The sequence below is a fragment of the Peromyscus eremicus genome, chromosome X (assembly GCF_949786415.1).
Source record: "Peromyscus eremicus chromosome X, PerEre_H2_v1, whole genome shotgun sequence".
Classification (NCBI taxonomy): domain Eukaryota; kingdom Metazoa; phylum Chordata; class Mammalia; order Rodentia; family Cricetidae; genus Peromyscus; species Peromyscus eremicus.
In genome coordinates, this window is record NC_081439.1 from 74,967,051 (window position 1) to 75,245,948 (window position 278,898).

Here is a 278,898-nt window from a genome sequence, read left to right on the forward strand (position 1 = left end):
CACCCAAAATTAAATGAATAGCAGAGTCAGTTAAAATATTCAATGGCTGAGAATGATGTAATAAAAGTTGATTGATTATGGTGAGTTTAGATTGTTGAAATTTAAAATTAAGGATGAATACAGTCTTTTTGTGGAGCAAGTAGAATTTGTATATAAAACTTACACTGCATTTCTTTTTGAAGAAGCATCTATAAAAGCATTACAAGTAATAACTATAGGATTTAGATGTAATCTTAGAAGTACCCATGTGGTATCTTTTTTAAAAATCTTAAAAGGTGATAATAACTATCTATAGTACCCATGTAACATGTTAATGCAACCTGTAAATTATTACCAATGTGGAACAAATAATCAACCTGAATTTTATTTAGTGACTCAGTAATTTCCATAGGCTCTTTTCAGTAATTTATTTAAGATGTGTCCTCCCTATCATTGTTAAGTATATATTCTCTTGTAAATAAGTAGTTACAAGTCATTGCATAGAATAATAATATACCATTGTCTTGTTGATATATAATTCCAGTAGGAGATGAAGAGGAAGGACAAGTAATTGATAAAGATGTAAAGAATTAATCTATGAACTTCTACTTAAGCAGCAGCTTATTTAATAAGCCATTAACTGGTTCTGTTTCAGGCATTACACTTCTTATAAAATTTATCCAAGTGTCTCCAGAAAGCAACTTATAGAGCAGAACCAAACTCTCAGTAGTGACAGGCAGATAAGAGTGTACATAAATGTTATAGCCCCAAATTTTAAATTTTATTTTTTTCTCTTTTAGTCTATTTGCCATGATAGCTAAGCATTCATTTAATTCTTGATTTGATGAGCAGGAGAGGCAAATGTATAATATAATTAGGTTTAAGTACCTATTGTCCTAGTTACAATTGTTCCTATATTAGAAGTTGGGCTTCTTACAATTTTTCCCCATGAAGGGACTATTGATCAGTCTATACTGAACCATTCCAACTGTGAAGGAAAACAAACAATAGCAAACAAACAAACAAAAAAAACGAAGCTCTAAGACAGCCAAGTTAGCTCATGCTCTGGTGGCAAGGCCTTGCTTGCCTTTCTTACGAATTCAGGTCTTGCTGCTCTGTGATGGGGAGGCCTGGGCAGTTGGTCAGTGAGGAACCAGAGAGCTCTGATTTTCAGTCAGATCTTGCAGGAGGGCAAGCCCTGAAAGCATGTGGCTAGCCTGAATTACAAGTATCTGCAGAGTTCATTCTGCCAACCCTTCAAAGACCTGCCAAGGTGTGTCTAGCAGAAAATGGTGTCTCTCTGTATTCTTTTTACTTTGTTTTTTAAATAATTGACTAGGATTTTATCTCCCTTTGCACGGTCTCTCTTTATGTTGGTTCCTATGAGTATAAAGTTGCAGAGCTGTAGCTCTGAATATTTTGTTTTTCTGGATCTTAACAAACATTTTCATAACTGTGCAAAATGCTTTGTTACAAAGCACTGAGAACCCATGTTAATACCATTCTGCTGTGGATATAGTTCTGTATAAATAAAATGCTGATTGGCCAGTAGCCAGGCAGGAAGTATAGGTGGGACAAGCAGAGAAGAGAATTCAGGGAACAGGAAGGCTTTTTCAGGAGACACTGCCAGCCGCAGCCATGAGTACCAACATGTAAGATACTGGTAAGCCACGAGCCGTGTGGCAAGGTAGATTTATAGAAATGGTTAATTTAAAATGTAAGAACTAGATAGCTAGAAGCCTGAGCCATTAGGCCAAACAGTTTAAATAATGTAAGAGTCTGTGTGTTTATTTTATAAGTGGGCTGTGGGACTGCTGGGGCTTGTGGGAGCTGGAGAGAAACTCTAGCTACACCATTCTCTTAGTTAAGGTAATAAAACCTTTTCAGTGAGAGGCCTGAGTTTCCCTAACCCCTAATTTCTATTAAAAGAAAAACAAAACCCAAAACAAACAAAACTGTTTCTTATTTCTCTGGGGGTACTGTCCTCCACATTTAGGCACCAATTGCATGGATCCCTGAAAATGCCGTGAAATGAAACACAAAGGGTTGAGAATGCAAACTGAGTTCAGCCTGACTTATAAAGTCTAGATCAAACTTCTAGAGAATCTGATACCAACAGGTTTATTTTACTCATATTTAAACATAGTAGAATTTGGAAAAAAGTTTACAGGCAACAATCATTCCAATTGCAGGTGCACAATAAAGCTTAAGGCATGACTACATGGAAATTCCTTTGCAAAGTATATGTTACCATTAAGATGGGTTCTATAGGTTAAGGGCATAGAATATTGTGTTGTCTCTGACTGACATTGCATAGAGATCAGCAGGCTATCTCCCCTAAAGATGAATTCTTTTAAGTGGAAGCTAAAGATAAAGTTCTAGGGAGGGAGAGCCTAGTATAATCATTCTAAGGGATTTGGGTGAGGTCTGGCTTTATAGATAGCAAAAGATCCCCAGGTCGTTAACAACATCAACTCTCAGCTTTCTGTGTGAAACATTCCTGCCCTTGTGATCTTCTGTGAATACAAGTGTTATGCCCAGATCACGGGGACCCCCAAAAGACCACCAGGGAGACCGAATCCATGTGTAAAAAGCAAAGAGCCTTTAATTTCAAGCTCCAGGTGTTAGGATTCTGCCACTCCTCCAGCTGCACAACTGCACATGTGAAGTTCAGTAGCCAATCAAAAGGCCTTATGTCATTCATGTGCTGCATGGTCACACAGTCTGTGCATGCATGGCATAACTCCGTAAGCCCACATGCACATCTGCAGGTAAATCCTTGAAAAGACAGTCACAGATTCCTCCCCTCTCTTCTGCTCTCTCCTTCTTCCCCCTCTCTCCCTTCTTTGCATGTGTCTCTCCACAGGCCTGGCCATGCTCTCTTCTGTCCCCCCCTCCTCCTAATAAAGCTCTGATAATGGATTTTGTCATGCTTTGTGACCTTTCTGGCACAGTTACAGCACTGCTTAATGAATAACATTGTGCCACATCCTCATTTAAAACCACCTTTTGTTGCCGTGACTCAGATAGGCCTTCCCAGCGCTCTGCCTCCGGGACCCTATACCAATGTTTCTTGGATCTACAGCTGCCTGCTTTGTTCATTTGCCCAGCCACTGGGACTGCTACACACAACACACTGGCTGCCCAGGTTGGTGAGTTTTCCCTTTCCGATCCTGCACCATTTCCCATGACTGTTGCCTGAGATATATTTCTCAAATCGGACCCCTGGGGGGTCTTTGGGCTGTGTACCACTACTCATTCTCTCTCTCTCTTTTTTATTGGTTTATTTATTTATTTATTTATTTATTTATTTATTTATTTATTTTATAATTTGATTTATTTTTACATATCAGCCACAGATTCCCCTGTCCTCCCTCCTCCTGCCCTCCCCCCAGCCCACCCCCAACTCCCATCTCCTCCAGGGCAACGACTCCCCTGGGGATTCAGCTCAACCTGGTAGATTCAGTCCAGGCAGGTCCAGTCCCCGCCTCCCAGGCTGAGCAAAGTGTCCCTGCATAAGCCTCAGGTTTCAAACAGCCAGCTCATGCACTAAGGACAGGTCCCGGTCCCACTGCCTGGAGGCCTCCCAAACAGTTCAAGCTAATCAACTATCTCACTTATCCAGAGGGCCTGATCCAGTTGGGGGCTTCTCAGCTGTTTGTTCATAGTTCATGCATTTCCACTAGTTTGGCTATTTGTCCCTGAGCTTTTTCCAATCTTGGTCTCAACAATTCTCGCTTACACAATCTCTCCTCTTTCCCGCTGATTGGATTCCTGGAGCTCCACCTGGGGCCTGGCGATGGCTCTCTGCATCTACTTCCATCAGTCATTGGATGAGATTTATAGCAAGACAGTTAGGGTGTTTGGCCATCCTATCACCAGAGTAGGTCAGTTTGGGCTTTCTCTCGACCATTGTCAGTAAGTAGTCTATTGTGGAGGTATCTTTGTGGATTTCTGGGGACCTCTCTAGCACTTTGCTTCTTCCTATTCCTATGGAGTCTTCATTTATAATTCTCTCTTGACAAAGCATTGAATGTTGTTGTACTCCCAGGAGGTCCTCTAGTACATATGCTCCCAGCCCTTAACCTTCCCTTGATGAAGTTTGGGGTAATTTGGGCTGATAATTTATGCCAGTACACAGATCTTTACCTATTCTTGGGAATGCCTGAGATGGCAGTCTTGGAACCATTTGTTATTTTAATTTTTAACTATTTTATCACTCGGCTGCAGTCATGTGACATAGAGGCTTCCTCCCCTTGGTCCCACTCCTCCTCTGATAAATGCCTTAAATATCCCTATTTTACATAAATATGGCTACATAACAGCTGCTTGAACCCCAATATTTCATGGGAATTATCTAACTTTTGCCAGCGAATGGGCAAATGAAAAGAGTTACCTTATCCCCACACTTTTACCTAAGTTCTGAGCCCTCCCTTTCTAATTCTTTCTCTCCTGCCCATGAACATCCCTGAATCTGAGGAATCTCTGACTCCAAAGAATCTCTGCTTATCTGACCTCCACTGTGTTCTCAGGTACTGGTTGGGCCGCTCCTGCCTGACTCTGGCTCCCACTTTTGCTCTTACTGCCACCCATTCACAGCTGCCCTGAGAAGCACAGACAGGTCTGGAAGCCGGCTAGGATGTGTGCAAATAAGTTTATGATCAGTATCCACATTGGGATTATAATAATCCAGATGGCTCTCTAGCCAGAGATCAGTTTACAATCTAACTCCTGGTGGGTCTCCCTAAAGCTGTCCTCACACCAGCAAACTATCAAAAAAAAAGTAATTCAAGATATGGAATAAAATCTGTCTCTTGTCTCCCAGAGCTTCCCAACATCAGGGCTAAGCTTAAGCATCTGGAGAGAGGGCTCCTGACCCCACAGGCAGAAGTCTCAGCTGTGGCATTTAAGGTACCATGGGAGACATGAAAAAGCCCATGAACAGAATTGACAAATGCTGGCACACACTATCCAAGCAGCTGCATACGGGCTTCTAGGTCCCTGTTTTAAATGTGTGCTAAAAAAGGCCACATGGGCTAGTGCATGCGCTGAGCCTTTGGCCATCAATTAAGCCTTGTTCAGAGTGCCATCTAGAGAGATAACTGGTCAGCTGACTACCCTCATGTACCTTGTGGCATGGGAACATCAAAAAAAGACCTCCACTAGACTTCCTAGGCTTTTCCAAGGGCTCACAGGGAACCCAGGATGCAGCATGGGGTGATCCATTTCCTTCTGGTTGGACACTGAGCCACTTACTCTGTCGTGAGGGAATTTGGGGGTCCCATCTCTCTCATTCTCTATTGTCAGGGTAGGGGGACAGCCTTACCCACCTCACCAGACCCCACTAATTAATTATGCTTTCAGGGGCACCTAATGGGAAGAGATTTTTCAGCTAAGGTAGGAGCTTTATTTCATTTGCTTCCTCCATGTGCCTCACACCAGACTAGTCAGAAGAGCTTCTCCTCCTCATGTACAGTGATACAGACAGGGACCTGCTCTCTCTCAAGTTCCAGAGGACATCAGGATCCACTGCTTTGTCACCAATTGCAGAAGAATGAGGTCTCACCCCACAAGCTTTTCTCTTCCTGGTTTCCTCTTCTAATTAACTACTCGGCTAATTGTTACAGGATCACCATAGATCTGGAGTCCAAGGACCATCAAGTATATACCCAGGTGTTAAGGAACAGTAACAGTCCAAAGGTTTTTACACCCCCAAAACCAAAAGTGTCTGGGCTCTGCAGAAAACAGACTTTAATATAACAATCTATTACTGTTAAATGCTCTCAGCAATTGACCACCTGTGTCTCCAGGATGCTAAACCAATAAAGGAAACTGGTGCCTTAAAATAGTCTGTCTCTGATAAGGCTTATCTCAGGTACAAATTAAAAGCATATCCCAAATCTCTCTCTCTCTCTCTCTCTCTCTCTCTCTCTATATATATATATATATATATATATATATATATATATGTGTGTGTGTGTGTGTGTGTGTGTGTGTGTGTGTGTATACTAACCAATGTAAGCAGAGTACTAAATACTACAATGTCATAGTCACCAGCCCAAGATTTTAATTTTCTCATGGCTGCTTCTTAATATGTTTGAAATCTTTTTCTACACTCCAGAAAACAGCTTGAATCCATCTGGACAGGTTGGATCTGCTTTGGTTAAGGGCAACTTAAACTTTCCTGGTCCCAGGATACACTCTCACCTTGGGGTCTCCCCCCAACAAAAACAATAAAAAAATTCTTTTTTCTAAGCTTTTCTCTGTCTTACTAGCACTCTCTCAGACTCAAGCAGCCAGAGTCCCAAGCCAAGAAAGATTGACAACTCCAAGGCAACAGACAACAGCCTACCATCCCAGGATACCTAACAACCTCAGAAGCCCCCTTTCCTACCCCTGCAAGAGTCAACCAATGTCCATCAAGACAGCTGGAAGCAGTTTTTTTGGGAGAAAAGATGCCCCTATTCCTGTTTACCCACCTTTTTATAATAAGCAAAAATCCTGGAATGTTAGGATTCTGCCACTCCTCTAGTTGCATGAACATACATGTGCAGTTCAGTAGCCAAATAAGGGTCCTTATGTCTTACATCATTCATGTGCTGCATGGTCACACAATCTGCACATGTGTGGCATAGCTCCATAAGCCTACATGCACATGTGCAGAGAAATCCTTAAAAATAAGGTCACAGACTCCTCCCCTTTCTTCTGCTTTCTCCTCTTCCCCCTCTCTTCCTTCTCTGCATGTGTCTCTCCAACAGGTCTGGCCATGTTCTCTTCTGTCTCTCCAAATAAAGCTCTGATAACAGATTTTGTTGTGCCTTGTAACCTTTCTCACATGGTAACAGCACTGCTTAATGAATAACATTGCACTGTCACACCACTTATTTAAAACCAACACCAGGGCTTGGTCTCTTTGTCTGTCCAAATGCAGCAGTGAGAGCAGAGACTTCAGAGTCCAGGCAGCATGTGTTTTTTATCATAGCAGAGGTTGGGGTGAGGGGATTTCCAGGTTTCAGGACCCTGATTGCCTGACATTTGTCTAGGGGTATAGGGGATGTTTGGAATGTCAACTATTTCCTCTTAGATGCAGGCCCTGCTGGGTGGGATCAGCTCAGGGCTTTTCTGGGGTCCAGGGGTTGCCTGCCAGAAGCTGTGTCTAGGCCTCTAAGCCTGTCATGGTAGCTGTGGGGTCAAGCTGTTTTGTGGCCCCCAGATCACCCTCTTCACAAGTACCAATAACAGGACTCAATCATGAGTCCTACCTGTCCAGGGGTTCAAGGGTATTGCAACCTAAGAACCATTAGCTAACAGATTTTTCTAGGGCAGTGACATCTGTATCTATCATAATTCTTGAGTCCTTGTAGTTCTGATCTTTAATCTATAACCAGATTATAATCTTATATAAAACTCTTTGGTTCTACACAAAGAAGGTCAAGTGTCTTATTTTACTGCAGAAACATTTCAGTTAATAAATATATCAATTGACAATTCTCAACCTATATTCCTGATATTCCAATAAGCCATCTTGCCCCTATGCCAGGGAGTTTCCTTTTCATCCAGTATTACAACCTATTTTGGGTGGGGAACATGGGACAACATAGTCTTATCTGGAACAGCTTTGAGCTGACATTTGGGGGCAACATTGTCACAGCCCCAAAAAAGCTGAAAGGCTAGTCAAAGGCTGGACAATGGGGCATCTGTCAGAAGCATGCAGCTGTCTGACCCAGCTGTAGAGACAGGGAATATTGGCTGGGCTGGTCCACATCAGCTTTTAGCAAGTCCAGAGCTCATAGTTGTCCAGATCAGTGTAGTCAGCAACTTAAACTTGGAGATGTCTGCCAACCAAGTAGAAAACTGTTGAGACAAATTTAAACTAGGAACAGAAGTTCAAATTTATGAACTTATTTAGAATTCTTAGGCACACATTCTTAGTAATTGGGATGACCAGGAGTCCTGAGACCAGGAGAGAAAAAATATACCATCCTTAGGAATAGACAAGTGGGGAAATTTTAAATTGTACATACCTAGAATTCTTCTGATTCTGTGAAGCAGATCCAGGTTTATGAGTCTTTTAATCCTCTGAGGTCTACTCAAACTATCTTACAAAAGGATATAAAAGATTTAGACACATTAGTATTACCAATCTGTACCAAAATCCACATCATAGACAAATTGGGTGATGATTTATCTGTAAAACAGCAAAAGTAGACTCATATCTTTGAGTCCTACCAAGAGCTACAGATTTGGGTTAAAAAGCATGTGCACTTTCCTCTTTCCAGAGAGCCAGGTATAAATTGGACAGAGATTTTTTTGGCCTGATGAGAAGCACTTTTAAATTTACATTTAGTTGACCAAAATAAATCTAAAATGTTGAGCTTGGGCTTGTTATTGAACAGTAAGTACTCATTGCTCTATCAGCTTATCAGAACTCTATTAAATGTTAAGCTCTAAACTGCTAATATAATAGAAGGGGAGAGCAATCCAAAACATTTCTCATAATCTAAATCATTTGTCTCTTTACAACTTGCATTTATATCATAAATCATTTTCTGAGATCTTCAAAGCTTATAATCTTTCATATCCTTAGGCCTTTATATATCTTAAAACATATTCTTAAAAATAAGCTAACAAGCTGGCTATAGCCTTGCAGAAGGATCTGTTTGTCTGATGCTGACAAGCTAACAAAGTTATAGCTAGCCTAGGCATCAATGCTATCAGAGATCTGAAAAGGATAAATCATATCTGAGTGCATACCAAGCATCTTCCAATTATATCCAGGTCTCCATAGTGTTGGAGGCACAAGTATCAGAACAGCATCACTCTACTTCAGCTATCAGGCCCATAAGGGAGAGTTTCTTTCGTAGAAGAGGTACACAGGAAGACTGATCTTACTTTGTCTAGGCAAAATGGGTGGAATCAATTCAATAGTGTCCTGCTGCTTGTCCACGGTCTGGGACAGGTCCTGGCAACAGACATTGCATTGGAGGCATCTTGCCCTGTGGTCAGTATTGCCATAATCCAAGTGGAGACCTTGGGTCACTGCTAGGATCTTGGAGTCTGTCTGATATAATAAGCTTTAAGATCAACATTTTAAATGCCATATTATGTAGATCTCTGAAGTATGAGCACAGTCCATGTATATCTGAATAGACAAACTATGTTTCTAGTTACTTGTTTTAAACTCAACTCTGAAAACATATACAAGAGACTGAGTAAATCTTATCCCTGTAATTAATTACATCAGTACTTACCATGACTACAATTAAAGAACTTGAGTATTTATAAGATGACTATTTACTTAAGTTCTCTAACAATCTACAAAAGTAGCCTCAAAAACAATGATTTTAAATTGAAGCCCTTCTAATATCAAATAGGGGTTCAGTAAAGAAACCAAAACAAAATGGTCATGTTAGTGGAAGGGCCCTAAGTTCCTTTTAGTATCAATATAAAACATTTATATGCCTCAGTTTATCCAAATAGCTTAATCTTAATAATTTCAGCAAAAACAAGGAGGCTAGACATACTTTCTAAAGCCTGAATAGAGCTTGTGTAAGGAGAAATATTCTCCAAGTCACAGGTTCTCAACTTTCCCAATGCTATTTCATAACTGCAGTTTTGCCATTGCTATGAATATCAATGTAAACTGTAAAAAAGTTTTTCAACCCCCAAAGGGTGGAGACTCATAGAGTCAGAAACTGTTCCAAGCCCTTTGCCTCAGTCATTGTCTTGCTGCATCACAAAAATGAACATACCAATTCCTGGTGACTATCACCTAGGTGACTCTTAAATAACAGTTTAGCTGCCAGAGCAAGGTACATTCGTGTATATAAAAGCACTATTGTATAGCTTTAATATTTATCAAATACCTTATTTATTAAACACATGTAGCGATGTATTTAAATTTTCTAGAAACTTGCTGTTGAACACTTTGCAAAGACATAAGTACTTAGGTGTAAATCTTTAGGTTAGCTTTTGTCAATCTGAATAGATCTTTATAACTTTAGTAAATGATGGTTGCCTACATCATGATGAGGTCACCAGCCAAGATGGAGGAAAGCAATGTGGTTCCTGTTTAAATATGTTTTTCTAAAAATAATTACTTGCACACATATGCACAGTTGGATCTAAGTTACATACACATACACACAGTTAAAGCTAGCTTACATTTACATGTAGAGTTAAATCCAAGTCACATACATGTCCACATACTCTCTCTCTCTTTCTCTCTCTCTCTCTCTCTCTCTCTCTCTCTCTCTCTCTCTCTCTCTCTCTCTCTCTCTCTCTCTCACACACACACACACACACACACGTATGTATATATATATATTTTTTTAACATAAACAGTTTGCAGTGAAGAATCATCAGTTACTTTTAAAATGAAAATCAGCCAGACTTAACTTTTAAATTCAGTATTTGCAAGTATAAGAAACCACAACAAACACAGTTCACATCCCCTCTGACCTTCTACAACCTTCCATGTACCCTCAATCCATTCCTTTGATTCCTCAAACATTTACTTCAAACAAATTTCTGTCTTCGATTTTTTTTTAGTCTTCTGCTTTCTCTCTTAGTATTTAAACACAGAAACTCTTATCAAGATATTTCTTGTGATTTCCCTCACTAGTCTAGAATATATTGTGTGGGAGCCCATTTTCAGGTTCCTAGTGGCTTTACCCAGCAGGTCTGCATAGAGAGGATGATTAGACCACGGGCCTGAGTGCAGGTATCTGATATTGTCTGCACTTGGCTGTGCTGGGGGTGGGGAGGACTTTTGCTCCACTCCTTGGCGTCTCTATAAAGACCCTGGGGCAGAGACAGTTGGGCCTATTGGAATAGGTTTCAGGCCCTCTCGAGGCTATCCTTTATTTTCTATCTGTTTATCTCCACAATCTAAATCCTTCTATCTAATATTTCCTGCTGCTCACACTCAAGAAAACTCTGGGGAACTGTGGGGTTGGTGGGTAAATGCCCGCAATATTGTAAAGCTACAATATTTTAAAGAAGAACAGAAATATACCATAACAAGAATAATGCTAAATTTGCATCAACACTGTACCCTCAAAACAGCCCTGGCTACAGCATTATAACAGCCTCCATAGCTTAGCAACCATAGGCAGTTATCTTTCTTTTTTTTAATTTTATTTTATAATTTAATTTAATTTTACATATCAGACACGGATTCCCTTGTTCTCCCCCCTCCCGTGACCTTTCTTTCTGCCTTTGCAGCCAAACTTCAGTCAGGTTTTGTGGGCAGCCCCAGGGCAGGTCTTGGGAGTTCCACCAATCAGCATGGAAAGGAAGGGTGCACAGTAAGGAAGGGAACAGTGTGAAGCATGGGCACAAAAGATTTTTGTTACCACCAGATTCTCAAGTGCACAAGAACAGCAGACTAGAACAGACTCTATGTCCTGACTGGGCTCCTATGGAGCTGTGACCCCAGAAGGGCAGTTCTCTAACATCCCTGAGTCCCACAGTGCACCTGGGTCAGGTGTGCTCCAAGCTACAGGAGGCCCCACTTACTTGGCACTGCTCCACCCTGCAGTTCACCATATAGGGGCCTGGCCCCAAACCTGCTGTGTCTGGACCCCACTGGGCTCATGGCCCGCCCTAGCTCCAGGCCACTTGATGGTGTCCTGGATCCCCCCACAGTAGCCCCTGGGCTGCCCCAGCCATGCCCACATGACTCACTGTACCACAATAGTGTGCTTCCCCACTTGCTGCTGCCTATGCTCTCAGTCAGAGAGTAAGGAAGCAATAGGGGAGTACTCTTATTCTGTCCCAGTTCAACCAAAGGGGCCCTCTGTCCCTTCTGCTGGCTATCTGGCCCCAAAGGCTATGTCACAACACACATACAAGCCAGGGTGTAAAACTTGCATACCTGTGGTCACATTTCTCACACATTCACACATTCATATGGCAGGACATTGCAACATAAACACGAACAATTTTCCCAGGGAAACAGTGTCAGCTGACTACAAACAGATGTGGGACTCTCATCTCCACTACAGATCTAAGGCTGTCAGTCCACAATCAAACTAATGTGTGTGTTTGGGGGTGGGTGGTGGCTCTGCCTCACTACAGATAAACAGATGTGGGGTTCTCTGTCCTTACTACCAGGGTTGGAAACATCTTCCAGGCCCTTGTCATCATGATGCTCTGGTGTGACTGCCCTTAACAACTTCTGATCACAATCATCGACTTAGGCTAGCTACAGAAATGAAACTGAACACAGACAGATAGAACAGACAGACAGACACTTACCACACGTACCAGCTGGCTTCATGCTCTATGGGCTGTGGTTCTGGTGGGCTTGGGGGATCCCGGATGAGTCCCTAAATGTTATGGCCAGATCATGGGGACCCCAAAAGACCACCACAGAGACCAAATTCCATACGTAAAAGCAAAGAGCCTTTATTTTCAAGCTCAGAGCTTTGTCAGAGGCAATGATGAGAGTTGAGAGCCCAGAGTCCAGGCAGGGTGGGGCTTTAATCGTAGCAGAGGTGGGGGTGAGGGGATTTCCAGGGTTCAGGATCCTAATTGGCTGACATTTGTCTATGGGTATGGGGAATGTTTGAAATGTCAAGTAGTTTGCCTTAGATTCAGGCCCTCCCTGGGTGGGGTCAGCTCAGGGCTTCTCCTGGAGCAGGATGTTGCCTGTCTGCCAGTAAGCCTGTCACAGAAGCTGTGTCTGGACCTCTAAGCCTGTCATGGCAGCTGTATGGTCAAGCTGTTTTGCCCCCTTCCCACAGTCATGCATGTGTTATTTCTCGAGATTTTCTAGCAGCTTGTTAATTTATGTGGAAGCAGGCAGAGTCATCATGCTTCCCCAATGGCAGGAATTTTTTTTCCAATGAATTGTTTTGTTTAAGGGTGCTGCCATTTTATAAATTTCATCCTTCGAAGGCTGCACAAAATTTCCCAAAGGCATAAGGGAACTCTTGTAACACAAAAAGACTCATTAAAAATGAAAGTAAAGAGGTGCTGGAGAATTGTGAACTACAAAATTGAAACACTGGAACTTTGACAAGCATCAATGGTCACCTTGTAGTCCATGCCATTTTCTTTTAATTTAGATGTGCAGAAATCATGTTGACGATACCTAACAGAGCTTTTCAGTTGTGGGAGGATGACTGGAAGGAGGATGAGAAGAAGCACAATGGCTAGAATAATGTCCAAACTCATAATAAATGACCAAAAGTTTTTTTTCTGCCACAGCCTAGCTCACATGCCCTCTTTCTCCCACTTAATCCTTTGTGCAATTATAAAGTATGAATGTGTAGTCTTTTTATCAGTTAAGTGGCAGCCATATTGATTCACTCTCAGATCTTGTGTTTCAGTCTCCTCCTTCCCTTCCCTGACTCCATACATAGTCTTTAGGTCCTTAACCTGAGGGACCTGGACTTTGGCAACATACGAGAGACTTTAATATGCATCTCTTGATTGCCTCACTATATTGTGACCCTCTGAATGCATATTGTCATTTAATAAACTCAAACTTTGCTTCCTATTGATTTATCATAAAAAGATTTTCTCAGGCTAGAGAGATGGCTCAGAGGTTAAGAGCACTGGCTGCTCTTCCAGAGGTTCTGAGTTCAATTCCCAGAAACCACATGGTAGCTCACAACCATCTGTAATGAGATCTGGTACACTCTTCTGGTATGCAGGCACACATGCAGGCAGAATACTATATATATAATAAATAAATAAATCTTAAATAAAAAAAAAGAATTTCTCTCATGTTTATGTAAAGAGCTCAGCTATTTTTGAATAGAGATTTCTGAGGAAAATTACACAAGATACAATCCCAGAAATAACAAATTGGATCTCCTGTGGTCATGACACAAAAAGGAAGTTGAGACATCAATGTGGGGCATCTCACAAGAAATTGTAATCAGGCCACATTCAGAAGTTTGAGTGAAGAATTCTATCCATTAGACGACCAGGGATCTGTAGTGCCTTGAAGTACTGATTGAACACAGTGAGTTTGAGAAGATTTTCAATTCAGCAACATTCTCTTACATTTTGTTTTAGTACATTAAAGAAGGTAATTTTTCAAATCTACATGTATAAGCTTGTACAAATCATTGAAAATATGGTGGGGGGGGCAGTGGCAAAACAGCTTGACAAAACAGCTGCTATGACAGGCTTAGAAGACCAGACACAGCTTCTGTGACAGGCTTACTGGCAGACAACACCCTAATCCAGGAGAAGCCCTGAGCTAATCCCACCCAGGGAGGGCCTGCATCTAAGGAAAAATACCTAACATTCCAAACATTCCCTATACCCCTAAATAAATGTCAGCTAGTCAAGATCTTGAACCATGGATATCTAAATCCAACCTCTGCTATGATTAAAAACCCCACCTTGCCTCAACTCGGCTTGGGGCTCTCTGCTTTCACTGTTACATCTGACAAAGAGTCCAAGCTCTGAGCTTGAAAATAAAGTCTCTTTGCTTTTACATATGGGATTTGGTCTCTGTGGTGGTCTTTTGGGGGTCCCCACGACCTGGGCATAGCAAAACAGTATCTTACTTTGTCTTGTTCTATAATTAGCTTTTTCTAATTGTGTATGAATTTAGACATTTCAAAAGTGTTTCCTGTGGGCCAATTCATTTAAAACCTTTCCTAGAGTATTTGGACCATTTTACTTATTTATGAGAGATGCATACACAGTTATGGAGCACTTCTGAGTCTGTATAAGAACATATTTTTACTTCACTTTGTAGGAAGGGATCTACAGGCACCCACTATTAATAGTTTGTTTCACCCTGAGTTAATCCTAAATATAGATGTCATGCAAACAGCATGAGCAGGAAGAATCAAAAACATTGTGTTTATGGGCTTTCTGCCTGCTACAAAGAAAATGGAGATAAATAGAAAACTATCAACACTATAAATACCAGAGAAAAGACTGGCCACCTAACCAGAGGGGGCTAAAATAAATTCTGAAATATTAACTGCCTTTGTTTCCCTTCCCTCTGTAATCAGCTGCCTAAAAATGAGAAGGAAGGCAGATCTTTACAATGTTAATCTACTATCTTTTCAGATTGCAGGCTGTCTGAATAAAACAGTTTAGAGCCTAAATTTCTGCTTGTGCCTATGTGAAAGTACTATAAATAAAGCCACCTAGAATTTCAGCTAGTATTGTCTATAGAATTGTGTTACTAGTGGCCTACCTATTACAATTTAGAAAGATTACTTTTATTGATCCAAACTAAGGGAATTGTCTTTTTTTGCCCTTCTTTAGATTATATGTTCTATTTTGAAGGCTTCTATTTCCTGTACTTTACAATGACAGCAATTGAATCAGTAACCTCTCTTACATGTTGCAGAATGAAACTTCACCCCATATGTAAGGTAGAGGGCTCAAGATGTGAAGACTGAATATCTCCCATATACTTTCTTTCCCTTGGGTAAATTATATTATAGAGGTGAGATATCTATATCTCATACATGTTATGTTACTTTGGAGATACTTTTAAGTCATTAGTAGAATGACTACTATAGTCATTAGTAGAAATCCTTACACAGAGTAATGGTTATATAAAGTACCTCAAAGATGTTGAAAAGAAGAATGCCTTTTCTCTTCAAAGGGAGAACATTCCCAGAGGAATATGTTTACTTTGTCAACCAAAGCAATTAAAGCCCATTGTGAAAATTCAAAATGGCCACATAGGTTTCAGTATGTGTTCAGCTGCATTTAATCAGAAGCCAAGCACTTGATTGTTCAATGGTAAAGATTTAAGCTTAAAATTAGATATAAATTTTCTGACAAGAAGATGGAATATCCCACCAGTAATGGGAATGTTAAGATTAAGTACCCAAATAAATATTTCTTATCTGGACAAAAATGAAACTGGGAGGTCAAATAAATGAGGATTTGATCTGGGAGCCCAGTGTGGTTGAGTGATGACTGGACATAGTGAATTCTAAAAGTATCTAGTACAACTTTAAAAGAACATATTGGGAAGCCATGGGAGGTGGCTATATGTTCTATGAGAACACTACATGAAGAATTTTGAACATGAAAAAAAATCTGATTCAGAGCAAAAAAAATTATCATCATTTTTCTAATATATGTATTATATATAATATTAATGATATATAATATAATATGTATTCCTAAAATATAAGGATAACCTGTTATGTCAATATACTATATATATATATACACACATATATATGTATATATGTATATATATATACATATACATACATATATATGTTTTTTCATGGCTGAACATTTGGTGTTGCATAACCAATTGATGTCCTCTTTCCTGCGGAAGAGGATTTCTCTTCTATTTCTTCTACTCTCAGCATTCTTTAGTTACCTGTAGTTTTTGTGTAAGCTTCAGAGGCCTCCTAGTGCCCTTCCTCATCCACATTAGCATATCCACTATTTTTGTCTTTATTTAGCTCCTGACATTCCTAGGTGACACAATTCTCACTACAAATTCCATGTTATTTTATATTTTTTTTGTCCTCTCTTTTACAATGATGGCTTAGCCTTAGGTGCTGGAGTCGTATTGTAGATATAGCCATTGGGACTCTGCTCTATATTTTTATATGGTTAGAGCTCATTTTTAAAATCTCACCATTCCTTGATGGAAATTTTAGTTAATACCATATTTTTTCCTAATTTAAACAATGCTTTTATGAGCACAGATGTGCAAATACCTGTTCAAGACCATGATATCAATTATCCTAGGTACGTACTCAGAAATCACTGGATTGTAGTATAATTTGCTGAATTACCACACTTCTTTCAATAATGGTTTCACTACATGTATTCCCACCAACCAAGCAGTATGATTTTAACTTTTCTACTTCCTCCTTCACATTTTCCTTTTCCCCAGCTCTCTTCTATAGGGATTTCCAAATTCAATAACATACTGTATTTTTACTCTACATTTCCCCCAATGATTAGTAATATAAAATACTTCTTCAGTTGCTTGTTTTACAATGAAAAGTTGCACAAATAAATAATGTATTTAAACTCTATATGTCTATATTGGGTTTTATTATTTGTAGATGCATAATTTTTAATGCTTAAATATATTAATCTTTTGTGTGCATTCTATTTAGGGGTCAGTCCAGTGTACCAGGGTTTTCTTTTAGGCTACCAACCAACCAACCAGCTCCCAAATAATGACACAGACACATATTAGTTTTGAATGTTTGGCCTACTTTATGCCCATTTCTGGCTAGCTCTTTTAATTTAAATTAAATTAACCTGTTTCTCTTCATCTACTTTTTGCCTTGGAACTTATTACCTTTCTTACTTCTGTATATTTTACTTTCACTGGTTCTGTATGTCTGGCTAGCTTACATCTGCCTGGATTCTTGCCCCAGGTGTGTCTCTCATTCTCTCCTCCTTTTCTCCTTCTTTCTCTACAGCATAGATTTCTCCTCCTATTTATTCTTTCTACCTTCCAGCCCTGCCCATCCTTTCCCTGCCTAGGTATTGTCTATTCAACACTTTATTAAACCAATTAAGTGTCTTAGGCAGGAAAGGAGAAACAAAACTAGCACATCTTTACATAAGTAAACAAATGCAGCATAAACAAAAATAGCATACCTTTACACAGTTAAAGTAATATTCTTCAGCATAAACAAATATAACACATCTTTGCCTAGTTGAAATAATATTTTACAACAATCCAGTTTTAGCTAAGTTTTACAAATGATATAAGCTAAGCCTTATATCTTTTTAAAGGTTTTCCAACTTTTTTCACACACAGGTTATTAAAAATAACAAGAAAAACTGAATAACCAATGGTTCCCTTTTTTTGAAAAGCATTTTGCCACATATGCAATGTTTGTTTATTTACTTATCTTTTTTTTTGATATTTGAGACAGAGGCTAGTTCTGTGGTCTAGTCTGGCCTAGAAGTTAAAAAATCCTGCCTCAACTTCCTAAACCATGGGATATTGGCATAGTCTTCACAACTCTTTACTCTGGATATCACTCTGTATAAATAAAATGCTGATTGGCCAGTAGCCAGGCAGGAAGTATAGGTAGGACAAACAGAGAAGTGAATTTTGGGAAGAGTAAGGCTGAGTGAGGGGATGCCAACCTGCCGTCCAGGGAGCAGCATGTAAAGGCAACAGGTAAAGCTACAGAACACATAGCGACATATAGATTAACAGAAATGGGCTGAGTTTAAATATAAGAGCTAGACAATGGTAGGCCTGAGCAAATGGCTGAGAAGTTTAGTGAATATAAGCTTCTGAGTGATTATTTTATAAATGGCTGCAAGGTCTGTGGGGCTAGGCAGGACTGTAGAAAACTTCAGCTACACCTCTTTGATTTTTCTTTGAGACAGGGACTCACTGTATCACCTAGGCTAGCTGTAGACACATGATCTTACCGTCTTATCCTCCCAAATGCTGAAATTATAGGTATGTGCCATAGTATTTTGAGTTGTAAAGGTTTGTTGTGTTTTTTAAAGTAAAAATTTATTTATTTATTTATTTTTGCATCTTTTTAAAAACTTTTATTGATTTTTTGTTGATTTCACATCATACATTCTAATCCTACTTATTTCTACATTCTCTCACATCCACCCTCTGTGCTTACAACCTCCCCCCAAAAGCAAAACCAAATTTAAAAGAAAAATCAAAAGTTAAACAAAGCATTGAAACAAAACAAAACAAAACTAAGAACAACAACTCAATAAATAAAGGAGAAGATTCTTGTCATAGAAGCTGTAGAATGGCCCATTGAGTCAAACAGTGTACCTTTTAGCTCACTCATCTTTGCTTGCATGTGTTCATTGCCATTCATTGGTCTGGTGTGAGACTTCTGGCTTCTGCTACACTATTGCTATTGGGCCCTCACTGGAACTCCTATTGGATACCCTGTTGTTCTATGTCATGGATATCCTGTCATTTTGCCTTTGTAGGTTCGTTCCCTTCACATGCTCCAGCAGTTCACAGATGAGGTGGATGTTGAGGTGGTCCAAATCACAGCCCTTGTTCTGGACCTGGGTGGCAGCTGGATTGGTCATCCCACTAGTTTTCCCTCATCATCACTACCCAAGTGATAAAGTAAAAATTTAAGTAAAGTATAATTATATTATCCCTCTTCTCTTTCCACCTTCCCCTCCTATGTTTGAACCCCCTCCCAAAATCATGGATTCCTTCCTCGTCTTTAACCATTGTGTTGCATATAAATATAAATGAATTAACACATAAATACAACCATCTGAGTCCATTTAGCATTGCCTACATGTATATGTTTCTAGGGTTTACTACATGGTTTTGTATTACCAATTATGGGGCTTATACCTGGAAAAACTATTTTTTGTTCTCTCATTAGTTAAGTAGCTAGCTCATAGGCTGAGTGGGGTTCTGTGAGATTTCTATCATCTATATTGGGATAATAGCTGTTGTTGGGATTGTTTAGCTTTAGGCAGCCATGCTGTTCAGAATTAATGGGTGCATCTTCTACATTATAGTAAGAAGTCACAATTTCACAGTAGACTTCCTGGTCCTCTGATTCTTAAAATCTTCCTGTTCCCATTTCTGAGATGTTCCGTGGGCCTTTAGTACAGGAGTTGTGTTGTATATGTATTCATCAAGGAGGAAGCATTTGTGCCAGTTATAACTCAAACTGTCTAAGACCTATGACCAAAGTATATGGTTTCTTGAGCAATGGAGTTTTGCCTTCAGCTTCATTATCCTTATACTAATGTGGTATATTTATTTTATTTTATGTCAATATTAAGCAATTTCACCACTGTACTTTGATAGAAAATTTTGAAATAAATGAATGTGAATTTACTGTCTTTTCCAAGTTCATATTGGCTTTCACACACTCTCAAGGATTCTATATGAATTTTTGGTTATTTTTCTATTTCAGAGAATGTAATTTTAGTACATGTAACATTGAAATTCTAAATATTTGATAATGCTGACATCAAAATAATGATCTATTTTCTTATTTGTAAACATTAGAGGGACATATTTCCATTAGCTTCATTTCAGCAACATGTTATTTTTGCTTAAAATTCTAGGAAAATACCATTTATGCATACTTATGTGAAACACATTCAAATCAAACATTTTTTACACCAATAATTTTTCAGTTAAACACTAGCTATGTGTACAATAATATAATCCATCTATAAATTGGTTTTCAAGATGCATTCCTTTCCTTTATTATTTCAAACAATGTGGCTCACATAATTCAAGGGAATACTTTGCTTATAATTACTGTTTATTTAAAGACAACTCATGAAGAGTCAGATAGAAATTATACATGTAAGAAATGTTAGTGGGAGGGTAGGGGTGGGTAGGGAGGTGGGTATTATATGGGAGGAGTTAGAAGAGGAGAAATCATATGATTAAAATATATTTTATGAAACAAATAATAAATTTAACAAAAAGAAAACAATATTTGAAAGAGGCTATTCTACTCAGCATTCTTAAAAATGAGACTATGAATTTGAAGGAGCAAGGGGAAAGGTAATATGGGAGGATTTGGAGGGAGGAAAAGGCAAAGGGAAATGGTGTAATTACATTATAATCTTAAAAATAAATAATTAAAAAGTTAAAAGATAAATATTCATGATATTAACAAATTAAGTACAAATCAACAAAGGATCCAAATAAAAATTCCAGGTCAATAGTGAAATTATACAAAATTAACTATCATGTAAGTTGAGAACTGACTCCACAAAATTTTATTATTCAAGCAATAACTCATGTCATTCCATATGATCTTTGCAACATTGGTTTCATTTATTGGTAATTGCATTGAACTATGCATTCAATACCAAGTCTTCCTAAAAAGAGGTGTTATTCAGTGAAACAACTGCAATTTACTTTCACATTTACACCTCAGTCTCAAAGGTAAAACTACTATGGGTTAGGGTCGATTAAATATCTGCCTCTGATAGCTAAGCTTTTCAACCTTTGAAAGCCTATATTTGGTATAATTTGAGAAAAAATTCTCTAGTGTTTAAGGAACACAATTTGTTCAATAAAAAGTTGTTCTAATTTCACAGAAATAAACACTTCATAAAGAAACTCATTTTCAATGATTGGAATCAAACGATCTTTGTGAAGATAAGGAATTTCATTCACTCATTGAACTGACAACAAATCAAATATTGTTGTCACACAACAATCCAAATACAAAAAAAAGAAGGGGAAGAAAGACATGCTACTTTCTTTTATGAAAGTGTTAGTTTTATAAGCCAGAGATATTGAATTTATTGCAGAAACGAAAATTTTAAGAAATACTTTTTGAAAGGCACAGAATAGTAAAGGGTGCACAAAAGAGAATGTCATTTAGGTCACAGAGCATTGTCAGACAATGCTTCTTTGCAAAAATTAATATTTAAATTAGCATGGGAAAAGTTATTAATAGGAGCAGTTAGCTAGTTTAAAAACAATGATTAGTAGAGTGTTTCAGAAAAGAGACTATGTTAGCACACATTCAGATGAAATAAAGTATAATCAAATTTAGTCAAGGATTCTCCTCATATTAATGTTAGGCAAAGAATATTACGATGCCAGTGATTTAGTATCATAGATGATTTTGTTGTGAAAATATTAAGCAAATAAGAGAAAACCCATTTCAGTGGCATATTTGCAATATTATAAAACATGACATGATGTTAATTCTTAGTATTAGGAAGACTAAACTGAAAAAAAAACATGGTTATACCAGTTGATAATGAAGCATTATTAAACACAATTCAAAACCTCTTTAAGACAAAAAAACAAGGATAGAAATACATCTAGAATGTATAGCACATCTACTAACACATAGGAATAGATGAGGCATTGATCATAGTGCTCTATTAAATTATTCATAAAAGAGTTGGTAAACTTTCATGCTAGAAACACATGAAGTGACTGGGCAATTTGGACTCCCAAAGAATTCACAGATTTTTGCCCTCCCACTAACCTTTCTCACATGTATAATTTCCATCTGACTCTTCATGAGTTGTCTTTAAATAAACAGTAATTATAAGCAAAGTATTCCCTTGAATTATGTGAGCCACATTGTTTGAAATAATAAAGGAAAGGAATGCATCTTGAGAACCAACTTATAGATGGATTATATTATTGTACACATAGCTAGTGTTTAACTGAAAAATTATTGGTGTAAAAAATGTTTGATTTGAATGTGTTTCACATAAGTATGCATAAATGGTATTTTCCTAGAATTTTAAACAAAAATAACATGTTGCTGAAATGAAGCTAATGGAAATATGTCCCTCTAATGTTTACAAATAAGAAAAATAGATCATTATTTTGATGTCAGTATTATCAAAAATTTAGAATTTCAATGTTACATGTACTAAAATTACATTCTCTGAAATAGAAAAATAACCAAAAATTCATATAGAATCCTTGAGAGTGTGTGAAATGTTTGTGTTTGTGTTTGATAGTCCACAGCATTGCCCTGCTTCCAGTTTGCTCTTTCTTCTTCCTCCTTGCATTTCAGGAAGTGATCTTCCACTTCCTGCTCCACCTACCATGCCTACCTCTTGCCATGTCTGCCTACCATGATGGATTAATCCCCCTGGAACCATAAACCCAAATAAAACTGTTTATGCTATTAGTTGCTCTGCCTAAGACTCTATTAGGAAGTCCAGCTAACTGTTTTAAAGGGGCTTCTCCATTTGCTAGCTGCTGGTAGTTTTGGGTAACCAATTTGACAGTGTTTTGCTATTATTTGCTTTTTTTTTTACTTAAGTTTGCTATATAATTAATAAACTGACTTATCGAAAACTGAAAATATAGCTACCATAGATCAACCTTTGGACCATACAGCACCTTCTGTTGATTTTATTTTATTTTTTTTTCTTTACTTTTCCTCACAGCTGAATAAAGCTCTAGTACGTGAATGTGTATAATGGGGTACCAACAGTGGTACTGACTGTGATAACATATTTTCACTATCCATTCATCAGTTGATAGAGATTTAGGATGCTTTCACATCACAACTATGGTGCTTAGGACAGCCATGAATATGATGTACTTGTATCTCTGTAATATGTTTCAAAATCCTGTTGGTATATACCCAGAAGCTGTATAGCAGAATCTTATGATAGTTCTTATTTACTTTTTTTTTCTTTTTGGTTATTTGTACAAATATATGTCTGTGTGTTCATGAGTTCAAATACCTGCAGAGGCCAAAGGAGGGTGTTAGATCTTTTGGAATTATCGTGAGAGGCAGTTGTGTAACTTTGGACCTAGGTGATGGGAACCAAACTTTGGTCCTCTGCAAGAAAAGTGCATATTCTTAACAACTGAGCCTTTTCTCCAGCCCAGAAGAGAGCCTTCCCTGACATGGACTTGAACCTGGGCTAAGTGCCAGGACAGCACCGAATCTTAATGGCTATACCACCAGGGAGAGTCAGGTTTTATTTAGTGTTTGTTTGCTTGTTTTTAGAAAGCTATAATGTAGAAGGCTTTTGACACTAGCATTTGTTTTCATTTTTATTAGTGATGAAAGCCATTCTGACTGTGTCAGACAGAATCTTAATCTGTAAAAAATAGTTTTTGCTTTTTGCCTACTTGCCTTCACTCTCACCAACACTTTTGTCTAGCCTATGGCTGAGGCCTTCCTCCATCGGTATTAGAATGTACTTCTTTGGGATTTTAACATAGACTGATGACAAGCTGAGATATCTAGCACAGTGGAGTGTATCTTGTAGACAGTAATTCTCTGTCTGACTTTCAACCATTCTGTGGGCTGCCTCTTCATTCAATAAATTATTTTTGTTCACTATATTGAAGCATTTTAGTTTCATGAAATTCCATTACTTATATTCCAAAAATCTCTATTACTCAAATTTGTAGTTGGACTGAATACCCCTTGCCCTACGGGTCTCAATTAGTTTGGGATCCTAACTCATTCTACAAGAACTTTCTTCAGTTAGTTTTTTTTATTCTTTCCCAAATATGAAGTATTATGTGCATACCACCATAAACTATCATTATATAACCCATTTTATTTATGAAATTTATAAACACACTTCTTTATAGTAAGCCTCAGAATAGAATGTGTACATGACCTTGTATAATGAAAAAACACATTATTGAACAGTCCCATTTTTCCAAAGAGCTAATTAACTTAATAATTATGTTGGTTTAGTTAACACCACTGCACTCTTATCTTCACATCAACAGAAGTTATTCATTAGAAACTTCATTTTTCTTATCTGAATTCTTTTTATTATTTAGATTTTGCTTTAATTTTAATGGAAATAAAACTACTCACCAATTTCTACTTGATAACTAGCTTAAAAAGAAAAAAGAGAAGTGTTAATGATAATATATATTGGTTTTGAATTTGGAAATTGTGGCTTCATTAAAAAAAAGTACAATTTTACTATGAAAAACAGAACTTACAATCAGATAACCTCAGGACTTAATAAATTGCACTTTGCTGCTGCTCCAGAGAGAACAAGAGAAGCAGACTGCTTCACAATATTTCAACGCTGCCTATCACAAATGAAGTAACTAATACCAAAGAATCCTACAAAGACTGTAAAGCAAATAAGTTAAATTTTTTGTTTTCTTTGCAATGTTGCTATATTTTTAAAAACTATGTACCTGTAACTGCTAGAATACAGATCACAAAACATTGGCTACTTCTTTTTCTCTCTCAGATATCAGACAGCATCACTCTGCATTCTCCGTCTCTACAAAATGTCTTCCTCCATGTTGTATCTTGGTGCGTAGGGTTGGACAGACTAAATTAATTGTGTGATGTGGAAATTTCTGGCACCCCCTGAAAACATATGAAAGTAAGAAAACTTCTTTTGTCTTCCATATTTGTGAAGGCAAACCAAGGGTCCTACCTTTATATGCAGGGCCTTACCGTGTTGTATATCCTGGTTATCTTTCCTATTCACCCACTTTAAGCTCTCTCTCCCTCTGAAGCTCCTATCCAGGGTTTTTGGAGGAAAACTCTTGTTTCAAAGACCTCTTTTCATGTTGCCTCTGCTATCACTTTGCATCACTCCTAGTATTTTCATTACATTCTTCTATTTCGAGGTCTAATCTTTGACTCCTGTGGTCTTTATGAAAGCTCCTTTTTAAAGCATAATTTCACTTCTGTCTCTTTCTTAAATTAACCAACCTGACACATCTGGCTTGCATAAGAATATGAGTCTAATTTGTAACACTGCCTGGCTATCATTCAGTTAATAGCCTTTAACATAGAATGGAATAGATACTAGTCAGATTAAAGGAATCTTAAATGTTACAGTGAGCTAGGGCTGCCAATTACCCTCAAGATCACTAAAAACATGTTCAAAATCCTGCTTTCACACAGTGCCTGATGCATTCAAGGACTTCTATACCACTCACAGATTATGAGACTTTCATTATGTACCTTTGTCAGTTTTTTATAGAATTTCCTGTGATTACTACAGAATGACTCATACTTTAACATTAATAGATTATGCCCTTTAAAAGAATTTCTATTTTAGCAAATCCATGGTTTACATGGATTTCTGATTTCAGTAAATTTTGTAAGAACTTTATGAGATTGGCAAGGATTATAATAATAAACTTCTGAATATTTTCAGATCAATTAAAAAAATTCTAAAGAAAAACCCTGAAGTGATAACCCACAAAAGTCTGGCCAATAATTTAGTAAGGGATGCAATGAGAATAACACACTGACGGATACAGAACAAAGTAGAAGCCGCTGCTGACCCAGCTGCCACTGTCCTGCCATTCTGCCCAAGGGCAATGAGAACTACCCTTAAACCACATTTCCCTGCTACTTGTTCCTGCTCTGACCATCCAAGAGAGGGAGTGCGTGACCCCTTTCCTCAGGTTCTATCCATTCATGTATCCAGAGAAAACCACATCCATAGGGCTAGTCACCCCAAATGTCATTGGCTAAAAGCACCAAACTCCCCAAGCAAAACCAAACCAAACTATGGCTAATGATGCTGTAGTATCACTAAAGTAAGATGGGAAAGATTACAGTGGTGCCTAAAAATGAAAATGTAGTTTGTACAATTTGATTTATTTAGCCTAACACAATGCTAATAATATTTAATTCTTATTTCCTGATATTATCTGACAAAATATTGCTTTTATGTATTTGTTTATTATATTTAATTATATAATGGTAAACCTCCTACCTTCCCTCAAATATATGATATAATACATATTACCATAGCTTCTGTGCATTTCATCAAGATGTTCCCATTGGACAGAACAGCTTTGTTATAACTAAATTACATATCAAAATTTGACCCAGTTTAAAAATAACAATAACAACAAAAGAATCCTCTAATCAAAAGTGATGACTACCCTAACTTTTCTATACAGTCCCCAGAAACCCATGTGTCAGAGTATACCTAGTTGCTTGGATATACTGCTGCCAAATATTAATTTACTATACTGAGTTGTTCACACATTTATCTTTCCAACTAATTTTAAGTTTTCTATAGTTAAAAATATTTTACTCAATTTTGCATCTATCAAAGAACACAATATGTAATATGTAGTCAGTTAATTTTTGTTGAATAAGTGAATATAACAGAAATCCATAATAATAATATCCATTACCTATTCCTTCCTCAGTTATGTCTTTGTTGATAACTCTGACATTTTTAAAAATTTCAAATCTAACTCATCTGGTTGTACTGGGTGGGTGCCTTTAAGTAAAGTAACTAAGAGTTCTTCCAAAAGATCTTGTAAAACAAATTTAAATTATTTTCCTTGGTGAGGCTCTCCTGAAATTATGTTAAGAAAGTAGAAAATGAGACAGACAAGGGAAGTAATTTAAAATGTATACTTTCAATTAGTCCAAAATCATGGCACCTGGAGATTAATAGTATATGAAAATTCAGAGATGTAGTGATTGATTTTAACGTCAATATGCCACAAATTACAATCACCTGAGTAGGGAGCCTCAACTAAAAAATTATCCTGATTGCTGTAATTGACATGGGAAGAACCAACTGTGGATGGCCCATTTTGGTAACAGTCCAGATAAAAAGGGCATGGTACAAAGATTGTCTGCCTTTTGCTTCTTTGGCTTTCATGCTTACACCTAAATTGATTTACCCTGTTGCTGCTGCTGCTGATTCCTTCCCTGGTATCAGAAACAGTATTCTTAGGCTTCTGTCATTAACTATGGCTCATCAGTTATCCAGAAATCTTCCAGGATTTTTGGCATGAGGTTGGGACTAGTAACTATAAGCTGAGCAACTACTGAGGTGTCGGCCTCTCCAGTGTAAGTCAACTGTTATTTACACACACACACACGCACACACACACACACACACACACACACACAGACACACACACACACACACACACAGACACACACACACACACACACGTTCTTCCTATCAATTCTGCTTCTCTGGAGAATCCTAGTACAGCTGGTATAGAATTTCATTTAATCTTCCCAACTAAATTGAGATGGTGATGTTATTCACCAGCTTGCACCAATCATTGTTTAAAACTAGTCTTATGAGAAGAAATTATCCCAAATTACCTTCTTGCCATACATTTATGCAAAGTAGATTCCAGTCACAATTTCTGGTATTTAAAACTGACTGGCATGCCCATAAATGCAGGATGTTAAGAGTGAAGGAATGACAGTTTGTAATGTAAGTTTAAGTGTGCTTCTTTTGAACCAAAAATCATACATATTAAAACTATCCTATTTGAGAAAGACTGTGCAATCTTTTTTTAAAAGAATTTACAATAGTATTGATTTCTGAGGTACAGAATGATATTGTGATTTACCAATGTAAATCAAATTATGTGTTATATGCACATAACACATATAACAGATCTGGTCACTCTCTTCGCTAATGTTTTCTTTGTTGGGCACAAGTTTTAGTTTGATACAAGACTACATTTACATGTTTGTTTTCATTGACTGTACTTTTGGTATTAAAGTCAACCACCTCCTAGACAAAGGCTGTGTAATTCCTTTTCAAAATGTTTTACGTAGTTTTATAGTCTCCGGTCTATTTTTAAATTTTAAATTCACATTCATTCATGTTGTATATGAGCCTGTGATAGGGACTAAGTCCAGTTCCTACAATACTATTTATTACAGAGACTATTCTTTTCCTATTGCATATTATTGGTATATCTATTAAAATCAATTTACCACATGCATAGATGAATTTTGAAATCACTATTCTGTTCTACTTATTTATGTTTCTATTCTTGCCAATAGCATGAAGTTTTTTGTTTTGTTTTGTTTTGTTTTTTCTCAGACCTGAGGACTGAACCTAGGGTCTTGTGCTTGCTAGACAAGCGCTCTACCACTGAGCTAAATCCTCAACCCCGAAGTTTTAATTACTATACCTATTTAGTACAGTTTGAAAATAGGGAGTGCAATACATCCAGGTTTATACTTTTTTCTAATGACTGTCTTGAGCATACAAAATATTTTCTGTAGTTCTGTTAGTTTTAAATTTTTACTATTTCCAATTTATTTCTGTTTATACCTATTTTCTTCATTGGGGTTTTTATTGCTGTGAGGAGACATCATGACTATAGCAACTCATTTAATTGGGGTGGCTCACTTACTGTTTTAGAGGTTTAGCCCATTATCATCATGATGAGGAGCATGGTGGTGTGCAGGCAAAGGTGGTCCTGGAAGTAGCTGAGAGTCCTATATCTTGCAGGCAACAGGAAGTCAACTGACACACTTCCTCTGACAAGGCCATATTAACTCCAAAAAGCCACACCTCCTAATAGTCCCACTCCTTATGAGATTATGGGGCTAATTACATTCAAATTACCATACCTATCAAAATATGTGTTGTTTGTATAAACTGCGACTTTATCATATTATTATTTCTAACAATTCTGTTGTAATATTTTCAATTTTCAGTGTGTAAAATTATTTGAACAACACGTAATAAGTATTTTACTTTTTGTTTGTTTGCCATTTTCTTTTGCCCAAATGTCTAATCAAGAACTTCTAATAGTACATTGGATAGAACTGCCAGCAGTGGGCATATTTTCCAGATTTTATAGGAAGTACTTTTAACATTTTGCCATTGAATATATGAATTGAGGATGCCATAGTTCATTGTGTTCATTTACAGTCCTGAATTTAATATGGGAAGAGTTGATTGTTTATTATACTGATAGGATATTGGTTTTTGTCCAACATTTTTTTTCTGTAACTGATTTATTTCAGAGGAGACAGTGGAACTCTAGCTTGCTTGTTCTTCTTTCTCTCTCCTGTTGCTAAAACTTTCCTGATCCTGCCTGGCCCAAGGTCAGGACAAATCTCTTTCATCCACCAGTCCTGAAGCCACTCAGACCCAACCAAGTAAACATACAGAGACTTATATTACTTATAACTGTAGAGCCGTGGCAGGCTTCTTGCTATCTGTTCTTACATCTTAAATTAACCCATTTCTATAAATCTATACCTTGCCATGTGGCTTGTGGCTTACTGATACTTTACATCCTGCTCCTCCTCGCAGTGGCTAGCAGCATCTCTCTTCCCCAAATTCTCCTCTCTCTTTGTTCTGCCTATACTTTCTGCCTGGCTACTGGCCAATCAGCACTTTACTTATCAATCAATCATCCACAGCTCGCTCTCTCTCTCTCTCTCTCTCTCTCTCTCTCTCTCTCTCTCTCTCTCTCTCTCCTTTACAACCTGGGCATAAAGTAAGCAATTTTGCCAGGAGGATGTGTTTCTCTATCACAGGCACAAATTCGGTAAAACCAAATCATCATCAGTCAAAATCTCAAACTATAAGCAAAAACAGATGTTTTTGTATAGCAAGTTAATACCTTCAGCTATATGTTATGGCAATAGAAAGTTGACAGAGATGGAGCAGCTTAGGGTGACACCTAGGAGAAAGTAGAAATAAATATGGAATTGTTTTTCAGTGACAAGGAACAATAGGACAAAAATAGAATGTTATATGCAAAAACTGAATAGACAATCCTGGCAGAGTCTCTGAAGATGAGTGTGTTGACATGAATGGAGATAGAGAATAGAATATGCATTTAAATTTAAAATCTCATCAGAAGACAGTCTAAGGAACTGGATTAGAAGCCATATGTGTTCTATCACAGCAACAAACTTTACTGAAAGTTTTTCCATGTCCTGATATTTTATTAATCAGATTAATATTTCAAATATCACTTTGTCAAAACTGTCAAGAATAAATGCTACTAGACAATTTGGGGAGCAGTAATTTTGTACCTAAATTATCAGAGTACTGAGTGAAATGATGTTAAGGAATCTTTAGGAAGTAAGTTATCTGAGAACTGCTTATTTGGTTAAATACGTGACAGTTTTGTGATGAATTTGAGATGGGAGAGAGGAAAGAAGATATCAGAAACATAGGTCCTCTGATTGGCCTTATTTCATAGCATAGTACTACTATTCAATGAGATGAGCAAAGTTTTGGAAAGTTTGGTGGGCAGATTCAGAATTTGGTATTGGACATTTCTCATTCGGTAACAGAATAAGGCTAAATTAAAAGGATGTTACCTCATGTCCTTATCTGAATATCCATTTCCCATTCTGAACAGGAAATGTTACTGCATTTCATTGCAATATATGGTACATGTCATATATTTGTTGTTGATAAACAGTAAGAGAGGAAATTATTTTCCAATTCTATATTTCTAAGATATTTCTGACTTTTAGAGCAATGTGATGACAATTCTTTTTTTTTTTTCAGATCTGAACAGCAACCAATACGCTATCATGACATTTCGTTTCTTAGAAAATTAAATAGCTGAAATTTTTTGTAAATGTTGTCTAAAAAATTTAAGGACATATTTACATTTCAGTTATCAATAGTGCTTTGCTAGATCACTGCTGACACCAATGAAATGAAGAGTGGTTCTTTGAGACCAATCAGCAAAATTGATAAATAATTATCCAAATCAAGTAAAAGACACAGAGAGAAGATCCAAATTAATAAAATTAAGAGATGAAAAAGGACAGATAAGACACGCCAAGGAAATTCAGGAATCCATAACGACATAGTTTAAAAATCTTCACTCCAAACTGAAAACTTAAAAGAAATTGATAAATTTCTGATTTTACCACCTACCAAAGTTAAATCAAGATCAGGTAAGTAATTTAAATAGACTTATAACTCTACTGAAATTGAAACAGTAATTAAAAGATCCCTAAACAAAAAAAATGCCCATGGCCAGATGATTTTTAACACAGAATTCTACCAGACCTCAGAAGAAGAATTAATGCCAACACTCTGCTTTAGTTCCTGCCTCCTGGTTCCTTCCTTGACTTCCTCAGTGATAGATTGTTATATAGAAGTATAACATGAAATCAACCCTTTCCTCCTGAAGTTCATTTCATCATGATCTTTTATTACAGTTGTAGAAACTGTAACTGAGAAACAACCAAAAGCAATTTACAGATTAAATGCAACTCCTATCAAAGTACTTGAAACAGTCTTTACTGTGAAATAGGAAAAGTATCCTGAAATTTGTATGACAGAAAAGACCCAAGATGTCCAAAGCAATTACGATAAAAAAAAGAGTAATACTGAAGGGAGTTCCATTTCATATTGCAAAATATCTTATAAAGATATAACAAAAAGACAATATTGTACTGATATGAAAATACACATATAGACAAATGGAATAAAATAGAAGACCCAAATTTGAATATATTTTTTCTTCTTGAGTCTATAAATTGGAAGATGAAAACCCTAATTTTTGAGTCTTTATTGATTTGAACTATGCTACTCTGGCAGTTGAAAAATATATATATTTTTGCCATACTTGGATGGAGAATCCTATAGAAATTTTAGTGCTATTTACTTTCTATGGCTTAAATCTTCTGTTTCCCTTTTGAGAATAAACTGTAACAGAACATCTGAAGCAAATGTGGATACACTATACTTTTGTACCTCTAGCAGGCAGGACTAAATGGATACTTTCATACTTCCACACTTCACATCTTTTTCCAGTTCTACTCAGTATTAAAAGCAGGTTATTAGCATCTCCAACTGCTATTGCTGAATTATCTCTGTATCCTGTCCAGAATTTATTTTATTGTTTTGCTAGGTTATTATCACATGTTTACAAGTTACCACTGTGAAATATTCATCTTTGAATATATCATTTAATTAATTCTGTCTGATGAATTGCAGCAGCTCTTCTGACTTGTCTTTTTTAGATATAAAAATGATTTTACTACCAGCCTATGCATTTTTATGTATGGTATCTAAAATATAAATGTTAGATTCAATTAGATTATTTATTTTTATTCCTTATAATAATGACCTTTTAATTAGGGTACCTCCAATACACTTAATTTCAATACAATCACTGATAGAGTAAGATTTTTATACACTCTCTCCAATTTCAATTCTATATCTTTTGTGTTCTGTTTTTGTACTTTATTATTTATTTCTTTTTTATTCAATACTTATTTTCATTTAATCTTTCAATTAATTGGTTATGTCTTATATTACATTTATTGAGCTATATTATTTGTCTATTATAATCAATACCTCAGTTAGAATAATCAGCTTTATATTAATGTCAACTGTTTTTCTGTGTGAGGTATATTTAATTTATTGTGTGTGAGAGAAAGAAAAAAAAAAGGATGGAGTACATGGGCACCATGATGCATGCTGGGACCAGAGTACAAGATTTTGTGATTTAGTTATCTCCTTTTATCTAGACTGATAGCAGAATACTTCATTTTTACATCTTACTTACTCCAGAATAACTGACCCAAGAACTTTCAGCCAATTCTCTTGTTTCTTCTTTCTGTCTTATTATGGGACTGTTTGGATTATATACAGGAGCTCTCACATCTGACTTTTTAAAGTAGATTCCAGGAATAAAACTCAGGTTGGCAGTACTGTTGTGTCAAGTACTTTCACCTGCAGAGAAATCTTGCTGACCCACATTTTCAATTATATATAAAATCTTTCCTCTTAGGTAGCTTTGTCTTATTTCATTTGAGGTTGTGTAAAAAAGAAATAACAAAAGTGGTACATTTATAAATGACACAAAGTTTGAACTAAAATTTCTATTATCTAAAGATCCCTATGCCAACGTAGCAACAGATATAGCATCTGGTATGGGTCTATTCTCAGGTTCATAAATAAAATTTGTCACTTTATGATGGTGAAGGGGGGTATGATACATGGGTGGAGCCACTTCTACTTAAGAACACTAATTCCTTTCATGAGTTATCTTCCTTTACAGGTCTAACCATCCCCTAAATGCCATTATCCCAATTTCCTTTTACTAGTACCACAAACTCAGGAGTACAGTTTTAGACATCTAACTACTTAAGGTACAAATATTTGGGTCATATTAATTTCCATTACTTCCTCTTCCCGGGTACTATTGAAATTCAAGCAATATCCTTGCAAACTCTGTACACTTCAATATAGATTTATGCAGTTGTCTTTTAAATCAGATAAAAGAATTATTATCATAAATATACATTTAAACTGTCTTTTATACTTATGTGGAGTTATTTTTACTGGTGCTTTTATGTTTTCAAGTATTTGACTTTTTACTTTCATTTCAATTTAACAGAAATCATTTAATAGTTCTTGTGGTTTAAGCTAGATAAATTTCCTAGTGTAGTTTTTTTCACAGACAGTTCATTAGTTAGATAATAATTTATTTTCTTCTCAGAACTTTAAATACTCTCTGTCATTGTGTGATGTGTTTATTTTTTTTTTAAATTCTCCCTTTGCTTCTTCACAATAGGTAATATCAGTTGACCTAGTTTCAAATTAAGTCATTATTTATTCCTCCTGTTAAAATATCGTATTTTTCCCAGACAGTGAATTTTTTCATGTCAATTATTATAGTGATAAATTCCAGAACTTTGACTTGGTTCCTTTGGTATATAATTTATATCTCCATTGATATTCTCTTTGATGAAACATAGTTTTCAGACACTAAGATTTTAGAAAGGGTATTTCAGCTCTTTGAACATTTATAATAGGTGAGTTAAGTCTTTTTGGCTTGATCCAAACTATGGATTTCCTTCCTCAGAGGTACTGTATTGATTTTAATTCCCCCATATGTAGGCCATGCTACATTACTTGTGATCTTGTCTCCTAATTTTTTCTTTGGATACTGGACATTTTTAATACTTAATTTTCACTGATACAGAAGAGTAGCACTTCTGTAGGATTTTTACTATTCTTTGACAATGTCATGCATGCATATAATGCATTCTGATTACACCCATAACCCATCATTCCTTATCTCCATCTTACCCCTGTCATCCCCCACTCCACCTTATAGGTTACTTTCTCAAAGGACTTTTATTGCTGCATCTCAACACCTTTCTTGATTTCATTTAGTGTTTCTTGCAAACTAATTTTATATACTCTCTTCTTTGAAACTTTAATGATCACCCATGGCATAGATACTTTGGATTCTGTAAGGGTTAGATTTTAGTGTCAACTTGACACATTTCAAATTACTAATTATGGAATTTAGTCCTCAACTTTTTGTAACTTTACATAATACTTATTAACTTCTACCCATCCTGTTTTCCTATCTACTTTTCCCAGCTTCTCACAACCATTATTCTACACTCTGCTTACCAGACATTTGTAAGATTTAAGATGTAAGATTCATATATGTACATACCATATTTGATTGTCTACATCTGGTTTATTTTATTTAACAATAGCCTCCAAGTTCATACATGTTTTCACTAACACTAATGAATCAGAGTTCAATATCATTTAGAGAAGGAGCATCTGAAGTTTACACCATTGTATATAAATACCACTTTTCAAATCTATTCTTTAATTTATGGACACTCATGTTGAATTCATGTCTTGACTATTATAAAAATCTTTGTAATACTATAGGCCATATTTTATATTTTAACATTTTGCTCTTTCTCATAGGGTGTAAAGAATTGATGCCATGGAATCACGCATGTTAAACAGGTAGTTTAACGCTGAGTTGCATCTTCTGCTCCCAGTCCTGTTCTTTTTAATTATATCAAAACAATAAAAGATATAGTTTTCATTCCTGAGAGTTTTCCTTTCAGATTCATTGTAGATATAACCAACCTTCTTATTAAATAAGAAACACAGAACCAATGCAAAGAAGAAAGCCAAGAGGTCAGAGCTAAGAGCTAAAACCTTACCCTTCCTCCTGCAGTGGTCCTACCTCTCCGAACTCACTACCCTTGTGTTAATGTCTTTATATAGTGTTCCTGTTCTGCCTTCTCATTGGTTGTAAACCCAACCACATGACTGCCTCGTCACAGCCTGTCTGTATAGGCCTCCAGGTTTTCCATGATTGGTATTGAGATTAAAGGCATGTGTGTCCAATAATAGCTGTATCCCTGAACACACAGAGACTTACCCAGCTCTGCCTACCAAGTGCTGGGATTACAAGTGTATGCCACCACTGCCCTGCTTTCCTATGGCTTGCTAATAGCTCTGACCCCCGGGCAACTTTATTTATTAACATACAAATAACATTTTAATACAAATAAAATATCACCATATTTCCCCTTTTCTTTTAATAAAAAGGAAAAAAAGCTTATAACTAACATAAGAAAAACTATATACAAAAGTACAATAACTATATACAATATATACAAGTAATAAATACCTAAACAATGTCTAGTTCATTTATATTTGACAAATTCAGAGAAAATAATTCCATTATCTATTCTATTGTATCTAATTCACTTTCTATCCTAATTCATCATCAACTATAACTAACTAATCTTCAACTCCCTCAGAGACCCAAGAAGGAAATAGTATTAGCTAACAAAAAATAAAAAATAAAAACAGGAAGTATATGCAAGCAACTTCCAAAAACTTGTGAGTTGACAGAAACAGCCAGCTGCCTGGACAATCATCTGATGTTTCTCCGCAGTGTTGGGGCATCATCTTCAGCCTATAGGCTTAGCGTATCTGACAGACTCATTTGTGAAGTAGAATGTACACAAGGTCAACAGTTCAACCTCACATAGGGTAAGAGCAGTCTATATACCAGGAATACCTGAATTCCACTAGTGTCATGTCATGATTCAGGATTTTAAATTCTGGAAATTGTTGATGTTTTTTGAATTCAGCTGTCCATTCTTCTTGGCTATGTGTGTATGTGGCTTCATTTCAGCATCCCGTTCTTCTCCACATCCCTCTATTAAATGCCATTCTTCTGTTGAGAGGTGTGAGCTTAATTACTCTTCAAGAATAACTGTTTCAGCTACCTCCCCATTGCACATCAGAAGCCATTGGCCCACTGCCTGTTCAGCTGCCTTCGAAGAAAAGGGCACTGTACCTTTCCCAGATTGCGAAGGCCACTTCAGGGATGGTGCTATATTGTCCTGGCCTCAGAAGATGCCTTTTGATAAAGCCATAACCACACTTGTTTTCACAAGAATCAGTAGTCCTTTGTTTCCTGTCCTGTCTGTCCTGTTTGTCAGCAGTTGATTTGAGGATACTTTGTTGTCCAGTGGCTAACTTTTGCTACAATGAAAGTTAACTCCAAAAGCAGTTTTTTCAATGCCCATATTTTCTCTGAAATAGATTGGTACTGTCAGGAGCCGACATGTCTCATAGTCATAACAAAAAAGAAAAATTTTCTAAGTTATTAAAACATTTTAAATGCCATATTCTGTAGATCTCTGAAGGGTTTGAAGATAACCTGTCTATCTAAAATATATCTACTCAATCTTGAAAACATACCTAATATAACTACAAGTTCTATTATAATGTCTAACTACTAACTTTCATTTCTTTATATCCTAATAGTTGGTAATAACAACATTCAAGGATTAGAAAATTGCATTACATTGTTAAATGAATGGTACAATTAGAAATATACATATATCATTTTCTAACAATATCAATTTCAATATATATAATTTGTATACAATATAAAACAATCCAATCCAATGTAAAGTATTTACATTTTTCTTTTCTTTCTTTCTTTCTCTTTTTTTTAAATAAGAACCTTAAATCTAATCTCCTTTGCTTAGCCTTTTTCCTCACCCTTTAAAACAACTTGTAACCAACCCCCCTAATCAATGAAAATTATCCCAGACCCAAAACCCATTAAAAGACCTAAAAGACCAAAAAAACCAACCGCCCCACACCACCTCTTTAGGAATGTGGGCATCGTATTCTTGAAATTGCTTCCTGCTGGGTATGGGCGAAGTTATCTTTATCCTGAAAGAAAAATTTTAGGTTAATTGTCAAATTCTAGGAAAGGTAACTATATCCTTCATTATACAGTCTGTGTATAACGCCAAAGTTCAGGGTTTATCTCAAATCCTTATTCAAGTAGTCTTTGAGACTGGATCATCTCAGCTAGCGCTCTCAAAATTGCTCTGAGCACTTTGTAGTTCAAAGCTGATCTGTAGATGATGTTTGTCAGCTTAGTGATGTTATTATTGTCCACATGGAATTGTTGTTGTTGTGGGGCCCCATTTTCTTCCTGGAGACTTCAGTTGATGTTAGGCCTGACCGTGATTTCCTGCAAAAAACTGATAAGAGACTCGAACATAAAGACTATATATGCGGCTTTTTAGAATAAGTTAGTACTGTATATGACCATTTATATCTTAACAAAGTTTAAAATGTATATATATATATATATATATATATATATATATATATATATTAATCTTGTAAATTTTGGTATAAATTTCATACTTTAAGAAAAGTTTAAAGAATCAGAATAGAATCAAAGAGTTGAGATTAGTAATAGAATAGTCCCTTAATTAATTTGGCTTTTCTCCTGTCCCATAGCAGAAGATGGCTCTTTTCCTCTGGCATTATACAGGGAGTCTGTATTTTCCTTTTAACAACATGCTTGAGTTTAAAGAAGGAGAGAGCCATTCTCCAACTCCAAAGTCAGCTTTAAATTTTAATTGAACTGGGACTATTAGAAGTTAAATAGTGTTAAATCTTTAAAGAAAAGCAGAAACAAACATTTAGGAAGACATAACATTTTTTAGATAACATACCCATACGCCATTTCACTCTGTTTCTTAGGATAGACGATTTGTCCCTTTTCTTCAGTTGTCTCATTTGTCCAGTGTTCTTCAAATTCCTTAACCTTCATTCTCCTAAAAGACAAAAACAAAAACCTTTCCCCAAGGTTTTTTGGGGATGTTCATTTTTTGACAAGTTATTATCTGATTAAATGAAAAGGCATATGTTACTGGTGTAAGTTAGTTTAAATTGGATGTTCATGATAGTTGATGAACTATCACCTCCTCTAATTAAGAGGTCTCTCTTGTTCAAATCGAACTTTTATCAATTTTGATGGTACCCATAGCTTATCTTCTCCTGTAGAAATAAAAGCAAAACCTCGTCCCCAATGTAATACATAACCTCGTTTCCATTCTGAGGTCAGCACATCCTTAAAGTATATAGGTTGATTTAATTCTGTAGTTTTTTCTATTATCCAATGTCTCTCTGCAGCTGTTGTTCCTTTCTCATTGGCATTGAGAAAATTCAAAGTTAATAGAGCATTATGTAGTCTATTTCTGGGGGGTTTTGTTAATCCTTTCTGTTTATTTAGCATATCCTTTAGAGTTCTGTTTGATCTTTCTATAACTGCTTGACCTGTAGGATTATGTGGTATACCTGTAATATGGTTTATATTATAATAAGCAAAAAACTGTTTCATTTTAACAGAGACATATGATGGAGCATTATCAGTTTTGATTTGTGCAGGTATACCCATAATGGCCATAACTTCTAGCAAATAAGTGATTACAGAATCAGCTTTTTCAGAACTCAAAGCAGTTGCCCATTGAAATCCTGAATAAGTATCAATAGTGTGGTGTACATATTTCAATTTTCCAAATTCTGCAAATTGAAACACGTCCATCTGCCAGATTTCATTCCTCTGAGTACCCTTTGGGTTACATCCTGCTGGTAATGGCGTTTGATTGTAGAAGGAACAAGTAGGACATTTCTTTACTATTTCTTTGGCTTGTTGCCAGGTTATGGAAAAATCCTTTTTTAAACCTTTACTATTTACATGATGTTTTTTATGAAATTCTGAGGCCTCCAGCACATTTTCTATCAATAATTTATCAATCTCATCATTGCCTTGTGCTAGAGGGCCTGGCAGACCAGTATGGGATTATATGTGAGTTATATATAAAGGATGACTCCTTTTTCTGATTGTATCTTGTAACTGAATAAATAATGAAGTTAATTCTGAAGTATCGTGGATAAATTCTGCAGTCTCAATATGTAATACTACTCTTTCAGCATACTGAGAGTCAGTTACTACATTGAGAGGTTCTGAAAAATCCATTAATACCAACAGAATAGCATACAATTCTGATTTTTGAACTGAATTATAAGGACTTTGAACCACTTTACTTAAATTTGCTAATTTGTAACCTGCCTTTCCTTGTTTGTTGGCATCTGTATAAAATGTACGAACTCCAGATATGGTTTTTTTCCTCACAATTCGAGGCAAGATCCAATCAGCTCTCTTTATAAGATCAATTCTATTGCTTTTGGGATATTTGCTGTTAATTTCTCCCAAAAAATTACTACAAGCTTTTTGCCAAGCTTCATTTTCTATCCATAATTTTTCAATATCCTCCTTAGTTAAAGGTACAACAATTTCTGCTGGGTCTACTCCTGCTAACTGACGAAGTCTCAATTTTCCTTTCCAAATCAAGTCAGAGATTTTTTCCACATAAGTTTTCAATTTTTTATTTGGTTTATATGGAAAAATATCCATTCTAATATAATATCTTCCCTTTGCATTAATATTCCTGTAGGAGAATGCCTAGAAGGTAAAATAACCAAAATGCAATCCAGCTTTGGATCAATATGATCCACGTGCCCTTCATGTACTTTCTTTTCTACCAAGGCCAATTCTTTCTCAGCTTCAGGTGATAATTCTCTTGGACTGTTCAAGTCCTTATCACCTTCTAAGGTTTTAAACAAATTATTCAGTTCATCATTTTTTTACCCCAACAATAGTTCTTAGATGAGAAATGTCTCCAAATAATCTTTGCAAGTCATTAAGAGTCTGTGGTCTATCTCTCCTAATTTGCACCTTTTGAGGTCTAATTTTTTGAAGTTCTATTTTATATCCTAAATAATTAATAGAATCTCCTCTTTGTATCTTTTCAGGAGCAATTTGTAAACCCCAGCAAGGCAAAATTTTCTTTACTTCTTCAAACGTTCTTTCTAAAGTATCTGCATTTGAGTCAGCTAATAAAATATCATCCATATAATGATAAATTATAGATTTAGGAAATTTTTTATGTACCACTTCTAATGGCTGTTTTACAAAATATTGGCACAAAGTTGGGCTATTCAACATTCCCTGTGGGAGAACCCTCCATTGAAATCTTTCAACCGGTTGAGAATTATTATAAGTAGGCACTGTGAAAGCAAATCTTTCTCTGTCTTTTTCTTGTAACGGTATTGAAAAGAAACAGTCTTTTAAATCAATAACTATGAGAGGCCATCCTTTTGGTAACAGAGTAGGCAAAGGAATTCCAGATTGTAAAGAGCCCATTGGCTGAAATATTACTTTGTTAATTGCTCTAAGGTCTGTTACCATTCTCCACTTACCAGATTTCTTTTTAACAACAAATACAGGAGAATTCCAAGGGCTGGTTGATTCTTCAATATGATGAGCATTTAACTGTTCTTCCACCAGCTCTTGTAAAGCCTGGAGTTTCTCTGTTGTTAAAGGCCATTGCTGAACCCATACAGGCTTATCTGTTGACCATTTTAAAGGTAGAGCTGTTGGTGTTTTTGGAAAATTATCAGTTGTGCCCTGTTCTTGTATGACATGGATGGCTGGTGAGCACTCATTAGAATAATATCTTTTAATATTTCTCTCAGAAACATGTACTAATTTATGATTTGCTTCTGAGATTGGAGGGATATTAATCTGAGTATTCCATTGTTGTAACAAATCTCGACCCCACAGGTTCATAGCTATGTTAGCCATATATGGTTTTAATTTTCCTTTCTGTCCTTCTGGACCTATACATTCAAGCCATCTTGCACTTTGTTTCACTCGAGATAATGTCCCAATTCCTAACAGTTGAACGTTTACCTCCTGAAGAGGCCAAGTTGGATGCCAAAATTCTGGTGCAATTATGGTAATGTCAGCACCTGTGTCTACCAGACCAGACAACAAAACACCATTTATTTTTATTGTTAGTTTTGGTCTTTGTTCATTAATAGAAGTTTGCCAAAAAATTTTCTTTATGTTTTTTCCTGAATTCCCTATTTTCTCTGTTTCATCATCTCGACTAACATGATTTATTCCTATAGACATTTGGTTATTTAGTTGCTTTGAATAGGAGTTTCCTCTACAACTGCAGGAAAGGTTTGAACTGGATTTACTGTGGGGGCCTGCCTGAGGCCCCTCTGGGAGTTTCCCGAAGCTCGAGGCAGAGGATTACCCTGCCTGTCCCTTGTTGATCTACATTCGCTGGTCCAGTGTTTTCCCTTACCACACCTTCTGCATACTCCAGAAGGAAGGGGCATTCTGTTGCCAGGGTTCCTTGAAGAAACATTATTTCTAGGAATGACCTGTTTACAATCCCTTTTCAAATGTCCTTGCTTTCCACATTCAAAACACCTAACATTGCTCAAACCTTTTGAAATTGCTTTTCCTACCCACATATGATGGTCATAAGCCTCAACATTAACTGTATCTCTAAAACAATCTTCCAAAGGTGCAGATCTTGCCTTTAACGGCCTGATTATTCTTTTGCATGCTGCATTTGCATTCTCAAAGGCCAAAGATTCAATTATTATCTGACTAGCCTCTGAATTCAGGACCATTTTCTGTACTGCTGAAGTCAATCTTTGTAAGAAATCTGTGAAAGATTCTTTTGGGCCCTGTATAACCTTTGTAAATGACTCAGTTTTTTTTCCTGGTTCTTCAACTCTGTCCCATGCATTCAAAGCTGCCGTTCGACATAGAACTAGGGTTTGGCAGCTGCTGGTTTGAGCTACTTGTGGGTTTCTGGTGTGCGACCTGCAGTTTGGCAGGAATGAGGCCTCTGCAAGTGGCACATTAAGCTGCATGGTGGATTTAGACTTTGCTAGTACAAAACAAAAAAAAGAAGTTTCTGGGCTACATGCTGCTTGGATAAAAGCATAGACCCATGATAGCTCCCAGAGCTGGTGGTAAACTACCACCGCCATGTTGGGAAGCTGAGGTGGGTGGAGCCAGCAGCCACAGCTGCTGCAGTTAAAAGCAATAGATTCACAATAAGACAGATTCAGATGTAATAGTTTACAATGCGTGTAAAATATACGTAGGCTTGAAAGAGACAAAAAAGGTAGTATATACAGTTATAGAAACAAATACAAAGTTTTAAAAAAGTCTTTAAAGAGACAGTAAAATTAATATAAAAAATAAGCCACATAAAGATGAATATTGCACATAGAATCTGGATTGTGTTGTCTTTGGGATTTTTAACTGCAGAAAAACATTTGATTGTAAAAGCTGTTGAGTTATGCCAAAATGTATATTTTAAAGGTACCTTGACTTCAAAATTTGGATATAAGGATATGTTGCTTTGGAAAAGAGTCTCTTTTGTTTCCACAGAAAGCCAGAGGCTATGGATTTGTTCAAGATTAAGATACATCAGGTTTGACCAGCCAAGACCCCCTGAAAGGTCTCCAATGGCCCAGATGATCCAATATCCAGAACCGTTTGAAGGCAACTGGCTCAGACAATACAGCCTCATGGACTATTCCATAATCCTAAAATTTTCTTTGTTTCCCCATAAGATACAGCACCCCCCTCCAGCAGGAAGTAGTAAGAGAAGCTACGCCCAAATTCCCAAATTATATGTAATTTTAGTTTGTTAAGGTTAAAACCTTCCCTTTGAAAAAAAAAGGGGGGGAAGTGCTGTGGGATGTTCTGTATGGCAAATGTGTTGCTGATTAGTCAATAAATAAAACACTGATTGGCCATTGGCTAGGCAGGAAGTATAGGCGGGACAAGGAGGAGAATAAAGCTGGGAAGTGGAAGGCTGAGTCAGAGAGACACTGCCAGCCGCCACCATGACAAACAGCATGTGAAGATGCCAGTAAGCCACGAGCCATGTGGCAAGGTATAGATTAATGGAAATGGATTAATTTAAGCTATAAGAACAGTTTGCAAGAAGCCTGCCACAGCCATACAGTTTGTAACCAATACAAGTCTCTGTGTTTACTTGGTTGGGTCTGAGTGGCTGTGGTGATAGAGATTTGTCCTGACTGTGGGCCAGTCAGGAAAACTCTAGCTTTTATTTGTAATACTATACTTTGGATCACTTCTCTTCTATCTCAACTACATTCATTTCAATTCCCTAAAAAGTTTGTTTTAAAATTATTTGCTTTTGTCAGCAAACATCTGTTTCCTATTTTAGGGGCTGTTCCATTGCACATGCAGATTTCCTTTTTTCTCACCATGCTGAAAATACTGTCACCTATATTTGATGTTGGAGATTGAGCTGTAATTTTTGTTTAAGATAATCAGACTTTTTTCTTACTGCATTTAAGGCCAGCTTCAATGTTGTGATTTTTCTGCTGCCTTACTTTATCATCTAATTCATTCTTAAAACTTATATTTTAATTTCTTAGAATGTATAAGTGGATATTAACAGTTTATTTAATATCAAAGATGTACAAATCATTCATTTTCAACATGTCTACATTTATGATTAATATTCCTTCTCCTTTTCCTTCTTTTACAAAATCCATAATGACTCATCTATATCTCATATCACTATATATATATTATTTACTGGACTAACCTCATTTCTAAGTTGCTTTTCATTTCCAGGAAAAACATATTTCTTTATAAATTGTCTTTGTCAAATACTGGCTTACATTTTCATTTTGTCTCAGTTTACTTTGTGTTGCTATGATAATATGCATAACCAGGTACTTTGAAAGAAGAAAGTGTTACCCTAAGTTCACATTGCTCAAAGTACAAAAGCTGGTATTTGGTGCTGGTAAGGCCTAACATGAAAAGCTAGCAATAAAGTTTTAAGAGCACATGTGGAAGAGACATTCTGGAGAGAACCTGTGGTCTCTTGTTACATACAGTTGATTATCATGAGAACTTAAGAAGTTTCATAATAACTGTTATGAGTGATACTTTCAAAATCTAATGACAATCTACTCTCAACATTCTCTCTCAACATTTCCAAACTGGAGATCAAGAATCTATCACATGAACCTCTCTGGAACAAATGAGAGCCAAATTTGATGATTCCATTCCTCAGCCCCACGATGAATGTCCTTCTCACAGAGCAAAACATAAACATTCCATCCCCATTGCAATAAGACTTTATTGACCTGAACATTGTTCAAAGACCCAATCTAAGCCTAATCTGAGGCAAAATCATTCCATCTCTGATGATATAAAATTAAAAACAAGTTATATACTTCTAAGGTGAAATTGAAGAACAGCTATATGACAGGCATATCCAAGAAAAATAAGGAGAAAGGGGTAGGTATCCCAATGTCAGAATGAATGGTACCAGTACATAAATTAAACATTATAAGTTTAAATAGTGGTATCCATGCAAAACGGTGGTGGTGATGGAGGAAAAGTCTTGATCAGCCCTTTCTCATGGCTTTGCTGGTTGTAGCCTTCATACTTACTCTCACAGAGTAGCTTCCCACACTGACAGTTTATCCACCTTTCCTGGATCCTGATTGTGACTCTAAATTTCCATGGCTCCATTAGACATCCTAGTAGAGAATCTGGGATGTGGCTCTGTATCTTTATTAACCCTCTTTCCAGCATCCCAAGTTTCTTTTGTATTCTCACTAGAAGTGACCATAGCTTGTATTTTGTGCTTCATGTGCTTACAGAATTATTACCACATGAATGACACTGGTGTCTACTGGTTACCATCTTTATAGTGTCAGGATTCACAATGTCCATGCCCAAGGTTATCAAAGCAGTAGCAATTGGTAAAGAAAGGATCTTTTGTCTGTGGAACTATTTCCAAGTTGTATAGTGAGCTGTGGGGATTGCAACTTCCATTAACTATCACCCACACCAGGGTGGAATTTCCAGTTATACAACTGCTCTTCAGTCACTGATTCTTTTGCAAATACCCCATCAACAATACTATTTTTGGTGTGTGTGTGTGTGTGTGTGTGTGTGTGTGTGTGTGTGTGTGTGTGTGTGTGTTTTAAGACAGGGTGTCTTTATGCTTTCCTTACTGTATGGGAACTCACTATGTAGACCAGGCAGACCCCAAACTCACGGAGATCTACCTGTCTCTGCCTTGTGAGTGCTGAGAATAAAGGCATGCTCCACCACTCCCAGCCTCGACCATATTCTTACAAGAAACCACTGTAAGCTACTTGTTCTCAGAAACTAGAGTTGGCAGGATAATTTCTTTGGTTCCTTGGTCTGTGCTCCATGTAGTATGAATTGACATTTGTACATATCTCCCCAGGAAAAACCACACAACATAATTGGTTCCCTAACAGACATAGAACTAAAGGTAAGTTTGGAAGTAATAGTAGGATCACCTTTTCAGTGGGTAAAATGATTTGCAACTCAGGCTGATCTGAAGGTTGAACATCTGTAAGCACAATTTACATATTGTTTCCTTTTCTCATATGGTATGGGATGATGTGCCCTTCTTGCTGTCTTGACAGATGCATGCTTTCTAGGATGAGTGGTAAAACAGGCACCTATACTCAAGGCATGTTAGAGTAGACATAGAAGAGTAGAGCATCTTTGGAAACAATTCCAAGATGTCTCTTTCCTTTCTTTCTGTTGCATAGAGTGGTGTGGCTTTGTGACAAATGGTGTCTGTCTTGTGTTTGCAGAGATGGAATGTAGGAAGTGTTATAATCCATGAAAGTAGCAAATATAGCATGTGATCATTAGTAGAATATGGTGACTGTTGTGGTCTTTGTTTTGAGCATAAGACAGGCAAATGAGAGTCAGCTGCTTTCCCAGAAATAACTTACCCTTGTAAATTAAGGAATTACAATGAGAAAAAGACACAAGGGTTATATTCTCTGTAATACTTTCACATATGCCTGAAAAAATGAAAGATAGGACAAAAATAGCAATGTCATCTTCTTTTACATATCTTGTGTGGTTCAAGAGAAAGACCACAAACTAGACTGGTGATAAAAATCCTTTTCCTGGTACATAAGAACTTGGAAATCATAAGAAGAATTAGAGTGTGAGAAAGGTAAGAGGAAAACAAAAGAGCAATGTTGAAGATGGCAGCATATATAGAGGACATTATCTTCTTTAATCTATTACATCATTCTCATTTTCAATGGGAGATCTTGCTCTATCCTGGAGTGATGCTGCCTCCATGTGGCTTGCAATGCTTGGCTGAGATCAGGCCCCAGGAGTTCATAATCTAGACTGCTGGCACCTACTCATAAGTCTGGTTCTGACAGATCACTTTGCCTTCTTATTAGCTACTTTTGGATGATCAAAAGGCACTAGGCTGTTCAAACTCTTGTGATTACATTGGGAACACCTTGGCAATCAAAGACTTTCTTTCCATTTCAATTTCAATGTCAACTATGCCATTTAAGTAGTACTGTTATCTCATCATAACCAAATGTTTCTGGTGAGTACAAAACAAAACAAACAAACAAAAAAAAAAAAAACCCTGGAAAACCAATGTAGTTCTCCAGATCCAAAACCAGAATTCAAATCTTCACTGTAAATGCAATTTTGTCATCCAATTTGAATTAGTGCCTGAGATTTCATTGATTTTAGGTCATAGATCTGATATTTAAAGCATAATTTATGTTACTCATAATAGTTTCACATTGAATCTTAAACCTTGTGAGCAACTTTTTCTCAAAAATCTGTGCTCTCTATTGTAGATTTCTAAACAGACTCATCAGTTGGTCATTTTTAATGATTACATTTCATTTTATGGAAAATTAAGTGGTATATTATGTGAATTATTGTAAGAAATCAATTCCAGTAATAACTGGAATGCATTTTATTCCTTAATAGGCATGAAATTTTAAAATAAGTAGTTTCTTTATCTGTACCAATAGAATTGCTAATGAATTATTAGAGTGTAAAAATGTGTTAATTAAGCATTTAAATGTTATTAAATAATCATTTTCCAGACAATAGTAATTTTTCAAATTAGCAGTATTATTTTAGATATGAAATTGTAGTCACTGTAAATTATTTCACTCATTAAAATGAAGTTTTATTAGAAATATAAGAACTTAAAATAGAAAACCATCTTCTACAAAAACTCAAAAGTAATTGTGCTAATTGTAAGCCTATTTTTTTTTAATCTCAAAGCATACTGGACACTTCTTTTTTTTCTTGTGGCATCAAACTTCATTCTTTTTCAGTGGTACCCATCATCCACTGCAGCTGTCTTTATGTTCAGAGAATAGAATGAATTCCATTGGTCTTAACAGTGATCATCTTCTCTATCCAGCTCTAACACTTTATAATACCTTAATTCTTTGACTTAGTTCTCTAAATAAGCATGCAAGATGACAAAAATTCTTTAAATATCAAGAGAATATTTTCTTCTTTTTCTGAGATTCAGATTAGAATACCATACTGTAAATATTTCATTTCCTATCCATGTGTCACTATACTGAGCAAGCTGTATTGTGTAGCAAAGCAGTGGGTTGACAAAAGGAGAACATTGTGATAGAAACAGATATAAGAGATAAACTATGAAATTTGACATCAGATTTATTCTTGGGGGAAAAATGTAGTCCTTGTCCTGGCACAAAGCCAGAATCTCACTAATTTGTCTTGGTAAATTATACCAAAGACCAATTTTACTTTAAACAGATACAAAGTATTAAGGTTTCAGTATACTTTTTTGCCTAATACAATCACATTTCCTTTATTCACTCAATTGGTGTTTTTATTCCCCTTTACCACCATATTATTTTTAATATGGAAACAGAAAATATTGTACCACACCTGCTCAAAGCTCTGATGGATAGTTATGTGTCTATCAAAGCCTGAATTATTGATGTAAAAGAACATAAGGCAGTAATTAAACTTTAGAAGGTATAACAATAAAGGAGTTTGTTGAGTTGTGATTTCTAGACCCATAAGAAATGTTAAATAGGCTAAGCATAGAGCTATGGGATTGAAAGATTTAAGATGCTTTAAACAGTGAGAACATGCTGTCTTCATCAAAGTGCTTGAGTCATTGGAATCAACTTGTTTGTATCCATTACTTTGTTGTATCTCAGGCTTTTTTATTGAGTGAAATGGAAGCCATTTGAGATTATGATTAGTCGCATTATCCTCTATTTGCAGCTTTTCTTGAATAACTGAGTCCCTGTAAATTTTATATACAGCTCTACCATATATCCTTTTGTCTCATTCTTCATAACCTGTTCCCCTAAATCAACTACAAATCCAGTTGATTTTTCTCAAAACTCTAATGGAATCTTACATGTTCAAGACTCAGTTACTCCAATGTGAGAATTGGCATTCCCCTTGCATGGCTCTGTGTAGGAAACTAAAGACATATTGAGTGTTTAACACTTCTTACTGTCAGTTATAACCAGTTATTTACTTAATCTTCTTGGTTTTCATCAAATTCTGTTCCATTTATATCAATAATCTTTACTGAAAATATTCTTTTATTATCAATCCTATGAAGGTAATTTAAGAAAATTGCAATCTTTTGTTAATTAGAAAAAAATTGTCCACTAGTACCTTCATTACTCATAGAAATAAAAAACTTTTTTTTATTTTTAATTATGCATATGTGTGTTTCTCTGCATAAAGGTATGAACACATGAGTGCAGGTGCCCTCCTGAGAGTTGGGCCCAGCGGAGGAAATAAGATTCCCTGGGGCTGAAGTTACAGGAGGTTGAGAGACACCCAGTTTCAGTGCTGGGAAATGAACTTGGGTCCTCTGAAAGAACAATATACACTCTTAACTACTGACTCACCACTCTAGCCCCCAAATCTTACTTTCTGGTCCATTAACATCTCAGCAGGAAGTTTGTTGGCAACAAGACTATTTTATGCATTTTAGAATGTAAATAAAACACACAAAAAAACTATTAAACAATTCTCTAATCAGCGTATTTCAACAATAAAACTCTAACCCATCTGTAATTTTTGTACAAATTGGTCCACATTATGTAAATTATGTATATGCTATTATGTGAACAAATAAATCATATCTATAAGATAATTAAGATGCAGCTTTACTTTAAGTTATATACTTATAGCCTCCTATAATCATTCTAATTATCTTTGGAGAAATTATGTTCACAGAGATAGTTAAAGACAAATTGGTCAATTTTATATAAATGTAGTTCTCAGAGTTTCACTAAATTTTCCTACTTCTGTAACATACAAGAACATTGCTAAAAGTAATACAATATGGGAATCAGACTCATTGAAAACAATAAGAAATTACTAGTGCCCAGTCATACAGTGTTATAATCAGTCAATTATAAAGCTAGTGGACTCAGAAAATGAAAACTAGATCTCATATAAGCTTGAAAATGTTGCTCTTCCAAGACATAAATATAAAACTATCCCACACAAAGTATATTATGCTCAGAGCCAACTTTAGATAAAGAGCATTCTAAAATGGGTGTGTATTTCTTACTAAACATGCAAATGCAAAACTTAAAATTCTTCCCTATTGAAAATTATTTTAAAATGAGAGAGGTAAGTCAGAGCCAAGAAATGAAAACACTATTCAGGGCTGTATTGCAAGCATGCCAAGAGGTCTTGATGTGAACATGACCATGCTTACTATGCCTTCAAATTACACATCCCTACTTAGTGCATAGCTTGATTAAACTGTAGAAGCTTTTATAAGAGGTGGCAAAAATGAGGCTGATATAATTTTCCAGGAAACATACTAACTGGTCTCATCAAGAACTTGCGCAAATCTGGAAATGTTTTATTCTCTGCATTAGAGTGGATAGGAGTTTGCATTTTTTTAAAGGAGGTTCTTCTTTAGGTCATGTTAGATTACTGATATTTTTGATGTTAAAAACTGTTGTTTTTTTCAGTTTCACTTTTGGTTAAAAATGTATTGCATAATTTTAAGAAACATTGAACACTGATTATTGTTATATTTTTTAGCTTCACTTAAGTACTCACCATTAATTGCTTTTAGCATAGCTACACAAAGACAGATATTATATAAATGTGTAGTAGCACTTTAAACTTTATTTCTCAGTTAAAATACAAATCACAACACAGTGTAAGTTTTATCATCCATTTATTGATTTCCAAGCTATGCAACATGAAAAATGGGAACTATTCACATAAAAAGTATTGTTATACTTCTCAATTAATAGTAATTATAGATTGAGAAGTTATTTAATGTTCAAGTTTTAAGATCTTTGTCTCTTAAAATTGGATCATATTTAATATTTTTGATATATTTGAAATTTGTGTTCCCTAATTCTTTTCTGGTAAATTTGACCTCATTATGAATAATTCTTAATTCTAAACAGTCTACTTCAAAATGATAGGAGGTCACAGTTCCTTAGAAATTATACTCAGATTACTATTAATTAAATTTAACAGACACTATATAAGTTAATTGATTGGATTTTCATGTCCTTTATTCCATTTAGAAAAATGGATATCTCATTCTACTCTCATTTATTTCTGGAACATATTTTCATGCACAGAATTTTTTTCTGCTACATTGAGATTCTCCAGACATTTTACACATTGTGGAAGTTCAGATATGTCAAGTTGGTGTATGTGGTGTTTCAGCTGAAATTACTGGAGGTACTAGGACTTGAGAGAGTATAATTTTTGAAAATGCAGAAAGCCATATGGATTCTTTTGGAATAGATGTCCTTCATTTAGACCCAAAAATTCACTTTTACTTCCAGACTCTATTACATTTAAGTTCATTGTTGTAGTAGCTTCACTGAGAAATGTCCCCTACAGGACAAGATATTTGAACACTGAATCTCCAGTTGGTTTTGCTATTGGGAAGGTTATGGTAGTTGCAGCCATGCTGGAGGAAATATATCAACAGAACTGAGATTTGACACCCCACTTCCAATTCATTCTCTGATTTGTATTTATTGTTGAAGATATGATTTCTCAGCTTCTTGCTTTGGCCAATGGCTGTATCTCAAAGTAATTATTCCTAGTATTTACTAGTTACATGAGCTATCAATTTATTCTGTTATTCCTTCATGAATGTATTTATGTGTCTAAAATACTAAGTACACAAAGATAAGGAAAGTTGATGAGCAAAAACAAAGTCTGGACATAATCTTCATGATGTTCAATATCACATATATGTGAAGTTGTTCTCACATAACAATCCTAATTATGCAGCTCTCCATTCAGAGAGTCTTACACAACTATTGAGAAGGTCTGAAGTATGCAATCATTAACAGAGAAAATAAATGTATCTGTGGTAGTTTGAACAAAATGCCCCTTGTAGGCTCAGGTATTTTTTTATATTTTTAAAAATTATTTTTGTTATTGTTTTTACATCCCAACCACAGTTTTTCCTCCCTCCTGTACTCTCAGTCCCTCCCTTCCTTCTCTACCCCAAACTCCTCCTCTGTTTCTCTTTAGAAAAGGGCAGGCCTCCCATGGATGACAACTAGCATGACAATAAAACAATAAGTATTAACAAAATTTACGTAAAATCAGTAGCCTTCCTCTATACAAATGATAAACAGGCTGAGAAAGAAATGAGGGTAACAACACCCTTCACAATAGCCACAAATAATATAAAATATCTTGGGATAACTCTAACTAAGCAAGTAAAAGACCTGTATATGAAGAACTTCAAGTCTTTGAAGAAAGAAATTGGAGAAGATATCAGAAGATGGAAATGTCCCCCATGCTCCTGGATCAGTAGGATTAACATAGTAAAAACGGCCATCCTACAATAATCAATCTATACATTTCAATAAAAATTCCATACAATTTTGTACAGACCTTGAAAGATCAATACTCAACTTCATATGGAAAAACAACATCCTAACATGGCTCTGATATATTTTAACACTTGGTCCCCAGTTGATAGAGATATTTGGGGTGGGATTAGGAGATTCACATTTAGTAGAGGAAGTACATCATTTGGGGTGAGCTTTGAGAGTGAAAAAATCTAACATAAGTTCCAGTTTGCCCTCTCTTCTTTGTGCTCATGATAGATATGTGAGCTCTCACCTTCCTGCTCCTGTCACTGTTGCCATCCACTCAGCCACCATGATACACTCTTACCCCTCTGGAACTGTAAGTGAAAATTAATTCTTCAACAAGCCTTGGCCATATTTTAACACAGCAGCAGAAAAGTTACTAATACAGTATCTAAGTAATAAAATTTCATTGACTTTTTGAAGCATGTATTGTAAAAGTAAAAAACAAAAGTGGCCAATATAAAAGTGGTGGGATTATTGACATTGTATTTCTGAAACTGATGTGTTCATACCTATTTCAATTTAAGTACTTGTAATTTACAGTTCTCAGGGTGCTAATTAGATTCATTGGTTCTAATTTAACTTGTAACATTCTCTCTCTCTTTTTCTAATGTGTGTATGTTTTTATGTAAGCAGATGCTTCTGCTCTTCGGTCCAGATCAAAAGGCAACCTTAGGCATCATTTTTCCAGCATGATTTACCTTTCTGAGGTAGTGTCTCTCAGTATCCTGAAGCTTTGAAAGTAAGTTAGACTCCCAGAATTTAAAGGTAAGACTCTATTTCAAAAATCACAATCAATTTTAGACACAAGACTTAGAGGAAATAAAATTGGAAATGATTTGGAATCTACATTCCTGTGGAATGACTTTCAAAGGCATTACACAAGTTGCCAATAAGTGGTGATAGCAGCTGTAAAGCCTATTAACCACAATACTGTCTTGACTGACAAGACAGTCATAATGGTGAAACAGTGGCAATGTTATCATAGGAATAACTAACAAATGTATAGTTGGATTTGAGGACCTTATAGCAGGAGAGAATTCATGATTGGTGACCGAAATCTTGTCAACTTCCTATGGCTGACAAAGTTATGGATTTTAGAGGAAAACCTACTACCATGAGGTTCCCTAAATGAGAATAATTTCTAAATATTTTCTAAATACTTCTCATCATACTCATAGATAAAGTGTAGGTCTCAAATTTCATCAAAGAATCTTCTTTCACAACAGATGGAGACTATGACAGAGATCCATAACTCGTCAACATTTGAAACACAATTTATTACACCCAACATTCGGGAAAAATCATGGAAGATGGGGCAGAAGGAATGCAAGAGGCAAATTACATATTCCTACTGCTAGATAGTATCCTCTAGATATGATAGGGAAAATGCTTCCACAAACTCTTGACCATGGTGTAGCACTATTTGAAAGGATTAGAAAGATTAACAGGTGAGGCTTTGTTACAGGGAGGAGTGGGAAGTGAGTATGATCAAAATGTATTGTATGACATTTGGAAGGAATTAAATATTTTATTTATAAGTTCGTGGAGGATTGGTTTTTATTTTTGATGTTTGGACAGTATTGCTTAACCAATTAAGATACATTTTTGACAATTTGAAAAATAGACAAAGAACATAATTATCATCTAATATTATAGACTGAAAAATTTGAATATATTTACTTTTACTTTTCCCACATTATTTTAAAATCATTTTGTTTGTATTCTATTTTCATATTTTTTTTCAGTTCAGTATGTGGCATGTTGCATTTTTCAGTTTGTTCAATGCTTTAAACAAAGCTCAAGGTTGCCTCCGTTTGAGTTGTACATAGGACTCAAGCATCCTAGCTTTGGGTAAGCAGGCAGGAGACTCAACAAAAGATCAAACTAGGAACAAAGCACTAAATGCTGGGCACATCTGTAAACATATTATACATTTAAGAACTACAATATCAGTAAAAGTGATAGTTTACAAGTGAAATGAAACTATCTGAAACTTGCCTACCACAAGTTTCTGAACCTGGACTGGTATAATAAGTTATTTTATATATATATATATATATATATATATATATATATATATATATATATATATATATATATATTATGTATAAAAAGTTTTGTTTACATCAAGAAGAATTGGCAATCCATGCTTATACTAAGCAGGGCAGAAGTCCAGACTAAAAAGAATTTTCCTCTGTGACAAATCAAATAGCTTCTTTTGTGAACTATTTGTTAAAAACCTGAAATAATTAACAAAACCAGAAAATCCATCCATATTACAATCACTCAAAACTGGACATTTCTTAGAAAACAAGTAGAGTAAAAAATACTTTCTCCTCCAAACGTGTCCAGGGGATCTAGTCTGTCTTTGTCAGAAGACTGCAACTCTATAAATGCCCTGCTATTTTAACTTGTATTTGACATACATGGGTACACTAATTTCTCTGTATGTGTACATGTGTGATGTGATGCATCAGGCCAGAGAACTTGTTATTATGCCACTAACATCACCCAGTCTTAAATTGGACCCTTAGTTTACACACACACACACACACACATACACACACACACACACACACACACACGCATTTTAGCATACTATACTAGCATACTATACGCTATACACAAGCTGCAGCGCAACAGCATGGTAATGCGATGATAAGACAGGGCTAATGTTCTTTTCTGACCAAAAAAAATTTCCAGAATTTCACATTATTTTCCTTAAAAAATCCATCTTGCTCTAATAATAAAATATATTATGATATAATTAGAAGCTAGTAAGTGCAGAAGTAGAATTTGCATGAAAACACACCTTCTACAAGCAGTGTTTATTACCTCCTCACTGGCTAAAAACAGATATTTTTCATGAGCTTTTTCTTTTTAGATTTTGTTGAGAAACTGAAATTAAAAGAATTTACAGAAAGATACATAAGTTCTCTTAGATGTTTGATGAAAAACAAGAGTACAAATTTAGTGTTAGTGATGGAGAGCAACTCTGAGCACCTACAGTGAAAAGCAGAATATATTTCTGCTCCCAGTTACACAATTACAATGGATAATTTAAGATCCAGTTACTTGTTCTGCAACTTTTCTTTAAATGACACTCTTGGATTCATCAGCTGTTAAAAGTCAAACATGTAACCAAAGTAAGTTAACTATGTACTGTAGATGTAACCGTCTTATTAAATAAGAAACACAGCCGGGCGGTGGTGGCACATGCCTTTAATCCCAGCACTCGGGAGGCAGAGCCAGGCAGATCTCTGTGAGTTCGAGGCCAGCCTGGGCTACCAAGTGAGTTCCAGGAAAGGCGCAAAGCTACACAGAGAAACCCTGTCTCGAAAAACCAAAAAAAAAAAAAAGAAAGAAAGAAAGAAACACAGAGCCAATTGCAGAGTTAACAGCCCAAGAGGTCAGAGCGATAGCTAAGAGCTAAAAACCCTTTCTTACCCTATTGTGGCTGCTGTCCTTTCCGCAAGAGCTCTACTTCCTGTGTATCTGTCTTTTTATAGACTTTGTGTTCTGCCTTCTCATTGGTTGTAAACCCAATCACATGACCTCCTGGTCACTGCCCATCTATACAGACCTCCAGGTCTTCTATGGTTGGTATTGAGATTAAAGGTGTGTGTCTCCATGCTGGTGGTATCCTTGAACACACAGAGATCTGCCTGTCATTTGATCGGGATTAAAGGCGTGTGCTACCAATGCCAGACTTCTGCTTTGGCTTGCTATTAGCTCTGATACCCAGGCAACTGTATTTATCAACATACAAATAAAATCACATTTCAGTACAAATAAAATATCACCATAATGTACCCACCAACTATTCCAGGATCTTCAATGCCCTCCCCCTGTCCTGACACCCCCCAAAAAAAGGAATGGAAGGAACTATTTCCCCAATACCCCACAGAGGCTGCACAACTCCTGACAAGACATGCAAATCATTGGATTGAAAAAAAAAGCATCCCTGCAAACTTCAAGGCATTTATCCAGCATTCTCGCAGGGCTCAAAATAACTAAAAGATCAAGGGCAGAGTAGGGGGAAATGTTGCATCATTCTGGGTTCCCCATGATTAGTGTATCACTTTAGTCACAGAACAAGATACAGATATCTAGTAAGTGGATTTGCCTTTCCAGTGGGTCATTTGTTTCCCAAGTCAATGACAGCAGGAACTTTAGGACCACACTTCTTAAGTATGTATTCATTAATCACTTGCATTCACACTTAAAAACAAAAACTAGCAAAATACAAGAAAAACACTACCCAGTACTGGAGATTAAATAACCATGTGTAGTCTCTTGAAATAAATTTGATTCCTTAAGAAGTCTAATTACTTTCAGTTGCATTTTAAAAAATAACTATATATGTGTGTGTGTGTGTGTGTGTGTGTGTGTGTGTGTGTGTGTACTATCCTGTGATTCTACTTATGGTTCCTCTGCTGCATTGATCTAGGAGCATAAAAGCCTTGTGTCCCCCATGAACGGTGGCTCTAATGGTGCAGAAAGGTTACAAATAGGCAGTCTGGTCCTTCATTGATCTGGACTATTCATGGCTTCATTGTAAGTGATTATCCTTTTGGAATCTTGCTTCTGCAAATTCCATATAGATTGCATTTCTTTAGTATGATATACAATAGCAGCACTCAGGTCAAAAGAACCTAGCTATCATTCCTTTCTAGGCCTCTCTGGTATCTCTGTTCTTTGGCAGAGCCTAATAAAGTGCTTGTGGGAGAGGCCAGAAGATTTTGATTTTCTATTTCTAGTCCTTTGAGAGAAACACTAAAGCATCTTGACTACTGGTGTCTGCTTTCTGCAGGTCACCTATATGACTGGCTTCCAAGGATAAGGCTCTACTCTCAGTAGTCCCTGGTTTTAGAATGTTACCCAGAACTTGAGGACTAGTCTGTTTTTCCAGCTCATAAGCCTTGGGAAACACAAGATGCTCAGTTCCTGAGGGAATTATTTCAGCACCCTGTGAAACCAAAGTGGCAGGATATTCTCCTTGAATTGTCACTTCCATCACTTTATGATCTGATGACTTTCAATAAAAGTCTCTGGGCCAGCACTGGGCTCATTTATAAATGATAAACCCCATTGATTCTGGAAGATACCCCCCAGGTTTCACAGATCTACTTGTGCAGTGCTTAACAGCACCATTTGCATATCTGAAGGGTAGATAAAAAAGCTAGACTTAATTTGTTCAATAGCTGCTGAAGTCAGAACTCATGTCCTGAAGAACTGAATCAGTCCCAGTAGAGATGGGTGTTAAAATATTAGCAGCAGTAGTTAGCAATAGCTGAGCCCCTGATGGATACACATTTCCATCAGTTTCTGCTAAAATAGGCCCATTAGAAAAGTTGGCAGAAGTAACAGATTTCAGAGCTGACATGGGGACCTGGGATAATCGGCTTCAAGGTTGGGTCTGAGTTTCCCCAGTAGATAATGAAGAGGATGAAGATGAGGATGGTGACACAGAAGAGTTCTATACAGTTTTGTTGAGGTTTTCCTTAACTTTGCTTGCATAACTTATTTTAGGAACTATTTTAGCACTGCTATTGTCCACTGGAAAAACTGGGGTGGTTTAAACAAGGTCCAGGAGTCCTCTTTGGAGGCAGCAGCTGAGGCATCCTTTAGGCCGATCCTCAAACTTTTTGCTGTTCAAACCAGGTTTAACATCTGAGCTTTTACGAAGTATGTCACCTACAGCAGGTTTTTCACAACTTGTTCCTCCAGGTCCAGTTTCATACTTCTAAACAGGCTTCGAACTATCTGCTCGAGTTCCCTTTTGTTCACTATAGTCAGGCTTTAAACTTTCAAGTCCCTGTTTTAATGCTGACACACTAGTCTCTTACATTATTTTGTCCTGCATTAAATTAAGGTTTTCACAATGCCTAGAATTCCTCTTTTTAGGAGTGGTATATCCACTCTCAGATCCACTACCATTATTATCTGCTCCTTTCCCCATATAGCCATCAGTGATATAGCCTGAATTATTTGTTATAAGGCCACTTGGGACTGCTACAGTGTCAGTCTTATCTACAGCCTGGTTCTCTCCAGATTTATTTTCATAAGACATCCCATTCTTTTTGTCCATACTGTTTTTCTGAATAAAATTCTTGGTTTTAATTCCTGCTTTTCCAAAGGTGCTGGTCTTCACAGTCTGCTTCAGGTTAGTGTTTACAACTTGCTGGTTGCCATTGAGGACCCTAGAAATAGAGTTAGTAGCTTCATCAGTACTGAGGCTCTTTAAAGATATCTCTCTTTCTCCAGCATTACCATTTACTTCACCATAGCCTCCAATCCTAGCACTGAGAAGGCAGACGCAGGGCAATCTGTGAGTTTGAAGCCAGACTATTCTGCATAATGAATTCCAGGCTAGTCAGAACTACATATTAAGACTCTGTCTCAAATATTTTTCCCCTCATAGAAAGAGTCTAACTATGAAACAAAAGAGACAAGTCCATTATGTGGTATTTTTCCTATAAAATTTTCTTTAAACAAATGCAGAAAGCTGCTGGGCAGTGATGGTGCACACTTTAAATCCCAGCAATCAAGAGGCAGAGGCAGTGGCAGGCTCTCTGAGTTCTAGACCAGCCTGGTCTACAAAGTGAGTTCCAGGCCAGAGCTGCAGAGAAACCCTGTCTCAAAAAATGAACATAAAGCAGAAAGTTGAGCCAGGCATAGTGGTGTATCCCTGCAATCCTGTCTTAAAAAATAAGGGCAGGGGAGACTCAAATCTAGTTTTACCCTCATGAAACTCTGGACCAAAGATAAGAACTACCTCACCATTTATTAGCTCAATAGGTTAAGCAGTATTTGTACCTTCTGGCTCACTGGTCCTAATTTTTTTGTATTTCAACTAAAGGTAGGCAATTTTTTTTTTGTTTTTGTTTTTGTTTTGTTTTGTTTTGTTTTTCGAGACAGGGTTTCTCTGTGTAGCTTTGCGCCTTTCCTGGAACTCACTTGGTAGCCCAGGCTGGCCTCGAACTCACAGAGATCCGCCTGGCTCTGCCTCCCGAGTGCTGGGATTAAAGGCGTGCACCACCACCGCCCGGCCTAAGGTAGGCAATATTAAACGCAAAAATAAAGTTGATGTTCAAACCAAGTTGAACCAAAGCAGTCTTGTAAATAAAGCAGAACAATTCTACTTAAGAGTACTAGTGACTCAGACACCAGGAATCACTCATGGGAAAAAGAGCTCAGGTAGGAATGGTGGCCCACACTAACTCCAGCTACAGAATTACAACACATTATAAGGGCTGAGTCTGTAGCTGAGTGGTAGACAATTCCTGCCTAGTACACACGGTCCTAGGTTCAATCCTCATTTTATAAAATAATATAATGACAAAAGAAAAGGGCCTAAGTGAAAGCCTTTTGAGGTGGAGTCCTGAGCGAACCTGGCGAGATTCCTGTGGCAGAGAAACTTGTGGCCCGGGAGCTTGGTTCCTGCTGGGTACCCTACCCGGCCTCAGGCACCGCCTCTACCCAAAATGAATCCCCTTGCCCCTGGAAGGCCCGCGGAATGCCGCCGCCACCGCCCGGGCCTCCTTCCCCCTCAAGCTCCTCTCCCACCTGGCCACCCGCGCATCCTGCTGCACCTGAGTCCACGGTGCAGGCCGCTCCCCTCCCCCACCCTGCCCCTCACCAGTTGGTGACAGGAATCGGCTTCCAACATGGCGGACAGAAAGCCGCCTAGTGAGGAGGAGAGAATATTCCAGCCTAGCTGGCTCTGAGAAGAGCAGGCCAGGGGCGCCGGCCTCCAGAGAAGTCTCGTGGGCGTACTGCAGGGTCCGGTGCCCAAAAGGGGTGTTTAGTGGTGGAAATGACCAGAGGGACAAAGGGGACCCAGCCAGCAAACCCCAAGGCCACAGGTGGGCTTAGGGTGGCAGGTGAGGGAGCCTACTTTCATACTTTTAAGCTTTAAAATTTCCCTAAGTTTCCATGAAATCTTTATTTTAAATTTAATTCACTCATTTATTTTATTTTGTTATTTCGTAACTTTCTACAAGAGTACTGCATCTCCATCTTTACTGCACTTTCCTTCCTGATTCAAACTCCTGTGTATCCCTACTCCCTTCCAAACTAAAGATCTCCTCTTTAGTTATTATTGTTACGTATATATGTAACTATACACACACACACACACACACACACACACACACACACACACACACATACACACGCACACGTACACAGTCACGATTGGACAATCCATGAAAAAGTTTGTCGCTAAAGAAAACGTATTCTCTCTCTATGAACAGCCATTAAGCACCTATGGCTTTTCTTATAGGGGTGAGGCCTTATCAAATTTACATTGGCCACATTGGTATATCACTCTGTATCAGTAAGCAGATCTTGTTCATATAACCATATGGTTGAGACTATATGGGTACAATTTGTCTTCCATGCCTAGAGGATAGTATATACCAGCAAGCTTTCTGGTCCTCTGGCTCTTACAGTTTTTTCACCCACTCTTTGATTTCTCTGAGCCTTGGGTGTAGTGTTGCATTGTAGATGTATCAGTTGGGGATTGGGTACAACGTGATCACTTAATCTCTGTATTTGACCAGTTACAGATCTTTATAATAGTGTCCACCTATTGCAAGAAGACATTTCTTTTACAAGGAATGGGAACTTCACATATCTGTGGGTATGAGGGTAAGCATTTAGAATACAATTAGACATTATATTAATTTATGAAAGTGGCAGTAGTATATTCTTCTCTAGGGTCTGTGGTCAGTCAAGCTGTGAATAGCTAGGCTTCCATAACCATGCATGAATACCCTTATGCTGAGCAGTCCTTAAGTATAATTAGATACCTGTTGGTTACCCCTAAGATAGAATTGTCACTATTTCACCAATGTGGCTACCTTGTCAGTTGTTATTGTTGTGCTTCATAAGCTTTATAGCTGGGTAGGAATATTGATTTCTTTCCTTCCTTGGTCAGCTTGCATAATACCTTCAGATATTTTGACAGTCATTCCTCAAGGAGGAGGCTTCCAGGAAGGTTCCAGCTAAAATACTGCAAGTCCTGTGTCTGAAGTCATATCTTCAGCAACCAGGTCTTATTTCTGAATCCTGGAAGGCAACAAAGGGCAATGGAAAAAGTCCATATTGTATTGGGTCTCTCTTATTCCTCAACCAAAAACTCGAAGAAAGGTTTCTCATGGCTGCTAATGGGAATTCTGTGAGATAATCTATGGTCCTTGGTACTAAAGTCACCTCATATGGCATAACTCCACTTAAAATTTATATTTTCATGAATACATAGATGTATACATGTATGTACACATTTAATAATATAATATGAAATATAATAAATATGTATTTTTAAACTAATATATTTCCCTACGGCTTTTGTTGTTGTTGTTGTTTTTGAGACAGGGTTTCTCTGTGTAGCTTTGGAGCCTGTCCTGGAACTTGATCTGTAGACCAGGCTGGACTCGAACTCACAGAGATCCACTGGCCTCTGCCTTCTGAGTGCTGGGATTAAAAGCATGCACCACCACCACCCACCTTCCCTATGGCTTTTAAAAACATCCTTAGTATTATTTATCTCTTCTACTTCCCACCACCCCAGGTAAAGTTGCCTACCCATTTTTCCCATTAGCTACTTCATAACACCTCTAGAGAAGGGGATATCTGAATATAGAGTCTAAAAAAAATACTTTTCAGTGTCAGATTAAAATCCCTTGTCTGATGCTTTCTGTGTCAGAACCAGTGGCCTCCAGCACCAAATCCTGTGCAATTTTCCATTAATGAACTCCTACAATCCTTATAGTAAATGTTCTTGGCTTACTTATTCAAAATGTGTTCAGTGTATCTCCTGTCTATGGTCTAATCTGTCCTTATATAAGCTCCCTGAAAGCAGACATTGTTACTCTTTGTTTTAAATATACCAAGTTAAGCACAGCTTCCAAGCTTAAGCAATTTGCCTCTGGTCTCACAAAAATAAAGTTTCCTGAAGGCTTCTAGTTCATCATAATGTCTCAGTTCCTGTATTTTTATTTACGTTCTAAAACACACAAAAGATGTGAGAGGACAAAGTCTAAGATTAGGCACTATAAACAGGAAGAAAAAAACAAATGTCACTAAGAAGGATATAAACAGGTGAAAAATGCTTCCAAAACTACTAATAAAACAAGTTTGTTACAGTTCTGTGTATCATCTATTTCCATTTTTAAAGCGGGCAGGAATTGATTCTCTAAAGGAGGTTGTATAGTTAAATCTTTCACTTTTTGTTCTGTCATGAATCTCTTTTGCTGCCTACAGACTTATAAATGAACTATAAAGGGTTGAGAAGAACTTTTTTTTTGTCCTAAAGAAGTGAGCAAGTCCAAACCAGGCAAAATTAGTTCCGAGAAATTTGTCACTTTCTGGTTCTAATTAAAAGATAAAAACTAAACTATAAGAAAGCCCCTTTCTGAAAACAAAGTCACATTACTTTGTTTCTTCTGCATATCTAAAAGGAACATGGCAAACAACAGTGTATTATTGAAGTATTTCTAGTATCAGCAACATGTGGAAGTCTTCAATGAACAAATCTCTTCTAATCCCATATTAAATATGCAAAATCAGGTTATCACAGGTTCTGACAAAAACCTTCAGTATGATAAGGATCCTTAAATTAATATGCAGTTCACTTATCAGTCAATGGCAGCTTTGGGAGGGACATTGACTAGCTTAATCATTTCCCAAGGTAACACAAGTCATCTAAAATATAGTAGAGAATTCAGATGTCCAGAAAAGATAACAAATATAGGGTCATTTGTTAATTGCTTTCTAACTTAAAGTGACAGTGAAAGCAAGGACAATAAGGTACTCTTAAATTTCCTGTGATATACTGTTTTTCACACTGTTTAAGCTAATGGAACCAAGTAAAATATGTCACTTAGAAGGAAATTTAAGAATTTAGAGTTAAATTACCAGTCATTTCATTGTGTTCACTTGTACATGCGAAGTATATAGGTTTTGCCATATGATTTCTAAAAGTATTTTCTTAAATATTTGGCAGCAACCATTGTCAAAGTTAGGTTTTTTTTTTTTAGTAAATTATATCAGTTTTGTCCATAAACGATGAATGCATGAGTTTCTATGTTTTATGGACTTGAATTCTGTTTGCATCTTCAGCCAGTGTAAGTTAGCACAATCTTCCAATGTTATGCTTAAACTGTCTTTCGCCTGACCTGTGACATCTGGGAATGAGAATATAAAGGCAAGGTGTCACACATAGCATGAATACTATGATTCTCTCTCCTTCCTAGTCAATATGGCATGGTGGTCAAGATTTTACCTGCTAGAATCTAAATAAAGATTTAATTCTTCTATTCATTAGTGGATATGCAACACACACTAGATTAATTCATGTTCATTAATCATTAAAGCTAAGACTATTACCAATTTATATTTATAGCCACTGTGTATGAATTGATTTTTTTAGAAGCAGACCTAAGGTTTTATCAAAGGTATTTTAATATGAACTTTAAGCATGGGGATTAAGAGAAATAGGCACTAACAAAGACATTCCACAGTGTGAGTGTGTGCTTCTCTAAGATAGTTGCATGTTAATTAGCTTTTCATACTTTCAGTAAATAAAATCTACATGCCTTTCAGTAGATTCCTTGGAAAATTAAAACCTATTTTTTTGCTGTTTGATGATAATTAAGAATCATACTCTAAGTCAGCAATCCAGGTGTCTTCATTTATACTGCATGGATAAACTATACAGGTTATAGGATATGTAAACAAATAAAAGTTTCTCCATTATAAATGTGTTAGATATCCTAACTACACTGTTATTTAAAATGCTGATAAATATGGTTCCTTGTTGAATATATTAACTATGAAACTTGCCTTTGTTTTTGTGTCTGAGATATTTACCAAAGATTTTTATGTTGAAGGCTTGGTCCACAATGAAGAATTGCTGACTTAGAGTATGATTCTTAAAGAATTTGGAAACGGAACTTTTGGGAAGTGATTGGATAACGTAGACTCTGAGTTCCATAGGTTCACTATGTTATAAAGTGATGGGCCATTGGAAGGTGAAGGAAACTTAGAAGGTGTCACATAGGTGAAGGGAGGGTGTCCTGTAGGTATAGCCTCTTCTTGTTTTTGTGTCCTGGACTATATGAAATAACCAGGTTTGTTTCAGTATACTTTTCCTGCCATGATGCTATGCCCACCAGAGATTCAGAAACTCGACCAGTTGAGCATGGAATGAAGCCTGCAAACTGAATAAAAATCTACCCTTTCTTGTTATGTCACAGATATTGTGAGAGGGAGAGAAATCTTAATATTAGACTCATAAATATACATATTGGTCTTGGGTGTTACTCTGAGAAATACAGGAATATATATTCATTCATTTAGTCACATGCTAGAATTCCATCCTACAAACAAAAAAAATTCCAAGTTTCAAATATTCGATAAGTTATAGGTTTAGAAGCTACTTGAAAATTTACCTTATCTGTTGGTAAAATTGGCAATTATTCATATATTTAGTAGTATGGGCTGATTTTCTATAATCTTTGTCTATATGATAATATATAGTATTAACAGTAAAGTCCAATACTGAACTCTTAATAGGACCAACCAGATACTTGGTAGCTAACTGATGATTCCAGCCTTCTACATGCCATACAGCAGTGTATATGGTCTTTAGTAAGAATAGTACAAATTCTTGCTCTATCCAATCCTTTAACTTCTAATGCAGTTTAGTATGCTCAATAGATCTTCAACCAATCCAAGAATATGGACAGTAAATTTGAAGGAAGAAATAAAATTTGTCATGATTATTATTGAGCCTGGAGTGGTTGTGCAGATATATTTCTGAGTGTTTAGAAGCCCAGTAAAATAATCTTGGATGGGGACAAGAGTAATGGCAATCTAGAAGCCAGAACAAAGACCAACAGATTTATTTCTGATAATTAGTTTTCTGGTTTAGAACTTAGAGCAGCCAAGAAGGACCAGTACATTTTGAAGGAAATCTTTTTTATCTGGACAAGTTTTTGGAAGAAACCAAACAGGATGGTGACCCTAAAACATTCTCATAGAGCAGGTGCTGTAAAGGGCCTTGGGCACACAGGCAAAAAGAAAATGAAGCAATAGAACATTCACTGAGGTAAATAGTGATCTTAAAGTTCTTAAAGGTGCAAAATACTTCAGAACATCAACAACATTTATACATTACAAGATAGTTGTTTTTTATTTTTTTCTTCTTTTCATTTTTCTTTATTAAGAAATTTTTTACTCACTCTACATACCACCCACACATTCCCCCCTCCTCCCTTTTCCCACCCTCCAGCCCTCCCTCCCAAGCCACCCCACATCCCCACATCCCCCAAATCAAGGCCCCCATGGGGAGTCAGCAGAGTCAGGCACACTGAGCCTAGGCAGGTCCAAGCCCCTCTCTGTTGTACCAAGAGTGCACAAGTAGTCGTACCACAGGCACTGGGTCCCAAAAGCCTGCCCATGCACCAGGGATGGATCCCGATCCTCCTGCCGGGGTGCCCCCCAAACAGTTCAAGCCAAACAGCCATCTTCCACATCCAGAGGGCCTAGCCCAGTCCCATGGGTGCTCCACGGTCACTAGTCTACAGCTCATGGGCTTCCACTACTGTGGCCAGTCATCTCTACACATCTTCCCATCATGATCCCAACGTCCCCCACCTGCAGAATCCCTCCTCTCTCTCATCGATTTGATTCCCAGAGCTCAGCCTGGCGCCTGGCTGTGGATCTCTGCATCTACCTCCATCAGTCACTGGACAAAAGCTCTATGATAACGGTTAGGGTATTCACTAGACTGGTCACCAGAGTAGACCAGTCCAGGCACCCTCTGGACCACTGCCAGCACTCCAAGGTGGAGTCGTCCTTGTGGATTCCTGAGAGCTTCCCTGGTACCCTGCTTCTTCCTATTCCCATGATGTCCTCATCTATCATGGTATTTCCCTCCCTGCCCTCTCACTCTGTCCCTATTCCAGCTCAATCCTTCCATTTCCCTATGTTCTCATGCCCCACTCCTCACCCTCTGGCACCCCCCACTCCCAGTCTGCTCATGTAATTCTCCTCCACTTCTCCTTCAATGGACCATCCATGTGTCCCTCCTAGAATCTTTCCCTGCTAGCTAGCCTCTATAGAGCTGTGGTTTGCAATCTGGCCATCCCTTCCCTCACATCTATTATCCACTCATGAGTGAGTACATACTATGTTTGTCCTTCTGAGTCTGGGTTACCTCACTCAGGATGGTATTTTCTAGTTCCATCCATTTGCCTGCAAATTTCATGATATCATTGTTTCTTACTGCTGAGTATTACTCCATTGTGTATATGTGCCACATTTTCTTTATCCATTCTTCCATTGAGGGGCATCTAGGTTGTTTCCAGGTTCTTGCTATTATGAATAATGCTGATATGAACATAGTTGAACATTTGTCCTTGTGGTAAGATTAAGCATTCCTTGGGTATATGATCATGAGTGGTATAGTTGGGTCTTGAAGACGACTTATTTTTACTTTTTTGAGAACCTGCCATACTGATTTCCAGAGTGGCTGTACAAGTTTGCATTCCCACCAATAGTGGAGGAGTGTTCCCCTTGCTCAACATCCTCTCCAATATAAGCTGTCTTCAGTGTCTTTGATCTTAGCCATTCTGACAGGTGTAAGATGGTATCTCAGAGTTATTTTGATTTGCATTTCCTTGATGACTAAGGATGTTGAGCAATTCCTTAAATATCTTTCAGCCATTTGAGATTCTTCTATTGAGAATTCTCTGTTAAGCTCTGTAGCCCATTTTTTAATTGGATTTTTCAGTATTTTGAAGTCTAGCTTTATGAGTTCTTTATATATTTTGGAGATCATCCCTTTGTCAGATGTGGGGTTGGTTGGTGAAGATCATTTCCCATTCTGTAGGCTGTCATTTTGTCTTATTGACTGTGTCCTTTGCTCTACAAAAGCTTCTCAGTCTCAGGAGGTCCCATTTATTAATTGTTGCTCTCAGTGTTTGTGCTGCTGATGTTATATTTAGGACGTGGTCTACTGTGCCAGTGCATTCAAGACTAATTCCTACTTTCTCTTCTATCAAGTTCAGTGTAACTGGATTTATGTTGAGGTCTTTGATCCACTTGGACATGAGTTTTGTGCATACCCCTCAAATACACCTGAATTTTAGTTGTCTCTATCCATATTCCCTCCCAAAACCCCCTTTCCTCCCCACTTGATTTTCCTGTTCCAGCCTGCCCCCATACATCCATCATTATCTATTATATATTTTGTTTCTAATAATATCAATTTGTTCCCTCTAGTTTCTTACTCAATATCTTACCTTTGTGGTTCCATGGATTGTGGCTTGGTTATCATTGACTTAACTAAAATCTACATATAAGCAAATTCATACTGTATTTGTCTTTCTGGGTCTGAGATACCTCACTCAAGATAATTTTTCTAGATCTTTCCATTTGCCTTAAAACATCTTGATGGTATTTTATTTTTTTTAGTACTTAAGTAATCATATTGCATTGTGTAAATGTACATTTTCTTCATTCAACATTCTGTTAGGGAACATCTAGATTCTTCCCAATTTCTGGCTCTTGTGAAGTGAACAATGTGGTGGTTTAAAATAAAATGGCCCCCATAAGATCATAGGGAATGCCACTATTAGAAAGTGTGTCATTGTTGGAAGAATTGTGTCACTTGGGGCATGCTTTCAGGTCTCATGAACCTCAAGCTAGGCTTAGTGACTCATTCACTTCCTGCTGCCTGCAGATCCATCTGTAGAGCTCTTAGCATCACACAAGTGCCATGTCTGCCTACATTCTGCCATTTATCCTGCCATGATGATGATGGACTAAACCTCTTAACTATAAACCAATGAAATCTTTTCCTTTATAAAAAATTGTCATGGTGTCTCTTCACAAAAATAAAACTCTAAGACAAACATCAATGAACATGGTTCAGCACCTGGTGTATATGTCCAAGAGTGGTAAAGCTGACCTTAAGGTAGACCTATTACCATGTTCTGGAGGAACTATTACACTGATTTCCATAGTGGCTACTTGAGTTTGCAATCCCATCATCAATATATGAGTGTTTCTCTTGTTCCACATCCTCACCACTGTGAGATGATACTTGTTTTGTTGATCTTAGCCAATCTGACAGGTATAAGATGTAACCTCAAAATAGCTTTTTTTTTTTAAATTTGGAAATCCCTGATTGGTAATGATGTTGAATATTTGTTTCATAGCCATTTGACTTTCCTCTATTGAGAATGCTGTTTAGATCTGCATACCATATTTTAATTGGGTTATTTGCTTTCATATTATCTTCTTGAGTTATTTATATATTTTTGATATTAGCCCCCTATTGTATATGTAGTTATTAAATATCTCTTCCCATTCTGTAGGACACTGCTTTGTGCAAATGTTGGGTGTCCTTTGCCTTGCTGGAACTTCTCAGTTTCATGAACTCCCATTTTTTAAATTTTTGATCTTACTTCCTGTGCTAACATAGTTCTGTTCAGAAAGTGTTTTCCTGTGTCAGTGAGTCAAAGGCTATTCCCTACTTTCTCTTCTATTAGGTTCAGTGTATCTGATTTCATGTTGATATCTATGATCCATTTGGAGTTGAATTTTGTGCTACAAAGCCACTCAGTTTGACCAGGAAAATTTGTTCAAGATACTGTCTTATTTCAAGTGTGCATTTCTAGCCTCTTTTTAAAACACCAGATGCTCATGCATGTGTGGATTTATGTCTGGGTCTTCAATTCTATTCCATTGTTCCATGTTTCTGTTTTTGTGCTAATACCTTCTCGTTGTTTATTTTTACCTTTTGTTTCAGAATTCTATACACATATCCAATATATCATAGTTGCATTCACCCCTACCTACTTACTCCCCATGATATCCCCAGGCACTTCCAACAAAAGAATGACAATAATAAATCAACGATATTTTACATATATAGCTATTTTAAAAACTGACCAAAAAACATGAAGAACATGCATCAATAATTTTGATAGTAGCCAGTTAAGTATTACGTAAACATCCTTAAAATGAAATCATTAATTGTGTCACTAGAATGTTCTAAAGCAATAAATTCTGAAAATTTAAGTGGTGGCAAATAAAAACCAATAGTTGGAGGCCTCCTGTTACATTATTTAAATCTAGATGAAGCTGTGGTAATTGAATAAATCTGGTAGTCAAAGGACTGACAAACATTTTTTAGTGGGACAGAATTAAATGCTAAGAAACAAACTCATACATAAACATTCTTACAAGAATAAAGGCAATTCAGACTAAAATTAATACAAAAATGTTGTAAAAGTTAGATATATACCAACGTATAAAAGCCTTCATCTAGGAGTGAAATATTCACCATTCACATTGTCATGGTATATTATTATTACATATTTTGTGGTTGGTATTCAAGTGAGCAGCTATGCTACCATTCTTACATCTAATCTTCAGAGAGGAGCAATAATAGATTTCAAGTATATTGATGACCTTCTCACAAGTCTATTAAAGTATTAGTAAAGGGCATTCTAAACCCTCCCATTTAAGAAGATTAAGTTTTTCACAGTAAATTTACTCAAATATTCTAATTTCCCTGAGCCTTTGAATTCACTTTTCTTTTTTCTTTTTTTTTTTTTTCGAGACAGGGTTTCTCTGTGTAGCTTTGTGCCTTTTCCTGGAACTCACTTGGTAGCCCAGGCTGGCCTCGAGCTCACAGAGATCCGCCTGGCTCTGCCTCCCAAGTGCTGGGATTAAAGGCGTGCGCCACCACTGCCCGGCTTGAATTCACTTTTCAACACTGAACCAAGGGATAGAAGATACTTTCTCCTCCTTAATCACAGTATGCCATATTTTGACACATGTTTCAGCCAACCAATTAAACTACTAGCATCTTAAAAAATAAGATCTATGCACTGCAACATTAAAACCAGATTTTCTGCTGTAGGGGGTTATTTAGATAAACTGAACCTTATCTAGTACTATGTTACTTCCACCACTATGCAACATACTTACATGCATTTGCAAAAATGTTCTCCATTTTCTTAATTGTGCTGTGTTTTAAGTACTGGATAAATACGTTTCCATGATGTCAGAATTTATTGTATAACAATGCATCTATATGCTACTAGTTTCAATAACTACAAATTACCAAGTATTCTGCTTTTCTTGACAGCTTGTGAGGCATTCATATTTTTCTAATCTTAATAAGTAATATTAAATCTCAAATCACACATTACACATTACACAAAATAGTATGTAAATATTTTTGATATGTATATATTTTTGTTACAGTATAACTACAAAAGTATAAAGAGGAAAATGCTAAGGTGTTTCAAAGAAGCCTGAAAGGCCACAGCTGTGAAAATAAAGATGCAAGTGCCACTGTGTTGATAAAATAATCTAAAGTAATCCAAAGAAGAAGGTGGAAACTCTTTACTGCTGACTTCTACCCTTAAAATCACTCTGGACAGTTAAAGCTGAGCTTTGATAGAAGTAAGGCAAAGTAAAAGGCACAGTCAGGTCGAATATGCTTATGTATGGTCACAAAATCTCTTGTTCTTCACAGGGAGTAAGTATCACATGCATTTATCTTGCAAAGATCTTTTTAAAATATTCACAGAACGGGTTTTCAGTGCTCCCCCATTCTATCAGGAGAATCTTTAGCAACTTTATATTAAATTGAATTGGAAAGCCAACTCCAGATCCCACTGAGACCATTACAAAAATTCACCGTTTTTTTGTCAACAACCACTGATGGTACCACAATCTGAATTATACAGGTGATCTCTAAAAGTACAGAATATATAAAGTGCTTGTACATATATGTATGAATATATCTCTCTGAATAAAGCAAATGGAGATGTAAGAGAACCAGTTTCATGATAGGAGCTGATTAGTACAACAATGACTACATGCCTACTGGAAATGTTTATTACTCTGAAACTGCTCAATTCATGTAGCTGCTACCCTCAGCAGTCCAAATGTGGTGCTGACATCCTAGAATATACATTTAGAGTCCCATATCTTCAGGCTACTACGGAAGGATGAAGAGGCTGATAACTACCAGGGAATGATGCCAGCTATAGCAACAGGGATACATGCACTCCCTTGCAAGTGCCAAAGGCAGAGGAGCAGGAAAGAAGCACTGAATTTTCATTAAACCTCTTTATATATCTACCACAACTGGAAGTTGTTGCCCTCTACTCTGGGGCTGAGGGGAGACTTTTCTTCTATCAGCTGTTTCTTTCTGAAAATGTCCTCATATACCTTCTCAGAGGCATGCCTTTGATTTTATTGTAAATTGAACATAATCTAGAATAAGCAATCACATTTACAGAGAAACAATTAACACTCATTAGCAAGGGAGAGTATGGAATTGTTCACCTTGCTAGAACAGTTTATCTTTATTTTAGCTGTTAAACAATTGCATGAATTTAGGATTCAAATAACTATGAACCATAATGGTGAATTTTACTCAATATTGATTATTCTTCAATAAATACGTATAAAAATATTAGAAAACACTAGAAATCGTAAAAGTCTTCCGTCATGTAATTAGTGCTGTTCTCTCAAGTATGAAACACTAGTAAGGCATTTTTGTAAGAAAGGAGGGTATTTACTAAGAATATAAAAACATTTAGTTTCTTTGTAAAACAGAAATTTCAGCAGCAGTTTGTTTAATGTATTATTTTCAGATATAAAACAAAAAGTATGCCTATAATCTGAAAGGTAGCAATATATTAAAGAATTGTGTTGGCAGATCTTATCATTAAGGGTAAGTGTAGCTAGAGTTTCCCTGCCTGCCCCACAGTCAGGGCAAATCTCTTTCACCTGCCAGTCCCACAGCCTCTCAGACCCGACCAAGTAAACACAGAGACTTATGTTGCTTTCAAACTGTATGGCCGTGGCAGGCTTCTTGCTAACTGTTCTTATAGCTTAAATTAATCCATTTCCTTTCATCTATACCTTGCCACATGGCTCGTGGCTTACCGGCATCTTCACAAGCTGTTTCTCATCATGGCGGCTGGCAGTGTCTCTCTCACCCAGCTTTCCACTTCCCAGCTTTATTCTCCTCCTTGCCCCGCCTATACTTCCTGCCTAGCCAATGGCCAATCAGTGTTTTATTGATTAATTAGCAACACATTTGCCATATATCCCACAGCACTTCCCCCCTTTTTTTTTTTCAAAAAGGAAGGTTTTTAACCTTAACAAAGTAAAATTACATATAATTTGGGAATTTGGGCATAGCTTCTCTTACTACTTCCTGCTGGAAGGGGGCGCTGTATCTTATGGGGAAACAAAGAAAATTTTAGAATTATGGAATAGTCCATGAAGCTGTATTGTCTGAGCCAGATGCCTTCAAACCATTCTGGATGTTGGATCATCTGGGCCATGGTGTCATCGGAGACCTTCAGGGGGTCTTGGCTGGTCAAACCTCATGTATCTTAATCTTGAACAAATCCATAGCCTCTGGCTTTCTGTGGGAACAAAAGCAGAGTCTCCTTTCCAAAGTAACATATCCTTATATCCAAATTTTGAAGTCAAGATATCTTTAAAATATGCATATTGGTTTAACTCAACAGCTTTTACAATCAAATGTTTTTCTGCAGTTAAAAATCCCAAAGACAACACGATCCAGATTCTCTGTGTAATATCCATTTTTACGTGGCTTATTTTTTATACTACCTTTACTGTCTCTTTAAAGACTTTATTTTTTAAAACTATGTATTTGTTTCTATAATTCTATATATCACCTTTTTTGTCTCTTTCAAGCCTACGTATCTTTTACACACATTGTAAACTATTACATCTGAATCTGTCTTATTGTGAATCTCTTGCCTTAAACTGCAGCAGCTGTGGCTGCTGGCTCCGCCCACCTCAGCTTCTCAACATGGCTACGTTTACCGCCAGCTCTGGGAGCTATCGTGGGTCTATGCTTTTAGCCAAGCAGCGGGTAGCCCAGAAACCTCTTTTTTTTTTGTTTTGTGCTAGCAAAGTCTAAATCCACCATGCAGCTTAATGTGCCACTTGCAGAGGCCTGATTCCTGCCATACTGCAGGTTGAGCACGCACGCCAGGAACCCACCAGTAGCTGAAACCAGCAGCTGCCGCTCATTTGAGAGAGACAATTAGGAAGCTGTTTTTAGCTCCGTTTTAGAATCTTTTTTTTCAGTTTTTAGGTGGAAACTCTTGCCCCACGTTGGGCGCCATTTGTAGCTAGAGTTTCCCTGCCTGCCCCACAGTCAGGGCAAATCTCTTTCACCTGCCAGTCCCACAGCCTCTCAGACCCGACCAAGTAAACACAGAGACTTATGTTGCTTTCAAACTGTATGGCCGTGGCAGGCTTCTTGCTAACTGTTCTTATAGCTTAAATTAATCCATTTCCTTTCATCTATACCTTGCCACATGGCTCGTGGCTTACCGGCATCTTCACAAGCTGTTTCTCATCATGGCGGCTGGCAGTGTCTCTCTCACCCAGCTTTCCACTTCCCAGCTTTATTCTCCTCCTTGCCCCGCCTATACTTCCTGCCTAGCCAACGGCCAATCAGTGTTTTATTGATTAATTAGCAACACATTTGCCATATATCCCACAGCAGGTAAGATTCCATAAACTTATGAAAAAAGGCAGGCAGAACATGCCATCCTTTTCCTTGGAATTTTGAGAAGATTGTTTTATTTGGAAAAGCAATCCCTTGGCCTCACTGAGTTATTTTTTGCTTGGTTCTTATGAACTACAGAGTGTACATTTTATTATTTTAGCAAGCCATGACTGGGGAGTCTTTGCCCTGGAGGAGATGGGAATGGGGGGTGGGCTGGGGGGGAGGGGAGGGGGGCGGGAGGGGGGAGAACAAAGGAATCCATGGTTGATATGTAGAATTAAATTATATTGTAAAATAAAATAAAATAATATTAAAAAAAAAGAATAAGTCAATATGAGGCCGGGCGGTGGTGGCGCACGCCTTTAATCCCAGCACTCGGGGAGGCAGAGGCAGGCAGATCTCTGTGAGTTCGAGGCCAGCCTGGTCTCCAAAGTGAGTTCCAGGAAAGGCACAAAGCTACACAGAGAAACCCTGTCTTGAAAACAAACAAACAAACAAACAAAAAGAATAAGTCAATATGATCAATCCTCATTTAATCTCATTTTCTGCCATTTCAATTTTATTACCCTTTTCCTTCTCTAAAATTAAGATTTCTCTTGATTCACTTGAAAAGAATACAAAGAGATATAGTAGCAAACAACTTTTAAAGGTGGAATAGTTGTAAGAGCCAGAAGGTTGGGAGGACCAGAACAAAATTATATTCTGGCCATGACAGGACCACTACACTCATGAACTGAGAAAATTGTGGTTATTGCCATAAGAGCTGCACGAGGTAAACCATTCAAAATTTTAGCACGGAGGGGGGGAAAACCACAAAGCCTTACCTCTATCTCTGGAAATGTAGACAGTCAATGTCTGTTGGAAAAGGAGAGTCAGTTTTCTTCAGGGATATGGTTAATAGTACATTGCCCATGCTTCAGTGGATGCCCCTATACCTGTACACATGTAGCACTAATCGAACTCAGTGGCTTCTTAAAAAGTACAAGAATTTGGAAGGGGTTTTGAAGTATGAGATGGGAGGAATTAGAAGGGAAGACATTTGAGGTAGATATCACCAAGATACACTATATACATGTAGTAAATCCTTAAAGAATAAGTCTTAAACTAATTTTAAGAAAAAGAGAAAATTTATACACATGTTTGGAAGGTGAGAGGAAATAAATCGTATTTTGTTGGAGAATTTCCAAATAATTTTCTGGGAGGAAATAATTTATATTAATATTTTGTGACTGTTTCTAGTTCAGTACTTTATACATATAAACATTTGAGAAATAGAAATTGAGATGTACTTCTAATCCAAAATGAAACATGAAAATAAACCTGACAGTTTTGACTTACAGACCTCATAAATTATATTTTTATTGTTATCCTACACTTTATCCTCATCACAGTAATTATAGCCATGCAAAAATCTGTTTGGTAAATACATTTTGTTCATTTTTTAAAATTTTATTTCTTCATATCAACAGTTCTCTAAGACAATGAAATCTCTACTTCTACCCAAGTACAGCATATTTTAGTGACTGTTACCAAACTTTTATTCCTATTTATTCTTATAAAATGTTGCTTCTGCATGGAAACATTGATTTCCAGATCAAAGAAGCAGCCAACTTTCTTCCACATTTAAATAAGCACTCTATTTAAAATAATAGATGAATTACTGTGTTTTTATAAATAATCTTCTATAAGGGGTGTCTTTCATGTTAACATACACCATCTATATAGTGCTGAAATATTTGCTCAATGGAAGACCAAATCATGAAAACTGGTGAAACTGGGGCTATTTATAAAGTGGAAATAAGTTCCCTTAAGAGTAATGAAAAGAGATCTGAGAAATTATGAACACAAAGGAATAAACATATGAAAGATGATTTTGAAGCATACACTTTCAAAATGATTAGTGCCAAGTGTTTTCATTAAGAAACTGTTGGCGTTGAAAGGTGAAACTGAGGCTATGGAGAGTCAGCATGATCTTGAATGCTTTGACAAACTCAAATTTTTTAACTTAGTTTGAAAAGAAACAACAGAACATATCATAGTTTTGAGGTAGGTATATTGTTGCACAATATTTTTTTGCCTAAATTGAAACTGAATCAATTATATCTGTGAACATATCAAAGTTGTCATACTGTTCCTTGACTGGTATTTCACAATTCATGTCATGCATGAATGATACAGGATAGGAAGAAGCCATGGAATTTGTCACTGCTTGCCCCTCGTACCAAATGCAATTAATGTTATTTGTGCCCTTAACTGACTATCATAACTTTTAGGTATAATTGCATTATACAATGTAAAGCCGCTGCTTTGCAGACCTGATTTTTCAGAGTTGTAACTAGAACTTTCACCTTCATTACATGTAGAAAGTCTCTGTGAAATTCCTTCATTTAATGAGATTTATTCTGAGATATTTCATACCTTTTTACATAGAAGAGTGTTTTATAAAGAAAGTTGCAAGCAATGCACTAGAGAGGTGGAAAGAATAAGCTTTTCAAGAAAATAGTGCTGAAATAACAAATCCATGAATAAAATAGTGAACTTCTGTCTCATTTTCACACCTTATACACAATAAAACTCAAAATGAATTCTATACTCAAAATATGACCCAGTGTAAAAAGCCTGTGAGCTGTAGTGCAAGAATTCTTAGACTTAATACTGAAAATATGATCCTTAAAAGTTAATCAAAACTAGTTTAATTAAGATTAAAATGTGCTCTTCTCTGTCAGGCTGAAATTCATAGCTACTATATAGGGCAATGTATTTGAAAACTATGTATGTTACAAATAATGTGTATACAAAATGTTCTCAAAACTCAACAGTGAAAATACTTGCCTAATCAGAAAATGGACAAAAGATATGAAGACTTTTCACTGAAGAGGATGCAGAAATAGCAAATAAACACATCTAGAGATATTGAATATTATTCAATTAGGAAAATAAAAGTAATAGCCATGATGAAACAGCATTATGCCACTGTCACAATGGCAAAATTAAAAAAAAAGAAAAAACAAAGGTACCACATACAGGAAGGATGCAGAGAAATTGATAAAATTACTAATGGGAACAGACTAGCAGTTTCTTAAATGAGTAACTCCCATGTGAACCCATAATTGCACTCCAAGGCATTTCCCCCACATAAATTGACTTATTTATCCCACATAAATTGACTTATGTTCACATAAATACGTTTACACCATGTTTACAGAAAACAGTTTTATTAGCTATAGAAACGGACTTGAAGCAACCCATGTGCATTTCAACAGGTATTATTAGGGCAATATTTTCAAGTTCTTTTTGAGATTCTCCCAATCTTTAATAACTTGAGCGATCATAAGAAATCACATAAACACAGAAAATTATTACAGAATAGTTAGTGAGTACTAATGTTTACTAAATGTTTATTGCAACCGTATTGGTGCCTACCATTTTTTTTTATTATTTGCTGAAAGCCTCAAACCATTTCTTGACCTTGAGAAGAGAGAAAAAAAGAGGTATATATATATATATGTATGTATGTATTTTTTTGCTATAGCAAAATACAGCAGAAACCAAGGGATTAAAGTGTGAGACATCAGGAAGTAAGTAGACTATTTTGGTGTTGATAGATTAGTGTTAGCAACAAAGCAGTCACTGAACAATGTGTACATAGTTTGAGGAACTTACAGATTGCTCAGACAATGGCAACTGACATCTTAAATCTTTAAAAAAACAACCAATTAGTGCCAATATGTTCACAGAAGCTCTGGCTAAGTAATGAAAAGACTTATTTTCTGACTTTTGATTGTGTATGTGTTGGTGAGTCAGCCTCCCAAGAATTAGGCCTGATAAAGAAACTCATTTAAAATGCTGAAAAGTTTGTTTGGTTATCTCTTAATTTGTTGAAAGCAATAAACAATGTGGTGCTAATAAAAAAGCTGGCTTTAAAAGTATCAGCCAATGCACATATGCTATATTTAATTATGGACTTTCTCACTTAGAACTTAGAGGTGGCTGGGAATACCTTCATTAAATCAATGTCCATAGAGGGTCTTGGAGGATTGGCATACCTTATAAAACTGAGCAGGTGACAGAACATCTTAGGAGAAGGGTGCTTCATGTTGTAGACATCAATGTTGACGATTTCATTGATAAATTGTATAAATTTTAGCCCTTCTTTAAGGCATTTACTTCTACTTTACAAATCACAAAAAAGTATTAAATATATGTAACTCCAGTATTAGAGGTGATATTTTGTTGTGATTTATGTCTGTATGTATATCCTGTAATTAAATATTACCTATATCCATCAGGTTTATTTGGGACAAGTTTAAAATAGAAATTGAGTTGACTTAGATTTTGTTAAGATGGTATTTTCTTAGAAAAGCCACATAGATCATGTATTCCAAATTTATTAGTTTAGGTTAGCTTCTGTCCTTGTCTCATATTCAGGCCAAGTTGCACAGCGTAAAGCATCCTTCATGACTATCTGGACAAATATCTGAAAAAATAAGTAACTGTTACTAGAAGACACAGAAACAGACAGACATCTGAATTAACAGATGCCTATCACACTTGCTTGGAAGAGAGTTTCTGTGAAACAGTCTGTTCAGTGGATGAATCTTCTGCCTAACATTCCCTCCCACAGTCATTTTATTTTTTCTTCCCCACTTCATTTGATCCTTCCTTTTTTTTTTGGTTTTTGGACAAGTTCTCCTTGAATAATCCAGACAGGTTTATAACTTCAAATCCTTCTGATTTATGACCCTAAGTGCTGGAATTAAAGTTATGGGCCACCATGTTATTCTTTTTAAAATTATTTCTTTTTAGTGTTTGAGATTACAATATAATTACATAATCCCTTTACTTCCTCCAGACTCTTCTATATACTCACCCTTTCTCTTTCAAATTCATGTCCTCCTTTTTCATTAATTGTTGCTGCATGCATATAAGTATATTTATATACGTATTCCTAAATATAGCCTGTTTAGTCTGTATAATATGACCTTCATGTGTGCTTTCAGGGTAACCTCTTGGTAATGGATAACCAATTGGTGTGCCTTCTCCCATTGAAGACAATTTCTCTCACTTTCAACATTCTTTATTTACCTGTAGTTCTTTTTTATACAGTTTACGCCATGTGGACTTTTCCCTGTCAACTTAGGCAGGTCTATTGGTGCCATCCTTGTTCAGCTCATTCTTTGGACAGTCATGCTGATAATACTTTATGAGTGTAGCTTCTGACATTACTAGGAGACACAATTGCACAGGAAACTCCCTGATCTTCTGTATCTTACAATCTTTCTGCCCTTTCCTTCAGCAATGTTACCTGATCCTTAGGTATAGGAGTATTTTTATAGATGTATACCTTAAGACTGGGATCCACAACTCTGTATTTTGATTTATTGTTGGTATTCTGTAGCGGCCTATATTTGTGACAAAGAGAAGTTTCCTTGATGATAAATGAAGGCTATAATTATCTGTGGGTATAAGAATAAATGTTTAGGTTGTTGTTAGGGATTATGCTGGTTTACTAAAGTATTGGTTGTAGGTCCTCTTCCAATATTCATGACTTCATTAGCCCTGGGTAGTTATCTAGGTTTCGAGTACCAGGCATTGTTTTCCTCTTGTTGAGCATGTCTTTTTTTGGCAATTATGCTTTATTATTATTTTTTTATTAATTTTACATACCCAACACAGTTTCCCCTCCCTTCTCTCCAGTTCCCTCCCAGAATCTCCTTTTAATTTCTCATCCACTCTTCAGAAAGTGTAAAGCTTCCCATGGGAGTCAACAAAGCATGGCATGTCAATTTCAAGCAGGACCAAGTTTCTCTCCCCTGTACCAAGGCTAAGCAAGGCATCCCACCACAAGGAATAGTTTCCAAAAATCCATCTCACGTACCAGGGACAAGTCCTGGACCCACTGCTAGGAGCCCCTCAAACAGAACAAGATACACAACTGTCACCCACATGCAGCAGGCCTATGTTGGTCCCATGCAGGCTCCCTAGCTTCTAGTCTAGAGTATTTGAGCTCCCATGAGCTTCAGTCTGCTGTCTTTGTGGGGTTCCCCATCAAGATCTTTACCCATCTTGCTCATATAATCAGTAGGATCCCGTTTTCAGGTTCCTCATGGCTTTACCTAACTGGTCTGCATAGAGAGGATGATTGGACCATGGGCCTGAGTTCAGGTGTCTGAGATGGTCTGCACTTGGCTGTGCTGGGGGGAGGTCTTTTGCTCTACCCCCTTGGTGTTTCAATCTACCTCAAGATCCAGAAATACCACTCTTGGGCATATACCCAAAGGATGCTGAATCATACCACATCTGAAGATTGAAGCTAGGCATCTCCAACGACAGAGAACATGCAATGTTTGTTTTTCTGGGTTTGGGTTACCTCATCCAATATTGTATTTCCTTGTTCAATCTACTTACCTGCAAAGCTCATATTTTCAGGTTTCTTTACAACAGAATAGTATTCCATACTGTACATGTAGAACATTTTCATTATCCATTCATTGGATGAATGACATTTAGGTTGTTCTTATTTCCTAGATATTGTGAATAGAGTAGCAGTGAATGTGAGTGAGCAAGTGTTTGTAGAATAGGATACTGAGTCCTTTGGACATACAAAGGGAGTGATATACCTAGGTTATATGGTAGATTTACTTTTAGCTTTTTGATTATTTTTCACACTGATTTCCACAATAGATGCACCAATTTATAGTAGTACCAACAGTTAATGAAGCTTGCTCTCTACTGTTGGCATCCCCTCTATCATGAGCTGTAGTTTATTTTGTTGGTCTTTATCTTTCTGACTTCAGTAAAACAGAACCTCAAAGATGTTTTGATTTGCATTTCCCTAACTGGTACAGACAATAAAAATTTTTGAGCTACTTCCTAGGCATTTTTCTTCTTTTGAAAACTCAGTTCAGGTCTCAGGGCCACTTTTTGAATAGCTCACATTTGACTCTTTGCTTCTTTAGTTCTTTATATTTCCTAGATATTAATCCTCTCTCAGATAAATAGCTGCCAAAGTTTCTCAGAAAAGAATTATTTGGGCTTCCTCTTGACCTTATTGATTATTTCTGTAGCAGTGCCAAAAGTGTCTTAGTTTTATGAATTCCCATTTGTCAATTGTTGGCCTTAATTCTTGGGAAAATGGAGTTCCATTTCAGAAAGTTCTTTTCCTCACCTATATCATGTATAGTACTGCTGATTTTTTTCTAGCAGTTTTGGTCTTTTGAAGAACTGAAGTCACAAGACTTCTTTTCTTGTTTTCTTGGGGTTTTCTCACAAGCACTCAGAAATCTCATATGTCTCCACTTCTATACCATATTCCAATATCTCCTCCTCTATTTTTAATAGTAGGATATCTAGAGTAGTTCTAATTTCAGAAATTGTAGATAAATCTAATTGTCATTTGATATATGAGTATCTTATAAGCAAACAAATTATAAACATAATAATATCAGAAGAATGAAAGCATTTGTGCAACAATGTGCCACCAAGAACAGACATCCAAACTATATACAGTATTATTAATTTATTATATTTATGAGAAATATCTATGGAATATCTTGAATAGAAATACATATAATTAGTAGTTCTGGTATCTTATAGAGTATAATCCCAAATTTGCCTTTAATGGGAATACAATTGTTATTATGTTCTATTGCAAATGGGAAGACATTCAAATCCCACAGAAAAATTAAAACCAATCCTTTCACTTGATGAATGAATGAGTCTATTGGAGTCCCAAGGTCCAGTCCTAAACAGAGAGTTGTTATTAAAATAACTTCTCTCCTGGTGCCTAGGGCCTTAATTTGTTCCCAAGTGGCCTATTTGATTTCTGATGGTATTGTTGATATCTCTTTTTTGCCCTTTAGCTGGATGTTTGCTATCTTTCTGGTGACTTCCACTGTCTGCTTGCCCTCCAACTGTCCTTGATGGACCTGGCCTAAGGCCAGAGGAGCCAAAGAGGAATCCATGATGTTTCAGTGGATCCATCTGCAATGACAAATTCAAATTCTTTTCCTAATTTTCTCTGAAGCAATAAAAATAGGGCAAGTTAATGTCTTAGCTTGCTTATTTCCTTCTGCAGTAAAACCAGGGAGGTTAGAGTATGCACAAGTATGAGTCTATTCCTGGAAATAGTCCTACAACATAAGCAGAATCTTAAATAATATTTATGAGTTTATGTATTAACTGTAATAGATGAATCAAAACATCTAGTTTCACCTGCTATGATGAGAAGAAATATTAATAGGTTTAATATCTTGACAATGAATCCCCTCTCTACCATTAAATAAGCCATCAATAAAATACATTTCTACCTGTGGAATGGGAGAAGATTAGGCAAGTTTTGTGATCACAAATTCAATTCATATGAGAAAATCATGTAGTTTACCAGCTAGATAATGATCTCCAATCCTTCCACAGTCATCTGCAAATGAAATTGAAACTCAGTGGAGTTCTGTAATTCTCTTAAAAACTGCATGTTAGTTAAGGGTAAGATAATACAGAAAATATCAAACCCATATAATTGTTGACGTCAGGTCCTCCCCTGATTGCTAAACAAATGCCTTTTTTCTCTGCCATGCTCTAAGCCTGGCAAGATTGTAAACTTAGCATTTTCATAGGCTCTCAAAATCCTCATTAGGAAGAGGAGATGATTCATGAATAGATTTGTTTTCAAATTCTTCTCTCCAAGCTTCAGGGTCATTTTCAGACAACGGAGGATAAGTGTTTTAAAGAGGCTCCAGTAAGGCAGCTGAAGGAACTATCACCAACGTAAATAGTGCTGTTGTGATTTTGTTTGCAAAGGGAAAAACCTCCCTCTTTGCCTCTTTTATCAGTTTTAAGGTCTTATTGTCCAGTTTATTCAAGGAATTAGCCATCTTTTCTTTATGATTAATACTCTTATTACTTCTCTTAAGAATTTTAATAACAGTTTGAATCAATGTCCAAGTGACACAAAATTAAACAAGGACCCTTTCCCCTTGTTTATATGTGTTTTCAATATTCTTTCAGATCCTGTAGCATCCTTCCTCATGTAAAGTTCATTCTTCTGGAAAGCAGGGATTGTAATCACAAACAACTCGCAAGCAATCAATAGTTGTGATTTTAATACTTTTGCTCCTCTCTTCTTTAAGAATTGATGCACACGCTCAAAATAAGGCAAAGCCTTCTTTCCTTGTGGTCTCCACTCTTTTATCTTAAAGCCAACTTTAGATTGATGAATCAGGGTGTCACTTGTTTACCATTTTAGTTGACAAAGTGAACCTGGGAGAGTAAGACCTAAAAATAAGTCAGACCAAAGACTTATGCAATAGACAACTTTTCTCAGAGCATCAGGCAGTCTATACACTGAGGGATAATAAGAGTCACATGAGTAAAGTTTACAATCACAAGGACAAGCCACATATGTCAAAAACATGTTTTCCATACAGGCATATGAATAACAACAGCTGAAGTCAACTTGCTCCTATCTGCTACACCTGGAAGGAACACAAAAAATTCCAAGAATAACTCCGTGTTTTGAAGAAACTGAGGTCCTGGAGTTTTCTCACAAGCATTCAAAATTCTCTTCACATGGCTCCATTCTTGCACTGTGTTCTGACACCTCCTTAGTAAGATATATAGTACTTTGGTTATGTGCCCAAGAATGGTATAGCTGGATTATGTGGAAGACTTTTTTTAAGCTTTTTTGAGGAACCTCTATTTCCACTGTGGCTGCACCAGCTTCAATGTCCACAAGTAACAAATAAGTATGCACATTAACAACTGGACCTATTATCACTTTTTTTTATTTGATCTTGGCCATTCTGACTTGGGTTAAATGAAATCTCAAGGTAGTCTGAATTTGCATTTCTATGATGGATGATGATGATGGTCATTTTTTAAAAAATGTTTCTCAGCCTTTTTGTGTTTCATCTTTTGCAAATTTGCTTGTCATGTGATGGACCAGTGGAATGATGCTCGAATTTTGGTCTTGGGGAGGCATTCTGGGGTTTAAGGAGGGGCTCAAATGCTCCCAAGACAGCATGTGAATGGGGTAGGTGGCTGACAGGTGGGCAGTGAGTTGGAAGAAACTGACTCTGGAGTTTTCTAACTATGCTTCTGTGTCTGACTTCATGCAGTCTGGTAGCTCAGTTGTAGACGGCAGTAGCTGATAATCAGGCTGGCAGCTGGAGTGTTAAAATGATAAATTGCTGTGAAGCAAAATGAAGCAATTGTTCATCTTTATTATTAAATCAATAGATTTTAACTGTTACTTTAATAAAATAATAAGCAAATATCAATTTGTAAAATACTTTAAAATAGTATAATATTTCATATTACAATCTTTGAAAATATACTTGAAACTAATCATTAAGAAGAAAGTCTAAATAAAAATTAAAGAAAATTTTTTCAGACAGATAAAAGATTACTAGTTATAAAAAGAAGAGACAATATCAAAATAAATTCAGGCCAATCTGGCCTTTTAATAATACAGCAAATTAGATAAACTGACAAACTATTCTCTTAGTGGGAAATGAGTACATGATAATATCTGATGGTAATGCCAAGTTTGAAGATATTAAATGACCAAAATAGCACTAGAAACATAGCCACAAAATAAAACTTGCTTTGTCAATCTGAACCTTAGTTCTGAAAAGCACATTTTATTAATCAATAGCAACTACCAGCTCCAATATATTTCAATACTCTTCAATAGATACTGCTGTTGGATGAAGCAACTTCCACTGATCTGGCAGACAACAGACAGTGTTAATAAGCTGCTCTTAACCTTGTTCAAAGAAGCTGCCTTTTGCAGTGAGCAGTAGTTAATGCGGACACTCATTAATGATCAAACTGTTGATAAGTGACTGTTAATTACTCAGCCCTCAGTAATATACCCATATAAGCTTTTATTCAAAGTCTCAGAAAGAATCATAGAAGAAGGGGTAGAAAGAATTTAAGAGCCAAAATATGGAGATAACTGAGAAACAGTCTTTTAGATGTGACATGCACATTGTACTGAAGAACTTGCAGTAGCTGTCACTACTTGAAAAAAGTCTATGCAAGAATAAATCCTGCCAACTTTGTGGTATATATATATATATATATATATATATATATATATATTATAACTAATAAATTATATTAAAAGTTTGAGTTTTGCTTCATATTTTAACATTTAATATACCATTTGTTCATAAGATATCAATAACAACATGTTCCTTCCCTATTCTCACTTTTAAAAGAAATTTTCACAAATAGCCTCTTCAAGGGGGCAAACGAATCTTAGGCCTTTATTTCTCACTACACATGATTGAGCAAAGGGTGAAGAACAAATTCTGTATAAGTAAAAGTTTAAAACCTCCATCCTTTGGTACACAATGATGAAATATATGCATTAAAACTCTTTTGAGAGACATAGGTGTCAGACTCACATTCATGCATTTTGTAATGTACTATATTCTGGTTTATTGTTTTAGGATTCCAACATAACACTTGTAATAATATGTGAGAATTTCAAAGCTAAGGAGAAAGGCCTAATATTGAAAAGGTAACAAATAATAAGGGATTATAAAAACTTTTTAGAACTTAGAAGTAACAAACTGAGGCAATAAAGTTGAAGGGAAGAATCAATCTTGGATGTGGTATATTTAGTGTATCAGAGTTGAGGGCTTAAATTCAAAAATGAAAATGAACTACGTATTAGAAAGTCAATGAGCTGAGAAAAAGAATGGTTAATACAAATGTACAGAGCACTAATAAATGATCTAACTCTAACTGGTTTCTCTGTAAAGTTTATTCAACGCACTTTATTAGAGGCATACTTTGAAATCATGGCTATTTTCTCTTAGTTAAAACTATAATTTATGCATAAAGATATGGTGTATGTCAAGTCAAATTCACTTCCCACATATTTTGAAAAATTGCAAGGAGCATAAGCCTCAATGGACCAAGTAATCATTTAATGAACATGCTGTACATATAAGATTAATATAGTTTTGCTTCAACACATATAGTTCTATATCATCATGTTGTTTCTTCTTGAATTGTAAAAACAAATTCTGCTCATTCATTAATAAAATATTTTTTATTTAAAGTATACATAAGTCATACTTGATGAAAACGGTTACATAAATTGACCATAATTATCTGTACTTACTTACGGATGGAATAGCAAATAACATGAAATAAATGAGAAAATGTATTATTACAGCCTTTAAAACCTATTTGTAAGACATGGTACCACCTTTGTGTAAAATAGAAAGATATTTGCAAATACATATTTCAAAATAGTAATGACATGAAATTGTATTATTTTCAGTTATAGCTTTATTTCTAAAGTTACTTATTTCAGTACCACTTTATATATGTAAGCAGAGTGTAATGATTACATGAATAAAGTGAACATCATCCTAAGTGAGGTAACCTAAACCCAGAAATATAAATATTTCATTGTATATACTCACTTAGTAATGGATATTTGCCATTAAGTGATAACTAAACCGTAATCCATAGATACAGAGAGGTTAGGTAAAGAGCAGAAATTTGGAAAGGGGGTGAAGCAATCTCCCTGGGACAGGGAAATACAATAGATTTTAAGGGCAGACTCGGGGTAGGCTGTGGAGAGATGGATGAAGAGAGAGTGTGTGTGGAGATAAAAGTCTGAAATAGGGGTACATTTGGAGGATTGTATGGAAATCTAGTATAATGGAAAATTCCTGAAATATATGAGGGTGACCTTAGGGAGAACACCTAGTAATGGGGGATATGGGGTTTCAACAGGTCATCTCTTGTTACCAACCAATGTGTCCAGTAGTCCAATAATAAGATTGTGCTGCATTCAATTGAGTTGTTGGCCAAGGGGGGCTTATGGAAATCTCCAAACAACCCAGGTTGTTGCTAAGAAAATGGAATGTTCTCTACAAGCAAACAGCAGGGTTCCAATGTGGAGGACAACACTCATACAACTCATTGAATATAAAAAAGTGCAGCTGTTGCCTATATAAATGGAGATCCTTCACTCCTCCATTCTAGTCTTCTTGGTGACGGAAGGTAATCTGCAGGCTAAGGAGAAGGAAACATGGTCAATGTACTGGGTGGTTTGTGTGTCAACTTGACACAAGCTAGAGTCATTAGAGGAAGGATCCTCAGCTGAGGAAATGTCTCTATGAGACCCAGGTTTACGGTATTTCCTTATTCAGTGATGAATGGGGGAGGGCCTAGCCTATGGAGGTTGGTGCTATCCCTGGGCTGCTCATCCTGGATTTTCTAAGAAGGTAGACTGAACAAGCCATGAGAAGTGAGCTAGTAAGCAGATCCCCTTCATGGCCTGTGCATCAGCTCCCGCCTATAGGATCCTGCCCTGTTTGAGGCCCTGACTTCCTTCAGTGATGAACAGTAATCTAAAGTATAAGTCAAATAAATCCTTTCCTCCCCAATTTGCTTTTTGGTCATGGTGTTTCATCACAGCAATAGAAACCCTAACTAAGATGAATTGGTAACAGGAGTAGGGTATTGTTGTGCTAGACCTGACCAAATTTGGCTAAGGATAGTGTAAGGTCTTTGGAACCAGGCTTGAAAAGCCATTGAGTGTTGAGATTTCAGTGGTGTGTTCTGTAGGAAGTTGGAAAATAAGAATATTGAGAGAAGTGCAGAGGATGGAGGCCTGGCTTGCAAAGTTTCAGAGGGAAGTTTAAAGATTCTATAAGGCACATTTATTACTTTGAATTAAGATTTGATGGTTCTGGTTAACTGGGGCTGAAGAATCAGCTGTGATTAACAATATACCAAAAATACTGAAACAAAACTTTGCTTTGCTTGAATACTTGATGCTAGTTAGCTGAAGCTAAGAAATTAATAGTGATTAAGAGACCAGCATCACTGAGGTGAAATCTCCTATGAAGTGTTTCCTGAGAGCATTAGAGAAGCTCTATTCCAGTAGTCAAGACATCATGCTGGCAGCCAGACTTGTTAATATATAAGCAACACCCAGGTGGTGCTGGTTTTAAAGGCATGAAGGGGTCATGGATAGCTGCTGAGGCTCAACATTGTGAGAGGCCATTGGGGAATGTGCAGCCTCAGTTGCAGTTGAAGGCCCAAGACTGAAAGGGTCCTGCAATGAAGTTGAGCCTTGGCATCATGATGAGAGCTTAGGAGAGGCTATTGGTGAAAGGATAGCCCATCTGTAGCAGAAAACCCCAGCGATTTGCAGATGCCAGTACCAAAGGATGACCACTAAGAACAGCAGTAGCAGTGGAGAGGAGCCAGTTAGAGCCTAGAGGACAAATTGTGTGTGCTGCAGAGGGCAGAGCTGGAGAAGTGACCCCAGCTCTCTAGAGGAGTCCAGAAGATTGTGAATTGATCCCAGATTCTGGACAGTTAAAATTTTGTTTTGCTTTGATTTGATTGTGACTGTGTCCTAATTTTTCCCTCTTGAAGTATGAAAGTATTTTACTGGAGCCCACAGTAGAGAGACTTAAATTTTAAAAGACTTCTGATTTTAAAAGAGATTAGCTATTATAAAGGAACTAAAATTTTAATGTGTTTGAATTTTTAAAGAATTCAAGACTTTTAAAATTATTTAAGATCTCGGGGATGAATAAAAGTGGAAGGCTTGTGGTCTAACGGAGATTCATTTGTGTCTCAAGATGACAAGGGGTCAGCTGTACCGGGTGGTTTTGTGTGTCAGTTTGACATAATCTAGTGTCATTAGGAGCGTCAGCTGAGGAAATGTCTATCCAATCTAGCTGTAAGGCATTATCTTATTTAGTGATCAGTGTGGGAGGTCCCAGCCCATGGTTTGCTGCCATCCCTGCATTCCTGGGTTGCTGTTCCTGGGTTCTATAAAAATGTGGGCTGAGCCGGGCAGTGGTGGCGCACGCTTTAATCCCAGCACTCGGGAGGTAGAGCCAGGCAGATCTCTGTGAGTTCAAGGCCAGCCTGGACTACCAAGTGAGTCCCAGGAAAGGCGCAAAGCTACACAGAGGAACCCTGTCTCAAAAAACCAAAAAAAAAAATGTGGGCTGAGACAGGTGGTGATGGTATACACCTTGAATCCCAGCACTCAGAAGGCAGAAGCAGGCAGATTTCTGTGAGTTTGAGGCCAGCCTGGTTTACAGAGTGACTGTTAGGACAGGCAGGGAGGATATGACACAGAAAAACAATGCCTCAAAAAAGAAGAAGAAGAAGAAGAAGAAGAAGAAGAAGAAGAAGAAGAAGAAGAAGAAGAAGAAGAAGAAGAAGAAGAAGAAAGTGGGTTGAGTAAACCATGGGAAGCAATTGGGTAAGTAGCTCCCCTCCATGGATTCTGCAATAACTCCTGCTCTGTTTGAGGCCCTTTTCTAACCTCCTACAGTGATGAAAAGCAATGATGAAGCCTAGTAAGCCCTTTCCTCCCCAACTTGCTCTTTGGCAATGGTGTTTGGTCACAGCAATAGAAATAATAACTAAGACAATCACCAACCCAGCCACATAACTTTTGATCTATAAGCATATCTGCCTGCAAAATATGCTAGGGCAATGGTAACACAGAACTTGTGGGAATAGCCAACTAATGTCTGATTTGATTTAAGGCCCACTCCATAAGAAGGAAGTCATACCCACACTGCTTGGGTAACCAAGAACCGGAGACTATAGAGCCCAAAGAACTAGAGTAAAATGAAATGCTAGTGGTCAAAAAAATTATTAATAAAATGACTTTTAATGATATTCTTCTGTACTTCTAGATCATTGCCTTATCCAGCCCTAATCAGAGGGGCTTGCTCTGGGAGCAGACAGGAACAGATACAGAGACCTATAGCTAGATACTACATACAGAGAGAGTCTAAATGGAAGGTTTCCATCAGATACCTCACCTCAGAACTCAGGGAATCTTGCTGAAGAGAAGGCAGGAAGATTGTAAGAGCCAGAGGGAATGGAGGATAGCAGGAGAATAAGGCCCTCTGAGGCAATTAAGTAAAATGCTTATGAACATGCAGAGACTGAAGCAGCAAGCACAGGGCCGATATGGGTCTTCACCATGTCCTCTATATTTATATTATACATATTAGTTTAATATTTTTATGGGATTCTTGACTGCAAGGATGGTAGGTCTCTAAGTCTTTTGTCTGCTCTTGGGACTCTTTCCTCCTGTTCAGTTATTATGTCCAACTTTGATATGATAGTTTTTGCTTCATCTTATTATAGTTCATTTTGTCTTGTTGATTGTTATCATTTAGAATCCTATTCTTTTCTAATAAGGGACAGAAAGGAAGTGGATTCAGAGGGAAGGGGAGTTGGAAAGGAACTGAGAGGAGTGGAGGGACAAGAAACTATAATCAGGATAAATTATTTGAGAAAAGAATCTATTTTTAATAAAAAGGAAACTGATGAAATAGAAATGCTGTGGGATGTAGTTCTATATGTTGTGAATATGTGTTGCTCAGATTAGTTGATGAATAAAATGCTAATTGGCCAGTAGCCAGGCAGAAAGTATAGGCAGGGTAAGCAGATGAGGAACTCTGGGAAGAGGAAGGGCTGACTCAGGAGTTGCAAGCCAGACACAGAAGAAGCAAGATGACAAGGCAGAACTGAGAAAAGGTACCAAGCCACGTGGTCAAACATATATAAGAATTATGGGTTAATTTAAGTGGAAGAGCTAGTCATTAATAAGCCTGAGTGGATGACTGTACAGTTATAATTAATATAAACCTCTGTGTGTTTACTTGGGGGCTGCCAGTGGGAGAGATTCATCCTGACTGCAGGGCTAGTCAGGACTGGAGAAATATCTGACTATATTTGGCATACCAATGTGGGGCTCTTGAATTTCCATGAGGCCTAAAAGAGTTTAGAAAGGACTTCTAAACACACAATAATGGAGCCAAAGACACCTTTTTACTTCATGTCTGATTTGGGTCAAGATATAGGGACGCCAAGGTACAGAGGTGCCATGGTATGCAGACTTGAGCTACTGTATGGTGGGTTCACGGCATATGAGCTTGAGTGAAGCATGGTCAATTCCTGCCACTGTACACAGTGGCATCTGTAATCTGTGCAGAATTGTGCATGGTAGATATAGTTTTTACTATTACAGACAAAAAAAAAGAAAGAAAGAAAAGATTTTGGGGCTACATGCTACTGGATAGTAGCATAGACCCACTGCTTCCCAGAGCCAGTGGTTCTCAGAGCGGGCAGTAAACATAGTTCTGTCATATTGGGGAGCTGAAGTGGGCAAAGTGAGCAGGCAAAGCTTCCACTTCAGTACTAACCACTGCAGTTTAAATCAATAAATTCATAATAAGGCAGATTCAGATGTAATAAGACTTTAAATAATTTACAGTGTGTGTAAAAATGTATGTAGGCTTGGAAGAGAGAAGAAAATAAATAAATATAGACAGCTATATAAAGAAATGGTTTTCAAAAAATAAAGTATTTAAAGAGAAAGTAAAAGTAATATAAAAGTAAGCCACATAAAGATGGAAATCACAGAGTGTCTGGATTATATTTTCTTTGGTATTTTTTAACTGAAGAGAGACATTTGATTATAAAGGCTGCTAGGTTAAACCAATATATGTATTATAAAGGTATCTTGACTTCAAAATTTGGATTTAAGCATATGTTGCTTTAGAAATTAGGCTCTGCTTTTGTTTCCACAGGAAACAAGAGGCTATAGATTTGTTACAGGTTAAGATGGATTATATTTGATCAAACAAGACCTCCTGAACCTTAACAGATGGTACCTATCAACAAAGGTTATAGCTGGTCTTCTCAAGACTTGACCATTATCTTGAATTTTCTCAGGATCCCCATTAGACTACCAATGCCCCCTATCAGCAAGAAGTAGCCTAGAAGACTACACCCACATTCTCAAAAAATGGATTATGGATATTTGTCTTTGTTTAGAGATTGGTTACAAATTTTTTGGGTCATAGTCAATATCTTTCTAAAAAAAAGGGGGATAGGATACAGATATGAGAAGATTAAAGGGTAGATTATTGAATCTACATTTAACGAGCAACAACTTTTGTAAAACATTTTAAATTGCTATTGATTCTTGCTTATTACAAATTTAAAGTTAATTTTGTTATACTGTATATATATTTCTACTCTCACTTAAGGTATTATGTTTATGTAACTCATTTGAAATTGTAGTGTACAATTGAGAAATACATATTAATAACTAGTCATCTATGATAATCAAACTTATAGTCATGTAAGTTGAGTTTTCTAGGTATACATAGATATGTTTCAATTAGGTAGGTAATCTTCAAACACTTCAAAGATCTACAGAATATGGCATTTAAAATGTTTTAAGAACTTTGACTTCCTGGACATTGAGACATGTCTGGTCCTGGCAGCACCAAAATACTTCAGAGAAGGTAATGGACACTGAAGAAACTCATTATGGAGGTTGTTTTCTTTATGGCAAATCTTAGCCACTGGGCAAAAAAAAATGCCCTTGCATCAACTGCTTGATAATATGTTGTATAAACTGGACATGCAGGACACATAGGAAAATGACCACTGAATTTGCCAAAACAAGGCAAAATGATCCTTCAGGTTTCTGCTTTGCAGAGGAGACTGCCAGATATTCTATAGGATGCAGGAAGAAGTAACTAAGAGACTCTAGGCCTGTAGGCTGAAGAATGGATGCTGCAATGTTGCAGAAGAACTTTGGGTGACTGTCCAGACAGGCAGCTGTCTCTGTCATTTCCAGGACTTTGGAAGTTGCTTACAATGTATTTCTTGTTTACTTAGGTAATATTATGTCCTTATGGGGTCTTTGATGTAGTGGAAGACTAGATATTTATAATTATAATTTTCCTTGGTTATGATAAAAAATAAATTAAATATAAAACTTTAGACTTACAAATATAGGATAGAATATTTTCTTTGATTTTTTTCTAAATACAAATAGACTGTAATTCTTGCTTGATAACTGTTTTGTTATATGTAATTTTAATATGTTAAAGTTAATATCTTCCATTTTGATTAGACAGAAAAGGGGAAGTGCTGTGGATGTTGTTCTGTATGCTGGGAATATGTGTTACACTGATTGATTAATAAATAAAGCACTGATTGGACAGTATCCAAGAAGGAAGTATAGGTGGGGTAAGCAGACAAGGAGAATTCTGGGAAGAAGAAGGATAGAGTCATAAGTCATCAGCCAGACACAGAGGAAGCAGGATGACAAGGCAGAACTGAAAAAAGGTACCAAGCCCCATGGTTAAACATATATAAGAATTATGGGTTAATTTAAGTATAAGGGCTAGTCAGTAATAAGCCTGAGCAAATGGCCATACAGTTATAATTAATATAAACCTCTGTGTGTTTACTTGGGGGATGTGAGTGGGAGAGATTTGTCCCAATCACTGGCTGGGCAGGTCACAGGAAAACTTCTGATTACACAGAAACTTACATCTTTTTTATTTGACATTAAAATATTGATATACGGCAACACAAATTGAGAGAGCAAGGTATCTCCATCAAATCTATGAGTACTAGAGGTAAACTTTAGAGTCACCCAAAACCATGTTCTGCTTTTCTGAATTTTCTTAAACATTGAAATTGAGAGTTCTTTAGCTACCATTAAAATTAGTGTTTTTAACTATACTATTCACGTAATTTTCTTCTTAGAAATCCTTTACTGTATGTCTGAGAAACTTTGCAAACTTAGGTGTTTTGGAATAAGAGTACTTTCTCTTTTTTCAGATTTACCTAAGGTCTTGTTGATATGAACACCACATTACTTAACCTGATAACCCATAAATGCATTCTATGAACAAACAATGAGAGATTCATTAAGAAAAAATGCTGGCCATCCATAGTTGACAGGAATGAAACTATTCTAAAGATAGAGTTGTGCTCCCCACTTTGGCTATCAAACTTTTGAAAGAGGATACCACAAGAAATTAGATTTTCTTCAGTAGTTATCTCAGTAGGTGAAGTCCTGGAGCTGACAAAATAACTGTCTACTAGAGAAAGATTTATAGCTAATCAGATTTCCTTGCAGTGGAGACTTACATTTGAGATAATAAAAAGCACACCTTGCAGGACTTCATATTCATGTAAAGATCTTGTTTTCTATTTAAACTCTACTCCCTGTTTAAACCCTGAAGAGGGACTTAAAAGGGTTATATCTGTAACTTTCAGTCCTTCTTCCCAATACTGTCACATTGAAAAAAAAAAAAAAACCTCTTCTTCTTTTTAAAAAGAAAATAAAATTTTAAAATAAAAATATACTCGGGCAGTGGTATTGTACAACTTTATTGCCAGTGTGTAGGAGGCAGAAGCAGCTGGATCTCTGTGAGTTTGAGGCTAACCTGGTCTACAGTGAGTTACTGTATCTGGACGGTTTCTTGTGTCCTGGCCAACCCGGTGATCAGGACAAGTCTCTCCCACTCGTGTCCCCCAAGTAAACACACAGAGGCTTATAGTAACTATAACTGCATGGCCATGGCACAAACTGTTTGCTAGCTAGCTCTTATATCTTAAATTAGCCCATAACTATTAATCTATGTATCGCCACATGTTCCAAGGCTTTACCTGCATCCCATTACATGTTGCTCCTTGGGCAGCTGGCTGGTATCTCTCCTGCCTTCTTCCTGGCTCTCTCTTTGAATTTCCCACCTGCTTCTAAGTTGCCTTGTCATAGGCCAAACAGCTTTATTTATCAACCAGTCAAAGTGACACATATTCACAGCATACAGAAAGACATTTCCCCAATCAAGTTACAGGACAACCAGCACTGTTACAGAGAGAACCCCTGTCTCAAAAAGCAAGTAAAATTAATTCCATTGAATACTAAGATTACATACAGCTTTTTTGAATTTTCAAACTAAAATTGTATATATTCCATAAGAAAATGAGGCTACATTTACATATTATACATTTGACAAAAGTACATATTTTAAAGAGCCATTATAAAATGCTGGTTTGGTATAACCATTTGCTTGAACTGGAATCTATCTATGAGAAATAAACTGTTAACATCTTACGATATCTGTTTCAAGTTAGATGAAGTTGCTTTAGTTTATACATGTATATACATTTAAACAGTTAAATCTCCACCATATGTGTGTATATGTGTGTATTATATATATATATATATATATATATATATATATATATATAGAGAGAGAGAGAGAGAGAGAGAGAGAGAAAGAGAGAGAGAGAAACTGTATACATCTTTAAAGAAAACAATGTATCAAATAGAGGCAAGTGTATTGCACTTCAGAATCAAAGCATTACAATCCACTAAAGAGTTAGAATATGGTGAACCAAATGATTCAGTAGTTAGAAGTTCTTGCTGCCAACCTTAAATGACACAAGTTTGATCCCTATGACCCATATAGTGGAATGAGAAAACCAATTTTACCAGATTGCCTTCTGACTACCAATCTTATGTCATGGCATGCATGCATCCTTCCACTCTCTCTACATGCAAGAAAATGAGCATACATTTTTTTAAAAATGAACAAAACAAAAATAAAAACCCCAGGGCAGTTTGACCTTGAGAAAACCATAAAAAGCTAAGGATTCTCACATATTTCAAAATAGTTAGTACATGATTACTGAAATGGTATAGGGATTGGATGTTTTACCTAAATTTCAGTTAAAATATAGGTCTACTTTCAGTTAAAAAATATAGGTCAAATTATTTGTCTTCACAAGAATTAATTATTTTGGTGTTTATTTTCTATATTTTTAGAAAAAAGGAAAAGGTTACTGTCAATATTTAATATCATCAAATTATACATTGGAACATGAGAAGGAAGCATTAACAAGGCATGCTAATAATTAGAATTAATTTTGAAGCTTACAGTAAACTTCAATACTGTTAACATTATTTGGATTAAAAGTTTTTCGACTTACACAAAAGTATTTAGAATATATAAATTTTCATATTCACTCATGTAGAAAAAGTATTCTTTTATTGAAAAGAATATATATGGCATATGCTTCAAAGCCCTTTAATATATTCCAGATAAATAGAATAAGAATTGATGAATGGCACACAAAAGAACAGAAAGCAAATTTGCTCTGAATATTTCTTGATAAAGGTATGTCAGTTTTTGACAGATGTGAATGTTAGCTACTATGGTTAAGGAATGTTTTTCAAGGAAACTCAAGTTAATTATGTCTGTGTGAAGTGAAAGAACTGCTTCTGTCTTGATAAACAGTCTCCTACTTGGATATTTTCTGTCAGTAGACTTGAACACATCCAAAAACAAAAAAGGATCTCACATATTTTGTAAAATGGATAACACACCCTTAGAGGCAAAATACTTGTGCAGTTGACTTAATGTAACAATGTCAGAATTAAAACTAGAGAATTCTGCACAAAACAGGGAAATGTTTAATATAGTGTAGTAAGCCATATGTTGGAATCTAGATTAATTTGAATAGAAGCTTGCTTCTCTTTTAACAATTGGACTGAGCTTTTTCAATAAAATAAACCCACATACATAACAATCATTTGGCAAGTACTCAATTTGAAAGATGAGGACACACATGAACACAAAAACAGACACATGCAAAGATAGACACATGGATAGACAGACCCATAGACACACAGACATACCCTCCCAAAGACATATCTGCCCCCAGCATTATACAGAGTCCCCTCACTGACACCTCACATAGGCAGACCTCCCTCACTTAGGCATATGCCCACACATACATAGACCCCTCACACATAGACTCCACACACAGACAGGCCCACATGCATGCAGACAATCCCACAGAGACAGAATATACCCACACATAAGGTATAAAACCACTCACAGACAAATGGACATACAGACAGATGGACACATACACAGAGTCACACAGAGACAGAGGGACCCATATATGGGCACACCCATACAAACAGATGAACTCACACACACACACACACACACACACACACACACACACACACCACATGATGTACATATACACACACAGACATACATGTACATAGACACACAGATGGATAAACAGACACACAAACAGACAGATGGACATACACATTAACAGATATGTACAGCAATGGGAAGATAGGTACATACAGACATACATACACATAGACAGACAGACACGCATCCAGACAGATATAAGGATATATATATACAGATGGAAACACATACATTTGGATGGACGGACACACAGATAGGCACACACATGAATGGATGGACAGGCATACATACAGATGGATAGACAGGTACACATATAGACAGATGGACCCACATGCTCACAGATGGACAGACCCAAATGCACACAGATGAATGGGTCCAGTACACAGAGAAAGACCCACCACACATAGATGGAACCCCAAACACATGGACAGAAGGACACACAGACACATGGATGTATGCACACAGACACATGGTTGTATGCACAGAGATAGACATATGGACAAATGGATACATGGATAGAAAGACACAGACATATAGACACAGAGAAAGACAGATGATAAGACATGCACACAGAAGGACAGACATGCACATGGATAGACAGACAGGGACACTGACTGATGGATGCACACACAGATGGATGGACACATTGAGGGACCCACAGATGGTCTCACAGACCCACGGATCCACCCCACAGACCCACAAACAAGACCCTCACAATACAGAGCCCTCAACAAAGACAGAATCCCCCAAACACACAGATGGAACACAAACACACAGATGGACAGATGGAACCCCTGCAAACACATGGACATAAACACAGACACACAAACAGACACAGTGACAGATGGATGAACATACAGACACACAGATGGATGGATGCACAAAGACAGACATGCACACAGAGGAATGGATGTACACAGACAGACAGACACTCACACACTGATGAACACACATACACAGAAATGGGCAGGCATGAATATAAACAGATGTACATACAGGTGGGCATACACACAGAGACAGATGAATAGACAGAAAGATGGACACACAGACAGAAACAGATGGGCACTCAGAGGGACACACAGACAGATGCACCACATACTCAGAGGCAGAACCAGATACCCATTGGTAGACAGATGGACATATACATACACACACAGGGACAGATGTGTGTATAAAGACACACACATAGACAGATGGACGCACACATATACACATGGACAGATGGACCCACACATATACAGACATACATGCAGATGGATGGAGACACCCACAGACAGATACATGAACAGATGGACCCACAGATGGATAGACAGACCCATGGACACAACCATGGATGGACAGATGGAGAGACACACACTCCTGGATAGACAGACACACATCCCTGGACAGATGGAAACACCTCTCCAGATAGATGGGCCCACATGGATGGACAGGCCTACACACAGACACATATACACATAGACATATGGAAGATGGACTTACACACACCTGGATGGAGAGACACACAGATGGACAGAGAGAGACACCCAAATGAATGGGCCCATACATAGACACATGGAAGGATGGACCCATCCCCCTTACATGAATAGACAAACATATACATACAGATAGAAGGAGATACACAGAGACAAACACATGGATGGATGAACTGAAAGACACACAGACACACATGCAGATAGACCCACCAACTCACAGATAGACCAAGCAATTTTCAGCTGTACCTACCCCCACACAGACAGACCCACCCACTCACAAAGACACACCCCCACACAAACTGAGACAGATGGACAGACAGACACAGATGAACACACAGGGGCAGATTGTCTTAGGGTTTTTTATTGCTATGAAGAGACACCATGACCACGGCAACTCTTATAAATAAAAACATTTAATTGAGGTGGTGGCTTATAGTTTCAGAGATTCAGTCCATTAGCATTATGACAGGAAGCATGGTGACATGCAGGCAGATATAGTGATGGCTACATCTTGACCAGAGGCAGCAGACTGATTATCACCTTGAGGGAAGCTTGAGCAAAAGAGACCTCAAAGTCACCCCTACAGTGACACACTTCCTCCAAGACCACACTTCATGATAGTGCCATTCCCTTTGGGTGCAATTTTCTTTCAAACCACAACACAGATGGACTGACAAACACAGACATACATACACAGGGTGATTAACCCACATATAGACAGATGGACCCACCCACCTGCCCATAGATAGACAGAAGAGACACAGGCAAACACTCCCACACATAGATGGACATATAGAAACAGACAGACACACTTAGACACACTCACGCACAGACAGATCCTCCACACACTCACATGGAGCCCCCAAACACATGGGTGGAAGGAAAAACAGGGACAGAAACACAGATGGATGCACACAGACACATGGACAAATGAATACACAGATAGACAATCACACAAACAGACACACACACAAACTGACAAACAACCAGACGTGCACATAGGAACACTGACATGCACATGGATGGACAGAATTGCATACAGACAGATGGTTCTGCACACAGATGGATGGATCCACACACATACAGACAGATGGAACCACAGACAGACCCAAAGATGGTGGGCCCCACAGGTGGACTAACAGGCACACAGATGGAGCTACAGATAGACCTAGAGACCCAAAAATGGATGCACATATCCATAGACAGTTTCCTACAGATGGACCGCCTCCAAGACAGAACCACCCCATAGATGGAAACCACAAACAGACAAAAACCCAAAACACAGGCAGATATACAGACTGACAGATGGACCCCCAAACACACAGTCATATACATAGATAGAGGAACAGACAGACAAATGGACAGACAGACAGAAAAATAGATGGAAGGACAGATAGATAGACAGACACACAGATGGATGAATGCACAAAGATGGACAGACATACACACAGATGGACAGACACATGGACAGACAGACAGATGGGCAGACAAACAGATGAACAGATATGCACATAGATGGATGGATGCACAGACAAATGGATGCACAAAGACAAACAGACACACAGGCAGATGGATACACCTACACAGAGATCGACAGACATGAACACAAACCAGTGAACATATACAGATGGACAAACACAAACAGAGATAAACAGACAGAAGGACACACAGACAAATGGAACACATAACAATAGGCAGACCCACATACTCACAGGCAGAGAAATGGATGTACACATATACACACAATGACAGATGGACAGACACATGTACAGACATATGTGCAGATGGATGGATACACAGATAGACACATAGATAAACCAACACACCCACACACAGACACACAAACAGATGACAAACATGGAAGATGGATTTACACACAGAGAGACAGACGTAAAATGGACTTACACACAGACAGACACACAGACAAATAGAAGATGGATTTCCAGACAGACAGACAGATGGAAGATGGACTTACACCACACTTATGGACAGAGAGACAAACAAATGGAAGTAGAGACACACAGATGGACAGACCACCACACAGACACACACAGAAAGACTCCAACCCCCCAAAAGGATGGATGGACATACACACACGAACAGATGGATAAACACAGACAGATAGATATACACAGACAGACACACACACACACACATGTGTTGTGATATTTTACTTATGTACTCCAATAAAGCTTATCTGGGGATCAGAGGAAAAAATTTGAGTTAATTGTCAAGTCCTGGGAGAGGTAGCTGTATCATTTATTGTCCAGTCTCTGCATAATGCGAAAGTGCAGGGCTTGTCTCAAGTCCTTGCTCAAATAGTCTGAAATGCTGGATCATCTCAGCTAGCCATCTTGAAATTGTCCTGAGCAGTTTGTACTCCAAAGTCAATCTTTGGGTGGTATTTGTCAGCTTAGTGGTATTATCATCATCCTAATGGAATCGTCATTGTGGGGCCCCATCTTTTTGGAGACTTCAAAGTTGCTGTTAGGCACAGTCATGGTTGCCTGCAGAAAACTGATAGGAATTCAAACCTGAAATCATGTACAGGAAGCTAGAAGAAGCCTTTTTTTCTAGAATTAGTTAGTATTCTATATGACCATTAATATCATGACAAAAGTTTAAAAATATGTATATAATTCTTATAAATTTTGATGGGCAGTGGTGACACATGCCTTTAATCCCAGCACTTGGGAGGCAGAGCCAGGTAGATCTCTGTGAGTTTGAGGACAGCCTGGTTTACCGAGCGAGATCCAGGACAGGAACAAAACCACACAGAGAAACCCTGTCTTGAAAAACAAACAAACAAAAATAATCTTTTAAATTTTGATATAAAATTTATACCTTAAGAAAAGTTTTAAAGAGTCAAAAAAAAAAAACCCGAAGAATTATGAGATTAATGGTAATGGAATAGTCCCTTAATTTTGGTTTTACTTCTGTCCCATATCAGGTAACTCTTCTGACATGATACAGAGATTTTGAATTTTCCTTTTAACAAGCATGCTTGGGTTTAGAGAAGGAGAGAGCCACGTTCCAACTCTAAAACCAGCTTTAATTTTTAATTGAACTAGGACTGCGTAAAGACCATTTGTGTTGCAATCCCTGACACCTGAACATTTACCTCCTGAAGAGGCCAGTTTGTATTACAAGATTCTAGTACAATTATTGTTACATCCACACCTATGTCTACAAGACCTTTAATGAGAACATCATTTATTTGTATTTTTAATTTTATGTCTTTGTTCATTTATAGAAGTTTCAAAAAAAATCACTTTATGGTTTCTCCTGATTTTTTTATTCTTTCTGCTATAGCTGTTCTATCACTCCAAGCATTATGGTGTTTTACAGTACTCATTTGCTTATTTAATTGCTCTGGGAAGGGGTTTCTTCCATGATGGCAGGAAAGGATTGAACTAAATTTGCTACGGGGGCCTGTGAGAGGCCCCTTAGGGATTTTCCTGATGGTAAAGCTAAAGGATTACCCTGTCTGTTCCTTGTTGATCTACATTTGTTAGTCCAATGATTGCCTTTACCACATCTTTTGCATAATCCAGAAGAGAGCGGTGTTTTGTTGCCATTGTTCCTTGAAAAAACATTGCTTCAATGAATGCCCTGTTCACAATCCCTTTTTAGATGACCTTGCTTACAGAAATTAAAGCATATAACATTATTATTTTTCTTCAAACCTCTGCAAATCACCTCTCCTCTCCAAGCATCATCATGATCATGAGATTCAGTATTAATTGTATCTGAGACCCATTCCTCCAAGGGTGCTGATCTTGCATTTAATGGCCTAATAACCCTTTTGTACTGCATATTAGCATTTTCAAAAGCCAAAGATTCAATTTTTATCTGTCTAACTTCTGAATTTGGTATCTTTCTATTTACTACTGAAGATAGCTTTTGTAAGAAATCAGTGAAGGTTTCTTTTGGGCCTTGTATAACATTTGTAAAAGACTCAATTTTCTTTTCTGCTTCATCAATTCTGTCCCAAGCATTCCTGGCTGCCATGTGGCAGAGAATTACGGTGTGGTCATTATATAAAGATTGTCTTTGTGTATCAGCATAATCACCTTCTCCAAAAAATTGATCTTTGGAAATTTCCATACTTCTAGCCTTGCATCATTGTTCTATAGTCTTAGCCTCCTCTTTCTGCCAGGTCTTCCATTGTAACTGTGGACTAGCCTCTAGGAAAGCTGTAATCAAATCTTTCCAGTCTTGAGGGATAATTCTATTACAAGTTGGCCACAAGTTTAACATCTGCATTACAAGTGGAGAATGCATACCTTATGAGACTATAGCTTCTGTAAATCTTATCAAATCTAACATTTCTACAGGAGTCCAGTTATCTCATACACAGCCTTGAGCATTTGGCAGTTCCTGTGAGGTTACTGGATAGATTAAGTTTGGGTGTTTGAAAACCTTAGGCTGTTTCTCTGTAACCATATAATTGAATATTGAGATAGGTTCACCTTTAAATTCTATTGTCTGGGTCTGAATTTCTCTATGATTTGTTTTAACAAGTTTTTCTACCACTTTTATTTTGGCACTAAAATTATCCAACCTTTTTAAAAATAAAACAAAAGTGACCAAACAAATAATATCCATAATTGACATTATGTAAATCCCATCAACATTACTTATCCTCTCATTTAATTGTTCCATTTTCAGACTGTTTAATGTGTTATCAAACAGAGACCAAATTTCCTTCATTGTAAAAATGTTTCCCATTTTTTAATGTGGGAAAAAAAATTCTCTTTTAGCTAATTTTTCCTTTTATGATATCTTATTTGCATTGTTGTTGTATTTGTTACCTATATATATTGTATATAGTTATTGTACTCATCGTATATAGTTTTTCTCGTATTAGATATACCTATTTTATTTTAGACAAAAAGAGAGAAATGTGGTGATATTTTATTTGTGCACTCAATAAATCTTATCTGAAGATCAGAGGAAAAAGCCAGCCACTATATTAAACATAGAGGTCAAGCAGTGGTAACACATGCATTTAATCCTAGCATTCGGGAGGCAGAGAATCATCCAGATCTCTGTGAGTTCAAGGCTACACTGAAAACAGAACCAGGCATGGTGGCACACACCTTTAATCCCAGTGCTAGTTAACCATATTAGTCTGGAGGTCTGGACAGACAAACAGGATGTGATAGAGCTAGGCAGAAAGAGGAAGTAATGAAGCTCGGCAGAGAAAGGAAGTAAGATAGCAGGGCACAGCAAGGTACATAGCCATGAGTATACAGGAAGCAGCTCTCTCTGGAGGCTGAGGAGTTGGTAAGGTGAGATTGGCTGTCCCTTGTCCTATTCCTCTGATTCCTCAGTTTGTACCCCAGTATCTGGCTCTGGGTTTTTTTTTTATTAATAAGACCATTTAGCAATTTGTCTTACATACATGGACAGATGAACATACACAAACATGGACAGGAGAGACACAGAGACAGGCATGGGTGGATGAACAGACAGACATGCAGATGAACACAGACAAACACAGACACACATGCAGGTGAACACATACACTCAGACATACTTATCAATGTATAGACAGACCCACCCACGTGTAGATAGATCCCCCATGTGAAGACAGACCCCCCCACACACAGAGATAGACCCATACACATGCACAGATAGACCCACACACAAATAGAGGCAGACGGACAGACAGACACAGACACACAGAGAGAAGAGATGGATTGACAGACAGAGACACACACACACATACAAACACAGGATGATGAACCCACATATAAACAGATGGACCCACCCACACCCTTATACCCACACACAGAGACAGATGGACATACATACCAACACACACAAAGGCAGACACACACAGAGACAAAAGATAAACACCAACATACACAGAGATACACATACACACAGGCAGAAGGCAGACAGAAACAGACAGACAGAAAGACAAATAAAAACACAGACAGACAGAGAGATAGATACAAACACACCCTAACAGACAGACAGACATAAACACAAAGACACACAGACAGAGACAGACATACATGCATACTCAAACACATACACATACACCAACAAACAAATACACACCCACATACAGAAAGATGGAAACAGACAGACACACACCCATATGCAGACACGGTCAGAAACAAAACCACACACAGACACAGACAGACACACACCCACACACAGACAGACTGACACTCACCCGCACAGACATATAGATGCCCATACATACACATACAGACATGGACCCCCTCCCCCACACACAGACACAAACTCTCCACACATCCATTTACACAGAGAAACAGACACTCACCCACATAGATTGACACCCACTTATACACACAGACAGACATAGACTCCCTCCCTTCCCCAACACACAGACAGAGAGGGACTCCTCACACAGCCATCCATAGAGACAGACAGACACCCACCCACACAGACATATAGACATATACATACATGGACAAGGACCCCCTCCACCCCACATACAAACAGACACATACTCCTCACACACCCATCCATAGAGACTGGCTGACACCCACCTACACATAAAGACACTCACCCACACAGACAGACACAAACTCCCTACCTTCCCCCCAACACACAGACAGAAAGGGACTCTGCATATACCCACAAACAGACATTGTTCCCTCCACCCCCCTATACACAGACAAACAGACGCCCTTCACCATATACAAACAGACACACACAACCACCCCACACAAAGACTGACATGGCCTCACCCTCACCCCCGCACACAAACACACAGACAGACATGGACCCTAACCCCCACCAGACACACAGAAAAATAGACATGATCACCCCTTCCACACACACATACACACAGATAGACAGACAGACACAGACCACCCACACACATACACACACACAAACAGACAAACAAGGACTCCCCAACCCCCAAACACATCAACAGACACAGAAAGCACTATTCACACACATGCAGACCTATATGCACATATTCACATATAAACAGACCTACACACACACACACACACATACAAACACAGACAGGTACATACAGACAAAAATGACACACAGACACATACAGACAGGCAGATAGACATCCACACACAGACCATGACAGAAAGACACACACCCACACTCAGACACAGACAGAAAGACACATAAGCACACACACACACACACACACACACACACACACACATACACACACGAGCAAGCAGACACAGACATACAGACAGACACCTACACCCACACCCAGACATAGATATACAAACACACAAACACACAAAAAGACAGACAAATGCCTACCCACAAAGACAGACAGACACCCACTCATAGATAGACTACCAACCACAAAGACATACTATTGGTGAAATTATTAAGGCCACTCCACGTAGTTAAAAGGGAGGTTTATTTTGTGGGGTAACTTACAAGTGAAGGGATAGGTAAGAGGGTCTGGGAAAGGTGTGGCACAGTCTGGCGGTGTTCTCTGGAGAACTCTGCTCATCTAGCTCCAGCGTCCAGGGTCCTGGAACCAAGAGAGCCCATGCATCTGGATCTCAGGTCTTCAGGGTCCTCTCTCAGCCCCACCTTGTAGGCGTGACCATTACCAAAGCCTCAATGGGGGTTGGAACTTCCAGGTCAAAGCTGGAATGGCTATCCACTACAACATACAGACACATACATGCACACATAGAGAGAGACACCCACCCATAAACACAGGCAGACATGATACCCCTACCCTTCTCCACAGACAGACAGACAGATGGACAAAGACTCCCCAAACAGACAGACAGACATATAACCACACAGACATATAGACAAACACCCACCCACACAGACAGACATACCCACCAACAAAGACAGACAGACACAGACTCCCCACACACACCCACACACACAGACAAATATGGACTCCCTTCCCTTCCCCCTAACACTGACAGACAGGAATGGACCCCTACCACCAATCCACATAGACATAAAGACACACACACAGACATACACATAGACATGCACACACAAACACAGACACACAAAGACACACAGGCAGACACACAGACACACATAAACATATACATACACTCATGCACACACAGACCCAGACAGATAGACACACACCCATGTACAAAAGAACAGACACAGACAGATACACACACACACACACAGACATACACATAAACAGACATGCACACACAGAGACACACAGATATATACACAGATACATAAACATACACACACATAGACACAGACAGACACACCCATGGACAAAAGGACAGACACAGACAGACACATACCCACAAACAGAAAGATAGGCACAGACAGACAGACACATACCCATACACAGGACAGACACAGACAGACAGATACACAGCCACACACAGATGGACAGACAGATAGACAGACACATTCAGAGAAACAGACAGGCAGACTCAGACAGACAGACTCCCACCCACACATAGACACCCATCCTCCCCCCCACACACATAGACACAGATACCCACACAGACAGTCAGGCACCTACCCACACACAGATGGTCACTCATGCAAACAGACAGACATCCACCCACACAAACCCATAGACAAGGACCACCCTACCCACAACCTCACACTCACAGACAAACATGCCCCCCCCGCAAATACAGACAGATATAAATTCTCTCTCCCCCTACACACAGACAGACACGGACCTCTCCAATACCACACAGACAGATAGACCTGTACAAAAACACACAGACAGACAGACAGATCTATACACACACACACACACACACACACACACACACACACGTAGACAGACTCACATCCTCACATAGACACAGAGAAACAGAAACACTCCCACACACAGCACAGAACACCCCCCCACACACACACAGACAGAACATCTATTCACACAGACAGACAATTACTCACTCAAATAAACAGACACCCATTCACACAGACCCATAGACATTGACCCCCAACAGAAACAGACAGACATGGATCCCCCCCACAGACATACAGACAAGGACCTCCCATCCACCCAAAGACAAACGGACCTACACAAAAACAGACACAGACACACACACATACACACACACACACACATACACATACACATACACAGACATACACAGACAGGTACAGACAGACAGACATGCACCCACACACGGATGGACAGACAGACATGCACCCACACACAGATGGACAGACACAGACAGATACCCTCCAGACAGATGGACAGGCACAGAATAAAGACAGGGACTCCCCAACTCACACACACACAGACAGATGGACATACACAAACACACACACACACACACACACACACACATACACAGACATATATATATACACATACAGACACACACAGAGACAAACATATCCTCACACAGACACAGAGAGACAGACACACTTACACAAAGACACAGACAGACAGATAGACACATATACACACAGATACAAATAGACATGGACACCCACACCCACACACAAATGGACAGGCATAGACAGACACATACCCACACAGAGAGATACAAACATACTAACACAACCACAGGTAAAGAAAACACCCACATACACTAACAGATACACAACCACACAGACAGACATGCCCTCCACACACAGACTTGACTCCCACCCACGCAAAAAGACAGAAAAACAGACACATACCCACACACTAAAGGACAGACACAACAAGACACCCACATACAGATGGACTGGCACAGACAGATGGACATACTCACTCATAGTCAGACAGACACAGACCCACAAAGAGACACACAGAAAGACAGACACACACAGACACAGACATATACATATAGACACAGACATATACACTGACAGACATTCACAGGAATAAAGACACCCCTCCACACACACAGATGGTAACACACACACGCACATACACACACACACACACACACATACACAAACATAAATACACACTCACACATGGACACACCCACCCACAGACACAGACAAAAAGATACATACACCTACACACAGACAAACAGACAAAAATGCATACCCATATACAGACAGATTGATACACACACGACACAGACAGACAGACAGACATGCCACACACAGACACAGTCAGAAAGGTACACACAGACACACAGACAGGCAGACACAAGGAGACAGATGGACACCTACACATAGATACAGACAGACAGATACATGTAGTTATAAGTTTTCCTGTGTTCCACCTGGCCCACGGTCAGGACAAATCTCTCTCACCCACTGATCCCACAGCTGCTCAGACCCAAGTAAACACATAGAGGCTAATATTATTTTTAAACTATAGCCATGGCAGGATTCTTGCTAGCTAGCTCTTACATCTTAAATTAGCCCATTTCTATAAATCTGTACTTTGCCATGTGGCTTGAGGCTTACTGGTACCTTTACATCTTGCCTCTCCTGATGGTGGCTAGCAGTGTCTCCTCTGCTCTGTCTTTCTCCTTCTCTCTCTAGTTAGAATGTCCCACTTAAACTTTTTCTGCCTCACCATTGGCCGAACAGCTTTATTTATCAACCAATCAGAGCAACACATATTCACAGCATACAGAACAACATAACCATCATTTCCCCTTTCCTTTGTATTTGAAAGGAAGGTTTTAACTTCAACATAGTACAATTACATATAACAAAACAGTTATCAAGCAAGAATTATAGTTATAATATCTAGTCAGCTAAACACAGAGGAAGCAAGATGACAAGGCAGAACTGAGAAAAGGTATCAAGCCACATGGCTAAACATAGATAAAAATTATGGATTAATTTAAGTGTAAGAGCTAATCAGTAATAAGTCTGAGCTAATAGCCAAGCATTTATAAATAACCTCTGTGTGTTATTTGGGTCTGAGCAACTGTGGGACTACAGGACCATGAGAGTCAGGTGGTACACAGGAAAACTTTCAACTACAGATACATTCCCACATATATAAAGACAGACACATGCTCTCACACAGATGGACAAGCATGAATAGCCTGACTCAGTCACAGACAGATAGGCATGAATAGACAGATTACCCACACACACACTCAGAAAGATGGGCACGCACAGACAGACAGACCGACACTCAGCTTCACACAGATGGACAGACACAGACAGACTTGGACCCCCCTTCACTCACACACACCGAGACAGATGGACCAATACAGACATATACACATGCATAGACACACACATACACACACACACACACACACACAGAGATATACACATATACAGACAGACACACAGTTACAGACAAACACACATCCTTATACAGACACAGAGAAACAGACAAACACCTACACAGAAATGCAAACGGACAGATAGACACACAGAGAGACAGGTAGACACCCTCCCACAGACAGACACATCCACACTCACACACATATGGACAGAAACAGACAGACACACACTCACACACAGACAGGAACAGATAAATAGATACACATCTACTCACAGGGAGAGATATACTCATAGATACCCACACAAGACACTGACAGAAAGATACATAGCCACAAGAATTCAGTACCCTCATCCAGCAGGAAGTAGTAAGAGAAACTGTGCCCAAATTCCCAAATATACAAAGCTGGCTTTAGAGATGGAATTGGCTCACTCCTCCTCTAAACCCAAGCATATTCCTAAAAGAAAAGGTTGAGAGATTCTTTTTTTCCCATATCAGAAGAGCCCTCTGGCATGGGACAGAGAAAAACCAATATTTTTATTTAAAGCAGGTTGATTATAAATGCAATCTTTTTCTAAAGAAGAAAAGGGGATGTAGATATGATAGGATAAATAGTAACAATTTGTTTAAAAATGTTTTACATTGCTATGGATTTTAGTTTATTGATACAAATTTAGAGTTGATTTTGTTATACTATATATATATGTATATATTTTACTCTTGTTTCAGGTATTATGTTTATGCAACTCATTTAAATTGTAGTGGATAATTAAGAAGTACAGATTAATAATTAGTCTTCTATGATAGTCAAACTTACAGTCATGTTACATTTTCTAGGTACACATTGATATAATTCAATTAGTTAAGTAATCTTCAAACACTTCAAAGACCTACAGAATATGGCATTTAAAATGTTTTAAAAATTTAGACTTTCTGGACAGTGAGACATGTCTGCTCCTGACAGCACCAATTTACTTCACAGAGGAAGATTGGTATCAAAGACCCTCTATGTAGAGTTTATATTCTTCTTGACAAAAATAATCATTTGGGCAAGAAACTGTTCTTGCCTGGACTGCTTGATTGACTGGACATGCAAGACCCATAGGAAGGTGACCACTGAACTTTGCTTGGTGAAATGGTCCTTCAGGTTCCTGCTTTGCAGAGGAAAATGCCAGACATTCTACAGGACACAGAGAGAAGTAACTGAGAGACTCTAGGCCTGTGGGCTGAAGACAGATGCCCCAACTTTACAGAGGAACATTAGGTGAATGTCCAGGCTGCCAGCTGTCTCTGTCTACCCTTGCAAGACTCCTGAAAGTTGCTTGTGTCCTTCTCCTGTTTCTCAGGTAATATTATATCCTTCTGAGATCTTTGATGTAGTTGAAGACTAGATAGTTATAATTTTCCTTAGTTACAATAAAAGATAAGTCAGGTATGAAACCTTAGACTCACAAATATAAGATAGATAGGATAGCTTCTTTAATTTTGCCAAATACAAATAGAGTAGATATTATAACTGTAATTCTTGCTTGATAACTGTTTTGTTATATGTAATTTTACTATGTGAAAGTTAAAACCTTCCTTTTTGAAAAAGAAAAGGGAACATGCTGTGGGATGTTCTCTATGCGGTGAATGTGTTGCTCTGATTGGTTAATAAATAAAGTGCTGATTGGCCAGTAGCCAGGCAGGAAGTATAGGCAGGACAATCAGATGCAGAGACACAGATAGACAGACACTCAGTCACACACAGATGGACAGACACAGAGAGACAGACATGCATACACAGATGATCAGACAGAGACAGACACACCCACACACAGACAGACCGCCACACAGACACATACACATAGCAGAGAGACACCTACCCACATAGACAGACAGGCATGGACCCCCACCACATACACACAGACATCCCAGCATGGACCCACACACACACACACACTCACACACAGAGACACTGACCTACCCCACAAAGACAGACTTACACACACATACCTAAATACACACAGATGGACATACATACACACACATACATGCAAAGTTGGAGCTACACACAAACACCCACACAGACAGACCTACACACACACACACACACACACACATGCACATGCACATGCACACACACACGCACACACACACACACACACACACACACACACACACGGACCTATACACACACACACACAGAGACCATTACACATACACACACAGACACAAAACTACACATACACACACAGATGGACCTACACACACACCTACACTCACACACAGATGGGCATAAATACACACACACATAGATGGACCTATACACACATACACACACAAACCAGATGAATGTAAACACACACAGAGACAGATCCTCTTTCACACACATTCATACAAGACAGAATTACACACACATGAACCTATATATACACATAAACTGACAGACCCTCCTTCTCTGTCTCTCTGTCTCTCTCTCTCTCTCTCACACACACACACACACACACACAAATAGAGCTACACACACAGACAGACATACACTGACAGATCCTCCCTCCACACACACAGATTGACCCACACACATATGGATGGACCAACAAACATACACAGATGAACCTACACACACACATACCAGCAGACCTACACACATTCATCCACAGACAGACCCAAAGACAGCTAAACAGACAGAAGGACCCACACATGAACATATATACACAGAGATGGACACACATACACAGAGATTGATGGAAACATACAAAGACAGATGGCCATACACACTGACAAAGTGACATATACAGACAGAAGGACACACACAGAGACACATCCACACACCAAAAGACATATACACATGTAGACAGACACACCCACCCACTGACCCACAGATGGACACACTCCCACACAAACAGAGACTGACACACCAACACACATACAGAGATGGAAACATGGACACACACACACACACACACACACACACACACAAACAGATATGCGCACCCCCATACACAGAGACAGACCCATGGATACATACACAGAGACAAATACACAGACACACACTGATACATGGACATATAGACACACCCACATAGACACACACACAGAGACACACAGTCACACACTCACATGGACACTCACACAGAGACATACACACACACAGACACACAGACATACAGACATGGACACAGACAAATGGACACACTCACACAGACATATACAGTCACACACACAGAAGCACATACAGACAGACAGATTCTCGAACAGACCCAAACATGATTGGACATAGATTTACACACAGACAGACATATACATGCATATTCATACAGATATACATACAAACACACACAGACAGATACACAGACAGAGAGATGGACACACACATGGACGAATAAACAGCAGGATAAACACACGGACACAGAAACAGACACACACACAAATGACAGACACACAGATGGAAGGACAGACACATATGAACAGATGTACACACAGACACAAAGACAGAGACAGACAGACATATACATATGGAGATATGAATACACACAGGCCAAGAGACACACCCACAGACATACTCACACCCACATGGACACACAGATGGACCCACACATAGACACACACACACACACACACACACACACACATGCAAACACACTAACAAAGATGCACATACACATGGAGAAACACAAAAACACAGATGGACATACACACAGACACACACACATAAAAAGACAGACATACATGCAACAGAGGCACACAAATGCAAACACACAAACACAGGTGGGCATACACACAGAGAAACACACAAACACAGACAGACAAGCACACAGACACAGACAAAAACACACAGAATGACCGTCACACCAACACACACACACACACACACACACACACACACACACACATGAAGTCAGGGACACACACACACATAGACATGGACATACACACACACACACACAGAGACACACAGACACACATACAGACATATGCACACACATCCTTGACACATGTACACACACATAGACTGAGAAACATATGAATATACCACATGGACACACATACACTGAGACACACAGATAGATGCACAGACAAATGCACACAGTGACTGAGGCACAAAAAACAGATGCATGCACAGACTGAGGCACACACAGGCTCACAGATACACACAGATGCATGCACAGACACACAGGTGCATGCACAGACACATAGACACACACACTGACACACAGATGTAAGCCCCTCACCACACACAGAAGGACCCCTACAGAGACACACACAGAGAAGAATCCCCACTGACACACACACAGACAGATGAACCCCCTCATGAACATACATGGAAGGATATACAGACACACACTGATGTATGCACACACACATAGGCACATTCACATGGGCACACATACACACACACACACACACACATACACACACACACACACACATACACACACACACACACACACACACACACACACACACACACACACACACACAAAGACAAGGCTAGAACCAAATAGGATTTTATAGATGACCACTATGTGAATATTTTTTATTTGTCATGTATTTATAAAACTGAAGGAAATATTTAGTTTGTTCAAATTAGCATTAAATATAATTGAAGTAAAAACTGGCAACTGGCTATGTGGCTATAACATTCAAAAGGAAAGAACTGGAAAATTAGAGAGGAGATGTGAGACAGGGGAAAGCGAATAGACAACACATTTTCATACACAGTGTGAAGAAATATATTATAGATACATAACATGGAATAGATACTGAAAAATAAAAATAAAACTATTGACAAATTGCCATTCACTAGCTTTTATGTTTGGTTATCTTAGAGCAAAAAAAAAAATGAGAATAGAAAGAGAGTAACCATGGAGGCAATGGTGACAGATCTGAATAGTTCCAACATCTACTCTCAGTTTCAGAGGTAACTTAGTTACCTCTGCCTTTGCATGTACCACCTACTAGTGACAGAGAGCAAATACGACTTCTCCATATATATAAATAATTTTGAAAAAGACCAACAATTTGGTCACAAGTTAACTGTATTAAGCCTCTTCTATCCTAGAAAAGATTAGAGAAAAATAATAAAAATGATAGACATATTTTCTGTGTATACAGTTGAAGAAGCATAGAAGTGGATCTATGAACATAAAATCCATTGAACACTTGTGTGGATTACAATGTATCAGTCATCAAGGCTGAGCTGCTAATAATGCATCAATGCATCATGTCAAATTAAGGAAACAAATAAAAGCACTTCTCTTTGGAGTCGTTTAACCAAATTTAGGTTTGGATTCTCTGCTTCATGCTTCTTTGTATCTTCCATTCCTCTATTTGTTGCATGAGTCTGAATCTGTGACTGTCTGAGGCTGTATAATGAATCTCTTTGCTGCTATTTCTGTGTGAACTTATCCCTAAGTGTGTCTGTTGTTTGAGCTGTGGTAAGTGGTGTCTGTCTGTGTATAGGAGTGGTGTGACTATCTTTCCCGAACAAAGGGTTTTGCTCTGTATTTATTGAACAGCATACAAAGTGTCATATAGAGAAGGAATATGACACTTTACTGAAATTTAGAACAGAGTTTTACAAGGGATTAAATCACAGGCTCCAATTGATCCCAACTGAACTATGTAAAAAACATTATTCTTTATCAACCAATACTCATAAATGGTTGCTTTCAATTTTTATGGTAGATTTTAGGAAGTTACTTTCAATTTCTATAAGTTCTGCATTTAGAAACTGATACACATGCATTACTCTGGGTCAGGAGCATGGAAGCACACACAATTTAAGATTTCAACTATGCATCAACTTAGGCTGTAAAGTTGATTACATGGGAAATCCAAGGGAAGTAAGGTTAATTGTTACATTGTTCTCTCAAAGGCTGGTTAAACAGATTGAGTACACAGTAGTCTAGCAGTTTAAGTCTTAAGTGACTTCAAAGTATACTATTGACTTTGCCTGTGAGGTCCAGAAAAAGTTCCAGTCTCTTAGAATGTAAGGGATATTTTCAGAATATTACATTGCTACAAATACTCTCACACATTGCAACTTCCACAGAGAGCCTACCTAGCAATCTAGGCAAAAATAGAAATACTGCTTTGTCTGACAGGCATTTGTTTCAGTGAAGATTTTAAATAATAAATACTGCTAAACCTTAAATACGCTATACTACTACTTATGTACATATGCTAGAGTTTAATTTGTGAACTAGGAAAGGTAATATATTAACAGCAATAATAATATAGAAATTGAAAATTATATAATAAAAACTATCTCATATAAACACACAGATATTTTCCTTGTTCCTTTCCTCTCTTATTCTTAGTATCCTTCTGTACTCATCTTTTAATTCATGACACAAAATATCAGGTTTTATCATATATTAATTGTATGAAAATAGAGATTTTCATTGCTAAGTGAAAGTAATTTTCTACATGCAAAGATTACAATGTAATATTTTATATAGGAATATGTAGTAAAAACATCAAATTAAGCTAATAATAATATGACAACACCAACCAATTTATGATTATTTTAATATTCTTACCACAGAACATTATACTTTCTGATATTTTTAAGTATAAAACACACAAAACTTTTAACCATGATCACAATACAATACTACAGAATATTAAACATTATACATCCAGTCTAAATGGAAGTTTATTGGTTTTGATCAATATTTACACTTTCCCAAATCATGCCCCAGCATGACATACTTTGGAAAATACAACTTAATTATTAAATGTTCTGTGGTGTGTGTTAATGAAGCAAAGTGAGTGTGATTGTTTGTTAAATTAGATGCAATATCTACAAAAGAAATACCATGAATAAAAGATTCATTTCAAAGCATGTTTCTTTAAAGTATTTACCATATAAAGAAAATGCATGTTCATGGAGAGGGAAGATGAGGTAGAATAGCAAAGAAACATTGAGAGAGGATTTGACTCTTTTTGAGCATAAAAAATAGGTCCTTCCATTCATTTGAAGCATAAATAACAGTGGGAAAGAGTTTGTTTGAGTCTAACAAATTCATAGACATGATCAGAAGTATAAATACACTAATAATAGAATATCTCAGGTAATTGTAAGAACATATATTTTAATTCATTGGGTTGTCTGTACCAGTGAACACCAATAGAGGAGTGTTTAATTTCTTAGAAATTAGCAAAGAGGTAAATAGACTACTCATTAGGTTTCTAATTACATTCCACCTGTTCCATGGGACATCTCAGACCTTATCACAGTATTGGTTAAAGTATGGCAACAGTAAATGTCACGTCTGTCAGCCTGAGCTGCACTAAGCCAATCCATGTTAGATTTTCTCTGAGTAAATGTCAGTACCATTGAGAATGCCTATGAAAGGGAGATTTTATTTTCCTACTGACCAGTGCTTGACAATAAATTATCTGGCTAATACAATAGCAGCAAACTAATGAGTAAGTTTCACCCCTTGTAAAGATATAAAGACTATCAGCTTATTTTGTTGTCAGTAAGGGTCACAGATACATTATCTGTATACACACTTAATGTCTGAAAATGAGATATCCCCTACATCTAAGGATTTCTTTGAACAATTAAGTCCTCATTTGTCATATGTTAAAACTTCATCTAATGTTATTACTTTTATTATTTTTGAAAAAAAAAAACAGGCTGTCCATTACATTCTTTGCAGCCTGTCATGTGTAGATTAAGGAAGTGACACATCAACTCAGTACTGCTAGTCACCTCACTAGCATGTGCAAACTACTAACATCTATAACCATTGCTTTTATTCTCTGCAAAGAGTGTATTATTAGTATTATTCAGCAGTAAAAACAATGACATCATGAAATTTGCAGGCAAATGGATGGATCTATAAAAATATCATCCTGAGTGAAGTAACACAGACTCAGAAAGACAAACGTGGTATGTACTCACTCATAAGTGGATACTAGATGTAAAGCAAAGGATAAACAGACTGCAACTCACAACTCCAGAGAAGCTAGCTAACAGGGAGTCACTAAGAGAGATGCATGGATCGCCCTGGGAAGGAGAAATAGAAGTGAGATCTCCTGAGTAAACTGGGGGTGAGGGCGGCAATAGAGGATAGGGGATGGAGAATGAGAACATAAAGGAATGGGATGGTCGAGTTAAAAGAGGACTGAGTGGGAGAGCAAGAAAAGATACCACAATAGAGGGAGACATTGTAGGGATAGAGAGAAGCAGGGTTCTAGGGAAAATCCCAGGAATTCACAAAAGATGATCCCTCCTTAGACTATTAGCAATAGTGGAAAAGGGGCCTGAACTGGCCTACTCTGGTAATCAGGTTGGTGAATACTCTGTCATCATAGAGCCTTTATTGAGTAACTGAAGGAAGCAGACACAGAGATCCACAGCCAAGCACCAGGTGGAGCTTCAGGAGTCCAGTTGAAGAGAGGGAAGTGAGATTCTGTGAGCAAGGGGCATCAAGATCATGATGGGGAAACCTACAGAGACAAACAAAACAAAATAGTGGGAACTCATAAACTTTAGACCAACAACTGTGGTCTAAACACACACACACACACACACACACACACACACACACACACACACACACACACACACACAGAGAGAGAGAGAGAGAGAGCTGTGGAGCCTCCATGGGATTTGACCAGGCCCTCTGCATAAGTGAAACAGTTGTGTAGCTAGGTCTGCTTAAGGAGCCCAAATGGCATTAGTATCAGGATATATACCTGAGCTGGCTTTCTGGAGCCCATTATCTATGGTGGGACACCTTGCACAGACTTGAAGCCGGGTGACGGGCTTGAACCTACTTCAACTGAATATACCAGGCTTTGCTGACTCCCCATAGGAGGCCTTATCTTTTTGGAGGAGGAAATGGGAGGTGGGTTGGGGGGTGTATAGATAGGGAGCAGGAGGAGGGAAGGAAGGGGGATCTGTGGTTGATATGTAAAATGAATAAAAAATTTCTTAATAATGAAAAAAATATACTTAGGTTTACTAAACAAGTAAGATAGTATCACATGAGTGTTTCAGATGATGAAAACTGCAATTTGTGATAAAGCTAATTGAACTGTTATTCCAAACATCCATATAGCAAGTATTGTTTTTTGACATGAGATCTTGAAAATAATTTCTCATACCTCCAATATATCCCTTAGAATTCAAGAAGATAAAAAACAATGAGCCAGGAGGTCGTGGCACACACGCCTTTAATCCCAGCAGAAGCAGGTGGACCTCTGTGAGTTCGAGGCCAGCCTAGTCTACAGAGTGAGTTCCAGGGAAGGCACAAAGCTACACAGAGAAACCCTGTCTAGAAAAACCCAAAATAATAATAATAATAATAATAATAATAATAATAATAATGAAACATGTTAGAGATTTTCTAAAATGATATTTTATATTTATTATATGAAAGTTTTATACATTCATGTAACTTACTTCCCTCCAAGTTGCCCTAATGCCCCTCAACACAGCTCCCTCCCAAAATCACATCCTCTTTTTCATTGTTAACAGTCCCTTAGTTCAATTACTGATGTCCATATGTAAATGGGGTTTATGGACAGCCACTAAGAAATGAATAGCCTACCAGTTTCCATTTCCCCAAAGGAGAGTGACTCTCCATCCTCCAATATCTGTGAACTCTGAGTAGCTCCAATGTTAGAAATGGGTCTCCAAGAGCTCCTCCTTCAATTAGGGGAATTTCTTTTATGGATGGTTTGATAATCTTACATACCTTAATCTGTACAACAATTTTTCATAAGGGCAATCTGGAAATCTGAGACATAATGTGAAGTGTTATTCATAGACAGAATTGCCATAACCTAAGGGAAGTCACAATTCTGTTATTAAGACCTTTACTTCATTGAAATATCAGGCCCAAATAGATTATCCATTATAAACTTCAGATTCTAAATTATGTATTTTATTCATTTGTCACAAAATAGCATTAAAGCAATACCTAAATCAGTGTATAATATAATAATCAAGGATAACACTACAGCCATGTTGACACATGAGTATGATTATTAAATTTAAGTAATTTAAAAATCTTAATACTAAATTAATGAAACATGGATATTTATGTTAATAGTAATATAATTTCTGTGATATGCCATCAAAACATTAATTACTAAATGTAGTTTATATGTATAATATATATATATATGAGAAAGAGAGATTATAGATATTTCACACATTGAACAGAGAGTCTATATAAATTTGAGTCCAGTAAATGTGTGTTCAGCTTTTCCATTTTGAGATACTGCGATGTCTTTGTTATAAATAAAAACATAATAATTTTATCCTAGATAAAATGACTATTTGCTGTAGAATGAAAAAGAGAAAAATATGAGACTAATATTAATGAACATGGATATGGAATTGTATGCTATTATTGAAGCTAGGTAAGATTTGGTATGTTTATATACTGAACTTTTAAAATTATATAGGAATTAATGTTATACTGTTAGAAAATTTAGCTATAAATTAATTTGGATCTGTGAAAATCATATCTATATATAGACTTTTAATCTATTGAAAAATTGTTATGTCTTGTGTCAACCTGCTAAGCTATTGAAGACTGAATTTATATATTCATTACTGATGGAAACTTTGGTTTAATTACATAATTCAACTGTTATGAATAGTGTCACAATATGAATGACAGTGCAGATATATTTTGAAATATTTTTATTTTATATATATGTGTGTGTGTGTGTGTGTGTGTGTATAATTAGGTTTACTGGATCATCTGGTACTTATATATTATTGAGGACCATCTACATTTTTTCATAATACCTGTAGTATTTTGTATTTCCACTAACAATCAATGGATGTTCCTTTTTCTTGCATCTCTTCAACAAAATTTTTTTTGTCACTTTTATAGCTTCCATTCCAATAGAGTTGAAGTGATTCATCATTGCATTTTGATTCATATTTTATTGATAAATGATATCAAGGATTTTGTGTTTATATGCCTTTTGGTCATTTACATGTCTTATCTAAAAATTCCTATAAGTCTGTTATGCACTTTTAAATTTAATTACTTTTTGTGATTATTTCTGATGTTGAGCTTGAATTTACTGTAAGTTTTTAATAACTCTATATCAGATGTATGATTTGTAAATACTTGCTTGCATTTTGTACGTTCTCTCTTCACTCTGCAGTAATGGGTTTGCTGTATCAAAGCATTTTAATTTAATGCATTTTCCCAGACCTCTGAAGAAGTGTTGTCCTGTTTCTGTCTGTCAGTTTTACATTTTGTCATGCTGTATTTAAATCTTTGGTCTATCTTGAATTAGCTTTGGTAAATGGCAAGCAATTTGAATCTTCAGTATGTGGATACTCAGTTATCAAAGTACTAATCATTGACAAGGCTGACCTTTCACATTGTGGTTTTATTTTCATATTTTTGTTAAAAATCAATTCTAAAAGTGTGAATTTATTTCTGGTTTGTCTATTATACCCCTCTGGTCTAGGACTCTTTGTGTAAGAAACATGTTAATTGCTATAACTCCATGATATGTTTTCTGATGAGGCAGTAAGACAAAAACAACTTGGTACATTTTCCTCAAAGTGTGTGTATTTTGAGTTTACATTAATTTTAGAATTGTTATTATGAAAAGTGCCTTTGAGATTTTGATGACAATTTTAATACATCTATACACCACTATGGTTGTCCACAGGAGGAAATAATATTAGAGGAACAAATAAGAGTTCCTATATAATCAACAACGAATATTTCCAAATGAAGAGATAATCAAACATAAAAAGGGATACAGGTGTACCTAAGGGCTTATTCATTTGCTTAACATGTTTCAATGCAAAGCAACATCATTAATCAGGAGTTTTGGCTTAGCTTTTTTCTGTAAGAAACATGAATTTTATTCCATCATTCAAGATATATTTAACTTCTCATGACTGGGACAGTCAAATATGACAAATGATGAAGTCTGCTATTATAACGTTTATAATCTAGAAGGAAAGAAAAACATAATGTTTATTGTTGTAAAGGAAAGTTACATGATGTACTAGGTTTTCATAAAATTTTGACATATGTAACATATGGAATATAAAATGCAATAGACAATTTAATTTATTGTAATTAATACAGTATTAATAATGAAGATCTCAAGTATCAAATAATTGATTAAGACAATATCATGGATCAGTGGAAACAGTACTTGGATACCTATTTAACCAAGATTATAACATAAGTGTAGGCTATGACATCAGTGAAAATTACGAATCATAGTCTTCATTATTTCATCTTACCATGAAATCAATACAACAAAACAATGCACAGTGATAAATTTTATATAGAAAAATGTACTTTCACATAATAAAATTAGCTAACATTGTATGCAGTGGCAAAATGCATAAAGTTTCTAAAATGCAAGAGTGACTTGTCACCTTTTAAACATAGCACTAGAAGATTTAGTGAAGATAATTACACATGACACAAAATATTTAAAGAAACATTGAACTTGGAAAGGAGGAAGTACTACTATTTTTGAAGATTACGTAATGATACATCTATATAATCTTATAAATGTTCTGTAAAACATGAGAATAGTAAATCAAATAAAATGTCAGGACACAAAATCAACTGTTGTGAATTAGTATTGTTTCAATAAACAACAAATTTTGAAAACTACATCATAAAATGTCATTAATATTATGAAAAATAAATGTATCCTGATATTCTTTCTTAATGAATAACAGAATAAAGCATATGATACATGTAGAAAAGGCCTAAGACAAAACTGTTGGATAATAATCTGTTCTGTCATACAAGGTATTAAGCTAATGACCTTGTACATGTTAACCAAATTCCTAAAACCTTAGTTACAACTGCATTCCTCTCTTATGAGTATTTGTTTATATATTTGGGAGACTCATTTTTGAGTACGTGGGGAATCATTTTTCTTCTTTTCTTATGTTTAACTACTCCTGTGACCACACATAAAGTCAGATAAATCTTCAACAAATTGCATCACATGTAATTAAATAAATCACAATTAGCAGATTCTTCTTTCAAAAGCACAAATAAATGTATACTTAGTTGGTTTTATTGGACTCTTTATAGAAGCCAGATTCCCTTGACATACTCTTGGAGACAATGGAAAAAAATTATTAAAACCTGATCCCCATATACTGAATAATTAATGTTCATAAAAACAATAATTAAAGTCATATACAAGGTAATATCTAAAGAAGTAACCATTTTATTATTTTTATACTTCCATTGCTCAATCTTGGTTTCAGTATAGAACATGATCTTCACTTTTAAAAATCATATTTCATTACATTGCCATGGTTCCTTTTGTTTCATAAATATTGATAACATTGAAGCAACTACCAATCTAACCTTAATATATTTTACATCAAATAAATTATAAGAACACACATGTTTAGTTAATTTTAGTTAATTAGCTATCAGACATAGGCTTGAGTCACTATAAATTACAAAGCTAAGTAATAACTGAAACACAAAGACATAATGACACTGTATAAGAGTTTCTAATCTGAGATTGGGTTGGTCACTACTGCTAAATATGTGTATATTGATTCAGTGTTTGTTTCCAGGAATACTATTAGTGATGTTATTTGGTTTTTGCTTTTTGGGTTTTGTGTGTGTGTGTGTGTGTGTGTGTGTGTGTGTGTGTGTGTGTGTTTTGTTTCTCTTACTGATTTCAAATGTTCTTTCTAATGCTTTGCAAATCTCACACAATGTATTTTTATCAAATTCACCCCTGCTTTCCCTGTAAGCCCTCTCACATCCACTCCTACCTCCATACCCTCCCCCACACACTTCAATTTTGTGTCTTCTGTTTTTAGTTAATAACTCATCAACTCAAATTTATGCTATCTATGTATTCTTTGTTCTGTGGCTTTCAACTGGAACATGATGAACCTATCAGGAGCCACAATCTTAAAGAACACTGACTTTCCTTACCCCAGAAGCTTTCAACTCTTTATAGATCCTTAGAATGGGGTGGCAACTCATGAAATCCTTTCTACACTGTTAGAATGCCGAATGATTTTGTAATGTGACCATAGCTACTTTGACTTCATGAGGGCAGCAATCCTATCAGGTCTAGAAGACAAAATTTTACTCCAGTCCTCCCAGACTCCTAGTTCCTATAATATTTCTGTTCTCTTTTCCATTGTAATATAATGAAAGGGGTCCCTAAGCTTGGGGAAGGGCATGATGTAGATATCCCCTTTGTGGCTGAGGACTTCACAGTAACTTATTCTCTGCTCTTTAATCAGTTATGTGATTCCACATGAATTATCATAGGGATACCATTTTAAAAACAGCTGGACATGTATTCTGTTCATACTTCTTAAGGCTATAGATTTTTGATGCAGACTGAACTTGCTTTGGTATAAACAAGAATAACAATAGCCAAAAAAATTAATCAGTTAAACTCCACTTGTGTTGATAAATTTTGATACTGGGAATTATTTTAACATTTACGTTTACATTTCATTTTATGTCTCTGTATAGCTATATAAACACAGGTGTGAGTGTGGGTGCCTGCAGAGGCCAGAGGCATCAGATCATCTGGAGTTGTACTCCTGATGTGGATGCAAAGAATTGAAATCTGGGGCTCTGCAAGAGTTGTTTGTACACTTAAATATTGAGCCATCTCTCCAGCCTCAGTATTGAGTTATTTTTGAGTATCATCATGTTATTTTGAACTCCTTCTAATTCCCCATATAATCATTCAATTTGCATGAAAACTATTTTTGGCAAATAAGTAAATCATGAAGTATTTCATCATTATCACCCTAAAAAAGAATAAATGTAAGGGTTAGTACGTAACATAATATGCTTGATCACTTTTTCCATACAAACTATTTATGTGTAGTTACTATTACTATCTAACTGTATGGTTTTCAATATAGATTTTGATAACTTTTAAGAACCTAAAATTTCCTACCAAAACAAAAATGTCACATCAAATCATGTAAAACTATAGGCTAGAATAGAAACTTTATATTCTTTATTTTCATTAAATAAATGCTTTCTGTACTTCTTCACTTTTAATTGGTGAAATTGACTCTCATATCAAAAAGTTACTGAGTGTGTTAAAGCTTTCACATTTTAGTGGAAATGTGTGGCAATGCCACACTGATATTAAGTTCATTTTTATAATACAAATGACCTAATTTATTGGTATGAAAGTATGAATCAACTAATATACTATTACAGTTTTATATCTCTTTAAATTTTTAAATGGAAATAATTATTTGAACACCTAAAAGCTTATTATGTACTAGAAATCAAGTCTTCAACTGGCTGGAATTGATAGGCATCAAACATCACATGTTCTACGGCACGACCAAGAATTGATAGCCATTCCACATTCAGTCAGTGGAGTCCTAGCAAGTCAAATGGATCAGATGGTTATGCTTAGTAAAGTAAACACATTAAAAAACATTAATTGTTACTCAATCCATTTAAAATCCTTTATCTGGTTGTAGAAATTGAAGATATTGAAAAGTGTTTCTGTAAAATAACTTTTTGTTAAAAATAAAAGTAGCATTTAAGTGCAATCATTTTTTTCTACAAATAAATAGTGCTACTAGAGCCAGAGACATTAATGGTGTGTTCAAATGACTCTATTTGTGTAACATAAAATACCTCTGAGACATACAATATACAAGCTGGAGAACTGGGAGTATTGGAAGCAATAATATTGTCTGGAGTATTTTTGTCTATTGTATATTATGTTTTTTGTCCTCAGATTTAGTAGAGAGAAAGTGAGAGAGAGAGAGAGAGAGAGAGAGAGAGAGAGAGAGAGAGAGAGAGAGAGAGAGATTTGGAGAAACAGACAGACAGATAGAGGTGGCAGAAGAGATCATATATTCTGGTATTGTAAGAGATAGAAAATTAAAATATAAATTTTTATTCTTGTGGGGCTTGTATATAAAGCTGGACAGAGTTAGAAAATAAATTCTGAAATTCACATTTAATATAGCTTAGGAAAAACAGTCTACGAAAAACTAGGTGTAGTGGTTTATGTTTGTAAATTCTAGCACTTTGGATGATGATCAGGAATAATAAATATATAAAAAACTGTCTCATATCTCTCCTCCATGAAAAATCAATCTTATTGAATAGTATCATAAATTAAAAAGACAGAGCTATTTAATGCTGTTATATTTTCAGTACCAACAAGTTGTTTTGTGACACAGTTACATCTGAAGTGTAAATCAGGCTGCTGTATTTTGGTACATAAATGGTCCTAGAGTCAGTAACTCATGCAGTCAGCTTTTGTTAATGCCTTTTCTAACCTATGCACTGCTTTTGTTCCTTCAATGCTACATATGTTAATTTGAAGCTCATTATTGTTGCAAAATGGGAAGAAAAAAATAAATTTTTACTACTGAAGGTAATTTCTCTTGAAAACAGAAGTTTTATATAAAGGCAACTTCACCTACTCATTATTTTTTGAATATACTACAAAACTTCCATACTGGGTGAATGTTTAAGATACTGTAAGTAGTGCTTAAAGTTAAGGACAGGGTTGATCCTGTATTAGGTGAATTAAATCAGGTAGGAAGAAAAGAAGGGAAGTAGGGGAAATAGAGTGAGGCAATCTCATACTAGGGGCTATGAAGTGGTCATATAAAAACCTGCTTATTACTGTAGAAGCTTTTTATTATATATATTAAAAAATCAAAATGGAATCACCAAATAATGGAGTAGGTAAAGCTCAACCTAGACTTCTTTCAAACTGATGGTAAGACCTTATTGATGAAGACAAGACTTAAATATCTCATTGATCACAGAGAAGTCAAGCTGGTGCCTAAGAGGAGGCAATATCAATGTCTCCCTCAGTCATCATCTCAGATAACTCCTCTGGTAGACTATGGGAACTAACACAGAAACCCACAACAAGATAGGTACAAAAAGTAAAAGACTTCAGAACAGTTAGCCTTAAATGGGATTTCTTTATCAAACTCCTCTTTCAGGACTCAGGAAACCATGTGTAAGAAGAGGTAGAAAGTTTGTAATAGCCAATGAAGACAGAAGACAGCAAAGGTCTGAGGCACATCATGAACTCACAGAGACTGGTAGAATGCACAGGGCCTGCAAAGTTTGAAGTCTGATAGGGTCCCAGTTCTGACAGGTGGAAGTGGACAGGAACTTTATCCCTAACCCAGAAGCTATCTCTACTTGACATCTACTTTTGAAATGAAAAAATATAATTTTATAAAAGGGAGTCTCATTGAGTCTATTAACCTCACCTGAAGGTAGGCCCCATTGCCTACAGTAAATGACCAAAGCAAAATAAACTCAATGATATTTTTGTAGGTTTTTTGTTTCATATTGCTTTTGCTTTGGGTATTTTTGTCTTACTGGTCTTTTTCTTGCATACTATTGTAGATGAATTTCTAAATGGTCTTATTAAATAAAAACACAGAGCCAGATATAGGGGTAAAAGCCTGAGAGAGATCAGGGAAATAGGGAAAGCCACAGTTAACCTTACCTTACCAACTCAGCAGCTTCCAAATGTGAGTTACTTCCTGTCTACCAACGTCTATGTGCCTTGCTCTTCTGCCATCTGATTTGCTCTCTCTGTCCAGCTACATCACTTCCTCTTCCTGCCCAGCTCTGTCACTTCCTGTCTATCTGTACAGACCTCCAGACCTCCACGGTTAACTAGTGTTGGAATTTAAGATATGTGCCACCACACCTGGCTCTGTTTCCAGTATGGCCTTGAACTGACAGAAATCCAGACAGATGCCTGCCTGCCAAGTGATAGGATTAAAAGTGTGTGCTGCCATTGCCTGACTTCTTTGTTTATTTATAATGGCTGTTCTTATTCCTCTGATCTCCAGGCAAGAGGGACACTTGGCTCAGCCTGGGAGGAAGGGACTGGACCTGCATGGACTGAATCTACCAGGTTGAACTCAATCCTCAGGGGAGTCTTTGCCCTGGAGGAGATGGGAATGGGGGGTGGGTTGGGGGGAAGGCGGGGGGGGGGGGAGACAGGAGGGTGGAGAACAAGGGAATCTGTGGCTGATATGTAAAATTAAATTAAATTGTAAAATAAAAAAAGATTAAAAAAGATATCAACACATTTCAGCAAAAATAAAATATCACTACATATTATGGTTTCAGATTTTATATTTTTATGATTTGTGTATGTGTGTGCTTCTTGTGCTTTATATGTTATTCTTATTTTTAATTCACATTTGCTGGTTTGTTTTCAAAAGAGAGAAAGAAGGCATGGCATTGGATGGATGGAGAGGTGTGGAGGATCTGGGAGTAATTGATGAAAGCTAAATTATCATCAGAATATAATGTATTAAAAATAAATATTTTCAATTAAAAAATTCAGCAGAGCTTCGAGGACACATGGACATACCAGGAAAAAGAAAGAAAAATATTTATATATAAATATTTCACTTATATGACATGATTATTAGAAGGTGGTTTTGCTTTTTAAACATGATAAGGAACATTAGGTGATCTAGAAAAATTCATGAATTATATGACTTCAGAGGTCTACAATAAAACTAAAAACTATTCTCACAAAATAACTCAAGTTCTCTTATAATTTCCAATTTTTCCACTCCATTGTGAACTCAAGTACAGAAACTATATATAGAATCCAAGAATTTTTAAGTATATTCTTATATTCTTGTGTAGTTTTATTTTATAAATTGTTTAAATTCTAAAATATTTAAAATTCTTAGTCTTAAATTTCCATACCTTTTTCTACTTTTTTTTTTATAAATAGAGAACTCTTTATGTTGCTCAAATTAGCCTTATACTCCTGGGTTCAAGAATCTTCCAGTTTTTGCCTCCTGTGAAGTTTACTGCTTGTTCTTTACAATAAAACAATTTGGAAAACATGTTTTAAAATCATTTAAGTATGCCACATAATGTGTATTAGTGATGGATATACTCTATTGTCAACTAATAGTAGAAGGCATAAAAATGAGCTCAGAAAATATTTATTTGCATATGATTTCTTTTCAAAGCATTTATCAATTATATATTCAGATCCAGTATTCTAATGCCAACCAGTGGTTGGAATTAGCACTAAAGTCAGAGAATGAATCTTACAGCAGTAGTTAAAATTCTAATTCAAAAATTGTTCTTGTTGTGTGTGTGAATATTTATGTTCATTTGTAAGGTTACTAACACTCCATATATTGTAGATGGTGGTCAGAAGACAAATTTACCTGTTAGTCCTCTTTTCCCACCTTGTTTGAGGTAGTCTCTTCTTCACTGTATGTGTAAGGCAAAGTCATCCAAGAGCTTCCATGTATCCTCCTGTATTGGTGAAATTATTTAGGCCACTCCACGTAGTTAAAAGAAGATTTATTTAATGGCGTAACTTACAAATTAAGGGATAGGTAGGTCGCGGGGTCTGGGGAAGGTGTATCACAGTCCAGCGGTGTTCTCTGGAGCTCTCCTCTGTCTACCTCCACCATCCAGCATCCTGGAACCAAGAGAGCGTTCGCCGATCCGGATCTCGGGTTCCCAGGCGCCTCCCTTGGCCCCGCCTTGTAGGCGTGACAGTTGCCGAAGTCTCAATGGGGGTTGGAACTTCCAGAACAAAGCTGGAATGGCTACCCACTACATCTCCCCCTTTTTGTCTAAATAAGAAGGTTCTAACCTAATACAATACTATATACAAAGGAATGGTTATCAAATATTGTCCAGGAATAATGAGGGATAATGACCTAGATAAGATGGAACTACAACCAATGCAAACAATATCAAGCAAGAAACACATATTAAAATCCAGAGAAGTATAGAGCATAGATAAATGGCATGTTACAAAGATCATTCCAAAAGGTGTCCTACCCTAAAGAACCTGAATCTAATACTTAATATGTTCTATCTACTAAGTTGTAACTATAACTGCTAGTCTTCAATCCCATCAAAGACCTGAGAAGGAATATAATGGTACCTGAGAAATGGTAGATGGATGCAAGCAACTTTCGGGAATCTTGCGAGAGTAGACCGAGACAGCTGGCAGCCTGGACAATCACCTAATGTTTCTCAGCATTGTTGGTGCATTCAAATTGGCTACAGGCCTAAAGTATCTGACAGACCATTTTCAGAAGCAGGAATTCTGAAAGACCATCTTACCCTGTCTTGGCAGAGTACAGTGGTCGCTTTCCTTGTGTCCCGCTTGTCCAGAAAGGATAGCATTGCATTTGTACTGTCAGCTGTCGAGGCAAGGGCAGTTCTTTGCCCAGTAGGCCATTTTGTGCCAAGAAGACAAACTTCCAAATGGAAATGTCTAGAAGCCCAACATTCTCTCGGGATCAAATTGGTGCAGCCAGGAGCAATTGTGTCTCACATCAACAGAATTCTAAGTTATTTAAATGCCATATTCTCTAGGTCTATGAAGTGTTTGAAGATTACCTGTCCATCTGACCTATGTATCTGTAAATCTGTATAACCTGACTAACGTAACTATAGAGATGACAAGCATAGGTGACTATAAATCTACAAGTCTTATCTACTGAAATAACCTAAGGACTAAGGCTTCACGTAAACAAGGTAGACAGTCTATAAGCAAGTGTATGGTAAAGAACGATGACTTCAAAGTTGTGACAATACACAAGATGTTATAACAGAGGTAGGAGTGTATAGTGTGATATACAATATGACAATAATCTTAAATATATATCAATATTTATAACAGAGGTAGGAGTATGTAGTGGGATATGCAATATGACAATAATCTTAAATATATATCAATATACCGAATATCCTAAACAGAAGTAGAACATACATAAAGTATGACAGATATAAATTTACATTTGTATCAATATACAAACATTTCAAATAAGAGTAGAAATATATGTACATTATACCAAGTATAGTTCTGTATTTGTATCAATATACAAATTATCTTAAACAGGAATATAAAAATAGTTTACATTTGTATCAACATATAAGAATCCATAACAGTGCAAATTACAGTGCAAATTATTTAAGGCTGCTATTTTACTAAATTTGTTTACTAGTATACACAATAATCTACCATAATGTCTTATACGTATCCATTCCATTTCTTCTTTTCCTTTTTTTTTTTTTTTGGGAGTACTGAGTTTAATATTTCCTTCCACCCCCAACCCTGTAACCATCATCCATAACCCTGAGAATTATGAAACCTAAGGGAGAAGGGGCGTCGTTTTCTTAGAATTGCTTCCTGCTGTTTAGGGGGTGATGTTATCTCTGTTGGGTACTGTGAGAAAGCGCAGATAGTTAAATTTCAGTTAGACTAACTGTAGGTTCTGCAGCAAGTCTTAGAGTAATGGGTAAGATTGTCTGAAATTCTGGTAAGAAGTGTAGTATGATGATGATTACCATGGCATCATTCTGGATTGGGTAGAGTTGTTGTTGGGGCCCCATCTTCCTTCTGGAGACTTCTGAGATTGCTATTAGAAAAACTTATTTGTTATCAAAATGGAAGATTTGGATTTAAAGAGGACATAGCATGTAAGAAAGGATTCTGAGAAATCAAGAGTAAGCATGGAGAGAATTAGAATCTAGAAGACAATGGTCCCTTTTTATTGGTTTCCTTCTGTCCCACACCAGAGGGCTCTTCTGATATGGTACTGAAGAATCTCTCAAACTTTTCTTTTAGCAATGTGCTTGGGTTTAGAGAAGGAGTGAGCCAATTCCATCTCCAAAGCCAGCTTGGCTTATAATTGAATTGGGACCACAATTTTTCTATATTAATAGAGAGATAGATGTTAGACAGTGAGATTTTACTGTGTGTAGATTGGTACCAATAGATTCTTTCTTTCTGCTGTAAACATCCGGATATCCAAGGCCTTATGATTTTTGGAAGATGGGTATTTCCATTATCCTGGAAAGACAAAAACAGAACCCTACCCCAACCTTGATTGTTAAATTTTTCTTACAACTTGTAGAGATGTCACATTGGTGGATGATCTTTTACTTCACCTCATCAAGGGGTTTTTCCTGTTCAAATCGAATTTTTATTAATTTTGTTGGTATCCATAGCTTTTCTTCTCCTGTAGAAACAAAGGCAAAACCCCTTCCCCAACGTAGAACATATCCAGGTTTCCATTCTGAGGTCAGCACATCCTTGAAATAAACCGGTTGGTTTAGCTCGGGAGTTTTGTCTGTCGTCCAATGTCTCTCTGCAGCTGTTGTTCCTTTCTCATCAGCATTGAGAAAATTCAAGGTTAATAAAGCACTATGCAATCTATTTCTAGGAGTCATTGTTACCTGTTGCTGTTTATTTAGCATATCCTTTAAAGTTCGATTGGATCTTTCTATGACTGCTTGGCCTGTGGGATTGTGTGGTATACCTGTAACATGCTTTATATTGTAATAAGCAAAGAATTGTCTCATTTTATTGGAGACATATGCTGGAGCATTGTCTGTCTTAATTTGTACAGGTATCCCCATGATGGCCATAACTTCTAATAGGTGTGTAATCACAGAATCAGCCTTTTCAGAACTCATAGGAGTTGCCCATTGAAATCCTGAATAGGTGTCAATGGTATGATGTACATACTTTAATCTTCCAAATTCTGCAAAATGAAACACATCCATCTGCCAAATTTCATTTCTTTGTATACCTTTTGGATTGCTCCCTGCAGGTAATGGAAGTTGGTTATAGATGGAACAAGTAGGACATTTTTTCACAATATCCTTAGCCTGTTGCCAAGTGATGGAGAAATCCTTCTTCAAACCTTTGCTATTTGTGTGGTATTTCTTATGAAATTCTGAAGCTTCTAGCACATTACCTATTAGTAACTGATCAATCTCATCATTACCTTGTGCTAGAGGTCCTGGCAGACCTGTATGGGATCTGATATGTGTTATATATATAGGATGTTCCCTTTTTCTGATGATTTCCTGCAATTGTATGAATAATGAAGTTAATTCTGTATTATCAGGAATAAATTCAGCAGTTTCAATATGTAAAACAACTCTCTCTGCATATTGAGAGTCAGTGACTATATTGAGGGGTTCTGTGAAGTCCATCAGTACCATAAGAATGGCATACAGTTCTGCCTTTTGTACAGAGCTGTATGGACTTTGTACCACTTTACTTAAGTCTCCTGATTTATATCCTGCTTTCCCTGATTTATTTGCATCAGTATAGAATGTGAGGACTCCAGAAATTGGCTTTTGTCGTACAATGTGAGGAAGGACCCATTCGGTTTTCTTTATAAATTCTATTCTCTTGCTTTTGGGATAGTGGTTGTTAATCTCTCCCAAAAAGTTACTGCAGGCTCTCTGCCAGTATTCATTATCTTTCCATAGTGATGAAATTTCTTCATTAGTTAAAGGTACTACAATTTCTGCTGGGTCCATTCCTGTCAACTGGCGAAGTCTTAGTTTACCTTTTTGAATCAAATCAGAGATCTTTTCTATATAAGTCTTTAATTTCTTATTTGGTTTACGTGGTAGGAATATCCATTCCAATATAATATCTTCCCTCTGCATCAAAATACCTGTTGGGGAATGTCTGGAGGGGAATATGACAAGAATGCATTTAAGTTCTGGATCCACACGATCCACATGTGCTTCTCGAATTGTCTTTTCTACTAGAGCCAATTCCTTCTCAGCTTCGGCTGATAATTCTCTTGGACTATTTAATTCTTTGTCCCCTTCTAGAGTATTAGCCAAATTTTGTAGTCCATCTTTGGGTATTCCCATGATACCCAGTAAGTTGGAAATGCTTCCTAATAACTTTTGAAAATCATTAAGAGTCTTCAATCGATCTCTCCTTAGCTGTACCTTTTGGGGTCTAATTTTTTGTAGCTCTATCTTATATCCTAAGTAGTTAATAGAATCTCCTCTTTGTATTTTTTCAGGAGCAAGTTGCAGTCCCCAGTGAGGCAAAACTTTTTTTACTTCTTCAAACATGCTTTCTAATGTATCTAACTTTGGATCAGCTAATAGGATATCATCCATATAGTGATAAATTATGGATTGTGGAAACTTTACACGAATTATCTCCAATGGTTTCTGCACAAAGTATTGGCACAAAGTAGGGCTGTTTAACATTCCCTGTGGGAGGACCTTCCATTGATATCTCTTGACTGGCTGAGAATTGTTATAATTAGGTACTGTGAAGGCAAATTTTTCTCTATCATTTTCTTGTAAGGGTATGGTAAAGAAACAGTCTTTTAAGTCAATAACTATTATAGGCCATTCTTTAGGTAGCAGAGAGGGCAAGGGCATCCCAGTCTGTAGGGAGCCCATTGGCTGAATTACTTTATTAATAGCTCTCAGATCTGTCAGCATTCTCCAATTACCAGACTTTTTTTTAATAACAAATACAGGAGAATTCCAAGGGCTGGTAGATTCTTCAATGTGTTGAGCATTTAACTGCTCTTGAACCAGCTGTTCTAAAGCTTGTAGCTTCTCTTTTGTCAAAGGCCATTGTCCAACCCAGACAGGTTTATTAGTTAGCCATTTTAAAGGTAAGGCAGTTGGTACTTCTGAGAGTTCAACAGCAGTTGTGCTCTGTTTGTGAACAGCCTGAATGGTTGGTGCCTGATTTTTATAGCATGCGATGATATTATTCCTAGAAACATGCATTGGTCTGTATTCTTTTTCTGAAAGTGTAGGAATTTTAATCTGGGTATTCCACTGTTGTAACAGATCTCGGCCCCAAAGATTTACTGCTACATTTGCTACATATGGCTTCAGTCTTCCTCTCTGTCCTTCTGGCCCTATGCATTCAACCCATCTCGAACTCTGTTTTATCTGAGATAGGGTGCCAATCCCTAAAAGTTGGACATCTACCTCTTGAAGAGGCCAATTCGGATGCCATGATTTTGGTGTAATTATAGTCACATCTGCACCTGTGTCTACCAGTCCCTCCATAACCAGGCCATTAATTCGAATTCTAAGCTTTGGTCTTTGACCATTTATGGAAGTCTGCCAAAATATTTGTTTTATAGTGTTCTTTGTAAACTGTGATCCATCCATCAGAGCTGTTTTATCATCCATTGCAGTATCGGTTTTTACATTAGGCAGTGGTTTATTCAGTTGTCCTGGAGAGGAATTTCTTCCACAGTGGCTGGGAATGTTCGTACTACATTTGATTTGGGGGCCTGCAAGAGACCCCCTGAGGCGTTTCCCGCCAGTAAAGGGTTACCTCGTATATCTATTTTTGATCTGCACTCACTGGTCCAATGTCGGCCTTTGCCACACCTTCTACATAATCCGGGAGGTGGTTGGGGTCTCCTGTTTAGGCTATTCCTAAAAGGAGTATTACTCCTAGGAGTACCCCATGTACAGTTTTTACTTATATGACCTGGTGTACCACATTTAAAACATTTGGTAACACGGGGCCTTCTTTCACCTCTGGGATTTGTCTCTCCTATCCAAGCCTCATTACTGTAGTTACGAGACTCAACACCATTAGTATACTGAATCCATTCTTCCAAAGGAGCTGATCTGATCTTTAATGGTGTAAGTATTCTTCTGCATTCTGCATTAGCATTGTCGAATGCCAAGGACTCAGTTAATACTTTTCTTAATTCTTTATCTGATACAGCTCTTGTTATAGCTGTGTTCAGTCTTTGTAAAAAATCAGTGAAGGGTTCGTGCGGTCCCTGAAATATCTTTGTGTATACCTCAGTTGGTTTTCCAGGTTCTGGAATTTTTTCCCAAGCATTTAGAGCTGCTGTACGGCATAGGGATATTGTATGTTCATCATAAATGGCTTGTACATTCCTGTCAGCAAAACATCCCTCACCAAGTATTTGATCTTGGGAGATCACAAAACCTCTGAGTTTACCTTGTTGTTCTAAATTTTTTGCCTCTTCTCTCAACCAGCTTTTCCACTGTAGCTGCTGACTATATTCTAGAACAGCTGAAATCAACTGATGCCAGTCATCTGGGATGATTCTATGTGAGGTAGACCATGAATTTAACAATTGTTTTACGTATGTGGAGTGTATCCCATACGTAACTACTGCTTCCTTTATATTTTTAAAGTCCCTTGTTGAAATTGGTTGTAATGTATATGTATTATATGGCTCGGGGTGTGTGTCATCCGCTGGCTTCTCATGGATGATAACAGGATAAGCCATTGTGTGAGAGCCATTTGGAGATGTTACAACCTCTATGGTCTTGCCCTTCTGCTTATTAGGTCCCTTGTCATGTTTACTGAGAGTTTCTTCTAAGGCCTGCAAACGAGCACCTAGGGTCTGTTCTATGGAGTGAACCTCCTCTCTGGCAAGGGACTCCAGATTTCTCATGGAATCATAGAAGTTTTTATGTTCCTCAGAAACACATGATTCCATGGACCTTATCTTATCAATTAATGATAATCTTTCTTCCTTATATAGTGTCTGGAGAGTTAGTGTTCTGTCCATTAAATATTCACATTTATTATCAATAAGATCAATTTTTGGTACAAGCCTGTTTTGTAAATCCTGATTAGCAGATTCCAGAGAAAGAATCTTTTTCTCTAAGGTCTCATTGCTATCCATTAAAGCAGATTCCAGAGATAGAATCTTTTTCTGTAAGCCATCATTGTTAGTTTTGAAAGCCTGTAAATCCTGGTTAGCAGATTCCAGAGAGAGAATCTTTTTCTCTAAGGTCTCATTGCTATCCATTAAAGCAGATTCCAGAGATAGAATCTTTTTCTGTAAGCCGTCATTGCTCTCGCTTAAAGCCTGTATCAGTCCCAATAATAACTCATCTTTGTTCTTGTTTTTAAACCAGTGTTTGAACACTGTGTGAATTATTACGATGAATGCCAAAATGGTACAGGCCAGATATGCCTTAGGAAGGTCGTATATTTCCAGGAAGATGTTATTCATCATACAGGCAAAAAGGTTTTCAAATTCTTGTGAGGTAATGTTGTCAGCCATATTACCAGAATTACTCAAAATTTGTCAGTCAATTTTAAGGTGTAAAATTATCAGGTACTTTTACTTACCTTTCGTGGTTTTGGGGGGTGTAGTAGCACATTTCAGCCAGCAGGTGGCGATGGTACAGCTCCAAAGCAGGGCCTGCTGGTGATCTTGGCTGACTGCAGCTCGCTGGAGTCAAGATGGCTGAGCCGAGCCGCAGCTGGCGTGCGTGCACTCAGGAAGCTGGGGAGTGCCTCTTTCGCTGTCTCGGGGCTAAGCTAGGGAGCTGAGACCGGACTAGCTGCTCCCTTTTTCGGGAATGGAACCGTGTAGGTGTTCCCTGGTTATATGGAACTTTGCAGGCGGGTTTAGGTACCCGCTAGCCGGGGAGGAGGCTGAGGGCAGGAGCCACCCAGGCTTTTGGGATTTGCCCCACGTGAGCGCCAGATATTGGTGAAATTATTTAGGCCACTCCACGTAGTTAAAAGGAGATTTATTTAATGGCGTAACTTACAAATTAAGGGATAGGTAGGTCGCGGGGTCTGGGGAAGGTGTATCACAGTCCAGCGTTGTTCTCTGGAGCTCTCCTCTGTCTACCTCCACCATCCAGCGTCCTGGAACCAAGAGAGCGTTCGCCGATCCGGATCTCGGGTTCCCAGGCGCCTCCCTTGGCCCTGCCTTGTAGGCGCGACAGTTGCCGAAGTCTCAATGGGGGTTGGAACTTCCAGAACAAAGCTGGAATGGCTACCCACTACACTCCTGTCACTTCCTTTCTTCTTGCCAATGGAAAATGAGATTCCAGATGATTGCTGTGGCTTTATGTGAGTCTGGGAACTGGAAATTTTGTCCTTGTGCTAGCATGAAAACCACTTTGCTCAGTGAAGGATGAGAGTCCATTTCTGCTTCCTCTAAGAAATACTTTTGAGAAACATTTTTATTAGTCACTCATTGAGAATCACTTGCTAATTTACTCAGTAAGAGGAAGTATTACACAGTTCCTGCTCTGTAGATGTCTCTAATACATTGTTTTGTGTTATTTATGAGTATCTAAATTTATGGAATTGTAGTGAGATAAGCAAAGGTAATTGTAGACGAAATTCTAAAGTCTTAGTAAATGAAAAACACAGAGCCAAATACAGAGGAAATAGCCAAAGAGATCAGAACAATAGCCATGACTAGTTTTAGCTTACCACCAGCAGTAGCTTCTCCAGAGAGTTTCTGCCTGCCTGACTTGTGTTTTTATTGCCTTTCTATTCTGCCTTCTCATTGGATCTAAGCCCAGCCACATGACTTCCTCATCCCTGCCTGGCTATACAGACCTCCAGGGTTCTATGGTTGGTACTGGGATTAAAGGCTCGTGTCACCATGCTTGGCTGTGTCCTTGACCACACAGAGACTCTTCCTGACATGTGATTGGATTAAGGGCATGTGCTACCACCACCAGACTTCTGCTTAATGGCTATTTGACCTCTGATCTCCAGGCAACTTTATTTATTAACATACAAATAAAATATCACATTTCATCACAAATAAAATATCACCACATTTCCCCCTTTTATTCTAACAAAAAGAAAAAAAGCTATAACTAATATAAAAACTATATACAACAAGTACACAACTATATACAATATATGCAAGCAATGCTTCAACAATGTCTAGTCTATTTGACATTGATATTTGACAAACTTAGAGAAAATATTCCATTATTTATCCTATTTTGGTAAGTCCAAAATGTACCTGATTCACTTTTTATCCTAACTTATATTGCTAACAGAGAACTATCTTATAATGTTTTTCAAATTTATACTCTTACACCTCTTTAGTGAGTTTCTTTTCAGAAATTCTTAACAAGGAAAACAATAACTATAACTAATTTTCAACTAACTATAACTATAACCATAACTATCTAATCTTCAACTCCCTCAGAGACCCAAGAAGGAAATAACATTACCTAATAAAACAGGAAGTGCAAACAAGCAACTTCCAAAAACATGTGAGGTGACAGAAACAGCCAGCTGCCTGGACCCAAGGTTTCTCCACAATGTTGGGGCATCATCTTTAGCATATAGGCTTAGCATATCTGACAGACTCATTTGTGAAGTAGCATATACACAAGGCCTACAGTTTGACCTCACATTTGGTGAGAGTAGTCCCCTTACCAAAAACACCTGAATTCCACTAGTGTCCTGTCATGATTTAGAATTTTAAATTCTGGAAATTGTTGGTGTTTTGGAATTCAGCTGTCCATTCTTCTCAGCTTGTGGGTGGCTTCATCTCTTTTATTAAATGCCAGTCTACTGTTGAGAGGTTAGACTCCGTCAGCCTAGTTACTCTTTCAACAATAACTGTTTCAGCTACTGTTCCACTGCATATCAGAACCATCAGTGCACTGCCTGTTCAGCTGCCTTTGAAGAAAGGGGCACTGTACCTTTTCCAGATTGTAAAGGTCACTTCAGCTATGGTGCCACATTGTCTTAGCCTAAGAGGATGACTGTTGCTAAAGCCACAACCACATTTGTCTTGGCAAGAATCGGTAGTACTTTGTTTTTTGTCCTGTCTGTTCATTTTGTCCTGTTTGTCAGCAGTCAACTCAAGGACACTTTGTTGTCAAGTGGCTAAATTTTGCCATGATGAAAGTTAACTCCATATGCAATTTCTTCAATGCCCATATCTTCTCTTAAGTAGATTGGTGCTGCCAGGAGCCAACATGTCTCATAGTCATAAAAAATTCTAAGTTGTTAAAACATTTTAAATGCCATATTCTGTAGATCTCTGAAGGGTTTGAAGATCACCTGTCTATCTAAAATACATCTGCTCAGCCTTGAAAACATACCTAATATGACTAAAAGTGTGATTACAATGTCTAACTACTAACTTCCATTTCTTTATATCCTAATAGTTGGTAATAATAACATTCAAGGATTAGCAATTTGCATTACATTGTTAATTGAAATGTCTTAGTACAATATCCTGAACAAGATTAGAAATATACATACAACATTTTCTAACAATCTCAATCTCAATATATATAATTTGTATACAATATACAAAATCTAATCCAATGTAAAGTATTTAAATGTAGTAATTGTATTTTAAAAGTAGATTCAATAATCTATCTTTTTATCTATATCCTATCTATATTTTCTCTTAACTTTTCAGAGTAAATTCAATAATCTACCCTCTATTATATCATTTCTATATATTTCTTTTTTTTTTCAAACAAAAACCTTAAATTTTACCTCCTTTGCTTAGCCCTTTTCTTAACGATTAACAACAACTTGTAACCATCCTCCTAAACAATGAAAATTATTCCAAACTCAAAACCCATTAAAAAACTAAAAACCACCCACCCCACACCACCTCTTTGGGAATGTGAGCATCGTTTTTTTAAAAATTGCTTCCTGCTGGTTGTGGGCAAAGGCATCTTTATCCTGAAAAGAAAAATTTGGGGCTAATTGTCAAATTATAGAAAAGGTAGCTATATCATTTGTTGTCAAGCCTTTTTATAATGCCAAAGTTCAGGGCTTATCTCAAGTCCTTGTTCAAGTAGTCTATGAAACTGGATCATCTCAGGTAGCCATCTCAAAATTGCTCTGAGCAGTTCATAGTCCAAAGCTGATCTGTAGGTGATATTTTTCAGCTTAGTGGTATTATTATTGTCCATGTGGAATTGTTGTTGTGGGGCCCCATCATCTTTCTGGAGATTTCAAATTTGATGTTAAGCCTAGTCATGACTGCCTTCAGAAAACTGATAGAGACTCGAACACAAAAACATGTATAAGCAGCTAATTGAAGCCTTTTTGTAGAATTAGTTAGTACACTATATGACCATTAATATCTTAACAAAAGTTTAAAATATATATACATATACATATATATTAATCTTATAAATTTTGATATAAAATTCATACTTTAAGAAAGGTTTAAAGAATCAGAACAGAATCAAAGAATTGAGATTAGAAGCAATAGAACAGTCCCTTAAATTTTTTCTCATGTCTCACATCAGAAGATGGCTCATTCTTCTGGCATGATACAGAGAGGTTGCATTTCCTTCTAACAATATGCTTGGGTTTAAAGAAGGAAAGAGCCATTCTCCAACTCCAAAGCCAGTTTTAATTTTTAATTAAACTGGGACTACAAGAAGACCATTTGTGTTAAGTGTCTTTAGAGAAGGACAGAAACAGACATTTAGGAAGACTTATGAAATTTTATTGAAGATATATTAATAGACCAATTTGCTCTTTTTTCTGGGACTTTTTTAGATGATTTGCCATTTTCTTCAGATGTCTCATTTGTCCAGTGTTTCTCAGATTCTTTAGCCTTCATGCTCCTAAAAGACAAAAACAAAAACCGTTTCCCAAGACCAACTTTGGGGAGGTTCCCTTCTGGCAAGTTATATCTGATTTTTAAAAAGGCATGTGTTAATGGTATGTTAGTTTAAGTTGGATGGTCATGCTGATTGATGAACTATCACCTCTTCTAATTAAGAGGTCTCTCTTGTTCAAATCGAACCTTTACCAATTTTGATGGTATCTGCAGCTTATCTTCTCCTGTGGAAACAAAAGCAAAACCTCGTCCCCGACATAACACATCCTGGTTTCCATTCTGAGGTCAGCACATCCTTAAAGTATATAGGCTGATTTAACTCTGTAGTTTTTTTTTCTATTATCCAATGTCTCTCTGCAGCTGTTGTTCCTTTCTCATTAGGACTGAGAAAATTCAAAGTTAATAGAGCATTTAGAATCATTTCTGGGGGTTTTTGTTACCTCTTCTGTTTATTTAGCATATCCTTTAGAGTTCTGTTTGATCTTTCTATAACTGCTTGGCCTGTAGGATTATGTGGTATACCTGTAATATGCTTTATATTGTAATAAGCAAAAAAACTGTCATTTTAACAGAGACATATGCTGGAGAATTATCAGTTTTAATTTGTGCAGGTATACCCATGATGGCCATAACTTCTAGCAAATGAGTGATTACAGAATTACCTTTTTCAGAAGTCAAAGCAGTTGCCCATTGAAATCCTGAATAAGCATCAATGATATGGTGTACACAGTTCAATTTTCCAAATTCTGCAAAGTGAAACATGTCCATCTGCCAGATTTCATTCCTCTGAGTACCCTTTGGTACTTTACTATTGACATGATGGTTTTTTTTATGAAATTCTGAGGCCTCCAGCACATTTTCTATCAATAATTTATCAATCTCATCATTACCTTGTGCTAAAGAGCCTGGCAGACCCATATGGAATCAGATGTGAGTTATATATAAGGGACGATTCCTATTCCTGATTATATCTTGTGACTGAATAAATAGTGAAGTTAATTCTGACTAATCAGGGATAAATTCTGCAGTCTAAATATGTAATACCACTTTTTCAGCATACTGAGAGTTAGTAACTATGTTGAAAGGTTCTGAAAAATCCATTAATACCAACACAATAGCATACAATTCTGATTTTTGAACTGAATTATAAGAACTTTGAACCACTTTACTTAAATTTTCTGATTTGTAACCTGCCTTTCCTTATTTGTTTGCATCTGTATAAAATGTATGAGCTCCAGATATGGGTGTTTCCTGTACAATATGAGGCAAAATCCAATCAGCATTGTTTAGAAGTTCAATTCTACCGCTTTGGGCATATTTAATGTTAATCTCTCCCAAAAAATTACTGCAAGCTCTTTGCCAAGGTTCAGTTTCTGCCCATAATTTTTCATTGTCATCCTTAGTTAAAGGTATGACAATTCCTGCTGAGTCTATTCCTGCTAATTGACGAAGTCTCAATTTTCCTTTTAAAATCAAGTCAGAGACCTTTTTCACATAAGTTTTTAATTTTTTACTCTGATTATTTGGTAGAAATATCCATTCCAATATAATATCTTCCCTCTGTATTAAAATTTCTGTAGGAGAATGCCTAGAGTGTAAAATAACTAAAATGCAATCCGGCTTTGGATTGACACGATCATCATTTCCTTCCTGTACTTTCTTTTCTACCAAGGCCAATTCTTTCTCAGCTTCAGGTGATAATTCTCTTGGACTATTTAAGTTCTTGTCACTTTCTACGGTGTTGAACAAATTATTCAATTCATCATTTTTTTACCCCAGCAATAGTTCATAGCTGGGAAATGTCTCCAAATAATCTGGGAAAGTTATTAATAGTCCATAATCAATCTCTCATAATTTGCACCTTTTGGGGTCTAATTTTTTGTAGACCTATTTTATATCCTAAATAATTACTGGAATCTCCTCTTTGTATCTTTTCAGGAGCAATTTGTAATCCACAACAAGGCAAAATTTTCTTTACTTCTTCAAACATTCTTTAAAAGTATCTGCAATTGAGTCAGCTAATAAAACATCATTCATATCATGATAAATTATAGACTTAGGAAATTTTTTACATGTCACTTCCAATGGCTGTTGTACAAAATATTGGCACAGGGTTGGGCTATTCAACATTCCCTGTGTGAGAACCCTCCATTGATATCTCTTAACCAGTTGAGAATTATTATAAGTAGGTACTGTGAAGGCAAATCTTTCTCTGTCATTTTCTTGTAAGGATATTGAAAAGAAACAATCTTTTAAATCAATAACTATAAGAGGCTATCCTTTAGGTAACAGAGTAGGCAAAGGAATTCCAGATTATAGAGAGGTCATTGCCTGACTTACTTTGTTAATTGCTCTAAGGTCTGTTACCATTCTCTGTAGATGTAACCAACCATCTTATTAAATAAGAAACACAGAAGCAATGCAAAGAAGAAAGCCAAGAGGTCAGAGCTAAAAGGTAAAACCTTACCCTTCCTCCTGTGGTGGTCCTACCTCTCCGAAAGAGAGCTACTTCCTGTGTTAAAGTCTTTATAAAGACTTTCAGTTCTGCCTTCTCATTGGTTGTAAACCCAACCACATGACCGCCTCATCACTGAATGTCTATACAGACCTCCAGTTCTTCTATGGTTGGTATTGAGATTAAAGGCGTGTGTCTCCAATGCTGGCTGTATCCTTCAACACACAGAGATATACCTAGCTCTGCCTTCCAAGTGCTGGGATTAAAGGCGTTCACCACCACTGCCCGGCTTTCCTACGGCTTGCTAATAGCTCTGACCCCCGGGCAACATTATTTATTAACATACAAAAAATATTTTCGTACAAAACAAATTATCACCATATTTCCCCTTTTCTCTTTTAATAAAAAGAAAAAAGGAAAAAGCTTATAACTAACATAAGAAAAACTATATACAAAAGTACAATAACTATATATAATATATACAAATAATAAATACCTAAACAATGTCTAGTCCATTTGTATTTGACAAATTCAGAGAAAATAATTCCATTATCTATGCTATTTTGCTATGTCCAAAATGTATCTAATTCACTTTCTATCCTAATTAAACTTCAACTATAACTAACTAATCTTCAACTCCCTCAGAGATCCAAGAAGGAAATAATATTAGCTAACAAAAATAAAAACAGGAAGTATATGCAAGCAACTTCCAAAAAATTGTGAATTGACAGAAACAGCCAGCTGCCTGGACAGTCACCTGAGGTTTCTCCGCAGTGTTGGGGCATCATCTTCAGTCTATAGGCTTAGCATATCTGACATACTCATTTGTGAAGTAGGATGTACACAAGGTCAACAGTTCGACCTCACGTTGGGTGAGAGCAGTCCATGTACCAGAAACACCTGAATTCCACTAATGTCATGTCATGATTCAGGATTTTAAATTCTGGAAATTATTGATGGTTTTTTAATTCAGCTGTCCATTCTTCTTGGCTGTGTATATATGGCTTCATCTCAGCATCCCATTCTTCTCCACATCCCTCTATAAATGCCATTCTACTATTGAGAGGCGTGAGCTTAGTTACTCTTCAAGAATAACTGTTCCAGCTGCTGTTCCATTGCACATCAGAAGCCATCAGCCCACTGCCTGTTCAGCTGCCTTCGAAGAAAAGGGCACTGTACCTCTTCCGGATTGTGAAGGCCACTTCAGGGATGGTGCCATATTGTCCTGGCCTCAGAAGATGCCTTTTGATAAAGTCATAACCACACTTGTTTTGGCAAGAATCGGTAGTCCTTTGTTTCGTGTCCTGTCTGTCCTGTTTGTCAGCAGTTGATTTGAGGATACTTTGTTGTCCAGTGGCTAACTTTTGCCACAATGAAAGTTAACCCCAATTGCAGTTTTTTTCAATGTCCGTATTTTCTCTGAAGTAGATTGGTACTGCCAGGAGCCGACATGTCTCATAGTCATAACAAAAAAGAAAAATTTTCTAAGTTATTAAAACATTTTAAATGTCATAGTCTGTAGATCTCTGAAGTGTTTGAGGATGACCTGTCTATCTAAAATACATCTGCTCAATTTGAAAACATACCTAATATGACTACAATTTCTATTATAATGTCTAACTACTAACTTTCATTTCTTTATATCCTAATAGTTGGTAATAATAACATTCAAGGATCAGAAAATTGCATTACATTGTTAAATGAATGGTATAAGTACAATTAGAAATATACATATATCATTTTCTAACAATATCAATTTCAATATATATAATTTGTATACAATATAAAACAATCCAATCCAATGTAAAGTATTTACATTTTCTTTTCTTTTCTTTCTTTTTTTTTAAACAAGAATTTTAAATCTAAGCTCCTTTGCTTAGCCCTTTTCCTAACCCTTGACAACCCCCCTAATCAATGAAAATTATCCCAGACCCAAAACCCATATAAAGACCAAAAAAAAAAAAAAACAAAAAAAACCTACCCTACACCACCTCTTTGGGAATGTGGGCGTCATATTCTTAAAATTGCTTCCTGCTGGGTATGGGCGAAGGTATCTTTATGCTGAAAAGAAAAATTTTAGGTTAATTGTCAAATTCTAGGAAAGGTAACTATATCCTTCATTATCCAGTCTGTGTATAATGCCAAAGTTCATGGTTTATCTCAAATCCTTATAAGTAGTCTTTGAGACTGGATCATCTCAGCTAGCCTTCTCAAAATTGTTCTGAGCACTTTGTAGTTGAAAGCTCATCTGTAGATGATGTTTGTCAGCTTAGTAATTTTATTATTGTCCATGTGGAATTGTTGTTGTTGTGGGTCCACATCTTCTTCCTGGAGACTTCAGTTGATGTTAGGCCTGGCTGTGAATTCCTGCAGAAAACTGATAAGAGACTTGAACACAAAGACATATATATGCAGCTAATTGAAGTCTTTTTTCTTTCTAGAATTAGTAGTACTCTATATGACCATTCATATCTTAACAAAGTTTAATATGTGTGTGTATATATATATATATATATTAATCTTGTAAATTTTGATATAAAATTCATACTTTAAGAAAAGTTTAAAGAATCAGAATAGAATCAAAGAGTTGAGATTAGTAATAGAATAGTACCTTAATTAATTTGGCTTTTCTCCTGTCCCATAGCAGAAGATGGCTCTTTTCTTCTGGCATGATACAGGGAGTTTGCATTTTCCTTTTAACAACATGCTTGAGTTTAAAGAAGGAGAAAGCCATTCTCCAACTCCAAAGTCAGCTTTAAATTTTAATTGAACTGGGACTATTAGAATACCAATAGTGTCAAATCTTTAGAGAAAAGCAGAAACAAACATTTAGGAAGACATAAAATTTTTTAGATAATATACTCATATGCCATTTCACTCTGTTTCTTGGGACAGATGATTTGTCCCTTTTCTTCAGTTGTCTCATTTTTCCAGTGTTCTTCAGATTCCTTAACCTTCATTCTCCTAAAAGACAAAAACAAAAACCTTTCCCCAAGGTTTTTTGGGGATGTTCCTTTTTGGCAAGTTATTATCTGATTAAATGTAAAGGCATGTGTTACTGGTATAAGTTAGTTTAAATTGGATGTTCATGCTAGTTGATGAACTATCACCTCCTCTAATTAAGAGCTATTTCCATTGTGGCCTTGAATTTAATCTTTCACTATGTTGTAAGATAATGAGAAAACTCTCTTCTTTTGTGTATATTAAGTTTTCTTCCACCTAATCCATGATTAAGGTAACAAGAGCCTTTAGTCCCAGGAAATGATGGCAGGAAGCAGAAAGGTATTTAAGGCATGAGGACCAGAAACTAGAGTCTGGTTAAGCTTTTAGGCCTTTAGCAGCAGTTCAGCTGAGATCCATTTGGATGAGAACTCAGAGTCTTCCAGTCTGAGGAAACAGAATCAGCCGAGGAATTGATGAGGTGAGGAAGCTGTGGCTTGTTCTGCTTCTCTGATCTTCCAGAATTCACCCCAATACCTGGTTTCAGGTTTGAATTTATTTAATAAGACCCATTAAGATCCGTTCTACAGTGTAATGGGGCATTCTACGTAATAATGTACAATGTAACATGGAGAAATAGTTGACATATATTTGTAGCACAACCCTAAACGTAGGCTTAAAACACCTGAAAATCCAAAGAAAAGCCAAACAAATAATTGGTTAAAAAGGCATAAAAGAGGACAAGAAAGAACCATCCTTTAAAACTAATATTTTCTCATTAAAAAACTTAATATAAAAATATATAACATTTTCTTAAAGATAAAATCTTAATAGAATAAAAGTGCTTAACTTTTCAGAAAAATAATTATTCTAATAAAATGCTGATGGACTTATAATTTTATATAAGATTTTATAATAGTCATCTGTATGTATGTACCTGAATCAGAAATGATCATGTTCAAATATAGTACAGACTATGAAACAAAAAATATGTAAAAATGTTAAAGTTTGTCTTTCACCTAAGCATTTCAAATTTGATTGTTTACATAAGAAAGACAGCTTTTATAAATAAATGCTGTCATTGGGAGGATAAGAGTAGATTCATGACTGAAAAATGAGACACTCTCTTATTAAAACATGAACAAAACAGATTTCTAGATTATATCAAAACAGAAAATGTGTTAGAACTGGCACAGCACAGATTTAATTTATGCAATTCAGTGGCAGCCATAGAAGTGATAAGGAGATTGGATCTAGCAGTGCTGGAATATCTGAAGAACTCATACTGTCCATTTAATGGAAAAATGTAGTCATGGAAAGGAAGGTAGAAATTACCACATTGAGATTTTCTAAGATGATACACAGCTGGAAAGATGGTTCAATAGTTAAGATATTAAAGGGTTTGTGGGACTGGTTAAGAACACTTCCTGCTCTTGCAGAGAACCAGGGTATTGTTCCAAGTACACATTTCGAGTGGTGACTCACAGCCATTGCATCTCCAGTTACAGAGGATTTTAGCCCCCACGGGCAACAGGTAGAGGTGCACATTCATACATGCAGGCAAACCTCATGCTGATAAAAAAAATAAAAATTTAAAGTGATACTCCAAAAAATAAAAAAGGTGTAAAAGACTGAATTGTTGAGTGTAAACCTATAAATATATATAAAAATTCTGGATAATATATATTATATAGTAATATATATTATAATATATATTTATTTATTATATGTTTAACATATTAATATAAATCTTCCTTTACTTGTTCTTTTGGATTTGGGGGTTATTTTCATTTTGATGACATTTCATTTTCTTAATAATTATCTATAATTTGATAGAGACTATGTAACATTTACAATGCCTACTGTATTATAATCAAAACTATATATCACTGCCCAATGATCAAAGAAAAAATATTACATGTACTTATGTTGATATTACATAAATTATAAATGACAGTAAAATGAAATATTTGCCAGGTTCTTTGAAAGAAAATCTCATGAAATGCAAATGGAGAAATACACTTAGCCAGTGAGGCCTGACATGATAAAGCATTATGATTCATCCCTGAATATCTACTTTTAAACTAAGAAATATATTATTGCCTCTGTAAGTTTTATTACTATAATTTACTATGAGACAATAAAAATGGAAATCATTAATATCCATTTCTGGGAAGCCATATTTTATTTTAACTAAAATGAATGCATCTTTTAAGAATGGTTTCAATTTTATGACAATTCATAAAATATGGTTTACAGGAATTTGAATGACAGATTTTAATGATTCTATAAATCTTAACAGGGAAGTGGAAGAATTTGAGCATGTGATAGCTTTAGCAAGGTAAATGATAGATGTGAGAGAAGAGCTTTTTTATAAGTTTTTATAATGTTAGTCATGTAACATAGAAATGACATAACTTGATTATTCTTTATAATTAATACATGCAAATAATACATAATTTTAATGATATGTTTTCTGCAAAATCAACAAATACAAGCAGTGAATTCTGTATATACACAGTACAATTATGCAGCAGTAGTATGAAAAAATGGAGATTGCTACAGTATCACACAGTTATAATATTGCTTTGGACTACTAATACATAATGCAATAGTAGTTGTTCATAAGTAACACTTTAGTGACTATAGGATAACTATAATGAAGATAAGGTTTAGCATTATATATATCCTATGTAGATCACTGATATTTAAAAAAATTCTAAATTTACAAGTAAAATTTTACATATTAACCTTGTTTTTGTTTTTTAAAGTCTCTATATTATAAACCAACATGAATTTATTTCTCTGTTTTTGTCTTACTGAGAACAATTTAAAATTTTAACTCTTAGCATCTTTCTAAAATACAATGATATATTGCTATTAAGTATTATAACCATGTACAAGAGAGCTCTTAAATTTGTTCATATTTAAATTTTAAATTATATGTTACTTCATGGAGCATTGTTATTCATATGGGATTGTGAAATATGTCATATTAAATATTTCATAATTGACTTACTCAACTGTACTCTTTTACATGAACATCTTTTCCTAAAAGATGCATATTGACAGTGAGTGAATATACTGGTCTCGTTCCCTCTTTCTAATAAAGTAAGGTTGGTTCATGAACATATTTTTATATACTGTATAATTGTTATTATGGGATTATTAAAATCTGTGGTAGCAACATGATAAAAATGTCTCTGGCATTCCAAGAGACTAGAATTGTTGATGTACCTCACAGCCAGAATTAATAATACACCTCAAGATCAGTTAAGACTGCTAGTCTACAGTGGACTCAAATGTTTTTTTTTTTTTTAACTTGCCTTTAAGAGAAAAATGTAACAACAAATTTTTTTTCATTTTTTTTTAAATTTTTATTTTGCAATACAATTAAGTTCTACATACAGGCACAGATTCCCTTGTTCTCCCTCCTCCCGCCCCCCTCACCTTCCCCCCAGCCCGCCCCCCCATTCCAATCTCCTCCAGGGCAAAGCCTTCCCCACAGACTGAGATCAACCTGTTGGACTCAGTCCAGGTAGGTCCAGTCCCCTCCTCCCAGGCCGAGCCAAGCGACCCTGCATAGGCCCCAGGTTTCAAACAGCCGACTCATGCATTGAGCACAGGACCCAGTGCCACTGCCTGGATGCCTCCCAAACAGATCAGGCCAATCAACTGTCTCACCCACTCAGAGGGCCTGATCCAGTTGGTGACCCCTCAGCCATTGGTTCATATTTCATGTGTTTCCGTTTGTTTGGCTATTTGTCTCTGTGCTTTATCCGACCTTGGTCTCAACAATTCTCTCTCATATAAACCCTCCTCATTCTCGCTAATTGGACTCCCAGAGATCCACCTGGGGCCTAGTCATGGATCTCTGCATCCAGATCCCTCAGTAGTTGGATGAGGTTTCTAGCACGACAATTAGGGTGTTTGGCCATCCCATCACCAGAGTAGGTCAGTTCAGGCTGTATCTCGACCATTGCCAGCAGTGTGTTGTGGGGGTATCTTTGTGGATTTCTGTGGGCCTCTCTAGCACTTTGTTTCTTCCTATTCTCATGTGGTCTTCATTTACCATGGTCTCCTATTCCTTGTTCTCCCTCTCTGTTGTTGATCCAGCTGGGATCTCTCACTCACCCAAGCTCTCTTTCCCTCGACCCTCGCCCTTCACTACCCCCACTCATGTCCAGGCTGTTCATGTAGATCTCATTCCATTTCTCTGTCATTGGGCAATCCCTGTGTCTTTCTTGGGGTCCTGTTTTCCAGGTAGCAACAAATTTTAATTGCCTTGGATTTCCCATGTAATCAACTTTTATAACCTAAGCTTTTTCATAGCTGTAATCTTAATTTATGTACCTGTCCCAATCCAAGAATAATGTATGTTTGTTTGTACATGAATTATGGTGTTCACTTGCTGTTAACAGCAAATATAGATTGAAAGCAACCTCATAAAATGAATATTAATTATGAATATTGAAAATATCTAGCATACAAATATTGCTTGATAGACAATAATGTTTGTAGGATTGTATGTTATATTGGTCTGTTATGATCAGTTGGAATTAGTGACTTAATCCTTCAGAAAACTCTGATAAATATTTCTGTACAAGATCTCTCATTCCATCTCCATGTGTTACTTTCTGTATTGTTCAATAAAAGACTACACAAAGTCCTTTGTTACAGACAAATCTACTCAGACATACAAACACAGACATGAGGACAAATTTTCAAGATAGCATTCAAACAGGTATAGATTTGTATCCATGCATCAGACAGAATGAACAGAAGACATGGAGAGAGTAAAACAGATAACTAAAATATGAGTTTTCTCTTAGTTGAATGACACCAAGCAAAGGAGCTTTGATTTCTTTCCTTAATAAGACATTGATTCATTACTGGTGACTATGTGTTTGTTATTATGCATTCAAACAGACTGAAAGAAATCTGCCTGACTCAGGGATAATTTTATCTTAAATAAAATTTGATGTTCTTTCTTTAGCATCTCCAATGTAAAAGAACAGGTAGGTATTGCCATAATAAATAAGCCTTAATTTAAATTTGATAAAGTGGAATAGAATGGAAATAAAAGCAAATTAGAAGGAATGTCACAATGGTTATATACACCTCAATGGGTCATGAAACATCTAAATATAACTTTACTTATAGTAAATTTTAACCAAATGTTCATTCCTTATCTTATGAGAGAGGGTTTAGTAATGCATGCTATATCATTATCTGGAAAGCCTACAGTTATAGAATAAAAAATAGAGAAAATAATTTTAGGATTTGTAAAAATTAACTTTTAATGAGCAGTTTTCCATTATGGCTGGACCTAGATAAAATTTTCCACTTAACTAGTTAATTTTCAAAATGGGTCCATGAAGTATTGTTCTATTTCTTCTGGGGTTTTTTTTTTGTTGTTTTTTCTAGACAGGATTTCTCTGTGTAGTTTTGGTGCCTGTCCTTGATCTCACTCTGTAGACTAGGCTGGCCTCAAACTTACAGAGATCCCCCTGAGTCTGCCTCCCAAGTACTGGGATTAAAGGCATGTGCCACCGCTGCCCGGTGAGGCTAACATTCTTATACAGTTTACTAAAGTTTGATAAATTAAAAAAAATCAGTCCTGTGGTAGAAAAGTAAATGTCATCTCTTAGCTTCATTTGGAGAGGGGGCTACATTATGATTAAACTTTGTGATTGAAATCTTTGTAAGGAAAATTTGCACATTATGGGAGCGAGAAGTCTTCAAGTTTCTAGTCTATGTACTTAATCCTCTAATGATACCCAAAAAATAATGTAGGAAATAAATGGAATAAAGTGAATATCAACTTGCTTGTTGCAGAACTAAATATCAAAACCGAAAGTATGCCAATAACCTCTGTGTTTTCATTAAGATAGAAAGCATTAGAGAATAGTTCTTTCTTAGTTTGGAGATACACACAGCAGCAGTCTTCCATTTGAAGTGAGAAAATGAATGTGTAATAAGTCTAACTTTAACCTACCACAACATTGTAGGCAATTGGGGACAGATGTGAATGAATGAAATAAGTGCAAATTTCTCCTTATTTTGCTGGATAGTTTAATTCCCTTAGACAAATACTTCTTATCAAAAGGATAAGGAGCATGTCTTTCTGAGCTAAGCAATACATTGCAATTTCTTGTCAGATCATAGAAGTTTTCAGAAAAAAACAATCATGTGTTCAACTGGGAAACTTAAAAAAAAATGTATTTTTGATACTACAAAGTCTGCCTCCTGGCATCTTATAAGTTTTCTTGTTCTGCTTTATTCTCATGTGCAATTCCTGGGAAGACATTCATGGCATGTGGTGACTCCCTTGCTTTGCTTGTGAATTAATATAACATAAAGACTACTGTCACTCATCAGTCACATCTGCTCAGTTGCTGGTCCCATGTTTGATTATCCCCATAGCATTAGAACAAAAATTCCTTCTTGAAATGAATCAACTAGATAACAGTTAAAATAATAACAGCATAGAAATCTCATTTATATAATAGATTCTGATTGATCAGAAATATTCAGTGAACATAGATCTTTATATATCCGTGAATTTGTTAAAAATACTTATGGCACTACTTACCAGATACAGTGCCACTAACAGGGAGATGGCAGAAGGAAAATGATCTCACAGTCTGTGTCATGTAGAGTTAAAGTTGGAAAATAAGGAATTGTCACATTTTGTGCTGGAGACATTCATGTCACTTAATTTAGTTTTTCATCTCCAACTAGATTACAATTCCATAAGATGTTCCTTTAGTGATCTACTGTAAATCTTAATAGGGCTGGCACTCAATATATAAAATTGATTGTTTCATAGGCATTAAAATACATTCAGATATAAAGGATGGCTGCCTGGAGCGACCCCTGAATAAAGCACCCTGCTAGCTGCCATGAAGATGGGCCTAGCCCTTTCAAAGATACTGCAAGAAGATTCTTCTAAATTGTTCTAAGCAGCTGCTTTGGTGATGGGAATGCCTGACAATCTGACATAAGGTATGGTATGGGGCTGAACAGTGTCTAAAGTCATCTTCCAAAATGGAAACAGAGAGAGGAGAGAGAGTGGGGAGGGAGAGAGAGAGAGAGAGAGAGAGAGAGAGAGAGAGAGAGAGGGAGGGAGGGAGGGAGAGAGAGAGAGAGAGAGAGAGAGAGAGAGAGAGAGAGAGAGAGAGAGAGGGTAAAAACTGTAGTTTTTCAATCTCATGAGAATAAATTTTAGGCTTTGTATTTTAACAAAGGAGGAGGAGGAGTAGAAGGAAGAGGAAAGAGAAAATGGAAAAAACCCACCCACTCACTAAACAAATTCACCACCCTGACCTGACTTCCCAGCTTATAATCTATTTTTATGTTTTTGTTGTTTGTTCATTTGTATTTTGGTTTTTTGAGACATGGCTTCTCTGTGTAATAGTCCTAGATGTCCAGGAACTCACTTAGTTCATCAGACTGGTCTCAAACTCACAGATATCTACCTGCCTCTGCCTTCAGAGCGCTGGGATTAAAGGCATGCACCATGACCACTCAGCTGTTTTTATGTTATTTTTATTTCATTCCTCAGAATCTCCTATTGTTTTCTTAGAGGTCTGCATGAAATATTTTCAGAGATTATACTACTGCCAAGTAACACTATTCTCTTTTATTTGATACTAGGATTTAAGGAAAATAGCATTTCTAAATTGTATACATTCTGTTGACATTTATTGCAAGTATCAATTGATTGCAAACATTACACTTTTATCACTACTGCCACATGCATGTATGTTTTAAATAAACTATGAAAAATAATCCATATTTGTCCATTTTTCTATGTCTTGTTTCCTCTATATGGCACCAAATTTCTTGTCTATTATCATTTTTCCTCTAAGAATTCTTACATATATTGGTTCTTTCATTTTTTAACATCCTTATTGGGGTATAATTCATGCCAAATTTAGCCCTTTAAATTGCAAAATTTACATTACATTTTTGGTACAGAATTTTACAATTGCCAATGTTAAAATATACCATATTTTCAATAAATATATATGCATCTCCATATAACCTTTGAATGAAATTTAATAGGCATATTTTTTATTAAGATATTTTCTCCTGGGAGGAGGGGACTGGACCTACCTGGACTTAGTCTACCAGGTTGATCTCAGTCCGCGGGGATGTTGAGCAATTCCTTAAATGTCTTTCAGCCATTTGAGCTTCTTCTGTTGAGAATACTGTTTAGCTCTATACCCCATTTTTTAAATGGACTGTTAAGTATTTTGATATCTAGTTTCTTGAATTCTTTATATATTCTGGATATCAGCTCTCGGTCAGATGTGGGTTTGGTGAAGATCTTTTCCTATTCTGTGTGCTGTCGTTTTGTCTTGTTGACCATGTCCTTTGCTCTACAGAAGTTTCTCAGTTTCAAGAGGTCCCATTTATTAATTGTTTCTCTCAGTGTCTGTGCTATTGGTGTTATATTAGGAAGTAATCTCCAGTGCCAATGTGTTCAATACTACTTCCTACTTTCTCTTCTATCAGGTTCAGAGTAACAGGATTTATGTTGAGGTCTTTGATCCACTTGGACTTAAGCTGTGTTCACGGTGACAGATATGGATCTATTTGCAATCTTTTATGTGTTGACATCCAGTTGTACCAGCACCATTTGTTAAAGATGCTTTCTTTTTTCCATTGTATAGTTTTGGCATCTTTGTCAAAAATTAAGTGTTCAAACATGTGTGGATCAATGTCAGGGTCTTCAGTTCGATTCCATTGGTCCACATGTTGGTTTTTATGCCAGTACCAAGTTGTTTTTATTACTGTAGTTCTATAGTAGAGCTTGAAGTCAGGGATCGTGATGCTTCCAGAAGTTGTTTTATTGTACAGGATTCTTCTGGCTTAATAGGCATATTTTTATTAGGAGGTTTTCTTTTCTCAAGTATCTTAACTTCATTTTCTTCTTGGTTGAATGACATATTTTTGAAAGAGGGGATTGAATAAAAGACAAATTTGTAACTTTTTAAATTCTGATATGACTATACATATTTATAAGGTTCATAAAGAACTTTGTATATATTAATTCATTATATATGATCATATCAGAGTATATAGCATATACATCATCTCAAACATTCATATTATACCCAATTACAAACTCTCTCCTTGTTGTACATTATTTCTTCATAAATATATTCATAAGTACTATTCTGTGTGCATATTCCATGAAATTAATTCTTTATATTCCACTTTTAAGGGATATTGTACCACACATGCATTTCCTTGAGTAGCTTTTTTAGACAATATTATGTTTTCCAGTTCTATTCAGTTGTATGCGTGTATGTGTGTGTGTATGTGTCTGTGTGTGTGTGTATGTATGTGTGCATGTGTATTTTAATCTTGCTGTCTTTTTTTTATTCCATGAACCTTAATTCAAGTAAATTTATCAATTTATTTCAGATAGTCTCCCTGGTATATGGTGATATTTTATTTGTGCTGAAATGTGATTTTATTTGTATGTTAATAAAAAAGTTACCTGGAGATCAGTGGTCATAGCCATTAAGCAGAAGTCTGGCACATGCCCTTAATCCAATCACATGGCAGGCAGAGTCTCTGTGTGTTCAAGTACAGAGCCACCATGGTGACACATACCCTTAATCCCAGTACCAAACATAGAGACCTGGAGGTTTGTATAGACAGGCAGTGATGAGGAAGTCATGTTTTTAGGTTTAGAGCCAATGTGAAGGCAGAACAGAAAGGCAATAAAAAGACAGGACACAGGAAGAAGGTCTCTCTCACGGGAAGGACAGCAGCGAGTGGTAAGACAAGGTGGTCTTAGCTCTTGGCTACTGCTCTGATCTCTGGACTTTCAACTCTTTATTTGTCTCTGTGCTTCTTATTTAATAAGACCATTTAGAATTACATCTGCACTGGTACTTATAGAGAAGTATGTCCAGTGAAGAACTCACATGCTATTGCTTACCTGGCAAAAACATCAGCTGAACATGGAATTAAAGCCTTCTTGCAGTCTAATGGATAATGGTTAAGGGAGTGTGGTGTCACATGTTATCAGTGTGTAATTTATGCTCAAGACATCACATATAACAAAAGACACTATGGTCTTCTTCATTATAGTATAGTTTTAAACTGTATACAAACTAGACTGTCTTCTAGGAAGAACAGACCTATCAGAAAACAATGCCTACCTGAAATAATGTAAAACCTAGATCCTGTTTAGGTCTCCGTAAATTGACATAAGCATGATGGGACCAATTAAAATTTTTACTGTAATCTGGATTTAGATTTAAAATGCAGAAAAACTTTTCTAGAACTTCAGGCATGAATTATGACTATGCTGCTTCATAGTGAGTTCATGGTTGTTCCATTTTCAAATAAGTGTGAGATCACTATCTATTATATGATTCCATATATCTGCAAAAGAATTTATAAAAATCAAGAATAATAAACTTTCTCAAATATGGAACAATAGTTCCTTGTAGCATCTCCACTAACATGAGCAGGGTGTTAGCCATTAAGATGATTACTTCAATATTGAACTTTAGTCTATAGATATCTGAATGCATCTTATCACTCTCATGTATTGTGGTATTGTGTGCCTCTTTAAAGCTTTGATAGACAGTACAGGATAATTTTGTTATTTTTAGTCTTCTTTGCTCATATTATAACCAAGAGGCTAGTTTATTATGAATATTATAATTCACATTCTCATCAATGAAAATACTTAAATGTATTTTAGTCTATTCATTGATATGACTAATGTCTCTGTAATTCTTGGTTGATAAATTATTAGCATATAGAAATAGGAATATGAAAGTCAAACATCCTTGCAGATTAACAGATAGTTGGCTTGCATATTTGGGAAAAAAATTTTACCTAGACTGTTGCATGAATCCTAATTTTGTCTTATAATAAAAACCAGGAACCAGACATCAGTGTGAAAGCCAAAATATCAGAGAAACAGAGTAAGTCACAGCCACCACCTCTTACCTCACCAACTCCTTAAAAGAGCAAGAGTTCCTGTCTCTTCTGGCCTTCTATTCCTTTCTCTGTCCAGCCATATCATTTCCTGTCTCAACCCTCCTAGTTCTGGAATTAAAGGTGTGTGCTACCACTGTCTCTTTTAGACTGGATTAATCTCATGCAGCCCAATGTAGTCTTGAACTCACAAAAATCCAGACGGATCTCTGCCTCTGCTTCCCGAGTACAAGGATTAAAGGTATGTGCCACCACTGCCTGACCTCTATGGCTAACTCTGTGGCTAGCTCTGTCCTCTGATCTTCAGACAAGCTTTATTTCCTAGATTACAAAAAATAAATCACCACATTTCCCCTTTTTGATATAAAATAAAAAGGTTATAGCTAATATAAGAAAAACTATATACAGTAAGTATAATAACTATATACAATATATACAGTCAAGAATTACATTAACAATGTCCAGTCCACAAACACTTGACAAATTCAGAGAAAATACTTCATTATTTATCCTATTTTGGTGAGTCCAAAGTGGTGTACCTAATTCACTTTCTATCCTAACTTGTATTACCAGCTGAAAACTGAAGTTTGGTAATGTTTCTATTGTTTCTATTGTATGGATCAATTTGAAGAGTATTGGTACTAGCTCTTCTTTGAACATCTGGTAGAATTCTGTTCTGAAACCATCTGAGCCTGTGGTTTTTTTTTTGGGGGGGTGGGAGACTTTCAACGACTGTTTCTATTTCCTTAGGGGATATTGGTGTATTTAAATTGCTTATATGGTCTTTATTTAACTTTGGTATGCAATACTTATCCAGACAATTATCCATTTCCTTTAGATTTTCCAATTTTGTGGAGTATAAGATTTTGAAGTAACATCTGATGATTCTCTGGATTTTTCATTGTCTGTTGTTATGTCTCCCTTTTTATTTCTGATTTTGTTAATATGAATGCTCTCTCTCTGCCTTTTATTTAGTTTGTATAAGGGTTTGTCTATCTTATTGATTTTCTCAAAGAACCAACTCTTTGTTTCATTGATTCATTGTATTGTTCTCTTTAGTATAATTTCATTGATTTCAGCCCTGAGTTTGAATACTTCCTGTCATGTATTTCTCCTGGGAGAGCTTGTTTTTTTTGTTGTTGTTGTTGTTGTTCTGGAGCTTTTAGATGTGCTGTTGAGTTGCTAGTGTGTAATTTCTCCAATTTCTTTATGTGGGAATTTAGTGCTATGAATTTTCCTCTTAGTACTGCTTCATAGTGTCCCATAAGTTTGGGTATGTAGTACATTCATTTTCATTGAATTCTAAGAAGTCTTTAATTTCTTTCTTTATTTCTTCATTGACTCATTGGTGATTCAGTTGAGCATTATTGAGTTTCCATGTGATTGTAGGCTTTCTGTAATTTTTGTTGTTGTTGAAATCTAACTTTAAGCCATGGTAGTCCCATAAGATACGTGAGGTTATTCCAATTTTTTGTATATGTTGAAATTTACTTTGTGACTGAGTGTGTGATCAATTTTAGAGAAGGTTCCATGGAGTACTTGGAAGAAGGTATATTCTTTTTTGTTAGGGTAGACTATTCTGTAGATATCTATCAAGTGCATTTGAGTCATAACATTTGTTAGGTCCCTTATTTCTCTGTTATGTTTCAGTCTAGGAGATCTGTCCATTGGTAAGAGTGAGGTGTTGAAGTCTCCCACTATTAATGTGTGAGGTTTGCTGTGTGATTTAAGCTTTAGTAATGTATCTTTTACAAATGTTAGTGCCCTTGTATTTGGGGCATAAATTTTCAGAATTGAGACTTCATCTTGGTGGGCCTTTCCTGTAATGAATATGTAATGTCCTTCCTGATCTTTTTTGATTGATTTTAGTTTGAAGTCTATTTACTTAGATATTAGGATAGCTACATTAGCTTGCTTCTTAAGTCCATTTTATCAGAAATTCTTTTCCCAGCCTTTTACTCTGAGGTACTGTCTGTATTTGAAGCTGAAGTGTGTTTCTTGTATGCAGCAGAAAGATGGATCCTGATTTCGTATCCATTCTGTTAGCCTGTGTCTTTTTCTAGGTGAATTGAGTCTATTGATATTAAGGGATACACTGATTGTTAATTCTTGTTATCTTTTGGTGATAGTATGTGTGTGTTTCCCTTCTTTGAGATTTACTGCTATTTGGTTATCTATTGCCTGTGTTTTTATGGGTGTATCTGACTTCCTTAGGTTGGAGTTTTCCTTCTAGTGCTTTCTGTAGGGCTGTATTTGTGGGTAGGTATTGTCTAAATCTGGTTTTGTCTTGGAATGTCTTGTTCACTCTGTCTATGGTGATTGAAAGTTTTGCTGGATATATTAGTCTAGGCTGGCATCCGTGGTCTCTTAGTGTCTCTGCATTATGTTTGTCCAGGACATTCTGGCTTTCAGAATGTCCATTGAGAAGTTGGGAGTATTCTGATGGGTCTGCCTCTATAAGTTTCCTGGCCTTTTTCCTTTGCTGCTCAATATTCTTTCTTTATTCTGTATGTTTAGTGGTTTAATTATAATATGGTGAGGGGCCTTTTTTGGGGGGAGTCTAGTCTATATGGTCTTCTATAAGCTTTTTGTATCTTCATAGGTATTTCCTTCTTTAAGTTGGGAAAGTTTTCTTCCATGATTTTGTTGAATATATTTTCTGTGCCTTTGAGTTGGTATTCTTCTCCTTCTTCTACCCCTATTATTATTAGGTTTGGCCTTTTCATGGTGTCCCGGATTTCCAGAATATTTTGTGTTGTGACTTTTTTGACTTTGGTGTTTTCTTTAGCTGAAGAATCTATTTCCTCTATCTTATCTACAATGTATTTTATAGCAGGAATGAGGAAACATCATATAATATATATAACATATTTGATAACAAATAATTTGATAAAGTTATATTTAAAGATATTTCTTACATAATAACAGATTGATATTACATATTTTCTAGATGATAAATATTTCAAGAGAGATACTTTACATTAAAATAAATTTATATAAGAGCTCAGAAAGATCTATGGGTATAAGATTTTATGTACAATTTTAGCAAATGTATACATCATTTGAAGCCTTGTTTTGGACGTTCAGTGGGGATATGAACACTAAATTCAGCACTAGTTCCAAAGCTCTAAATCTGATTTAAGTAAATAATTTTATCTCCTTTTAGAACAACAACAGTAACAACAAAAGTGTCCAGAATCATCATATGGGCATATAGCAGACTTTCTAACTAAAGAGAAATTAAATTTCAAGATATATTGCAATTCTTACTTTTCTCATTAATCATTTCTTTCTTTCTTTTTTTTGAGACAGGGTTTCTCTGTGTAGCTTTGGAGCTCAATCTGTAGACCAGGCTAGCCTGTAACTCACAGAGGTCTGCCTGCCTTTGCCTCCAAAGTGTTAGAATTAAAGGCATGCACCACCACTAACCAGCTTCATTAATCATTTTTGTCTATTATTTCAATAATAAGAATAAGCTATTGTTAGACAATAATACAAAAATATTTAATATATTTTCTAAAACAGTTATGATATTGTACATCAACTGATGCATAAATCCTTTAATCATATCGTCATATATACTTCTTCAGATACTTGTCATTCCTTCTGGGCAAAGCAATCTAAATCCTTTCTTTTAGCTTTCTTATGTGTTTTTGAGTATATATCAGTTAAGCTTGTTGGAGTAGCATGACCTATTGTTTCTTTCTCTCTGAAGTTAAATATATTTATTGAGAATACCCCAAATAATTTAATGTAATATCAAGCAAATGAAAAATCATAAACATTGCTATTGTCTGTCATTAATATTTACTGGTACTGTGTTATTGTGACTGAATATGAACTAGTAAATACCCCAATTCCTGTCATTGAGGAAACTGTAACTGCTGAATTTATCTCAGGCTTGGTCCAACCAGTATCTTTAAACTTTGTTTTTCAAAAGCAATACATCATTTGAATGCCATCCATTTCCTTGGAACCAGGTGAAATCTATATTTCCAAATTCATTTACTACTTTTATTGCTCATACAGCGACTCAGCTGGGACCTTTTTAGTTTTCTCTCAGTTCTTAAAAAACATCTTTATATAATGTTTATTAGTCTAAGTCTGAAGTTATTTGTATCCCTAATGGCTATAAAAGTCTAAACAGGAAGAGAGCATAAATATGTATCACCAAGGGAATCTTGAAACATCTGCTTCTCTTAAGTGATTTTCCATCTGAGGTCTGTTCCAGATAGATACCCTTTGCAAAATCTCTAATGCATGTTCTTTCTGCATGAGCTTTCTGAAATTATGAACTGAATGTATTTTCATTTATTTATCTTTTCTTAGATTATGCACAGATATGTCTGAAATTGAAGAAAATGGTGTTCCCATAAAAATACTAAACCAAAATCTAGAATATGTATGCAGAGCTGTATGGTGCTGACCAGGTAGGGCCCGTGCTTGCTACTCCAGTCTCTATGAGTTCATATCAGCTTTGCTGAGTTGGTTTATAGGGCCTTTTCCTCCTAGTGCCCTCCATCTCTTCTGGCTCTCACACTCTTTCTGCCTCTTCTTTCATGAAGTTTCTTGAGCTTTGAGGGGAGTGATTTGATAGATACATCCCAATTAGAGTTGTGTATTCCTAGGTCTCTCTTTGCATATCTACCTGTGGGTTCGTGAATTATTTCCAATCTGATGATGACTGAATAAGATGTATTTTCATGATACTAATATTTAAATGTGTGTGTGTGTGTGTGTGTGTGTGTGTGTGTGTGTGTGTATACTTCAAGACAGAGAAATGGATGAGATCTACATGAACAGCCTGGACGTGAGTGAGGGTAATGAAGGGCGAAGATCAAGGGAAAGAGAGCTTGGGGGAGCAGGAGATCCCAGTTGGATCAAGAACAGAGAGGGAGAACAAGGAATAGGAATGGTAAATGAAGACCACATGAGAATAGGAAGAAGCAAAGTGCTAGAGAGGCCCACAGAAATCCACAAAGATGCCCCCACAATTGACTGCTGGCAATGGTCGAGAGACAGCCCGAACTGACCTACTCTGGTGATGGGATGGCCAAACACCCTAATTGTCGTGCTAGAAACCCGATCCAATGACTGAGGGAACTGGATGCAGAGATCCACAGCCAGGCCCCAGGTGGAGCTCTGGGAGTCCAATTGGCGAGAAAGAGGAGGGTTTATATGAGCGAGAATTATTGAGACCAAGGTTGGCTAAAGCAAAGGGACAAATAGCCAAATGAATGGAAACACATGAACTATGAACCAGTGGCTGAGGGTCCCCCAACTGGATCAGGCCCTCTGAAAAGGTGAGACAGTTGATTGGCTTGATCTGTTTGGGAGGCATCCAGGCAATGGGACAGGGTCCTGTGCTCAGTGCATGAGTTGGCTGTTTGAAACCTGGGGCTTATGCAGGGACGCTTGGCTCAGCCTGGGAGGAGGGGACTGGACCTGCCTGGACTGAGTCTACCAGATTGATCTCAATCCTTGGGGGAGTCTTTGCCCTGGAGGAGAGGGGAATGGGGGGGTGGGCTGGGGAGAAGGGGAGGGGGGCGGGAGGGGGGAGAACAAGGGAATCTGTGGTTGATATGTAGAATTAAATTATATTGTAAAATTAAATTAAATTAAATTTTAAAAAAGACAATCATGATCAATACACTCAAAATGACAAGATTCTAGAAGGAACAGTGGAATTGTTAAATGAGTGTGAAAAGACATAAAGGAAAAGGTCAGAGCTGTATCAAAACATAAATGTCTAGTTACTACTTTATAACTGCTAGTTACTGAAGGGAAGCCATTGAGATTATGTTTAAAGCAGAGATAGTTTCTGTTGTTAGCAGGATAATCTTACATGTTTCATCCAAAGTGAAACATCTATCAGAGAAAATGAAGGGCATGTAATAATTTAAACAAGAAAAACTGATAAGAATCAAAGGATATGCTGGAAAACTCAGAACTCACACTGGCTCCTCTTAACTATGCCATTTTGCTCATGACAATGGAAAAGTGCAACTAGAACTTTAAAAGTCTCTGATACTTTTAACTTGAGGCAATTGTATCAAGCCTTTGAGGAAAAAGTAAGCATTCATTATATATTGATGACATGAATGCCAAACTACTTTATATTTAGTTTATTAATTTGAAGTAAATTATATACTGTATTTTAAAGTACTTTCAGTTAGTTTTAGGTCAAATGGGCTATAGGCACCCCTAGTACAAGCTGATTTGATAATATTTGCAAATATCAAAATACTTTCTGTGTAATTAAAAAAATTAATTTCTTCCCTTATTTGGAAGTTTGCATGGTTCCTTCTGGTAGAGAGTTCTAGCCAGCTATGATGTCTATGAACCACAATAATTGCCAGCATGGCACATTAAGCTAAGGGTGTATTAATGGTATATTTACTTTGACAGAAACCAATATTTCTCCAAATTAGATTTAAAACTGAATCTGCAACAGTTAAACCAGGCTTAGTACTAGAAATCTAGCCAACTATATCAGGCAGTGAAGTCAGGGATTGTGAAGGGGAATCTAAAACCACTACTTTACTTAATCAGCATAATTACTAATATTATAAATATTTATCCTTATATCAACAGATAAATCTAATCCTTATGCCTCATTAAGGAAGCCTTTCTTCACAACAGATGGAGACCATTACAGAAAAGCATAACTGATCAACATTCACAGCTGTGAAGCCTATACTCAACTGATACATCTACAACACAACTCTTGTAACTCAAGCTAAGGGATCATTGAGGAAGAGTAGGGAAATATGTTGTAAGGGCCAGAGGTTAAGGAGTTACCTGTAGACTTCTCTCAGAAATGTCAGAGAAGCTACACCCATGAAGTCTCACCAAAATGATTGCCTAAACATGACCTTAATATGGATGGTATCAATAGATACACTAATATGGAAGATGGAAAAAAATAACAAAGCCTCAATCCTAGACAAAGTACTACAAAAAAAACTAAAGGTGAGAGTGGGAGAAATAGTCTTCCACAGATACGAACACACAAAGGGGTTATCAAATATCAAATGGTCAGCCCTGAAAGCAGATACATACAAGAAACAAACTGAGAAAGTTGTATTTATATGTTTATTAATACACACACACACACACACACACACACACACACACACACACAAATTAAAGAAAAAGAGGCCCTGCATTTTAAAAGAGAGCAAGGTTTGTATGCAGGAGGGTTTGGAGGGAAGAATGAAAGGGTACAAACAATGTAATTATATTATTATCTCAGAAAACAAAAAAATAATGATAATGAACATGATTATTAAGTCTGTTTGACTTACAGGACTGTTTCAAGGATTAAATAAAGCAACCAAACAAGTTTGTACTTTTAATGCTCTATAAAATGTGGAGAATTCTTATTAGCTTACACCACAACTAGTATAATGATAAATTCTATTGACATAAAATATATTCAGTGAACCACAGTATCTACTATTAGAATTTATATCCCAAAACTTATAATCAATAATGAAGGAAGTGATTTTATTTCATCCTATTTGAAGAAAACATTTTTATTCTAACTGTAGCCATGAGCATAAACTTTTTTTAATTTAACTACACATTTTTAATTGGCATAGCAAATAATGGAAAATGTCTAGAAATTTGTTTGGTTATTTTCCCTGTGTTTTCAATCAATTTCTTATCAATTTTATTAAACAAATATTTGCATACACTTGGATTAAAAAAAAACTTATCTCTCATCCAAATCCATCCTTTTCTTATTTCAATGTCACATAATCCAAGAAAGAAGTTATTCATTTGAAATGGTGTGACAACTTAAAAGGTTAACTGCTAGGAAAAGTGTGTATTTTAAAAGTGCATTTATAGCACCACAAATACAAGGTGTAAATTGTTTCACATTTTAATAAAATAATCATGTATACTTATTGCTCTTTTCCATTTTTCTTTCTTTTTTTTTAAAAAAGATTTATTTATTTATTATGTATACAACATTCTGCCTCCATGTATGGCTGCACACCAGGAGAGGGCACCAGATTTCATTATAGATGGTTGTGAGCCATCATGTGGTTGCTGGGAATTGAACTCAGGACCTCCTGAAGAACAGCCAGTGTTCTTAACCTCTGAGCCATCTCTCCAGCCCTCTTTTCCATTTTTCATTTCCCACTCTAATTCTCCACATCAACTACATGTGAAATGAGAGTTGTTTCTCAAAGCAGAACAAATGTATGCAGGTAAGTGTGGAATCTATCAGAATGAGATGATCTGTACAACTCTGACCTGTTTTTAAAGTGATGTGACCTTTAAAAGAGAAGTGCTCCCCCAACTAGCAATCCATTGTCACACAGAAGGAAAATGCTTGATCAAAGATTTGCATCTCATGCTAACAAGCATACTAAGAAAACATAACTTGACTCAGTGGTTAAGAGAGTTGGCTGTTCTTCCAGAGGTCCTGAGTTCAATTCCCAGCAAACACATGGTGACCCACAACCATCTGTAATGAGATCAGGGATACACGTTGGCAAGACACTGTATGCTTAAAAAATAAATAAATCTTTAAACAAAAGAAAAGAAAACATAACTTGAAACAAAATATATTGATTTGAACAATGATCATTATCACATATTATTAAAGGAATATTCTAAAGTTATGTAAGGCTCATTCAATAACATTTATATGGAAAGATGTTATATTTAAATGGATGCTGGAGTTGGAAGCATATAAAATAAAGTAGTCAATAGTCTGAAAGGAGCTCTGGTCTGCTGACTTTTAAATAAAATCTATAGAACTAGGTAAGAAAATATGGTTATGAATATGTTATAAGATGCCACAGTTATGGTTATATTGCTGTGAAGAGATACCATGACCAAGGCAACTCTTATAAAATGAAAGTGTTTAATTGGGGCTTGCATAACACTTTAAGAGGGTTAGTCCATTATCATCATGCTAGCAGATATGCCTGGTACTGGAGCTGAGAGCTTTACATCCAAATCATAAGGCAGCAAGCAGAGAGAGATACACATGACCTGGTATGGGCATTTGAAACCTCAGAGCCCACCCTAAGTGACACACCTCTTCCCACAAGGCCATACCTCCTCCATGAAGGCCATACCCCCTAATCATTTCTGAGCAGTTCATCAATTGGGAACTAAGCATGAGCCTATGAGCTTATGGGGGCCATTTTTATTCAAACCAACATATTAGATAACTTTTAAAGATTGAGTCTATCTATCTATTTGTTAGTTATTGTGTATGTATATGTGTCTGAGTGTGTATATGTGTACCACATGTGTACAGATGCTGGAGGAGGTCAGAAGGCAGTATCTGAAACCCAGAACTGGAGTTACAGTGGTTGTGATCTGACTGAAGTGTGTTGTAGTCCTCTGCAAGTGCATCCAGTGCTCGTACATGCTGAGCCATTTCTCCACTCGCATGAAGAACTTTTAGGTCAATTAAGACAGACCTTAGAGGAAAAATGGCAGTCTTATCAAAAAAATTGTTAAATATACTATAAGCCTTCATGCTAGCATCATTCAGCTTTATGTATTTCTGTTTCAATAGACTGATAGTTGCTTTATTTGTTCTCAACTTCTCTAATGTTTTTTTCATTAAAATAAGTGACTTTTAAAAATAGATCTAAGAATACAGAATTCAGGGCATTATCAAAGGTGAACATTTCTCACTTCCAGCTGTGAAGTTTACTCAAGAGAGAACTCAGTGGGGAAGATGTATCTGGCCTTGGAGCTATGACAGAACTGTCAGAATAAAAAAGATTGTATGAATATAAGAACTGGGGGAAAACTAAAGAAGATATCGAAAGCAACATTTTTTTGAAATATTTTGCTTAATATGATATGGCTTACTAAATGTGAACCATTTTCAGAACACTAAATGAAAATTTATATTATTTGTATTCAAATGGCTTATATAGAACATCTAGTCAGTTTGGATAAGCACAAAAATTTTACATAGTTTGTCCTGAGCCCTGTATAGACAAACTCTCCCTGACTCTACTATAAGAGTTGACAGTTAACTGCTCTATGCCAAAGCTAGATGACTGGCATGTTCTTTAAAAAATAATATTTTATTAAAAAGCAACAAAGATTCCTTACTTCTAAGTGCTTTTGTGTTAGGAAAGTAGAATAGAATGTTTGCAACAGAAATTATATGGTCTACAAAACCTAAAATACTTATTGTCTAGAACATTTAAAAATTCATTAGTGGTTGTATCAGTTTTCTTTCCTAATTATTCAATTAAAATATGATAAAGATTTTCATGGAAATTTACAAGGCCTTGCGTGTGTTTCCATAGTGAAACTAAAACTAGTCTCTAAGAAACTACAGTACGGATATGGACATTTCACAATAGAAGTTACACTGGTGAATATTCCTGAAAAATTTTCTGTACGTATATTTAAGAAAAAGAAACAGTATGGTGAAACTACATATACAACTGTGAAATATCAAGTTAATAAAATTATGTATCTGTAGGTACTACTAGATTTAGCATTAAGCCTATATAATTCAGTGCAATAAAGTAATATTAGTGTCAAACTTCTGACATTTTATACAACAAGAAAAATACCTTTAAGGAAATTGACTAACAGTGGTATGTAATAAATAATTTTAAGTAGGTAGTTATTTTAAAATATTACAAGGATTGAACTAAAATTGCTAGGATTTAATATTGTCTTTTATGTGAAAAATATTTCATCAAGGTAATCTGTCTCTCAAAGGTTTAATTTTTTAGCTGTAATAAGTATATGTCATTCTTTCCATCACAAGTTGTCACCAAAATTTAATGGATGCAACATGTGATAGCACCTAATACATTGGATGTACGCTTGAATCTAAATCAGAATTTCATATAGACAATTTAGAGCATGTATTATTTAAAATGTTACAATATTTCTCATGAGTCAATATGAGTTACATGTTAAAAATAAGCTCCAGTATTTTAATATGCATTTGTCAATTCAGTGTACACTTTAAGAATCTTTATTTCACCCAGAAAGTAGTCTTATTAAATTACTTTTAGGGTTTTCATGATGATAAATATACCTGCCTTTGGGAAATATAATATACTCAATTATTTTATAATTATGATACACCATGTTTTGTTGACAACCATAGGAGGCCTGTCCTTTTCTGAAAAGAACCAGAGAAGTAGTTCACGGGAATTGGAGGGGAAAGAAGGGAGGGGAAACTGCAGTAAGAATGTAAATAAATAAAAAGTAAAATAAAATAAATATAAAAATGAGTATATTTTTAAATGCAATTTCTCAATTATACTGATTTATTATTTAAATTACTTTCATTTAATAAGGAATATAGCATTACATTATGAATATGGAACTACAATTCTAAAAAAAGTAAAGAATTTATTTTAAAATAAAATTTTCATTTTTGATGCTTTGGTTTTATAAAAGCTTGTTGCATTTTTGGACCTCAGTTGCAAGATAGCATCAATACTGGCCATCTTTTATAGCTATAATGTATGTCTACCTTGCAGCATTCTGTAGACTACTAGCTAATATCAGAAAATCATTATATGAAAGTAAACTATAAACTAAAGATATATGCATGTAAAATTTTTTTATAGTATTTTTATAATTTTTTTGTATTTATTATTAAATACGTAGAATTTTTGCAACAGGTAGAACTTGTCCTTATGATACATGGTACCCCTACCTACACCCTATTGGGGTTTATACCAACAGACACAGCCCTTCCTCTGTTGAACTCTGCCTTCACACAATGATGCCCTTCTGTCTAGATGACCTAAATGGTTGCTTGTTTGTTTGCTTGTTTGTTTGTTTGTTTGTTTGAGATAGGATCTCAGTACATAGCTTAGCTCAGGCTGGCATGAAACTCAGTCTGTTACTATGAACTTAGGATCTCCCTGCTTAAGCCTGTTGAGTGTTAGGACTACAGGCAAGCTCCACCACATCTGGCTAAGCTGTTTATAGGACTTTGTGTTGTTGATGGTGTTGGTTTTTTCATCATAATACAAGATACTGATTACATTTATATAACATATAAAAAGGTGATTTAGTAGATATCTTTTTGACCCTCACCTCCACCCTTCCTGATGTCTCCTTGTAATCAAACTCATACAGTCCCTTTTCTTCTTTTATGACCTGTGTGTCCTTTTGCTCACCATAGTTCTTCCCTGCTGCTATTTTTATCATCTCTTGCTTCTTTTATTTATATTTTTTTAGTATTTATTCACATTTACTCTCACTTGAATATATATACAACTAGACTTTTACAAGTTAGATTCCACATATGAGAGAGAACACAGAGAATTAGTCTTCTTACATATGGGTCACATTTCCTAATATAACACTGATATCCATCCATTTTCTTGAATATTTCATAGTTTCCATTTTCTAGATAACTGAAAAAATGTGTTCTCTGTATGTACCATGCTGTGAGATGTTCTGTATGCTGTGAATGTGTTGTTCTGATTGGTTGATAAATAAAAAGCTGATTGGCCAGTAGCCAGGCAGGAAGTATAGGCAGGGTAAACAGACAAGGAGAATTCTGGGAACAGGAAGGCAGAGTCAGAAGACACCAGGCCACAGTCCAGGGAGCAGCATGTAATGACACACAGGTAAAGCCATGGAAAATGTGATGACATATAGATTAACAGAAATCGGCTGAGTTTAAGTGTAAGATCTAGTCAGTAGTTAGCCTGAACTAATGGCCGATCAGTTTTAATTAATATAAGCTTCTGAGTGATTATTTTAAACGCGGCTGAGTGGTCCATGGGGCTGGGCAAGACTGGAGAAAACTTCAGTTGCAGTACCGCATTTTCATTATTCATTCATCTTCTGGTGAACATTGAGGCTCATAATTCCCACCTCATAACTCCCATTAGTGGAGCAACAGTAGCCATGAATGGATATCTCAGTGGCATGATATGGAGTACTTTGAGTATGTGCCCAGGAATAGCGTATCTGAATAATATAGTACCTCTATCTTTAATTTTCTAAGGAAACTCCACAATGATTTTCTTAATGACTATACTAATTTGTATTGTCACCACAGTGGCATGTTATTTCATTTCTTCTGGCATGTTTACCAGAATTTATCATTAGATTTCTTTTCTAAAAACATACCTTATGAATAGCAATACAGTTTAAATATTAAATAACACTGTTGCATATTGACTTGATATAGTTTTAAATAGGAAAATAAAAAAATTTCATGTTACAGAACACCTCCCACTTAAATAAATCATTTTTAAAAATCATTTTTTCACTCTGTAGACCAGGCTGGCCTTGAACTCACAGAGATCTACCTGAGTAGATCTGCCTCCCTAGTGCTGGGATTAGGCAAAACAATGGGTCATTGGAAGTTAGATAAAGAATGGATATGTAGAAAGAGTTCAAAATTTTTATTTTATTAATCAACCAATTGTCCAAAAAAAGTAAAAACCAACATTTTCTGTGGGTCTCCTTCTTCCTTGGGAACATTGTCCACTGGTCCACAAGGGTGAAGGGAGCACAAGTGGGCAACAGGGTTTAAACAGCTGTGGATACAATGGAAATAGGCCTCTGGGAGATGACTTCAGTGAGACAACTCAACTTTACTCCAGAGTATAGGAAATATATAGGATTGAGAAGCCTGGGGACAAATCCTAATTTGCATTAATTGCACACTCCTATCATAAAGGTGGGTTAGTGGCAGCATGGCCCTATGGAAATAACTAGGGAATATTACTTAATTACCAAGTGGTCAGCAGGGGAAGAGTGTTTGCAAGGCACTATGTCAAGGGTCATCCTTGAGATAAATCAGGCATCTGGGCCTAGAGACATGATGCAAATAAGGGCATGTAGAAAGCAGAAAGCCTAGCTGGGGGGGAATCCTTCATGCTTCTGACGTTGGAGAAAGTTTCAAGGCCACAGTAGATTGAAACATCTGACCATCAGAGCTTCCAAACAATCTTTTCAAAAAAAAAACCCTTGAATCATACAGTCTACTGATTATTAATTCTTTCTATTGCTGGAACTAAAAATTCTATTTGCTGGATAGACCGCTATAGAAATAAATATTGAATTTATTACTAATTTTGGTAATTCTGAAAATCAAAATAGAAAGCAGTAATTTTGTACTAACAGTTGCTATCTAGAATGTCATAATTTGAATATTTGCCTGATATTTATTCTCATTTTAATTATTTCAAAAGTGTTGGACATACATAGAATATTTCAGTTTTCTACCAAGGACACATTTGTTCTACAGAGACATTGTATATATAGGACTGAGGATAAAATAGCATGTGATACTTGATATCAGCAAATTGGGAAAGTAGGCATCAAGTCTGGAAACAAACTAAGTAACTTTAGACTATTTTTCTGGACTATAAATCCTTGCTGACCATACATGTCACATGATTTATGGATAAATGTTAGAAAATCTCTTTTTTATGTTAAGTGTAGATATATTATATAATTTCCATTATTATGGCAAATAGTTTAAAATATTAATTAAAAGTTGAGTTAGAACCCCTTCCTGGAAATCATTCTGATTCTCCATACTCATTCTCAGAAGCATGGCTCCCTCGTACCTCACTATAATATGTGTCTTTCATGAAGTAAATCTACCAGTTATCACACATTTGTAGAGCTATTATCATATGTCCTGGGACTTCATGCTACTGCTTGAGTGTAGTAGTTGTAGTGTAGCCTATACTTTCCATACTCTCCCATGCTTGTTTTCCAAGGATTTGTTCTTGTACTCAGAAGGACTTTCTTATCTACTATGTACATGAAATGTTTTCATCACTAAAGGCTGTGATTCCTAGCCTCCTCTGCTCATTGACTTCAGCCTAACAAAAATGAATAGTGAGAAATTATACTCCAGAACAAGTAATACTTTTTTCATTGTGGCAGTAAGCACTATCCTATAGCAACTTACCTTTCTCTAGACTGGAGAATTATTACTGGCTTCCTGCTTCTATTAAAAGCATTGGCTGTTTTATTGCTTTTAGGTGGATTTTCATCTACTACAGTATCTGTTTAAATATCACTTGCAAAATTGCCCATCTGCTTGAAATTATCAGGATTTTTTTCTAGATTCTATCTTGATTGATTTCATTATAACAAGGTTCACATACAAACGATGAGTTATGTTATAGTACAGTAGGTAATGAATACAGGTAGCTTTTAATATACACTAAATAGCTCAGAATTTCAACTTTTTTTCTCGAGTAAACAGATGCCCCAGACCATTATGATCTTGGATTTTAAAGCAACATTCCATGGGTATAGATTTCATTTATATATTATGACACTAATAATTATAGTTACCATGACAAACAGCTAATTCTTATAGTTTCAGAGCTTTCTATCTTTCTTTTTTTTTTTTTTTTTTTTGGTTTTTTGAGACAGGGTTTCTCTGTGTAGCTTTGCGATTTTCCTGGAACTCACTTGGTAGCCCAGGCTGGCCTCGAACTCACGGAGATCCACCTGGCTCTGCCTCACGAGTGCTGGGATTAAAGGCGTGTGCCACCACCGCCCGGCGGGCTTTCTATCTTTCAATAAGAAACATTTTCATTGTCCAATTACATGAGATTTAAGTAGAACCTTTTACCATAATGAATCAACCCATACAAATACATGTTGGATTCTTGAGGTTTGCAAAGCATGTCTAAAAGATACAGAGAAATGGGTACTTTAGAATTCCCATAAAAGAAAGTTGGAAGATCAATGTCTTAAATACATTAATTGTGTTGTTCTGAATGTTGTCTGATCTCTAAAGGAAAGAGTTGGGTTTTGTATTTAGAACTATTGCTTAATAAATGTAATTCTCACACAGGGATAAAAATCAACTAACTTACTAGCAAATATGGAGAAAACATTATTTATGCTTAACTGCAGTTCAAAAACACAGCTTCCTCTTTTCCATAAATTTTATGTTTGGTCATGGACAGACAGTTCATTGTCCTTCACTCTACTCACATATTTTGTATGAGACAATGCCGATCACAAATAATTGGATTGAAGAGAAATGGAATTTCCTTTCTGAATCAGAAAATACCACTGACTTTGATCATAATATTTTATTCATGTATGTTTATATCAGTCTTTCTAACACCACAGTGTACCAATATATGACTTTTGTAACAACCTCCAGAGTATAAAACATATTTCACACAAAAGGTCATTTGTATCATAAATACAAGATTATATATGTAAGACAGACATGGGGCTATGTTAAGCTCATTGAAATAGATATATATCAGATAAGAATATTAGCATTTGCAACACACATACACACACACATCAGAGAAATTGCAGGGCTCTCTTGGTGTACAACATTACAAATAACCTTTATTAATCTAATAGAAATGTAAAAATGTTTACATGTTGAATGATTTTTGAGAATTAGGCCAAAAAAAAAGGTCATTGGAAGATAGATAAAGAATGGATATTTAAAAAGAGTTCAAAAATTTTATTTTATTAGGTAAGCAATTGAAGAGAACTGGAATTTACTTTCAGATTCAGAAAATATCATTTTTCTTTAATAAGATTTAATACTGAATATCAAAATTTTAAAGTACCTAATTGTGAAGGAAAACAAAGTTAAGTGCTTTCAATACAGAAATTATCTATCAAAAGAAACAATAGAAAAAAGTAAAGTAATTTTACATTACAAGTTTAACATAATTGTATTTCTGCAAGTATAAAGTTTGCATATGGAAGCCAGGTGGTGGTGGCACATGTCTTTAATCCCAGCACTCAAGAGGCAGAGCCAGGTGGATCTCTGTGAGTTTGAGGCCAGCCTGGTCTACAAAGCAAGATTCAGGACAGGCACCAAAACTACACAGAGAAAACCCTGTCTTGAAAATACAAAAAAAAAAAAAATTTGCATATGGAACTTTAAAGATATTTATAATAAAATTACTGTTCATACCCTTTAAATATCACAATTTTAAGCAAAAGTTCATGATTTTCATGTATGTTTCATTTAAGTTATGTATCTCATGTTTTAAAATGGAAATGGATAAATAATAATGTTATGTCAAGCAAAAGAAACCCAAATGAAAAATAGCCAATTTCTTTTCTCAGTAGAAGAATGATAATTTCACTTTAAGAGTGGAAGTTGAAATTTATTCAAGTAGTTTTAAAAAAGAAATATGACAGTAGCAAAACTTAAAACATTAGTTTAGCATGGGTATAGATGAAAGCAAGGCTATGAAGTGAGTTTACTAAATAGACTAGTGTAATGGGAATAGAACTGAATTCTGAATAAATTCACAATATTAGGGAGACCTCAAAATGATTATCATTTTCTGTGCAGTGTATTGGTCTTCCGTTGATGGAATTTGAGGATGTAAATAAGGTTATCTAGGATATTCTAACTTTGATCATTTTTTTCTCATTTTTGTGCTATAGTGTCTGCCATATTTGTAATGTTTTTGCCTGGAAATGATTCATCAAGTGAATAAAACATTCAAGGATGGACCACTAGAGTAAAGAAGAAGGGAAGAAGGAATTATATGTTACATTCGTCAAATATCTGCCCATCTCTCATTATTTCTGACAGAATCCAAGCATTCAATTAAGTATAATGAAAGACTCATTCTGAACTGTGACTTCTCATCCATGTCAAACAGCCTATGAAATGCACTAAATTTTATGTCTAACTCCATTGAATTCATTGCAGAGAAAAGGACAGCATGTGCATAGTTGGATGCATGCTTATAGAAAGCATCACATGCTTTGTTAATTTTACAGCTGCATTAATCCATAGGCTGTAAGCCAGGCAATGAGTGCCGCAAATGTATTGCTGTAGTGGGGAATGAACTACATTCTGAATGAAATCACAACATCTAGAAGATGCTCAAAATCAGAATTATTCTCTGTTTTGTGTTCTTTCCATAGTTTGTGATATTTTGAGGATGTGGAAATGAAACTGGGAAGCAATTGACACTCAAAGCCAGTGACAGCTGTGAAAGCAATGAGATTTTCACACAAAGACCACAGTTTCATGGAAATTTTCTCAAATATCTATGTCTTTATTGTTTGAGTATTTATGGTGGATCTTTCAGAATTTTACCAGATCCCTAAGAGAAATCATTAAATTCTCCAATTCATTTATTGTTAATTTAATACTTCAATAAAACTCAGTTATGTAAGATATGATTCTTCATTGTTTCTCTATTGATGTAATTCTAAGTATAAGTATCTAAAAGTCAGCAACGGGAGGGTAATGGTAATGAACTAGAATAAAACTAAATGTCACCACTTTTTAATTTTTTTAAAGTATTTCAGTAGACATGTTCAGAAAGCTGTAAAATGTGCCCTTTGCTTAGAAGAAAAAGGTCAACACCATGATAAAAATTTCTAACAGATTACCTATAAATAATTGTATCTGTGACTAAAATATAGCTCCTTGCATTATTTAAATATTTATATGATTATTGTGAGCCAAAATAGTGCTTTTAAACCTTATATCTTCTATCATAAAGCTTTGGAAAATTAAATAAGTGATGAACATAAACTCAGGAAGCAAATAAGTCAAAGTCCAAATAAGCACATTTTGTTAACTATTCAGCTCATCTATTAAGACTAAATAATTTTGTGCCAAAAAGACTAAAGCATATGGGGTGAAGGCTCCAAGCCCACACCAGTTCAAGCTCTCTATGTTCAATGAGCTGTGTGGAAGTTATTCTCAGCAATGGGGCCCGTTGTTAGATTTCACAGAGCAACTTTCTGTCCTAGCATCAGCCTGGGTTGTTTAGGGATCTCCTTGGGATCTCCTCCACCAAAAATTCAACAGGTACTCTGCATGCTACGGAAAGAAAAACCTGGACATCAACCCAGCCACAAAATCCTTCACCTACAATGTGTTCTGTCTGCAAGATATGCTGGGGCAAATGGTGACTCAGAACATCCGGGAGTGGCCAACAAATGTTTGCTTTAACATGAGGCTCCCACCACTAGAGGGAGCCCTGTCGTACACTGCCTGAATGACCGGGAACTGGAGACTGGATAGACTAGAGATGGAGGCCTTGTCCAGTCATCCATCATCAGAGAGGCTTCCTTCGGCAGCAGATGAGTGCAGGTGCAGTGACCCACGGCCAGACATTATGTAAAGAGAGTATAAATTTGAGGGCACCATTCAGTCCCTCCCCTCACAGGTTGAGGAACCCCACAAAATACAGGGATGAAAGACTGTAGGAGTTAAAGGGGATGGAAGACACCAGAATAACATGGCTCACCAAATCAACTAAGCAGATCTCATATGGGCTCACAGAGACTAAAATGGCAAGTGCAGACCCTCTGGTGTTTTTGTGAGACTCCTGACAGTGGGAGTGGGGATGTCTCTGACTCTTTTGCCTATGCTTGGAGCTCTTCCTCTTAATGGGTTGCCTTGTCCAGCCTCAGTATGAAGGGCTTTTGCCTTGTCCTACTTTATCTTATTTTGTGCTATTCGACTGTCCTTTCTTGGAGGCCTGCTCTTTTCTGAAGAGAAAATGAAAGAATGAAGAGGAATCTGGTGAAGACAGGAAGTGCGTGGAGGGAGCTAGGAAAAGAGGAAGAAGGATAAACTTGTCTTGTGATGTATTGTATAAGTGAAGAATCTGTTTTCTGTAGCAGGAATCTTAAAAAGTCTTATTAATAAAACAAACCTGGAGCCAGGTATTGGGGTGAATGCTGCAAGATCAGAAAAGCAGAACAAGCCACAGCTACCTCACCTCACCAGTTCCTCAGCTGTTCCTGTTTCCTCTGACTGGAAGCCTCTGAGTCCTCATCCAGAATGAATCTCAGCTGAACTGCTGCCCCAAAGTCTGAAAGCTTAACCAGCCAAATGCTTAACCAGCCAAATGCTTCTAGTTTCTGGTCTTCACGCCTTATGTATCTTTTTGCTTTCTGCCATCACTCCCTAGGATTAAAGGCTCACTTCTTGGGATTAAAGGAGGGAGTCACCATGCCTGGCTGTTTCCTTGTGGTTTTGAACTCACAGAGATCCAGGGGGATTTTTGCCTCTGGAATGCTAGGATTAAAGGTATGAGTGCCATTATTTTCTAGCCTTTGTATCTAGTGGCTGTTCTGTCTCTGACCCCAGATAAGTTTATTAGGGTGCACAATATTTTGGGGAACTCAATACCACCACAGTTTTCAATAAAAAAGAGAAAATACATTCTTAATTTTGCATAAAATTAACATGACAACTATTTTACTGTAGAAATATACAACCACCTTTTAGAGACGTGATGGGCAGTCATAACATCTATAAGGGCATGCTCTTTTGTAGTCCTCTAGAAAAAACATGTAGTGAAATATCGGTCATAAAATGGCATTTTAAAATCATAAGTGTATCCTCAGCTAACTTATGAATGTTTGTCCTACTATGAAAACAAAATTATGTTTGTTAGCTTTAGTCTCATTTTCTATGTCTTCAGTTTTGTTTTTACACCAAATACCATTTATCTGAAAGTTTTCATAAGTTTCCATATTTTAAAGACAACTTTTATGCTCAAGGATACTACAGATATTGAGCCTAAAGAGTCATCACATGAAGAACTAGTTCTTACAATGTTGTAGGATAGACAAGTAAAATCAGAAAGTATATTATAAGCAACAGGTAATATATTCTAAGGACATTCTTATGGTAAGTTGATGGCAACCATTCTGGGCCAGAAGTCCTTACACATTACTTAGGAAGTAATATTTAAACCCAGAGCATTTGTATCTTATTAGAGAAAAGCCCTGCTAGAGTTATAGCATAGTGAATACAATACCTGCCTAGTATGTGGGAGTCCTGGGTTTGAAATTCAGGACAACAATTTTTAAATAAAACAATTAAAAAGTATTTCTTATTTCTACATAATTGGACATTAGTGTCATCCACACTAACTATTCAAGGGAATGTTAGGGAATACCCACACAACCTTAGACTCATATACAAAGTTTTAAATTGTCAAAAATTTATGTGGAAAAAAATACAAAAGCATAAAGCATATTTGGTTACAAGGCAGCTTGTCCCGGGTATGAAACAACAATTTTTCAAGGTAATAATTACTTATGTGTAAAGAAAATCATCTACATCTCTAGAAAATTTTGTTTTATAGTGTAAAGAAGAAATCTTTATTGCTACAATGTTTAAAAGCTATTTATAAAATTTTGAAAAGTAATCATTCTGTATTTTGTTCTTCCACTTCAAAGTACCCAGACAAGCACTCAACCTGTAGGTTGAAAATCATTCATTTTTTTATTACTTCCAAAATAATGTGTGACTTACCTAGACTGTCATCATTTGTTATTCAAAATCTCAACCTAAAGAGCCTTTCAAAAATTAACTGTTCACACGTGATGCATGATACTATTTACCTACTGCTGGCAAGTAGTAGTTGCTCACAAACATCGTTCATTTTATCTGTGTAGAATAAATCTTGCTCATGTTATTCTTTCTTAACAAAAACATTTTCCTAAGCCTTTACTCACTTTCTATGTGAAACTTTTACTTTTCAAAATTGTATTCACTTGTGTATTCACTCAGTATTTATTGTAAATTTAGCATGTAACAGTCACTTGTTAACTGTTGATATTTACTGAACAAAAATAAGTTAGTTTTGATTTTGATTCTTAATGAGTAAAAAAGAGCAAATTAGTTTCTTCTTCCTCTTTTATAGTAGTTATTCACATAAATAATAGTTGTAATCACTGACTTATATCTGCCTTCACCATTAGTATGTGTGTTCCCTCATAAGATGAGGACAAATGCAGTACTATTTAAAATCCTACCATATAGCTCAGTAACTAGTCATAATTGCTTGTTAGTGAAGAACTCTAAAATTAGTGAATAAATGATTCATGAAAAATATGTAAGTGAAGCATGTTACCTTATTCTCTCACAAGTTCAGGTAAGCTGATAAATTCTGAAGGACCTTGTTAATCAGATAGAGTGAAAACTTAAAACAGCTATGAACAGGCTTATAGTATTAAAATATAAAAATGATCTCTACTCTGCCATTACATTTTTATTGCCTCAAGTAAGTATTGCTTTTGTAAATGCTACAGTATAATTCTCACAAAGAGAGGATCTCTCTTTAGGTCCTAATCCATCCTCTGTTACTTCAAAAATTACCTTGAAATAGAGTTGTGATGTTTGTACTGTACTGCCATGAATTAATTGAAAGTGCTTCTCTCATAAGATCACATATTTAAGTACTTGGTCCCTAGATAATAGCACTGTTTTAGAAGAATATACACACTACGAAGTGAAGCCTAATAGAAGATGTGGTTCACTGTGGACAGGCCTTGGGGTTTTACATAGCAGCCCCATTTTTCTGTTGGTACAACACTTTCTGTTCAATCAAGATGTGACCTGAGGAGTCATAGATGCACATTTCTGTCATGATGCTGCTGCATTCTACTATTCAGTCCCTTCTACATAGATTATGTCCTTTCAAAATAAACACTTCTTTCTTTAAGTTCTTTCTTGTCAGATATGTGGTCAAAGCAATAAGAAAAGTAGTTACTTTTAGTTAATAAATAAACTTGGAATAGAGCAGTTGGGCTGTTTCTGTGATTAAATTGACAACTGAATTCACAAGTATTTGGAACTTGTTTGTAGGAATGTGAAGGGGGTTGAAGGTGCAGGAAAGAAAAACACTTTAAGCCAAGCTTAATGTCATTAATTTTGCAGATCATAACACCAAAATAAATACAACTGTAGAGGATTGGCTCATGAGGTTTCAGTGGGAACAAAGACACTATTGGGAACTTGGACTAGAAACCATTCATGTTAATTTCTGGCAAAGAATCTGTCTGCATTGTGATAATGTCCTGAGAATTTGCATGAGGCTGATGTGAAAAATGATGGACTAATCTGTTTGGTAGAGTAAGTTTCAAGAAAAATACCATTCAAGCTGTATTATAATTGCACCTCAGCATTCTTATTTAGGTACAAAGTGAATGAATGAGATAGTGTAGAATAAAGAGATATGAAATATTTGCAGTTTTGTAAGGAAAACAGTAAGTTGAAAGCTCCAGCTATAATTGTCAGAGGCAGCAAGTTACAGAGACAATTGGAAAGGTACTCTAAAGATGACACCTCACCATCAAAGTCTCCAAGCAGTGAAAGTGTAAATTTATTTGAAAGGAGAAACCTTGGAGCGAAATGATGCTGAAGAAGTATCTTGCTCCAAATTACCTAAAAAATGATTGTCTCAGATTCAGTCATCCACTGATACATATATAAGCCACTAAAAATAGTCAAAGCTTATAACAGAATTTGGCAGTATGGTCAGTATGATTCTGATTTTAAAAGCATACAAAATACAAAATTGAAGGGTCATGGACACCTTGCCAAGGTTCTCTAAAACTACTAAAGTCAGGAAGTATATGACATAGTTGGATTATCTGTAAGGAATCCCTGAAAGGCCATGGTTTAAAAGTGTAAAGCTCAAATCTTTGTTGCCATAGAGAATCTCGAATGCTGGGAATGTCTTAACTATGGGACACCCATTAAAGAAATGTGCAGGTATAGGTTGTGGCCAAGCAAACATGATATCACAGATTATACAGACATCAGAGCTAGAAGTGGCTGGTCTGTCCAAGGATTTGGCACCCAGATGATGGCATCAAGAGTTTTGGATGCCTTATATGGAGCTTCAGGCTTTGATGTTTGTTCTTCTGGGTATCAGACATGGTTTTCTTCTATCTATCCTTGTCATGCCACTTTTCTGACATTGAAAATTAGTGATATTTATTCAGTGCCACTATATTTTGGAGGCATGTAACATTTTGTTTTTGTCATTAAAAAAAAAAAAACTCCAAGTTAAGAGAATTTTTAAATTATCCATCATTGTTGGTACTGTTAAAGATTATGGGGACTTTTGAAGTGAGAACCAATGCATTTTCATTGTAAAATGGCCATGTACTTAAAGATGCCAGGGAATAAATGCTATATATTTTTAAAACTTTATCTTTAACTAGTAATTCTGTTCTACAAGCTTGTAGTAGAACCCTTAAGAAACGGAGCTTTGCTGAATAAAGTAGATCATTAGAGACATTTTGAGGTTTCATAACCTGACTCCCTCTTTATTGGGTCTGCTCAAACTGGTATCTCAAATACGAAAATAATCATTTTACACTTACACGTATACGACATCTGTGGGACTAGTCTAAACCATATACTGGTCTGTGCAAATTGTCTCTATTAAGATAGTAAGATTACTATCACCATGACCATTCTGAGGCCAAAATCATCCCAGTTCATTCCTGGTTCTGCTTCTGCTTGGATCCCCATCGCCTATCCCAGTGGACTTCCACCACTGAGGCACAGAACACACTAGCCAGAACAGGTGAGTGACCCGCTTAGCAGTAAAACTGTACACCTCCCCCATTCTGCCCACCATGACCCTTCCCTGGGCCAATGCCATCCCAGCTTGTCCCTGGCCCTGCTACAGCTGAGCCCTTACCTCCAATCCCAGAGGAATTCTACAACTTAGGAACAAAACATATCAACCAGAATGGCTGAGTGACATGCTTACCAGCAGAATTACACCCCTACCTTGTTTCTTCCCTCAGTGATCATTTCCCAAGCCTATGCCTTCCTAGCTAATTCGCAGTCTTGGGCTGAACCTCCTACCCGGAATACTTCCCACAAGCAGGCCCAGGCCACACAAGCCAGAATGAGTGACTGACCTACCTAGTAACAGAACCATATCAATCCCTGCATATTGTCCACCACAACTCTTCCTCAAGTCAGTGCCATTCCACCTCATCCCTCGTCATGCTGCTACTGGGCCCCCACCCTCAATGCCAATGAACTTCTACCACTGAGGTACAATCCACACCAGCCACAACTATCCTCACCAGTCAACAAATGGTCCTCAACAGTTGACAAGCAGCCCTCTCCAGAACTCCAGCAGACTCCAAAGGCCTAGACACAGTTCACACCAGTTGAAAGAACAGGTGCCATAGGCCTACATACAGTCCATACCATTCAAAAGAACAACCCTGGCAGCTCTACCAAGGCCAGGCTTGTCCCTGGGTACCCCAGAAGAAGACACAAGTTTTACTGGAGGCCAGGCTGGATCTAGAAACCCAAGGAACTTCATCTTTACCAGTGATCAGAACAGACCTAGGGACCCAAGCCCCCACAAAGCACAGCAGAGCCAGCCTATTGGACCTGAAGACTAATTAGTCTCTAGAGCCCTTAGATACTTATGCCAGAAGACCAGAGAGGAAACAGAAACCAAGGAACCAAACACCCATCCAACAAAGAAAAACACAGAGATCATCACCTAGACTGATAAATCACCCCAAATCCACATGCCTAAATGCCAGTGTAAGAACGCAATAATATAAAAGGCAATATGTCACCATCAGAACACAGCTATCCTTCAACAGAAAGACCTGAACACTTCAATGCAGCTGAAGCACAAGAAAAATACTTTAAAATAACTTTATGAAAATGGTAGGCTTCCTTAAAGAGGAAATGAAAAAAAAATCCCTTAAAAAATGGAGGAAAAGACAACCAAAAAATTGGAGGAAATCAATAAAACTCTTAAGAATATCAAGAAAATAAGAAAAAACAAACTGTTGATGGAAACAAAAGTGTTCAAGAGCATAAAATGGAAATAGAAGCAATAAAAAACACAAACTGAGGAAATTGTGAAAATGGAAAACCTGAGTAAGTGAAAAGGAACTACAGATGAAAGCATCACTTACAGAATACAGTAGATGGAATAAAGAATCTTATCTCTTGAAGGCACAATAGAGGAAATAGATTCATTGGTCAAAGATCTCTAAAATACATAAAGAATTCAAGAAGCTAGACATCAAAATAACAAACAATCCAATTTAAAAATGGGCTACAGAGCCAAAATGAGAATTTTCAACAGAAGAATCTCAAATAGCTGAAAGACATTTAAGGAATTGCTCAACATCCTTAGTCATCAGGGAAATGCAAATCAAAATGACTTCGAGATACTATCTTATACCTGTCAGAATGGCTATGATAAAAAAAACACTGAAGACAACTTATGTTGGGAAGGATGTGGAGCAAGTGGAACACTTCTCCACTGTTGGTGGGAATGCAAACCTGTACAGCCACTTTGCAAAACAGTATGGCCGTTTTTCAGAAAATTGGGAATCAATCTACCTCAAGACCTAGCTATACCACTCTTGGGCATATTACCACAAGGACACATGCTCAACTATGTTCATAGCAGCATTATTCTTAATATCCAGAGGCTGGAAACAACCTAGATGCCCCTCAACTGAAGAATAGTTAAAGAAAATATGTCACATATACACAACGGAGTACTACTCAGCAGTAAAAACAATGATATCATGAAATTTTCAGGCAAATGGATGGAACTAGAAAATATCATCCTGAGTGAGGTAACCCAGACTCAGAAGGACAAACATGGTATGTACTCACTCATAAGTGGATACTAGATGTGAAGCAAAGGATAACCAGACTACAACCCACAGCTCCAGAGAAGCTAGCTAACAAGGACGACCCTAAGAGGGACACGTAGATAGCCCAGCAAAGGAGAAATAGATGAGATCTACATGAGCAAACTGGGAGTGAGGGGGTGGGCAATGGAGTGTGCAAAAAATGGAGGATGAGAACATAAGGAAATAAGAGGTTCGAGCTGTAACAGGTACAGATTGGGAGGAGCAAGGAAAAAGATACCATGATAAATGAAGATATCATGGGAACAGGAAAAAACAGGGTGCTAGGGAAGTTCCCAGGAATCCACAAGGATGACCCCATCTTATACTACTAGCAGTAGTTGAGAGGGTGCCTAAACTGATCTACTCCAGTAACTACATTAGTGAATACCCTAACTATCATCATAGGGCCTTCATCCAGTTACTGATGGAAGCAGTTGCAGAAATCCATGGTCGGGTGCTAGGCCGAGCTCCAGGAATGCAATTCACAAGAGAGAAGAGGGATTCTATAAGCAAGGCGGCATTGAGATCATGATGGGAAAATGTACAGAGGTGACCAGCCATACTAGTGGAAACCCATGAACTGTGTACCAATAGCTGTGGAGGCCCCATGGGACTGGACTAGGACCTCTGGAGATGTGAAACAGTTGTTTAGCTTGAATTGCTTGAGGGGCCCAAGGCAGGGGATCAGGATCCTTTCCTGGTACATGAGTGGGCTTTTTGGAGCCCAGTGCCTAAGGTATGACACCTTATGCAGCCTTGGTGCCAGAAGAAGGGGATTGGATCTGCCTCAATTGAATGTACCAGGCTCTGCTGACTCCACATGGGAGACCTTTACTTGGAGGAGGTGGGAATGGGTGGTGGGCTGGGGGAAGGCTGGGAGGAGGGAAGAGGGAAGAGGAAGGTATCTGTGGTTGGTATGTAAAAGGAATAGAAAATTTCTTAATAATTAAAAAATACTTTTTGTGGGATAAGTTGGCAATACCAATGAGAATTTCAATGTCTATAGTTCTAGACCAAGGAATCCCATTTTCAAGACTGTATCTCTTTTTTTAAAGACTGTATTTCATAAAACTAAGGGAACCAGTAACTAGTAACTAAAGATACATGTTTATTGAAACACTATTTTGTAGGAGCCAGGGGGTCAAGGGCATCACAAGAAAACTCACAGAATCAACTAAACTGGACTTATAGGGACTCACAGAGACTGAACCAACAACCAGGGAGCCTGAAAGGGATTGAGCAAGGCACTCTCCATATGTGTGATACTTGTGTAGCATGGTCTTCTTGTGGGACTCCTAACAGAAGGATCAGGGGCTGTCTCTGACTCATTTACTGCCTTTTGAGACTCTACTCCTCGTACTGGATCACCTTGCCCAGCCTTAATACATGGAGAGGTGCTTAGTCTTACTGCAACATTATATGCCATGTTTTGTGATATCCATGGGAGACCTGCCCTTTCCTGAACAGAAAAGGAGGAGGAGTGGATTGAGGGATGGGAACAGAGGGGTGGAGTGGGGAATGGAAATGGGAGAAGAGGAGGGAGGAGAAACTGTGGCTGGGATGTAAAATTAATTAATTTTTAAGCAGGAATACTTTTCAGTAAAACATAGTATTGGAAATGAACAATATTTATCAATACAGAAATAAATGATTTTTTAAAGTTTCAAAAAACATTACTTGAGGGGACTCTTTAATATATACATTTACAACTATTTAGTTGAGGAAGACATATCACATCTACACATGTAGTCTCAAATCATTAGATACTAAGAACATAAAGATAGAAATCCTTGCACTTTTGTCTGTCAGGAGAGACATGGTATCTTCTCTGGATGCCATAAGTATTGTCTCATCAGAGCACAGAGACCCTATTCATGGAGGGGAAGTACTCTGGGCAAGCAGGTGCCACATACCAGGGTGACAGGTATATCCTGGGAACTAAGTTGAAACTCAGCAGAGTTATGGCTCAGAACCTGATAAAATTTAAAGTCTGTATACTAAGTGAATTTCATCCTGGTTAAAAATCATTTGGGGAACTAGAGAGATTGATCAGTGGATAAAGTACTTGCTAGGAAAGCTTTAAGGCTGAATGTAGATCCCCAGGATCCAAATAAAAGCCGAGCAGTATGGCCTGCTTATAATCCCAAGAGACTTAGACATGGAGCCTCTGAGCAAGCTGGCCAAGTAAACAAGCTGGAATAGGCAAATTCCAGGTTCAGCAAGAGAATTTGTCTCAATGTATAAGATGGAAAACAATCAAGGAAGACACCTGGCATAAACTAAGGACCTCTACACACATACACATGTATGTGTACACACACGGGTATATATGTATGCCCACACATATGTGAACACATACACATATTCACACCACATATATACACACACACTATAGATAAATAGATAGATAGATAGATAGATAGATAGATAGATAGATAGATAGATAGACAGACAGACAGATAGACGATAGATAGATGTGCAAGCAAGCAAGTTATATTGGCCATTTGCAGAACTGAACTTGTCCTAGCTCTCAACCCTGGAAGAGTCACAAAGCCCCTCCCTATGTCTGCTACAAGAAACCTCTTCCTCACATGGTTCCTAAGGCTCATGGATGTCCTGTCACACCAAATACTAGATACTCCCATGCTCATCCTTGGACTGTGAGCCTCTGACATGCTTTGACTTCACTGATGCAGCTTATGAAACTGTTAGCTCATCTCTTCCTTTTTTTCTCTTCCAGTCCCTGCAGTTTGGCTCCCTACCACACTGGAATGGGGACTTTGCCCACTTTCTAAGAGTGTCCCCACTGAGGTCCCTCAAGATAACTTATTATCTGTTTACCATCTACCTGGCCTCCCACTCACCTACAACTTAGGTGGGGTTTTTATACCTGGAACATTCCAGGTACCAAAAGCACAATTTCCTGACTGATATTAAGATACTAGAAAGCCACAATGTCCTTCCCTTTACCAAAAGAAATCTTTCCCAAAAAGTCTTCCTTTACCATGTCTGGACAACAGGCTGGTCAATAATCACAACTGTGTCCTGAACAATAACGGTGACCAGGGGCTGCTCCTTCTGGGATATGTCCACCATGGCCTATGGCAGCCTTGTTGCACAGAATGCACTGAGATGCCAGAAATAGGACTGGGCTACACTTAGCATATGAGATCTTTGATTTGAGCATTTTAGAGTTTGTTAACTATATAAGTAAAATGATACTGAGAAAAGAGAAGGCATTGTACTATCTGAGGACACTGTCTCTTCTTTGTGGTCTCAGGGTTCCTGGCAGGAAATGAAATGGCTTTTGTAAATCTATGCTGTCAGAAAGATTTGTGTATGTGGTGTATGTGTGTGGTATGTGTATACATGCATGGGATGTACCCACCTGTGCACATGTGGAGGCCAGGGAAGAACATCAGGTGACAATTATCTCACTCTTTATTATTCCCTTGAGGTATGGTCTTTCACTAAACCTGGAGCTAGGCTGACTGCCAGCAAGCCCCCGCTACTTGTTGATGTTAAAGTCCTCTTGTGCAGCCATACTCAGATTTTTACATATATGATGGTGATTTGAATTCAAGTTCTCATACTTATTCAACAAGCATTCTTACCTGCTAGGCCATCTACCCAGTCCAGCATAGGATATTGACCTTACCAGAGATTAAAGCAAGCCTCTTCAGACTACCTATATGTCTGAATTCTGGAGAAACAGACTAGAAAATCACCCCTAGAGTCTTCTTAAACCCAAGATCTCTATGACTAACAAACCCTTAGTCAGTAATGTTAAGTATGCAAAGGCAGAAGCAGATGCAAACCATCCTTGGGAATGATTTTGGTGATGGATCTGAGTTGAGTACTGTCTTGTTGACCAAAAGCCAGATTTCAAGCCTCACAATATTTCTGATGGGAAAGTGAAGATCTAATGTACTCCTGTAAGGGGAGGGCAGGAGGATATATAAAGAAGACCAACAGTGAGAAAAGATCAGACTGAGTACTGTGGAAATTCACTGTCACAAAAGACTGAACAGGAGGAATGATTACTGAATGTTTGACCTCAGCCATGGGAGCCTCTTCAAGTGCTATACATTTCCTAAATGGGGAGTTGATGAGATGTTCTGATACTGTCACATTTGTCCCAAGACCTTAACAAATAGCCCAGGGAAGTGGGTTTGGAAAAGATACACACACAGAATTGATAACCTTGAAGCAGATAAGAAGGAAGACACAGGTCCTGGCTTTGGTTGTGCAATGGGGTGAACAGAAGGGTTGTGGGAAAACAGGACATAATGAAATGAGAGCTGGTATGTAGCTGGAATTTTCCTGTGTCCACCTGGTTCCTGCAGCTGCTCAGACCCACGTAAACACATAGAGACTTATATTACTTACAAACTGTATGGCCGTGGAAGGCTTCTTGCTATTTAGTTTTTATATCTTAAATTAATCCATTTCTATAAATCTATACATTGCCATGTGACTTGTGGCTTACTGGTATCTTTACATCTTACTTCTCATGGTGGCGGTGGCTGGCAGCGTCTCCTGACTCAGCCCTGGTAAATACCCTTGTGTCTGATATCATACAAGGGCAGAGATCTCCAGAATATGGTATAGATACTGATCTGTCCTGACAACAGCCCTCAGAGTAAGGTGAAAGTAGAGGGGTCATCATAAGAGAACCAGGGAGAGTCCACATGGAAGGATGCCCAACACACCACATGCTGCCACTAGGTAGATCTTCAATGATGACAGTGAATCTTGTAAGGCAGCCAGGTTAGGCTAGGGCTTAGGAAAAACTGTGCTATGGACCCATGTAAATTTATAACAAGAAAGTAACTTAAGAATAAAAGCAATAAAAACTGTTTATTTCAGTAACAACAAGTCAAATATCTAATAATAGATATGAATTTAAGTCATGTATAGTCACACTTCATTTCATTGTGTAATAGTAAATAAAATACTAATTATATGGCAATGCACTAAAATACATGCAACAGAAGTGAAATAAATATCTTGTTATATTTTTCTAAATATAATTAAATAAGGGAAAACATATATATGAATGCAGAATAAAGAGATATATGGGAATATATATAGAAATGTTTTCATAAAGCAGAGAATGTTAGTAAAATAAATAAAATTATTCTGAGTTATTTTAACATTAATATCTTTCCATCAGATTATTGTTCTCGTAGAAGACCCACCTCAACTCCCCTCCCCTATCTCTTTCCCTAAACCTACTCTTTCAAAGCCCACCAAACACAGCTCCTCCCCAAAAGAGGCTCAAGACCACTCTGACAGGGTATATAAGCTGCATCCCAGAAAACAGACACGTGGTTCCTCTGGTCTCTTGGCTCAGTCTCCTCTCTGAGGGGCCAGAGAATCACCTGGGAACATTTTACCCATTAAACCTGGGCTTTTCCAATTCTGTCTGATTCAGTTTAATTTGGATTGCTGCATCAGCAGAGAGGCCTTCAGGGTACAAAGACTTATGATAAGGAGGTTCCACCAAGGGGGGGGTGGCTAATTTTTCCCCACTGGCCCAGGGCCACATGGTGATAAAACACTCCTCTCCTCCACACCTGTTCTCCACCAGACTGAGATTGGCTCCTGGTTGGGTATGTTTCCTTACCAAGTCCTTACCCAGGAGGCCCAGGGCCTCTTTGTGTTTGGGGATGTCCTGCCAAAGATGCTCTTGCACCAGGCCCCTGACTGGTTCTGGGGCAAAGAGCTGCCATTGCTCCACCTGACTTGTTCCAGAGCAAAGGGCTGCCTTTGTTCCCTGTGACCCATTCCAGACCAAAGGTTTGCCTTTGTTCCTCGGGGGAGGCTTTGCCCTGGAGGAGGTAGGAATGGGGTGTGGGCTGGGGGGAAGGGGAGGGGGCAGGAGGGGGGAAAACCAGGGAATCTGTGGCTGATATGTAGAACTGAATTGTATTGTAAAATAAAATTAAATTAAAAAATTTTTCCTAAATCTATAATTTATCATTATATGGATGATATTTTACTAACTGACTCAAATGCAGATACTTTAGAAAGAATGTTTGAAGAAGTAACGAAAATTTTGCCTTGCTGGGGATTACAAATTGCTCCTGAAAAGATACAAAGAAGAGATTCTATTAATTATTTAGGATATAAAATAGAGCTACAAAAAAATTAGACCTCAAATGGTGCAAATTAGGAGAGATCGACTACAGACTCATAATGACTATCAAAGATTATTTGGAGACAGTTCTCATCTACGAACTATTATTGGGGTTAAAAAAAAAGATGAACTGAATAGTTTGTTCAAAACCTTAGAAGGTGACAAGGACTTAAATAGTCCAAGAGAATTATCACCTGAAGCTGAGAAAGAATTGGCCTTGGTAGAAAAGAAAGTACATGAAGGACACCTGGATCGTATGAATCCAAAGCTGGATTGCATTTTGGTTATTTAACACTCTAGGCATTCTCCTACAGGAATATTAATGCATGGGAAGATATTATATTGGAATGAATATTTTTACCAAATAAACCAAATAAAAAATTAAAAACTTATGTGGAAGTAATTTTAAGAAAATGATGCCCACATTCCCAAGAGGTGGGATAGGAGGTTTTTGGTCATTTAATGAGTTATGGATATTGTCATTGTTTATGATGGTTGGTTACAAGTTGTTAATTGTTAATGGTCAGGAAAAAAGCTGAACATGGAGATTAGATTCAGAGGTTTTGTTTAAATAAGAAAGAAAAAAGAGAAAAGAATATAGATATGAGATAGATCACTGAATATATTCTGAGAAAAAAGATAAAGAATAATAGGATAAATGTGTAGATCACTGAATCTGCACTAAAAAGAAAAAGAGGAAGATATAAAAATGACAAAAGATAGATTACTGAATCTGTTATGAAAAGAAAAAATACTTTTAAAAAGGAATTACTTGTTTTAAATAAGGTAAGTAATGAAAATTTTTTGTCTGAATTTGTCAAATGTTACTGGACTGGACATTGTTATACATTAATGAAGTTATTTTGTCTGAATCTGGATATAATTTTTCTTGTATTATTTATAAGCTTTTTTAATTTTAGACAAAAAACGGGAAATATGGTGGTATTGTGTTCCCCAAAATATTGTGCACCCTAATAAATTTATATTATAACTAACATAGGAAAAACTATATACAAAAGTACAATAACTATATATAATATAAACAAGTAATAAATACCTAAACAATGTCTAATCCACTTGTATTTGACAAATTCAGAGAAAATAATTCCATTATCTATCCTATTTTGGTAAGTCCAAAATGTATCTAATTCATTTTCTATCCTAATTAATCTTCAACTATAACTAACTAATCTTCAACTCCCTCAGAGATCCAAGAAGGAAAATAATATTACCTAATAAAAAATAAAAACAGGAAGTGCATGCAAGCAGCTTCCAAAAAAAATGTGAGTTGATAGAAACAGCCAGCTGCCTGGACAGTAACCTGAGGTTTCTCCGCAGTGTTGGGGCATCATCTTCAGCCTATAGGCTTACCGTATCTGACAGACCCATTTGTGAAGTAGGATGTACACAAGGTCAACAGTTTGACCTCACATTGGGTGAGAGCAGTCCATGTACAAGAAACACATGAATTCCACTAGTGTCATGTCATGATTCAGGATTTTAAATTCTGGAAATTGTTGATTTTTTTTTTAATTCAGCTGTCTATTCTTCTTGGCTATGTGTGTGTGTGGCTTCATCTCAGCATCCCGTTCTTCTCCATATCTTTCTATTAAATTCTAGTCTATTATTGAGAGGTGTGAGTTTAGTTACTCTTAAAGAATAACTGTTTCAGCTGTCGTTTCACTGCACATCAGAAGCCATCGGCCCACTGATTTAATTTTGAAAGGAAAATTGAGACTTTATCAATTAGCAGGAATAGACCCAGCAAAATTGTCATACCTTTAACTAAGGAGAACATTGAAAAATTATGGACAGAAAGTGAACCTTGGCAAAGAGCTTGCAGTAATTTTTTGGGAGAAATTAACAGCAAATATCTCAAAAGCGATAGAATTGATTTTATAAAGAGAGGTGATTGGATTTTGCCTCGAATTGTATGGGAGAAACCCATATCTGGAGTTCGTACATTTTATACAGATGCAAATAAATAAGGAAAGGCAGGTTATAAATCAGAATATTTAAGTAAAGTGGTTCAAAGTCCTTATAATTCAGTTCAAAAATCGGAATTGTATGCTATTCTTTTAGTATTAATGGATTTTTTTTCAGAACCTCTCAACGAAGTAACTGAATGTCAGTATTCTGAAAGATTGGTATTACATGTTGAGACTGCAGAATTTATCCCTGATGAATCAGAATTAACTTTACTATTTATTCAGTTACAAGATACAATCAGGAAAATGAGTCATCCTTTATATATAACTCACATCCAATCCCATACGGGGCTGCCAGGCCCCCTAGCACAAGCTAATGATGAGATTGATAAATTATGGATAGGAAATGTGCTGGAGGCCTCAGAATTTCATAAAAAAACATGTCAATAGTTAAAGTTTAAAAAAGGATTTTTCCATAACCTGGCAACAAGCCAAGGAAATTGCAAGGAAATGTCCTACTGGTTCCTTCTACAATCAGATGCCATTACAAGCAGGATGTAACCCAAAGGGTACTCAGAGGAATGAAATCTGGCAGATGGATTTGTTTCACTTTGCAGAATTTGGAAAACTGAAATATGTACACCATACCATTGATAGTTATTCAGGATTTCAATGGGTAACTGCTTTGAGTTCTGAAAAAGCTGATTCTGTAATCACTTATTTGCTAAAACTTATGGCCATCATGGGTATACCTTCACAAATTAAAACTGACAATGCTCCAGCATATGTCTTTGTTAAAATGACACAGTTTTTTGCTTATTATAATATAAAGCATATTACAGGTATACCACATAATCCTACAGGCCAAGCAGTTATAGAAAGATCAAACAGAACTCTAAAGGATATGCTAAATAAACATAAAGGGGTCACAAAAAACCCAGAAATAGAATGCAAAATGCTCTATTAACTTTGAATTTTCTCAGTGCTAATGAGAAAGGAACAACAGCTGCAAAGAGACATTGGATAATAGAAAACAACTACAGAATTAAATCAGCCTATATACTTTAAGGATGTGCTGACCTCAGAATGGAAACCAGGATATGTGTTATGTTGGGGACAAGGTTTTGCTTTTGTTTCTACAGGAGAAGATAAGCTGTGGATACCATCAAAATTGATAAAGGTTCAATTTGAACAAGAGTGACCTCTTAATTAGAAGAGGTGATAGTTCATCAAACAGCATGACCATCCAATTTAAACTAACTTATATCATTAACACATGCCTTTTCATTTAATCAGATATAACTTGCCAAAAGGAAACCTCCCTAAAATTAGTCTTGGGGAAAGGTTTTTGTTTTTATCTTTTTTTTTTTTTTTTTGGTTTTTCGAGACAGGGTTTCTCTGTGTAGCTTTGTGCCTCTCCTGGAACTCACTTGGTAGCCCAGGCTGGCCTCGAACTCACAGAGATCCGCCTGGCTCTGCCTCCCGAGTGCTGGGATTAAAGGTGTGCGCCACCACCACCCGGCTGTTTTTATCTTTTAGGAGAATGAAGGCTAAAGAATCTGAGAAACACTGGACAAATGAGACAACTGAAGAAAAAGGACAAATCATCTGTCCCAAGAAAAAGAGTAAAATGGCCTATTGGTATATCATCTATAAAATTTCATAAGGCTTCCTAAATGTTTGTTTCTGCACTTCTCTAAAGAAATTTAACACTATTGGTATTCTTGTAGTCCCAGTTCAATTAACATTTAAAGCTAGTTTTTATTGAGAGCCGCTGGTAGTGAAAGTCCATGAAAGTATGCAGCAGTGACAACTAGTGTTCAGAAGGTCAACCTATCAGAACTAAGGGTTCTGTTAGAGGAAACCATCACACAAGGTGTTATGGGATTACTGCCTTTTGAATGAACTGGCTGTCTCTTGTTGTAAACTTCTTGTGCAATAACAACTATGAGTCTCCCCATTTACCATGCATCTTCAAGTTATGTGTACATGTAATCTCACTATTGCATCTCAATCTTGGGCACCTCTTTCCCTATACATTTGGGGTAATTGGACAACTGCCCCAGCTGTGTTTATCTTTAATTAACATATATCTGGCTAGGGCTATTCTCCAGACAAAAGTATTTCAGCAAAGATACCTTTTTCCAAGGACAAAACTGCACATAGATAAACATTAGCTACTCTCACTCACAGATAGAAAAAAGAACCACTAACAATTAAATGCTCAACCCCTTACCTTCACTCTGGGTTATTTACATAAGACCCTAACTTAAGAGATTTACTGCTCACATTCCTGGGATGAAGTTTTAGCCATTTGCTAGATACTGAGTGAAGGCAGTTACTTCCCACTGACCCAAGGAGATTGCCTCCAGGCCAGGCAGGCAATAGGTGCCAAGCTTCTTTCTTGTGCAAATTAAGTTTTTATTCCTCCTCAGCCAGGTGCTATTCCTAGATTTTCTCCTCAGCAATTTCTTTGAGTGATAGTGCTTTTACTAACCAAATACTACAGCTCTGACATAGGTTGCTTAGCCACCTAGCATATGTCCCCCTCCCTATCAGAAAGCAGCTACAGCCGGGATGAGCGGGAAAAGTGGCGCCAAAGACAGTTTACTTTCTTGTGACTTATTGACCCCTAACATTCTATCTAGCCATTTCTAGATTATAGTTTGAGCACATAAATTTCCTAATTGATCTTAGCCTTTAGTTGACTCTACCAGAGAACTCCCCTTTAGTCACTCCCCTTTTGGGTTGTAATTGGAAGCTGACAATTAATTGCTTTATGTGTGGGTCCTTATCACCTCTCTCTGAGACCCTGAAAACTTCAAGCCTCATATTACTTTACAAAAGAATTACTGTGTGGGTATATATACTGGTTCTCTGAGAGCACCGGGAGAAGTGGATTGATGGAGAAGAACAAAGATAAGGACGGAGATGGAAAGAACTAGGTAGAAGGATGAGAGAACAGCAGAAGGGACTGAGAGCAGGAGGGACCCAGAGGAGCTAAGTAAGAGAGCAGAAAAGAAACTGTTCAGATAGATTTGCCATAGAAGAATAAAGTGAATGGACTAAAGAAATCAGTGTGCTTAGATTCATTGAATATCCCTCAGATTAGAATCCTCAGCTGGTTGGTAGACTCTTCCATGGACTCTGGGAGCAAACAATATAGGCTGGACCGATTATTGTTTGCATTAGGTTTTGGAGTTGGAGAATGGCTCTCTCATTCTTTAAACTCAAGCATGTTGTTAAATGGAAAATGCAAACTCCCTGTATTATACCAGAAGAAAAAGCCATCTTCTGATGTGGGACAGGAGAAAAACCAAATTAATTAAGGGACTATTCTATTACTACTAATCTCAATTCTTTGATTCTATTCTGATTCTTTGAACTTTTCTTAAAGTTTGAATTTTATATCAAAATTTACAAGATTTATATATATATACATGTATATGTATATACATATATACATTTTAAAGTTCGTTAAGGTAATAATGGTCATATAGAATAGTAACTAATTCTAGGGAAAAAAAGGGCTTCAATTAGCTGCCTATACATGTCTTTGTGTTTGAGTCTCTTACCAGTTTTCTGCAGGAAATCACAGCCAGACCTAACATCAACTGAAGTCTTGAGGAAGAAGATGGGGCCCCACAACAACAATAATTCCACATGGAAAATAATAATACCACTAAGATGACAAACATCATCTGCAGATCAGCTTTGGACTACAAAGTGCTCAGAACAATTTTGAGAGGTCTAGCTGAGATGATCCAGTTTCAAAGACTTGAATAAGGACTTGAGATAAACCCTGAAATTTGGCTGAAATTTGGCATTATACACAGACTGTACAACAAAGGATGTAGCTACCTTTCCTAGAATTTGACAATTAACGCAAAATTTTTCTTTTCAGAATAAAGATACCTTTGCCCATATCTGGCAAGAAGCAATTTTAAGAATACGACGCCCACATTCCCAAAGAGGTGGTGTGGGACGGGTCATTTTTTGGTCTTTTAATGGGTTTTGGGTCTGGGATAATTTTCATTGTTTAGGAGGGTTGGTTACATGTTGTTGTTAAGGGTTAGGAAAAGGGCTAAGCAAAGGAGATTAGATTTAAGGTTCTTGTTTTTTTTTTTTTTTAAAAAGACAATCACTAGTTTTAAATACTTTACATTGGATTGGAATTTTTTATATTGTATACAAATTATATATATTGAGATTGATATTATTAGAAAATGCCATACATGTATTTCTAATCTTGTTCAAGATATTGTACTTATACCATTCATTTAACAATGTAATGCAATTCGCTGATTCTTGAATGTTATTATTACCAACTATTAGGATAAAAAGAAGTGAAAGTTAGTAGTTAGACATTACAATAGAACTTGTAGTCATATTAAGTATGTTTTCAAGATTGATCAGATATATTTTAGATAGACAGGTCATCTTCAATCCCTTCAGAGATCTACAGAATATGGCATTTAAAATGTTTTAATAACTTAGAAATTTTTTTCTTTTTTGTTATGACTGTGAGACATGTTGGCTCCTGGCAGTACCAATCTACTTCAGAGAAAATATGAGCATTGAAGGAACTGTATATGGAGTTAACTTTCATTGTGGCAAAAGTTAGCCACTGAACAACAAAATATCCTCAAATAAATTGCTGACAGACAGGACATGAAACAAATGACTACCGATTCTTGCCAAAACAAGTGTGGTTGTGGCTTTAACAAAAGGCATTTTCTGAGGCCAGGACAATATGGCACCATCCCTGAAGTGGTCTGTGCAATCCAGAAAAGGTACCGTGCCCTTTTCTTCAAAGGCAGCTGAACAGGTAGGCTGATGGCTTCTGATGTGCAGTAGAACAGAAGCTGAAACAGTTATTCTTGAAGAGTAACTAAGCTCACACCTCTCAATGGTAGACTGGCATTTAATAGAGGGATATGGAGAAGAATGGGATGCCAAGATGAAACCACACACACCCAACCAAGAAGAATGGATAGCTGAATTAAAAAACATCAACAATTTCCGGAATTTAAAATCCTGAATCATGACATAACACTAGTGGAATTCATGTGTCTCTGGTACATGGACTGCTCTCACCCAATGTGAGGTAGAACTGTTGACCTTGTGTACATCCTACTTCATAAATGAGTCTGTCAGATATGCTAAGCCTATAGGCTGAAGATGATGCCCCAACACTGTGGAGAAATCTCAGGTGACTGTCCAGGCAGCTAGCTGTTTCTGTCAACTCACATTTTTTTTTGGAAGCTGCTTGCATGCACTTCCTGTTTTTATTTTTTTTAGGTAATGTTATTTCCTTCTTGGGTCTCTGAGGGAGTTGAAGATGAGATAGTTATAGTTGAAGATTAGATAGTTATAGTTTTCCTTGTTAAGAATTTTAGAAAAGAAACTCACTAAAGAGTAAGTGTATAAATTTGAAAGATGTTATAAGATAGTTCTGTTAGTAATATATTAGGATAGAAAGTAAATCAGGTACATTTTGGACTTACCAAAATAGGATAGATAATGAAATTATTTTCTGTGAATTTGTCAAATGGAAATGGACTAGACATTGTTTAGGTATTTATTGCCTGTATATATGATATATAGTTATTGTATTTTTGTATATAGTTTTTCTTATATTAGTTGTAAGTTTTTTTCCTTTTTTCTTTTTATTAAAATAGAAAAGGGGAAATATGGTGATATTTTATTTGTACTGAAATATGATTTTATTTGTATGTTAATAAATAAAGTTGCCTGGAGGTCAGAGCTAATAGCAAGCCATAGCAGAAGCCAGGCGGTGGTGGCACACACCTTTAATCCTGATCACATGACAGGTAGATCTCTGTGTGTTCAAGGATATAGCCAGCATGGAGATACATGCCTTTAATCTCAATACCAACCATAGAAGACCTAAAGGTCTGCATAGACAGGCAGTGATGAGGAGGTCATGTAGTTGGGTTTACAACCAATGAGAAGGCAGAACAGAAAGTCAATAAAAAGACAGATACACAGGAAGTAGCTCTTTTTTGGAGGAGAAGGACGACAGCGGCAGCTAAGGGTAAGCAATGGGTTTTTAGTATCAGCTCTTAGCTACTGCTCTGACCTCTTGGGCTTTTAACTCTGCCTTTGGCTCTGTGTTTCTTATTTAATAAGACTGTTACATCTACAAAAATCATAGAAAAAATTTCTTAACCTAAAGAAGGATATACATACAAAGGTACAAGAAACTTAAGCTGAGCGGTGGTGGCGCTTGCCTTTAATCCCAGCACTCAGGAGGCAGAGCCAGGAGGATCTCTGTGAGTTCGAGGCCAGCTTGGTCTACAGAGTGCGATCCAGGACAAGCACCAAAACTGCACAGAGAAACCCTGTCTCAGAAAAAAAAAACAACCAAAAAACAAAAAACAAAACAAAAACTAAAATAAAATAAACTTACAGGACACCAAATAAACTGGACCAGAAAAAAAGCCCCCTTGGTGCTTCATAATCAAAATCCTAAACGTGCAAAATAAAGAAAGAATATGGAAAGTTACAAAGTAAAAAGACCAAGTAACACATAAAGGCAGACTTACCAAAATTACACCCAAATTCTCAATAGAGACTCTAAAAAACAGAGGAGCCTGGGCAAATCTATTACAGACTGTAAGAGACTATGGATGCTAGCCCTGACTACTACGCTAGCAAAATTTTCAATCACTGTAGATGGATAAAACAAGGTATTTAACAACAAAGTCATCTTTAATATCTATCCACAAATCCAGCTCTATAGAGGATACTAGAAGGAAAACTCTAACCCAACAAAGTTAGCTACACTCAGAAAAACACTGGCAATAGATAATCCTACACCAGAGGAAAATACACAAATACACACACACACAACATCAACAACACAACACAACACAATCACCAACAACATCAAAAGTACCACCAACACCAAAGAAAAATAACAGGAAATAATAATCACCTGTCATTAATATCTCTCAATACCAATGGGCTCGATTCTCCCAATAAAAAGACACAGGCTAACATAGTGTATATGAAAACAGGATCCAACCTTCTGCTGCATAGACGAAACACACCTCAATATCACAAACAGAGTAAAGAGTTTGAAAACTATTTTCCAATCAAGTGGACTTAAGAAGCAATCTTGTGTAGCTATCTTAATATATAACAAAATAGACTTCAAAACAAAATTAATGAAAAGAGATGGAAAAGGACATTTCATACTCATCAAAAGAACAGCTCCACCAAGATGATGTCTCAATTCTGAACAACTATACTCCAAATACAAGGGCACTTACATTTGGAAAAGAAACATTACTAAAGCTAAAATCACATATCAAACCCCACATTTTAATAGTGGGAGACTTCCACACCTCCCTCTCACCAATGGGCAGGTCATCTAGACAGAAACTAAACAGAGAAATAATGGAATTAACAGATGTTATTACTCAAATGGACCTAACAGACATCTACAGAATGTTTCACTCAAATACAAAAGAATATACTCTCTTGTATATATACTCAGCACCTCATGGAATCTTCTCCAAAATTGAACATATACTCAATCACAAAGCAAGTCCTAACAGATTAAAAAAAATAAATTAATTAAAATAATCCCCTGTGCCTTACCAGATCAACAAAGGTTAAGGTTGAAGTTCAACAACAACACAAGCTGCAAAAAGCCTATAAACTCATGGAAATGGAACAAATCTCAACTGCATTATCTATGTGTCAAGGAAGAAATAAAGAAAAAAATTAAGGACTTCCCAGAATTCAATGAAAATGAATGCAAAATATATCAAAACCTATGGGACACAATGAAAACTTGTGCTAAGAAGGAAACTCATAGCACTAAGTCACTTCATAACAATTTGGAGAAATTTCATACTAGCAACTTAACAGAATACCTTAAAACTCTAGAAGAAAAAGAAGTAAACACACCCAAGAGGAATAGACAGCATAAAATTATCAAACTAAGGGCTGAAATCAATACAATGGAAACAAAGTCAACCATAGAAGGAATTGAAGAGTTGGTTCTTTTGGGGAAATCAACAAGATAGACAAACCAAACTAACTAAGAGACAGAGAGAGAATATAGAAATTAACAAAATCAGAAAGGAAAGGGGTGGTATAACTGCAGAGTAAAAGGGTCAGTCAAAGAAACCCATCCTGATCCTGAAAGTAGAGCCAGAGAAAGAAACCCATCATGGTCCTAAAAGCAGAGCTAGTGAAAGAAACCTACCCTGACCCTGATCCCAGAGCCAGTGAAAAAAACCCATCCCAGTCCTGAAAGCAGAGCCAGTGAAAGAAACCTACCCTGACCCTGATCCCAGAGCCAGTGAAAAAAATACTTTGTCCCTAAAATCAGAAGGAAAGAAACACTTCCTGACACTGAGACCAGGGCCAAAGAGTGTTTCTTTGACCCTGGAACCACAGCCAGTAAAAAATACACTCTGACCCTGAAACTAGAGTAAAAAGACTAAAAAAGGTCAGCAAAAGCAACACTCTTTGTCCTTGAAACCAGAGCCAAATCCGCCCGTGAAACCAACTAACCTTTGAGCAGGAAAAGTAACCAATCTCTGAGTAGAAAACCAACCAATCCCTAAGCATGAAATCTAGCCAATCTGGGCTTGTCCCAGCTGAAGGGAATCAAAATCTGACCAATTCCCTCCCTGAAAATCTTCTCCCAGAAAAAGTCTGCCCCAAAGGAGCCCTATATAAGGCCCTCTGCCTATTCAGTTGGCAGCTGTCCTCCTCCATCCTGGCAGAGGCAGGCTTTCTACTGGACTCCTCCTTCCCAAATAAATCTCTTGAAAGAGTTTTGGGTGAAGATCTTCTTTTGATGGAGCATAAAAGAATCTCTGCTGGGCAGCTCCCTTAGGGGAGCAGAGCAGAACAAGTAAAAGACACCTCTGCTGAGAAACCCCTTGGGAGGTGGAACAGAGCTCAGTTGTAAAGGCTCTCTCTTGGAGAAGAGCAGGATTGCCACATCCTGAAGGGAGAGACAATCCCCCACCAAACCCCAGCTTCAGGTGTAGCCTGACTTCCTGACAAATCAGAATACATTTCTCTTCACAGCTGCTGGCATCCAGGGTACTTTCCTTTAATGGCTGTAGGTACAGCCTGGCTTCCCGAAAAGTCAGGATACCTTTCCCTCCAGAGCTGTAACACTTGCAGATATTGAGTAAATCCAGACAATCATTGTGTAATTCCTTTAAAACCTGTTATCTACAAAATTGGAAAATCTAAAAGAAATGGACAAATTTCTTGATTGATACTCCATATCAAAATTAAAACAAAATGAGATAGACAATTTAAAGAGATCTATAAACCCTAAGAAAATAGAAGCAGTCATTAAAAGTGTCCCAACCAAGAAAAGCCCAGGACCAGATGGTCTCAGTGCAGAGTTCTATCAGAACTTCAAAGAAAAGCTAATACCAATATTCCTCAATTAATTCCCAAAATAGAAACAGAAGGAACATTGCCAAATTCTTTTTATGAGGCCAAAGTTATGCTGATACCCAAACCACACAAAGATTCAACAAAGAAAGAGAATCACAGGACAATTTCCCTCATGAGTATTGATGCAAAAATGTTCAATAAAATACCAGAAAATTGAATACAAAGGCACATTAAAAATATCATCCATGATCAAGTGGGCTTCATACCAGGGATGTAGGGATGGTTCAACATATAAAAATCTGTCAATGTAACTCACCATATAAACAACCTTAAAGAAAAAAGTGCATGATCACCTCATTAGATGCTGAAAAGCCTTTGGCAAAATCCAACACATCTTCATGATAAAAGTCTTGGAGAGAGCAGTGAAACAAAGAACATACTAAATATAATAAAAGCAATATATAGCAAGATGACAGCCAACATCAAATTAAATGGAGAGAAATTCAAAGCAATTCCATTAAAGTCAGGAACAATACAAGGCTGTCTACTTTTTCCACATCTATTCAATGTAGTGCTCAATGTTCTAGCTAAAGCAGTAAGATGACTATAGAGATCAAAGGGATACAAATTGTAAAAGAAGTCAAAGTGATTCCTAGCAAATATTATAAATTATTCAAAGAGCTATATTTAAAAATAGTGAGGTTTAATCACAGGCAAAGATGTTCTAGGTAGAAAATTTTGTTAAATTATTTGCCCCTAATAGCATTTTCATGTTCCCTTTGTCTATGTGTTGTCTATGTGTCTCAGTTTGGCTTACTGGTTATTACTTAAGTAACTTCTTACTGAGAAATCAACTCTTCAAGACTCAGTCTACAGTATCATTCAGTGAGGGAGACAATAAATGTTTTAATGGAACTTATGCTTCATACCTGCAGTTATATTTGGCTTGGCTTCCTTTCCATGTGTCAACCTTGTTTTTATCTGTACTTTGGGGTACTCTGTCAATACCTTTGTGAATAGCTGAAGTTCTTCATCTCTTTTGAATGTAGTCTATTTTTCCTTTTTCTGATATCATTCACTTGGCAATAGGAATGAATGTAACTTCTAGTCTGTAATCATTGTCAGAAAACTTAATACTTCATGTAAAGTTTTGTTTTGGTCTAGTAATTTTGTTGCTTCAAAAAAATTGCTGTCGTTGCCAATAGCCTCTTCTCTAACTAAGATACAGTTCTGAAACATCTTCAAAATGGGAAATACTATGAGTGCATTTATTTTCTCCCTCTTTCCCTCCCCTTCTCAAGTATATGTATATGTAAATACTATTAAAAATTTCCCCATTTCAAACGTTTCTAACATTTGTACCTGTGAAATCATAAGTATTAATACTTTCCTTGCAAAAGTTCAAATGTCAACGTAATGCTCCCCAAAATACATGATCAGGTCTGTCACAACAAGACTCTATGAACTTGGTACCAATTTATGTGTAAGTTAATTTTCTATTGCTATAATAAAAATCAACGATCATAAACAACTGCAGGACAAAAGGATTTATTTCATCTTGCACTCCCAGGTAACAGTCCAACACTAATGGAAGTCAAGTTCGAAACTCAAGCAGGGTGGTAACCTGAAGTCAGGAGCTGATGCAGAGGGGTAGAAAAGTGCTGCTTACTAGCTTGCTCCTAATAATGTGATGTGCCTGTTTTTTCATACCATTTATAGGCACTCACCCAGGGGTGACACTACCATTAATCATCACTCAAGAAAATGTACCACAAGAACTGACTGTGCCCCAAGTAAACTACCCTCCAAAGAAGTAAAGGAGATACTATCAAGTATAGGAAACTCTATTTTGTACTATGGTTCTTTTAAGTTGGCTGTTTCATAATTGGGTATTCTAAAAATTGTTTCTAGATAATGTGAAAGAAAAATCATTTAGAATTTATCTATATAAACAATCAGTCAACCCACTTGATTTATTAGTGTTAGTTGCTTTTAATGCTGAATTTATTGTCCTACACAAGTTTGACCTGTGTGTGGGAGCCCGTTCTCGGGTTCCTCGTGGCTTTATCCAGCAGGTCTGCATAGAGGATGATTGGGACCACGGGCCTGAGTGCAGGTGTCTGAGATGGTCTGCACTTGGCTATGCTGGGGGAGGAGGTCTTTTGCTCCACCCCTTGGCGTCTCTATAAAAACCCTGGGGCAGAGACAGTCGGGGCCCGTTGGAATAGGTTCCAGGCCCTCTCGAGGCTATCCTTTATTTTCTATCTGTTTATCTCCGCGATATTATCCACAATAAATCCTTCTATCTAACATTTCCTGCTGCTCGCACTCAAGAAAACTCTGGGGAACTGTGGGGGTGGTTGGGTAAACGCCCCACAGAATGGCGCCATGAACAGGGACTAAAGAAAAAAGAAAAAAGGGACTAAAAAAGAAGGGGGGACTAAAGACAAATGAACAGGGACTAAAGACAAAGTAATAGGGACTAAAGATAAAGGAAAATAATAGTTTTATTACAGAGTTTTTGGCGAAAGTGCTGAGTTCAGCCCTGCCAGTGGATGAGGCATGCCGGTGTTATGGAAAATATATATTTTATATATATATATATATATATATATATATATATATATATATATATATAATTTTGAGAGGCAGGGGTTTTATCCTCGAGAGAAAAGGAAAGCGGACTGGAATGATGTCCGATGCTGCAGCGAAATTCTCTTCTGTCAAAATTTTCTATCTTCTATCCCTTTCTCAATTTCTATCTATGAAAAATAAGTATAAGGTATAGGGTAGTAAAATAGTGTAGGAAAAACTTAGAAGTGTAAGATTGTGTAGGAAAAAATAAGTAAGGCAACTAGACAGAAAAACTCTTCAATTTTCTAACTTTGGGGGCTCTGAATGCAAACTGGGGGAAAAAATCTTTCTTTGGGCTATTTGGGTAGTAAAAAAGCTCTTCTTTGAGCTTATGGGGAAGAATAAGTTTCCTATGGAAGCTTTTGACCTGGGGACAGCTGAAATGCTAAGTCCAAGCGGCAGGAGAAAGTAATTTCTCCCTGAGGCAAAAATGGGGGTGTAAAAAGCCAAAAAGTTTAAAGTTGGGAAGTTTTGGGAAAAGTTGGTCTTTCTCTTGGGGGAAAAAAAAAACTCTTAAACTAAAAGCTTTTCTTGGAAAATTTTGGGGAAAAAAAACTCTAAAAAGCCTTCATCTTTCTCAAAAGCTCTCAAACTTAAAAACTAAAGCCTTTAACTTTCTCTCAGAAGGACAAAAATTAGAATCACCTGAAGATATTAATATGGGGACCACCTGTGATTAGCTCAAAGGGAAAACAACAAACTTAAGACAGCAAAACCTCTCCAAGTTCTCTTTCAAGCTTTAAAAATCCTCCCTGCAATGCAGGAGGCAGGGACAAGTTCCTAAAAACCTCTTCTAAGCTCTGTCTCTTCAAGCCAGTAAAAGACAGTGGGTCAGAGTACCCTGAGGGAAATGCTTGGGAGAGTGTGGGTAAAGAGCTACAGAGAGCCCAAAAGGGCAAGAAACTTTACCTGAGAAAAGCAAAAAAGCCAAGCTTTTCAGTTACAGTGGAGCTGAGGCATCAAGGGTTTTGTTTCTGAGTGAGCATTTCAGAATGAAAAGGTGCTCCTAATCGTCCTAATGCAAAGATCCCCTGAAGCATCCAAACTGTTAGCATTGTATCCTCGCTTCTGACCAAAAACCCAGAGGTGACTGGCCAGCGTCTCTGAGTTGGGGTGCATTTCGGGGATACTAGGGTTCCTGCAGTTGTAAACTTCCTGGAGCATAGAGCTGAGGCAGGAAGGTGCAGGACCCAGGGGAAGATTGCTAATGAACAAACAAAGCTAAAACTGGTGGGAACGGCACAGTTGCCCGCTTTCCTACAAGTCCCGGGTTGATAGGTCCACAGCTGCAAAAAGAACCAATGGCTGAGGGGTCACCAACTGGATCAGGCCCTCTGAGTGGGTGAGACAGTTGATTGGCCTGATCTGTTTGGGAGGCATCCAGGCAGTGGGACCGGGTCCTGTGCTCATTGCATGAGTTGGCTGTTTGAAACCTGGGGCCTATGCAGGGTCCCTTGGCTCGGCATGGGAGGAGGGGACTGGACCTACCTGGACTGAGTCCACCAGGTTGATCTCAGTCTGTGGGGAAGGCTTTGCCCTGGAGGAGATTGGAATGGGGGGCGGGCTGGGGGGAAGGTGAGGGGGGCGGGAGGGGGGAGAACAAGGGAATCTGTGGCTGATATGTAGAACTGAATTGTATTGCAAAATAAAAATTAAAAAAAAAAAACAATTTAACTAACTTAAAAAAAAAAAAGAAACCTGAGAAAAGCTTTCCTGTCAGAGTAAGGACCTTCCTGGGAAAACAGTAAAGCTGAACTGTGTCTGAAGCAGTTGTGCTGCTGAGTCAGAACGCTGTCTGGGGAAAGAGCCCAGCCAGGGCAGAACAGAACTATCCAGGAGTAAAGCTTTCTTTTGTGTCAGAGAAAGCACCTCTTTGAGAAAAGCTTTGTTTCAACAGACTCCTGTGAGATGGAGTGTGGCCCTAAGGGGTGATTGCCTCTGGCATAAGCTCTGTCCTTGAGCACCCAGACAAGCAAATGCAACCCACTGGGGGACTGGGCCAGGTGAAGGCCTGATGAGGCAAATCACCTGTCCTAATGGGAGTTTAGAAATGGCAAAAACCTCCCTTGTTAGATTTTCAGTCTGTACGCAAACCACACAGACCCAGAAAACAAATGGACAAAAAGCCCCTACCTTCAGTAGCAGGGAAAGCCGCCACTGTAGTATCGGAAATTGTTTCTGGGGTAGAGGGGATAAACTGAGACCAAACTGGGAACTGTCTGGGCAAAAGACTCTGAAGAAACAGAAAAGGGACATAATCCTCCCCAGAAAAATATGACCTGAAAAAGCTGCTAGAATTTGAAGCAGATTCGGGGGGGAGAAAAAAAGCCCCTACTTCCAAGGGCAGCTAGCAGAGGTTCAGAGCCGCAGATGCTTGAAGCTCTGCATCTGGGGAAGGAAGGAACAAGCAAAATGAGATAGATCAGTGGGAGAAAATCTCTCAGAAAGAGCTATGGAAAAGCTGTAGTGCATGATCTTGTTTTTCACTGACTGGCTAAGACAAACACAAGCCCCTAGGAAAGTTGCTATCAGAAATTGCCCACCTCAATGCGTACTAACGAGGCAGGTGCAGTTCTGATTTGGGGGCCAGTGTCAAAGGAGAGACACCTGCTAAAGCCAGTTGAGAGAATAGGAATCTCCCAATGTCCCATAATTGAAAATGTAAAATGCCTGTTCAAATCTCCCGTTGCAAAAGCAAAAACTTTGTTCAAACCTCCCGGGCAAGAATTTGTAAGCAAGTCTAGTAAAAGAACCAGTTGACTCTCAGACCCAAAAAGAACTATGGGAAATGACTGATATAAGGAAAATGATATAAGGGACTGATATAAGGGACTGATTATTATAGACTGATATAAGGGAAATGCATTCTGGGAAAGGTAGTTTTTCCACTAAAGATGGCGACATTGCCCTGAAACACTTTTGTCAGCTCAAAAATATGTTCATGGTAAACTTAAAATACAGCTTTTAAAAGAATAAGGAGGAAAATCATCTAAGAGTTTAAGTGTCAGTTCCATTGAAAAACTGAAAGGATATGGAACTAGGTGCTTCGCGGTTTGGGGCTCCGTTGGTAAAATGCCTTATTTACCTTAATAGCTGTGCAAAGTTTTTATGGTAGTTGGATGACAAAAAGCTACCTATAAGAGCAAACAAGCCACTTTAAAATCCTTAAAACAAGAGAGAGCAGTTTATACACCGAACGTTGTCTTAGATATAAAGAAACTTATGTGAAATTAAAAATTATTTACCTTTTGAACAAACTGCCTGCAATGAGTAATTCCTTTGCAAATCTAATTAAGGGGATAAACAGGCATTCAAAAAAATGACTGATTTATAGATGGGAAACTTCAGAAAATCTAGCTGTCTTACAAAAGAGTTGCTTCACCTGAAAGTTCCTTATAAGAAATCAATGCTAAATATTACAGCTGCTAATACCAACAGGAGTTAAAGCTAATGAAGAGAAAATACTAAATACAGTTCGGAGCAGTGCCACTTGTGGCTTTCCTAGCTCCTTTAGAAAAATACTTTATATCACCTAATAGCTGTGCAGTATTGGCCAAGAGCTTTACAGCAGCTAAATACGGTAATTTCACCCTCATTGTGAAGTTTTTTGGTAGAACAAACCAAAAGTACTGCTGTAATAGAAACGTTTGTCTGAATTGAAGCACTTAGGGGAACTATTATGAATCTGGGTGAAGGGACAGCCTCTAGTTAAAAACCATTTACCGCTGACAGTGCATCTCTGCCGGTCTGGAACGGCTGAGAGAACTGGCAACTTTGGAGTGTGGCTTTGTCCCAAGAATGTTACAGTCCCCTGGCAACAACTATCACAATTCTATAACAACACTCACTAAATCTCAGTGCTTTATAACAAAGCTAACTATAAACTCTAAACTTTAGAAATAATGTACGTACTTCCTGTCTAGTTAAGAGACTCTTTCTAATAGAGATAGTAATAATAATTAAGAGTAAGAAATAGAAAAAGATGAAAATAAGATACATGAGTTTGTAAATTCTCTTGTTAGATCTGTGTTAAGAAATCTTTAGGTGTTTGCTAAGTTAAATATATGCTAATGGTAGCCCTGTATAAGTTTGTAAAATAGATCTATAGATCCTTTAAGAATATAAGCTTGCAAGAAGTATCTAAGGTAGTCTTAAGACATGTAGTGATAAGCTTGTAAGAAGTAAAGATGTTAGCTGTAAATGTAAGTTTAAATAAGAATAAGATGGAATGAATATAGGAAATATATAAGTAATAAGAAATATATTTGCTAAAGTAGTTCTATGGTTTCCTTAAGGAGTATAAATAAGTAGATGTTAATACCTTATATGTGAGTTTGTAAAATGTAGATGTTGAATGTGAGTCTAAATGCTTTGCAAGGCAAAAGGTTATATGTGAGTTTGTAAAGTGTAAATGTTAAGTGTGAGTCTATTCTTAATGTATATGGTTAAAGAACCTGAGACATACAAAGTTAGTGTCCTAGCAGACTGCAAAGCAGGCAGTCTGAGCGGTTTTTCAAAAGCTCCAGAAGCCGCTAAGAAGCTAAGAATGGCGGACGCCAGAACTAGCACAAGGCATCCGCAGCTGAGATTCACGGAAAATCAACGCAACACAGAAAAACCTAAGCTAACATCAAAAACGGTGCGGTTTAGAATACTACTGTACCTAAAAAGGTCTGTCTGTGAGAACAAAAGTTGCAGAGACGCTTGTTTGAAGTAAAATTGTTAACGGCAAAAAGTTTTGGTTGAAAACCATCTCTTCATATTTGGAAGTGAAAGCCTGATACTAGAATTTATTTCTTGTTTGAACATTTTGAATTTAAAATGAGATAAAACTACAAAGATTTTGGTTATGGATTTCTTCATATTTGGAAGGCTCGTACCAGAATTTATCATGTGAATTTTGGGACTTAAGAAATGAAATGAACAGTAGAGATTTCATTGCAATGGGACAATTTTGAGTTTATTCATAGTAATGACCTAGAACTGTTTGCTGGAATTGGGTTAAAAATGGAACTGTTTAAATGAAGAAATTTATTTCTACCTAGAATCAAGATGCAGTTTTGTGTATGCATATATGCTTTATTAACTGGTGATTCATGAATTGTTTTGTGGAACTGTTTATGTAAAATGGAATTACTTATGGAACTGGTTTGTGTTACAAATGGAACTGTTTAAACAGAAGTTTGGGTTTTCTAACTAGGCTTGAGATTTTGCTTAAATTATAAAGAAAAGGGGGAGAGTTAATATTCCTTAGTCTAATTTCAAAAGTTGTTTGAGTGGATTAATGTCATGTTATTGTTAGTAAGAAATGCAAATGGGGTATATTAAGAGACTACTTTTAAAGTATAAAGAGTTTTATTAAGAAACTGCTTTTGGATGTTTTGCTAAAAGTTTTCAAAGTGTTCAGGGTTAGATTGAAAATATTGCTTTTCAATATGGGTTTGTAGGAATTGTATAAGTTTGGGTTCCTCTAACTAGGTTTGAGATTTTGTTTAAAAAATATAAAGAAAAGGAGGAGTTATGAGATTGAATTATGTTTGCAGAAACCTATTGATATTAATGCACCCTGGTTTTGTGGAGTTAAGGAAATATTTAAGTTTGATGTGAATACATTGAAGTTTTTCCTGTGTTCTGTTAGCAAGAAAATTCAAATGATTGAATTAAAGTTGTAAGACGGAGAAAATTGTTAACTATATTTAGCACCATATATGCTAATTCAAATGGTTCTGTTAAGAGTTTGCTTTGAGTTGTAAGATTGAGAGAATTGTGACTATGTATAGCAATATTTATGTTAACCTGTTAATGGTAATGATGAAGCTAAGGGATTCTTTAAGTTTGTAGTCGCCTTAAGAGTTTTTGGCTTAGAAAGGGCTTGAGGCAGCTAAGACTGCTGTAGTCACCTTGGACCTAATTCAAAAGTGAAATGCCATCTATATCATCCTTTACTCCCATACTGGGAGGTGTAACAGCTATGGAGATTGCTGTAAGCCATTATAGTTATTTTTTTATATATTAAGAAAGGGGGACCTGTGGGAGCCCGTTCTCGGGTTCCTCGTGGCTTTACCCAGCAGGTCTGCATAGAGGATGATTGGGACCACGGGCCTGAGTGCAGGTGTCTGAGATGGTCTGCACTTGGCTATGCTGGGGGAGGAGGTCTTTTGCTCCACCCCTTGGCGTCTCTATAAAAACCCTGGGGCAGAGGCAGTCGGGGCCGGTTGGAATAGGTTCCAGGCCCTCTCGAGGCTATCCTTTATTTTCTATCTGTTTATCTCCGCGATATTCTCCGCAATAAATCCTTCTATCTAACATTTCCTGCTGCTCACACTCAAGAAAACTCTGGGGAACTGTGGGGGTGGTTGGGTAAACGCCCCACACCTGTGATACTATATATAAGACTTTTGTGTGTCATAATATTTCATAATATGGTTATTTCTGTATTTGACAACAGATTTTTTATTTCCACTTCTTTACCACATTATTGATAAACTGCAGTAAAATTTTTTCTTCTTGAGTTCTTTCAAAAGTTTTGTTGCAAATCACTTTCATTCATAAAGAAAAGCAAGCAAGCAAATATTCAATTTACTTTGGAACATCATGACAAGTCCATTACAGTTAAACAAATAGAAGAAGTGTAAGATGTTCATATTTCAAACAGCATAGTTTTATAAAAGGAAAATATTGACCCTTGTTTCAGGATAATTAAACTATGACAACTCTAAGGAAATAATTTAAAAAAAAAACAAGCGTTCTGCTTTTGAAAGTATTCCAAAATTATCACAATATATGGCAGCTGACAATTTAAGTGTTCATAGATTTTTTTAAATGTGATTTCAAAGACAGCTAAAGCTTTCAAAAATTTAATCTTATCAAACTCAAAGTAAATAAGATTAAGCTTGATCACTGAAGTTTAAAACATTAACATGTTCTTAAAACAGTCCTTCAATGATAAAAATCATTTTTGTTTTTAAATATTAGAAAACATTGTATACATTTTTCCAACAATACTTGTAACCAAGATGTGATTCTGGAAGTAAAAAATAAAAGTAAATGAATAATATTCATACTTTAATTTTTGCCAGTGATGTTATTTTTGAAGGCAAAATAGTAGGAGCCATACATTTATAGAAGCCCCATGCTGCCTACCTAACAAGTTGTTTCAAGATTTCAGAAAAAGCCTGTCATGATCAAAATGATAGGCTGTAACTTTTTATCCAGACTGTACAATTAAGAACCAGTTTATGTAAATGGATTCAGGCATATAGCCCTGAGAAAAACAAGAACAAAGGGAGGTACAAGAAACACAGATAAATAGAATATCACAGGACAAACCAGAATCACGTTAGTGAAACATTTATCATACACTCGAATCATTCCTCATCCTAGCAAGTTTTAAGTTGTTGCTCAGGTAAAATCTAAAGAGCAAAATATTATCATTCATGTAATTTTCACCTATTTTGAGATTATAATTTTTTTAGCTTTTGAGATTCTCTTTTTTATTCTGTCATATATTAAATCCCCACTGCAGTTTACCCCCTCCCCTCCTGCCAGTCTCTTTCCTCTTCCCCAGATCCATCCTCCCTCCAACTCCCCTCAGAAAAAGAGCAAGATTCCCTAGCTCCCTTTCCTCTTTCCAAAGGAAAATTCCCATTTACCTACCCCCACAGGGTTCTTTTGTAAATTCATTCCCTTTTGTCATCAAATTTTGATGCACATATGTCTGTGTGGTAGTTTAAATGTCCTCATAAGATTATAGGGTGTGACACTATTAGGAGGTATGGCCTGTTGAAATAGGTAGCCTTCTTGGAGTATGTATGTCACTGTAGGGTGGGCTTTTAAGTCTCTTTTGCACAAGCTTTGCTCAGTGTGATACTGGGTCCACTTACTGTTGCCTTCTGATCAAGAATAGCAAGCACCATGTCTGTCTGCATGCCTATATGCTCTTTGCCATGATGATAATGGACTGAACCTCTGAAATATAAGCCACCACCTCAATTAAATGTTTTCATTTAAGAGGTGCCATGGTCACGGCATCTCTTCACATCAATAGAACACTAACTAAAACAGAAGTTGGTACCAGGGCCTGTGGTATTACTGTGATAGATCTGACTATGTTTTTGCTTGGAGAAACTTGGACATTGTTACTTTCTATAAAAACAGAGGAATGCTTTAAGTACTGCTTAATGGGTCATAGTAGTAGGAGCATGGAAAACAATGGTGCTAAGTGTTATTTGAACTGTTGAGGGCTGGCTCAAAGAATTTCAGAGGAGAATAATTATAATATGTTGCCTGGAGATTGTTCTTGTGATATTTTGCTGAAGAATGGGGCTGCTTTTTGCCTTTGTCCAAAAAGTCTACCTGAGGCTAAAGTGAAAAGTTTTTAATTAATTCCATTAATTCCATTGGCAGAGGAAGTCTCACAACAGCCTATTATAGACTCTGTAGTGTGGTTATTAGTGGTAAATCTAATGAAGATTTATGAAGATTTATAATGAAAAGGAGCAAGCTGAGTAAATAAAAACACATTATGTACAGATTGAGAAAGGGGGCACCAGGAAGTAGAATAGAGCTAAATCCTGTGTTCAAGGAGATAGATTGTAGCTAGAGTTTTTCTCTCCGGGTCCCGACAAGCAATATCACTTCACAGCAATAAAAACCCTAATTAAGACAACTTTCATCCCAGTATTCAGAATGCAGATGCCTGCAGATCTCTGACTTTGAGGTCAGCCTGATCTACAGATCCAGTTTCAAGATAGCCAGAAGGTCATTGATGGTCCCTTATTCAAAGCCCTTTGTTTTGTTACTGTTGGGGTGTATGAGTCCACTCTGCATGCATATATGTATGTGAGTATAATTAGGAATTTGTCCATGATCTCCTCCTCAGATTGTTTGTTTGTGGTATTTAAAAGGATATGACTTATCCTGTCCCATCATCCATCTCATCTATGATCTGCTGGAGCACATGAATGGATCTGACCTGCAGATCCAAAGCTGCAGAATCTCCACAACACAGGGCAACAACAAGATATCCAGGAGCAGCCCAAGCAAGTTCCCAGCATCGACAGTGTAGTAGAAACCAGAGACCTCAAAGCAGATCAATGACTCTTTGAAGTGAACACTTACAAATTAATTTCATTAATGATTTCTTCTTTGACCAACTCATTATTCTATAACAAATTGTTTAATCTCCATGAGTTTATACAATTATTGAAGTTTTTGCAGTTAATGTTAAGTTTTATTATATAATTGCTGCATATGACACAAACAAACTATTTCATTTTTGTAACAAACCTGTATTTGTTACAGTTTGGTTTTTTTCCACCACATGAGAAGGTTCCATGTGCTGCTTATTAGAATGTATATTCTTTAGTGTTTGGGTAGAATATTCTGTAGTTATTTGTTAGGTCTATTTGATGTAAGATAACATTTATTTCTGAGATTTCTTTTTTTTTTTTTTTTGCTCAGATGATCTTTCTATTGGAGAAAATCTGGTGCTGAACTCTCTTGCTATTATTGGGCTTGTGATAAATGGTCTTTATTTACATTAATATCATTTTTTATAAAATTAGATGTGCCAGGGTTTGATGCATATATGTTAATATTACAGTATTTTCCTGATTGGTTTATCCTTAGATTAGAATGAAGAACCTTTATCTTTATCTCTTGTGATTATTTTAGCTTGAAGTCTATTTTCCCATATATTAGGAAGGCAAACACTGTGTGCTTTCTGGCCCCGTTTGCTTTGCAATACTTTAGCCCATAAATAGGTAGGCTGTTTATATCATGGGAATTTTTTCAACTATGGCAGATACTTTCGTTAGGTACCATAGTTGTAGCAGGAACCTTAAAAGTTCTTATTAATAAAATCAAACCTGAGGCCAGTTATTGGGGTGAATGCTGAAAGATCAGAGAAGCAGAACAAGCCACAGCTACCTCACCTTGCCAGTTCTTCAGCTGATCTTGTTTCCTCAGACTGGAAGCTTCTGAGTCCTCATCCCAATGGCTCTCACCTGAACTGCTGCTCAAAAGCCTGAATGCTTAACCAGTCAAAAGCTTCTCTAGTTTCTGGTCCTCATGCCTTATATATCTTTCTGCTTTCTGCCATCACTCCCTGGGATTAAAGGCGTGAGTCACCATGCCTGGCTGTTTCCAATGTGGCCTTGAACTCACAGAGATCCAGAGGGATTTCTGCCTCTGGAATGCTAGGATTAAAGGCGTGTGCTACCACTGCCTATCCTCTATGTTTAATATTGTGGCTATTCTGTTCTGTGACCCAAAATAAGTTTAATAGCTTGCACAATATTTCGGGGAAAACAATCACACATAGTCTACATTGGTATTCATGTTTTGATCTGTTTGCTTCAAGATCTTCTGGGTTTCATAGTTTCCACTGAGGAATCAGGTGTTATACTAATGAGTTTTCCTTTACATATGACTTGTGTTTTTTCTCTTACAGATTTCAATATTTTTCTTTGGATATTTAATGTTTTAACTTTAACATGCTATGGCAAGGTTCTTTTTTGATCTTGTCTACTTGGGGTTCTATATGCTTCCTGTATTTGTATGAGTATGTCCTTCCCTAATTTAGTGAAGTTTTCTTTTATGATATTCTTAAAGATCTCATCTATGCCGTTGACCCAGGATTCCTCTCTTTTATTCATTCCTATAATTTAAAGATGTGGTCTTTTGATGATTTCCCACATTTCTTGCCTGCTCTTTTCTTGTGCCTTTAGTCTTTTTTATATTCTTTGCTTATTTGATCTGGATTCTCTAATTTATCTTTGAATACTGATACTGTATATTCTGTTTTGGTAATTTTATTTATATATTTTTTCCCACTGACTCTTTAATTTGGGGTACTGAATTTTTCAGTTCATCTTTTTTTCACCTTGTGCTCTTTTCACTGTTTCTATATGTCCATTGAATTAGATTTTCAAATCCTGAACAATCTTTATCATGTCATTCAGCTATGTATTTGCATTTTTATATCACTCAGGAATTTATTGTTATCCTCTTGGAGTTTAATGAAGTGTTTACTCATATCTTCTTTTAATGTATTTAATTATTTTTAAATTCCTGATTCTTCTTTTTAAATCCTGTGTCTGGGGGTTCATCAAGGTAGCTCTCACTACAGAAATCTTCTATAAAGCTAACAGTTTTGATTGAAGCATACTGTCTTGGCCATTCATGTTGTTTTTGTTTATGTGATTTGAACCTGACATGTAGACTTTTTTTCTGGCTTGGGTCTCTGGTGTAGGAATCTGGCCTGCCTTAGACAGAGGCAGTGAAGGAACTGTGTGACCTGTGCTTTGACAGGTAATGCTGCTGGGTGAGTTATTTGATTGGATCAAGCAAAGATAGATTCCAAACAGGAGATCTGGGGTTGGGCCTAAGAGTGTAGAGATGGCATTGGGCAGAGGGTAGGATGTGAGAGGAAAAGAACATTTTACCAGTAAAATGTGTGTAGTAAACAATGCAGATTCATAGGCCATGGATATAGAGCTAATCCTGTGCATGTGGTGATGGCAGCAGGTGAGGTGAAGAATGAGAAAGGGAAGAAAGGTTTTACCAGGCAAAGATACCTCATAAACAAACTTGATTTTTGGGTTGCAAGTATTGAACTAGACCTGTAGAGGTGGCCACAGGAAAAGGTATGGAGTAGAAAGGAGGGATGTGATAATAGGAAGAAAAAAATACTCAACAAAGGGGGGTCTAATAAAAAGATTTTGGGGTAGATGTCTGTAGCTAGACTTGTAGACATGCAAATTGTGAGTGGGCAGGGAAGGGATCTATGAACGAATCTATGAATGAATTTTCATAAGCTTGTCTCCCAACCCTGTTTTCTTCTTCTTCTTTTTTTTTTTTTTTTTTTGGTTTTTCGAGACAGGGTTTCTCTGTGTAGCTTTGCACCTTTCCTGGAACTCACTTGGTAGCCCAGGCTGGCCTCGAACTCACAGAGATCCGCCTGGCTCTGCCTCCCGAGTGCTGGGATTAAAGGCATGCGCCACCACCGCCTGGCCCTCTTTTCTTATCATTCTTGAAACAATCAGATTTTGAGAGTAAATATTGGCTTATAACGGGAACTTTTCTCATTTTCAGATAGCACATATTTCTAAAACTCAGCATCAATTGAATAAATTCTTTTGAATTTACATAAAATATTTTGTTTGGGAAAGAGCAATTTATTTCTGTTCTTTACAATTTTAGAGTGTATCTTGATAAAACACAGATTAATTTTCAATAAGTTTTATTGTTGTTTTAAATTTTTCTTAACACAGCTTCTTATTTCACAAGTCCACCATTCTCCACATTGATCCATCTTCCACTTGTTACAAACCTTCCTGTCTTCCAAAGTTTAGTCAGGAAAGGAAATATATAATATGTGTTCATGGGAAGAAAACTACAGTACATGTCAATGTAATAAATAAAAGTGTGAATAAAAATCAAGAAAATGAATGACAAGAAAAAAGATTTTGATGCTTGAAAAATAGAATTCAATATATTAAACACTCAGAGCAGCTCTGTGTATCAAAATATCTGAATTGGGGATGTATGTTTAGTACCATAAGCCCATATGCCTAAGAGAATGTTTTATTATCTGACGGACTAAATACATATCCTTAAGTATAGGACTGCTGACTGTAAATTAACAGAGGATATGAGAGCAATTACGAAAAAAAGAAAGTAGAAGTAAACAATATGTAATGACTTTAAAATGTAGTGATATGTGGTGCAAAGTCACTTTGGAATGATGAAGAGTGAGAACACATTTCACTGGCCTGACCCAAACCTCATGTAATGAAGCACCATGCCTGGACATTTGGCTTCTAGAAAGTGCTCAGCATGGACTTCAGCCTGCACCATTGCTAATGTCTCACTCTTTAGCTTCTTGTCACACCAATATGGGGCACCAGATTCTGAATTTGGTCTCTGCTAGTGTTTGGCCATGAAAGATAGATATCATCCATATAGAGCAGTACATGAAATCGCAAGGTATTGGGACCCCTTTATGTCAGTCTTCATGTGAAACCACATTCCCACACTCAGCACCAAGCCTAGGACCAACTACTTTGGAACTTAATGTTTCACCATGGTTCAAGGAGGGCATAGGTATAAACTGCTACCACAATTGCCACCTTCTTCAAAATAGGCGTTCTGATGCCTGAGCCTGCCATCAAGATAAACCTCAGGGATGGTAAAAGAACAAATAAAAGAATGTAAAGAAAAGTGGAAACAGGCAAGAGGAGGGCCTACAGTACAGTAGTCTACTGATGTGTTAATGCTCAGGAAACCAGTTGCTGAATGTGCTGTGGACCTGGGCCTATCATGTGGATATCACCATCATTATCAATATGATTATGACCACCCTCATATGTGTGTCATCATCTTGGTTTCTAAAGTAGCTGCTGTGATATTTCATCAGTAAAGTCATTCTGTGACTATAGTTGAAAGACAGACTTTGCAGTATGCTGAAATTTTTGTCTGGAGTTTGTTGTAGGGTGCAACTATATATATGCCCAAGCCCAATTATCACTGGGACATTCAGCGGGCATGGTGAGTTGCAACTCCACAACTTCTCCTTGTTACTTACATTCTGAGGCTAAATTCATGTGTTATGTAACAGGTATATACACACAATGTGGCCCAGTCATGAAAAATGGGGCAAGGATTTGGGTGTACCCTTAATACCAATTGCACTAATGTGCATTATGGTAAGTTTCAAAGCATTTGGAACAGACATCATTCCCATGGCTTCTCTGTCATTTCCAAGCACTCCAGGGACAGTGAAGGAGGTAAGAGGAAGAAGGAAGAAATACATTTTCTAGTGACGTGAAATACATAGTAAAGGCAGAAAAAAAAGGAGCATTTTGTAGGCTCTTCTCAGTGGTATCTACAATGAGTAGAAAGAGATTAAGAAATTGGAGACATGAATCTTACTTTCCAATTGGTGGAAAAGAGTGGAGGAATCGGCAAAAGTTGTTGGCAACAAAGCAGCTGTAAATCAGTATCAAGTGACAGATTTAGAAATAAATTTTCATATTCAATGTCACAATGTTGTTAGTTACTGCAGATAATATACTACACACTTTACAAAGAGTGAATTTTAGTGTTTTCACCATAAAGGAATACCAAATATTTGGGCAGGTAGTTATGCTTACCCTGATTTTAACATTTACATATATGTATTATATATAAAAATATATGTTTTATATATATATGTGTGTGTGTTTATGTCCATACATATGTATATATATATATATATATATATATATATATATATATATATAACATGGTATCTCATAAATATATAAATTTTAATGACTTTTTAAAATGGAGATGAGACATGAATAATTTAATTTTCATCTTGGCAATGACATGGTAAATCAGATGTCATGCTTTACTTATGCTAATCTATATATTGGTATTACTTTGAGGGAGAAGCCTTTATTCTGAACATGGAGACCTCTGAATATTTTTCTCCTTTGGAACGATATTTTTTACGTTAAAAACCAAACCTCCTAGATGATCATACTGGAGCCATGGTATATACCATTTAGATTAAGAACTCCTGTACAATTGCATGAGGAGTGCAAGTTAAATGAAAGCCTGAGCTTAATACCATATTAAAGTCTGTATAAGTCTGTAGCAGAGATGCGTTTTTGAAGGGCCAAGGCAAGGGAGGACCCTATTGGACAAAATAATGTTTCTGTCTCCTTCTGATAAACTTTCTGTTAAAGGATCTTCAGATTAGAGTGCTTCTGTGCATGAACTTGTACCACACTGAACAACACTAGGAGAAAACATATATTCTTAATTGGACCCTTTATATGAGAAGAGAAGGGAATGGGGCTGTAATAATCAACTGCATCAAAACAACTATGTTATTCTATCTCAGAGTCTTTCTTGGTTTACTAAATATAACCAGTAAGTATTCAGGTAATGCTCCATAAAATATTACTTAGGCTAACTTTATATTCTGTGATATATTATTACGTAGTTATGGTGAGAGAGAAGTAGACTTAATTTGTAGGGGCATTGGATATTAGAGCAGCAATCTAACTTATAAAATAACTACATATTTGATCATAATAAATATAGATAATAAATATATACAATAAAATATACATAATAAATATATACAATAAAATCTAGATTCTGAAGAAGTACTGTATTTCATATAGTTATTCACCAAAGTTAGTACAATAATAGAAGTCTACATTTTAAAACAGGAGTCTTGCAGTATCAATGAAGATTATTTCAGTTAGATACGTGAAGAAACATCCATGTATATATTAGGAGATGTAGTGTAAAATGAATTCAAGTCCTGAAGAAAGTAGTTAAAATATATTTGTATTAAAGACCAAGAGACTTTTAAATCCTGTGAAAGATAAGTGTGTGTGTGTGTGTGTGTGTGTGTGTGTATGTGTGTATACATGCATATGACCATGCTTTACATTTTTTCTAGCAATTTGCCTACCAAATTCACACACACATATATGTACATATATACTCATATCTAATCTATTTAATTTTGTTATAAGTAGCAGGTCCCCCCAAGGGGGTGAGCAATCTCTGCTCCACATAGAATCCATAAAATGTTCCTGAAGTGTCTTTTGATTTTTGTTTCTGAATTGATGCCAGATGCCTTATTTCTCCCTGCTGAGTGCCTGCCACAATGCCATGTGGTGATCATTATAGGGCATGCTGAGGAATCAGTCAGCTGCTTAACACTAGCAGGGAAATCAGGTCTTCTGGAATACACATTTGCCTAAAGAACACATTAAATGTTATCACTTTTTGCAACTTCTGTGCTAAATTCTGTGCCATAAATTCAAACAAAACCAATGTCAGAAATTCATGGTCATTTTGCTGTTCATAAATACTGATTTTCATGTAGCTTTTGGGTATATTTGCATGATGGTGTGATCAATGAGAAAGATGTATTCATCTGACATTTTTGCTGCTTTTTCTAGAACAAATCTGCAGATAATGAATGCCAGAGAATTAAAAAGTAAACAGGTAAATGAAAATAAGTCAATGGTAAAGCTATAAGGAATATTTCTACCCTTGAAGGTTTCAAAAAATTAATTCCTGCTGGATAAAACCCCAAAACACAACACAACTGCCTAACTTCTTTGGAACACTTTGGAATGACTTTCATGAATAAATTCATTTTTCTTTACATAATGAGTAGTGTTTTGAATATCATTTCAATCACAGATGAGGTAACAATATGAGTATGAGGAACTATTAAAATGGCTTATAGTCTTTCATGAAACCTCTCAATACAATTCTAGGTGTACCAAATTTTAGCTTTTACTACTGATTGTTATATTCTAAAATTCTCAACCTCATGCTCAAAAACATCTTTTTTGCTTAATTTTCCTATTTCATTTTATTAAGAAAAATGCCAGTATGGAGAAAACACTGTTAATTTAGTTAAAGTGTTTTTGCATTATGAACAGATCCACAATAGCAGTTTTCTTATTTTGTAGCACTAATGTGCATTTTAGAAGAATATTTAGACTTATGAGTTCTACATGCAAGATGAGAAGTTAAATGGAAATACGAAAAAATAATGGGTATTGTTGCTTACAGAAAGAATTGACTGTAATTTATCAGTCCCATAAATTAAAAAGAACTATATTTTATTCATTGTAAATCATGAAGAAAAGGAAAACATAATAGGTTTTCTGCCCCCCATTGATAGGCTCCTTCACCAATGCAGTAAGCCACATTAAGTGAAAATGAAAGTATAGCAAGTTTATTTGAGCAAAGGAACTCTCAGATGAGTTCTTTGGTCCCAGAGATCAAGGATAGAGAAGCTGCCTACTCAAACTAAGGCAGGTAGATTATATAGGATGTAAGCAAGAGGGTAATAATGTATCTGCCACAAGCTGGGTTTATGCCCAAGTATGGTCAAAAGCTGAACACTTTAGGTGAGGACTTGGACAGCTGGTAACTTCAAGCAAGAAAGCTGCAGTAGCCACCAAGAATGCAAAACTGGGCTTTTTGGTACCTTCCCTTTGTTTGTAGACTCTGAGCAGGTTGTGTTTGGAGAGAGAGAAAGACAGGAATGGGGCTTCCCAGAACATGCAGGGGTGAGCCAGAAGTTCCAACTGAAAAACAATAAATATGACATAAATAAAAACTATTTAACATGTACAACCATATCTAACAGATGAATCTCAATGTAAAAGTAAGAAGTGGGTAATGATTCCAAACTTACTTTATTAATGGCACAGCCAAAATAAAAGATATTTGATATATAAAATATTTGGATTATAAAAAAAATAAAAATTATTTTACATACATATATAGCCAAATATACTTAATAAAAAGTTAAATTGAAATTTATTTAACATAAGAAAGTAATATTAAAGAGTTACTTTAGAAAACAATTAAATTACCATACAAAGTTAATTCGTAGATAACTACGTGTCGAAGTAGTTTAAAATGCATGATCTTTCAACAGTATAACAAATGAAAATTATATCAGATGTCCCAATCTTAATGATTGCATGAGCAAATGCTCAGAATATAAAACAGTGAGTCTGTCTTACATGGGTTAAAATCCTGAAAGTCTACATAAAGCTTCAGTAAATTATTTTTGTTCATGTACTATGTAAGAGTCAGCATTAGAAAAAAAATCTGGAGGATAGAAAATTGTCTTGGTGGTTAAAAGCATGCACTATTCTTCTATATGAGCCAAGTTAAGTTCCTTCATTCATGTCAGGTGGTTCAAAAATACCTGCCTGTAACTCTAGCTTCAGACCTCATCAAGACTCTGTGGCCACCAATGACATATAATGAAAAATAAAATTTAAAAAAAGCTAGATAATGTGTGTGATTATATATATTGTTCCAGTTCATTAATAATTTTAACTAATTATTGAATAGCAAGTTTCTTAGTTAGGGATTTATATTGCTATGAAGAGACACCAGGACAACAGCAACTAAAATAATGGAAAGCATTTCACTGGGACTGGCTTTCATTCAGAGGCTTAGTCCATTATCAGCACGGTGGTAACCATGGTGGCATGGGGCAAACACGGTGACAGAGAGGAGCTGAGAGTTATAAATATAGATCCACAGGTGGCAGGAAGAGACCTTGAGCTACTAGGTCTGGGTTAAGCTTCTGAAACCTCGAAGCCTACCTTCAGTGACACACTTCCACCAACAAGGCCACAAATATTCCAACAAGGACACATCTCCTAATAGTGCAGTTCTCTATGGGAAATAGCAAGCCGTTTTAAGTAAACACAAAAGTCAGGCAGTGGTAGCACATGCCCTTAATCTGATCACTTGGCAGGCAGGGTCTCTCTGCGTTCAAGGCCATACTAGGGAACAGAGCCAAGTGTGGTGATACATGCCTTTAATCCTAGTACCAACCATAGAAACCTGGAGGTCTGTACAGACAGACAGTGACAAGGAAGTGAGGGCAGAACAGCAAGGCAATAAAAGCCTGGGTAGAAAGGAAGTTGTGGCTTTTTGGAAGGTACAGAGCTGGTGAGGTAAGGTTGGTTGGTGGCTCTCACCCCTATATTTGGTTCTGCGTTTTTTATTTAATAAGACCGGTTAGAATTTTGACTACATTTTATAGTAAAATAAGCAAGAAATTAATGATAAGGTAATCAGGAATAGAGTAATACATCGGTATTTGTTAATTAAATTCAAAATGAATGTTGAATAAAAGAAAAAGTTAAGTATTGTAAAATATATTTAATAGAATGGAAGCATAAAATGATAAAATTTATTGGAGGTAAAGTAGTTATTAAATGAAAAAGGAATTTTACAGTTATAAATGCTGCAGTTAAAAAAGAAAGTTGAAAATCTATCTCAAATTCTAAATGAAGAACCTAGAAAGAAATGAAAACAAAATTAGTGAAATATCAAAATTCTTTTAGAGAAAATAGATTTCCAAAATTAACCCCACCTGAGGCAAAATTAAAAGAAACCTTTCATTTTATGAAGATAAATAAGGAACATTTTAAAACTCATATTTAAGTCAGTGTGACTTACAGTAAGCGCCTTTATGAGGTGCTTCTTATTGTACCAGAAAACATTATCATTCATTAACTTTTTTAAGAAAAATAGCAATCAATAAAAGTTATCAGGCTATGTTTGAAGATCTTCTCAAAGAATACAAGAAAAGTACATGCCAATATTATTTCCTTCACATATTAAATTCAAACTTGTACTTAGGGGAAGTATAGATCAGTCTTAGATCATCTGCCAGCAGGCACAATTTCCTGAGGTTTATTTAAGGTAGCACAACTCTCTCTCTCTCTCTCTCTCTCTCTCTCTCTCTCTCTCTCTCTCTCTCTCTCTCTCTCTCTGTCTCAATTTAAGATATTTAGATTCAGATTCAGTTTAAGTTATTTAGAAGTACCTTTTTTCCACATAGTTGAGAAAATTCTTTTAGGTACTATCTGTCATTCATAGAACTATAGAAGGGGAGAGGAAAGGGCTACTCCAAGTATGTGAATTCCTTTAATAGACATTTTGCCCTGGAGGAAATATTTTCCAATTGTGAAAAGGTTGACTATAAGCTCATTATGATTTTGTCAAAGGCTATCCAATACAAACAGGTACTTTGGTTTAATATTTTTAATTACCATCTTTGAGAATCTACTAAAGAAATAATGAAGATGTCTCTAAACATTCCTGCATCCATCTGACAAAGCCACATTAAAACACAAAACTTTGCAAGCTACTTACAAAAATACTTAAAATCAAGAAGCAATTGATGATTGTGAGAGTGGAGATTCCCTGCATGTATGGAATGTTGCTCCCAGAAACAATAGGTTATTATTTGAAAACTCAAGTGCTGGGTATGGGACATTTCATTATGAGATGCTGGTTGAGGAAGTCCTAGAGGTGCTCAAAATAACAAAAGCTACTCCCATTGCTCTTATATGTCCACCAGACCCTATTGCTGAAGGCACCATAAATGTTGCTTGCAGGGCATAGAGATATTAAAACTGGAACTTGGATAAAAACATTATCCCTATGAGCTAGTTTTTATAGTGCTAGAAGATGCTATTCAGGCCCTAGGTGAGAAAACTCATCAATGGTCATATCCAGAGATGGACTTCATCTGCTACCTATCTCTCATACAAGATGTATCTGCTATAATAATGGCAAGACTATTCTGAGGGGGAAACCAACCACCATCTTAATAGATTTCAAGCCTCATCATATAATCCTAATTAAAAATTGACAAACTATGGAGGTCATAGGCCCCAAAGTGGAACCTGCTATTGTTATTTTGCTCAATGGTCATGTTGTCACATTGCTTTCTAAATATTTATGTTTACACCCATAAATTAGGTGCTCTCAACCTTGGTCAGACAAGTTTCATTTGGCAATGAGCAGTGACTAACAAATACGAATAATTGCTCAAAGTGCTGAGGTCAAGATACTGAATGTCTATTCTTAAATGGAACATCTTTATCACACCCACACACCAAGTACCACCAAGGCTGAATGTTTTGGAAAAGAAAACTTTAAAAAATGTAATAACAGGAAGATTGAAGTAAGTGTTGCGAAATTGTCTTCTGGATACACACAATTGTACTCATGAACATACAGCAGCTGGTATATACCTGCATAAAGCCTGGAGGATGGGCTTATCCTCATTCCATCATGCATGGAGGAGGAGATCAAGAGAGTTTACCAGTACCTGCCAATTGCTCCACTGGCAATTAGGGCTAACTGAGGAAGTAGAGTAACTTTTCTTCAGTTTAATAGCCACTGATGAGTTGCCCATATTCTACTAAGTAACCCCACACTGATGCCCATGCAAGCAAACTAATCAAACCCAATGGGTCATTAAAAAGAGAAAGGTGGCCAGGCATGGCAGCCCATGCCTAACTTAATCCCAGCACTTAGGAGGGAGAGGTAGATAGATCTCTGTGAGTTCAAAGTCAACTTGGTTTACAAAGTGAGTTCCAGGACAACTAAACCTGTTACACACAGAAAACCTGTCTCAACAATCAAAAAAAAAAAAAGAGAGAGCTAAAAGCATGAAAGAAAGAGGGATGCTTGTTGGAATGTTGGAAAGGGCTTCAAAGTGAATGGGAGAGCATGAAATGGGGTAATGGAATAATGAATGTTTTCAAAGTACATTATATACACATATGAAATTGTCAAGGAAAGGAAATAAGTGATCTATAGGTTTGAATAGGTATGTTTTGAGAAAATATAATGACCATGACACATCTTAAGAAATTTAGCAATATAAATCTTAAAGGGAAAAAATAAAAAAAAATTATAATCTTCTACTTTCTGTATTACATTTCTGTTGCTGTGGTAAAGTATTAGTTCCAAAAGCAGGTTATAGAAGAACGTTTAATTTGGCTTATGGTTCCAGAGAGGGAAGTCCATAATGTTTGGAGAGGTATGGCGGCAAGAAGCTATAGCAGAAAAGAAAGAGATTACATCTTCAACCATGCACAAAAAGATGAGAGAATGAATCGAAAGCAGAATGAGGCTATAAACTCTCAAAGCCCACCTTCAGTGACTTACTTCCTCCAGGAAGGCTCTACATCTTAAGATTTCTATAACCTCCCTAAACAGTGCCAACAACTGGGGACCATTGTTAAAATACATGAGACTTTTAGAGAACATTTCTCATTTAAACTACCACACCCATTAAAATGGATATGTGTGTGAACACAGACTTGAATACACATAGGCAACACTGATGCTAATAGGAATATGGAAAATTGGAACAGCACAAGTGACAGTTCATGCTGGCAAGGATGTGAAGCAAGTAGAACATTCATCCATTGCTAGGGCAAGTATGAACTTTCAAGAGCAATGTGAAAATCAATGTGGCAGTTCCTCAAGAAGCTGGGAATATATCTACTGTTAATCCCACCAAACAAGAGTAATGACCATTACCCAAATTATGCAAGTTTTATTTTCTGTCATACAGGACTATCTCTCTAAAGCAGGCTTTCAGAAAATAGCAGTGAACATAGGAGACAGTGATGTTTACATAGCCCAAAAACTGTAAAACTAGGGGGTTTTCAAGGGTTAAGAGATTTCCAGAGGAATTTATGTTACATAGGAAGGAACTTGGCCCAATAATTCAAAATTATTTGGCAGAATATTTTATCTTATCAGAGTGGAAGTTAGAGTATAGGGTGTGGAACATGTCAAATTCCAGAAAATAGGTCAAGACCTTGTCAAATCCAAGTTTTACAGAAAACAGGAATGAACTTATTTTGACCTTGTAACTAGCTGGCTCTTAATCTTAAGATGGAATCAGACTGGACCTCAATATCTAGCCACAGAGGTTAGATATAGTGTAAGGGACTATGAGAGAAGAAAAGATTTCCAGAGGAAAAGGAAGTAGAATACATAGTAATAGATAGATGGGGAGACTGGAACAGGAGGGTAAATGGAGAGGGAGAGAGAAGAGAGGGAAGGGAGAGGATACATGAAGGGACAACTAACATTAGGGGCTATGTGAGGAGTGATATGGACATCTACTACAGTAGAAGCTTATATATGTGTATGTATGTGTGTGTGTGTGTGTGTGTGTGTGTGTGTGTGTGTGTTTGTGTATGTGTGTGTGTGAAAGAAATCTAAATGGGGTCACCAAATAAAGGTGAAAGAAAGCCACAACTAGACATCTCTTACCATTAAGTGAAACAACCAATGTCAGGAATATGTTACATCCAACAGAGTTGTTGGGCAAAGAGTCCCATGGAAACCACCAAATAACTCAGAATATTTTCAAAGCTATTGGTTAATCTCTGCAAATGGATGGTAAGGCCCTATTGCTAAAGACAACATCTGCAGATCTCATTGAATATTAAGAGGTAGAGCTGGTGCCTAACCAGAGCTTTCGCTAATACTGAATAATTTTTACAGTACTGAAATGTACTCTGCACACTAGCAAAGGAGAAAGGTAAACACCAAACCAGCTATAAACTCTTTGATCTTCAATGGTGACCTTCCTATGTGATATGTTGATTCTCTAGTAGTATAAAAGTTTAAAAAGTAATCAACCACTGTCTGATTGGATTTAAAGTCCATTCCATCATATAGAACCAAAGCCTGACACTGTTTGGTTGCCCAAGAACCCGAGGCTAGAAAGCCATTGACCTGGGGGAAAGCAAACACTATTGTTCTGCTAAAGAAATGTAGAAATATACTGACTCCTAACAATATTCTGCTATACCCACAATTCAGTGTCATACTCAGTCATCATCAGAGATGCTTCTACCAGCAGTTGATGCAAAGAAATACAGACACCCACAACTGGACAATGTGGAGAGAGAGAGAGAGAGAGAGAGAGAGAGAGAGAGAGAGAGAGAGAGAGAGAGACCAACCTTGAAACATCCAGTCCTAAATGGAATGTCTCAATCTCTCCATCAAACCCCTTCTCTCAGCATTCAGGTTCAGGGAACCCTGTGAAAGAGGGGGCAGAAAGATTGTAAGAGTCATGGGGGATAGAAGGAAACAATGCCTTCTAGACATGTTAGAACAGATACATATATCAACTCACTGAGACAGTGGCAGCACAGTTCCAAATTATGTGGGGTCCAGCACTGAGAGGGAGAAATCGACATGATCTCTCAATGCTAACTAAGAAGCTATCTCCAATCACAAAGGAAAAACATTGTTTTCTCCAATGGAGTCTCACTAGATATAAAAACCACATTTAAGGGAAGGCCCCATGCCCAACAGTATATAGCCAACTCAAAATGAACTCAATGGATTTTTGGAGGCTTTTTTTGTTTCATGATGCTTTGTCTGGACATTTTGTACCTTACTGGTCTTTTGCTCATGTATTATGGTTTCTAATTTTTTGTTTTTATGGGTTTGTTTGTATGTATCTGTTTCTGAATATATATTTGCTTCTTGTACTTTTTCTTTGTTGTTGCTGTTTATTTGTTTTTTCTCACATAACTAAACTAAACTAATGGCCCAAAGAGATGAATCAGTGAATAAAGACTTGCCACAGAGACTGAAGACCTGAGTTCAGTCTCCACGTGGTGGAAGGAGAAAACAACCTCCCACAATCCTTTAACCTCCAAATGTACTCTGTAACACACCTTGCACTAAATAAATAACTGTGGAACACAAAATTTGGATGCTGGAGATTAACTGGATAGTTGGAAGTGGACATTTCTCTGTGAAAATGCATATTCTCTGTGGAGTGGTCTGATGTATATATTACTTCCATACACTGGAATTCAAGTGAGAACATCAGTATGTAGTCTACAGGATTATCAGGAAGATAATAAATAGAGCATATGGAGATTCCTAGATACATAGAATGTATATCATTCCTGATTTTGCCTCAGGTTTTTTCTAGGGTGTCTTTGTGGAATTTTCTGTTCAGCACTGAGTCCACCAGGGGGCAGGAAGAGAAAGGCATTGGAGTCTTGTGACAGCAGCTGGAGCACTGAGCTGTTCATTTTCCAGACACTGTAAAACTGCCAGCTACAGTTGTTTCAGTATTTTAAAAGCTAAATGCTATAACTCACTTTCTTGAGGTAGTTTCCTTCCTTTAAACCAGTTCTATTCTTTCATGATTTATCAATTCCAATCCTGTTAATTTCTTATACAGCAAATAATCTCATTTTCTGTCCTGAACAAACTGATTTTTTCTCAAATTCTCCTCCTTTACTGCTTACAGAACTTACTAAATATTGGTTAAGCAGAAGTGACTAACTTGCAACTTAGTAAATGAAGATTGTGGACTATTTTAAACAGAACAATTGTTTAACATCTATAACCACCACAACATGACAAAAGAAATGGAAATGTCCCAGTAGGGAAGCAGGCATGGCAGAAGTTCAGTTGCTTTGGAATGTTTCTTTAAAGGAAAATCATTTTAAATTAAGAAGACTGAGAAAGTTTTTCCATTGTAGCAAAAAAAAAATGACATTAGAATTTTTCATGCATCACATGCTTTATATTTGCTCCCTATCTCTCTAACCTGACCCCGACCCTACCCTGTATCAGGATGGTTAATTGGGCTGAGCAGAACCTGTGGAACACAAATGAATGTCCAAGGTCACATATATCAAATTGTATTCTCAGCTCCCTGATGGACTAGGAGGGGCTGGGCCAAGAACATATAAAGGATTATTCCCAAACCACCAAAGTTTACCTTAGCCAAGGAATAGCAGATTTGTAAACTGATTGAGAAAAATTCCATCATGACACAAACTGATGTGAGCAGATAATCTATGAAGATAAAATTAAAGGATGCACTTAAGGGAGTTATAACACCTTTCTTGGGAAATGATGAAAGAAAAATAAAGATCAATAGAAATAGAAAAAAATAGAGAGAAAAGGAAGGGTTGAAGGAAGACATCTAGAGAGTGATTTCTAAAACTCTCCCTTCTATCATCAACATAGAAAAAGAACTTTCTAGGATTAAAATTTTAACTCATTGGTATCACATGCCTAATGTGTAAGGAGATGCGTGTCCTGACCAGAACCAAAAAAATAATTGAAATACAAGGAAGAAAGGGAGGGTAAAAGGGAAAAAAGTATGAAAATGTAAGAAAAGAACATTTTGAAGAAAATGTATCGCCTTATAAATAATCTTGTTCACTTTAACATCATATTTGGCTGTCTTGACAATGCATGCAGTTACAGTGCTTGTTTTGTCAAGAGACTTTCTGGCCAGCACTGTCCTAACTTTAAAAACTCAGTTGCCAAACTGAAGGTTTCACAAGTGACACAACATTCTTTGTATAATCTTTTCTAGGAGCACAGAAATTTTCCTTTCTATTGTGTATTATGTACCTCATATGCATTTGTCTCACCTTTGCCTTCCTTTGTCATGTAGCCTAAATGATTATGTCAATTGCATCTATCAAGGCCACATACATGCTTACAGAGCTGATAGAAGTGAAACTTAAAATTCTACTCAACTACAGGACTAGGTACCACTCAGGCTGATAAAGGAATTGCTCTGGGCAGAAAAAAATGGCATGACCAAAAGATGTGTGCTGTGGGATGGTCTGTATGTCCAATGTATGTCAAATGCTATGATTGATCAATAAATAAAACACTGATTGGCCTGTAGCCAGTCAGGAAGTATAGGCAGGACTAAAAGAGAAGAGAATTGAGAGAACAGGAAGGCGGAAGGAAACACTGCCAGCTGTCGCCATGACAAGCAGCATGTGAAGATGCCGGTAAGCCACGAGCCATGTGGCAAGGTATAGATTTATAGAAATGGATTATTTTAAGATGTAAGAACTTGATAGCTAGAAGCCTGAGCCATTAGGCCAAACAGTTTAAATAATATAAGCGTCTGTGTGTTTATTTTATAAGTGGGCTGTCGGACTGCGGGGGCTTGGTAGGACCCAGAGAGAAAACTCTCCAGCTATAGATATGTGGTAAGCAACAGCATTGGACCTTTTAAATTCATTGCTGGGATATATCAGTGAGGTGAAAACAGGTGAGGCTAGAGAGACTACAAGGGTACTGCAGTCAATTTTTCTCAAAGTGTAAGAGCACAGGTCAGCAGCATGACATCACACAGAGCTTTATGGAAGCGAAGAATTTCAGGCTTCATCCTACACGCACTGCATTTTCATAGTCTAAGCTGTCTAATCAGTTGATTCCATAGAAACTTTGACATGCCTGCTTTGGACTGTACCTCAGCCACATGTAAAAATAAAGAATGTCAGTGTCCCCAGAGAAATATAACATCCCTTTTATTGTATAGGAAAAAAAATAGTCAGAAAAATTTGACAGTTAAAATATTCCAAGTTTCTCACTGAAAATTTCAATAAAAAAGACTCAGCCATATAGCTCACTCTTATAATCCCAGCAGTCAAGAGGCTGAAAATGGGCTGTCCTTGTGAATTTAATGCCAAACAGAGCTACATAGTTAAATTCTGTCTCCCAAAGCATGTAGAAGTATCTTCTATGCAAAATATATTTGTGAGAGGAATATACTGTAAATCAAGAACAGAAGCCATCCAGATCTGAAGAACTTTGTTTTGAGGCAAGATATATGGAATAAGACTTCTAATGTTTAAGTGAATCATCAAGCAAAAGAGATAAAACTCTCAAGTTAAAAAAGATATCTAAACCATTTCAGATAAATGCATGGATATAAGGCAGGTCAATTTCTCAGTTGCTACTGTGAATAAAGAAGTGGGATTAATATCACCCAAGTGCCGTGAATATCACTCTGTATAAATAAAATGCTGATTGGCCAGTAGCCAGGCAGGACATATAGGCAGGACAAGCAGAGAGGAGAATGCTGGGAAGTAGAAGGCTGAGTCAGAGAGACGCTGCCAGCTGCTGCCATGAGTATCAACATGTAAGATACTGGTCAGCCACAAGCCATGTGGCAAGGTATAGATTTATAGAAATGGGTTAATTTAAGATAGAAGAACTAGATAACAAGAAGCCATACATATCTGAAGAACTTTGTTTTGAGGCAAGATATATGGAATAAGACTTCTAATGTTTAAGTGAATCATCGAGCAAAAGAGATAAAACTCTCAAGTTAAAAAAGATATCTAAAACATTTCAGATAAATGCATGGATATAAGGCAGGTCGATTTCTCAATTTCTGCCATGGCCATACAGTTTGTAAGCAATATAAGTCTCTGTGTGTTTACTCAGTTGGGTCTGAGCAGCTGTGGGACTGGCAGGTAAGAGAGATTTGTCCTGACCTTGGGCCAGGCAGGACCAGGAAAACTGTAGCTACAACCAATACATACTTACACAGCAAGCCTAAGGTGCAGCAGTGAAGGGGCAGGCAGGATAAGGTATGAGTGGAGAGTGTCTTTTCAGAACCTCACCTTCTTCAGGAGGTCAGTTTAGAATGGGTCTGAAGAATGTGAGGAGGAATGCTCTTGTCTTGAGCAGCATATGTAAGATGCAGCCTTCACCTGCCAAAGTGCTGGAGGAACCTCTGGCCTCTGTCCATCTGCTCTGCTCTAGCACTGTGGACAGGCTAGTGTGCTTCTCCTCTGCTACTCCTTTTGTGAAAGTAGCAGTCAGGTGGAAATGCAAATGAAAAAGAAAAGGAAATTCCAGAGTCCGTGGCATTTGTATTTCCTCATCTTACACATTAGTATCTTCAACTGCAAACATGGGACCTTATTCTGTTTCCTATCCACTCATCTTCTTAAGGTTGCCTGAGATTCCTGACAACTAACTCTCTGCCATAGCTGAAGGCTTCCCAAGCTGTGATCTCCAGAACAAGCAGGCTTCTGTGCTACATGCTTTTATGTATGCTCACTTGATTGTCTCACAAAAACTTCAGGTAGAAGCTGCTCAAATCTGAGCTCTGAGTTCCCTTACACTAAAGACATGTATCTCTGTCTCAATAAATATAGTGCCATCTAAAATAACACTGTGCATAAGCCCCAGATTTCAAACAGCCAACTCATGCAATGAGCACAGGTCCCGGTCCCACTGCCTGGGTGCCTCTCAAACACTTCAAGCTAATCAACTGTCTCACTTATCCAGAGGGCCTGATCCAGTTGGGGGCTCCTCAGCTATTTGTTCATAATTCATGTGTTTCCATTCGTTTGGCTATTTGTCCCTGTGTTTTATCCAACCTTGATCTCAACAATTCTCATTCATACAATCCCTCCTCTTTCTCACCAGTTGAACTCCTGGAGCTCCACCTGGGGCCACGGATCTCTGCATCTGCTTCCCTCAGTCATTGGATGAGATTTCTAGCATGACAGTTAAGGTGTTGGCCATCCTATCACCAGAGTAGGTCAGTTTGGTACTCATGGCCATTAGTCTATTGTGGAGGTATCTTTGTGGATTTCTGGGGACCTCTCTAGCACTTTGCTTCTTCCTATTACCATGGGGTCTTCATTTATCATGGTCTCTTATTCCTTGTTCTCCCTCTCTGTTCTTGATCCAGCTGAGATCTCCTGCTCCACTAAGCTCTCTTTCCCTCGACCCTTGCCCTTCATTACCCCCACTCACGTCAAGGGTGCTCATGTAGATCTCATCCATTTCTCTGTCATTTGGCAATCCCTGTGTTGCTCAGCTATGTTCATAGCAGCATTGTTTGTAATAGCCAGAACCTGGAAACAACCTAGATGCCCTTCAACTGAACAATGTATAAATAAAATGTGGTACATATACACAATGGAGTACTACTCAGCAGAGAAAAACAATGACATCATGAGGTTTGCAGGCAAATGGATGCATCTAGAAAAAAATCATCCTGAGTGAGGTAACCCAGACTCAGAAAGACAAACATGGTATGTACTCACTCATAGGAGGATACTAGATGTACAACAAAGATGACGAGACTGCTACTCACAACTCCAGGGAGGCTACCTAGAAAACAGGACCCTAAACTGTTTTCTTTAAAGCATCTCTCATCATCTGAATCATTCATTTGCATCTTTTCAAGTTGTCACCCTCCATGCCTGGGCATCTTCAGAGCAGGATCATGTCATATGTTCTTGCTTCTACATTCCTATCAAACAGCAGAACAGGTCTGGCATTTAGCACACAGTAAACACTTAGGTATGGATTGATCACCTAGCTAAGATGGTTTCAGGTGTAAATAATAACATAAAGATGGAAGCATAAGATGTGGGCCATACTTAATCCCCAACATCTGCAGCTTTTGTCATCCTCCCAATCAAGGATTCTTGGGAAGTCTAAGGAATTTCATGATAAAGCAAAGTGTTGATGACTGACTGTTGTGTGACAGACTTTTGTTGAGAAGATGCAATGTACACTCTGGTAGTTTGAATGAGAAATATTGTCCAATGGCTCATGTGTGTGAACACTTGGTCTCCTATTTATAGCACTGTTTGAGGAGGTTATGGAGCATTTAGGAGGTGGAGTCTTGATGGAGAAAATATGTCAATGGGAGTGAGTATTTGGTGAGTAAATCCCCCTTCCAATATGCTTTCTTTGCTTCCTGTGTGACAAAATACGATTAACAAACTTCCTACTCCTGACTCCTGCTTTCACATATTCCATGCTATTACTCTTTCCCCCATCTGGAACACTAAGACAAGTAAACTATTTTTTCTATAAGTTGGTTTTGCTCCTGAAATTTTTATTACAGCAATGAAAAGTAACTAATGCAGAGACTCACAAACATATCTGTTCACCAAAGACACAAAATTCATTGAAACACGAATCCTAAAAAGGTCTTATTAGTAGAAAAACCTATAGCCAACTATTGGGGTGAAAGCTGAAAGATCAAAGCAGCAGAACAGGCAGCCACTAACTTATCTTTATGAAATCCTCAGCTTCAAGAGAGTGAGTTCCTGTTTTCTCATGCCTTATATATCTTTTTGTGTCCTGCCATACTGCTTCCTGGGATTAAAGGCATGTGTCACCACTGCCTGGTTCTGTTTCTCTCATGTAGGCCAGTGTGACCTTGAACTCACAGAGATAAACGGATCTCTGTCTCCCGAGTGAAAGAATTAAAGTTGTGCGCCACCATTGTCTTACCTCTATGTCTAATTTAGTTGCTGGCTCTGTTCTCTGATAAGCTTTATTGGGCTGCATAATATATTACCACAACTCATAACAAAGCAATTATTGCATCAAACTCCCACTTGGTGAACCAACAGCTTTTGTTGGGAATACCAATAGGAGTATGGGTAGGAAGGTCACTTAAAAGGAGAAAGAATAATTCAAAAGCATTTGTATCAATGGAAGAAAATCCTGTCTTAATATAGGTGACAGCTCAGAGAAGCTGCAGCCCTAAAGTACTCTGCACAACTTGCAGGCAGCTCAACAACTGAACTGTCAGAGTATTCTCTCCCAGAAAGAGTTTATTCCTTTTATGAATCCAGGGAAGGACTATGGAGATTTCCAAATTTCTCTTGTGTTAGCCATCTGAACTTTTGTATATGTGCTAAGTATAATGAGCCATGTCTCCTCCAGAAAATAATGTTTTAACTTGGAGATATCTGCCATACAATAGTGACTTAGCTGTATATTCATTTTCCTCCAAATAAACAATGTGAGCTTCCATCAGGCTAACTCTTGGATAGATTTGTGGCTACCAGAATCATATTAACCTTTAGATGCAATAAAGCTGGAATAAGTGAGACATGGAATTAGCCTGCATTACGGAAAAAAAAGCTATTAGAGAGGAACGAAGACCATGGCCAATGAAGCTCAGAGGCAGTACTTGTTCATGAAGTTCATAGCCAATAACAGACATAAGGGGATTTTTATTCATAGTCTCTAAGGGCATGCTGCCTGTTATTTTTTGACATTTGATTTTTAATTTTTAATTTAAAATATACATCATTCCCTGCTATACATGGAGTTTTCCTGTCCCAGCTGCTGGCTCCCAAATAACCAGCAGCCACTTCCCAAATAACTGACTTGGAGACTTAATATAAATTAAAAATGTTTGGCCAATAGCTCAGGCTTATACCTATTTCTATTAATCATTGTGCTGCCCTGAGGATCATGGCTCTTACCTCTATCCTATTTTGTGTGTCCAACTCATTTTCCACCTAGCTGGCTACTCCTCTAACTCAGTCCTTTCTCATCCCATCATTCGCAGTTTGACTTTCTCACCTATCTTTATGCTGTTCACCTATTGGCAAGTCAGCTTGTTTGTTAAACCAATGTTAGTGACATATATTCACACAGTGTACAGAAGGATTATTCTATAGAATTTCCTGCTTTTTGTCTAACCAAAAAAGATTTAACTTTAATATATTAAAATTATATATAGCAAAAACAATTATCAAGAATCACAGTTACATTATCCAGTCTATTTGTTGTAGACGTAACCAACCATCTTATTAAATAAGAAACACAGAGCCGATTCAGAGAAGAAAGCCAAGAGGTCAGAACTAAGAGCCTTACCCTTCCTGCTTCAGCCAAGAGAGCTCTCCGAAAGGGAGCTACATCCTGTGTGTTTGTCTTTATAGCCTTTCTGTTCTGCCTTCTCATTGGTTGTAAACCCAAACACATGACTGCCCTCATCACTGCCTGTCTGTAGAGACTTCCAGGTCTTCTATGGTTGGTATTGAGATTAAAGGCGTGTGTCTCCAATGCTGGCTGTATCCTTGAACACACAGAGATCTACCTAGCTCTGCCTACCAAGTGCTGGGATTAAAGGCGTGTGCCACCACCACCACCACCACCACCACCACCACCACCACCACCACGCTCTTGCTATGGCTCTAATAGCTCTAACCCCCGGGCAACTTTATTTATTAACATACAATTAAAATCACATTTCAGTACAAGTAAAATACCACCACATTTTCCCTTTTCTATTTTAATAAAAAGAAAAAAAGAAAAGTTTATAACTAACAAAAGAAAAACTATATACAAAAGTACAATAACTATATACAATATATACAAGTAATAAATGTCTAAACAATATCTAGTCCATTTTTATTTGACAAATTCAGAGAAAATAATTCCATTATCTATCCTATTTTGGTAAGTCCAAAATGTACCTAATTCACTTTCTATCCTGTCTAGTCTTCAACTATAACTAACTAACCTTCAACTATAACTAACTAATCTTCAACTCCCTCAGAGACCCAAGAAGGAAATAATATTAGCTAACAAAAATAAAAACAGGAAGTACATGCAAGCAATTTCCAAAAATTTTGTGAGTTGATAGAAACAGCCAGCTGCCTGGACAGTCACCTGAGGTTTCTCTGAAGTGCTGGGGCATCATCTTCAGCCTATAGGCTTAGCATATCTGACAGACTCATTTATGAAGTAGGATGTACACAAGGTCAACAGTTCAACCTCACATTGGGTGAGAGCAGTCCATGTACTAGAAACACCTGAATTCCACTAGTGTCATGTCATGATTCAGGATTTTAAATTCTGGAAATTGTTGATGGATTTTTAATTCAGCTGTCCATTCTTCTTGGCTGTGTATATATGGCTTCATCTCAGCATCCCGTTCTTCTCCACATCCCTCTATCAAATGCCAGTCTATTATTGAGAGGCGTGAGCTTAGTTACTCTTCAAAAATAACTGTTTCAGCTGCTGTTCCATTGTAAATCAGAAGCCATCGGCCGACTGCCTGTTCAGCTGCCTTCGAAGAAAAGGGCACTGTACCTTTTCCGAATTGCGAAGGCCACTTCGGGGATGGTGCCATATTGTCCTGGCCTCAGAAGATGCCTTTTGATAAAGCCATAACCACACTTGTTTTGGCAAGAATCAGTAGTCCTTTGTTTCATGTCCTGTCTGTCCATTTGGTCCTGTTGATTCAAGGATATTTTGTTGTCCAGTGGCTAACTTTTGCCACAATGAAAGTTAATTCCATATGCAGTTTCTTCAATGCCCATATTTTCTCTGAAGTAGATTGGTACTGCCAGGAGCCGACATGTCTCAAAAAAGAAAAATTTTCTAAGTTATTAAAACATTTTAAATGCCATATTCTGTAGATCTCTGAAGGGTTTGAAGATGATCTGTCTAAAATATATCTGCTCAATTTTTAAAACATATTTAATATAACTACAAGTTCTATTATAATGTCTAACTACTAACTTTCATTTCTTTATATCCTAATAGTTGGTAATAATAACATTCAAGGATCAGAAAATTGTATTACATTGTTAAATGAACGGTATAAGTACAATTAGAAATATACATATAGTATTTTCTAACAATATCAATTTCAATATATATAATTTTTATACAATATAAAACAACCCAATCCAATGTAAAGTATTTAAAACTAGTAATTGTCTTTTTCTTCTTTTCTTTCTTTCTCTTTTTTTTAAACAAGAACCTTAAATCTAATCTCCTTTGCTTAGCCTTTTTCCTAACCCTTGACAACAACTTGTAACCAAACTCCCTAAACAATGAAAATTATCCCAGACCCAAAACCCATTAAAAATACCAAAAAACCACCCACCCCACACCACCTCTTTTGGAATGTGGGCGTCGTATTCTTAAAATTGCTTCCTGCTGGGTATGGGCGAAGTTATCTTTATCCTGAAAGAAAAATGTTACGAATTCACGAAAAAGCCTCTTGCCTTTGGACTTGTAGGCCCCAGCTCAGGCCCGAGCTACACTCAGCTGGTTGTGGTGGCATGCCGGTAGGATTTACTGAAGGAGGCAGAGGCAGGAGGATCCCGAGTTTGAGGCCAGCCTAGGAGGCTTGGGAGAAGCTTCAGACCAGACTGAGCCACAAACAGCAGTGAGACCGTGGAGGCAGTGGCAACTGCTCCACGTTGCCAGCTCCTTCTCATCATGTTGGTGACTGCGGTGATGCTGCTACCTGGGACAAAGGGTTTACTGCTGCTGGTTTAGAGAAGAATTGCCAGGACCATCGTGTTACAAGAAGACATCGGCAAAGGTCAGTTTGGAAAAGTTTGGCAAGACAAATGGTGGGGAGAAATTGCTGTGAAGATTTTCTGTTCTAGGGAAGAATGTTCATGGTTCCGAAGGACAGACATTTATCAGACTGTGATTACTCCAAACCACAGAGGAGGCAAAAAAAAAAAAAAAAAAAAGTCTGCAGGGAACCATGACCACGCCTAACAGTGGCTTTGAAATCTTCAAAAGGATGACAGGATCCCACAATGATGATTCCACATGGACTATGATAAATACATTAAGCCGATTAACACCATGGAAAAAATCAACTTTGGACTACAAACTGGTCAGGACAATTTCGAGATGACTAGCTGAGATGATCCAGCCTGACAGACTACTCGAGCAAGGACTTATGACAAGCCCTGAACTTTCCTTTTGTGCAGAGACTGGACAAATGATACAGGACTTGACAATTAACCTAAATGTTTTTCTTTTCAAGATTCTCTAAAGATATCTTCACCCCTAGAAAGCAAAAAGGAAAAGAGAATATAGATATGAGATAGATCATCAAATCTACTCTGAGAAAAATGATAAAGAAATAATAGGATAAATAGGTAGATCACTGAATCTACACTGAAAAGAAAAGGGGGAAGATATAAAAATGACAAAAGGTAGACTACTGAATCCATTATGAAAAGAAAAAAAGAGAGAATATGGTTATGATAAGATAAAAAGGGAGATTGTGGAATCTACTTTTAAAAAGGAGCTACTTGTTTTAAATAAGATAAGTAATGAAAATTTTTTGTCTGAGTTTATCATATGTTACTGGATTGGACATTGTTATATATTAATGGAGTTTTTTATCTGAATCTGTCAAATGTTAATGGACTAGACATCGTTAATGTAATCTTGACTGTGTATATTGTATATACTTACTGGATATAATTTTTCTTGTATTACTTATAAGCCTTTTTAAATTTTAGACAAAAAGAGAGGAAATGTGGTATTGTATTCTCTCAAATATTGTGCATGCTAATAAAATTATCTGGGGTCAGTGACAGAGCAGCCACAATATTAAACATAAAGATTAGGCAGTGGTAGCACACGCCTTTAATCCTAGCGTTCCAGAGGAAGAAATCCATGTGTTCAAGGATACAGCCAAGCATGGTGACTCATGCCTTTAATCTCAGAAAGTGAAGCTTTAATCCCAGGGAGTGGTGGTAGAAAGCAGAAAGGTACATTAGGCGTGAGGACCAGAAACTAGAAGCATTTGCCTGGTTAAGCATTTGGCGGGTTAAGCATTCAGGCTTCTAGCAGCAGTTCAGCTGAGAGCCAAGCTTCCAGTCTGAGGAAACAGGACCAGCTGAGGAATTGGCAAGGTGAGATAGCTGTGGCTTGTTCTGTCTCTCTGATCTACCAGCATTGACCCCAATACCTGGCTCAGGTTTGATTTTATTAATAAGAACTTTTAAGATTCATGCTACAATTTGTAGTTGTCAAAATTAGAGAAAATACTCTGTTATCTATCTTATCTTGGTGAATCTATAGATTTATACTTAATTTGCTTTCAATCATGACTAAGGAAAACTATAAGTTTAAGTATTTAGTCTTTAACTCCATCAAAGACCCAAGAAGAATGAAATGTTACCTAATGACAGATGACAGGGATATCAGGCACTGTAAGTTCCTCTATAACATTGGGACATTCAACTCTGGCCTAAGGGCCTAATATATCTGACAGACTTTCATGTGAAACAGAGAATTTTGAAGGCCTGTCCTGTCTTGTTTTGGAAAAGTTTGGCAGTTGCCTTTCTTGCATCATACTGGTCAAGTTTGGATACTGTATTGTCAACAATTGAGGCAAGGGCAGTTTCTTCCCCCACATGGCTAGCTTTTGCCACGAAGAAAACTAATTTCATACAGAGTTACTTCAATGTTGGTAATCTTTTCTGAAGTAGATTGGTATTGCCAGGACTAGACATGTCTCACTGTCATAAAAAGCCTTAGGGTATTAAACATGTCAAGTGCCATATTCTGTAGGTCTTTGAAGTGTTCAGAGACCATTTATCTATATAAATATATATTTGTATGAACTCAAAAACATACCTAACATGACTAAGTTTGACTGTTTTGAATGTCTATTAATCTGTTTTTCTTAGTTATACATTATAATTTTAATGAGCTGCATTAACACGATACCTGGAACAAGAGTAGAAATGCACATACAGTGTATCAAAATTAATTTTAAATTTGTATCAATAAATCAAAATCCATGCCAATGTAAAATATTTAAGATTAATAGTTGCTTTTTGGATTAAAGTAGATTCAATAATCTACCATTTTATCCTCTGATTTCTATATTCCTTCTTTTCTTTATAGAATGAGATTTCTGAACCTAATCTCCTTTGTTTAGCTTTTTCCTGACCATTACCAATAGCAACTTGTAACCCAACACCCTTTAAATGATAATAAAAATCCATAACCCATCTTTTGGGAATGTGGTATAGTTATCTAGACTGCTTTATGTTGTTTGTGGGTACTGTTATTATTGGGGGATCCTGAGAAAATTTAAGACTATAATCAAGTCCTGACTGGAGTATTATATGAGGCTGTTCTGGATGGAGAATTCTGGGGAGACTGCACTGGAAGAATTTTGAAATGCTGAATTATATGGGGCATCCATTTTCATTGGCATTTGGTCCACTTGCTCTGAAAATACATAAACTTTAAAGGTAACAAACATATCTGCAATAATACAAGTATACAATGTGCATTGTATATAATTCAGCCAAAGATGATTTGTTTTATATTTGAGTAGGTAAAATATCCATCATGTGTCTTAGAGTTTTTCTAGGTTTATTTCAAACCTGATTTTCCTTAACCTGGAAACATATATTTTGACTTAGATTTTGATGTCAAGGTATTTTTAAATTATATAGGTTGGTTGAATCTAACAGTTTTTATAATCCAATGTCTTTTAATAGACAAAATATTTAAAGACAACACAATAACATACAGAATCCAGACTCTCTGTATATTTCCCATTTTATGTGGGTTATTATAATTTTTATCACTCTATTCCTTTTTGAAGGAATTTCTCTGCTGTGGGATGTTCTGTATGGCAAATGTGTTGCTCTGATTGGTTAGTAAATAAAACACTGATTGGCCAGTAGTTAGGCAGGAGGAAGTATAGGCGGGACAAGGAGGAGAATAATTCTGGGAAGTGGAAGGCTGAGTCAGAGACACTGCCAGCCGCTGCCATGACAAATAGCATGTGAAGATGCCGCCGGTAAGGCACGAGCCATGTGGCAAGGTATAGATTTATAGAAATGGATTAATTTAAGATATAAGAACAGTTAGCAAGAAGTCTGGTACGGCCATACAGTTTGTAAGCAATATAAGTCTCTGTGTTTACTTGGTTGGGTCTGAGTGGCTGTGGGACTGGTGGGTGAGAGAGATTTGTCCTGACTGTGGCCAGGCAGGAAAACTCTAGCTACATTTCTCTACCCTTTTTCTTTTCTGTCCTTAAGTGTATATATATTTTTTAACACATTGTAACCTGTTTATAGTTTTTTTTTCATCTGAATCTGTTTTTCCTGCATGTCTGTAACCTTTTCTGTCAGTGTACTGGCAGAGCTTGCAGTGGTCACTTAAGTCTGTAGGCAGGAGCTAGGAGAAGCCTTTCTGTATTGCAGCCTATGTGAGAGACTGCAGGATCCTGACACATGACTCTGCTCATGGGGGTGGGTGACTGGCTTTATCTCACAAGCAGTTGTGGAGAGATGAATCTCTGCTCTGTGGTTAGTGTGAGACTATGAGATGGGGGAGCTGCATTTGGTTCCATTTTTGTGTGTTTAGAACCTTTTTAAAGTTTTTTTTAGGTCTTATGTGGATCTACACCCATTTGTAGATGGAATTTTCCTGTTCCAACCACCTGCTTCTAAGTAACCAGCAACTGCTTCTTACATAACTGTCTTGGAGACTTAATATAAATTATAAGTGCTTGGTCAATAGCTCAGACTTGTTACTAACTAGTTCTTATAATTTAACCCATTTCTATTAATCTATGTGCTGCTCCAGGCTTGTGGTTTTGACCTCACCTAACTTTATCCTGTTCAACTATTGGGTAGTAAGCTTGTTTATTAAACCAAACATAGTGACATATATTCCCACAGTGTACAGAAGGATTATTCCACAGCACCCCACTTCCCTCTCCTCTTCCTCCCACTTCAAGGTACCACACCCTTGTTCTCTGCTCTACCCATGGCCTCTTTTCCTTTACATGTGTGTAAGTGTGTGTTTGTGTGTGTGAATGTATAAATGTAAATATTATCCAATTATACAAATTTGTGTTGCTTGTGCTACTTGTTTGTATGATTTCTGGAATGGGCACTTATTGATAGATAATCAACTCAGAGGATAGATCCTGAGGAAAACTAGTTCTCTCACAGAATTCTTTAATTGTCCATAGTTCTTTGACATTTTTATACATATATAAAATGTGCTTTGATTATTATACCCATGTCTCCTTCCTTTCCTTATCAACTCCTTCCTTTCCCTACAAGTATACTTTTTCATATACATATGCTTTTGTTTTGTTTGAGATCCAATGAGTTCAATCTGAGAAATCTATGATTGTGAGTTTGTACCTCTCCATTTTTGCTTGAGAGATCAACAGTAGGTACACAACTGATGGGAGTGGTTCTCCATGTCCCACAAACTCTGTGGTTGGCTGTTGATAAATGCATTCTTGTGCAAACTCCATATAAGCAACCAAACTTACATTAAGTTTATAATTGGAATGAATATATATTGCCAAGAAGAACCTTGAGTAGTCATATGTCTTTGTATTCACTGCTATTCACTGTTAAGCAGAAGTTTCTCTGATGAAGGCTGAAAGTAGCATTTGTTAATGGGTATAAGCATAATTAGAGGGTAGTTTGATGTCATGTCCATTTAGCTAAACAATTGTAAATTCATCCTTAAGACCAATTATTTTCCCTGGCATGGGTTTTGACTAGAATGTATTGCTAACATTTCAAACTAACAGAAGACATCTGTTGTTTGTCTTTCTGGATCTAGGTAACTTCACTGAGAATGATTATCTACCACTACATTCATCTACCTTAAAAACTTATAGCCCTGCCTTTTATTAAGACAATTTCTTTCAAGTATTGTCATACACTTTGAGCATATTCACCCACCATACCTTCTTTTCTCTCCCTTCCTTATATTCCATCCTGCCAATATGCTTTTTGTTTTTTTTAGCCTCGTTCTCCCTTGCTTTCATGTCATAAATACATATATGTGATTCTATACACATTCACATATGTGTACATGTGATTTTCTGTATCTGATCCACAAGTATGAGAAACCATATAATACTGGCCTTTTTGCATTTGGCCCTTTGGCTTAATATGGTGATCATTAGCTGTTTCCATTTTTTGAGAGAACATTATATTCTATTTTATGTGTGAATTAATTGCACTGTACATAATATCATATATTTTATTTATTCATGTCTTGAAAGAGACTGGGGTTAATTACATCATTTTTTCTATTACAAATAGAGTTAGAGTAAACATGAATATGTAAGTACAACTTTGGTATATTCATTTAGATTCTTCAGATATCTACACAGTAACTGTATGTATTAGTTCAATTTTAAATTTTTGAGAGATTTTTTGTTTTTTTTTCCTTTTTATTTTTACTTCCATAGTGGCTAAAATAAATTGTATTACTATCAGAGCAAGTGGGAAAAAAGAAATTAAAAATATATAGTTTAAATAAGAAAAAAAGAACACTGGGAAATGTAATGTATGGCAAACTTCCACCAAGCTAAGCTTTCAACTTGATGAAGTAGGCCTACAATTTTTCTGTTCCTAGAAAGCTACAACAAATTAAAGCTGCTATAAATATGCTTCAAGGGGGCCAAGGTTCACCCCAAATTAGTATTCAAACTTGGTAATGTGATCCACATGGTTCAGGCTCTGGAGTGATAAAAGCTATGTGGCTGAAGGTGTTGTCTAATATTCCTCTGTGGTTAGGGAGAGCTCTTAAAGACAGGCATGTGGCAGTGGAGTCTCTGCATGGAGGCCCTGAGAAGTCATTGCATGAAGCTATGAAAGTGAAGCTTAGATTGTGTTGGAGACCCCAAGATGTTTGAGATATCAGAGCTATGGAGTATTTGTCAGGGAGAGCTGCATACAAGCAGTGGAACCATTCTAAAAGAGAGGAGTATATTTTAAGCAGAGCAGCAAAACTGGAAAGGCAGTACTATCTAAGCCCTTTGACAACCTTTAAGAGTTGGAATTTGCCCTCTTGGCTTTCAGACTATGGTAGTTTGAATAAGAATGGCCCAATAGACTCATATGGGTGTGGCCATATTAGAGTAGATGTGTTATTGGGTATAGGTTTTGAAGTTTCAAAAGCTCATGTCAGGCGCAGTCTCACTTTCTGCTGCCTGTGAATTCAGACACAGAATCCCCAGCTACCTTTTCTCCAGCAACATGTTTGAATGCATGCCTCCATTCTCACTACCATTATGAGAATGGACACAAACCCATGAAACTGTAAGGAAGCCTCAATTAAATGCTTTCTTTTATAAGAGTTGCTATGGCCATGATGTCTCTTCACAGCAATAGTACTCTAAGACACCGAATATTTTAGGTTCAGTATTATCTCATCATGCCTCAATTCCTCCCTTTCAGAATGGTAACATATATTCTGTGCCACTATGTATTGGATGTATGTGATTTGCTTTTTGTTTTTATGAGAAGTTACAATTAAGATATTGCCTTGATTCTCAGAAGATATTTTGTTCATTGTTTGTGTAAACTGTGTTAATACTGCAAAAGGCTATGGTAACTTCAGAAATTTGAGGCCAGTGAGTGGAATATGGTGGTTTAAATGAGAATGTCCCCCCTCATACACTCATATATTTGAATGTTTGATCCACAGTGAAACTGTTTAGGAAGAATTAGAAGGTGTGGCCCTTCTGGAGAATATTTATCAATGTGGGAAAGCTTTGAGGTTTCGAAAGACAAATGAGATCCCCAGTGCTCTCTCTTTACTACCTGGTTATGGATCAAGATGTGATCCCTCAGTTATTTCACTTAGCTATCAGGAACTCTAAAATTAAACACTTTCTTTTACTAGTTCCCTTGGTTATAATGTTTTATCACATCAATAGAAAAGTAACTAAGATAAGATGTATTTAAGTTCTTTGTATCTTTTTAATTTTGTAGGATATATGTACCTGAAAATTTATCCTTTTCTAGTTTCGCTATTTTATTGGAACATAGATTTGCAAAGTATTCCTAATAACCTGAGTTTCTTTGGCATGTCTACAATATTTACTTTTTCTTCTCTAATATTATTAATTTTGGTTTTCTTTCTGTTTTAATATTTTTGGATTCAGTCTCTGTCATTCTTGTATATCTTGTCAAAGAACCAAATTTTAGTTCATTGATTCTTTGTATTCCATTTATCTACATTTCAGTATTTTCTTCCCTAATCTTAAATATTTGCTTTTATTCTTTTGGTTTATTATTGTTTTTTTAAAATCATGAAGTGAATCATCAAGTTATTTACTATGGGTTTCTCTGAATTCTAATTATTAAGTCCTTTTAACTATAAACTGCTTTCATCTAGTTGTTTTCCTTTATCTTTCATGGGTTTTAGTATGCTATGATTTTCTTTTTACTCAGATGTATGAATTTTAAAGATTCATTCCTGATTTTCAGTGATGAGTTCATCACTCTGTAGGGTGTTCAATCACTATGAATTTTTGTATGTTTTGCAGTTTCTCTTTCTTTTTATTTCCAGTTTTAGTTGGTTCTAATCAGAAAAGTATTTAAAAAAATCATTGAAGTTTTCTTGTTAAGTCTTGCTTTATGACTTACAATGTCATTTTCTTGGAGAGGGGATAGCTCAGTAGTTAAGTATCTTTACTGCTGCACCACTAGACCTGTGGTGATATTTTATTTGTGCTGAAATTGGTGATATTTTATGGAACTCATTTAGATTGTAATGGATAATTAAGAAACACAGATTAATAGTCTTCTATGATAGTCAAACTTATAGTCATGTTACTTTTTCTACGTATACATAGATATAATTCAATTACATAGATAATCTTCAAACACTTCAAAGACCTAAAGAATATGGCATTTAAAATGTTTTAAAAACTTAGACTTTCTGGACAGTCAGACATGTTTGCTCCTGGCAGCACTGATTTATTTCAAAAAGAAAGTTGGGCATCAAAGACACTCTATGTGGAGTTTATATTCTTCTTGGCAAAAATTGCCATTTGGGCAAGAAACTTTTCTTGCCTGGACTGCTTGACAAAATGTTATATTGACTAGACATGCAGGACCCATAAGCAGATGACAACTGAACTTTGCAAGGCAAAATGGTCGTTCAGGTTCCTGCTTCACAGAGGAGACTGCCAGACATTCTATAGGAAACAGAGAAAAGTGACTGAAAGAATAGGCCTATGGGCCAAAGATGATGCACCAATGTTGCTGGGAAACCTCAGATGACTGTCCAGGCAGCTGGCTGTGGTGGTATTGTGTTCCCCAAAATATTGTGTACCTTAATAAACTTATCTGGGGTCAGAGACAGAACAGCCACTAGATACAAAGGCTAGAAAATGGTGGCACTCACACCTTTAATCCTGGCATTCCAGAGACAGAAATCATTCTGGATCTCTGTGAGTTCAAGGCCACATTGGAAAGGCCAGGCATGGTGACACATGCCTTTAATCCCAGAAAGCGAGCCTTTAATCCCAGGGAGTGGTGGTAGAAAGCAGAAAGGTATATAAGGCGTGAGGATCAGAAACTAGAAGCATTTGGCTGGTTAAGCATTCAGGCTTTTGAGCAGTAATTCAGCTGAGACCCATTCGGATATGAGGACACAGAGGCTTCCAGTCTGAGGAAACAAGACCAGCTGAGAAGTTGGCCAGGTGAGGTTAGCTGTGGCTTGTTCTGTCTCTCTGACCTTCCAGTATTCACCCAAATAACTGGCCTTAGGTTTGATTTTATTAATAAGACTCTCTAAGATTTCTGCTACAGCTGGCTGTTTCTGTCAACTAAGAGGTTTTTGTTTTGTTTTGTTTTGTTTTGTTTGGGGGGGGGAAGTCACTTGTTTGCACTTTCTGTTTTACTAGGTAATATTATTTCCTTCTTGGGTCTCTGAGGAAGTTGAAGATTAGATCGTTGTAGTTACAGTTTTCCTTGTTAAGAAATTTCAGAAAAGAAACTCATTAAGGGGTGTTAAGTGTATAAGTTTGAAAGACATCATAGGATAGTTTTCTGTTGATAATACAAGTTAAGATAGAAAGTAAATTAGGTACATTTTAGACTCACCAAAATAGGATAGATAATGGAATATTTTCTCTGAATTTGTCAAATGCAAATGGACTAGACATTATTGATGTATTTATTGCTTGTATATATTGTATATAGTTATTGTACTTATTGTATATAGTTTTCTTATATTAGTTATAACTTCTTTATTCTTTTTATTTTTATTAGACAAAAAAAGGGAAAATGTGGTGATATATTATTTGTACTGATATGTGGTGATATTTTATTTGTATGTTAAATAAATAAAGTTTGCCTGGAGATCAAAGGGAATAGCAAGTCATTTTAAGGTAAACACAAAAGTCAGGCAGTGGTAGCACATGCTCTTAATCTGATCACATGGTGAGCAGAGTCTCTGTGTATTCAAGGTCATACTAGGGAACAGAGCCAAGCATGGTGATACACGCCTTTAATCCCAGTACCAACCCTAGAGACCTGGAGGTCTTTACAAACAGGCAGCAAAAAGGAAGTGAGGTAGCTCGGCTAAGAGCCAATGAAAAGGCAGAACAGCAAGGCAATAAAAGCCTGGGTAGACAGGAAGAAGCTCTCTTGGGAAGCTACAGTGGCATGGTGAGTTAAGGCTAGCTGGTGTCTCTCACTATTTCCCTGATCTCTAAGGCTTTCGCTCCTATATTTGGCTCTGTGTTTCTTATTTAATAAGACCATTTAGAAATTTGTCTACATAGACCATGGTTCAATTCCCAGCTTTCACATGGTTAGCAGAAAAACATCAATGACTTTAAATACAGCACACCTGATGCCTTCTTTTGGCCTTCTCAGATGTCAGACATACATATGGCACACATGCATATATGCATTCAAAGCAGTAATATTCATAAAATTAATTTTTAAAAGCTATATTTACATTGGAGAAAGTATTGTGAGGTGATAGGAAGAATGAATATTGTGTATTTCTGAAAGATTTATTTTATTTTTAATTGTGTGTGTGTGTATGTTGCATGTGTGAATGAAAGTACCTGTAAAGACCACAAGAGTTGGATCCCCAGGCACTGGTATTACAGGCAATTGTGAGTTGCTCTACATGGGTTCTGAGATCTGAGCTCAGGTCTTCTCTAAGAGCAGTATATTTATTTTCTTAACCACTAAGGCATGTCCCCAGCCCATATTCCACAGTTTTTAAGTGAAATAGTCTAGAAAGGTCTGTCAAATCCATCTGAAGTGTGATGCCTTTCATCACTGACATTTTCCCATTGGATTTTTTGTTCCTCAGACCTCTCTATTGGTGAAGACAAGATATTAAAGCAACCCAATAGTTTGTCTTGAAGTTATCTGTGTATTTATATAGAATTATGTTTATTTTATAAAATTAGGCATAAAGATGAAATCATGATAAGGCACTAATAGGACTTTTATAGTATTATTTATTTTACTTAGGAACATCTGCATAATCAGTTGCTTTGCAAATTCTTAAAAAGTCATGTTCTCTGACTGAAACACATGAGTATGAGAATTTTGGCCAGTCTTTAAATTATTCTTGTCTAGTTTTCCCCAGTACCATTTACTGAAGATTTTGATTTTTTTGGGTCATTTCTTCCTTTACATTCACCCCCGTACTCCCCCTTACTCCTCAAATTTGAGGCTTCCTTTTCTTTTATAATATGTGTGTATATGCATGTGTATGTATATGTGTATGTTCATAACTTTATAAATAAAATGTGCTGAGTCCATTTAGTGTTGTTTGTATGTATATGATTTCAGGGCTGATCACTTAATGTTGAATAACCAATTTGGGGGCTCACTCCTAGGGAAGAATAAGTCTCCTTCTCACAACATTCATTAGTTGTTCATAGTTCGTTATCTAGGAGTGAGACCCTATGAGATTTTCCCCTTATGCTTAGCATGCCCTTTGTATTGTAATTGTTCACATTTTATTTAGGCAGCCATATTGTTGAGGTATCATGTGTACAGCTTCCTTGTCATTTATAGGAGAAAAAAATATCTCACAGAAGACTTCCTTGTTCTCTGGCTCTTACAGTCTATCATTTTTCTCTTCTGCAATGTTCTCTGAACTTTAGGTGCACTAGTTGTATTATAGATATATCTGTTGGGAATAGGGACCCTGTGATCAATTATTCTTTGCATTTTGACCTGTTGTGATTTTCTGTAATATTCTTTATCTACTACAAAAGAAGCTTCTTTTGTTAGGAGTGAGAGCTTCATTCATCTGTGTTTATAAGGATAAATATTTAAAATGTAGTTGGAAGTTATGCCAGTCTAATAAAGTAGTGGTAGTAGGTTTTTTTCTAGTATACATGACTGCACTAGTCTCAAATAGTTGGCTAGGTTTTGAGTACCAAGCATAATTTCCTTCCTGTTGAGCTGACATTAAGTCCAAGTATAGAGCTGTTTGTTACTGTCAAGATATGAGTGCCACTATTGAACCTTTAGGACTATTTTATCTTGCTGGTCCTTGTTGTGGTTTACAGGTATTACAAGTGGGTAGAACTATTAATTACTTTTCTACTTTGGCAGCTTATGTAGCATCTTCAGATTCTAGGAAAGCTGGTCCTCCAGGAGGAGGCTTTCAGGTCAGATCCAGCTCCAGTCCTCTAAGTCCTATATCCAAAGTACACGGTGTCTCCAGGAACATGGACTTATCTTCAATCTTTGGGAGACACCAACTAGCAATAACAATAGCCTATAATGTTTGGAGGGGGTCTTTTAGATTCTCCTAATGAACAACTTGAAAACATAATTCTTATGCTGGAGATAGAACCCTTGAAAGTAGCATTCTCAGGTCAAGTAGCATACTTTCCTTTAAGAATGTGTATTATAGCAAGGCATGGTAACTTATGTCTTTAATTCCACCATTTAGGAGGCAAAGGCAGGTGGATCTTTGTGAGTTTGAGGCTAGCTTGGTTGATGAAGTGAGTTCTAGGACAGCCAGGGCTATTACACAGAGACATTCTGTCTCAGAAACAAAAAAAAAAAAGAATGTTATATGTAAATTTATGTAAATATAAAATAGTATGTTATTTTAAGGCTTAATAGTTACTGCTAGTTACCCTACTTCCCTTCCTCACCTGTATTGACCTTCCTCAAGCCAATATTGTTAATTGTTTTATTTTGGTTAGACTTCTCTGACAGGTATTTAAAAACATGAGAGCAGCTCAAAATTAATGCCCTCACTTAGTTGTTAAAGTTATCTGGCACTCTATAAGGGTTACTCTTAGGGACTTATGAGGAACCCCTTGTCTCTAATGTGTTCTCACCAGTTGTAACATCTATAGGGATAGGCCAGGGTCTTCCTGACCCTTAGAAATAAAAGGAACATCTCTCCCAATGACTGCCTTCTTTTCAGGATAAGCTCCAGTTAGAGTCAATCCTAGGCATGCTAGGGAAATGCTCTGTGGAGGTATTGTGTTCCCCAAAATATTGTGCACCCTAACAAACTTATCTGGGGTCAGAGACAGAACAGCCACTAGATACAAAGGCTAGAAAATGGTGGCACTCACACCTTTAATCCTAGCACTCCAGAGGTAGAAATCCCTCTGGATCTCTGTGAGTTCAAGGCCACATTGGAAACGGCCAGGCGTGGTGGCACGCCTTTAATCCTAGAAAGCGAGCCTTTAATCCCAGGGAGTGATGGCAGAAAGCAGAAAGGTATATAAGGCATGAGGACCAGGAACTAGAAGCATTTGGTTGGTTAAGCATTTGACTGGTTAAGCTTTCAGGCTTCTAGCAGCATAGTTCAGCTGAGGGCCATTCGGATATGAGGACACAGAGGCTTCCAGTCTGAGGAAACAAGACCAGCTGAGAAGTTGGCCAGGTGAGGTTAGCTGTGGCTTGTTCTGTCTCTCTGATCTTCCAGCTTCACCCCAATACTTGGTTCTAGGTTTGTATTATTAATAAGACTCTCTAAGATTCCTCCTACAATGCTCTTCCAACTGTGCTAATTTTTCTTGCATATTGAAATTAGTCTTTATTTATTTTAAAAAACATAATTATCATACATGTACTATCTTTATGTTATATTTCTCTCAAAATTTTGTGACAGTTTGGGATTTTTATATGCTTTCTGATTTTGCTGTAATTTCTGTTTTATTTGACAAAAACTACTCAATTTATTTCAGAGAAATAACTTATTGTGTTATGCAAAAATTCTTATTTATTCAAAATGTATTCTTTTTTTCTTTTTAAACTTCATTATATAATTTTAGTCTTTATATTTCCTTTCTTCTACTTATCAACTACATTTTACTTCATTTCTTTCTTTAATATTATGTGACAGATCAAGAAAAACAAATTTATCAACTTATTAAAAGTTCTCATTGCAAATTATAACAAATTAGCATTCTCTGTTCACACTTTTTAAAGCTTAAGTTTCTTGTTTGCTGCTCAGCTAATAGTTTATTGTTATTTAATTTTCAAAGGGCATTTTACATTGTTTTTAGTCTCAAATGAGTCTTAAAATTATAGAATGTTACATCCTCCGTAGCTGGCTAAGATTTGAAGGCTTGTAATGACCTTAAAAGGCAAAACAAAAAGATAAGGTACTAGGATGGCAAAGTACTTATGTGAACACTGTAATTTCACTTTGGAATACAAAGAGCTTTTGTTATGATGAAGAACAGGGAAAGCTCACAAGTGTCCACACTTTCGCAGAGGAACAAGGCAAGAGAGAACACAGACAGAGGAAAGGAGGAGTGAGGGAAGAAGAGAGAAAGAAACTCGGTGGTTCAGTTCTGGCAAGCTAGACCCAAAGAATCTGTTCTTTCCAGAGAGCTAAATGGTGTGAACAAATCAGGATCATTTTCTTGATCCCAGTATCTGTCCTAGGAAGTGGCTCACTAGGCATAGTGTTTTCCCATTGTTTGTGGTCTTCTAGTAGTCCCACTTTCTCTTTTGACAGATAAATAATGCCAGGTCAGACAAAGAAGAGTTCCCCAGAATGTCCTGTACTTCTGAGGACCTTAATTATGCCCAAAATAAATGCTAGGTTCTTATAGATTTGGATATTGAGATAGGAACATAAATGTCTATATAAGGGGAGCCTCTGACCACATAAGATGGTGGTAAAAGAACAGAAAAAATTGTACAATGATCTTGTAGATGAAAATGTGAAGAAAGGCTAGCATTCCTTGACTAGAAGTGCCTATATACAGGTGTCACTGTAAATTAACATAAGGGTATTTTGTTGTTGTTGAGAGTCTGAAAATCAACTTTCAACTAGTTTTTTATAACTCTTTCTTTTGACATTTTATTCATGGTTGTATGTATTTGTGGCATGTGAGTATGCATATTTTGTGTGTGTGTGTGAGTCCTCATGCACATAGAGGCCCAAGGCTGAAAATCACCTGCAATAACTCTCCAGTCTTATTCATTGAGGCAGGGTCTCTTAATCAAATGCAGAGATTGCTGATATAGCTACTCTTGCTAACCAGCTTGTTCTGAGGTGCCCCTGTCTCCCAATTCAGAAGCTGCCATTATAAGTTTATCACTATTTCCAGATAGCATTTGTGTGAGTTCTGGGGATCTGAAATCATTCCCTCACATTTACAGTGGCAAGTGCCTTAACCACTGAGTATTCTCCCCATCTTTCAACAAGTTTCTGAGATTATAACTCTAAGGCTGAGCCAGATCAATTATGGGTCCAACTACTGATGAATATATCAATTCAGTAGATATCATTAGTTATCAATACAAATTGAGCTTCTGTTTGTCATGAAGGGACCTCAATCTTTAGATGGGTATCCATCCTAGTAAAAAGAGCTCTTCATGCAAGACTACTGGAATAATGCTAAAACAGTACAAGGTCAAATTATCTGGGTGATTAGTCATGATATTGTGAGGAAAATACTCACTGACTAATGGAATACAAAATCACTGACAGAGATCTCAGAACCAAGAGACTCACTAAAGACTGGAAAGACAGAATAAGAAGGGAAAGAGAGAGTTTAGAGGACTGCTGAAAACATGCTCTCACTGCTCTGGGCAGGCTACCAAGAACAATGCACATAAGGAGTCACTAATCTGAAGATAAGAAAGGGACATGTATCAGACTCCTGGTGCAATCTCGAGATTTTTTTTTTTTTGGCAAAGCCATGTTATAAAAATAAATTAATTTCTTCTATTAAGGATTTTAAGGTCAAATTGTCCCTTATTATTTAGAGTATATCCCAATGAAGGTCTGTGATGGAGAAGAACATTTGATTTTCTACCCTGAAAGATAGGTAAGTATACCCTGGGAAACAGGCATCCCTGATTTCCCTGAAGACAATTAAGAAGTGCCCTATTGTGTATTCATTTCCTAGACATTAGGGTGTTCCAGTCATTGGTGCAGATGCCTGATCAAGTTCCTACCAGTGACCTGTTGTCTCTTTTTCTGAATCATTCCTGTACCTTAAAGAGTAAAATTTTCAGAAAAAAAATGCATCTTGCTGAATCTGACAGGTGGAATATTTATGGAAGTTGACTTTACATACCTTGAATGTCTAAATGACCAAACATTGCATTATAGAAGGTGAAAGGAATTGAGAAAATTCTTTCAATCTGGGACTGGAATCACCAGAATTGCCAAAAATACCAGGAAAATGAAGGGAGATGCCGGGAGTGACTTTTCATGTCATGGGGTGGGGGGCCAGGGGATGCAATAGATACACACTCCAGGGTCCCGAATAAGCCCCAAGGTCCATCAAAGATGCATAATTTGTTGGTCACCAAAAAGAAGAATCAAAGAGTGAGGGAGAATTGTATCACATTTAGTTTCCCGGGCAACTGGGCAATCACCCTTCTGATTAAGCTCAGCAGTAAGTATCTTGTCTCTCAAGGTCTTCAAATGGAAACAGAAGGATACACTGAGAAGTCCTTACTAGTCCTCATTTATTTCCCAGTGGTTCACTCATCTGCTCCTTCCTTCCTATGTCTCTTGGGTAAAGTGTCCCGTGATGTGGATGATAGTTAGAACATGGCAGTGCACAAGCGTTCGAATGAAGATGGGTAAGTCTGACTGTTTGTGGTACTGAACTTTGTCTAGGAAAGGCTTCTATATTACCTACTTAGGTTACTCACACAGCAAACAACATCCAGTTTTAAAAGAGGTATTGACATGATGGCTGAACATCTAGCTATGTTCACATTTGCACCAACAGTCAAAGAAAGAAGTGAAGTTAACAAACCGGGTGGCAGTAGAGATTAAGGAGAGATTAAAGGAGATTAAAGGAGCAGGAATAGACTGAGTGGAAGTTGCCTCCAGAGGTTCCAAGGTAGTGCTTGGAAAGAAAGTGGCCATTGTAATGCATTTGAGAACTAAAGATATATTGATTAATGAGATTAACTCCTCTGGTTTGACTCCAGACTCCATTGTCTTAACCTGGTCTGTGGTGTCTCTTCTGACTTTATCAGCGGCAAGAGACTGCAGTGCTCTATGCTACAGTTGTTTTGGGAAAGCATTTATATCTCCATTAAACCCAGGAAAAGACTGTGAACGTCTTTGAGAGATTCTCTATCTATAGCTCTTGAAGTACTCATTAATAGTATATGGGTCCTTATTGAGGAAATAAAGGGGTTAGAACCAGAGTAACACAAATCAAAAGATTAAACATGAGCAATCAAGAAGCCAGTGCAGCAGGAAGACAGTGACTGGACTTTACAGGCTGTCACCTAAGGAGTTCCTCTTAAGGTTCTCTACCCAGAAGAAGCTCAGGTCTGGAAAATATGATAGAAAAAGAATGTGAGGGCAAGTTACAGTAGATGGTACACACTCTAGATTTAAGCACAAGTCATTTACCATTTGTAGAGATTCAGAGATCTGCAATTTGCTCATACCTGTTCACCCAAACATGGCACAAAAATAAGTTACCAGGTGCAAGTTTCTCCTTTGTTCTTGACTTCTTGAAGAGATGTACTCAGTCAGGAGATAATTAAAGCAGTTTGCTTAACAAGGAGAGCAAATCATGCAATAAAAAGGGAGAATGGAATGGCCTGACTGAAGGAGTGATTAGCAGCACAGTGTGTCCTTCACTATGGGTTTTAAAGGCTTAGTCAATATTTGTGAGCTAGGTGGTGTATTTATGAAATAACATGACTCCTTTTCCTTCCCAAATCTTGTTGGACTAGATGTCAGTTGTCTGCTTGTACTTTCAGTAATTCTCTAGAAAGGCCCACAAGGTGGCACTCAAAACCATACTGTATATGTTACAATGTGTCTGGGGCCATTTTGAGACTTTAGACCCTCCTGTTGTTATTATGCACAAGTTGGAAAATGCCCTGACACCTTAATTGCTGGTATAACAGGAACAAGTTATCTGCAAACTCGAGAATATATATATATATATGGGGGCATTTGTTTTATCAGCAGTCAGCCATCAAGATACTAATGCAAATTTGTTGTTTAAGTATTTCTGTATGACTACCTGGTATCAGGCTTGCCTCTGTACAAACCTTTGAACTGGCCTGCACCTACACTATCCTCTCCAGTGTATGTTTCAAAGCAGACTTCCAACATTCAGAACATTGCATGGTTCTGATTCAGATTTCACCCTCAAAGAAAAGATATTTAAAGGCCAGGGCTCAAAAGTCACAATTATTTTGACTTTGTAGAGTGAACCAGGGAGCAAGGAACATGTGCTTTTAGAGCCCTCTAACAGTTGAGTGCCCAATGTTAATATTCTTTTAAAGTGATGTGAATATGGAAATACATTGCCCCTTCAAGTTATTTAAACTGTAAACTGATTTCACCTAGAACCATCTCTAATAGTACACAGTACTTTCTCCTTGAGAGTTTATATCACCTTATAACTTTATCTCATGGGAATATATACAAATTCTGAAGGTTAAAACATCTCAATTGCTTTGAGCATGTTGGGGCTGTCTTAGTATACAAATGGAAAGTCACTTGGAAAATCAGCCCTTTATAGACTGTAAACTCGTAGAGGTAAGCTACATCTTAGTAAATTTCAGGTTGTGCATTTGAATGGCAAGCACACTGCATTTAAATGCAAAATCATTCTCAGCTTAAAATAATGGGAGATTCACATTATCATTTTCAGCTGTGCAGTTCATTTCATGGCAAGTGATCTGGTTCTATCAAGTTGTCATCTCAGGACATTCTGATGCCCTGTAAGATAAGTTTGTGCTTTCAGAAATTCAACATTCAATATATACTATGAACCACACTAACAGAAATCATAAAGCTGAATACATAGCAAACATCTTTTCAGACACTGCCTTTTTCTATTGGTTTGCTCAAAATACTTTGAGATATGTTGATCACCTTTTATAGAATGGCTCAATCATGAAAAAAACTTCACAATTTTGAATATAAGTATCTTTTCACTGATAAGACTTTTGATAATACATTTAGAGGCATTCCTTTTAGAATAGGAAAATATTCATAATTTGTGGTATATAACTTTTTTAAAACGTGACTACTTCTAGTACACCCTTTCCTTCCTCTCTCACTTTTTTGTGATTAATAATTTATGAGAATCATTTTTTTTAATTTTCAATGAATAGATATACTATGTTATGACTTTATGTGGCCTATAGCATAATGACATTTCTGTGTATAAGTTATGCTAAGGATAAAATTCATGGAATCATGCCTTCTATGCTATCCCTTTCCCCATGAGCCACAGCCTAGTTTATAAATGATTAGGTGTGTGCTAAACGAAGGATGACTAATGAGAATAGTCTTCACAGAGGTCTCTTCTGGATGGTCTGAAAGCAAGTGCAAAAATGCATCAGTTCAGTTTCATAACTTCTTCTGAAATTAGTAATTAGTGACAGTGATCATTTTCCCATGCACACCTAATGGCAATGTGTAGTGGTTGTGCCTTTCTCCAAGTATGTTTTAGCCTTTCTTTTTTATTGATCTGTATTATGTGTACATAGTAGTGACTTCAATAAAGATTTTCAAGTATGTTGTGTACTCTGACCATATTATTCTCCTTAATCCCACCCTTTACCCCTACTCCCTCCAATTTCCATTTCCCAGACAAGCAAACCTTGGATTTTATGTCATACCAATGTACAATTGGTTCTGTTTCCACACTAAAATATAGAACCTACAAATGAGAAAAAGTGAGTAGCATACTTTTACAATGACAGATTTAAAATGTCTTAGTTGTCTTTGCAGTGTATAAAAGTTTTTTTTAGTTTGTAGTTTACTTTTATTTCTTAAAAATTTAAATGAAATATAATTGCATCACTTCCTTCCTGTTTCTTCCCTTTACTCCTCCCATACCCTCCCACTCTGTCTCAAATTAATGGTATTTTTAAATTTTGAGTGTTATTATTACATAGAGAAGCATAATTACATAAATATGACCTTTTTTATTGTACATGATTTTAAAGTTTACCACTTTGTATTGGCTAACCAAGCAAGGGAGCACATCCATTGTAGATGCTAATTTTCCCTGTCTCAGCAGTCATTAGTTGCCTATAGTTCTTTGTCTGGGAATGGAACCCTGGAAGATTTTCCCTTATGCATTGGCATGTCTTGATGCCCTTGCTTTTCTGGTTGGTGTTGAAGATTCTTTTTTAAAATTAGTCAAGTTAGAATTTTCTTTCTTAAAATAATGATTTTTTTTCTTCTTCTTTGTTGCAATGTTTCTCTAATTTTTTCTTGAGTAAATCTAGTTTGGCAATATATGCCTTTTTAGATGAATTTTCCATGATCTTTGATCTATACACTGTTGAAGCATCAGATTGCATCACTGATTATTCACCTTATGCAGCTAACATATTTTCTTTATTTTCAATTTTTGTAGGTTTTATATACATATTTTGAATGTTCCAGTTTAGTTGAGTAAGCAAATGCTTAGTATTGGACAAAGTAACCAAAGTTCAAGGATACAAAATCCCAAATCCAGCTCAACCTGAAACCAGGGAAGCCCTAGGCCACACCAGAAACCACCATGTCTCAGGCAATTCAGATAAATGAAGTGCAACCAGAAAGTGAAACGTCACAGCAGAGTTTACATGAATTACAAGGAACATCTCAAGAGGCAAATACAACTGACTTGGAAATTGTGGCTTCAAGGAGAAATGAGCGGAATGAGTTCAAGTGTCCAATTTGTTTGGATACATTGAAGAACACAAGGATTACAAAAACCTGTTTCCATCGGTTTTGTAAAGATTGCATCATCACAGCCCTTAGACGTGGCAAAAAGGAATGCCCTATCTGCAGGAGAAAAGTAATTTCCAAACGGTCACTAGATCCAGACCCCCAATTTGATGCTCTCATCAGCAAAATGTATCCTGGTTGTAATGAGTAGGAAGCTTCAGAAGAGGGTGCATTAGTCAGGAGGAAGTACAACACTCAGCATTCACTCAGTCTCAGTATTGAAAAGGGCCTGGAGAAAAACACCCAGCAAGAAGAAGAACAACAGATTGAAAACAGTAGTGGATGGGAAGGAAACCATGACAGTTCACCCTGCAGTAATGCATCCCTACACAGCAGTGATGGAGCAGGTCCCAGTAACAAATGTGTTAAAACACCTATGTTGTCTGTACATGATAATATGGATACATTAACAACCATCAATGCAGTGGCCAATGGTGCTAATTAATCTGAACCCAGTCTTTATCCTACACTTAAAGAAAATGTTGACCCTTCACAGGAAGAACTAAGAAAGACCTTAGGTAATGGCATTGATAATCATCCCCATATCTGGCTGTGATATTTAGCTTAAGGACATAAGAGTAGTTGAAAGCAAGCTTGATGAATTTTGATACAGCCAATGAAGAGTATTGTACCATTACACAGCACCAACCCATGGCCAGTTCACTGCTTAAATGGCTTTCTCTTTGAAAGTGGTTAGGGAGATACACTAGAAAGTTAGCAGTCTTGTGGATCTTTATTATGTACCCACCGAGGAGCACAAATGAGTTCATGAAACCAATTCTATGGCTTCATGTTTTATTGCTGGTATCATTAAAGATATATCACCACTAATTTTATGGATAGATATTATATATATTGTTCAATTTTCATTTATGATGGCTCAGCACAAAGCATTTTGACACCAAAGAGCAATTCTGTCTATGTCAACAATATAAAATGTAGAAGAGAATGACTTTACTGTTTCATATTCCTCTACAGAATTATCTCCCAACACATAGCCACACAAGGCTCAAGCTCTATTAGCAAGATTCTGTAGAGTGTAATTAGAACTCTAACACACTAACATTATTAAATGAATATGGCAACTTAAAATACTAAGTATAAATGAACTATGAAAAGTTAAAGGTTTCTTCAAATTTTTATTTGAAATATGTTTTTTACAGAGTCTTTTGGAATATTAATGTCATAAAATTTGAAAACCATGAAAATTTAAGATGACAGTTTTAACAAAATGGTCAAAATGAGCTGGGCATGCTGGCATACACCTGTAGTGTCAAATTCAGGATCCTGAGTCAGGAAGAAAGCTTGAGTCTAGGAGTTCAGGTACACCCAAAGCAACATATGTAAAGTCTGTTTTTCCTTAAGCCCCAAACCCCAAAAGTGAAAATAGTAGATTTGGTTATGTATATGTAGCATAATATATTTTTAAATAATTCAGTAACTTAAACTGCTTTCATCATATTTGCTGAAATGATTGGGCCAGTTGATGAAAACATTATTTCCTTGGATTGGACCTTGGGATCCATTGGTTCAGACTGAAAGCCAATGTCCTTTTGTGATGCTGTATTAAAGTATATAGATTTTTGCTGTATTTTCTCAATATAGGTGTAGTTTGTGAAAGAACTTCAGTTTTATTGGTGACATTCAATTAGTGTTTGAATTGAATTAAAAATTAAATCCTCATTGTATCATTATGCTTGTTAACTGAGATTTTATCATTAAACAGAAAATAAATTCATTGTATTTATAAAATAGGTGTATGTTTATCAGTTTGTATGGGAGAATACAATCAGTCCCATCAGAGAATTAATTAGATACCTAATCCATTGAAAATATAATATAAGCAGTTGAGAGAACATTAAGTGTAGTGTGTGGATGGTCAGAAGAGAAACACTTGGCTTTCACTGTGAATCCACGGATCTCAATGTCCAATCTAATGAAATACATTTCTGTATCAACTTGCACGATCATTTCAACAAACTTAATGAAGGACATATAGACGTATAGAGTTTCTTTGATGCTGATTATCTTTTCTAAAATAGATTGGTGCTACCAAGACCAGACATATCTAACTGTCATGAAAAGCCATAGGTTATTAAACATACTAAAAGCCATATTCTGTAGGTCTTTGAAGTGTTTGAAGACCATCTATTTATCTAAATATATCTTTACTTTGTATGACTAATTAATCTGTTTTCTTAATTATACATTACATTTTTAGTTGAGTTGAATAAACACAATACCTTAAACAAGAGTAGAAATGTACATACAGTATTACAAAATTAACTTTAGATTTGTATCAATAATTAAAATTCATACCAACATAAAATATTTAAGATTAATAGTTGTTTTTTTGGATTAAAGTAGATTCAATAATCTACTTTTTATCCTCTCATTTCTATATTCCCCCTTTTCTTTTTAGAATGTAGTCCCTGAATCTAACCTCCTTTCTTCAGCTTTTTTTCTGACTATTACCAATAACAACTTGTAACCAATCCCCCCTTAAATGATAATAAATATCCATAACCCATCATTTTGAAATGTGGACATAGTTCTCTAGACTGCTTCTGGTTTTTGTGGGTGCTGTTGTCTTTGGGGGACCCTGAAAAAATTTAGGATTATGATCAAGCCCTGATTGTAGTATTATATGAGGTTGTAATATATGAGGTTGTATCATCTCTTCCAGAAGCCTTGAAACTGTTCTGGATGGAGAATTCTGAGGAGACTGCAACAGAGGCATTTTGAAACACTGGATGACAAAATGGTTATCTATTTTTGTTAGTACATGGTCCCCTTGCTCTGAAAATACATAAACTTTTAAAGGTAACATACATATCTGCATTAATACAAGTATAGACTTTGCATTGCATACAAGTCAGCCAAAGATGATATTGTATTTTATGTTTGAGCAGGTAAAATATATATCATAAGTCTTGTAGTACTTCTAGGTTTATTCCTTTATGTTTGTAGACAGATTTTTCAGGGGGTCTTCCTAGATCAAACCTAAGTTCTACCAGGGAACTTAGAGGTCACAACTTATTCCAAGTCATGTCTGGCCTCCTTTCCACAATCAGCCAAAAAAGAGACAAATTAAAAGTAGATAGCAGGGGGAAATAGATTTATTCAATATCACATTGAGAAGAAGGGACAAAGATACAACAAAAGCATCAAATCTACCTTTAGGGTCCTAAAGTAGGAAAAACTTTAAATAGAGACCAAGGATATCAACATACAGCCACTGTTGACTCATCACTAGCAGGGTTTTATTCTGTAAAAATGGTTTGCTAAGTTTCTAGAGTTGTTTGAAGTGTTTCGGAGAGACAAATTTCCTCTCTGACCCTATCTTTTCAAAGCATGAGATTCTTGGAGAAATGTCCTTATCTTTAGGGCCCAGTTTTTTCAACATTATGATAATCAGATTGAGAGATGTATCTCTTTACAATATCTTTCCACTTGCAAGACTGGCTACAGAAGGGGGAACAATCAGTTTTTATGAGGATGTTCCCCAGAAAAGCCATATGTGTTACTACATATGACTCAGGGAGCAGAATATGAATGTGTCTAAGAAATATCTATTTTTGATGTTAGTAGCATTCAAACATTTAGTGGGTTCTTGGTTAGAGAAACAGAAGGAAAGGAACACAGAACCCATGTTTAGCAGGATCATGCAGTCAAATAACAGACAGGAAAACTCACCACGATGCTGGAAGGAGAGTCTTAACATAAAATCTAAGACTCTTGTTGGGACACAGACATAGCTATAGGGGGTCTCAATTCAGTCCAAACTGAGATTTTTTGCTTTAAGACTGAAAGAAATTTGGGACTGGCTTTTATAATACACACTTTACTATCAGCAAAAAAGCTCCTCAAAGAATACTGTAAGATAACTCAGAGAGAAAAGCAAGCTCAAAGAAAGAGATGAATAGGGCACTTAAAATTTACCCTTGGATTTCATATCAACTTTCTAAAAAAAAGTTTTTAGTATTTTTACTTCAGTATCACACCTAACTCATATGTATTTTTAAAAGTTCATTTTTATCATGAACTGCCAATTCTATCAGTTTTTTAAAAACATGTATCTTAAATTTTAATTAAAGAAGACTACCTGTTTATGATTTTTTAAAACTTTGTTGTCATTCCTAGTCATTCCCTGGGAAGCCACTGGCCAAGCCATCCCAGGATTCAGGTAGATCTTCCCTTTCCCTCCTCCTGTCCAATTGCAGTGCCTATGTCTTATCCGCAGTTTTGTAGCAGTCCATCTGCTGTAGCTTTCTCTTTCTCTCTGCCCCCATACTCAGCAGATGATATAGATTTTTTCCACCAGCTCTTACTCACCATATCATCCCTTTGTCCTAGCTATGAACTCCCACAGGCTCTCCCTGGGAACTCAACAGACACATTAGCCAGGGAATCAGGTAGGCAATCCTCACTATACCTTCTCTCCTCCAATTCCAATCCTCTGGCCTTACCCCTACATTTGTAGCAGACCATCTTCTGCTGCATCTCCTTCCTCTCTTTCCCCATTTTCAGAGGGCTGTGCAGATCCTAGTGGAACACCCAGATTCTTCCCTCCTGCGGACCCTCTCAGACTGCCTTCCTTTTAAGTCTATACCGATTCCACAGTGTTAGCTCTGTGGAGGTTTGAAAGAAAATAGCCCCTGGAGGGAATGGCACTATTAGGAGATGTAGCCTTGTTGGAGGAAGTGTGTCACTTGGGGGTGGGCTTTGAGGTCCCTTTTGCTCCTCACCCTAATGATAATGAACTGAACCTCTAAAACTGTGAGTGAACCACCATAAATAAATGTTTTTATTTATAAAAGTTGTTGTGGCCATGGTGTCTCTTCACAGCAATTAAAAAAAAAAAAGACAGCTCATAATTTGCATTCTACCCTGGACCTCCAGTGATCACATATGGCAAGAGCACAGAAAATTCCCTACCAGGTAACCCACAGACACCACACTCTCCTATGATCCATTGAGGACTGAAAAAAAAATTGAATGGTACACCCACCCAATAAACACATAGCCAGATATCAGAATGCATAATTACAATCATCTCAAACACAAATGCTTAGAATCCAGCATAAAACACAACCAGTAACAACTAGGACAATGTATCTCCACTAGAATCCAACAGCCCTACAACAATAGGCTGTTAGAAATGCAATATAGCTGAAGCGTAAGATAAGAATGCCAAAATAAGCCAGACGGTGGTGGCGCACAACTTTAATCCCAGCACTCAGAAGGCAGAGGCAGGTGGATCTCTGTCAGTTCGGGGCCAGCCTGGTCTACAAAGTGAGTTCCAGGAAAGGCACAAAGCTGTCTCAAAAAAACAAAACAAAAAAAAAGAATGCCAAAATAGATAGTATGAATATAATCAAAATCAAACACCTTAAAGATGTGAATAAATTCTTTAATAAATCCTATGATTACACAAATAAACTGTGGAACGATTTAAAGAAAACTGTTCAAAATATGAAAGTAGAAATGTAATCAATAAAGAAAACCCAAACTGAGGGAAATCTGGAAATAAAAATTAAGGAACCAAATAGGAACATTACAGGCAAATCTCACCAACAGACTGTAAGAGAAAGAAGAGAGTATTTCAGGCTTTGAAGACAAGGTAGAAGAAATGGAAGCCTTGGTCAAAGAAAGTGGTAAATCCAGGAACAAAATATCCAGGAAGTCTGTCTGGGGCACTGTGTAAAGACCAAATCTATAATTAATGGGAGTAAAGGAAGTAAAGGAATCCCAGGACAAATGCACAGAAAATATTTGAACAAAGGACAGTTTATCCTACCACAGAGACACTTGCTCAAGCATGTTAATTGCTGCTCTACTCATAATAGTCAGAAACTGGAAACAACCTAGATGTGCCAATCATCAGAAGAATTGATAAAGAAAATGTACATTCACACAATGCAGTTATGGGGATGTCACAGCCAGCCCTAACATGATGGCTCTGTGTTTTTGTGTACCCAGAAAAGAACTGCTCTATCTCACTCATTAGTGTATAGACCTGAGGAACAATTTATACAGATCCCCCGTGATGACTAAAGAAACTTAATATGGACCCAGACATCCCTTAAGAGTCATTGACATTTTACTCTGAAATGCCAGGGTGATCTTAGTGGCCTACAGGTGAGATAAGAATAGAATAATGGAATATTGGCAAACCAAATCCAAAACACATCAAAAAATTATCCAACATGACCAAGTAGGCTTTCTCCAGGAGATGCAAGGATGGTTTAACATATGAAAATCTGTCAATGTATTCCACTATATAAACAAACTAAAAGAAAGAAATCATATGATCATCTCATTGGATGCTGAAAAAGCCTTTCACAAAATCCAACACCCCTTCATGATAAAGGTCTTAGAGAGACCAGGAATACAAGGAACATATCTAAACGTAATAAAGGCAACTTACAGCAAGCCAACAGCCAACATCAAATTAAACAGAGAGAAACTCAAAGCAATTCCACTAAAGTCAGGAACAAGACAAGGCTGTCCAATCTCCCTATATTTATTCAATATAGTACTTGAAGTTTTAGCTAGAGAAATAAGACAAAAGGAGATCAAGGGGATCCAAATTGGAAAGGAAGAAGTCAAACTTTCATTGTTTGTAGATGATATGATAGTATACATAAGTGACCCCAAAAATTCTACCAGGGAACTCCTACAGCTGATAAACACCTTCAGTAATGTGGCAGGATACAAGATGAACTCAAAAAAGTCAGTAGCCCTCCTATATACAAATGATAAATGGGCTGAGAAAGAAATCAGAGAAATATCACCCTTTATAATAGCCACAAATAATACAAAATAACTGGGGTAACTCTAACTAAGCAAGTGAAAGACCTATATGACAAGAACTTTAAGACTCTGAAGAAAGTAATTGAGGAAGATATCAGAAAATGGAAAGATCTCACATGCTCATGGATAGGTAGGATTAACATAGTCAAAATGGCAAATAGTCAATCTTAGCAAAAGGAATTTGCAAATTCAATGCAATCCCCATCAAAATCCCAACACAATTCTTCACAGAACTGGAAAGAACAATACTCAACTTCGTATCTTCGTATGAAAAAAACCTAGGATAGCTAAAAAAAATCCTGTACAATAAATCTGCCTCTGGAGGTATCACCATCCCTGACCTCAAGCTCTATTACAGACCTATAGTAAAAAAAAAAAAAAAAAAAAAGCTGGGTATTGGGTATTGGCATAAAAACCAACATGTAGATCAATGGAATTGAATTGAATACCCTGACATTAACCCACACACCTATGAACACCTGATTTTTGACAAAGAAGCCTAATCTGTACAATGGAAAAAAGAAAGCATTTTCAACAAATGGTGCTGGCATAACTGGATTTTAATATATTGTAGATTGACAATGGATCCATATCCATCACTATGCACAAAACTCAAGTCCAAGTAGATCAAAGACCTCAATATAAAACCAGCTACACTGAACCTGATAGAAGAAAAAGCAGGAAGTAGTCTTGAATGCATTGGCACAAGAGACTACTTACTAAATATAAAACCAGTAGCACAGACACTGAAAGAAACAATTAAAAAAATGGGACCTACTAAAATTGAGAAGCCTCTGTAAGGCAAAGTACACAGTAAATAAGACAAAATTACAGCGTACAGAATGGGAAATGATCTTCACCAACCCTGCATCTGACAGAGGGCTGATATCCAAAATATATAAAAAATTCAAAAAACTAGACATCAAAATACCAAACAATAAAATTAAAAAGTGGGCTACAGAGCTAAACAGAGAATTCTCAACAGAAGAATCTCAAATGGCTGAAAGGCATTTAAGGCATTGCTCAACATCCTTAGTCATCAGAGAAATGCAAATCAAAATGACTCTGAGATACTATCTTACATCTGTCAGAATGACTAAGATCAAAAACTCTGAAGACAGCTTACATTGGAGAGGATGTGGAGCAAGGGGAACACTCCTCCACTGTTGGTGGGAGTGCAAACTGGTACAGCCACTTTGGAAATCAGTATGGCAGTTTCTCAGAAAATTGAGAATAAGTCTTCCTCAAGACCCAACTATACCACTCTAGGGCATATACCCAAGGAATGCTCAATCATATCACAAGGACATATGCTCATTTATGTTCATAGCAGCATTATTCATAATAGCCAGAACCTGGAAACAATCTAGATGCCCCTCAACCAAAGAATAGATTAAGAAAATGTGGTACATATACACAACAGAATCCTACTCAGCAATGAAAAACAATGACATCATGAAATTTCTAGGCAAAAGAATGGAACTAGAAAATATCATTCTGAGTGAGGTAACCTAGACTCAGAAGGACAAACACAGTATGTAATCACTCATACGTGGATACTAGATGTAAAGCAAAGGATAACCAGACTACAACCCACAGCTCCAGAGAAGATAGTTAACAAGGAGGACCCAAAGAGGGATGCATGGATCACTCAGGGAAGGGGAAATAGATCAGATCTCCATGAGCAAACTGGGGGTGAGGGGTGTGAGATGGAAGGTAGGAGATGGGGGATGAGATCATAAGGGAATGAGATGGTCGTGCTGGAACAAGGATGGAGTGGGAGAGCAATGAAGAGATACCATGATAGAGGAAGACATCGTGGGGATAAGGAGAAAGTTGGTTCTAGGGAAGTTCCCAGGAATCCACAAGGATGACCCCAGCTTAGACTACCAGCAATAGTGGAGAGGGTGCCTGAACTGGCTTACCCCAGTAATCAGAGGGTGAATACCCTGTCATCATAGAGCCTTTCTCCAGTAAGTGATGGAAGCAAATGCAGACTTCCACAGCCAAACACCAAGCCAAGTTTCAGGCGTCCAATTGAAGAGAGAGAAGAGAGATTCTATGAGCAAGGGCATCAAGATCATGATGGGGAAACCTACAGAGACAACCAAACCAAACTAGCGGGTATTCATGAAATTAAGATCAACAGCTATGGAGCCTGTATGGAACTGTACTAGGCCCTTTGCATAATGAGACAATTGTGTAGCTTGATCTGCTTAAGGGGCCCCCTGGCAGTAGGATCAGAATCCATCCCTGGTGCATAAGTAGGCTTTTTGGAGCCTACTACCTATGATAGGACACCTTGCACAGCCTTGAGGCAGGGAAAGGGGCTTGGACCTGCCTCTACTTAATGTACCTCCCCATGGGAGCCTTACCTTCCTGAAGAAAGGAATGTGGTGTGAGTTGGGATAGGGAGGCTGGAGGGGTGGGAGGAGGGAAGAGGGAGATCGTTGATTGGTATGTAAAATGAATAGAAACATTTTCTTAATAAAAAAGAATAGGATAATGGGCTGTTAAGTATTAAGAGCTGCTTTTGCTTCTGTAAAACTCACTATTGCTATGGGAAAGGGGTGAAATGATCTTTTTATTACTATATAGCTGAAGAAACAATTAGGGAAGTGTTGCAGGAAAAATAGTCACACTACCACTCCACTGTGCCAATAAAAATATAGCTTGAATCAATGGGCGGAATCAGCAATTGGCTGACTGGGATTAGCCATAGACATATTGGCAGACTGAGAATATCAGGTAGAGAAGGACAGGAAGAGATAAGGAGAGGCTTAGGGTGTAATGGGTATTCGCTCCACCCATGACCTTGGGCTAACTGGCACTATAGAGGTGGTGTTTCTTGCTTGCCTACATGAGCCCTTAAAAGGGAAGGGGGAGGGTCTCCTTCTCTCTCTTGGACGTGAAAGTCTTCCTGGCCCGTGGTTTGACGACCTGGTCTGGAGCTTTCCCCATCTTTCCCTGGGAGACGAAGAGGCAATGGCTTTGGCTTCATTTTGTATCCGTGAGTCTGTTTTCCCCTTAAAACTACTACATAAATGTGTATATACAGAATATTGAGGCTTTCAGTACATGTGACACTCAATGTTACCTGAACCTAATGGCCTGTGTCTAGCCAGTCTGCCTGAGCTGAGCCCATCTGATCTTCTCTCCACCCCACTCATAGTTGGTTGCAGTGTCCATGTTCCACAGCATCTGAATTTCTTCCCGCTCCAATTGGCAGGCAGCAATCAGCTGCAGCAGGCTCATTCACACTCGACCCTGAGGCTCCAGCACCCCGTGCTGCGGGTCCTGCTCCCAGCGGATCCTGCCATGGTCCAAGCAGCTCCACTGTGCCTGGCCCCAGCCACCACCGCTCCGTTTTGTGCATAGTCAGTCCTGCTTGTGCCAGCACTTCACCAGTGGTGAAGCACAATTCTACTCTACTCCGAGCTGCCTATAAGCATCCTGGCCCAGGTGGCTTCTGAGCTCCCAAACTTTCAGCCACGTGTGTGCCTGTGCTCTGCAGCCAGCCCACCACACCAGTGAGCCTGCTCATAGCGAGAGTTTTATACCTGTCTGCCCTAAACCCATAGTTTTGAAAGCTGCATCTGGCTGCCTGATGTTGGGTTCACTCCCTGCCAAGTGTTTTCACTTGGCGTGTTCCCCAGTGCCCACAGCTGCTGCCAGAAACGTGCAGTTGGCAGGTTGAGCACTGTGTTCTGAGAAGAGCAGCCAGGTGCCTGTAGTCTTAGATCTACCTGGCTAGAGCTCCCATCTTCTGCATGTGGCAATACTCCCCAGGGAACCCACACATCCAGATTTTAGCTCGCTCTCTCCCCTCCCCCTCGCAGTCTCTCTCTCTCTCTCTCTCTCTCTCTCTCTCTCTCTCTCTCTCTCTCTCTCTCTCTCTCTCTCTCTCTCTCTCTCTCTCTCTCTCTCTCTCTCTCTCTCTCTCCAAATCTGTTTGGTATATCATTTAAGTTTTGCTCAGATTTCATCAGTTCAGAGTGCCAAGTCAGAGCAGTGTTCTAAGACCTGTTTCGACACTATACCTGCGACACCTGCTGGCCAAATATCATCAGTACATCCTACAATCACCACCCTTACCTGCCTTGTTAATCAAGAGCCTAGGACATCTAGGACAATCTCTCATGGTTTTTATCTGAGGTGAATTACTTGATAAATTCACACTTTAAACTGATAATAAGATAGATAGATATATTACAATTAGTAAATTTCTTCCATGCCAATGGCAAATATCACCATTCAGGAATTTAAAAGACTTTTTGTTTCTGCTATGATGGGCTCTTAGAAGAGATATATGACCTTCCTGGGATATATACATTCTTAGCAATAGTTGCTATTAGCCTGGCAATTCATATCATATCCTTAAAAATGGTTATATAACAGTGCCAAAAATGAAAAACTTATTGAAATGATGCAGACTTTGCACAGTGGTAATGAGAAATTAGCCCAAAGTATTCATGCCATTGAAAATGGTACTGATAAAACGGCAGATAAAATTCATTCCATAGGACATGGTAATGAAAAATTGGTAATGATCATCACTTTTGGAAGGCAATTTGTATGCCATACTGATAATCTCTAAGGATGACAAAGTAACATTGATGGATAAAATGAAATCTTTATAATCATATATGAATGATGAAAACAAAAAACTGATTAATCTAATGAAATCATATTTAAATGAATCATTTACTGTTCAGGAGGTTCAGATCCCAGAAAAAAACAGTGTCAAATTGATTTCAAGCCTTAGAAGAAGTTGTTAAAACTGATTAAAAAAAGCATTAATGCACAGACAAAAGAAGATAGAGGGGAATTAACCTCTCCATTATGATACAACATTAGAGATGACTTGGCTTGGGTTGTGACTTCACCTGCTATGACTTATCCTGTTACTGTTTTCAAAAAAGCAATCAAATGTTAATTATCCTGAAGGATATGCAGATTGTAAATGGTAGCCTATATATATGAGAGTGCTGTGGGGTGTTTTTATGCTGTGAATGTATTGCTCTGATTGGTTGATAAATAAAAATCTGATTGGCAAGTAGCCAGGCAGGAAGTATAGGTGGGATAAACAGACAAGGAGAATCCTGGGAAAAGGAAGGCTAAGTCAGGAGATACCAGCCTATTGTCCAGGGAGCAACATGTACTGGCACACAGTTAAAGCCACAGAACACGTGGTAACATATAGATTAACAGAAATGGGCTGAGTTTAAGTGTAAGAGCTAGTCAGTATTTAGCCTGAGCTAATTGCTGAGCAGTTTTAATTAGTATGAGCCTTTGAGTTATTATTTTATAAGCAGCTGCAGACTCTGAAGCCAGGTGGGACTAGAGGAAAACTTTTAGCTACATGAGAGATTTGAAAGTCATTAAGGAAGCAATAGCTACCTATGGTATGCATTCATCATATGTGAGGCAGATGTTAAATATGTGGTTGTGAAGAAATAGAATGATTCCAAATGACTGGAATCAATCTCAGCAGTATTAGAATATAGTCATCAATTACAATGGAAAAGTTGGTAGAGAGAAGAAGCTATGGCCCTTGAATAGCAAGGTAAGATTAGATTTTGAGATTTCTCAAGGTCAGATTCTTGGTGAGGACTGTTTTGCTGATGTTAATAAATAAGCCACCTTTGGTGAGCATACCTTGTCCATGTGCTATACGACAGCCTTAAATGCTTGAGATAAGATTTTAGAACCAGGAAAGATACCTGAGCCATATACTAAGGTCATATAAAGCTTAAAAGTACCCTTTACTGACTTTTTGCAAAGATTGACTAGAGTTCTAAACAGAGTGATATCATATCAAGAACTTAGACAAGTACTAATTCAATCTTTGGCTTTTGAAAATACTAATTTAGAATGCAAAAGATAATTGCATTAGGACTTTAAAGTTCAGATCATCACCCATAGAAGAATGGATCCAACACATAATCAATATTGAGTCTCTTAACTATAGTAATGAGGCTTGGAGAGGAGAGGCTATTTCCAAAGGCATAAAGAGACATCAAAGTGTCAAATGTTTTAATTGTGGTAAACCAAGCCATATAAGAAGAAATTGTACACGGAGTACTCCTAGAAAAATTGCTTTTTCTAGGAATGACCCCAACAGAAGGCCCCAACTTTCTGGATTATGCAGAAGATGTGGTAAAGGCCAACATTGGACCAATGAATGGAAATCAATAGGAGAAAAACAAGGCAACCCTTTACCAATGGGAAACACCTTGAGGGGCCTCTCACATGCCCCCAAGTCAAACATGGTCCAATCATTCCCAGTCACTGTGGAAGAAAATTCTCTTCAGAACAATTAATGATCCAGTGCCCAATGTACAAAATAATACTGCACTGGATGATAGAATAGCTATGAAAGAGGATTCAAAAATTCCAGGAAAAAACATAAAATAAATATTTTGGCAAACTTCCATAAATGAAACCAAAGCTAAGGGTACAAATAACATGATAGTTGAGAGCTTCCTGGACATAGGAGCAGATGTGATTATAATTATACCAGAATCATGACATCCGAATTGGCCTCTTCAGGGGGTAGATGTTCAGTTTCTAGGGATTGGAACTCTATCTCTGATAAAACAAAGCACAAGATGGGTTGAATGCATAGAACCAGAAGGACAAAGAGGAAAACTGAGGCCATATGTGGCTAATGTAGCAGTGAATCTAGTGGATTGTGATCTGTTAAAACAATGGAATATCTAGATTAATATTCCTTCAATATCAGAAGCAGACCATAAATCAATTAATGTTTCTGGGAATAATATTTTAAGACATTATAAAAAATAGTCACTGACCATTCAGGCTGTACAAAAACAGGGTACCACAGCTGTTGAACTCTCAGAGGTACCAAAGGCCCTACTCTTAAAGTGGCTAACTGACACTGTCTGGGTTGGGCAGTGGCCTATGACATTAGAGAAACTATAGGCCTTAGAACATCTGGTTCAGGAGCAGCTAAATGCTCAATATACTGAAGATTCAACCAGCCTTTGGAATTGTCCTGTATTTGTTATGAAACTGAAATCTGGAAAATGGAGAATGCTGACAGATCTGAGAGCCATAAATAAAATAATTCACCAATGGGCTTTCTATAGCCTGGGATGCCTTTGCCTTCTCTGTTACCTAAAGAATGGCCGATTACAGTTATTGACTTAAAAGACTGTTTCTTCATTATACCTGTAAAAGAAAAGGATAGGGACAAATTTGCCTTCACAGTTCCTACTTAAAATAATTCTCAGCCAGTTAAGAGATATCAATAGAAGGTTCTTCTACAAGGAATGTTAAGTAACCCCTCCTTGTGCCAATATTTTGAGCTAAAACCATTGGAAATAATTCATGTACAGTTTCCACAATCTGTAATTCACCATTATATGGACAATATCTTAGCTGATTCAAAAATAGATAATTTGCAAAAATGTTTGAAGAAGTAAAGAAAGTTTTGCCTTGCTGGGGATTACAAATTACTCCTAAAAATACAAAAGGAGATCTATTAATTATTTAGGTTATAAAATAGGTCTACCAAAAATTAGACCCTAAATGATATAAAACAGAAGATATCAATTGATTGTGGACTCAATGACTTTCAAAGATTGCTATGAGACATTTCAATTTATGGCAAACTATTGGGATAAGTCTTGACAAACTAATAAATGTGCCCCATATCCTAGAAGGAGATAAGAACTTAATTAATCTGAGAGAATTATCAGCTGCAGCTCAAAAGTAATTGGCTCTAGTGGAAAAAATATGAGAGGCACATGTGGATCATGTGAGTCCAGAGTTTAACTACATTCTGTTTATATTACCCTCTAGGCAATTCCCTACAGGGATTTTGGTGAACAGGGAAGATATTGTATTGGAATGGATATTTCTAACATATAAACAGCATAAGATATTAAAGACATATGTGGAAAAGATTTCTGATTTGATTTTAAAAGGAAAATTATGATTTCATCAATTGACAGGTATTCATGCAGTGATATTTTATTTGTGTTCTAACAAATAAGCCTTGCCTGGGCATCAGAGGAAAAAGCCAATCAGATATATTAAATATACAGGTCAGGTGGTGGTAGCACACGCTGTTAATCCTAGCATTCGGGAGGCAGAAATTTGTCTGGATCCTTGTGAGTTCAAAGCCACACTGGGAACAGAGCCAGGCATAGTGGCACATGCCTTTAATCCAAGCACTAATTACCCTTAGAGGTCTGGTAGTCTGTACAGACAGACAGGAAGTGATAGAGCTGAGCAGAATCAGGAAGTGATGTACCTGGGCAGAGAGAGGAAGTAAGACAGCAGGGCACAGAAAGGTACATAAGCGTGAGTATACAGGAAGTATTTCACTTGGGCTGAGTATTTCCTAGTGGTAAGAACTTGTGGTGGACTTGTTCTATCCTTCTGACCTTTCAGCTTTCACCCAATATCTAGCTCTAGGTTTTTTATTAATAAGACAATTTAACAATTCATGTTACATCAGGCAACCCAAAATTTGTGGCATGAATTTACGAAATAGCCACTTGCCTGGGGGAGAGGAAAATTAAAGCCATATGTGGCTAATATAGCTATGAACTTATGGGGAAGTGATTTATTCCAACAATGGAATACCCAGATTAACATTCCTCGAATCTCAGAAACAAACCATAAACTAACATATGTTTCTGAGAAAAAATATTAGATGGCATTATAAAGAACAGTCATCAACCATCCAGATTGTACAATAACAGGGCACAACAGCTGCTGATCTTTCAAAGACATCAACAGCTCTAACTTTGAAATGGTTAGCTGACAAACCTATATGGGTTCAGCAATAGTCTTTAACAGAGAAACTACAGGCATTAGAACAGCTGGTACAAGAGCAGTTAAGTAAGTGCTCAGCATATTGAAGAATCAACCAGCCCTTGGAATTCTCCTGTATTTGTTATTAAAAAGAAATCTGGTAAGTGGAGAATGGTAACAGATCTAAGAGCAATTAACAATGTAATTCAGCCAATGAGCACTCTACAATCTTGAATTCCTTTGCCTACTCTGTTACCTAAAGGATGGCCTCTTATAGTTATTGATTTAAAAGACCGTCTTTACTCAATACCCTTACAAGAAAGATTTGCCTTCATGGTGCCTACTTATAATAATTCTCAGCCAGTTAAGAGATATCAATGGAGGGTTCTACCACAGGGAATGTTAAATAGCCCAACCCTGTGCCAATATTTTATATGATAACCATTGGAAGTAATATATAAACAGTTTCTTAAATTTATATTTTATCATTACTTGGACAATATTTTACTAGCTGATTCAAATACAGATACCTTAAAAAGAATGTTTGAAGAAGTAAAAAATTTTACCTTGTTAGAGATTATAAATTGCTCCAGAAAAGATGCAAAGAGGAAATTCTATTAATTATTTAGGATGTAAAATAAGTCTACAAAAAATTAGACCCCAAAAGGTGCAAATTAAGAAAGATTGATTAACGACTCTTAATGACTTTTAAAGATGATTTGGAGACATTACCTATCTATGGATTATAGTTGGGGTAAAAAAATAATGAACTGAATAATTTGTTCAAAACCTTATAAGGTGACAAGGACTTAAATAGTTCAAGAGAATTATCAGCTGAAGCTGAGAGAGAATTGGCTTTGGTGGAAAAGAAAATACAAGATGTACATGTGGATCATGTGGATCCAAAGCTTGATTGCATTTTGGTTATTTTACACTCTAAGCATGCTCCTATAGGAATTTTAATGCAGATGGAAGATATTAAATTGGAATAAATAGTTCTACCAAAAAAACAGAGTGAAAAATTAAAAATTTATGTGGAAAAGTTCTCCGAGTTGATTTTAAAATGAAAATTGAGACTTCATCAATTAGCAGGAATAGACCCAGCAGAAATTATAGTACCTTCAACTAATGATGAAATTAACAAATTATGGGCAGAAAGTGAACCCTGGCAAAGAGCTTGTGGTAATTTTTTTGGAGAGATAAACAACAAGTATCACAAAAGCAATATAGAATTCAACTTATAAAGAAAGCTAATTGGATCCTGCCTCATATTGTATGGGAAATACCAATATCTGGAGCCCCTACATTTTATACAGACACAAGCAAACAAGGAAAGGCAGGTTACAAGCCATAAAATTTAAGTAAAGTGGTTAAAAGTCCTTATAATTCTGTCCAAAACAATTGGAATTATATGCTATTCTGATAGTATTAATGTATTTTTTGGAACCCCTCAACATAGTTATTGACTCTCAGTATGCTGAAAGAGTGGTCTTACATATTGAAACAATAGAATTATTCCTTATGAATCAGAATTAACTTTGTTATATATTCAGATACAATATATAATCAGGAATAGGAATCATCCTTTGTATATAACTCACATCCAACCCCATATAGGGCTTGTAGCCAAGGGTATGATGAGATCGATTTTACTATAGCTAGGAAATGTGCTGGAGGCCTCAGAATTTCATTAAAAACACATCATGTCAATAGTAAAGGTTTAAAAAAGGATTTTTCCATGACCTGGCAACAAGCCAAGGAAATTATAAGGAAATGTCCTACTTGTTCTTTTTATAATCAAACTCTACTACCAACAGGATGTAACCCAAAGGGTACTCAGAGGAATGAAATCTAGCAGTTGGATATGTTTCATTTTGTAGAATTTGGGAAATTGAAATATGTACACCACACCATTGATACCTATTAAAGATTTCAATGGGCAACTTCTCTGAGTTATGAAAAGGCTGATTCTGTAAACACGCATTTGCTAGAAGTAATGGTCATCATGGTTATATCTGTACAAATTAAAACTGACAATGCTCCCACATATGTCTCTGGTAAAATGAAAGAGTTTTTTGCTTATTAAAATATCAAGCATATTACAGGTATACCACATAATCCTACAGGCCAAGCAGTCCTAGAAAGATCAAATCAAACTATAAAAGGTATGCTAAATAAACAGAAAGAGGTAACAAAACTCCCAGAAATAGATTACATAATGCTCTACTAACTTTGAATTTTCTCAATGCTAATGAAAAAGGAACAACAGCTTTGGAGTGACATTGGATAATACAAAAAAGTTACAGAATTAAATCAGCCTATATCCTTTAAAGATGCACTGACCTCAGAATGGAAACCATAATATGTATTATGTTGGGGACAAGCTTTTGCTTTTGTTTCTACAAGAGAAGGTAAGCTGTAGATACCATCAACATTGATAAAGTTTTGATGGGAACAAGAGAGACTTCTTAATTAGAAGAGGTGATAGTTCACCAATCAGCATGACTATTCAATTTAAACTAACTTTTACCACTAACAAATGCTTTTCATTTATATAACTTGCCAAAAGGGAACCTCCCCAAAGTTAGGGTTGGGGAAGGTTTTTTTTTTTTTTTGTTTTTTTTTTTTTTTTTTTGTCTTTCAGGAGAATGAAGGCTAAGGAATCTGAAGAACATTGGACAAATGAGTCATCTGAAGAAAACGGACAAATCATCCAGAAAGAAAAAATGCCCCAAGAAAAAGAGTAAATTGGCCTATTGGTACATCACATACAAAATTTCATAAGTCTTCCTAAATGTTTGTTTCTGCTGTTCCCTACAGACAGTTAGCACAAATGGTCTTTAGGTAGTCCCATTTCAATTAAAAATTAAAGATGGCTTTGGAGTTGGAACATGACTCTCTCCTTCTCTAAACCCAAGCATGCTTGTTAAAAGGAAAACCCAAAATCTCTATATCATGTCAGAAGAGCCTCCTGCTATGGGACAGAAGTAAAAACAAAGTTAAGGGACTATTCCATTGCCATTAATCTCATAATTCTTTGGTTTTATTTTGACTCTTTAAAGCTTCTCTTAAGTTATGAATTATATAAGAGTTATTTATATACATATATATTAAACTTTTGTCATATATTAGTGGTCATATAGAGTACTAGAAAAAAGGCTTCATCTAGCCTCCTGCACATGATTTTGGGTTTGAGTCTCTATCATTTTTTTTGCAGAGAACCATGACTATGTCTAAGAGCAATTTTGAAATCTCCCAAAAGATGATGGGGCCCCACATCGACAATTCCATCAGGATGATGAGAATACCACTAAGTTGACAAACACCACCCAAAGATTGGCTTTGGACTACAAACTGCTCAGGACTATTTCAAGATCGCTAGCTGAGATGATCCAGCCTCACAGACTACTTCAACAAGGACTTGAGACAAGCCCTGCATTTTCCATTATGCAGACTGGACAACAAATGATACTGCTCACTCTCTCAGGACTTGCCAATTAACCCTATTTTTTTCTTTTCAGAATCCCCTAAAGATGTCATTACCCCTAGACAGTAGGAACTAATTTTGAGAAAATAACTCCCATATTCCCAAGAGGTGGGGTGGGTGGTATTTTTAGTCAATCAATAGGTTATGGATAATTGTCATTGTTTAGGATGGTTAGTTACAAGTTGTTATTTTTAATGGTCAGGACAAAGGCTAAAGAATGTAGATTAGATTTAGGGTTCTTGTTTGAAAAAAAAAAGAGGATGTAGATATTATAAAATAAAAGGTAGGTTATTGAATCTATTCTGAAAAAAAAATATAAAAATGATGGACAAAGGGTAGATATTGAATCTACTCTGAAAAGAAAAAAGAGAATATAAATATAATAAGATATGAAGGTAGATTATTGAATCTAATTTTAAAAAGCAACTACTAATTTTAAATAGTTTACATTAGATTGGATTATTGTATGTTGTACACAAATTATGTGCTGTGGGATGGTCTGTATGTCAAATGTGTTGCTAATTAGTCAATAAATAAAACACTGTTTGGCCATTGGCCAAGCAGGAAGTGTAGGCGGGACAAGGAGGAGAATAAAGCTTGGAAGTGGAAGGCTGAGTCAGAGAGACACTGCCAGCCGCCATGATGAGAAACAGCATGTGAAGATGCCGGTAAGCCATGAGCCATGTGGCAAGGTATAGATTAATAGAAATGGGTTAATTTAAGCTATAAGAACAGTTAGCAAGAAGCCTGCCATGGCCATACAGTTTGTAAGCAATATAAGTGTCTGTGTTTACTTGGTTGGGTCTGAGTGGCTGTGGGACTGGCGGGTGACAAAGATTTGTCCTGACTGTGGGCAAAGCAGGAAAACTTTAGCTACAAATGGCGTCCAACGTGGTGGCAAGAGGTTCCACCTAAAAACTGAGAAAAAAGATTCTAAAATGGAGCTAAAAACAGTTCCTAATTGTCTCTCTCAAATGAGCGGCAGCTGCCGGTTTGAGCTGCTGGTTTGAGCTACTGGCAGGTTCCTAGAGTGTGCGCTTGACCTGCAGTTTGGTGGGAATGAGGCCTCTGCAAGTGGCACATTAAGCTGTGTGGTGGATTTAGACTTTGCTAGCACAAAACAAAAAAAAAGAGGTTTCTGGGCTACATGCTGCTTGGATAAAAGCATAGACCCACGATAGCTCCCAGAGCTGGCGGTAAAAGTCAAACCACCATGTTGGGAAGCTGAGGTGGGTGGAGCCAGCAGCCACAGCTGCTGCAGTTTAAAGCAATAGATTCACAATAAGACAGATTCAGATGTAATAGTTTACAATGTGTGTAAAATATGCATAGGCTTGAAAGAGACAAAAAAGGTGATATATACAGTTATAGAAACAAATACATAGTTTTAAAAAATAAAGTCTTTAAGAGACAGTAAAATTAATATAGAAAATAAGCCACGTAAAGATGAATATTACACAGAGAATCTGGATTGTGTTGTCTTTGGGATTCTTAACTGCAGAGAGATATTTGATTGTAAAGGAAGCTGAGTTAAACCAATATGTATATTTTAAAGGTACCTTGACTTCAAAATTTGGATGTAAGGATGTGTTGCTTTGGAAAGGAGACTCTGCTTTTGTTCCCACAGAAAGCCAGAGGCTATGGATTTATTCCAGATTAAGATACATCAGGTTTGACCAGCCAAGACCCCCTAAAAGGTCTCCGATGACACCATGGCCCAGATGATCCAACATCCAGAATCGTTTCAAGGCAACTGGCTCAGACGGTACAACCTCACGGACTACTCTATAATCCTAAAATTTTCTTTATGTCCCTATAAGATACAGCACCCACCTCCAGAAGGAAGTAGTAAGAGAAGCTACGCCCAAATTCCCAAATTATATGTAATTTTACTTTGTTAAGGTTAAAACCTTCCTTTTTGAAAAAAAAAAGGAGGGAAGTGCTGTGGGATGGTCTGTATGTCAAATGTGTTGCTAATTAGTCAATAAATAAAACACTGTTTGGCCATTGGCTAGGCAGGAAGTGTAGGCGGGACAAGGAGGAGAATAAAGCTGGGAAGTGGAAGGCTGAGTCAGACAGACACTGCCAGCCGCCATGATGAGAAACAGCATGTGAAGATGCCGGTAAGCCACGAGCCATGTGGCAAGGTATAGATTAATAGAAATGGGTTAATTTAAG

General features: G+C 36.9%; 2 pseudogenes; one reads left to right on the plus strand and one right to left on the minus strand.

The window, feature by feature from the left end:
* Positions 1-56,316: 56,316 nt before the first annotated feature.
* LOC131900081 (FMR1-interacting protein NUFIP2-like) lies at positions 56,317-185,918 on the minus strand (annotated as a pseudogene).
* A 71,383-nt stretch (positions 185,919-257,301) lies between these two features.
* LOC131899496 (E3 ubiquitin-protein ligase RING2-like) lies at positions 257,302-258,165 on the plus strand (annotated as a pseudogene).
* Positions 258,166-278,898: the final 20,733 nt, after the last annotated feature.